Consider the following 288,358-nt stretch of genomic DNA (forward strand, 5'->3'; position numbering starts at 1 on the left):
TGATGCACATTCATCAGTTCTTCAAAGCCACCCTGAAACAGCAACAAACAAAATACAAGCAAGCTTTAACAGTACCAGACAAGCCCATTCAAGGCTACAAAGTTGGGATAAAAAAAAATATCAGCATGGGTCAGTGCAGTGTTAGCAGCGGAGGAAAGAGTTGATGTGACTGCACTGACAGATGTCCATGCTCAAAACACATCAAAAAATACCTTCACAATTCAGTGATTTGTGTACAGGATGACCAAACCCAAAGAATAAAACCTGAGCAAGATTTCTCTAGCTGCTCATGAAACTGCACATTAACCATCTTTTTGATCACATCAGTGGTGCAGAAGGTCCAGTCTTCAAAGTAGAAAATGCTTACTGATTAAACAGAATATAAGCAGTGTATACATAAGCCCTCCTATACAACCCTTTAACACATTTTAATGGTCATTTAAGGATCAGTGAAAAAAGTAGAAAGGTAATGGTGATGTTCTATTCAGAGGAGGAAAAGTAGTAATATTCTATTTTTTTTTTTTTTTTTTACAATAAAGAATAATTTATTGCCACGATTAAACAACAGGCAGAAAATAAAAATTCTACCAAACAGAAAAATTCTCTTAACCATTAAAACATCATATACTGTTATTTATCAGGCAGTACTCCAAAGAGAGATATCAAAAGATTTCTCCTATTATCAGTAATTAAGGGCATATCAACCAGTCTTTCCAGTCTTTGAGATGATATGGCTGGGGCTCTGATGCTGAGCAGCTGGAGAAAGCTCTCCATCCAAAACACCTTTCCCAGAGTACAGGTCTTGTGTATTTCATTACATATTCAAAGAGTGCAGAAGTCATATCTCAATAGGTAGTATTGACAAGCCCCCAGATGTAACCTGACTGCAGAAACTTCCCTAGTTTTCTACCTGAACTCTCCATTTAGAATAAAGTAGAAGTTCTCCAAAACAAGAATAATCCAAATGAGAAAATCTCGTTTAGTAAACTAAGCAACACTTCAGGTAAGCCTAAGTGCCAAGACACTATAAAATTACAGGGAACATGTAATTTTATTTTCTCGGAGGAAGACATCTTAGAAGCCAAAGCAAAAGGGGGAAGGTTGCAGGTAATTATCCATAAGTAATGGAAGAAACATTGTGAAATGGTGAGGAGAGCAAGGAAAACCCATCACAATCACTTGAAGAAACAGTGCCAGCAGGCATCCTCCCCTTGTCAAATCTTCATATGATATTATATTTACTGTACAGGAATGTGACAGGATGCAACCGAATCGGTACATGCTTCAGAAACAGCCTGGGCCAGATCCGTGCTTTGTGGAGGATTTGACTTTCACTGAGAAAACAGCAAAGAAAATAGACTGCCTACAATAATCTTGAATACTGTGTTCAGTTTGGGGCCCCTCCATACAAGAAAGAAACAGAGGTCCTAGAACATACTCAGAGGGCAGCAAAGCTGGTGAGGGGTCCAGAGCATAAGCCGTATGAGAAGCAGTGGTGGGAACTGAAATTATCTAGACTGGAGAAGAGGAGGGTCAGTGGAGACTTTATTGCTCTCTACAACTACCTGAAGGGAGGTTGTGGCAAGGTGGCAGTCAGCCTCTTCTCCTGAGTAACTAGCAATAGGACTAGAGAGAAAGGCCTCAAGTTGTGCCAGGAGAAATCCAGGTTGGACGTTAGGAAATACTGCTTCTCCAAGAAAGTGGTCACGTGCTGGAACAGGCTGCCCAGCAGGGTGGTGGGGTCACTGTCCATGGAGGTATTCAAGAAACATTTACACATTCTAATGGGAAATGCTGGTCATAGGTGGACAGTTGGACTGTATGATCTTGGTGATTCTATGATTTTGTATGACATAAAGAACTTCACACATTAATAATCTTCACAGTTAAACGTAACGCTTGTTTGAATTCCTCCATACGTAAGTGATAGAAAAATAGATTGCCCTATCACGTGCTTAAATAAAGGCATATATTTCATCATTTGATACGCAAGATCAGACTGCATACTTTCTATATGCTCTTTAATATGGCTGTTAGTGCTATTCCAAGTAGCTAATAAGTGGGTAAGTATCGCTAGAATGTCTTTTCAGGTGTAATTACAGTATGCATGCACATGGTTGAGTACCTGCAGCATAACAGGCATCTTGAGATTGTGAACTACACTGTACCTGTTTTTGGTGAAAAATATCCTTTATTTGAGCTTCACTCAGAGTCAGCTTCTCTGCTAGTAACTTAGATCTTAGTCAAGATGAGCTTCAGGGAAGTGGTATAGCAATTAGGAAGTACAAGAGCTAGTTCCAATGGGAACTCAGAAATAAGAGCTTTCCTGCTGAGTTATATAGTGGCAGTATGAAAATCAAAATGTTTTTGTTTAATACTAGATACTATTAATGTTATATGCTGAAGTCTTTTTATGGAAAAAAATTATTTCATATAGTGGCCAATGCAATTAAAAATGCCTAATGCCAAAACAGAAGATTCAAGAAATTTTTTTTTAAGTGAGAACTTCACAGAAAATAAATCAGAATCGCACTAAGAAACATGCTGTTTCCTCAACACCTTACACAAGCAAAGTTCTCACATCTTTACTTCTCTTTGTGAGCTAATATGCCAAACAAACTGAATATTTGTAATATGCCATTTCTCTTAGTTGTGGACCTATTATTTCATAGAGTTGCTATGGACAGGTTTAATAAATATAAGTAAATTAGCCAGAGAGCCAGCATATTCTGTCCTCAGTTACATGCAGCTGTTTGGTCACAGTGTATAATTAGCATACAAAAATAACTTCCTGTCAGGTTTTTTAATCTATTGCTTTGCCATAAATATCAACTGAATCAACATGTTAGACTAAGTTTTACGCAAGAAAATACATAGAAGAGCTAGTCTTTAAATGCAGAAGAATTACTTTGATGTTCATCCTTCAATAACCACTACAGTCTTCCTTGTAACTGCCTTGAAAAAGTTGATTTGGCAATGGCAACATCCTCTGTATATCCCATAAAGGACATAAAAACCACTTCCTTCAATTAGTGAATTAAGATGACAAACAGCAAGAGTTTAAATTACCTTTTATGCCAAATGGATATTGTGATCTTGTGTTCTTCATAGAACAAATTCATTTTATGACATAAATGTAATTTGACCACATTCTTAAATATTTTTAAAATGAATACTCACTGCCTGGGATGTTACAAAGTATGTTTGTTTTTATTACTACTGAAGCACTGCATTAGCATCTCTACAAAAGCAGAACTTTTCTGTTAGCTCCTGTTTCCTCATGAAGACAACCATACCAGTAAATTAAGAAGTTTTTTTTACAGTGGAAATTGAAATTCTAGCTCCTACTACAAATTAAATCACCCTGTAACATGCTTTAAAAATACAACAGTCTAACATATTTTGTGGCATAAAGTTAAATAGAAATCAAATAAATGGTCACACACATTTTAGTGTAATCCCACGCACGCTCTTATTCCTGTGAATCTGAGACCACCTAATTCTGTGTAGACACTCATCAGCACTGCAAATCACTTCCAGTTTGTGGAAATTCAGAATGAAATTTTTGTCTCTACTTCAGGGTAGTTCATCGCAGAAAAGGTTTGCAGGTTTGGATTCAGAAACAAGGGCAGAACTGTGGGTTTCTCTGTACTGATCCAAATTAAAAGGCTGTTAATGAATAATAATAATAATAATAATAATAAAAAAGTATGACTATACATGTACGCTCTATTGACAGAATTGATTTCTTTAAATATGTAAAATATTTAGGGAAGAGTAATGCTACAATGTGACAGAAAGCACAACAATAACAGCAGAGTGGAACAAGCTCAGGCTGCAGCAAAGGAGAACAAACCCAAATGCAGCAGCTGCAGACACAGAAACAAAGGAGAAAGACAAAAAAAAAAAAAACTGTTCACCTTCAGAATGCTTCCAGTAGTCAGGTATTTCCAGCAAGTCGCCATTGCCAACACTTAAGTGAGGTCTGAGAATGGGTCGATCGTAGCTGCACCCTTTCCAGTCACTCAGGTGCATTGTATGCACCTGAGCTTTTCTGGGTTGGCCCTTCCTTCCCACCAGGTGCTCAATCACAGGTTCAGGCCATGACTTAGTATTTTCATTACACTAAGAAATGCAGCCTTTGCTGCATTGTATCTAACCAATGTTACTTACCGTAAGTTAATAAATTAGCAATAAATTGACTAGAGATGAAAAATGTTGCTCTTAACTGTGAGCTCAGTACTCTTTCAAATGATAACCAAGCTGGTATTTTGTCTCAGAAGTAGTAGGCTCTGTCAGAAGCAGACCACCAAGTGCAGGGAGAAGAGTGGCAAGCGAAGGTCAGAGGAGATGGACATTGGCGGTGCTCTATCCCAACCCCAAATGCTTTAGCATGCCTCATACAACTGTCTAGCATAAACACTATGCTGCTAAAATATAGCAGGAGCGGATAAAAATACAGTAGGAGCAAGCATGAAATCTGGGTTATGGCTGATGCACTGGGGATGAAAATTCTACCATGTGAGTGGAGTTTCATTGTTAGGGTAGAAAAGATTACTCATGAATATGATATTTACATAGTAAGAAAGGTGAGTGGGGGGCAGGATTCCTGGTTTCCTAATGATGTTGTCGCTCAGCATGCTGTGATAAAGCAGCGGATTGCTAAGTAAAGCCTGCAAAATGACAACCGACAGGTCTCTAGAACGATTCTGCCATGGTGATGTACTAACAATGCCACAGCAAATTATCTTTTTTCATAGGACACGGTATAGAATAATTTAGTATGGCAAAACAAGACAGTTTATATAATAATCTGTCATATGAAATGTTCCACTACTTGCCATGTTAGCATAGGTTTAACTCCAAAGAGTTTTTGGCAGCTTTGATTGTTCCCTGTTGTTTTTTTTTTTTTTTTTTTTTTTTTATCACTCCCCCTTTCTTGACATCAGTGTCTGTTGTACTCGATTTCACCCATGACTCTATTTTTCCCCAAATTCATTGCTTCCATTACTTGTGCTCATATAACTTACCTTGCATTGGCAGGAGGGGAAGAATATACAGCTTCTTCCTTGTGAGGTATTCAATAGTGTTTCAAAGATAAGCCAGGCACCAAAGGGTTGTAAATAAATGTCACTTCTGTCTTCAAAAGCCCTCCATGTGTGACATGTGCAATGCTTTTAGTCTCACTTGACCTGACCCAAGGGAAAGATGTCAGGAAGCCTCAGCTGAATCAGAGCTTCTGAGGCTACAGATTCACTGGAGAATTACCACCTTATGTCTTACTGCTGTTCTTTAACAAACACTAAAACCTTGGGCTTCATTAAGATGTTATACACATGAACTCTCAAATGAATGATTGTCAAAAGATGAACACATCTTAGTTTAAAAGGAGGCTGTATAAGATGTACCCTAAAGCAGCACATACAATTTTATAATGTCAGTTATTCTTTTTCTTCCTTCCTTCCTAGATAAAATTAGCTCACAAGTCTTCACAGAAACACTGTAGATTACATTTTGGGATGGTTATATTTCTACCAAAGTATTTGCCTTAAATGGATTCAATGAAACACAGTAAGCAGAGACCTTCACAAAAGCAGAGAATAGTGACAGCTACAAGAAGGGCTCTGCAGCCAGAAGTTTTAACACAGCATAGGGTGAGACAGGCAGCTCTTCACAAAACAAAAGCTTATATTCATTCTTCTGAAGAAAAGGATATGCAGGAAATTCTTCAGCCAACGCTATCTATCAGAGTAAAACACTGATTAAAACATTATTTTCTATTTGAAATTCTTTTTATTGGCAATTATCAAATGCTTCATCTATGCTGAGATATAAAGATATGAAAAAAATAATTATCTTCATGAAAGTGCAACAACAAAAGATAAACACCAGAAAAGTATACCCTTATCAGTGTTCTCTGGCCATAAACTCAAAACCACAAATTCTTTCTGGTGTATATTTAGGAGATTTCTTCACCATTTTTTAGAAATACCATGTATGTTTCATCTTGCAAGTTCAAACTTCTGTGGTTTGTGATAAAGTCCAGAGGTAAGTTACTTTCCAGAGATACAGAACTAGTGTCAGCGGAGCAGCAATTCTGCACAGAAGAAGAGCACAGTTTTATTCCTAAGAATACAAATAAAAATGTCCTTAAGTTTCTTGTCACTGCCAGAACTCAGTGACATTAAATTGTGTCAGCTTGAGCAAGACAAGGGATATAATAAAGAGGAAACAAGAGCAACACAAAATCGTAATACCTAATTTGTAAAAGTGGCTTATCCTCCCTTGTGAAAAAGTAATGGAGATTTCATAGTGACACTCAAAAATGTGGCCTGGGTAAGGAGTAAATTACAAGAAACACTGCATTTCTGACAGTAACTTTAGTGACAGAAGCCCAGTTGAAATAAAAAGAGAGTGAAAGGATATTCCTTGTTTCAGGAGAATATCCATGAGAAAAGTGGTCCTCAGATAGAAGCTGAAATTTTAAATGACTCGAATTGAATTCCTGAGGAACACTCTAATGAGAAAACGAATGGTTTTGAAGAAATGCTACACAGATGCTTCATCATATCAACTAAGTCTGTATATATCTGATATATCTGTATATATCTGTATATCTACGAAGAGACAACAAATATATATTTAAAACAAACAAAAACCAACCTGTTTCTAGTATCATATATTTCTGAAGGATTAAAAAAATAGTCAAAATACCCTGATTGCTGAAGCACAAACAGAGTAATAAAATCTGGTAATCATTTTTAGAGAATGAACAGCAGCTGCAGAGTTTTATTTTAAAATGTAGTGTCAATGTGTGTTCTTTTCCCAAGAACTTTCCTCAACACCCAGACACCAAGGCAATGCCTGGATTCTGCTTAAAGTTGGGAAATTGGATGCAGCATGAAGCTTACCATTACGCAGCAGAAAGAGACATTTCCCTCATATTCTCAAGGGGAAAAACAGATACATTTGGAATTTATAAGCAAAGCATTTTTTTTCACTTTCTGTTTGTACACACAAGTTGTTAAGAATATAAACATGAAACGATTATTTCAGAATTATATATAACAACACAGGTTGAAAGGCAGCTCAGAAGGTCTCTAGTTGAGCCTCTTTCTCAAAGAAAGGTCAGCCTGAGATCAGACCAGGTTGCTGAAGGTTTTCTCTTATAAGAATGGAGTCTGCATAAAATATGTATCTACGAAAGCAAAAGAAACAAAATAAGATTTATATAAATATATAAATACTATATTTCATTGGTATAGTTAGAAAAGCAGCTTGTTCAAACAGATTTGGTATCAAGTATTAAAAGACAGATGTTGGTTCTGTGATCTAAAACTATGTAGTTTACTCCAATGTAGCTTCTTATTTATTTCCATGGAAACTACAACAGATAGAAGACCACAGTGGCGCTATTTGATAGAGCAAATTCTCAGTTACAAAACACTATTTTTTCAGCACAGGCAGCACCATTAGCTGTGCAATTTTGCAAGAAATGAATAAAACTTGCATGTCACAGCAGCTGGGGCAGCATTGTTGCTGAAACACACCACCCACAACCTCACAAACTCACAGAATTGTAGAGGGTTGGGAGGGAGGGATCTTTCAAGATCAAGTCCAACTCCTCCACTGAAGCATGTTCCCTGCAATAGGCTGTACAGGAAGGCGTCCAGATGGGTCTTGAATTTCTCCAGAATAGGACAATCTACAACATCTCTGGGTAGTCTGTTTCAGTGTCATGTCAATTGCACAGTAACTAATTCTTCCTTGTGTTAGTACAGAATTTCCTATGTTCCAGTTTCTGCCTGTTACTCCTTGTTCTATTGCTGTACGTCACCAAAAAGAGTCTACCCTTAATGACTTGACTCCTGCATTTTGCATACTTATAAACAGTTATGAGATCCCTTCTCAACCTCCTCTTTTACAGACTGAAGAGTCCCAGGTCTCAGCCTTTCCTTGTACAGGAGATGCTCCAGCCTCTATTTATCTTTGTGGCCCTAGTCTGCTCACATCCAGTTTGGTCTCCACAGATGTTCAGCAAGCATTAATGAATGTCATTGGGTGCAATTTTTTCTGCATGGAGGAATTCAGTTCCATGCCTTTGCTTCACGTGCACTTCCATGTCAGGCGCCATTCTGTCAGACTGCTCCTGTGCTGCCGGTATTTCATTTTGTTGGCACATGACAACAGAGGCAGATGTTGGTGCTATGGCAGTAGAAGTTAAATTTTCCTTCCAATCATAGAATCATAGAATCATAGAATCATGAGGTTGGAAACGACCTATAAGATCATCTAGTCCAACTGTCTCCTCATCACCATTGCCTCCACTAGCACTAAACCACATCACGCAGCACGTCATCCAGACGCCTCTTGAACACTGCCAGGGATGGCGGTGGATATTCCATTACATTTTGTTGCTTTACATACAATTCATAAGTGAAAGTGTGTCATATTAATTTGAATTTCTGATGACATTATGCTCCTGCGAGACAATACATTTACCTAAAAATCAAAGTCATTGAAATATCATAATACAAGTTCAAAGGCAGTGCTACCAAATCTGCTATTTAACTGCTGCCTTTCTTTAAATCTTCACCGCCAGCTTTGTCAAACAAGGCAAAAAGTCTATTCCATTTTCAGGGGCTGAGATCATCATGCACAGTGGTATTTCTAGTGCTATGTTCAACTGCTTAGTCTTTTTGGTCTTCTCCTGTGAGATTTCAAAACAGCAAAGCTGCAGTGTGGTATTAGAAAACCATGTTCTTCTCATTCTATGTAATACATGAACAGAATGTAATTTAGTATTTGAAAAAAAAACAGTTTTCTGTCTACTGAACTAAATTTCTAGACTGTATTCAGTATATGTACAAATACATATACTTGCAACAAAGTAATGGCATGACTGATTTTCCTATCAATACTACAGCCAAAACCTTGAGGCACCTCAAGCATTATCCTTCCTTCTTTCCATATGTGGTATAAATTAGAGGCTACTTTTTCTAAACAAAATGTAAAATTTAAAAACATGTGCACGTTTCCGTTTCTGAAATAAAGCCTGGGATACATTCATACACTATCTTTAGTTGAGACTCCAGACAGCATCAGGGACTACACAGAACTCCAGTCTTCAGGATAAAAAGATAACAGGCCTGAGATGTCTACATCATGCTCAGGTATGAATAGCAAAATCTGACCAAATTATCAACAATGACTAGAAAACATGGGTCTAAAGATCTAGTTGCCAATTAAAATTGTTAATGGAAAAACTTCCTTGCTAATTCTAAAGAACTATAGCTACTTTTGCTAATTCAAACGATGATCCCAAGCCTTCACATCATCATTTCTGTCTTGTCACAGTACAGAGAAATCATTCTTGCTCATGCTGCCACCGAGGTCAAGTTCTGTTGAAAGTACTGAGCTGATAGCTGGATTATAGGCATTATAGTTGCCTCATACTATCTGAATATATAAAGATATGAAAAATGTTAACTGTTAAAATATTTATGGAAAGATTTAATTAATTATTTAATAAAGTATGTTTCATAGCAATATGCTAAAAATAAAACATCCAGTGCTGAGTAAAGAAAAATCAGACATTTGTGAGTGAAACAATGATCCTTAAAATAAATACTAGGTATTGAAACTGGACATACAGTTCTAACAATTAAAAGAAAAACATGCCAAAGTCTTTCCTGTAACATAACTTTTATGATCTAGGATTTATAAATCCTTTTTCCTCAGCAGCTAATTAGTGTTTCATATTCCCCAAGGGTTTTAAGCACTAGCTAATGATTGTATCATGTAGCCTGTAAAATCTTCACAACAGACTGATGATTAAAGATTGAAGTTGTCTCTATATATTTTCCTTTCCAGATCACTGAAATTGGCTGGTTTTGAGTCAATTTACACTGCAGCCCCAATCACAAACTACCTCTAGTCAGCATTCCTATGGGCATCACCCCCCATATATAGAAATAAAAGCACTAACACTGATCAGGCAAAAGCTTTTCAAATCCCGGTAATAAGGAATTTGTATATAAGCCACAAATTACTATGCTTTATATACTGGTGCTTCTTCAAGCTTTTTTGCTCCATTATGAGAATGAGGTTGTTTCTCTGAAACCCTATCCACCTGCTCAGTTATATGGCAGAATGAAAACTGATTTCTATCAGTAGCTCTCTTTGAAAAGCTCATTTGGTACAAACAGTAAGATACTCACAGTAAAATCTGACGGTAATGTAATATTGTAAAAGGGATATACTTTATATTTCCAGAAGAAACCAGCTGAAGCATGCAGCAGATTGGTGACATTAATTGCTTTCAGCTTTAATTTCTTCTTTGTATAGCTTCTAACTTGTGCTTTGCTAGGATGCTACAGACAACATTATCCTACCTGAAGAATATAGGTAATGAAGTGCAATTGGCTTGTTACAATACAGTTCTCTTCTATCACAAGATGGCAGATATAGTACATAAACTTTCAATAATATACTGAAACTTAAAATTATTTAATTAATATGTACATGTTGTTCTCTACTCTTTTCACAGCATGAACCAGAAAAAAAATGTTCTCACTGTACCATTATTTGTGACTGCATTTGTGGTGTGCTACTAGTTCACTGATACAGCTCTTTAAAAACTACATGGCTTGGCAAGAACAAAATTAATAAAAATTTCATCAGGCATAAAATGACTGCATTTTTGTTTAAAGTGCAGAATGGTAGCACAATATAGGTATGGTATAGTTTTTGCTTTTATTCAGCTATTTAGTATGATGTAGGTATAAGTGAAAGACTTAAACCAAACATCAACACCGAACCCTTTAGACAGTAATGTGATGATAGCTGTGTTATTATGAGTTTAATGATATCTAGTGCACACAAGAATACATAGGTGTCATGCTGGGAAGCCAATGATCTGGTTCTCATTTTGACTGCAGGCAAAGAATATCTCATCAAAGCTATAAATTTCATGAGTCTGTTCCCAAAATTAAAACCCGTAAGGAAATGGCTTTCATGGTTCAACAGTTTTAAAGGGTTGCTCTTACTTGGCTTTGTAACAAGGAAATTAATAGTTCTTCTAAAACAAATCAGAATTATGCCATAGTTGCATGCATTTTCATGCTGTTGCCTTCAGCATTTTACTTCCTTTTCCAGATAGCATCACTGTAGAATCCACATTGAATGCACTGTGGGGAAACATTTATAACTTGCTCTGATTTCACACTACAGTCTTAGATAGGTGAAAGAAGTTGTCTATTCATTGCTATGTAAAATTCGTTTTCTTTAGGTCATGTGAAATAGAGCCAGTTTCTAATCAATGTTCACTTTCCAGAGAGTAAAACCTATCTAGCCTAATGTCAGGGAGAGTTAGCTTCTGCAGCATGATGCAGAGCAACCAACCCAGCGGTAGAAGGCTTATGGGACTGCAATAAGTAAGAAGTAGTAAAGTGATACAATTTTATTTCAGTGTATTCTATTTTGCTTTAAAAATTCTCACTGCATAAACACTGATTCTCCTGAGAATGAATAATCATATTTAAATCATTTTCTTAGCGTAGAAGTATGACAATGCTCTCTAATGAGCAGAAAACAAATATTGTGCTTGGATTAGCTCTTGTATATCACATTTCATGCCTGTAATGCACTGTGATCAGTTCTGTTCAGGAGAAAAACCGTAAAAGAACACCACAAACCCAGTGTAGTAGTAGATTTCAATATTTCATTAACAAAATACCAATAATACTGTGAATCTTCATTTTAACCAGTAAGAAGACACACATATAGTAGAAATAGATTTCCTTTTATGGGGTATCCTTATAACTGCACAACATTTAAGATTCTGTTATTTCAGATGAATAGCATCTGTGTCAAAGACAGCTTTGCTTTTGTAGCTAATGCCAAATGTGTAGCGTTTGGAATGAAAATCCTGCTTGTGTGACAAGAGCAATGGATTATTATATTAAGGAAATATATTTTAAATACTAGCAACCTTCTGCATATGTATCCATGACACAACCTAACACACACTCTTACAAATTAGAAAGGTTGTTTTGCGTGTGACTGCCATGAGGTCCCACACCTCCTAGTGCTTGCCCTGGATTGGAGTGGGCAGGCCTACCAGGAAGCTGAAAAGTCAGAAATCCTTTCCAAAAACAAAAATTGTAGTAATACACAAATTTGCTCACGTCTGAGAGTGAAGTGGTTGTGTGTAATAAAACAAAACAGTGTTGGAGTCTCACAAAATCCCAGATAGGCAACTGGCATTCCACAGGAGAGAAAAAGCAAACATGGAGCAATGAATAAAAAACCAACAGCAATCCATCATGAACTGTACAAAAAGTGGTAAATTGGCTTTAATATGGGGAAAATGACAGTTTCTTCTCAAGCATGAAAAACATGATTATCCCCTAAGCCACCCTAAAATAGCTATTACTGGGGTAAACGAGAAAACTGAGTTTCCCAACTGGGGACCATCATCACTGTCATTCTTGACAGGGATGGAAAGGAAAAAAAATAGCTCTTAATCTAGACTCTCAGAGCAGCTTTTATTATTCAAGGACAGCACGGTAGGAGGAAGAATAAAATAAAATATTAAAGCTGGCTACTCGGGCACAAGTACATATGTGTGTCAGTGTATGTTTACATTTAAGGAATGTACTGCTCCATATAAATGGCTGTAGTCAGTTTAATTAAAGCTGTGTAAACTTTTGCTCATCTCATCTCTCTAAGCCTTTGAACATATTCTGATATGCTTTGAGCTTCATTCTACAGGAGATAAGACTGCTTTCGGTGTCCAAGTTGGCTTCTGAACACAGCATGGACATACCTTTAATAAAAGGCACAATATTCTGCACCGGCTTTTCAACTTAGTTCTTCTGAGGCACAATACCGATTGTCGTCATGTAGTAACAGTATGATTATGAGAACAGTGCTGATTATTATTATTTTACAGTTGAAAACTCTGATTTTTGGCATTTTACAACTGTCTGAATTAAATAACTTAGCCTAAGGGGACAAATTTCTATTTATCAGCCTGAATGTAGACTTTTGGTGACATAAGCTGGATTTTTGTAGAAGTATGATTTATGTGATTGCTCTTTCATGTAAAATCTTTAAGAATGTAGGAAAGATACAGTAATACTTCTTTTAAGCTCTACAGCATTATACAACAAATGGAACTTTTCTCTATTTCTCAACATCTGTACTGTCTTCCTCATTCAGGTGTTTGAGATCAAGTAATGTATTTTCATAAAAATATTGAAAAGCAAATATCTACCTTTTTCATCTTAACCTTCCATACAGTCTCAGGCTGCCATATAGCCTAGAGAAAACTGCTGCCATGAAATGAATAAAAATAGACCATTTTGCATGATTGAGACCATATTTGCTAATTTTGTATGATAATTTGGGTGGATAAACCCAAATTTGAAATTTTTTGAAGAGACATATAATTGAAGCTCATGAATCAGAAAAGAATTTATAAAAGATATTGCTTGAGCATAGGTATGTTCCTTTTAACTATAAAACTATGGTTTACATAGAAGCAAGAAAATTGAAATTGATACTATTTCCAATCTGATTTACCAGTAAATATACAGAAACAACAGTAATAATATGGAAGACTGGGAAAAAGACATAAACATCTGCAGTAGAAGAAGATGCAATTCTCCTAGAGCAAGATAAAATTCCCTTAAGGGACTTGAGCAAATGCAGCCTCAATTCTGAAACGGAATAATATTCTTGTTCTCTTCATTGCAACAAGTGAAAGTATCAAGCTATAAACCTACATCTGAGTTTCTTGTGCTAACGTTCCCACTTAAGTAACCTATACAGAGTTAAAAGCAGAAGTAAATAAAAAAGATTTTTTTAGGAAGAATTGTTTTTTATTATTTTAGATTTTGAGTATTCACTTAAGATCTGATGATGCAGGAAGAAGTTATTTTATGCTATTTAAATGCAAATATTGTTACAAAGGAATCAGAACTGTGTGGGATGGCCCAAACAAGACAAAAAACTGGCATTCATTAAAAGACAAAGATCATGTGAAGATGGAAAGGTTTTACATGGAGGAAAATGATGATACAATATGAAAAACTTTGAAATCATGGAAGGCATAAACATGTAAAACTAATTATATGTGAAAACACACTATAAACCACAAAATCTTTGCTTTCACCCAATCCCCAACAACACTTATTTTAACCACTGTTCAGAAGAAATTTCAGAATTTAAGAACATAACATACATCTCACTTTTCAGTATCAAAGCTCTTGCTCAGAAATACCAAAATGTGTCTGACTTATAACTATCCTTTAAGGATAACATTGCTTGGTAGAATTAAAAATAATAATAATAATAATAATGTACTGTTTGCTTACGAAGTGTTTTTAGTGATGAATAATCCATCAGCTTTCTACACCATGTTCAAAAAGCTTTTAGAATTCACTGGTCTGGTGCTCAGTTTTGATAATTCAGCTTTGAATATAATCACAAATATCACCAGGAGCTTCATAATTAATTTCCCAGTGTAGAATGAATTTAAATTTCGGTGACTTTATTGAGAATTTTGTTGTTAATTTTACAATGAGAAACTATAATCACTGTTACACAACTTGCAAATATTTAAAACAAGAACAGCAATCCCCTATTTTTTTGATTTTTTCTGTTCCAAATTCAGTTCCTGAGATGGATTTTCAGCCTCAGCTTCATTTTCATCTTCCTGTAAAAGAAAATGAAAACCCAAACATTAATCAATTTGCTGAAGTACACTTTTTATACTTATGCATATGTGTAGAGTTCTGCACATACTTTTGCCATCCTTCTCTTCACCAACAAATATAAAAATAAGCAAATAATATCATGTATTCAAGCATGTGTTTCTGCTCAATAGCTGAAATAAAAATAAAACACTCAAAATTTAAATCAGGCTAATCATCTACATTCATAGTAGAAAAATAATTTAAGAAGTAAAAGTCTCAGTAATAGCCATGACCAATCTGCAGATTGGTTACATAAAAAAAAATTACTAAACCCTACACAGACAGTCTGCAGCAGACAGTACTTCACACCTTTCCTTTGTTCCTGACCAGAGGTTTCCACTAAATTATTTTCAAATGCAAGAACTTTCATCATTGTTCTAAAAATTACTTTTGAAAAGCATCTGCCATTGAAAAATGTTTCATTTTTTTGAGACCAGATACGTTTAGTTCACCCTTTGATAAAAGACAGTAAATTTCACTTCAGCGACACTTTATGTGCTGCAGCATCGTATTTTTGTCCCATCTAGCATATTTTCTTGACAGGTCTGCCAATTTTCCAATTACTTGTACCACCATATGTTATCTGAAGATCAGTCAGGTCTAAAATAGGAAACATGAGCATGTCAGGCAGCAGCATGCTTACAATATTCTACAGCTTCAACTCCAAGAGTTGGGCTCATAATTCATGATGGGTTTAGCTGGATCACACTGAAAAAATGAAGTGTGACATCATAAAGCCCATTTCCATAGGAACTCATATTGTTTTGTGTCCAGTACAAAACTGTGACTTCCAAAATATAAATTACAGAAGTCTGAGAAAATTGTTTCATAAGGCAACTTGCAACCCATCATCACATCAAGAACAGCCACAGCCACACATTCAAAGTATGTCCAGTTTTCTTGCATGTATTTTAATTCACAATACAGTACAGAGGATTTTCCTCACTTTGGAAACTTAAAGGAAAGAAAAGAAATAGATGTTTGGGAGTGAAAAAGTATTCTGATTGCTACACCACTCTTCAATAGTCAATATTTGAGAAAGAGAAATGTTAGGGATGTTGAATGGGACCCAGAAACCAAGGGTGTCGTTTCCTGCTTTAAATCAGCAACTTAATTTTTCTATGCAAATCTGCTTGCACCCTAGTCTTCCTTTCTCTGCATCAAAGTGTTTTATAACAATAATTATAATGAAGATTCAGAGATACAAAACATATAGGAAGATCACATGAACATCACAAAATAGAATAGGACCAGAAAATCTTATTAAAAAATATTGTCTAATAATATGTTACACAATATTAGAGTAAAATTGAATAGCTCATTGTTCTGTTAAAGAAGGGTATACTCCAACTCATTTTAGTTCCAAATCTTCTTCCCTTCCAGGATAGAATAGGCACTGAGAAATATTTTTATGACTGACTACTAAAGGCTAAATGCTTTCTTCTTAACTTCCTGGATTTTTTCAATTAACTTTAAAACATATAGTGACCTCTATTCTTCTATTTTGGGTGTGAAAACATGTCTGTGCACATGTATGAAACCTAAGGTTACTGATTTGTTGAAATTACAAGTGTAGCATATATTCAAGAGAGCATGATGTATATAGTACACCCATGGAAACAACTAAGCAGCAATGTGTAGCTAAGCACAGATGCCTGCTTACACCAAATACAGAATACAGCAAATGTTGAATAAAAAAGCAGAAAAAGAACAGAAAAACAGCAAGGTTCCTTCAAGTCAGGCTTGTTAATAAAGGAACAGCAAGTCTGTATGTTTCCGAAGGTCATTACCTATAGAAGTTGCATTTCTCCTGACCTCAGTGCCAACCAATTCACCTCTCTAGCATATAACCTGCTGTTATTCCAGTATCTGTGTCCTCCTCCTTCGTACAGGCAATGTAAACCCTACATGGTAATTCTTTCCCAGTGTTAGGGGTTCCAGTCATAAAGGAAGCATGCAGAAATTTCAGGCTACAGAGAAAAGGACCTGTGCCTTGTCTTCACTACAGGAGGGCAAAGGGATATGAGGCTGAATATTGACTTCCTGGGCCTACTTATTGGGTTTTATCCATTGAAAAAGATTTTATAATAGAAACTAGCTTTGTGTAGACTTGAAATGTTTTAATTTTCTGCTCATAAGGTCATGCTTGCTATCTGGCAGATTTCCTAGTTTACAGTAGCAGCTGCGGTGTGCACTGTTTTCTGAGAAGCAGAAACGATGGTTGACTGGTTAAAGGAAGTCTAGGATTTGCTCTGCATGAATACTAAAGAAAGAAACATCTGCTTTGGGTTATTTTGAAGTATCAGTGTTCTTTCTTTTGTTCATTTTCTGCTGCTTCAACCAGGTAAAATGTATTCAAACAAGTAAAATGTAGATGAGTATAAATTGGATTTATGTGGGCAGACTTCTACATGCAAGTCATCAAGGGCCCTGTCTGCTTTCTTGTTTTTTGTTATTTTGACACTTTCTGAAAAAAGAAAGCTACAAAAGCTTTCTGCATGCTTCGCATTGGATATCTTAGCTTTTTGTAGAGGCACTTTTACCCCATCTCCATTTTCCAGGAACAGAAAGTATCACGTATTATTTTGAAATGGAAATCAGAGCTTAGAATCTCCAAAGATGGGTAATTTGTGCAAAATGAAAGATGGTTTCTCTTTCTTACAGTATGCATTAACAAAGGGAGAAAATATTTTCTTTGGTATATGAATCTTCATCCAGATCAGTTCCCTGAGCTGTACATTACCACATGAACAACGCGGACAAAAGAGACTTGTTGGGGGACATTGGAAATTATGAGCTAATAATTCTCACACCCATTCTGCTTTCTGCAGAAAAAAGTGATGGTGGTGGACTGAAAACCACCAACTCTCTCATTACTAAAAATTATCAGAAGATTTTGAGACATGATCTCCTATGACATACAAGAAAAGCAACATCACTGCCTGTAGTAAACTTGGGAAGAATTTGCACTGGCAATATAGAGTGTATACACTGACAATACTTCAAGGTGCAAAGTCTCACTGTTTCTTCAGTTTGCTGACAATGCAAAATTTCTAAGTAATTTTTATTCTTTTTGTTAATAACTTGAGGAATCCCAATGATTGCATATATAGTGCTAAATTGAAGTTACTAGTGTCATTAAAAAATGTTTGAGTTTTCAGCTAACTAACCTATGTAGCCAAATTATAAAGATATGGTGGCTGACTGAAGATTAAACATACTTAATATATTTGTTTTACTAATTACCACTTACCATTATAAAGCTTTAAATTCTGAAGGAATATGAAGAAAAACCTTTATTTTTATTGTAAATTAAAAATAATTGGTGATAGCAGTGTGTAAAGTTGCTATTACTGGTTTACGTATTACTAAATATGCAGGTGAAATATTGAACTCCAGTTTCTGTTCCACAAAATTCAGTTTACATTTTTCCTGTTAGTATATCACACCTCCATTTTACATTATTATTTACTTTGCTTCACCCTATGACTCTACTGACTAGTGCTTTCTGCCCTAAGAATCCTGAAACAGAACAGTTCTTTTGTTGTTAAAATGTTAAACCATCAAAGTGATGCTAGCAGATGTCACAAATCAAACTCCTCTCTGTATCTTTTCTGACTACAGCCAACTGTCAATTCAAACATTAAGTGGATTTTGAATACACTCACACAAAGTATACACCAACACAGATCTGGAGATTTGTAAGAGGAGTAAAAAGAAGTGAATCCCTCAAGATAGTATTATTGAGACTATCACTACTCTCACTGAAAAAGTGAATTCAAGAGCCAAAGAATATTTTCATGTTGAAATGCGTTAAGATTACTAGTCTGGAATTGTTCTTTCAGATTTACAAAAATAACAGTAACAAGGAGAAGAACTAATGGCTTTAAAAAGCACAGTTAAACTCAGCATTCTAAATGAAACACCAGTTTAGAAGCTTTCAAGTCATTGGTGCTGGACATCTCATGAGAGAAGACCTTCCATACCAACAGATTTCTAAATGGTCTTTACCAGGGTGGAAACAAGATCCTTTGGATGTCCTACAGATGATTTCAAATGCCCTGTGAGCATCTGTTGGCTCATGCTACTTAGTCTACACCTGGTAACTGAGCATTAGTGGGTCACAGAACCAGAACAAAGCCAAGAATTTTAAACAGAGAGCCCACAGTTTGCTACCTAAATAAACATTTTGAATTATGAGAGTATTGAGCATTCAGTATCTCTGCTAAAGTTAATTGGAATATTTTGAAATTTAGATGTGTTTAGGTGGCAAAAACTAGAGGGAGACGACTGACTTTTATGTTCCAATTTCTGAAAATTTTGATTTGACAGTTGAGAGAGTACAATTTTGTTGTATTAATTCATTCCCTTGGTAAGCATGTTTAAGGTCAACTACAAATGATGCTCCAACCAAAGAACAAGAAATCCCACTTGGAAAGTTATTTTTATAGTAATTATTCCTGAATATTCCCATGTAGACAAATCTTGACATAAAAACAAACAACTCCTCCCTCCTAGAAATAGGGTCTTGAGTATCCCTTTCTTTTCTTTTTCTCCCTTCCATCCAACTTTATCTGAAACATCTGAGAATTTCTTTTTATTTCATTAGTTACTTACATGAATTCTGGAAGATAACAGTGAATGAGACAGTTCTTAACTCTACAGGGAATCTGACAGTATTCTGTACACAGAACAGATCACACAACAATTCATTGTGCTGGGAAATGCACAGTTTCACAGATCTGTGCATTACATCACACCTGCAATTTCTAAAGTTCTACTATGAAAGGTATATTTAATGAAGCTGCTGTTTTTGTCGTGTGCGAAGTTTAAGCTGTGTTATAAATTTAATGAATGCAGTATGACGTAAACAAACATCTGAATAAGTTAGAAAATGACCAGTATAAAAAGTATGCTACTACATCAAGAAATGACTGAGGAGTTCTCCATGCTACCTCATAAATTAGAAATACCATCTCAAAAACACTCACAATCAAATTCAGACACTACTAGTTTTCATATTAACTTAACCCAGACGAGCTGTAACATGTCCAATATATTAAGCTTCAGTGAGGATGTGCAGTTGGTAACGAGAAACATCAAGTACTTCAAACTCTAAAAATGAAGTCTTGAAACATCTGTCAGCAAATAATGACTAGAAAAAGGGTTTGTTGTGTACTCAAGCATAATGAAAATAATTATCTCCAGAAGAACAAAGAATGTTCTTCAGTGGGAACATGGTCAGAAGACCTGTGAGACTCTCTATATTGGCAATTCCTCAAAAATGCAGTCTGTACAACCTTGTTTGGTCGCATCACAAACCTCATGCAAGTTCCAAATTGCCTCAGTGCCTGAGACACCACCAGGAAGGTCCCTGCTGCCAGCAGAAAGAAAACTAGACTCTTCTCAGGGAAGCAGTTTTGCCCACTCAGGTAGGTGGAAAGCAATCAGCCTAAATACTTGCTAACTATCACTCTAAATATTGGCTAATTCATAAATACAAGAAAAATCACTATGTACAATCAAAATGTGACAGTTCATAGATATTGCAGGTTGTATCTCATTGAGAGGATGTTTGCATACTAGCATTTTTAAACCCTCAGCCCGAACAGGAGGTATTTCATCACCTACCTCACAGATTCTAGCAAACAAAACATTAACTGGAAATAGGTAAAAATTCTTAACTCTTGAAAATATGTCAGGAAAAAGGGACTTCAGAAACTAGGACAGCTGTTCTTTGTGTAAGTTAAGCTCTTGCTTTCCAATGCAATAGGCTGAACTTGGAGGAAAAAAGAGTTTGCGGGACTATAAACTGAGTCTTAAGTCAGCCTCTGTGTTAAATCAGAAAAAAGTGAGCAACCAACACTAAATCAGAAGTTATTTTTCTTCCAAAGCCCTGTGCACTGTGCTTCAAACATATTGCTGACAAGCCTTACAAAGAAGAGTGGTGCAAAAATACGGAGTACAACTGAAGCAGTTCTTTACAAAAGGATATTAAGAGCAAATATAAATTTCTCATGGTGGATGACAGTTTTCTGTCACTGCAGCCCTGCAGTGATAAGGCAGCTGTTTGTTTCCCAGGAAAAGGAGACCCTTGCTGCATGGATCATTTTCATACTGACAGCCTCGACAAGTTTGACATTTGCTTCGTGAAGTATTCTGAAGCAGCCATCAAGAAAACGCACCCTGTGGGAACACTGGCAAGTTGACAGTCGTACCTTTTAATGTGCCATCTCCATTAATTGTTACTGCTAAACCCCACCAAGTTCCTATAACGAAATCTCTGCTGATCTGCTAACATTAAAAAACCGAGGCTACCAACGAGCTAAGCATTATAATGTAAGTAAACATGACATCAATAAACTGGAAGCAATTCCCCATCCCGTTTTGTTGTAAATACAGCGACTGGAACTGCGCGGGGAGGGGGAGGGGGGGAGCGGGGAGGGGAGTTGGGGCGGGGTGGTCCTTTCACGAAGCAGTGCAGGGCTCTGCACTCTAGGTGGCAATGCAAGACCAAGAGAACCACTCTGACACTCCAACATTCAGCTTCCCTTCAGAAGATGCAAGCAGCTGCATGCTTATCACAGCCTCTTCCCTTTAACTTGTACTGGTACAAGAACTTGAAGGCTTTTGGAAATGGTTGTCACTGTTTTGTATTTTCTATTTCCTTGTTTCTAATTCTGATTATACAGAAAAATGTACCACTGCAAGAGTCCTTACAACAGAATTGCATTTAACGTTTAGCACAGAAGTGGAATTTTATGCCAAATTTCCAGTCCTCCATCTGTTTCCCTCCCTTTTAGGAGGCAACCATTCCACTGAGTGGCCCTTTTGGCCGCCTGCCACTCCAGTTGGGATGCTCTTCAGGGCAGGTGGTGCTTGAAACCAAACCATTGTTTGACAAGTTCAGCTGGCTCTCCTTGAAGAAAGTACAGGAAAATGTCTCCTTTTTAAACAAATTGAGTCTTTAAAGATTTCCGTTTATGTGCTTTACAGTGTATCCACAAAAGCTAAATATTACAAGCCTGAAATATCAACAATGAAATAGCTGGAAAGCTACTTCAAGGAGATTGACTGTACTGTGTCTGTACCTGAAAGGACAGGTTTCCTTAATCTCCGCTCCTGTCTCAGGATGCATGCTCGTCTCTTATTTCTGTCTGACCTCATTGTGATTAAGATCCTTTCTAAGGCAGATTTGCTGCTCAATTATACCACTTACATCTGTGCATAAATAAACATACATACGGTAATCACAATAACATTTTCATAATGTAATCATTATTTTCATGAATTATGAATTTAAAAGTTCCACTGTATATATACACTCTCAATATGACTACAGAAAATTCCATGCCTGTTATAATCAAATCAGGATTATTTTCAATATTTACCATACAGTGTATATTTACCAAATTATAGGAAGCAAAACTTTTTGATGCTGAGAAATAAAATAGCATTTTTTTAGAACAACAACATGAGAACAAAAGGTTCTCAGCAATGAGAAATGAGCAGTTCTTTTATACATTTTTATTTCTAAGTGTAGTGCAATAATAAGCAAAGAAATAAATGTAGCTGGTTTTTTTGTTTGGTTTGTTTTGGTTTTGTGGTTTTTTTTTTGTTTTGTTTTGTTTGGTTTTTTTTTTTTGTTTGTTTTTTTTGTTTTTGTTTTTGCTGTTCAATTGTTATGCTCTACATGTGAATTACTGACGGATATTTGAAGATTTTTTCCCATGCTTTGACTATTTTTTCACAAATAAGTTTGGGTGCACACAGCCTTTGATAAAGGGTTCTGAACATTATTTGTTTCCAAAGTGATATAAAGCATATAACAGAAAACTAGGCACACATGACTTCCACAAAAATGCTTCTGCAAACTACAGCCTAGAGTCAAATATACCACACTAAACATCCATGATGTACGTGGTTTGAAGAGAAATGTTGTGCGAAAGGAATACATTTATCTCAATAACAAAGAAAATCTCGACCTTAATGAAAATGTTTTAGGAAAGATGAGTGCACTGCATGCTTCTGATCAAAATTAATTAGAGTTTTAATGTTTTACATTTTCACCATAATTCTTTAAATGGTGCATTTATTTCATAGTAATAAACACTCGGTTCATTAAGTAAAGTTCAAAATCTGTGTTACTCGCTACATTTAACAACCTTTGGCCCCCTTTTTCAGTCTTTCTTGATTCAGATTTCCAAAGCATTGAATAAGTAATTGAGGAACACAAATTTCATGACTCTGCAAATTTAGGATTCTTATTTCATCTATGACAAAAGGCAATTAATCTACATTCTATTCTGAATTCTAACTTTAGCGAGCATGACAGATACTGAAATGAACTTACAGGAAATGCTTAATTAAATTACTGTAAAAAGCACAACAAAAGTTTTTTTTCCTAATGACTAAAGGAAATTCATTTTTAAAAGTGTGCTGCAGTATTATAAATTGGGAATTCATGAAAACATTTCTATAATGTGATAACTAACAATTCAGAAACCTTTCTCTTTTTTATTTTATATTTCATCAGAGCGCTTCACCTGAACACACTCATGGTATTTTGTTCAGGCTCAAGGCACAAAAGATGGATCTTTCAGTGGAGTTAATACGATAATACAGTCAATTGGACAACAGAGCAAATACCTGTATCTTAGTCATCCATTTTACAAAAAGCACTTTAAAAAAATGTTGTGAAAATGTCTTTGTATTTGTTATGACTACTTTTAACGACATTAGATTACCAATAATAAATTATAGAAATGGAAAAAGCTTTGTAATTAGACAGCAGGATTAGCTATGGCAACAAATAATACCTACGCTACTGACAAAGAAATCAGACCTGGAAGAGAATTTTTAGTTTTTAGTTTTTAAACACAATTCCTTTTCATAGGTCCCCCAAAAACAAAGGGACATTCAAACCTCTAATTACATGAACACATCATGCCAGTTATGTTAATTACTTACAGTTTTATCACAGAATCATACAATGGCCAGGGTGGGAAAAGACCTCAAGGATCATGAATCTCCAATCCCCCTGCCACATGCAGGGCCACCAACCTCCCCATTTAATACTAGACCAGGCTGCCAAGGGCCCCATCCAATCTGGCCTTGAACACCTCCAGAGATGGGGCATCTACAATCCTTCTGGTCTTCGTAGAGGAGGTGCTCCAGTCCCCTGATCATCTTCGTGGCCCAACTCTGGACCCTCTCCAACAGCTTCCTGTCTTTTTTGTACTGGGGGCTCCACGCTTGGACACAGTACTCCAGATGGGACTCACAAGAGCAGAGTAGAGGGGGACAATCACCTCCCTGTCCCTGCTGGCCACCCCTCTTTTGATGGAGCCCAGGATACCATTTGCCTTCCGAGACACAAGGGCACACATGTTGGCTTAACATGCTGGCTCATGTTAAGCTTCTCATCTATCAAGACCCCTAGGTCCTTCTTCGCAGGGCTCTCAAGGACCACTCCTTCCAGTCTGTATGAATGCCTGGGATTCCTCTGGCCCAAGTACAAAACTCTGCACTTTGCCATGTTGAACCTCATCAAGTTCACCCAGGCCCACCTTTCCAGCTTGTCGAGGTCTCTCTGAATGGCATCCCCTCCTTCTACCATGTCAACCGCACCACTCAGCTTGGTGTCATCAGCAAACTTGCTAAAGGTGCACTCGATTCCGTCATCGATGTTGATTGATAAAGATGTTAAAGAGCACCGGTCCCAAGACAGACCCCTGGGGGACACCACTTGTTACCGGCTTCCACCTGGACACAGAGCCATTGATGGCCACCCTCTGTCTTCACCCTTTCAACCAGTTTCTTATCCATTGAGTGGTCCACCAACCAAATCCACATCCCTCCAATTTGGAGACAAGGATGTGGTGGGGGACCATGTCAAAGGCCTTGCTCAAGTCCAGGTAAATGACATCGGTTGCCTTTCCCTTGTCCACCAATGCTGTCACTCCATCACAAAGGCCACCAGATTGGTCAAGCATGACCTTCCTCTCGTGAAGCCATGCTGGCTGTCTCAGATCAGACGCCCTATCCTCATTTGTTCAAGCATGTCATCCAGGAGGATCTGTTCCACGATCTTCCCAGGCACAGAGGTGAGACTCACTGGCCTGTAGTTCCTGGGGTCCTCCTTGCTCCCTTTCTTGTAAATGGGAGTGACGTGACCCTTCCTTCAGTCATCCGGGACCTCACCTGACAGCCACAACTTTTCAAATATGATGGAGAGCGGCTCAGCAACCACCTCAGTCAGCTCCTTCAGAAGACTGGAATGCGTGCCATACAGCCCCATAGACTTGTACACATTCAGTCTCATGAGGTGGTCTGGACCTGCTCTGTCCTCACAGCGGGGGGAAATTTACCACCCTGGTCCCCACCTAGAGGTTTAGGGATGCACGGCTCAGGGACGTGAGAAATACTGGAATCCTGGCCGCCAGTGAAGACCGAGGCAAAGAACTCATTCAGTACCTTAGCCTTCTCTTCATCCACTGAAGCCGGTTCTCCTTTTGCATTTACCGAAGGAGGTACACTCACTTTGGCCTGTCTCTTCTGGCTAATGTACCTGTAGAAAATCTTCCTATTGTTTTTCATGTCCCTCGCCAAGTTCAGTTCTGCCTGTACCTTGGCTTTCCTGATTCAACATCTGCAAGTCTGGACGGCATCCCTGTATTCTTCCCAGGTGACACACCCTTGTTTCCAGAGCTTGTATGCACCTTTCTTTGCCCTCAGCATGCCCAGCAGGTCCTTACCAAGCCATGCCAGCTTTCTACCTCCTCTGCCTGCTTTCTTATTCAGAGGGACAGAGTTCTTGTGCTCTCAGGAAGGCATCCTTGAAGAGCAAACACTTTAATAGATTACCAGTATTACATTATTATTTATTTATTTATTTATTGTGTATTGTTCACACAACAGTCTTTAGATTTATAGTCAAATAACTCGACAGAAAAAATTCTGCATGACAAAAGCAGAAATTCTGCTTCTTTTTACTGTTGTTATGGCCCCTACACATACGGTACTCAGTAAAAAGGAATTGCACGTTCTACCACAATATCAATAAAAGGATTAAATTCAGAATTTAACAATTATAATAAGATAATTTTTTCAATGATTTCAACATCCAATAAATATAATCCCCCAAAGAGCACTCTAGTCCAGGATCAGATGTACAGAGATGTACATTCATTCTTTTAATTACAGAGTAAGACTCAAACATTTATGCTATGGACCTTACATCAAATAGGACAAGATCTATGGTTCAGAAATTGGGATTCAGTTCGCTTGACAGCAAAGACAGATTTGTAAATTTGTTGTTATATTTTGACTTTATTTCTGTATTTAAGGTAGCACTTACTGTTCTGATCCTGTATGTATATATATTATGCATATATATTCCTGTTTCATACAGAGGAGCATTGTTTATTACCAATACACCATTGAGAGGTGTATTGGTAATAAACATATAGCAAAAGTTGAATCAAAACTGTAACATAATAAACTGATGTTTCAATAGTTTCAAGCTGGTCAGGTTCTAAATGAAAAATTAATTTATTATGTTTAACAGTAGAATGAATTCTCTTCAAACTCCACTTTGCATTTCCAGGTGGGGTTTGGCACTGGTTCTGGTGCAATGGAACTGACTTTCCCCACAGCAGACCATACAGTGCTCTGCTTTGCATGTGTAGCTAGAGCAGTACTAATATTATGGCTGCTGCTGAGCAGTGCTGGCACCAAGGCTGGTTCTTCAATCCGAGCCATTAGGCATCAGGAGTCAGCCTGGGGGTGGGCAAGAGCTGGAGAGGTCACATAGTGACAGCAGCTGATCCAAGCTGACCAGAGGGATATTCCTTGTTATATGGAGTCATGCTCTGAAATAAAAGCTGGGATAGGGAAAAAGGGATGTGAAGAAGAAGAGGGGGAGCTCTCATTATGAAAGCATTGGTCTTCCCCAGCAATTGAGGTCCTGTTTCTCAAGAAGTAGCTAAACATTGTTTGCTGATGGGAAGTAGAGAATAATTGTTTTCTTCTTTTGCTTCTATGATAACTTTGTTGTCATTGTTGTTTTCTTTTCCCTAAATTCAACTGTTCTTATCTTGATTCTGAGTTCTCCTTATTTCATCACATTTTCTCCCCATTCTTCCAAGGAGGAGGAGTGGGAGAGCAGTGTGGTAAGGCTGAGTTGTCCATCGGTTGTTAAACCACCAATGGTTCTAAAGCCAAATGATATTTAATTCAGTGGATACACTGAGGGATTTTTTGGTGATTTGTCATGATAATAATGATGTTTCACTGCACTTTTCTGAAGCTATAATCTGATGAAACTCTTCCTACTGGAAGTAATGCAATGTCCAAGCATTTAAAGTAATACCATAATCAAAATGAACCTTGAAAAATCTGCTCTGAAAAATCTGCCTCCAAACATCCTCTGAAATCCTTCCAAAACCTTTCCTCTAATGATATTTATATATTTTGAAGGCAAAAAATAGGAAAAAAAAAAAAAAAACCAAAACCAAAACAAAACAAAAAACCAACAACAAAAAACAAACAAACAAACAAACAACAACAAAAAAAAAACAAATAAAGCCTAGTTGCTTTTCAGGAGTTTAGAATCAAATTAACTGACAGATCTTATTACTGTTGTCTGGGCAATCACTGTAAGAAGGATCCCTTACTGGTTAATGGTACATTTTCTTCTGATAGATCTAGTATTGTTTTGTTCACTACATCAGAGCCCTCTTGACAACAGTTTGTTTCCCCATCTCTTCCTGCCCTCCACCACACCAGAAGTAACTCTGTTAGAAGACTAGGAGAAAAAATATTTTGTTGTAATATAATTACTGAAAAGCTATATTCTAAAAGATTCCCAAAACTAGGATAGTTTGGCTATAAGTAATTAGTGTTTTGTGTATTTATGGTGAAAGTGCTCACTACAGAGCTAACATGCTCACATTACAAATCATTATTTATCTATATTTCCTTAATAAATTGAAGCCACAATATAATTTGTTGAAACTGCTGAAGCATACTAAACTTCACTCCTCAGAAGACTATTCATTCAGGAAATGGTATTTTCTTTTTTTTCTTTTTTTTTTTTTTTTCCCCCATTCTGCTATTATGTTGTATCATGGTGCTTCCAAGACGTAATATTCTTCTCAACATTAAGAGCCCCAACATGCAAACACATACACATGCATCATTACATTCAAGTCATCTGATCATTGAACTGAACAATACTATTTATTGGAGTTATGTATGAAATATACTGTAGAACAAGGCCTCTATGAATGGAATACTGAATTTAAATAGACAAAGCAAGCATTTAAATTATGAGTATTTAAGAAGAAGAAGAGGCTATTTTAAGATGACTGTTTTATCCTGAAGTCCTAGTGCTTTCAGTCCGCTGTCTCTGAAAGGTGTTCACCCAATGCTCAGCAGTTACTGTTCTGTTCATTGTGCAATAGCTACTCTCATAATAATGCTGTACCTAAAGGTATTACCTATAGGATGTATGTAGAAAATACTTACATATTTGTTCATTTTACTTGCAAGTACAGAATAGGTAGTAGAAAATAAAAAAAAAAAAAAACAGGCTCATGCTCTCCTGTAGCAAATATTACCTAGCAATTGATACAATTTCTTTTGCATGCTTTGTCTTAACTCGACGTACCCTAGGTAATGTGAAATCTTGAAACTCCAAAAGCTAGTAGCACCATTTAAACCAGCATTTAAATTTAGAAACAGATATGTAACTGTACTACCTACTTCAAATATCAATGCAATTTAAAAATGATAAGGATGTGAAGAAAATACAGTAAGTGCTGTCTATTTTGTCAATTTTGATAGACAACAAATCAAGGATCTTGTTCTTCCTCTATTAATTGATATTTCCCTTTGTCAGAACTTTCACTAATGTCAGTTGTATTCACTGGAACTGAAGTATCTTTAATTCATTTAATTTCAATGAAATCTTTCAAGAGAGAGGTTCTCTAAAAGGAAAACCTGAGAAGTGTTGTTACCTGTTGCTTTCCTTGTGCTTTCAAAACCCTTAAACTGATCATAGAGTCAGAGAATGGCTACAGTTGAAAGGTACCCTACCTCTTTCCAATATTTTGCAGTTTATTTTGATGAAGTGTAATATGTTGGCATAGTTTTAACATCAATTAATAATCTAAGTCATGCCACATATTGTACAAACACATCTGGACAGTCTGATCTTGTAGAGTCTAAAATCACTTACGAAAGAAAGAAGGATAAGAAATAAAACATCACAGAAGCTAAGTGAACCAGGATAATGGGCATGTATCTCACATTATTATTATTATTTTTTTGCTGAGTATGGGTGACACATTTTGAGTGATAGAGACATCACCAAAATGTGAGCTACTACATAATTTTAAATTTCCTTATAAAATAACTAACTGTACATAACAGACATACAAAATCTGTTAGTTCTTGCAGGTGTCTTAGGAAAATAGCACTGGGACTTGAGGAGTAAGTCAGTGGAGCTGCTCTTTTGTGCAGAGAACCAAGTTCAGATCAAGGTACGAAATCCCTATGTGAAGCTGAGAAAACTGTAGGGTTAGCTGGAAGATGTCACTGGAAGGGGAGGAGGAAATGAGAGAGAGCTACATAATAAGATTTATAATCTATGGGCGTGTCACTAACAGAAACTGAGATAAAGTATGCGTCTACAGTAAAGCAAGGTCTGAGATTCAGATGAGGATATCTTCAGCTACAAGCTAAACTCTGATATTTGTCATCCTACTCTATCATCTCTTTGGCCTAGGAGGGAGGAGGAGGCATGGAAACTGAACTCGCTGCTACATTAAAGAACCTACTAGTAAAATGTGAATAATAATGCTTCCCATGTCAGAATGGAGTCTTACGCATGAAAAGATTTATATAAGTGCTAAGTGCTGTCATTGTCATTACATTTGGAAAGTACAGAAGGCTTTAAAAGCATTAACTTTTCTACTGCAGAACATCATACGTTCTTTTTGAAACCAGGACAGAAAATGTAAAACGAGTATACTTATTGCAAGAAATTGTCTGGTTCTAAATTCTGATGCTTATTTTTTATCTCCAAGAAAGTAAACAACCACTAATAGCATGAATTTTATGATACAAAACTCAGTAGAGTATGCAGCATGCTATAAAGTATATGAAAAGCTACTCTACTTCTCATAAACTTGTTTTTGACCAGAGAATTATTTAATTGGAAATATGTTTTGAGAGCACTCAGAAGGCAATGCAAAAAAAAAAAAAAAAAAAAAAAAAAAAAAAAAAAATGTGCCTGGTATATAATGATGAAAAGAGAATAGAGCGAATTCTTAAAGCATACTGAAGTAACTCTATTGGGTACTAGTTAATCAGGCAATGGATCAAATGAATTTGATAATGTCTATTCTTCTTTTCCAGGAGGACAAGTACCTGCTTTACAAGGAAAACTAATATTCTAACAGCATTTAAGCAGTAGTCAGCACCTCCCCTGTGAATGATACAGTGGTCAACCTGAATTATATCAATTTTGGTTGTTCTGCATCAAGTGATAGCAATTTTTAAGGTTGTGATCCAAGATTACATATTTGTGTGCACAAACTTTTGGATATCAAGTTTCTGATTTGGGAATTTTAAAACGTACCATTTTTGTCCTATCTTCTGCTTGCATTTCAAACTTTGCTATATTCAGAATGGACAGCAGAAGTTTTACATATAACAGTCCCTCCACTCAAGAGGAGATATAATTCACTGCTCTATCAACACATCATTTTCACTAATAGTGAGAACTGCTCACTGTTACATACAGTACCAATATAACCATTTTTTTTCCTGTTTTTTTTTTTTTTTTTTTTTTTCCACTGAGAAAAATAGAATGAAGAAATTTCTTTCATATATTTAAAGCTTTACAGGAAGAGAGTAATTGGCACTTCCTGAGAGGTTAAAATTCTTGCTCTGAACAGAGCTGTCACTAATACAGTATTTACATTTACAAACTGATTTCTGCATGGATGGGATTGTTCCAGGCTGAAACAACATTTTTAATACCGTAAACAAACAAGAGATGAATGCACAAAATGAACTGTTTAACAGGGCTTTACGTACCCCATGTGCATTGTATTTGAAAATGAAGTCCTTAAACTCAGAGGCGGAGGGATTCTCTGTGGATTAGAAGAGAGCCCTGCAGTCCTTTCAGTAGCATCTTTTTATACAAAATTTGGCACTAACACTGTTTGCTTCAGCAAATGACTTCACGCTTTGTCCTTTTAATCCAATTTCAACCTTAATATAGACTAAAATATAGTGAAAATACTGAAAGAGGAAGTGTGTTGTGTTGGAAGGCAGTAATCCAATCCCACAGTCAGCTCCTCATTAACAGAAGTCTAACCTACACATACTCCACACAAACTGGCTTTCAAAACTAGCTATGAGTGCATACAATTACCACACAGATATGACTCAAAAGGGCAAGAAAGAGGTTAAGTCTGACAAAAAGAAAAGGAAGAGACAGCTGAAAGTCACAATAATTGATTGTAATCCTTATCCCAACTGCTTGGCTCAGATTTGTATATTGTAGCAGCCTTTAAGAGTATAAACTACCCTATTCAGCAATAGCTTCCTTATTAGCAGGTATCATCTCCTAATTTTTTGTAGATCAAACCATTTATACACATCTTAAATAGCCCACCACAGCAGCTAGGAGCCCATTTAAGGAAAGCCTTATACATACTTTAGAGTTGCATAAAACAGTGATTTCCCAATAAATTAATATTGCTGTTTTCGCTTTGTCTTTCTTAGACTACTTTACCACAGATAAGAATTTGATGACATCCTGAAAACAATAGATAACTGTGGATTCCAGGGGCTTGCCAACTGTGCCTGCTGGCAAAGAAGGGCCAGAAAAACCACTATCACAGTGTCTCCCTTGCAGAAGTTCTGCAGATCCAGTGATGACTCAAAAAGCATCAGAACATCATCAGTAAGATTCACCAGAGGCTATTTAATTAAAAATAAAAACCCAACTATCTTCAAGCAACATAAGTACGATGAAAGTACAGCATTTAGATTCTACCATCACAACATTGAATGCCCCATACCTTTTAATCCTAGCCAAACTTTTATCTCTTCATACAGATCCATGTCTAAGTCATGCTTTGGGTAGAATCAGGATACAGACCCGAACCAAAAGAAGATTTCAATAAACTAATGGATTATAGTCTTGCAAACCAGAATCTTCAGTAAGCACAAAGTAAGTGAACTGACTGCCAGAGCTCACTGGCAGCTCATTGCAACAACCATCAGCACTAAACTGTGTCTCTCCTACTTGCCTTCACAGTGAGAAAACACAACAAATAAAAGCCAAAGGCGGATAAATTAATTCTATCGTAGGGGATGCATGCTAAATTCTCAACTGTATGTCACTGGGAAAAAGGAACCATGGAGTATTTTGTACCTACCATTTGTGAAGTATTTTTGTAATGCAGTTTATTTTGCATAGCTGACATAATTGTCAGTTTTACACACCACAGAAATCTGAATTGCTTCTTGATAAGTTCCACAATTTCTCACAAGATATAAGGATTTTGCTTATATATGTAGGTCACTCCAAAAGTAATTCCTGCTGTTTACTTCCATGGAAATTACAACAAATACAAAGAGCACAGTAACACTATTTGATAGAGCAAAATCTCAGCTACAAAACATTATTTTTCAATATAGGTGCCACCTGTAGCTATGCATTTTCACTAGTAATGAACGACCTGCATGCTCTGCTTGTATAAATCTGCACCAGCAGAGGTGACCCACTGGTGCTGCACCCACTGCTGAAACACACCACCCACCACCTCACTGTGATCACAGCTACTGTTTGGTTTCCATAAACATTCAGCAAGCATTGATCAATGTCTGCGGGTGCCATTTTTTCCCACATGGAGGAATCCAGTGACACAACTTTGCTTCACATGCACTCCAATATCAGACACCATTCTCTCAGAATGCCCCTCTTCTGCCATCTCTCACATGGCAACAAAATGTAATGGAATATTGCTGGGAAGATTCAACCTTTACTGTCATAGCAGCAGCAGCTGACACTGATATGGGCCAACATAACAAAATAACAGGCATTACTTCAGAGCTGCCCTTGTAGAACATTTCAAAGTTAAGCTGTGAGAAGATGAAGAAGACCTGCACTGGTTTTCAGCAATAAACTAGTAGGGCTCACTTAATGGAAAGGACTCACGTTATTAGTCTATCTGAAAATACAGGCTATACTTGTGATTGTCTTTTTCTTGCTGTTTCTCTGAGTGATTGAGGTGAGAGCTAACAATTTTATTTTGTCTGGATGGTTTCATTAAATGCAACACAGCCTGGTTGTTTAGAACTGATAGCTTCAGACAAAAGTAGGTGCCCAAAACATGTCTGAAGGTTGCACTCTCTCCCAGAAGCTACTTTCTTTTGCTGCCTTGGCAACACATGCAGACATTCACTCTCTGGCAAACTTTTCACCATCTCCAGGCTGGTTTCCTTCCAGCTTTCACAGTCTACTTCTCATCTCTTTAACTGGGAAGATTTCTGAAGATCCCTGAAAATTTTGCTGTCCATTCCTCCGTTCCTTTAAGACACAGTTCTCTCTTTGTTTCTGCTCCATTTCCTTTTTTAAAAGAACATCTCATTTACAAGGACAAGGTAGAATTAACAGCTTACCATTTATAGATACAGTCAAAGTGGGTGACTGAGGAGATGTTCCTAGAAGGAAATATCTGACAGCTAGTTTGCTTTCTTACAAAAAAATTTAAAAAAAAAAAAAAAAAAAAAATTTTTTTTTTTTTTTTTTCTTTTTTTATCTGATATTAAAAGGCTTGGAAAGCAAAACAGCATTGAAATCAAGGGGAAAAAGAAAGACGTCTCCAGTCACCTGCTCTAAAAGAGAGACTATTGTGATGTATTCTAACCAGAAAAAGCAATACCTTTGGTGTCCACTTTTACAGTTGACATGCATTGAATATTTCATTTATATTATTTTTAGCTCATTCATCCACTGTTAAGGCCTTCTAAGCCAGGAGTCCTGTTTTCTGAATACACAAAATGGTATTTATCATCAGGTTTATTCTGTTCAGCAAGACAGTTTATACAGCTGACCATGAATGACTCTGAATCTTAAAATTAAACATTTCAAATGCAGGGATACAACACAGAAATAATTCTCCAACTTTGCATTCAGTCTTTTTTAGACCTCTCCATCCAGTAGCCTATAACAGCATTTGTCAGAAGTCAGTTCTTATTCTCTCCTTTGGTAGAGAATTTATCCATGTCTAAATCACAGCATCTAATTACTGCCCATCCCAGTTTTTTATCTTTATTTGTAGTTTGTATTTAAACTTCCTGTCTTTTCAAGCTGAAGGGATTGCCAAAAATGTTAGTGCAGTTGGGATGGATTGGAGGAGAGAACTCAAGTCTCGTTGCAGTGGACTAATCGCTGATAATGTTATGTCTGCTGTTGGACACCAGTTTCATAATCCAAACTTTTAAATATTTTAGAACACCCATCACATTAATATTTCATCAGTCTGAAAAAAGATTCAGATACTAATAGTGACAACAGAAACCTCTGTCTCAGCTGTTACTGAGAAATACAGCAGGTTGTGATCACATTTGTAGCAGCTGAGATAATTTTGTAACTAATTTCTATAGATTAACTCACTCTGCTTTCAGCACACCAACATATTTGCAGTAATAAAAAAATGTTAAATACATTACTTAATTTCCTTTCCTTAAGGCATATTATTTTATAGCCCATGGCAGGAAAGAATAAGAGGCAGCCGACAACAAAATGTTATGCCTGTCCAAACATTTGAAATGCCGTATCTCTTCAATAGCTTGGCTTGCACATTATTCTGCTTCTTACACTGATGTTTACGAACCACTTATCTATCAAGGCCTTCAAAATCAAAAAGTAGATATTCTGCAGCCACCAACATTTTTCATGCCCTTAGAAAGGCACACTCAGACATATACAGTCTAGCAAAAATTAACACTTCAGAAAACCCATTGCTCCATTGGGCTTCAAATAACACTTTCAAACATGAGATTGGCTGACTGACTTGCTGAAATGTATAAGCCACGTGCTTAAAGCTTTTTGGAACACATGAAAAAAAGTAACATGATTGCATTTCTGATCAATGATGGGCTTTCTGTTCCTCACAGAGCATTCTGAAGATGTGAATGCTCATGAAGAAATTCAGGAGTCAACACCAGTCATTCAGAGTCTACAAGACTACATGATCCTGTAGTATTCTTGCTTTAGAAGTGTCATGGCACACCTGAAAATTATGAAGGGAGCAGCATTTATGTGTGCCTGCTCTGTCTGCCCTGAAAGCATCATAGTTATTCCACAAGCGTCAGATATGCCCCACACTTCAGAAAGGGATGAAGATAGCCAAGCATTTCTAAGTATTTCAAATTCAAAGAAAAACAACCAACTTGTAATGAAATCCATTCATCTAGTGTACCCATATTCTTGGAACAAAGGACACTGAGGCTTTTCCAGAGCAAGAAAAGCCTCTGGAATATGCAGCTATACACATCGGTAAGCTAAAGCTCTGAAAAGATGCACTGTGGATACTAAGACACTAAATGCACATAACAGTCTAAACTGTTGACATGTAAGAGCCTGACTCCCAACAGAGTTCATAGTTCAAAGTAGACATATCCTCTCTCTGTTTCTGGTTTATTATTCAAAGAAAAAAACTCTTTGAGAAAAACGCTATGAATTCTAAGCTTTAGTTTGCACTTAATTCTGTGCAAGTGACCAAAAGTATGCCTATATAGATACAGACAGATTGATTTTTTTTTTTCAGAATTGCTTTTTGTCCACCTAGTTAAGGTTTGTTTTCAACATTAGATGTCTTCCTTTGTACTAGGAAAAGGAAACTGAGAGAAAAGATTTTACTTTAAAAAAAAGTTTACAATCACACTTAGAATAGCTGTAAAATGGATCAATTCAATTGACTACTTGACTTTATTACTATTAATTTACTAACATTCTTCATAAGATAAGAGGATGCAGTGTCCAGACTGCATGGTGTCGAGACAATGTCTCTATTGTTATAGTGTTTATAAATGAAATGTGTAGAATGTATAAATACAGATGCTATTGATGCCATTGCTTTTCTCTTTTAAGCAGTTGAATGAATCAGTTAAAGAAGGTTCTCAACACAGCTGATGGCAGTTGCTTGGGTTGAAGTACTGTGTTATCTAGGGGGACACTGTCAAGAATTCTGTATACATGAAATAAAAAAGCCTAAAAACCTGAACAAAATGCGAAGAGTGCTAACCAATTCATTTACCTGTTTGACACAGAAAAGCTGCCAATTTCAGCTTCCATGACTCGGATTCCTCATACTTGTGTTTGAGCTCTCCAAGTCACAGATTTGCTTACACAAATGTACTCCATGGACAGTAGAGGGAATGTCCATCACCCTTATAATGCACATTGATTTCAGGATGGGATGGTGCAACATTAAAGCAAGAACAGGTGGCACAGCAATTGAGTCAGCCATAACACTTCGTTTCTGCAAAGCGACCAGTTTAAAGTAAATTCCACTCAGACTGTTATTAATCATAAATTCATTGCTCGTAGAAACGGAAAATATTTACAGGTATTAAAACTGAAATTAAAACTAACTTTCAAGCTACTGATCATGCACTATTAAACAAGCCCTATTGCTTTATCACAGTAATTAATTTTTGTTTCACATTAATGACATTCTTATCATTCCTATGATGCAAATAGAATTTAACAGCACCAAATACTATAAGATCACTTAGCTTATTCAAGTCACTAGAAAGCACAAATACATATCCTTACATTATTGATCTTCCTAACATACTAATTAATTCCAACATGAAGGAGTGCTTCACGTGTCTTAGTTATGACAAAGAAAGATTCATCCTCAAATTGTCTTCTAACATCTGATTTTGTAAATAAAACAGTTATCAAATTTCTAGGCAGCATTCCAAACCTAAATTCTGAGTATATCCCATAAAATCACATTTTTTATATATGCTCCCTATATTAAATATGTACCTTACTCCACAGAGAATGTGCACCTTCAGATCAGTACTAAATAAGCATCAAAATTTCTTAGTGTTCTGTTAAAGTATTTGCAGAATTAGTATGAAGTTTACTGCAAGCTTGTTTTAACTTTCACTTGACCTTCACTTTTTCTTCAAAAAGATTTTTGTATTCATACATCCATTCTTGTTGAAGATGGGGTTAAACTTGTCACAAACATTTTAATAAAATACCAAAGACCTCCTTTAATTTATGGCAGATATATTTTCAAGAAGGAAAATGCTGATATTATCTTGGTTATAAGCTTGCTGCTGAAATGATTTAGATATTCTTTTCCTTTCACACAGTATCAGTATAAAGCCTTTCTTTGCAAGCAATGAATTATAGTTGACACTTCAAACCTATTCTATCAGTATCTCCTAGTTCAGAAAAATGAGAAAACATAAATATTTATTCCATATATATAGAAGAGACAAAGAACTCCGATAAAAATGATCCATTATGGAATGATGAATAATTGTTACATGTGTCACACTTAGAACAGAAAAGGGCAAAAAAATTTGCCACTTTTTAATATGAGGATTCCAGGTTATTGTATAAACAAAAATACAGTCCTTTTATCACACTAAGCTGATAAGTGTTCAAGTCCAGTGATTTCTGATGACATTCACTTCATGACTACATAGATGATGAGGCTGTTTGATGCAGACCCTTGGTCCGATTTGATAGAGTCTATTAATGACATGCTTTAACAGTGTAAAAATATTTATGGAAACAGCTTATCATTTCCCCAGCTTCTAAGTACAACATTTCCCCAGTTTAAGTTCAGCAATCAGTAAGGATAGGAATTCATTTGTTCAATTAAGTGATCTGTTCACCCTCTTTCGTCTTGTTCCCATTACTTATGTATATCCATTTTTTTTTTTTTCCTGTTGGATGGGGATGGTAGGGAAAAAAAAGTAAAATTTCCTAATATTTGAAACAATATTATCAAATATTATCAGTCTTTCACTTTAAAAAGGAGAAAAAAACCAACCATAAAAACAACCAAAACAACTATGTGTAAATCAAAAAGCAGCAACGGGTTCTTTTGTTATAGTTCTATCCAAAAAGTCTGTTTTTTTTTTTTGGTTTTTTTTTTTTTTGTTTGTTTTTGTTTTGTTTTGTTTTGTTTTTGCTAGAAATGGAAGTTCTCTGATGTAAAAAAAAGAAAAACAAACAAACAAACAAAAAAAAGCTTTTCTTTTTGATTGATTATTTTTAACCACATACCCTTGAATGCAAAATCTAAACAAATTGATAATACAAATTCTGGAGTTCAAATTAAATCAAAATGACAAACTCTTGGGGTAAGGTCACCAAAGGAAGGGTATAATGCATACATTTATTAAATTCAAATTAAAATGTATATAAATTAAGTGAAAATAAACTAGCATTAACTCAGTAAATAATAATATGGAAGGTCTAATACTCTGAAAAAGGAATGGCTAAGCCAACTTGTGTGAGCACTTTCTTGTATTAAAAAAAATGAGCAATATATATTATGCAATTCATGCTAAATTGGAAGAAAAAACAGAAATCACACCATATATGCAATATTGCATTTGAAAAGTATTACTTTTTGACATTATTTTTGGCTTAATTTCTTCATCCATTGGCAGGTGAACATTTGGCATAAACAAGTAGGAAGCTGCAGTAGCTATGAACTACAGTTTCCTGTCCCCTCCAATGGCCACAGGCAGATAAAGAATATGCAAGATGAAGGCAGAAGCAAATGAAATCTGTCCTTGCTAATTTCTCAAATGAAATGTTATTACTAACTACAATAGTTTTTACCTCAGTTATGTTGAGATAAAGACATTTCATCCAAATTACTTAGCACTACTGAAGGAATTTAGAAAACTTAGATTTTACAAGAAATAACATTATTTTAACACTACAAATTCTTCTACTTTTCCAATCACAGATAAAATGCTCATAGTTAAAATAAAAGTTTATTAATTTTTTTTTCTGTGCTTAATCATTAGTATGTTTGTCTGTCATTCCGTGAATGTTCCTACACAACATCTTGAAAGAGTGGAGGGAGAAAATGAATTTATCTGACGGTATACAGAGAGATTTTTCAGGATCTCACATTTGTGGTGAAGAAAGAAATTCCATCCTTTCTATCTTTCTGCTTTCTGCTGTTGGGCTTGTTTTTTGTAATTTTGCATGCTTCCTTTTTTGAATAACTTTGAATATCTGCCTCTGCAGATATTGAAAGCTTTCTCAAATAATGACAAGTTCAAAATTAGGCTTTTTTTTTTCTTTTTTTTTTTTTTTTTTTTTTTTTTTTTTTTTTTTTTTCCTACTCTGCTGCTTATCTGGCTAAAATAAGAACAATGGTGACTTCTGGACTATCTGTAAGTTCAGAAGGACAGTGCATCATTTTTGCCTCAATTCCCATTTCAAGTACCACTCTTTCAACCCCAAGGACTCTACTAAAACAAGCAACACTTTGCAGATACCGACATCTAAAATTTTGCATGCACACAGCATGCAGACACACAAATTATATTCTATGAGCGACTCCATTTTTAATCTAATCTGTCTAAAACCAATAATCTTAACAGAGTAAAAACAAACAAACAAACAAACAAACAAAAGATTAACCAAAAAACAACCAAACAGGGCTGAATATAGGAAAACTAATTTCTCCATGATGTTACTCATATTCAAAGTCTCTGTGAGTTTAACTGTACTTTCAATAACATTCTAACTGTTTATATGTAGAAGAAAGTTTGTAACTAGAGCATAGTCTACACTCTTCTGGCTATCCTATGTGATCCAGAGGTTTAGAAAACCCATGACAGTTAAGTATGCATTAAAAAAAAAAAAAAAAAGATTAACTGTAGGAAAACTGTTCAACTAAGAAGGACTTAGCAGGTCAATGAGGGCTATGAAAGATGACGTCATTTGCTAATCTAGTCTTCAGAAAATAGCCATTTGGTATTACATTAACATAAATTCAGTTTTAATTTGTTGTTAATTAAGGAAGATAAGGTATGTATATCTATCACAAAAATATAGGCTTATAACAAAAAGAGGGAGTCTAATAAATAACACATCAATGATCCTACTGTGCATAAATGTTTAGGTAATATGAACTCCTCAATGCTTGTGAAATATGCTGTTTAAAAGTGAGAGTAATTTAAAGAAACAATACTTTGATAAAGCAGCACTTCAACACTACTGGGATTCCACTGCAATTCAGAGATAAACCTGAAGCAACTGGATAGGGAAAAATCCATATAACCTACATTATTAATGACTTCTGAGTGACCTCTGTTTATCTTCACTACCTTAAAGATGACATTGAAATTTCCAACAGTACCCAAGGTTCATCATCTGAAATCTAGACTTAAAGAATATTCTAATATTTTTAACCTGTCATATTAAAATAAAACAGAATTTTTCTGAGATTATATATGATCTATAAAAATGATCACTGCTTTCTTTATACAGCACGATGAAAGGTACAATATTTACACTACATAAAAATGACTACATAACATATTCATTTAGTTTTTCATTCAAATGTTACAGATAAGAGAACAAATCATTCAGAAAAGAAATAAATTAAAAATAAAAGACTGTTTACAAACAGAAACTGAAGAAAGGAGTTAAATTTGCTTCCTTCCAGGAAAGAATTTCAATGGTACATCACACATGCCACTCAGCAAATAACAGTAACATACACAACCTGGCATCATAACACTGCAGAAATGCCTCAAAACACCCAGTCACAGCCAACCAGATAGCATATATGGGTACATTCAGGTCCATCAACATAAGTACAACTACAAAAATATACAGCTCTAGGGAAACAGACTTCAATTGTTAAATTTGCAATTACTTTCTAGTTAAAATGTGTTAGTTAAAAGTGTGTTCATTAAAAACTACCTAAAGTTTGCTTCATTAGAATTTTTCACTATGTTTCTCACTGCCTTCCTCCAGCTAAAAACATTTTTTCATGATTATGTAGTTTAAACTCAAAAAAATTAGTTCTTTCTTTTTCTTTCCTTTTTTCTTAAAATACAAACAATTCATTAGCATGCTAAAGACACAAAATATAACATGTTAACTTCAAATTAAAATAAATATTTTTGGGGGCAACGTATTAAAGAAAAATGAGAAGTCTTATTAAATATAAATCAGCTCTAATTTAATCGTTTTTTCTGTTCTTATTAATTTTTAAGATTTTTTTAGATTAGTTTTTCAAATAACAATGAAGCTGGTAACATCCAAGAAAAGATTCTTTTTCTCTTTAAAATAAACTATTTCCATCTCATCTGTATTCAGAATATGAATACAAATCTGTACACAAGTAATTCTAAATGCCATTGGCTTCCCGCTTTCAATGCTGCTATTTTTTTAAAGATTGTATCCACAGATCAATGACCCATTCATAAGATCTGGAAATGCCAAAGAATAATACCCCAGGGAAAATAGTGTTTTCACTTGACTTAAAATAATCATTTTTACAACAGAAAGAATGCCAGAAATCCCAAAATCACTGAAGATGCCATCCAGAGTATTTATATAGGAAAAATACAGGGAAAAAACAGTCATACAGAACTAATAATTTTTCACACATTAATTTCAAACTAACGCCATAGTAGAATGAATGAATCTCACAGACGAATGTTCATTTGGCAGTGTATATTGCCCAGCATTTTCTGCATGTTTCACTCCTTTTCCAGTTACTTTTTATTAACTACGGCTACCTTGAATCGGTGATATCCAATGGACTCATCATGGCGTACCAAGAATGGTGAACGTGTCACAGATGTTCAAGCTTTGAGGATTGGCTGCCTACAGAGAAAACTTTTTATGTAATCCTGAATGTTTTCCTGCAGTAAACTTACCAAAGAAGTGGAGCAGACACAAGCTTCCCCTTCAACTTATCAACATCTGACTTTCTTAAGGTGACACGCAAGTATGCACTTTTGCCTGAGTACTGCTTGCTGCCTGGTGATATTTTCCTTCTTTTTCCTCCCCAAAGGAGAGGATGACTGCAGATTATTTAATTTATCTAACTTGTATAGAATGCTTTTCTCTGCAGCCTGTCTGTAGACTGTGGTGCCAATTTCTGAATTCAATTATTTGAGTAGGAAATAAAGGTTATTTTCCCCATTTCTAGCACAGATTTTTTTATTTCTTTTAGAAATATAGCTGAATGTCAAGCAATAAAAGAGAATATTGCAGGGATTCTTAGCTTTTGACATTTTTAATTGCCTGTGCTTTGGTTATTACACAATAGATAGTTTTGTCATCTAAATATAATGTATCTTTGTAAAATCCTTTAAAATATGATTTCAAACCAATGAATGCCATTTTCTATTTGCCTTTAATTTTCTCTCAATAGTAAGTTCATCAGAGTGTAACAATTAATTAACTTAATTAAGCTAACTTAATTATCTTCTTTCATAGGTCAATATGTAGAGCTACTCAGATTAATAGCAGAGCTTGTAAAGTTAATCTTCTTGTATAATGCAAATGATGCCAAGTCATGTATTAAATACCTTCCTGAGTAACAGATGATATAGGACTAAATGTACTTTAAAGAAGGGCAGAGACTGTGAAAAGGTTAAATAAAGAAAAATGTCTTGGATTTGTGGAAATTTTAAACAGATCTAATTAATTTTTTTACATTAATGATGTTCTTCCAAGAGAAAGCCTCATTCCATAAGGCCATTTAGTGCTTGAATATACATAAATAAATTTTAACTTCAAAAGCAGAACTGCATGACAATATTTTCCATCCATCTTACAACCTTTATGTTTCGTTATTAAGAAGATTACATAAAACAGTCATGTGAAGAGACTAGGCAGAAAATATGAATTCTTAACTTCAGAGCATGCTTACTCTATTTCCCAGTTTATTTTACAAAGGAATCACATCAGTAGCCAAAGGTATTATGCACTCTTCTCTGCTCATTATTAATTCACTTTTAACACAGTTGGACTCTAAGGCTTTTTAGGCATACGGCTAAGCACTTTTGCTATGAAATATTAATGGAAATTACAGTAATCATAATAATTACTTGTAGATGCATAAAAGGTAAAGTCAAACAAATCTCCTGAGTGCCAAATGATCTGAATAGGTGACCGAATACTGTTAAATAAATGAGTTTGACGGTTGGAATTCATATGACATGAGGAACACAGACCAAATAACCAAATTTCAGTCAAGTAACAAAATTTCAATCTTCTTTAGAATGCGCCTGACTTAAGCCCACAAAATATTCTAAACTTAAAGAGATTCCAGCCTATTGCAAGTAACTAGTAAATCAGCATTTGCTCTTTTATTCAGAAATCAAGAGTTTCCTAGATTCATATAGCATAGAAATTTGTGATGACTTTTCTGAGTACTAAGTTAAAAGAAAAATTAACGTTCAAGATTTAACTTGCCTTCCATTCATTCAATTTCGGTAACTATTTTTTTTTTTTCTCATTTAAGAGTGTGCCGGGAAAAGCAACATATTTATAGCAACAACAATCTGCCACAGTTCTGTCAAATGAATTCAAACTTGCAGCTACACAGAACAGAGGGAAAGTACTGTTAAGCCCTTGAAGTTTAGTAAGGAATGAACAGGTGGGTTGTGTTTTTTTATTTTTTTATTTTTTTTTTTTATTTTTTTTTTTACAAGCATGACATTTGTATCTATGTATAAAGACATGCGAATATATGTTTTCTCTAATAAGACTGCAAATCCTCATCCTGATTCTAGCCAACGTTTATTGTAGGCAATGACTGAGATTTTTCTCAAAGGAAAAGTGAAAGTTGGAAATTCAGTTATTTAACAGCCTTCTAATAACAGTAAATGGAGAAAATACCACATGAGCATTATTACATGCTATGCCACGGAATTATCTTTTATTCTATTCTTTCAAAGCATGTCACATCATACTTTCCTTATAAAGCAAACACCTCAGAGTAAGAAAGCTGCAAAAAAATGGACTGGAAGCTCTGCTAATGAAGTTTATGATTTCTTTTTCTTTCTTTCTCTCTTTCTTTCTTTCTTTCCTCTCTTCCTCTCTCTCTTCCTCCCTTCCTCCCTTCCTTCCTAAGATGTCTTAAGTATAGCACTTACGTATAGGATCTTTTCCTACAAAACAAAACCATGATGCAGCTATGCATTACTAATGGAAGAAAAACCTGTGCTCTCTTCAGATATTAGGGCAAGAACTAAATGCATAATAGCTCAGAAGCAGATTAATCTTTCTTTAGTTCAGAATCCTACAGTTTTTCTGTACAACTTCTGTACTTTTAGAAACACAGATACATGGGCTGTTCACATTCATGTGCTACAATGAGGTCATTGATATTTTACCTAAAATGCTCCATGCATACACACTTTCAGGGGGAAGAGAGGGGCCATGCAGAAAAGGAATTGGTTGGTTATTATCTATTTTACCGAGCAGAGCTAAATGTCATAGAGAGAGTGGCACAGCATTTTATCTGTATCTGCACTGCTCCAGCAATGCAGCCATCCAGAAAGACCAGCTCTGTTAGCCTCAAGGTTTACGCTATTAAAACATGATTAATTGACTTGCCACAAGAACAGCAAAGAAATTAATACACATAACTCATGCATTTCTGTTTTACTTCTAATTAAATAAGAGAATACACCTCTCCTGAGACTCAGGTTTAAGGGAACTGTCAAAACTTGTCTCTTCTTCCTTACATAACCAGCACTTGATGTTGTCTCTCTCAGCAGACTCAAGTGCTGCTTGTGGTAAATGGTATCAAAATGCAGACCACCAATCTTGCTCAAGTACTTTAACAATAAACTTTTTCTTCACTTTATGCAACGTGCATCTATAAAGTAATATATTTACTAAATACACTGTGACTGCTAACTGCCAGATGAACAGTACAAGTGACTCCAGAAGACAGACCAAGAAGACGTGTCCAATCTATGGCCTGCAAGCCTCACAGTGTGGCCCATCCCCTGGTGGCAGCTCTTCCTTATTGAGTAGCCAGGTGCGCACCCATCACTCACAGCAACCAAACAACAGTGTGCTATTGAGACTGCCTGGGCTGAAACCAGGCCATGGGGAAGGCGCAGTGCAGTGCTAAGTCAAGTCAAGGCAAGTAGTTGTATGTATTTTGATACATTGGCTAAACATAGTCCTGTGAACAGTACAGAATATGAAGCCTTGCTTTCAGTTTTGGTACAGGAATTAAAATATGTTTCAAGAATGCAAAAAAAAAAAAAAAAAAATTATTAACTTACGTTTGTAATTCCATTTTCAGTGGACATAAATACATTACCTGTGAATTTTCAAATGGAATGTAAAGAGTTGCAATCAGATATCCAACTCAGAAATTTGCTCATGTCTCTTTATCAGACTTTTATAAGCTTTCTGTTAATGGAGAAAAAAATATCCATTGCTTCACAGTTGCATGTTATTCATGCCATCATCTCCTTTGGCAGTATGCACATCTGTGAGCAACCATTGTCAAGGATGAAGCACAGGAAGAGTAAAGTTTCATAAAAAAGCTCTGATGAGCACCTTAAGGACTCACTAAAAATTGCAACCACTGCCACCGAACCAGCCTGACGCATTTATTTCAGAAACAAATGAGCTGAAATATCCCGTTAGTTTTATGGTTTTGCTGCTCTTTCTATGGTGCATTATAAGGGCTGCTCTGAAAGTAATTCCTGTTAGGACTTCAGAGGTGGATGGTGGTGGTATAGCAGTAGAGGTTGAATCTTCCTGCCAATATTCCATTATATTTTGTTGCCATGGCAGCAGAGGGGCAGTCTGTCAGAATGGCACCTGACATGGAAGTGTGTAAGAAGCAAAGGCATGTCACTGATTCAATGATGAAAACGTACAGCTAACAGGCGGGACTGTGTTGAAAAACACTGTTTTGTAACTGAGAATTTGCTCTATCAAGTTACTGTGCTCATTCTATCTGTTGTAGTCTCCAAGGAAATAAATAACAGGATACTTTTGGAGCTACCCATGTGGCCCATGACAATTTTTCTTCACTCACTGAAGCTCAGGAAAACTAAAAGGTTGGGCACTCATTGCATAAGACTAAAGAAATGTAACTTCTCAGTCTTTATAATTACAGTATTATTCAAGCAAGCGCATTTGTACTTTCAAAGCATTTTAAAAGCTCTGAAACTTGATTAATCAACATGTTCAGAGATTTTTCTTTCATTAGCTAATAGCAAAGAATGTGTGGTATCAGGATACAATAATGTATTGAGTCAGGGAATACTAACAATAGGGAGGTGCTAAGTTTTGAAATCGTTGTAGGGACAAAATATTTACATAATTTAAGATTTTAACGTAATTTTAAAGACTATGTAAATTACCATAACATTTAATAAAAGCAGTTATTTCACATTTTCCCAGTAAACTGCAAAGAAGGTCTAATTAGGTGACAAATTCAGATGGTAAATGCTTGTTCCTTTTCACATGCATTGAGCTTTTCTTTCATTTTCAATGTTGCATGCTACTTATTAAAAATGACAATAAACAGCATTAACTCACCAAGCACACAGGTAACTTCTTTCTTACAGTATGGATACCAATTCATTCAAGCATTCAAATCTGTACAAATTATTTTTTCACAAGGGATTGTACAGTTTTTGAAAACATGGGCTAAAGTATATAACCCTATCTTCAAACACAGCTTGGTTATTTTACAGTCCCAAGTATTTTGGAATCTGAAGTACACATATTTTCCTGAATCCTTCACAGGCACAAAAATTTCACAGATATGAAAGCTGAACTCTCAACATTACTAATGCAGCAAGTTTTGCCATATGCTACATTGTTGGCCAGTGTCCATGTGTCACACATTTACATCTGATTTCAGAGCATGAAAGGAGGATGGTAAGAAGGAGGTAGTACCAGGAGCAAATCCCCTGCTGCCCTCTGGCAGCCACAGAGAAAGAGAACTCAGCATTCAGCCATCATCTTAACCAGCAGAACATCTGGACAGGCAAAAAGCCTCATGTAAGTGACCAAATGACATCACACAAAGATATTGAGTGTTTGAGTCAGACAGGACTATCTAAGAGGAAAATGAATTATAAGCAGAAAAAAACATGGGTTATATAAACAACAATAGCAATTCATGGGATTTTCCTGACTTTCTCCTACTACAGATTGTTCTCCAATTTAAAAATCTGATACACTTCTTTAACACTAACTTCCATCTATTTCTTTGCTCATCTATTCCATTCTCCTGCAATCCTTAGTCTGGATAGCTTTTCCCCCTTTGCACTTCTTTCCTCTTTCCCCATACATGACTGCATTTTATCATTTCATTAACAACCATGACCTTTTCCCCAGCACTATCTTTTGGGTCAAATTCAGATGAGAATGCATTATTACAGAAATAGTGCATCAGTTAACAGCTATAGTTAATTCTGAATATTAATTAATTAATGTGTAATTCACAAACATTTGCTTACTGTGCTGACTTACCCACACGTAACTTAGATGGGTTGTTTCACAGTGAGTTCTGAATTTGGGAATTCAGCATACTGGTTCTCCCCTCTCAAGGTTTCCTGCAAATCCAACCACAAAACTCTTTCTGACTCACCTCACTCCGTTTTGATATAAACTGCATTAATTATGTTTTGAGAAGTCTCATTCTGTTATTAAACATGTGTAATACTTCATGGCCCCATGTTCAGCAGAACAGCTTCACCACAAACTGAGATATTTACTAACATTCAAAAGGTGTATTTCCATCTTTCACTTCTTTCACATTTCTTCAATTTTATTATCCCCCATAGCATAGCTGTACTCTTAATGGGCAAAAACTGTATAGACATCTTCTCTGCTTTTACTAAACATGCTGCATCCTTCTTTCTGCATTACTTTTATCTTTCTTTCTAAATATCACTTCTGCTCTGCTTCTGAATTCCTCCAAAGAAGAAACAGATAAATTGGAAAAGCTGAGACTTAGGAGCCAGAAACCAGACTACAGAATCTCTGTAGTCTAAGATCCCTTTGCTACTCAAGAAAATAGACACAAATATTAATAAAAGTTTACATTACTTTTTCCACTGGACTGTTTAGATGTGATCACCCAAGTACAAAGTAACTATAGTCTGAAAACACAAGATACTTTTAAGAATTAATTCTCCCAGCCCTGCACTGAGGACTTGCCTCTTCTTCAGACAAAGTGAGAAGATCATCAGAGGAAAGGAGAAATCTGTGGAGGTTTTTGATAATTATCTATAGGCTGCACAGGAGAAATAGTGAATGGCACTGTAACGGATGTAGTTCCTCCTGCTAATATTTCATATTCTCTTTTAAAGGGAAAATTGTAGAGAAAGAAAATCTGAGGAAAAAAAAGTCTTAATATTACCTTGTGTGTGGCATATTCTTAACAACAATAACTGAACTGCTTGAGGAAGCCAAGATTAGGAGTATTAAGGTTACTCCAAACAAAAGACTTATCTCATTAAATATAATAACCTTTCCCTGGAAGGATGAATCTCATAATAAAATTAAGTTTTAAGTCTGAATTCAGCAGACAACCATCTCTCCAGAAATCATGCACTGAGACAAGCATGCACTCCAGGGTCTGAAGAAGTCAGACACGGGCTACGTTACGGAACTATCTTACAAGTCAGCACCTTTTCTTATAACAACAGGGAGTTGGCCTTATGCCCACACTACATCATTATCATCTAGCATCATTTTCTTGGAACACAAAGATCACAATGAAAGGCACAATAATATGACCAAGGGCCTTTCCTTTGCACAACCCAACAGTTAGCCAAGTTTAGGGTTAAGGAAGGATGACAAATGCTTTACATCTACTTATATAACTATATACACCTGCTGCTACTGTTTCTTTAGTTTTATAAAGCTTCATATACTCAAATCTAACAGATTCCCTGATACAATCATGGGTGTGTGAAAGATAGGAATAATGGAAAAAAAATATTTTCCTAATCACTGATAATAAGAAACAGTATTAAAATGCACTAGTTGGAGACCACTTGGCTTACATAACAAAGGTCTGGAAATTTACGCTTGTCTAGGGTGTCAGTGGTATGGGAGCATAAAATTGCACTTTAGCTTTAAAAAAGTCTCTGCTACAAGTAAAGCAACACTAGGCATGAAAAACAGAGGCAAACGTGTATTCCCCAACAGTTAACCTTGGAACAGAATAGACACAGAAGGTCCTACCTCTTCTGGATGTTTCTGTGCCACCGATATCAGCTCTTCAGAGCTACTTCTTGAGGTAGAGGGTACCACATTACCTGGGGCCTCTGAGACCACCTCATTTGACGGCTCGGAGTCCTGAGGGCAACAGAGACAAATAGACCCCTCAGCAGCGTTTGGTGTGGTACCCCAAAAGGGAGAGACTTCTCAGAGGAAGCGTGCTCTAAGCACAGAGAAACAAAGAATACTTGAAGTCTAAAACCTTGTTTTAATCTGGGCCAACACCTTTATCCCAGAGACAAAAATATCTGCCGTTTACTTTCATAAAATGCTAATACTTTCTTCACAAGAGCATTTTAAGGCTTAGCAAATAGCTATTTAGTGTTTTAGAATCATCAAGTTCTGAATAAGTGTGCTTGTTTAGCCCATACCTACCCCTGCATTTCATCCCTTTATTTATGATGGAAGTTTCTGCAAAACAGCTGGGACTATGTTAAAACAACCCAACACAAATAGATTTTATCAACTGCTTTAAACTGATATAGCACATAAAAATATTAAAGCTAGAAAAGGTAGCAGTTGATTGTCAGTGTTAACACTATCATCAAATAAATAAAATAAAAACAAATAGGTAGTTTATATTGTATTTTCTAAATTACCTTTACTGCGAATTTGTGATGCAATGGTACTAAAATAGATCAGTCAAAACAAAATCACTTTAATACCTCCACTGCTTCTCACAGTGGTTTTGATATCTGCATAGATTGAGATATTTTGCTACGGAGGAAAAAATCCATTAATCGGTACTATCTCTACTGTGCTTGTAATGCTCATTATGGAATAAGATATTTTAGATGTCATCGCTTAGCAAGCAGAATATATGCTTTTGATGTACCACTTTCTCCCTATAGTCATTAATTGCAAGGAAATCAAGATTGCACTTTCAAAAACTGCAAGCTGCAAAGCTCATTATTAAGTTTTTTGACATAACTTCTAAAATGTAAACTGAAACTTCATACTAATAATATTCAGCATTTGCAGTTTAGCCAAATGAATATGTTTGGACTGTTGGAAGAGGAAAAATGAATGCTGTAGTCCAACAGTCATTACTGAAAGCCACACTGAGAATCAGAGGGCAGATGTAAAATACATAGATGAGGTTGCTGGAGACTATAAAGTGGGGAAAATCTCTTTGGGCGTGAAGAGAGAGTTATGCAATATCTCTAACTGATATAACTTTTCAGGTTAGTCCCTGTTTTTTTTTTTTTTTTTTTTTAAAAAAAAAAAGAAAGCTTCTAAGCTTAAATTTTTCAAATAAAACTATTTACTACTTTTTTGTTGCACTGCCTCTTTGTGACTCAAAATATTCTGCCAGTCTGTGGTCTATCACCTTAAGTTGAAAGCTGAATGCCAGGAGGACTTAAAAGGCAAAAATCAGCTTTCAGTGATGAATAAAGAATTCCATCAGTGTTAATAACAAAGTCTCACTGAACTGTTTTACAGGCATTAGCAAATGCAAAATGAAACATTTTGGTAGAGCTCCCATCCCAATTTTATGATAAGAACAGCAAAACACTATTTTGCTCAGTTTTCTCAATTACTCACAAGAATATCAACATACTGGCTTAATATGGTGAATTACAAGAAGAAACATCTCAAGCACTCTGACAGTAAACATTTGATCTTTCCCTATCCATCACATGAAAGCTCACTGCTATCTTTGCCACGTAAAACTTCTGCACTGTTCACACTCGCAGTTCCTGCTTTTGCCTTAGTAGATCTGGATTTGCACAGGCAAATGTCCCCACGCTCAGTGGCCCTCCTCATTTTGGTTCCTGGATAACAATGGCAAGAAAATTATCTCTTCTTGCTGCTGGCCCAATTATCCATGAACTGATTCAGAGAACTGAACCATGCTATTTTGTTTACTCCATGAGGCCTAGAAAGTTAAATCACTGCTATGTAATTTATCAGCTTGGTGTGCTTCCAAGAGCTCTCCTGTGCTGCTTACAAACACAAAAGTAACAACCACATGCTTGGAGAAAATGGCATACTTGTCCAAATTCTTCAGTTCAGTGATCTGTCTGCTTGAATTCTGACTGTCTTTTGTGCCTAAGAAATGTTGTGGTATTATACCTGTGACCAGATATGTGGTGGCAACGCTTCTTTCTTAGTTATATTTTTTGAAAGTAATAAAAAAATGGGTTTCAAAACTCATCAGTGCAGCAGCAATTTGATAAGTGTATATTCCTATTTCATTCCTTTTTCCTCAGCAGGACCATCATGTCACAGATGCTCTCCCCTGATCAAGTCTCAATATCTTTTTCCCCTAAGCCATGCCTCTCCTTAGTTGTTTAAAGGACACGCTGGCCAACATAGTAGCCCATTTTTAAGATGATAGATAGAAATCAAATTTACTTTGTTCGACAAAAAGCAATCAGAGAAAATGTTTCTCCTTGTCCTGTTACATCAGTTTTGCCATCTCTTTTGTCACTTCTTAGGAAAAATATTCAAAGCCTAAACTTCTGTACGAAAGGCAATCTATGCTGTTATGAAGTACTTAAGCAACACAGGAAATACAGGTTTTGGAAATAACCATATTCAGTAAGTGAAGCATGATCCATTTGTGCAAGGTACAATGACAAAAATGCCACAAAGTGTGAGAACTTTCATAAAGCTTTTTCTCATTGTGTTATGAGTACACAGCCAAATAAAAAATATTTCTACTAACCACTTCTAGTATTCTGACTTACACTTGGATAAATAAAACCACCTGAAATTAGCACTGTTTACTTTTGTAAAGGAAAGGACTATCATCTGTTTCACTGATCCCAAACAATTATTTTACTGTATAAAGTGGAAAAAGGTGCTTAAAAATAAAATAAATTTCTTGTCTTCTTCCTATTATTTATACCACAACATATAGATTGACTTTGCAAAAATGCCACCTCTTTCTTTTCTCAAGGTTTTGTATCCTGAAAAAGATGTCAATAGCACCTCTTGTTTATTTGTAAGCCTCAAATATAGCCAGGAATAATGTGACTGTTCAGAGATGTATAAACAGAGGAAGAACCACATGTGCAGACATTCTACTGTTTATGGAAGAAAGGCAAATCTGCTTGACCAATGTCTGCTTTCAGACAACCAAATATTTATATAATTTAAGATACACCTTGGATCTTCAGCACTTTTTTATTCTTTTTTTTTTTTTTAACTCAGGTCAGTAGAGATCAAAGGTAGGAGGAAAAATCAAAGGTTTATCCAACTCTAATGAAATTTCCTCAAAGTACTCCATTTTTTTTTTCCTCTTTTTCATCCTGTTTGGAGTGTATGCTATTTGCATCCAATGAAATGGAAGTAAACATCGTTATCTTAGTTTCTGTTCTATGCTGTGCAGAATTAGTAGTGATATAATACACTGAAAAATCAATAGTGCATACAGAACAGATGGGGATTTCATTTGTGAGCTACATAAAAGTGATAGATTTCAGAGGGTAATATTTACATTTTATGCTATGCTAATGTTGGGTTTTCTGTTTGTTTATTTTTCAAGTTCTAGTTTAAGGACTTTTTTTCTTTTTTTTTTTTCTTTAAAAGAACAGGTCTTAAATACACAATACATACATAAATACACATATGTACTGTATACTTATTTTCCATATGTATACATACTTCTTTACAGACATGTATGTCACCAAGGCTATATTCATTATGAATATTATGGAAACGAAATATTGTATCTGTTTACCCATTTATGTTAGAGAAACAACAGATGTCAACTTGTATAAAACAGAAGCTCTATGCAGCCTCTGATTTTGAAGTAAATAAAGAACTGATGTACAAAAAAGCATTCCTAAAAGACTGCTAGAAAGCATGAGAAGCTGCATTTGAAATAAGATGACAGAAAAACAGCATTTAAAGATGGTATTTATACCAGCTGAGCATCAGCTAGTCTGCTGCTACTACTTTAAAACAAAACAAAAACAAAAAAGAATCCAAACGAACCAACTCACAAGCCCCCAAACCTTTTATAGATAATTTCAAGCTGTCAGGTTTGAATATATTATGTTAACTTTGCATCAGTTTTCATGTATCATCCTTTACCTTGGTCCAGTTGAAAATTACACAAGCCATAAATTAGCTTTAAACAAGCTTTGAATCAGCCTGGAACCAGTTTTCAAATTAAAGAGCCGTCAGTATATTACATGGTACTGTCATTTTATTACCCCAATCAATTTTGTGTGGCCTGAGGTTGAAAGAAAATGGATGCTGTCTTCATTTGCAAAGGGTTTATCTCTTACACCAGGCTCTGAGGACATGACTGCAGTAATGAATTGGAAGCTAAAGTTACTAACAAAGACTTTTAATAGTAGCAAAGTAGAAATATTTGCCCCTCTTTAGGCTTACAAAAGAAAAGAAAAGAAAAAAAAAAAGAAAAAGCTCTTTCCAAAACATGAAGCCAGCTTCTTAGGGCTGAAGGACTATGGGAAGAAATGAGTCTATCTTTGCTCAAGTGCCACAGCGCTGTGAGGCTGAGAGAGCACCACATTCACTGAGACATGGGAAACGCCTGGCTTGGTCAGAGCAGGGCCCCTGAGAAGCCCAGGATGCGGGAGATGATCCCAGCTGCTCCCACCGTTCCCTGCTCTCTCTTACTCACCATGTGTTCACTTTGAAGGTCTTTCTGATATCTTAGGTAGGATATGGTAAAATATAGTGAATGCAAGGGATATGTAATTCTCCACAGTTCATGGACAAAGCAAAGCCCCAGCAGGAACAGAGCTTATCTCAATCTCCTTACACACGCAAGATCAATCACTTTGTCATTGCCTGCAGTCTACCCAGCAATGCTTAATGAGGTAAGAATATGGGCTTCAAAACCCACGCTCTGTATCTGTAAAATTTCCTTTCCTTCTCCTATACTTCTTTTGACATTCTCCTTGTGCTGATTTTGTTTTGCATCTGACCATTTCCTCTCTTCATCTGCCCTCTCTAAAGATACAAAATTACAGCTGCAGCCTTTACACAGGCTGCTAACTCCTGGTGCACTCTCGTGCTTGCTCTCCACTGCTTCATCCCTCTCTTGAGAAGGGATGATGACTCCTTTGTCTGCACACCGATAACACAACAGGCTCTCAGCAGATGGCTGAGCAACTGCTTCACTTCAGGTAACAAACCTCAATTTGGATCTAGAACTGCTGTCCTCTTTAAAGGCAGAGACAAAAGAGAAATCTTTTCATAATTCTCAGTTTTCCAAATATAGGACCTTCATTACATATTTTAGCCTCACGCTATTTTTTATCAAAGTGTGCAATATAGAAGACGTGATAAAGTTACAAGATGTTCGTACTAAATACCAATCTGCCTCAATTTATAATCCTTCTAACTTCTAATAAACTACAGCATTGACAAAAGCAAGTTTGTATCTTCAAAATCTGCCTACATTTCCAGCTGTCAAAGGGTGACTCCCCTTCACAGCTGTTTAAAATAAAGATGTTACTATTTCTAGAATTTTATTAAAACTGAACAAATTATGACAGGAAACAGGGCCACATGTTTGCTCAGGATGCATTCTTCAAATGAAAAAAAAAAAACCCAACCCAACAATCTACATATATTTAAAGGTAGAAACAGCACTCTCAAAATAATGTTTTTCATATTTACTCTTCCAACTTTATCTTATGCAAATAGAAACAGCAAACAGCAGAATATCTTACCGCCTGAAAGTATCACCACTCACCTCCGGAATCTGAATTCACATTCCCTTTTTAATCAACACATTTTCCACATTTGCATTAAGTCAGTGTGGTAATCCTACCTCTCTGTGGAATAAATCCTTCCCTTTTAAAATCAAACTCTCCCACATTTTTATATTTCCCTTTTACTCTCCCATCAATCGAAAACTGTCTTTCAACGCCTGCTTTTTATGACCCTGAATTCTCTGAGCAGTCTTAAAGAAATCAGCTGTTAAAGTGCTATAATTTTTAAAAATACGTAAACACTAGGATTAACCATTGAAGTATAGGTTTGTGACACTAACCTCATCTCTTGTACACAGCACAAAGGAGTATACCTTTCTTGTTACTGTCATGGTTTAAAGCCACTGATCACAGATATGCCGTGGCTCAAAACTGCTGACAAAAGTAATGATATAAGCACCTTTTTGCATGATCAGTTTTAGAATTTCTTCAATAAAAGGAAAAAGCCAACATCTATCTTTCCTGTGCTATATCCCCTATGGCTTATATAACATGGTAATTATCTGGTGTGACAGATTTTATATGAATACCTGTTTGCAGACTATTAATATACTGGTCAGACTGCTGTACAACACTATTGTCATTATATATAAGAGTAACTCAGTACTTCGCCCTTTTTCTCAACACCACTTTCCTCCTAGTTATTGTTCTGTAATTTTTTCTCACCGTGATTCAGGATACTGCCCAACAAGTTATTAGGAACACAGCACTGTTAGCTGTGCAGTAAGGTACAGCAGCAAATTTACTCCTACCCCTCGGCCCAAGCTGCTCACCCACGCGATTTCTGTCCCAAGCAGTTTGCTTTACACCACTCCATCAGTCAGAGGGAAAGCAGACATGAAGTTTGCTCACAACGCTTGGCTCACACTCTGCTCAAACCACAAGACTGAGCACTTGAGAAGATTTCTGCTCAAAAAACAGCTGCTTTATTTGAACAAAAATAGAACGTAGCTCAGAAAAGACTTTCAAGCACACAATCTTCAATACTACGCATCAGCATGCAGAGCGTGTCTGTCAGATGTCGGAACAAAGCTTTAAATTGTACCATCTAACTTAATTCTCAAGATAGGGTCAGCACATTCACAGGGCTTTTTTTTTCCTTTGAGATGTCCTTAAAGTAATATTTATTTAGCTTCTTAAATCTTCATCAGCACTGATTCTTGCTTTTCAAATCCTCGAAGTCCAGATTTTCCCAACATAATGCAAAACAGAGCAATGTTAAAATGCGCAATTGCCAAAAGCATCACAGAATTGTCAAAGGCTAGTTATCAAATCAGAATCAGTTTTCATATCTCCCCACTTCCAGATTTTTTTCCCCAGTAATAAGAGGAAATAAAGAGACTGCATAGCACATCATTTTGCACTCTGAGTTTATAACGTACATTTTATAGCTCCCTGAACTTTCCTCATATGGCATCCACTTATCTGCCTGTAGTTCAGTGCTTTGTAGCTGTTCTATCCTGCTCTGAGAGAAGGCTCTATGTGCCCTCTTCTTTACCACAGCCCAAGTTTTTAACTCGCTCTGCTCTCCCCTGAGAGGCTTTTTGTGTATTCCTCCATGTAGAGCTTTTATATTCCTAAGAATGTTTGTGTGCTCACATTTCCCCTTCTGTGCCAAGGGGTCCTTCTGCAGTCCCATTAATTTACCCCATTTTGCTTCTCTCTCTCTCTTTCTAGACCCCATCTCAAAAGGTATCATATTTAACTTGCTCTGATAAGGCAGAGATCAAAAACATTTCTTCAAGGTTATGAAATATTTTAAGAAATGAATCCATCTATGTTTGAGCGTGTATATAAAAATATTTCTTATGTCCCCCTTTTAAGGAGGAGTAAAATGTGCAAAGTTAAAAAAAAGAAAAAAAAAATCTTAGATATCCTTTAATGAACTTCAACCAATTATGTTATGAATCTTATTTTGCAAGTGCCCCTGATTTATTCATCCATACTGGTCAGCAGAGTGCAGTAACTCAAGAATACTTTGAAGTAAGTTTAAGCTACTAATGGAAATACATACTCTTATTAATGCAAAGTAGCCAGCTGAAACATAGGGATGTTTTGTTCTGTCAGACTGAGCTGCACTGACAATGGGCTGTTTACTTAAATGGGAAGGAGCAGTTGACACAATTGCAGAGGTGACATTTATCAGCCATCTTTTGCTGAGCCTGCAGGAATTGAAAGGTCAAACCCACTGCTGCTGCTTGAAGGCATCCTCAAAAAGGCCTGGAAATTCCTCATTCTTCTCTAATTAAGAACACCAAGAATGATATATGGAATGATGAGGCTAAATTAGCTCAAAATATAGATCTTACTCTCTATTTTTAGGGGGCTTATTTTCCTCTTTTTATCTTTTTAAAGCAAAAATCTTTTTTGTTTCTAATCTGTATTAAAAAACACACACCAAGACCTTCTTCAATATAATTCCTTAAATAACATTGAAGACTAAGTTGCTTTAGCTAAAAACATTATGCATACAGTGCTTACACAAACATGCAAATTATAAAATGCAATAACTGAACTGAATATATCTGTGTATTAAATTTTAGACTTTCTACCTTGAGACTACTGATATGCAGTTCCACAAAATCTCTTATTAAAATGGGAATGGAATAGCTTTTGTAGTCAGTGAAACTAAAACACAAATACCTTTGATACAGCAAATGTAAGAGTGATTTTAATAGTCATTTCATGCCTAAATTACTCTCTTTTGATGTTGCTTCTTCACATCTCCACGAAACGTATATATCAAACATAGAAGTATTTATCCTTCTACTCCAAGGATAAACATCAGCCAGATCCCAAGCTTTGTGTGAGAGAAGAGAATGTTCTAAAATGCAAACATACTTCCTAAGTGCTGACAAGGCCCCTTCTGAATCAGCTAGGACTACACAGCTGGCATCAGCACAACCTGGAGAAGGTGGCACACACAGCCCAGATTAATACGAACAAGACTATGGAAAGCACGTGATGGAACAAATCAAATGTGCCAGACATGCATTACTGCGGGCAGTGGAGCATGAAAGAAATTCCTGACTAGAATTACAGAGCTGATGAATTCAAAACAAGGCTACGTTCCATGAAACAAATTTTGGGCTTCGTTATAGACCACTTTCAACAACCAACAAAATGCAACACAACTGTCAGAAATAATGAACAACAAGCCCTGACTAAATGAAAGAACAGAGCTTTCCCTATCCTCCTTTCCTAATCCTCCTTTCCCAGTAAGCAAGCAAGTTGAAGGCACAAACTGGCACTAGAATATTCAAATAATGCATTTTCAAACAACATTCTGAAGTTAATATATTTTGAAGTTAAAGTATTGATAAGCCTCATCAAAAGATCATAAAAGACTGAAGATTGAATTACACAAGCAAGTCCCAATACAACACACAGGGACAGCCAAAACAGCCAAGATATGCCATCACTGGCAGCTACTGTCATGCAGCAGGAACAGTCCTTGTGCTGAGGATCAGCCAAATGTGTTGTACGTGTTTCAGAATATCACTAGATTGGCCATACCGACTGCCTGCCCATCTCCAGTTTTAGTGTCCCTTGAAAAGAACCCAGTTTGCACGCTCTTGAGACTGCGCTGTAATGCAAATGAAAGTGTTGCAACTGGTGGCAACTGAGTGATTTGCTTCAAAAATGCATTCCTGATCTTAACCAAAAAGCAAACTAAGATACCTCTGATTAAGATCCTGAAATGAGAACACCAGCATGCAGAACCATTCTGGATTATCAGGTTTCCTTCCTTCTCCAGAGATTCACTGAACTCACTTCTCACTGAATTCACTGAAAGCTCTGTGGAATCTAAACCCTTTTTTTTTTTTTTTTTTTTTTTCTTCCCCTAAATAACAAAAATAGACAGACACATTAATACATTTAATACCTTACTTGTAGAATAGGCTTGATCGCTTCCCTAAATTCACTGGTCATTCATTCAACAATCACAATGTGGACCATAGCTGACTTTTCTCTTCTGCTTAAGAGAGCTCAAAACCATACTTATGTAGAGGTTACTTAACTCACTGTTCTTTAGTTGAGGCAGATCGCTTTGCATGGAAAAAAACGATTCACTGGATAAAATGATAAAATTATTAATATCTGATATGTACCCTTATTTATTGCACAGGACTGGTTACACATTTAGCATCCATTATGTCAATTACTGAATCAATCTGCTGATGCCCTTCTATTTCCAAAAATAAACCTGCAATGTGATTAACTCACTCTAAGTACACTTCTGAGCCTTCCATAAATACTGAATTATCTTCTTATTTCCTTTTTGACACTTCTCTTCTGTGGCTATTTATACCACATTTGGAATGATACCATCTGCCCGTCAGTCTTCACAAGACCAGGAGCTGGAAGAAACCTTGATATCTACACATTCCAAGGCTTTCCATACATAATTTTTTTTTCCTTTCTGGTACAGTTCAGTGCAGTTTAAATACACTTAAGACTTCTCAAACATGCTCAAAGGTGTTTCAAACCACTGAACCAGATAATAATTTTCAACTGTTACCAAAGACACATTTACAAAAATCTGAGATAAGCTTAATTGCTGCCAGAATTTATCAATGCAATATGCATTTTAAAGGTTTTGTGAAAATCTTCTGAAAAGCCACCTTAAAACCCCACATAGTATTTGTGCACTTTCTTGGTAGAGCTAATTATAATGCTCTTATATTCCCACACAAGATATTTGCTGAGCCAATTTTAAGAAGAAGGAACTTTTCTGCTACAGAATGCTAAAATTCAAGTGGTGAGGCACTCCTTTGCACAGAAAGTGGCTGACACAGCACAAATCAGCAATGCCCAGCTGTCTTCTGCAAAATGTGATTAAACGTGGCTGGCACTACAAGAATCTCTATTTGGGAATGGCAACAACCTCACAACAACTATCTAACACTACCACAAAAAGCAAATCTTGACTCTGCTAAAATTCATTACTTGCTTAGCACTTCATAAAATGGCATTTTTTCAATTGTGTGTTTTTTAATTTTTTCCCTTCCCTCCCATCTCCTTTCTCTCTCCTGATTCAATATGACTGGATTTTGTATAGGCAGCATTATTAATTTACACTGATGAGTGACACGTTTCTTAAAGTGGCGTACATGGCTGCCCTTCTTTGAAACCCTTTAAAATAAAATCAGTCTTGAGAGTAAACATGAGTAGGCAATTAGAAAACTGCAATACAATGTTCAGATCCTATCCAGAGACTAACAATTAAAGATCTAATTCTTCCTCTAACATACAGGATTTGATTACAGGTGCTAAGTTAATTTTCAGAGTAATAAAGTTGAGACCAGTTATGAGGAATCAAGATACATAATTCTTCTTCAATTACATACTTTCTAGTTCTGTGTAAGACATAAGGCAAGAAATATACATAATAGGCTTTCAGCAGCAACAGAACTCTACTTTGCAAAATTAGAGTGGATGAGGATGTCACCAGAATTCAGATACAACCTGCACTTATCAGGATTCCTTTTGTTTGTTTTGTAATTGTAAAGTACACACCTCTTGCTACTTTCTGTTGACAGTCTTCAATTCTTGAATGAATATTCAAATTATAAAAGATTATGTACACTGCACATGCTTTTACAAAAGCCCTCCTGGCATCTGGTCATCAAAGCCAAAAATTTAATCAAGGCTTGAAAAGTTAAAAAAAAACAAACAAAAAACAAAAAAGGAAGCAATTTACAGATCATTCTATTCATTTCCATATGTTTTCAGAATCAATGTGAGTTCCACTAAAAAACAGATAACAATCACAATCTTCAACTGGCATGTTAACAGAAAATAGCATTGGTCAATTACAATTTACTGGTAAATTTGTTGATGACGCCACTATCAGTAAAAAGCCCCTATAAATACTTTAAAGGCTCAGTCATTATTTTTGGAATTCTACAGTAGGGTAAATTATAATACTTTGGCAGCTAAAATTTGGTGACTTTCACATACTTGTATTTTCCTTCTCCTACTTCATTTTGAAGGGAATGCAAAACTGAGCAAACCTGGATTAAAACTGCTATCTTCATGTTGCTTACATTTCTATGTATTCCCTTCATTACAATCACAATGCTACTCAACAGCTGTAGATATTTAGAGATTGATTTTCAAAAGCACAAATGATAAAATTTCCAGTTACAGGACACATTCCTCCTACCCTTCTCAGGCAGTATTCTTCCATCAGCCTTCTCATGTACTTTGAAAGCATGTGCACCAGAGAGGAGTTATAAAATCGTCTTATGCTGGGGTGCTGCTCAGTGTTGAAAATGTACTCTCCTTTTCTTTTATTCTCTTATAATGAGTTAGCTTAAAACTAGGTTTAGTGGCTCTATAGACACAATAACTGCTTTTTGGATTTTACCAATTGTAGATAGATCCCAGCTTAGAATCCTTGCCACTCAGTAGAGTGGTAGTGAGCAAGTTAGGCTGCAAATTCATTTTGTCATGGCTTAAGAAGCGTAAGCCATAATTCAGTAGAAAAGCTATTTCCCAGATAAACCATAATTGTAAGCAGATTTTGTTGGAAGCATAACCTAAAGAAGGTAAGGAGGAGCAGCGGTGTTTCTAACTGCTGCCCAGTGAAGAGATTTTCTTTCCTCAATCATTACTTTATGCTAGATAATAGTTACTCTATCAAAACTAAACCACATCTAGAGTTTTAAATGCTTAAACACTAGATTGTGTTTATTCAGATTAGATGCATTAAAAATGTATCATCGCTATACTAAGTGGTTCAAATCACTAAGCCTGACACTTCACTAGTATCAGGAACCTCTTAAATTAGATATGAATAAGCATCATAGAAAGGCTTGGGTTGGAAAGGACCTTAAATATCATCTAGTGGCAACCCCCCTGCCATGGGTAGGACTGCCACCCACCAGCTCAGGCTACCCAGGGCCCCATCCAACCTGGCCTTGAACACCTCCAGGGATGGGGCACCCACAGCTTCTTTGAGAAGCCTCCACCCTCTGAGTAAAAAACTTTTTCCTTGAACATGCAACCTAAATCTCACCTTTTACTTTAAAACCATTCCCACTTGTTCTATCACTGTTAGATCACGCAAGAAATCATTCCCCCTCCTGTTTATAAGCTCCCTTTAAGTACTGGAAGGCTGCAATGAGGTCTCCCTGGAGCCTTCTTTTCTCCAGGCTAAACAAGCCCAGCTCCCTCAGCCTGTCTTCACAGGAGAGCTGCTCCAGCCCTCCAATCATTTTCGTGGCCCTCCTCTGGACCTGCTCCAAAAGCTCTGCATTATGTACTGTACTAGGGGCCCCAGGCATGGTCACAATATTTAACAAGGGTATTCTATCAACAGTGAAAATTAATGACCAAGTTTGATTCTAAACACAGCCACCCTTGTTTATTTACACTTCATTAATTTTTTTTTAGTTACAATAAAGCAAAAAAGTAATACTTTGACTTATAAGACACAAAGCCTTATAAAATTAAATTGCTTCAATTTAAAGGTAGTATAGGGCATCAAGAAACACCACTCTTTTCAGTACTATTTGAAACATCATGTTTTTTTCTGCTTTTGTTATAAAACATTCAACATAATAGAATGCATTGGATTATACTACTGTTCCTCCACTAAGAAAATGAAGTTGTAATGGTGTGCAAAATTTCAGTTTTGAAAAGATTCTGAATTGTTGGGTTATGAAAGAATATGAATGAAGTGAAGCAGCACGGGACTTCTGTCTCCTAGCTAAGAAAAATGAATCTTGGAAATGAAACAATTTTTGGACCAAATATTATTAAGGTGGAGTTTTAGTAACAAAAATACCTATTTAAAACTGCTGCGCAGTGTAAATCCGGGACAACAGGCTCTTACCAAGCTTATTATAACTGTTTTTTCTGTTTGTTTTTCAAAATTTAATATGAGAATAAATTATATATTTCACTTTGAATTCCTAATTGGTGCCCTACCTTTTAATCACTTTTATTATTACTCATTGATCTATTCCAATGTCATACTTCAAAACTAGAAATCTTTTTTGAATTTGGAACAACTGTATATCATTAATTTCTGGCTGGCACTAGATCGACTGCCCTCTGAGTAACCAGTCAAAAAGATTTGTTCAGAGAAGGTTATGAAAAAGAGAACGCTGTAGCATATTGCCCATTTTTTCACAATACCTTTTGGTCACAGTTAAACTGAACTTAGTAGGAAGCACAAGCACTGGAAGTCCAAGATGAGGATTTGGCATCCAGTGACACGGGGTGTTTGGAACTGGTAGAATTGATTTTGTTGTGGAGAATTCAAATAAATATCCATTCCAAACATATTTTACAGTGCTTAACCTTTTTTTTTTTTTTTTTTCTCACTAAAACCTAAGCTTCCTACATACACTATGGGATGTACTGGCAACTGAGTGTATCTGATTATTTGGATTCATTTGTGGATTTAATACCAACTAACTCTATCCTGAACTTATCCTCTCTATATAAATCAAGCTTCATCTTAAGTTAATTTCAAGGTTGATTATTTTTGGAACATTTTATGGTATAAATTATTCAATAGATAGATCTTTCACATTTATTTGCCAGAAAATAACAGAGGCTGCACCAATTAATTTTTCTAAATATGGGGAGCAAATGCTAGAACACACTTGGCAGTATTAACTGGCCAACTGATAAGAACTAATCTACGCTGTAATGTGACTATTTTTTTCTTGAACTGTCTGGACAGACAAAACTCTTCCTGTGACAAGGTTTGGCATTACCAAAGTTCATAAAAAAGCACTGCTAAAGTTTCACACAGTCTTAACATTCGGATAATTTCTTCTTGTTTAATTTCAAGACAGTCATTCAATGGTGTCCAAGGCCTCATGGCTGCTCACAAATTTATGAAGACAAGGACTTCAATGTGTATTTTCTAGCATATATATATCTCTCTCTATACACATACAAATATACATGTTTGTAAAGCTTTTATTGTATGACAGAACACGTCCCAAGGTGATTTATGTAGCATCACTCAACTCTACTCAAAAAGTTTTAAAATATATGAACAAATACAAAAATGTTTGACTGTACTGTTCTTGATCAACACATAAGAAAATAAGTCATAATATCCACACCCATTAGAAGTGAAAATAGATTCCATCTTTTCAAATCTGGTCACTTATAGTATGCAATTCACTATTCTGTAACACTGAGTTAAGCCTGAAAACTGTTGCATAAAGCAAAATGGAAAAAAAATTCAATTTATGTTTGCCAGCCATCAGCTAGCAGATTTGTTAGCAGTATTCATTTGTCATTTTCCAGGTACAGTGATGTTTGCCTTGGTGGCAGAACACTTACTTGTATGTTGTGTTCTCAAAAGAAACTGCACTGACTAAATTAGGGTCACGGCTTCTTTACAAGCACTGCAGTCACCCTTTGTCAGAATACGCAATTAAAAAAAAGTTTCAGTTAATACAAAGGACCTTTAATAATACAAAATCTTATGTGTATTTTTGGAAAGATGTGTTTTAAATGTAACTACTTTTGCACTGAGCGACAACTACAAATTACTATAAAACATATATAAGACATGATTAAGCACAAATATAAAATTACCAGTTTGTGTCAAACTCACATTTCATATTAAAATAGTGTTTTCTCGTATATATAAACCTCTAAAAACTTTTCCACTTTAAAAACATTTCCACTTTCTTGGAAATGCACAGTTCTGAATGTCAGTAAATGCCTGGATAAAGTATGTCAATGCAATGTAAATTCCATCATCTTCTACAAGTACTCAAGCAAACAGAATTCCACTCAGACTAATCCCTTCACTAATCTAAATTGTTTAGCCCCTACAGACCATGGATAGGAAAAGGCAGCTCGACAGAACAATCCATTGAAATTTAAGGAAAATGTCTCAAATAAGAGCACAGTAATGGCAACCAGGAAGTTAAGACACAGGGATTAAAGAATTAAAAATCCCATAAATTTGTTACTCAGTTGCAACAATCCAGACCACATCATTATGATGACTTTCAGCTTACACCATCTTACACCATCACCAGCTGCAGCTCTCAGAATTCAGCATTTTTGCATGTTAGGCCAAAGGATCCAAGCTAGGCAGCAGCAAATGAGGAAAAAAAAAAAAAAATACTAAACATCTAAAAATGCTTATTTTGTCTAGCATGCACAGGAGGTTGGAGTGAGAGAAGGGTAAAATTCAATCTTCCAGTCACAGCCTACTTCAAACATAAGGGCAATCTTTTTCTTTTCTGTCCCTGAAATGATGAAATTTTTGTTTTTGTGTCTTGCAGAACCTGAAGACAGTATTTTCTTTTAACACTCAACCCAGATCATTCTCTTTCAGTGACCTCCAAAAGCCAAATGGGAGAAGGCATAGGTTCTATAGAAAAAAAAATACAGTGTGAACTTACTAAAGGCTATAAATTCATGCACAGCCACAAGAAGAATACAGTGCTGCACACAATCTTAATTTGGGCATTTCCTACATTCTGAGAGCTTGACATTGGGATTTCTTAGTTCTGCTGTTACTTTTATTTATGAACACAGTCGCTTGCAAGGGTGAGAAAACACACTCTGAGATACAGGAATAATTTTAAAAATTAAAAATTAAAGACATCATGAAATTGATAAACCAAGAACAGATGAGAAACTTCTCATCTCAGAGAATTTCTTAAAAATTCACATCATTTTATTAGCGTAAAATTCTATAGACAAAAAGAATTAACTTCCTTTTTTTTCTGACCAAATTAAGATTTGAAAGCCAGATACACCAAAAGAAGTGCTGCTGCTTTGCTACTAAGTAAAAGTATCCACAATTGCTTTCCAACATGAAAGGTATGCAAAAAATACTACTTGCCAGGGCTGGTGTGTCATGGATTTGTAGTTCCAGAAAATATTTACTGAGGGGTTTAGATGAAAATTCTATGCACATACTCTGACAATTTATTTCCACTGAAAAAACGCAATGCTGTAAGAAGATGAAATAAAAGCAAACTAAACAGAAGTCTACAGGCAAGGCAGCTGATCTTGCAGCACTCAAATAATGACCCGACATGTACACTCTGCAGCATTCTGCAAAAATGATTGTACACAAAAATGAACAAATAGAAACCAAAGAAGTCAATGACTATGGTCATTGCAACTAGCATGATATATTTTTAAAGTTTTTGCTGCCTTGGTACTTTGCAAAATTTTGAAATTGAAAGAGATGCTTCAAACAGGACTTTTTAAAAGGAAGGCAATAGAAAGAATTCCTGAATTGCCACATTTAGTAATAATGAGACCCCATAATGAGCCCTTAAATCACATCATAAACACATGGGCAGGCCACATTAATTCCTACTGAATGATACATCACAATAATAAAAATTTTGTGCTGTTGGTTTTTATGAAATTATACTTTTAAATGTTCTATTTTCCTTCTGAATATCACTATTTGAAACTATCATGACATTTAGGATTTACAGTGCTTTTTGACAATACTTAAAACACACCATAACACATCAGGCAGATGGATGGTGTTACAGAAATGGAGAGCCTATGGGTTCACTTCAGCTTTCATGTGATGCAACAAAATCTACAAGGCTTTTGAGATGAGAGACCTTGTCAGACTTTAGTAGTGAGCTTCACCCATTCCATCAAGTGACGGTGAGTATTACCAGCAGAGAAGCTGTTGCCCTCATGCCCTACAGCAGTCTCTGCCTGTCTGTTGTTTGACAGGCAGGTTAATATGGGAATTCTTCCTCCATGCTGGTGAAAGAACTGACACAACTGTTGAGAGTCCTGTGACTTGTATGAGCAAAACAGAAGGAGAACGTCCACACTTGTAATAGATGGCAATGTAAAGTGTACATTTATTATCACTACATTACATCTCTTACACCATGGTCATCAACAAGTGTTTAGTAAAAGCAGAAAATAAAAACACATTACTTGCTGCCAGTGCTATGTAGATCTTCCTGAACATACAAAATTGAAACTTGTAATTATAAGTAAAAAACCATTAAAGATTACACGCAGTGCACTATTACCTCTCTTCACTGAATTAGTGTAATTTACTTACCAATTGTTTCCAAGGGCCAAGACTGCTGCAGAAGACATCACTGCAGAATTTTAAAACACATACACTAACAGTGATTTAAATTGGATCATAGCAGATGAAAAACATTGAAGGAATGAAAACTAAACAATAGTCTCCTTGGCAAAAGCTGGAAATTCAATCCTATTTTGCTGCTATAATCCGTACTAGAAACTTCACTGTGACATACCAAAAATTGGATTTAGTAAGTGACTGAGAGATTGAAATTGCTGGGAGCTCAAGCTTGCAATTCATCCATAGGTCAGGCAGAGTGCAGCAAACAAGCAAACTTCTCTACAGCTTTCCTCTCCCTATCTCTAAGTACACTGCTGAGGGACTACTCCCTCTAGCAAGGGGCAGAAAAAGTCTCATCAAATTGTGATAGATAACACAATAGTAAAACCACATAGAAAACTGAATGCAAAAATGATGAAGTACATAAAGAAAGCCCTAACCTCCTAAAATCACATTCACTTTAAGGAAGATTTGCAATGAGTGTAACTCAATATTAAAGTGTTTGAATTTGTAACACATTATAGAGTAAAATCATGCAAATGTTCTAGAAAAATACTTTAAAACAGAGAGAAAAATGCAGCTTTTTCAGAGCATTTCTCTGTACAGCTTTGTGAAAAAGCGATGTGAAAGTGGCTACCCAAAACCACAAGGAGTCCTCATAAGACAATTTTTCAGCACCTTTCATATCCATTTTCATTCAAATACATTCAAATTGCTTAAATTTGAAAGTGCAAATGACTTTATTATTTAAATATACTCATTTAGAAGTCTCTACGGAATGAAAAAGAAAATCAGATACAATAACAAGCTTTTTTTTTTTTTTTAATTTGTATCACTAACATAATACAAAATACATTGTCAATCTAACAGTAAATTTCATTTACTCTTCAAAACACTGTGGTTTTCAATTTAAAATTAACACATGCCCTGCACTAAAATGATGTCAATCATACTTAGTTTACACAATAAAGTATTTTATATTTTTTATCTGGTACATAACGTTCTAATCTCCTGAAGAAGTTGTTACAAACTCTGCTTTTTTGAGTTTATTTACTCAGAAGAAGTCAAGCAAATTGGAGATGGAAATTCTAACATTATCAAGGACCTGTTTTGCTTTAAGCAGGTAACAAAACTTCAATAATTTCAATTCACTCTTGGAATGTCCATTCCATGTAAGTGGTACTCAAGAGAGAGTTCTTGATGTCCAAAATGTAGTGGACAGCTAATTTCCGATGGTTGTCTTCATATTTCCTTACAGAAGAATTAAATTAACTCCCCCACCACATGAAACTGAGAACCATTTCCTCCTAGTCGCAAGTCAAAAACTATACTTGTACATTTGGTATCTGCTTCTTTAGAGCAACATCCACATATGCCAACACATAACTTATGACAGCACCTCTGCAATAGCTGTGTCCTTTTTAGTTGAAAATATTCTGCAAACACCAAGAAAGTAGCAGAACAAACTAAAATTCCAGATTTTTTTTTTTTTTTTTAACAAACAAACAAATAAAAACCAACAAAACATTGATGTACCAGATGAATTTGTAAATCCAATTTTAAAAATCAAGTACATAGTATTTCTTGCCAGGTTAAGGTGACGACAGAAGAGAATGCAGTACTATGGAAACTTCTGTACAGAAAAGCAAAGAAGCACATTTTTATCTTTTAGTAAGTTAGTACTGCAGAAGAGTACTATTTCTGTCTATAGTATTAAGAGATAAAATCTAAATCTATGTCAGAATTTTAATTCTGACTTTAAAATGTCATATATTTGATCAAGGCATACTCATCAATATAAACTATTGAGGACTTCCACAATTTTTAGCAGTAGTTGAAAAAACAAACAAACAAAACCCACTAAAATCAACAGATTTATTCAATCAAACCATCTTCATTAATTTTGACAAAGATATATTTGCTATCTCTGTTCTTAGAGGTTTTTGTTCTATACTAATCCAAAAACACTTTCACTTCTATGTAATATTACCAATCCTGATAGAGTACACTTATTCACTCCTTTCTCAGAGAGAACACTACAATATGAAGAGAAAACATGTAACTCAGATAATAAAATTCTCTTTATTGATTATTTTCATTTTGCATACATTCTGGTGTTGTGGTTTTTTTTTTAACCTGTTTTACAGAGAATCTGAAATCATTATTTTATGACCTCCTGCTTTTCAGAGCAGATCAATTTAGCATTTCAACAACAGCTGTGAGATGGCAAAAACTCCAACTACTTCACAGGATGAATTAACTTACTTTGGAAGATGTAGAGTCACATTCCTGACAGATCCATCCGTAGCCAGTTTGCTTTGGAGACTTTTTCAAGGGAGGGTCTAAACAGCCAAAATGGTAACAGAGTCTGCATTCATCGCATCTGTGAAAGAAAAAAATAAATAAATCTATGTATATGTGAATTGTATTCCTGTATTATTTTACACTGAGCTTCCCTGCAATTCTCAGTGCAAGATTCTTTGATCCATTGTCAGGGTACAAAAAGTACATCTTCTACAAGTGTAATTTTCAAATGCCAAGTATGTTCTGCCAAATTTGGAATATTCCAATGCAGACACTCATGCATCACCTTCATCACTATCTCATATAAATGATATTATTTAAGAGACTTGCTAATCAAAGAAAAGAATATAGCCAGTTCATTTTTGTCCTTTATTCAGGTATTTTTTATTAAACAATGGCAATATTGATTTTTCATAGTCATTTCACTTAGTTATTTTTACAAGGCAGTGAATCGCTCACGCATTCAATAATTCAAGTATAATTTACAGCTACAAATCAGGTATTTTAAACTGTAACTATGTAGTTCATAAATAAAGGCACAAAACATTTTCTGATTCTCTTCCAGTGTGCTGGAAAGGGGTGACTATTTAAAAAGACTGTGATATTTCACTGTGATCTTTCATTTATAAAAACTGTCCTATGTATAAATAACACTTTTTTTTTTAATAAATCTTTTTGTTACTGTTTTGTACTTTGTTTAGTCCAGATGTGAAGCTCAAAACAAATATTGTAATTTCCTTGCTCACCTATTCTTAATGTACCAGAATTGAAGAAATGCTACAATATAGGAAGTCCTTCACAAAAGGAAAGTGCTGAAAGGATACGTTCAAAAGGAGAAAAATATTTTAAAAGCATATTCTCATATATTTTAAAGAACTTCACTTTATTTGCATACCCCCTACAGCCTTTCATATGAAAAATAAAGCTTTTTTCAAATTTACTTTACAATATTATCTTTCTGAAATAGAGTCTGAATGAAAGCCATTGCAAATAATAAAAAAGTAAGAAATAAAGATTTAAGAATTAGAATCTCTAAGAATTTCCTTGGGCTTTCTCTCTTTGCTTCCCTTGATACCAATTTCTCCACTACAAAAACATGCAAAATCTCTGAAAACTGCAGTAAGAGTATGGCATGATCACCACTAGATAGAAGACAAAGGTGTTATAATTATCAACAAAGAGAAAAGCACTGTATCACAGAAGGACTGAAGTAACAGAACACCTTGCTGTATTAAAAGAAGAAAATACACAAGTGACTCCAGGAATTAGTCTCCACATACAAGAGAGGTAACTATTTTATGATGATAACTACTTTATCTAAGTAGTCACATTTGTCCTTGTCAAATCTGTGTTGCTTGGGAAGCCCTCTGTTTTCACACATTGTACGTAAGACATGAGCACTGTTAAAGGTCCTGTTTGTACTGTTTTTATTAGTCCAGCCTGAATCTCCCCTGGCTCAGCTTGAAGCCATTCCCTCTGGTCCTATCACCAGTTACATGAGAGAAGAGGCTGATCCCCAGCTCACTACAACCTCCCTTCAGGTAGTTATAGGGATAAATAAGGTCTCCCCTGAACCTCCTCTACTCCAGACTGAACAATCCCAGCTCCTTCAGCCGCTCCTCATAAGGCCTTTGGATAATTTAGTAATAATACAATTGTAATTCCAGGACAAACAACACACTGAAAACTTATACAAGAAAGTCATTCTGTTTAGTTCTAATGTAGAAATAAACTATTTAAATATATAAGTAGTTTTATTTCTTGTTAAAGTAACAAAAAGGTTGACTTGGAGATTATATTCCTGTATTTTAAAGACATATGTGATCTTCAAGAAAAGACCAAACCTCCTTTCAGACTCAATGTTCTCTCATTTGTAAATACATTTTTACTAACATATTTCATATCTATAATCCTGTACACTTAAGTACTTGCATTTGAGCAGTGCTCACCAGAGCTCTCTAGTTTCCCTTCTAGTAAGCTGTTTGAGATCCACTAAGTAACATAAAATGAAGACTCAATGCTATTTTTGATGAACACGGAGTATTTTAGAGCTTAATCCTAAAAACCTACATCTGGCTTAAATAGCAGCAATTCAGGTTGCATTTTTTTTCTGAAGCAATTGCCTATACACAGAACTGTTACATATTATGCTCAACAAATGCTGTTTCCCCTTCAGAATTACAATTTGCCACATTTCATCGTGTGTATAAAATTTGGTACCTAGAAAGTGGTATTTCCTAACTTCACCTTCAGCCACATTTCAGAAGTATGCTGAGAAAGACTGCAAAGGCTGGACTGAAATAACCAGAATGTGGAGAAAGTAAATGCAAAAGCTCCATTAAAACTGAGCGTTTTCAATTTATATCATTACTTTCATTACTTCAAAGCTGGGTAATTTACAGGACAAAAATTGCATTTTCCTAGAATGAGCTAACACTTATGAAAATGCACAGACACAAAACAGGTTTCAGATACTAGATAGCTGCTATCTGCACTTGCACAGCTGAGAAAATGCAAACAACAAAGCATTCTCAAAATATAAAAAGCATAGCTAAAAATGAGACTATGTCAAATATTTTGAAACAGTTTCTTTATATTGCTTTTTATTGGAGTATCAATTATGTATTGATGAATACAACTTCACAGAACCTGAAGTTCCTGGAGCATGATGCTGGGAAAATTGGATGAATACAGACTGTACTGTGGTTAAAGATGGTGTGTTAGCTGTCTGGCGAGCCTGTTGTTTGCTGACACTGAATTGGGACAAAAAGTGAACCTTAAACATATCTTAGTACAGAGAACAAAACTGGTATTCATAATTCATAATTCCAGAAGAAAACCTTATGTCCATGTTAGAAAATGGCAATATTAAACTAAGACTAAGCCTTGAAGAAAATACAACTGTGTTCTTTTGTCTAGAAATATAAAATGACAGAAAATCCACAGTAAGATTCAAAAAATAAGAAAACACTTTCAAACTAAATAAGAGATCGAAATTGCTGGGTCACTAAAAGCGTCACGCTGACAGCCTCACAGTCTTCCAGTAGATGTGCTCATAGATCAGTCACAACTTGGACGCTTACAGAGCAAAGGAGCTACACTGCATTGTCATTTACAAATACCACCCACTTCCATCCTGAGAACAGTTTAACAGAGTCAGTGTTAAACTATCAGGCTGAGGGAAAAAAGATACAAAACCAAGAAACTCTTCAGCTTCTTCCACTTTAAAAAAAATCAAGCTAAAGTTGTTACCTTTGAAGATTCAAGGTCACATTTCCAAAACTGCCCTTAAACTAGGAAAAGTTATTTGTGGATATTCTTTTCTTTTTTTTTCTTTTTTTTTTTTTTGTCATTGTTAAGTCTATAATCTATAACTGCGATTAAGTGCCCAGTCATTTTCAGTCTGGCTAGCAAATGGACCTAAAACTTTATGAAAATCAGAGCTCCACACAAATACAAGCTAAACTAACCTTCTAAATTATCTTTAACTGACAGATAATTGCTTACTATCAATGTTTTAACAACCCTGAAATCACTTCATGCATCAAAATTAGAAATTGTCGTGTTCCTCATTCCAGCAATTAATTGGGATAGATATATGCCCACTACATGACAAGCAAATGGAGTCTGAAGAAGAAAGGTGGATTCTGGTGCATTAAGTTAGCAAATTTAATAATAATAAAGGAAAATATTTTTCACTTATAAAATACAAAATGCAGGTCAGCTACATCTTCACAGCAAGAAAGCCTGATTACGCATTTCTATACCTGAAATATGTCTGCTTTGTTCTTTAATAAAGTGATCTCCATCTGTTCATGTCCTTGGATATTTTTATTATTTTAGGCAGTACAGCTGGCTGTGCTCAAGCCTGACATAACTCTGTTTTCCTGTTCATAATTAACTAATTATCCTCTAATCAATACTGTAGATGCTGATTTTACAATGTAAATGAGATAAATGAGATAATGGCTGGAGTCAATCTCATTTTATTTACAAAGCTCAACACACACATCCAATTTCATTACATTGCATCTACCTACACAGGAGCAAGTCTTATCAGCTGGCCTGCAGAAATCTTCATGGGAGCACTGTGTTTTTACAGAGCAACAGCAAACGGAAAACCTGCCCATCACTGGCATGCATCTAAGTCAATGGTTAATATAATAAAGAGCTGACTCAGCTAGAATGAAGAAACTTATTCTGCATTCAAAAGACAGCATCACCCATCTACAGCTGTAAAAGTAATTACCTACATGTCCCTGAAACACACCATTAACAAGCTAATCTTTAAATACAACTTCACAAATATGCTTCAGACTACAGAAAATCTTTCATGTATGTACACATCAATGCACACTGTCTGCAGTGTCATGCCAAAAGGTACTATACGGATCAAAACACAAAACTGATGAACTAACTCCTATTCATCACAATAGCTTAGAAACATACATTACTGATAAACCATCATCACTATTAGAGAACTTGTCATTTAAGAATTACTCTGGCAAAATGAGAAATAATTAGACCACAATTAGGACTGGTCTCATGCAGAATTTTTAAACTCTCAGAACTACAGTGGGTTGGATGTGCATTAAACCTCCTGTTAGTGGGGCAGATGCAACACAATGGCTAATCCAGATATGGCTGCATTTGACATAACTACTGCTATGCATTCTGCCCTGTTGGCTTGTGCTTGACTTCATTTCTGACTAAAGGTTCTGAAGACCTCAGGAGCAGATGCTCCCTCTCAGGCACTGGTCTTTTGGGACCTTTAATTCCTCAATGCCCAAGTGTTGGGCCATTGAGATTGCAGACAGCTGGAGACATGCACAAAGAGTTCTCTTCAGATTGTAGCACATTCTCGTGTTCAGACAAACATTTTAAATACATCTATGACAGTATAAGGCACTCTTTCTTCTTAGTGGCTGTATGATAAACTTGATGGCAAGGAGGTCCCTTCCAATCTAAAACACTCTGTGATTCTGAGTATGTAAGCATTACAAAAAGGACCAAAGTAAGCTCAAATGAATTCAAACCACTAAATCCAAGATGAGGACTTTAGACTGTAGCGGGTAAGCAGTGCTCCCATTACACCTTAATTGTAATGGGAACAACAGACAAATTCTGGATGGCAGGAGTGAGTACTAACAAAGAGGCTGTAACAGCAAATCCTACATGTGATGTCAAAGAAGTCACTTTCCAGGGCCCGTATTTAAAGAAAAAAATAATAAAAAATCGAATGGTAATATAACTCTACAGCTGTACATTTGCTGCAGCTATTAGTGCTGCCTGGAAAGTACACCCTTCTACTTCCTCAAGGCCCTCAAAACATGTCTGTATTATGAAATATGTAAAAAAAAAAAAAAAAAAAAAAGAAAAAAAAAAAAAAAAAAAAGCATTCTTCCTTTTAGTTTTCTCTTCTGACACCTCTTAAAACAAAGATAAGCTATTTCAAGACTCCGTATCTTGCACTGCCATTCTACTCCAAAATCTTCAGCTTCATGGATTCTGACAGAAATTGCTTTCACTTTGCTGTGACAAACATATGTCACAGCATGATGATACATGACCAATATAGGTCAAACATGAAGGAAAAGAGATGCTGTACTCTCATTCATACTCTTACTTCAAATATAAGGTCTAGATCCTTCACAACTCTTGCTTTCAGACTGAACAGGCAAGTCGAGTTTAAGAAAAATAAAACAAAAAAATCTCTTGCCTACCAATGGTATAAAAGCTTAAAATGGATGGTCAAGCCAACAGTTATAAGAAATAATTAGCATCAAAGCAATTTAGAACCGTGCTCTCACATACACTGATAAAGCGTTAGGTGACTTTAGCATCTGGCATGTGGCAGATTCCAGCACTGAAATGAATGTACATGCACTGAATGCTGAACATAAAACAGGACATAGCTCAGCCATACAGCCACATGAAACATAGGAACTGGTGATTTTGAACAGCTGTGTGTGTCCAAAGATGCTGGAGATTCAACTGGATGTAATTCTGAGGACTGACCTCAGTGGTCAGTCTTGCTTTGAGCGGGCAGTCAGGTCAGATGCCCTAAATTTATCTAGGGTTCCATTATTTTCATAGTTTTGACTTCAAGTAAACAAAATACTCTTTCTCAGAAAAGTAATGATTATAGTATTACATAAAGCGATTAAAAGCCACTTTCAAATTTCTACTATGTTATGTACAATGCAGTCATATTAAAATGAAGTTTCTAAATTGCACAGATTATAACAGTAGATAGGGCAGCAGACTGTTACTCTCTTCTGTTACACCCAAAAGCGAGAGGGAGCATGGCTATTGCAGACAGGTGAGAGAATATAACTGAAACAGGTTGATTAGTACATTATATGTCTCATATGTATGTAAGTCATATTTATATATGGTCATATATATATATGAGATATATATATTATATATAGTATATATATATATATATATATATATAAAACACACACAATATAACACTTATGTCTCCTACTGAAGACAGAATTTGGACAAAATGTCTTCACACAGCAGGACATGTTTTCTAACTCTCAGCTGACAGTAGTTTCAGGATGAAGTACCCAGATGGTTTTGGATGTGGGAAACTGCATACTAATCTCTAGCTTACTTAAACTTTTGCCCATACCCTCGAGCACATTAATGAGTATTTTTTCTCCTTAACACACAATAATCTTGCTGCAAAACATTCACACACTTGGAGGATCTGTGCTATACTTTTTGGCACCTCCTACATTAAATGTATTTATCGCTGGTTATATGACAGCATGAATTTCTATGGCTCTGAAAGTTAGGAGAAAGTTCTACTTTAAAGCAAAAAGCTAAATGAAACACTCTATGAATTCAGAAAGAAAAAAACAGCACATGTCGCTTCTACTCCCCCCTTCTGCCCAAGATGCTTATCATTAGGTAACTTAAGCACTGTATATTTCATTTTAGCAGTACTGAGAAAGTGTCAACTATTCATAAAAGAGTGAAAGAAAATAAGCATTATCTGGCACAGATTTCTATAGCTAAATTTATTATAGTAAACCCAAAACTGCCACCTTTCCTACTTGCTTTTTAATATTAAAATGAACAGAAACAAACCAGACCAAACCAAAATAAACAATGCAAAATCCAAAAACAATGACTATTTGGGGTAAGGTTAGACTCTGAACTAGCTAGCTATGAGACACTTCTATGCAAATCCAGATATTTTCTGAATTGTCAGCAATTCATCTGTGTCATGAAACTTAGTTCGCAGACAAATAATGATTTACATGAATGCCATAAAGAAACTTTATTTACTATACCTGTAAGTGAACAGCTTCCTTTCAGCATGAAGTGTTCACTTCTCTCTCTCTCTCTCTCTCTCTCTCTCTCATAGTACTTCAATACTACAAAACACAAGGCTTCATTAAATTATTTTGCAAAATTTGCTAAGGGCTCACTTAAACAAGAGGAAACACTATATAAAACACTACGTTAGACGCATTTTTATTTTTGTTAATGTTGTAGAACTACTGTATAGAGTTTATATTTACAGCACTTTTAAGTTCTAATTAAATCTTTCTGCGAAGACAATTCCTTCGACACACATTAAGATAATGTTAGTTCAATTACAGCCCTCCCAAAAGTGCAAAATACCTTTTTCCTTGGAAAGAATAAAAATTCTGATAGGACCAGAATTACCTCCACTGACAAATAATATAGGACTGCAGCTATGGTGCCATTCTCAAGTGTTCAGACTACACTTAGTTAAACTGAATGGTGCACTGTTTGTGAACTGCAACAGAAACCTCATTACAGACGTGAAGATTGCCAACACTTCTTTCAAAAACTGAAATATTGAGTGTTAACATCTAGCTTTCCAGAAAAGGAGAGGCAAATGATGCAATGAATCAGAAGATGATTATAGAAAGATTAAAAACTAACCTAATGTCAGAAGAAAGTGCCAAAGAAAGCAAGCAATCCTATACAGGGACTCTACTGGGGGACAAATACATAAAATACTGCTGGAAATCCACTTGGGGTTAATAAACATGCCCAAGAATAACAACAGTTTTTAACATACCTAAGTCTGGTCTTAAAAACCTTCAATAGCAAAATTTATTCAACTTCCCTCACTTCTCTAATGCAATTAGATGCAATTACTGTAAATCCTTTCTATTGCTTTTCTAAGTCATCTTGCTAAAATATCTAACCAGACTTGAACAACAATTTTATTTTTTCCTTGTTTGTGGTACTTCTGTCTTCATCTCTCTAAAAACTTAGACTTTTGAAGACATGGATTCCCCAGTCCTCACTAAATTAAAGAAATCCAAACATTTTAAGCCTTCCTCTTCAGTTAGGCTTCTTGCAGTCTGCTCATCATTCACTTTGTTTTCTTGGGACTTTCTGTACTTCTTTTGCTGTGGTGGACAGCACATAACAGCTGAGGCTTTTTCAAGGCTGTGATACTAATCAGAGCAATGGGGAGTACTCCCATGTGTTAAACATGTTAAAACAGCACTCTTCATACTCAAGTACAATCAGAGTGATTCATAGAATCAGTTTGTGATCCAAAATTATCCATTTCTTCATTTTTGGATGCCCAGCTCCTAAATATTTATTTTTGTAAGATAACTGCACAAATAGTGATTTGCCCTTTCCTTTCCTCCATGGTATATTTTTCTAGATGGTTTCTTAAAGCTTCATTTTAAACTCTAGCCTCATCGTTCCTTTCATCATATTGGCGTCACTTGCGATCATAACCATACTCTTTATTCCAACACTTAACACGTTAAAGCAAAACTTATTAAAAAATTTAGGAACATTCAATTCGGGACAGGACTTAGTGGAATTCAATGAATGGAACATGGCTCTAATTTGGCAGCAAATCCACAGTTACTAGTCTGCCTTCCTGATAACCTACATATTTCATTGTAGCTTAATTAACAGGATATTTCCCTTGCTTACTTACCAGATCACATAAAAATTATTTTCAAAGTCTTACTAAAGCCAAGCTATGCTGCATTTATCATTCTCTCCTTTCACAATGCTTGTAAATAAGTTACTTTAATAACCGGTCATAAGTCACACTATATACTTTAATTTTTTTTTCCTCCTAAACAGTAAATCAAACAGGCAAACACCCATATTCTTCCCCAGCTTGTTCGCACAGTGTTGTGATGAAACTTTATACTGTGCTTCAAAATCCTGGACAAGCAGTCCCTACAAAAAAAAAAAAAAAAAAAAAAAAAAAAAAAACAAATTTCCTGAATGAATCTCTATTTCCTAGTGCCAATTTCTTTACTTTAAAGGTGTCTTTATGTAACTTGCCAATACAAAATGGTAAGCAATGGTTCAACAAAAGTCTTACTCTGACATCAACCCTCCCCTTTTAAAACAAAACGACGTGTTAGACATCAGGTTAATTTTATTCAATATAATATTCAAACATGAAACGCCCTAGCAAGAGATGACTTTAAGTAAGTATACACAGGCTTTATATTTCTCCTATTACTTATTACAGCATTTAATTTCTTTCTTATGCTTAAAAAATATTTTCAGATGAAAACCTGCCTTCAGAGATGACAAAAATCACCATATCTCAAGAAATTCAAAGATTATATGCCATCAAGTTACAAGTTTGATTGCATTTGAGCAGAATTTTTCCAAGCAAGTTCAAGATGAGATCGATGAGGCTGTCAATACATTGCTACTGTAGATTTTAGAACTGGATCAGTACCATCTGAAGATGAAAATACTATGTCTGCATCTAGCAGGATATATATGGACGAAGACGAAGATCTCAGCAGTCACACTGTGTGATCAGTTCTTCCTTCCTTCCCCAACTTACACAACAATTTCAAATTTGGATTTTGAGGAAATAAGCTTGTTCTGAACACTGCCAGGGAAGTGAGCCAAATAAAACAATGTCTGTTTATCCTTAATATGTTCTCTTTCTTAAAAACGTTCCATAATGCAATATAGATATAGTTCTATTCACTCAAGTATAACGATTAGTCCATTTTTCCGTGGCAAATCTATTCCTTGAGAATGGTAAGTCTCAAGTGTTTTACAGGTCTCGTTATCACTGAAGAGTTTTTACAGTAGGGTCTATGTACAACATGATGTTCTATATAGAAATGTTCTCTTCAAACTGCATATGAGTAGAGCAGCAGGCTGACGGCGAACCTTGTTTCATTCAGTATTACCACAGAGGAACACACAATATTTAAGTCCCACAGGCTTCTGTCACTCTTCAGTGAATTCAAGCATTGTATAACATCATTTATCAAGGAAGCACAGGGGAGAAAGACATTATTTAATAGGACAATTCTGACAAGACATTTATCCGTGATCTTTTAACAATGCACACACGAAATGTTCCTGATCAGAGCAAGAAAAAAAAAAAAAAAGCAGGCAAAAAAACTACCTTGTCAGTCCAAATAACAAACCAATCAATTACATTCTATCCAAGCCTTACAAGCAAACTCAACTTTTTGTCATAATAAGCTTATAGTAGAGACAAGGTAGCTGTTCTCCTTTACTTTAGGTACTCTATCGACTGCTTAATCCACATTTAAAAATCATATTTATAAAAGAGGTTTCCAGGATTGCCTCCGAGGATGAGTTGTGGCAGAGTTGTGTCTCATGAAGGGTATCTACACAGTAAAGTGATAAGAAAAACATATTAACATTTAAAGATCATAGCAGCTCTGCTGTCTTATGAAACATTTTAACATCAAACTAGATTCAAGCAATGTGTATGCTCAGATCCAAATAGTATAAGACTCTCATAGCAAACTACCAAGAGTTTGTAAGAGTCAGAACATTAAGTATAACGTTGTTTTCATTTTTGCTCAATACAGCTCAAAGCATAAATGCAGTCCAATGCAAGACTGATTTTTTTTTTTTTTTTCTTTTTTAATTATATTAGCAACAAATGAATAGAAGTAGGCCTCACTGTGTAAACTAGCATTTTCCTCATATTTGAAAGCCATGCAGAAGTATGTTTGGGATTGACTACGTGACAACATAACCAGCACTGCTACTATGTGAGGACTAAAAAAAAAAAAAAAAAAAAAATTATTACAAAGCAAAGCTTTCGAAAGAAACTAAAGCTAAAGATTTATGAAGTTTCAAAATTCAATTTACTAATCCAATACACAGAATACTTTTATCATTTCTGAAACAATGCTTTTGAGGCAATAATTTGAAAATGTCCAAACCTTTTTCTCCTGCTTGTACTTCTTGCCTTTTGACACTTATGACATATAGTTTTTTTTAAGGATGCAGGGTTTTTCTGTTTAGTTTATTTATTTATTTATTTTTAAGTAATTTCAATTCTGAAGTGATATTTTACGTTAAAGCTTCATAAAACTGTAAGTAACATAAGAAATTAATATGACTGATAACATTAAAATTTTCAGAAAAAAATGTCAATGTCATCTTTGAGCTGTGCTGGCATATCAGATACATGGGTTTTCAAAGAAAGATCTATATGATGTCTACACTGATTTTTTTTTCCCCACTTTGAAAGTAATTAGAATAGAATTGTAAGCTAAAGTAACTCTGAAGTGCTGTCATACTGTTATGAAATAAAAAAGTAATGATCTGAAGAACAGCAGGTACAGATTTGCTACACATTCCTATAGCCATTCTTTGTAAAATACATTTGAGTGTAAGAATTTTCAGAGTAAGAATTAAAGGGACAGTAAGTAAGTAGTGTATGTAAATCCATTTCAATTCTTACTTCATTTCTTACTGGGGTCATGATCACTTCTTGTTTTTTTTTTTTGTGGTTATTGTTTTGTTTTTTTAATCAGATGTACTGAGCTGCACTGCTACATATATTCCAATTTTGAACTTTTTAAAATTTGAGCTGCTAAAATTTTTTTTTTTTTTGCAATCCCCTTTCCTTAGCTAGGGCAACCATCTTTGTTCTGAATCATTTCAGAGCAAATGAGGTTGATGGGAGTAGGCATACAAGGACAGAAAAATGAAGCGCAGCCTCAGTACACAATTCAAGATAAGCATAAGGTGGCTGCATTCAGCAAGTATAAACAGATTGTACCAACACTAGTGATTCGTGTTATTTCTTTGTTTCATTTCTATTGAGAGCAACATAGAATCACAGAACCATTTGAGTTGGAAGGGCTAGAAGACCTTTAAGGGTCCCAAGTCCCCCGCAGGTTGCTCAGAACCCAGTGTTCTGAGATAGTTTAATGGATATTATAATATCAAAAGGAGTTTTCCTTTTTAACTGGATGGATGATGTTACCATTTACATGTTTTTAGAATTAAACATCATTTATTGCATGTGATTTAGGATTATCTGAATCCCTCTCACTTCTGATTATTATTTAAGTAGGGAAACAATACCAACTACATTTATCCAGGTTTCAAACCAGCAACAGATTATTAAAAGATAAAGGAATATAAATGGATAAATACAATCATTTTCTTTAGCTTGTAACCCACAAGCTCAACTGATAAAACTATTGATTTTGTAGAACTACTTACTAAAACTTTTTTCCTGGGACTTCTCACATTTCACTTTCGTTCCATTCTCATCTTTTGCTTTTTTCTTGTCCCCACCTTCCACTTTCTGACCCTCACAGAAGCAAAGAACTCATTCCTACATTCTTAACAAATTGCTAGCACTCTGTTATGATTAAATACACTGCAAGGGCTCTGCACTGAATTGAGCTTTTTACACACCTGTTCTCACTTCTTCTGGTGGCAGCACCCAGAGGTGCTCGCATTTTCACAGTTAAGAAAGGGATTTATGAACATAAAAATCTGAAGATAAATGCAAAACTGAACAGTTTTCCTGTCTTTCTGAATAGTAGATGCAACAAATATCTGATAGAAAAAGCACCCTGCACAACAGTAACAGCTGTTTTCAACAAGGAGATACTCAATTGTGTAGTCTGGTCTCTTAGAAAATTTGTTCTTTACCGTAAAGCTGTCCTTTGCTTCAGGACAAAGAGAGCTATGGGAGCACTTTCCATCAAGCTCTAGAGAGAGTAAACCATATCAGCAACTCTCATTTTTCTCCTAAACTACACGTAGCCCAGTCTCCTCTCTTTTTATTAATTAAGCATATACTATGTAGTAGGGAGTCTACGCATATGTGTAGATTTTCTTTTAAAAGGAATTTAAAGCACAAGAAACACAAGAAATTATTTCAGTACTTTTTAATAGAGCTGCCAAAGGCTGTTGTTTGTTTGTGTAAAAGTTACTGAAAAGTATACGTTGCAAACAAATGCTTATGCTAGTAAGATTTGATGATCCTTGTTGTTTTGGAATTTTTTTTAGCCTTCTTCATACCTGCTTTCATCAATTTAAATGCCTGTTCTGAGAACAGCATTTTTGACTGTTCAGTGGGCACAAGTATAACACATCTGCAATCACCATGCAGGTTCAATCTATCTTCAGTTATTTTCAAAGATTTGAAAGTAAGGAACTGTTTCAGCATGCCATATGAATTCTGAACCACTAAGGTGTTCCCACCTTGAAATTCCTTCAAGCTTAGAGGTATTTGAGACAGTAGCCCTGGTACAGATGAAAACTTTTCTCTAATGAAATATGACGGTAATGAAAGAGGTAGAAAAGTGGAGCTATTTATCCAGAGGAAAATGCTCACAAAGACTAATTTTAGAAAACAAGGAACCACGTCTGCAGTAAACATCAAACCATCTGAAGGTGATACAAGTAGTATGAATTTTTAGAACTGGTCTGCTCAATATACATCTCTTGATCTCAGGTATTAATGTGAACCCAAAGCTCTATTAAGTACATGAGAGTTACAGAGCTTTCCCCTTTGTTGAGGGGAATAGAAAATGAAGACGAGAAGGGTTCCCAAAAAATAATATGCAAAGTGTCTCCTAGACAATATAAATGACTTAGATTCTTCTCAGTACTGATCAAATTATAAATATAAATGTTTCATAAATGTTTATACATCTCTACTTGCTCTAATACCCAGTTGTTAACCTGCAAAAAAGTTATCAGCAGGGTAAAACACCAAAGCACCTGGAACAGAAAAGATTTGCTTCATCCTCATAACTGGCACACTGGAGTATAAATAGTGACATTTAGAAATGGTCATTTTATAAAACTGTTGACTGACATAAGAGTAGCACTAGTACTCCACTTGAAAACAAGTGAAGCACACTATTTCAATTTATTTCAGAGCACACCACATATCCTATCCAAAAGATTGAGTATCAGTATCACATATCTGGAATTATTTCATTTGGTAGGAAAAGTGTCATTTTCCTTCGTTCTTCAATGCCTTTTGTGAATACAAGCTTCTGAGAATGCATGAAAAAAAAAAAAAAAAAAAAAAAAATCAGTCAATACACTCAATACTCCACATGAAACCCAGCTTTCTCTTTTAAGAGACTGCATTTACAGACCTTGTCACAACAAGGTCCTTGATGTTATCGAAGTAATTTTCAAGATACTTTAATCACTGGCAAAATTCAGTAACCTGACAAGAGAAATTTGGGCCAGGAAGATTTCAGTAACTTGAAAGGAAGGTTATTGACTGATGTAATTTCATTTGGATGTGACTGAATCCAATTGATTTGTTTTTTTTTTGCAATGCATATCTTCCCTCTGCAGCTGTCTCTATCTGATTTAGTGTGCAAGTGCAAGGAGTGACTACCTCTTCCCACTTCAAGCAAAACTCTTCCTTCCTCCTGCTATTATTTAGAATGAGCATGCAAGGGAAGCGCTTTCAAGCTTAATCTCTGTACACTCTGTAAGAAAAAAAATACTCATTTGAACTCTACGCCATGAATTTAACTGAGTCTTGTGACTGCCAGCATGTGCGAGTAGTTAGAAAAACAAACTTATTTTTTATTAATTACTGAAATACTGAGTTAGGGATTGTAAAACATGCAGTCATACCACTGTGCCATACTAATTCTCAGTCCAGTACCTTGTATTCTAAAATCTTTAGCAGATTGTGCATATTTTCAGTTCAGATGCCTTCCAAAGAAAAAACTACTTTGTATGCAGTGAACATGAATTTATAAACACAGATATTCATGAAATCAAATCTTCCCACACAAGTCTGATTTACAACATTCAAAGAAGGCATATTAGGAGAAACTTCACACCAAAGTTAAGATTAACAGTATAAACCTTAGGGGAAAAAAAAGGTGGCACAGATGCAGAGTTAAAGCCTATAGGAGAAATGTGTGCGAGTCACTATAGATCCTGTATGTGCAGCATGGTGTGGTGAGAAACACCAGATACCTTGGTAATATTTCATCAAAATTAAAGGGAAAACAGACTGACACTAATATGAACTTCAAACTCAGAGTAGTGTGAGTGTACGTGTATTCTCTTATGATGGCATTTTCTCTAAAATTCAGTATAATTTTTTCAACTTTTTTTTTTTTTTTTTTTTTAAGTTAATTTGAGTATGTTCAGTTCCTTATGCACTATAAAACATTAAGAATGCTGGTAAGGAAAGAAGAATTATATACAGAAGACAGAACACCATTACTTTCAAACTGTATGCAAATACTCGTCTTAAAGCAATCTGAAAAACCTGTGACTAAACTCCTTACATGACAATCTTCTACTTGCTTCCAGTGAGTGAGGTAATGTCTCTATTGGAGTTCCCATAGTAATAATAAAATATTTAAAGGCTTACATCATAATTTTACCCTCGAATGTTACACGATAGGATCAAACTGTTCTTCTAACACTATAGCCTCTTTCAAATCAGGATTTAACTTCAGTAATTCTGTCTCTCATTCACTTTTTCAGAATAACCTGAATAACTGAATTATGATGAATAACAATCATTACATAATAATAAAAGTAAGTCCTAAATTTTGCTTTGTTTTCTGGTGATGCACTGGAACAGGTTGCCCAAGTAGGTTGTGGATGCCCCATCCCTGAAGGCATTCAAGGCCAGGCTGGATGTGGTTCTGGGCAGCCTGGTGTGGTGGTTGACGACCCTGCACATAGCATGGGGGTTGAAACTAGGTGACCACTGTGGCCCCTTTCAATCCAGACCATTCTATGATTCTGTGATAAACAATTTTATATTTAAGAATATTTGTATATTCTAAAATGCTTTTCAATCTCCTGTTTAAATGACTAATATTAGTTTCCCTTATTATAATGTGATACGCAACACATTTTGTCAATAGAAGAGTAGTACAAATAAGTCAAAATAACCGTTATAAACATGTCAGTGAGATACAACTAAAATTCTCCTGAAACAGTACCTTCTCCAAAGTATCTTCTGTACCCAATGCTCAATTTTCTCAGCCCATATGCTGTCTTGATTTTGAAAGTAAACATGCAATTCTTATTAAATGCGTATCTATCCTGACAATAAAGTTACACTTCATGTTCAATTATTTCAACCAAGTAGATAAATTAAATATGGAAAAATGCCAAATGAACAAAAGTAAAGGCAAAGGCAATTTAAGCACACAAATTCAAAACACTATTTCATCTAATGAAGTACACACCAATTTGATCTAAGGACAGAATGTATTAATTCTGACTGTATGAAAATTGCTCTTTTATATCAAAACTCTGTACTTCTTAAATAATCAAAACATTTTTTTCAAAGTAATTCTGACCCCCCTACATAAGTGAACAAGTAAAACTTTGCCTTACAAGAAAGCTATTTATTTCTTCTCAGAGATTTGCTACTCTTTTTCCCCTTGCTTTTGTTTCTAATTTCAGGAAGATGGGATTAAATGAAACAAAAAATTAGGAAAACATTTTCACTGAAGAATTAACGTGGCTTTTACTGACCAACCGCCTTATTTTCTTTGACTATGTGTGCACATAAAACATGCTTCACCAATTAAACATGACTAGCTAGCTTAAAGACAAATTTTGTGAGCTTCCTTCTGATAATCTAACAATGAAAAAGGAGCTAAAAATCAAGTTCTGACTGTCCTTCCATGCCTTTCCAATTTTTATGTCTCAGAAAACAATATGAACCCTGCTGCAATTCAGTTTTTATGCTTGATCTATATACTTCAAAGTTCTAAGAATTTAAAGGCCCTGAGCAGCAAGAACATTCAGGCTGTCCTGAAGCAGCATGCTCCAAAGGCCTCCGTAGAAACATTTTAATGCAGAACCTAAAATACAACACTCAGCATTAAGCATTTTGCTTGATCCCAAAGTAAGCTAAGCTGGCTTCACTTTCTGCTGATGATAGTAACTAAAGGGTATCTTCTAAACAAAATTATGTCTTGCATAAAAACTGCGAAACTAAAACTTCATCTATCAATGAAGTTAACAGCATAGACTAAAAATATTTACTATAAAGAATGAACTGAGAAAAAAAAAATTCTGTTATTCAAAAATAGACTGAAAGAGGAAAAAAAAGGTGAAAAGTATATATTTTCCAATTCAGTACATTAAATGAAGTCTAAAGAATTTTTCTGTTGTTTTAACGGGCAAGTAGATAAAGTCATTTTTGCGAGTTCTAAATCTGTCCTATGCTTACTTCAATGACTGTGAAAAGCAGAAATCAAGACCAGGTTTTACTTTTTGCTTATATAGCTTGAGAAGGTTTAACAACACTACTAAAACTTTACTGGGAGAACAAAGAAAGTGCAATACAGTCTTTTGTCACTGTTACAGTTTAAAAATTACAGAGATCTATTATTTCACCATAAACACTATAAAGAGCTGCATCATGGCTTTTGAAGAACAAAGCTTGACTTTTTAAAGGAAGTGCGAGGCAGAATCTAGCATGTGGCTCTTACTAGATGACAGGGAGTTGATTTTTAAAATAAAATCTGCTCGGAGCTCAGGATTGCCCATTCCACTCTGCAGGAAATGAGGAAATCCAGCAGAAGGTCTGCTAGGATAAGCAAGAAGCTTTTTACTCAACTAAATACGTAAAATGAGCGATGATAACATAAGAAATGGAAATAAGTGCAAATCGCATAGGAGGAGTATTAAGAGGTTGTTTGAGTACTTAAGAGACAAAATTCCGAAGTCATAATCTCAGATGAACCCAATAAGAAATGAAAAATAATTCTACAAGAAAGTTAGCAATGAAAAGAAGTTCAGAGAAAATATGGATTGCAATTCAGTTGATAACACAGAAGGACCTGATGTACTTTGTACTTTGACAACAATGTTGTGCTTGATATTCTAAGCGCTTTCATTTCAAGTGTTAGCAGACTAATCTCTGTATCAGCCATTACTTCCAAGTGTTACTGACTCCTGTGAGATCAGGATGGCAAGCAGCTACACTGAAAAAAAAATCTGTAATGCTCAGTATGTGGATTTCTTTCAGTTGCAACAAATAGCATGAAATCTTTTTTTGCAGCCCTCTTGAAGAAAGCATCTGACCATCCACATGCCAATACTTATTTTTAAGAGCTGTCCAAGAGTGATACATTATCAATCTCATTATGCAAAAGTAGTAAAATGACATCTCAAAATGCAAAGGTACTTATAAATGAAGGCCCTTCTCTTTGACCGAAAAGTGATTTTGTTTTCTATTAAAAGCTAGAAACTATAAACATTTTGTCTAATAAAAGCCAAAGATTGCATGTTAAAATTTTAAAAATTTGTTTTATAACTGTGACCAAACATAATACATACTTGTAGCCATCCAAAAACAAACAAGCCTCAGAAAGCTAGTATTATCAATGAATATTTACAAATCTAGCATAATACACTTCATCTTTGAAACAGCCTAAATAAAATTCCCTAGATGTATTTATAAATAAAATACAGAGTTAGCTAGAAAACTATGGAGAAAGCAGTGTATTTGTTTGTACAACACCCACACACACGCATTATTTAATGCTGGGACTCTTTCTTTTTTCCTCAAAAGGGCAGAATATTTTTTTGTATTGCTCAGATTGATACAGAATTGGCTTATTAACTGATATAAAAAGGCCGAGAAGTGTTTCAAAGCACATTTCCTTAACTTACAATGCAAACATTCCATATATTTCACAGTAATTTGTAAATTCACCTTCAGTCTTCAGTTTTACAACTTTCTAAAAAGAAGAAAATTAAATGCACAAAAATTAAATGCACTAAAGCCACAAGAACTACAGATCTGTTTTAAACCATTTCTGAGCATGCAATAATTAATGACAGTTAATTCAGTTAATGAATTCAAATTAAATCACAAGTTAACAAATAAGTATACACTTACATGAGAATACAGCTATGTACAAAAATCATACATCACAAGAAAAACTGTTCAGAAAAGTATTTAGGACAGCAATTGTTCAAGTATGTCATATGGTGCTCTTTACCATGGTTAAGAGTGCATGGAAAAACAAGATTCAGACATCATCCACAAACTTAAAAGCAATGAAGACTATCTGCATTGTAAATAGAAATTTGTTAATTATCAGTATATAAGATAATCAACAAAAGCGTGCTAAGAAAATGCTCTATTAGTGCAAGTGTATGCAAGGTATTATAGAGTCATTTCTAAGAAAACTTAAAATCAGTGAAATAAAACCATGATGGACACTGTAACACATTTACCACTATTTTTTTCCTCAAACAATATGTTTGCGACCCTTGGAAAAAAAAAAACTTATGAGAAACAAGGAAGAGATTTTTAGCACTGTTTTTTGCAACTGAATACTACTTGTAGTAAAAGGGCATCAACAAGACAGAGTAGCTGAAGCATGAAGCATGGTTTGTTTCAATTGAATTAGAATGTAGTAACTTCTTCAGACAGAAAAAAAATATATTTTTAATATATATTTTCATTATATTACCTTTTCAGCAAAGTCTGCATGAAACAAATCTAAAGCATAACAAACCAGTAGACTGAACTGATGGCTCACTGTATATCATTCTGGGTGCAAAGCAAGTCAAATTATTATTCCATTTCAGCAGCTCCCTAAGCTTTTGTTACCTTTGTGGCACCCTTAGCCAGATCTCTTTCACATTACAGTTCCCTTTGAAATATGAAAAAAAACAAAACAAAACAAAAAATCCCTCAATATTCACTTAAGGTAGAAATGAAACTGCTTTTTAAAGTAAATAGTAACAGGCTCAAATGTCTTTCTAATGATACATCTATATAAAATTTTATCTTCAAAGCATGCATATGGGGACAAAAGTATTAAATAAGAGAAGATTGGATGCCATTCTGCATAACATCAGAACTACAAAGAGAAAATGTAGCCTTTTTCGTTATTAATGCTCATTGTTATTCTGTAATGCTTCTGTATACCTCTCTTCCTTATCACAGGTTTTTTTTTCCCTCTCAAGAAGCAACTAACACAGACATCAAATGATACACTGGAATGGCACATATACAAAAGCTTCGGAAAAAAAAAAAAGGGGGGCGGGGGGAGGGGGGGAATACAAACAAGTTAAAGAACTTATCTCAAGAAAATTGCCAAGCGCTGGAAACAGTGAAATCTGTAATTGTGATAAACTGATTTCTGAAATCTCTCCTTACAGGAAAAGAGGAAAATGAAAACACTCCAAATGAGGCCTAGACTATTTTTGAATTAGTTGCTTAAGATAGATGAAAAGTACCACATAACATCAAAGATGTAAAAACATGGAGACTAGAAGTTCAGCCAAAAAGCTAATTTCTTATCTCCAAGTATCTTCAGTATTTTCAAAATAAAGGACCAATATCAAAGAGAAATTTTATAAGCATACTACATATCCTCTGCAACACAAAGTATCTGAAAATTTAATATGATGTAATTTTCTAGTCACTCACTGGAAAACATTGAGACTCACATCTCAGCTTTAATGACTCACACAAAACACAGCAAAATGCTCTTTTCAGCACAGGTCCCTATCCGCAACTCTGGCTCGCAGGGTCTCTAAAAAGTCTCAATATCTCTGTCTCTTCCAAACACCATCCACAGTTTTCTTTCTTTAAGCAGACTAACTTCTCTCAATTCCTGAAGCTTGAAAAATTAGCATTTTGCTGCGTTTCCACAACTTTGTCTCAATTCAATTTTTCCACACTTACCATCCAAACTCAGATCTTTCTCCAGCCCACTCATCACATTTTCATCACGATCTCTGAGTTCGGCAATGAATCAGTGTCTTTCTACCTAAACTACCACAGCTCATGGATTCAACTGGGACTCAAGACCATGTTTCATACAGCACATCTGCATAAGCTTGGCTTGGCTTTACTAAGTAAACTAGGTTAAGATGTAAGAATTCAAACTGCTTGGTAATTAAAGCATTTAACTGCATCTGTTGATTTGAAATAGTACTGACACAAGAAAAACAAATAAAAACACCAATTCACTAAGATCAGGATCAGCTTGTTCCAAGGAGCAACAAGCATTGAAACATCTTCACCTTACTAACGAGTGTTTGTATTCAAAGATTCATCAGATGTCTGCATTTGCTCTGATACTCAAACCAAGGTTAGACCAGCAATGTGCTAATCTTCATCATATGTAATCACCTATGTCATATATATTAGGCATGCATCTCTCAATGACAAAATACGTCCAAAATGGCGCAGAAGGTAGAGAGAGAGACACACTGGTCAAGTTCACTGCCCCCTTTTATCCTTATCTCCTGTACACATGTCCATTTTGCATGTTAATCAAACAGGCTTCAATTACCAGTCACTGACATTAGTGGTAAGCTATTTGTTCCCACTTTTCATTTCTCTACATGTCCTGTAGCAAACTGTATTGCAACTGCAGAGACAAGCACGTTGAGTTGGCCCAAAGTATACTGTAAGTACAGGCGACAACAGACCTATAAACCAGCTGTAACAAGTCTCTCCTAGTTTCAAGGAATCTGTTCTGCTTACAATACTCTTAATGATTTCCTTCCAATAGTCCAGATTTCATCAAACGGACACAGACGTACTTTTCTGTCCTCGGGAAACAAAGGGAAGCCTTTGATTAAATTCTTCAATTCACTTAAAAGCCTGTGTGCATACAAGATAATAGACTTGCCCAAATCTGAGAAACAGATCAACAATTAGCAATTTTGCTTAAAAACATCCAGTGTAATGAAGGTGCACTAGAGATACAATAAACTTTTACTTTGAGTATACTATAATAAATAGAGTGGAACAGAAGGTAAGGTCCAATACTGCTATTATCACCAGTCCTTAGCATATCTAATTTTCATCTCTTCCAAGGCCAGCTACAAACCTTCAGAGTAAGTTTTGATATGTTTCAATCACAAACATTTCATTTGAGCATTTCACCATTTCACTTTTCACTGCCTGTAAGCAAGCACTTTAAAATTCAGTCACTGTACAGAAGTATACTATACATTATTCATGATTTTGGAGAAACAGAGTGGGTAGGTTGCACAATTTCAGAAGCATAAACAGTAATATGAATTTGAAAGAAGTGAATTGAAACTATCATTCTAAAAGAACCACTGAAAACTTTAATTTAAAAATGTTTCCAAAAATTTTCCAAAAAACATTCAGCAATGACTTCTCCAGTGAATTGCAGAAAACATTCTGTGACAGCAACAGAGATAAAAAGTCTCGAATGCAATGATCAAGGGAGGCTGAAGTACTATTTTCCCAAAGCTCTGGTGCCAAGCGCTGTTAGCTGTTTGAACAAAAACGTTATATACATCTTAAGAAATGGCAAAAACAAAAATAGCAGTCTGGAAACACTTGCACTTCCAGGGCTGACAGAGAATACTGAACACATGCGAGATGCTGAAAAAGACAATAGCAGAAATATTTCACTAGAAACACAAGTTCCCCTTTTCTTCATGTATCACTTTCCTTAAGTTGACAATAATAATGACAATAATGAAGTTTTGAACAGCATCACTTTAACTTATAAAGTCTATTATCTTCAAGTAAACAATTTCATATGTAGTAGACTGAGACAGAGTACTTCAGATACCTTCAATATAAATTAATCTACACTGAAAACACCATGCTGCTTAATTTCAGAATTTTATCAATCTTCATTACTAAAAAAAATTGATCATTTTGTACTCATGGGTTAATATTAAATTTAGATGCAGAAATTATGAGAATGGGAATTTTTCTTAAGCATCTTATGAAACGGTGAAACTAACCTTGAATGAAATAGTAAGATATTATTTTCATAATTAAAACGAGACTAAGATATTTAAGTAGAACTAAGCAGATAAGTTACTAATTCAAGTTTCAGAATAAAGGACTCCAGTTTTTTAGAAATTTAATCTTATGTGATTTCTACACTAAGCAGGACCAACTGAAAAAACTGTTAGGTGCCAAGTACTATAAACTTCACCCAAACTTCCTTTCCCACAAAGATGCAGAACATTGTTATAAACATACATCAATGAAGTGGGTCAGCACAAACTAAAACGTCACTTTCTTTAAGAGGAGAACCCAGATGAAATGATAGCACACAGGAGTGTGGGACGGGTCTCACAATTTGTAATTGCCCTTTCTGACCACTACATGCATATACACATACAATCTATGCAAACCTACATGCATGTGTAGCTACATACAAGGTGAAAAAATAGTTTTGACTCAGAAAATAATGGTTAACTCACAGAAAATGTTCAGATCAAGTCTTCAAAGAACTATGATTCCTACCAGGGTATTAGTACTCTTAAGACCCTCAGAAAGCCAGTTCACCTGACCTGTGTTTGCGTGAAGTGGGAAGGGACATACTTCCTGGTGGTGATGAATGAAAGTGCAAAAGGAACCAGACACAAATTAAAACAGTGCACATTTTAGCATAAGCAGCAGCATTTTTTTGTGTATTTTTTGTTTGTTTGTTTTCTCTACTGTGAGGAAGGTCAAACAGAACAAGAGAAGCTGCAGAAACCCCATCCATGGAGGTACTGAAAACCCAGCCAGCCCCTGCCTGGAGCGAGTTACTCCAGCTGACCTTGCTCTGAGCAAGGGGCTGGGGATTAAGCTCTAGAGGTCTCTTCCAATCACAGCTGCTCTGTGATTCAGGTTTTTATAAAAGCAAAACCAGTTTAGACAAGCCTTTCAGAACTGAAGAAAATTAAAGTCCTACAGTTTACTTATTGTTCTTTAATGTGAAAAACTAAGATTACCACTAGAGTTTTAAAAACCCGCTGGTTTTCTTATCTCTTTTTCACAGCCAGTGTTATTAAAAGAACTGTCAGTAGGTACCAGCAGACGAAAGGCTGTTTTTATGTAAATTTAAATAATTTTACTATGACTGGTTACAAAATAACACTTTTTTTTCCTATTTCATCTACTTTGCATCTTAAGATATCAAACTGCTGCTTGTTATATACAAGTAATGGCATAAACTCTCCAAAACACAAAAAAAAAGTCAATTAAATACTAGACTGATGAGCACTGCTCTGACTGCTAAAACTGGCAATACTGATTTTACTCATGCAAAACCTAAAATCTCAACGGATGCAACTTTTCTTTCAAATGAACATTAAGCATCTTTTCCTCAAATGCATTTCTTAACCTCCCTTTACAGGCTCACATGCTTGGCAGTTACAATTACTTAGTTTTCATCAAGCCAGAAAAATCAAGAAATTGCTCTCTTTATCTGTCATTTATTATTAAATAGTCTTCAAAACTTATTAAGAAGGGTTATCCCCACCAAAATTTCTCATGCTGTTACTGAATGCAATTTGTTTTTCTTTTTTAATATCTTCAAAACTCATTTATTCCATTTTGGTGTGGATTCTCAAGTTACACTTTATACCACCCACAAACACCTTCATCCTTGGTTCTCCAAATTTCAGCATCGTTGAATAGTAATGCAAATATTTTCCCCCTTAGGAAGTCATGTCCAGAACAGCTGCTGGACCGGAAACAAGAAGTCCACTGAAATTCTGAAACGGACTGTCAAGGTCATAAAGACAGAATTTAAACTTTATTTTAATTGCCTTTTACCAAGCACAGACAACAAGCCAGTGCTCCCTGGTGGTTATACTAATCAGCATGCACTGCATTAGATGGAAAAATGCACAAGATTCTCATCCATTCTCTTTTATATTCTATTTGCCTTAATTGCTAAGCAGAGACAGGATGTGAAATAAGTGGTCCATATCATAAGATCCAAAGAGACATCCATTTTGAGGCCTGGAAAGGCATAATACCAACACAGTATCAAAACAGAAGATTTACTCCTCTCCCTTTGTTTCCCTAGGTAACAACATCAGCATCAGGTGTAATTTGTTGCTGAATTTCAGTAACAAGCATGCTTCAGAAAAGTCTTCAAAATTATGAGATTTTTAAATCCAAAAATAAAAACTTAGCTGCAGCTTAGACTGAAGTGTGCACTTTTATTCATACAGTATTTTCTTACCAAATTATAATCAAGTTTCTGCTATGCAATTTTGGTACTGCTATTGCTAGCTTTTATTGCTGCATGAAATTGCAAACTGCTAAAGCCTGCCAAAACAACTTCATAACACCTATTTCATTTGTAATTGCCTTTTGTAAGAATTAGATCTGAAATTATTGTTTAGGTATTATAATCAAATAAATGGCAACAAATTTTTATCAATTAGGTTACATATATATGGATTTTTGCAATTAACTGAGAAAATTCTATAAAATGATGTTCTAATATATCCTAGGTTAGCTATTAATCCACTGGTATCACAGAATTATATTTGCATTTACTTCTATCAACTTCAGCTAAAACTGAACAACATATCAAGCATCAATACCCACTTACCCATTATCAGTAAAATTCCCTTTGAAAAATACAAACACCTCATCAAACATATTTCATCATATGTAGGATGCTGAAGCTTTTGTAAAATCCTGAAAATGCTCTCAGTTGCTACAGCTTTCATGACACATGTTCCATCAGTAAAACCCAACTCTACACACTAGCTTCCAGGAGGAGCACAGGGTTAGTTGTCTCTCTTTGCTTTTAACTACAAATAGTTAAATTGAATAAATTATTTTCATTTTAGATTTCAATTAAAGAACTGAGGATCTCAAATCAGAAATGACTGAAGAATATTCTGACTTTTTGTCAAACACAGCACATTTTCTTGACTTGGCTAGTCAATAAATAATGTGACAGCAAACGTGCTCCAACAACTATGTTTTTTCTTGCAAGTCACTGGACAATTGCACCTTTGGAATTTATTTTTGCCCCCACAGGGAAGCCTAATCACATACAATGGCAGTAATAACCATTCAATACATTAAAACTGGATGGGAGAAGGAAAAAAAAAAAAAAAAAAAAAGACACGCCAAGAAAACTTTACATGTCCTTAAGAAAAGAAAAACTAAAACTGTATTTTTCAAGGATGAAAGCACATACTGTGCTAGGCAGAAGCATGATTTTTCATTAGTTCCAAAAGCTGACAAAGGATCTAAGAACAACACTTCAGACAAGAAACATTTCCTGTTCAACCACACTTACGTTTATTAGCTTAGATGCATACAAGCTCCTGTATGATATCAATGGGCAGAAGCTTTCTCACTCCATACAAACTTATCCATTTCCAAGTGACAATGCTGACCTTTCAGTGTAATATAGTTGCTGATACTTCGCTCTCTTCTCCAACAATTTATAATAATATATATCAAAAATGACATGCAGAAATAAGTGTATTTTGCTGTATAGCTCGTGTGTAAGGTCTCTGTGATTGCTAATTAGAAAAGATGCTTTCCTGAATTATCATACTTCGCATGCAATTACTGCAGAGCAACAACATAAATTAACTTCACAGAAAAAGGCGTTCAATATCATTGCTGGAGATAAATATATTTCCCTTCCCTGATAATCAGTAAATTTCTATATGAGAAACAATGCACATAGAATGGCTTTGTTTTTGTCTTTAAAAGAGAACAGTTATTTCTGTAATAGAATTCAAATGCTTGGCCACCCTTCCTCTACCTTCCTAACCTAACTTTTGTTTTCTTTTAATGAGAAAAGGGAAAGTCAGCAAAACAAAATGTCACCATTAAATCTTTTCACAGTATTTTGTGTCAGAAATGTAATGGAAAATGCACACATCATGGGAAAGGTTACTGTTCTTCCAGAATATCTTTTCTGTTGGTTCAGGGCGTATCTCTCTACATAACTGTGCAGGCACTACTGATAGTTGTTCTCCCTAGGCTTAATTTGGCAGTTGAAGGATTGTGGCATTTTCAGGAAACCACTGCACAGTGATTTTAGTGGTTATCTGGCTGAAAGCGATGGTATGATTTAGAATAATTACTCTGTTTACGTGCAATGGTAAAAGTCAGTTATGACATCAAATTCCAGCTTCAGCTTACATTTTACTGTATATTTCCCTAATATGGCAACACATAAAGACCTCAAAGTCAGAATTACAGAAATTTATTGTTCATGTTCCTCAACAGCAAAATACATATGGAAGACAAGAGCAGTGTTATTCTTAGTTTAATTGACAATTATGAGAAAAATAAAAATGAAAGAAAAAGACAGTTTCACCCAGTTAATCAGAGAACTGAAAATTAATTAGTGCTTGACCTTTACATTATTACAGTAACTGATATGGAAAAAAGGGAACGAAGGCTTTTTTTTTCCCCCCTCTTTTCCCCATTTCCTTTCTACAGTCTTTCTCTTAAAAGCCAAGTGAAGTTACCAGGAGTTCCTCAACATGAAGTCAAAGAAAGGTTTGAAAATTAAGCTGCTATCTTATTCAAGATAGCATGGCAAAGTTCTTGAAGTTTTTCTTTTCTGAGCTTCATATGACAACATCATCCAAAAAACATTTGTTCAAATAGGATAAAAAAAAAAAACATTTCATGACAAAGATCAAGTATTAAAAAAAAAAAAAAAATCACTTCAAAAGATAAACGCCTAAGAAAAAAAAAGAAGAAAAAGAAGAAGAAGGAGATTGTTATAAAGCAATGATGTGCTAAATGCAGAGATACTGAATTCTTGTCTTATTATGGAACCAGATCTGTGGCTTTTTGAATGGCAGATATGAATTAATAGTTTTTATTGATATGAGAATGCAGTCATCACATTTAGGTTATGGTAATAACCACACTTGCTCCAAAGAAGTCAGTTTTATTAATTGTAAAGCAAAACAAAATCTGAATCCAGCCTTGGATATATGTGATTTAAAAAAAAAATCCAATTGCAAAATGCACATAAAAGGAAACAACCATAATTACATAATTACTCTAGTCTAGATTATCCAGCCGGTAATTTCAGTGGCTGCAAGGACAGGGAACCAAAGTAAGATCATCCACAACAGACAAAATTATGGCCAATAGTGAATCCAAAATATAGGAACAACAACTAAAACCTAGAACTATATTCTTTTTCAGAAAAAAATATTCCATTAAAAGATTAATATTAACTTGTGAAATTGTCAAACTTCCATTCAGAAAATTTTATGTGTAAATCACTTCAGCTATATTAATGTTTTACTACAAAAAATGAATTTCTCCTCTAACATATTCTGCAAAACAGCCTTCTTTACACAGTACATCATGGTGCCAAAGACGCATTGTAAGGGGAGTTTTTTTTGTCTCCTTGCCTGTCGTTCTAAAAGTATATTCTCCAGTACCCAGCTGTGAAATATCTTAGCTTACAGAATTACTAAGCTAAAAAAGAATAATATTGCATATACAAGTAGATAATCCACAGCTATTCAGAGATCATCATTTCCCACCATATAGAAAATTTTCAATTTAGTCTCAAATTAACAAGAAATTGCACACACTTTTGCTCCATTAATTTATTAATGAAAATTTGTACTATATGCCATTTTACTCACATCAATAAAAACTGTGGTTGATGCTTACAAAGAAGACTCAAAGGAGTTAAGCTCCTAGTACTTTTACCTACTTTTCATGTACTTCTTCAGTAATGCAAAACGTATGTTCTCTCTGATTTCACATCAAATTTTGAATACTGCAGTTGATTTCTGCACTAATAAGTCAAGCCTCCTACTATTAAAACCGCACACAGGTTATCTAACTACAGATCAAAGAGGAGCAGTAGTAGCACAAGGAAAAAACAGAATCGACTGCATACTAGGATGAATTATTATCATTTACCATACTCAGTTCATAATTAGCATTACACTTCTGTGGACAGTTACTTTAGAAGATTGACTCTACAGATGCTCAATTGTGTCAAGCCAAAATTAAGGCTGCAATATAGTGTTTAAAAGTGGCTTCCTGCCACTGTCTTCTACCGTGTTCTTTCAATATCTGAACACAAACATTTTCAGGTTATAAAATTTCTTAAGTGTTTCAGTTTCACGGTTTCTGTAGCTATGGCTCAGTTTAACAATGCAGAACAAGTGAACTGATAAAGAATTTGACATTTGTTTTTTGAACACTGTTCTGTGAAATGCTCTGATGTGATAACCTTGCTGCACTGAAAATTACTGAAGCTGTTTGGCCAGAACGATGGAATATCTGACACATACAAATGCCAACTGAACTGGATTATTTGATACATCTGACGATTAAAGAAAAAAATCTTAATACCCACAAAAATAAATGCTACTGACCCTATCAAAATAAACATTTAAATCTTTTGCAACTATAATGTATTACTAGGAACCAGGTTGGGAAATATTTCGCTAGGTCATCAGCCTCTGCTGTTGCAGATAATGTAATTCCACATTCTCTGCATATTGCTTTGTTAAAGTAATTTTAATCTTCTGCAGAGGTGCCTCACACATGGCATTTTTTTTTTTTCCTCTAAAGAACTCACTACTTAGAGCAAAGATAGTCAATAGAACCTGAGTATTTTGCTTTTTAATTATTTTGGAACTCAGGAGCAAGAAAAAGGTATGGAAGCTCTGACTCATGTATTTCTTAAGGCAACCAGAAAAATAAGATATAAATCCTGAAATATCGAGCAGTTTTGGGATCAGATGACAACTGCCAAATACAGTATAAAGCTCTAATGTACAAATCCATGATTGCAGCACAGACTTAATCAAGCAGCTGCAGCCAGAGAAAAGAATAACTACTTCTGAAAATTCACTCATCAAGAAAAGTAAAATATTATTAGTCGAACATAAAGTAATTCTGCAGAAAGATCTGCCTGAATTTCTATTTACAAGCAGTTACTTGAAAAAATGTACTACTTCGAAAGCTCATGATACAAGCCCACAAACAGTTAGGATCAAGAGACTAAACACCAATATCAAGATCTTCTGATAATTAAACAACTAAATCAAATTTGCCTCTGAAGAGTGCAGAAACTTCCACTGCACAGTGGAAGTATAAAGCCCAATAAAGAGATTAAGGCCCAGTATACAAGTAACTGAGAGTCACTGGCCAAGAACTTATTATACAACAATAGATAGGTAGACAGACAGACATATAGATAAAGAGATAGATAAATCTTGCACTAAATGTCAAGGATTGATCACTAAACAGACTGTGAAATAACTGGAAGAAAAACAAGTAGCCATGGAAAAATTAATCCTCGATTGATTTCCGGAGAGAAAAGTAAAACAAAGAAATAACCTTGTGAAATAAAAAAAAATTAAAAAAAAAAATCAAAAATCCCTTGATAATGGGAGCACTGAAAAAATCTTGTGAAACATTACAATAATACTCCATTACAATAATACTTTTGCAACAGTGAGAGATATAAGCATACATTCTTCTTCTACTCTACAGATTTAAAAAAAAACCTTAATTTCTTCACAGTATTTTAATGGGAAATATAATAAAAATGTAAATACTATTTAAAAAAGAAATTCACAGAAATCATCTTTTCCTGGAAAGTACAAAGATCATTCTTTTCTGTATCTGCACTCGATCACAGGTAAGTAGAATAATCTTCTATTAAATTTTGTACTATCTTGCAAAAGCGTGATTTAATAGCATGATTTAGAAAAAAAATAGCATTAGATTATCTTTGTACATACTGCCTAACCTGGCTTTCCTGTTTCTAAAAACAAAGAATTGAATGGAAACAAGTCACTTAATCTAGACAGCATCTCTAAAGTTTCTGTTTCAAGTCCTTTCTGGGCAGGTTTTCTTTAAGATCAAGATCATATGGTGTCAAGAATTAAACAGCTGAAAAATGAAATTAGTTATCTGAAGATCTGAGTTTAGATTTTTAAATGGGTTGAATTTCCCTAAGACCTAACTGGTTAGACAGTGTCAGGGTAAAGAAATAATCCAGGCTTCAGTCCAGGTTTTGCTTTCTCATTTTCATAAAACAACAGACATGCATATTAAAGAAACCATTTAGTTACCACAGTTAAACAGACTAGTTTCTAATTAATTCAACATTCAAGAGTCTGCTATGGATTTCTTGCAATAAAACTTCAAATGTTCCAGGCATATGCAGCTTTAGAGGACTGAGTGACTGAAATACAAGTGTGTATATATATGTGTTCACTTGCTATCTAGCTATCTATCTATCAAAAGAAATATCTTTGAGAAGGCAGTAAAATGAATGAGAGGAAAAAAAAAAATGATATGGCAGGTAACTTACGCAATTAGAAAAGTCAACATGCAGTTAACATGCAATCCCCATAAATTGTGTAGCAGAAATAAACTATGCTAACTAAACATGAAGCTTCCCTTCATTGAAGTATTTCATTCCAGTAAGATAATGCATTTATAATCCTTTGTAAAATCTAAGACTGTTGCAAATTGTGGATAAATTAAGTAATATTTTCCTTATAATTAATCTCTACATTGACAGCCTTAAACTATTGTAAATCATACCATTTCAATTACTGTGATAGATTGTTAATTTTGTTACAGTGCATATAAAGTAATTCATTATTAATGAGCTTGTTCTGAAAAACTTCAGCTCATTCAGAGCTTCAAAACTTGCAGCTAACAGCTAAGAAACAAATCTTTGACTTGAAGGATGATAGGCACCACACATGGAAAGGAGGGACACAAATGATGTAAATATCTTCTTATGCAAGACAAATGCAATTAAGGAAATGTGGTGAGCAACAGTTTCAGAGTAAAAATCTTCAAGGACTCAGAACAACTTAAAATATACTTCCTGTTCAAAAAAAAATAGAATTAAGGGATATAACTTTGTGCACTTACGGACTGCTTTTTATTCAGTGTCAATTACCCTAAATACGATAAGCACATTTGTAGCATCATTATTACAGATGTTGTATAATTTTTTCAAGATTTTCAGTTATTTTGTGACTTGGTGACCCTGAGATATGACAAATGTTATAGTTAAATGTATCAGATTATTTTTTTTCTTTCAGTAAATCTGTCACTGTATGTTTTTATCTTTCTATTACTCACTTTCCCCTGTAAGACCTGCCTTGATGCAGTGACTGCACATTTAGAATATCATGTTTTACTTGAATCACATGGAAATGAATACTTTCAGATATTCTTACTTTCAAGTAAGTGTCTGCATTAAAAACAAATACTGTATGCATGCTTAGGAGCTCACTTTTTAATTTTATACATTTTTGAATACAATAATCAGTATTCAAATCTGTTTGCAAAAAATTTGGTTTAATATTTTTTCAAATAGAATCCTAGTCTGCTAACTTAACTGACAGTGAAGTGTAAAAAGTCAATACATAAGATGTCAGAAGTACACTTGCTCTAAGTTGTGATATACAGAAATCCAATGTCTTATCACATTTCTTTAAATTGGCCAATGTAACTATGATTTGGTCTCATACATAAACCACATTTTAATTTTGTTCTTCTTTTCAAATATTAAATATTTAAATACCAGTTTTGTGTTGTGTTTTTGTTTTTTAAACATCATATATTCCTAAACACTTCCCAAGCACACTAGGAAGGCAAAAGCTAAAAATTATAGATTTGTTTGTCTGTTTTGAATAGCAGTTCATCTTAATTTTGTTCTTTTACCAAAACAGAATAAACAATGATATGTTAAAAGCACTTTGTGCATAGTGGTACAATTACTTCCTCATGGAGAATGGTGCAAAACAGAAGGCAAGCTTTACCTATTAGATACTGAGTCATACTTTATCTTATCCATGTTTCTACTAAATATACTTAAATTATCAAGAGAGCTATTAGACAATACCATAATAACGTTATAAATATGAATCAGTGAGTTATTAGCCTCATTTATATTATAAAAAAAAAAAAAAGATGATACTTAAATATCAAGCAACCGCTTTGTAAGTTCCGTGATTCAGTGGCTGTAATAAATCATCAAGGAAACCCATTAAACTTCTCCTCTGCAGACAACTTACAAAGATACGAGAAATGAAACAAAAGAAAAGCATCATTGCATAAACGCTTTCTAAAACAAACAGTAGTGGTCACATCTGAAAACAAATATAACCTTTTAAATTGCTTTATGAATGTGTTAGAGATAAGTTTTTACATTTCATATCAAGCTTTAGAAACTCTCCTATCTCAAAATGTGTCTTCCATTCCAAGCAAATATTTTCAGCATTTGATTACCTCCTTAAGACTGAGCAGTATATGGTTGTAAGTAGACTCTGGTTTCCCAGAGCTTTAGTTTAAAGTGTCCACTGTAAATTTCTCTGCCAAATTCTCAGTGACAAAACATATGCCTCGCATCAAATCTATCTGCACCTTGTATTAAATATTTAAAACTTTACTACTATTCTTCTCAAAATTCAGTTCATTTGAATAAAAGGATATTCAAAATTCACCGTCCTCTAGTCAATGATATGGCTTCTTTATGGTCATTTATCACTGAATCATGGAATGGCTTGGGTTGGTAGGGACCTCAAGGATCATCAGCTCCCAACCCCTCTGCCACAGGCAGGGCTGCCAATTGCTTAGGTAAATACAAGATCAGACTACCCAGGGCCTCATTCAACCTGGACTTACACACCTTCATGGATGCGGCATCCACAACTCTCAGGGTAACTTGCTCCAGCACTTCACTACCCTCATTTGAAAAACCGACCTCAACCCTCTGACATCTATTCTACATCTCCCCTCCTTTAGTTTAAAATCATTTCCCCTTGTCCTATCACTACCCTTGTAAAAAGTTGATTTTCTTCATGTTTATGAACTTCCTTGAAACAGTAGAAGGCCACAGTGTGTTCTCCCTCAGTATTATGATACACTACACTTATTTGAGTGAATTGCTTTGATTAACTTTTTGCTGTCCAACTAATCTTTTAAATAGTAACTGTTCCACTAATTTCATAACAGGCAAAAAACTGCACAAGTACTTTATTCAATAAAAATAATACACATAAAAATGAATATAATAAACCTAGGTAAAAAAAAAAAAGGTGTTGCAAAAGAATTTCAAGATTGTCCACCTATTTTGTGGACAAAACCAGAAAATGCAAACTTTTTATATAGTGCATATTCATATTGGAAACATCTATGTATGAAATCTGACGGTAGTGATTAAAAATAGTCTTCACATTCCTATAAATTACAAGGCAACTACTCACACATGCAGAAGTACTGTGTCAGTATGGTTTTTAAAAAGCCAATAAATATGGATATTCTAACTTTAATCAATTTTTTAGCACAAAACTGAAGTCAATAAGGTAAACTTCAGCCAACTAATGAACTACTATGATTTACGCAAATGAAACCTGCCTTTTCAGGAATAGTTTCAAACCATTTTACAGATAATTATTTAAAGATTCTGCATCCATGTGAACAACAGGTTAAGAGAAGACATAGATAATGAATAATCCTGCAGCCATTCCATGCTGCAAATAAGCATCTAAAACTGAGATTAAAACAACTGAATCTCTATTTGTCAAATAGTAATAGCTAGTCGAACAATTTAATACTTTTTATTCCAGATTTAGAAATATTCATCTTTGCTCACAAAATGTATTTTATAAAACTCATTGAACTGTGGCTGAAAGACTGTGCTGGCAAATTAGCAGCCAATAAGCATTTAACTGCAGTTCAGAAACCACTTAATTATAAGTAGCTTCCTGTTCCATGATGTCTTCAACTCAAACACATTTTCCAAATCGCAAATGGTATACAAGCAAGGGGGTTCAGGTCTGAATACCTCACAAACCTCCACACGACAAACAAAGCAATTTACATTTTGGCCATGGGAGAGGAAGAGTGCAGCATTGCAATGTTTGAAATAAGAGAAATAATTGCTTATCCTCCTCTAATGTCTGCTCAGTTAGCAGCCAAAAGTGAGACATCTATGTAACTTTTAGAACATAACATTTCTGAAAAAATGGATTGTTCATGAATCATGTAATTAGCTCTGTCTCTGGTAACATAAGACAGAAAACCTGGAAGGCCCCATCAAGATCACTCCTCAAATCTGCAGTTTCAGCAGTTGAGTATTTTCATTTAACTTACTGACCAAATTGCACACTCAAAAAAAAAATCTCTAACCTCCTCCCTAACCTCCCTTTTTTTCATGAAAGACAAACCAAAAACAAAATGTAGTAAAGACAAAATATTTGCTGAGTGAGAGACAGATGATAGAAAAAAATAATAATAATGGTTTTCTGAGAAACATTTGATTGTAACAACAGTGGCAAAATATGTCCTTCTTACAAAAAATGCTATCGACTTAAATTTAAAATAACACTGATTTGGTTCTAAAACTAATTAGAAGGATAGTTTATAACAGAATTTTTTAGGGTTTGACACATAGTATGTTTAGTTTAGGTCAGTTTGAATTATTACTAAAATCTTACTATTTTGTAATAAACAAGACATACCATTCAATTTCTACTGTGTTTTTAATTTTCAGCCTAAAAATATGGTTCTGGAAAGCACTTCATCTCCCTTATATTCTCACTTCTGGTACTGACTTACACAATAAGCCTGATGAAGAAAATTAACTCACTACCCTTGTTGCAGTAAGGCATGGTATATGCTTCCAGGATTTGTTCCCATAACCAAACAGCTTTCTTGCACTGCTGATTTCTTGCCAACTGTTGTGAGAGCAGAACCAAAGAAAGCCATTTTCCTGTTGCAGAGAGTTAAAAACTGTTGCCACCAATTATCATGTTTCTGTTAACAGATGTTAGGATATCCTGCTTCTGTTTCAGCCTGGTCCAGGGAAGGAAATAGGAGGCCAACCGAGCTGTACAGTACTTTCACAACAGTTATTGACGTCCTAGAAGTAATCCAATTCAAAAGAATCCTACCCCTAGGAGAAATAACTGTGTGCATCAAAATATGTTAGGGCTGATCAGGTGGAAAGGGGTTCTGCAGAGAAGATCATGAGCTGGCAGCATACCCTTGTGGCCAAGAAGGCCAATGGTATCCTGGTGTGCATTAAAGAGTGGCCAGAAGACTGAGGGAAGTTATCCCACCCTCGTTACGCTGCCCTGGTGAATTCATATCTAGAGAACTGTGTCCAGTTCAGGGCTCTTCAGTTCAAGACAGACAGAGAACTCCTGGAGAGCGTCCACAAAGAGTTAGGGGCCTGGAACAGCTCCCTTAAGAGGAAAGGCTGAAAAACCTGGAACTGTTCAGCCTGGAGAAGAGAAGATTGAGTGGGGATCATATCAATACTTACAAATATCTAAAGAATGAGCATCAAGAAGATGTGGCCAACCTCTTTTCAGTGGGGCCCAGTAAAAGGACAAGGGTTAGTGAGCACAAACTAGAAAACAGGTAATTCCATATGAACATAAGAACGAAATTTACCTAGAGGGTGATAGAGCACTAGAAGAAGCTGCTCAGGGAGGTTGTGGAGTCTCCTCTGGAGATATTCAAAACCCACCTGGACACTTTCCCATGCAACCCACTGAAGCAAACCTGCTTTAGCAAGGGGGTTGGACTTAATGATCTCCAGAGGCCTTTTTCAAACCCTATTATTCTGTGAACCTGTAAAATTGCATCAACTTTTACAGTACAAGATATGCTATAGTCACGATATAAAATAAGGTATCTCAGCAGAAGACATCTGTATTTGGGATATATCCTAATTCTAAAGCTACATTTTGCCTGCATTTATCACTGATTCTGACTTTCACTATAACTGATTCCTTGAATGAACTGAAAACATACATTTTAGAATAAACCCTACAGTTAAAAATACCAATTATATTTGTCCTGAAAGGGGAGACCTTTTCCATAAGAATCTATCTGAATCATAAAGGACCTAAGTAGAACACTACTTTTTATCTGAATTTATTATGAGATCATTTTAATGAAAGTTCAGTAGATTCAATTAGAATTTGTTTTCTGGTTGCTAAGCTTCATTATTCTTCTTTCAACAGTTATAGCTTCACAAAGAGGTCAAGAAGCCAGATATAAAGTTTAAATCAGCAAAACTTGTGGTCAATAGTAGCTGCCACTGAATAGCTATTCTACACTTTAATTAGATTCCTGCACCTACTAAAGCACCACTCAAGAGGGTTTTTTTTCAGCTCTATTTCAGATAAGGAATATGATTATCAAACTCTTTTATGATCTGTATTAATGGAGGTAGCATTAATACATTTTTAAAATATGAATTACTCATAATCCAAACTTTAACCCATAAAATTGTTGATAATACTAATTTAATTAGTCTTAAGAAAGTCCTGTTGCTTTACTATCATTAAATTGCTGGTTTATCTTTCTGACCTGCTATAAAACATTGACAATTCACTCTGACAGGAGAAAATTAATTCCTTTGTGTTAGAAAAACAGATTACCTTGGTTATTTACATCTTAATCCACAGTGTAAACATGTTTGGCAGGTCAATAAGTGAATCAAGTCAATGTTTCTGAACTAATGTTTCTCTTAAATATTTTTTTAAGCACATCTTCTTCAATAAAACCATGAAAACAAAGTGAAGAAGATGGAACTGTAATCCTTCAAAAGGTCAGAAAAATCAACCTACCTGACTAGATTTTCATTGTCTCCAGTCCCTTTGCACGTAGCACATTCAGTTCTTAAGTCCTCTGATTTGGGCTTCTTTTGCAGAACAGATTGCCGCTGTCTTCTTTCTCTGGGAATCCGTTCCTGTCATAATAGTAGACATAAGAAAGGAATGGGGGGAAAGAAGGAGAAGAAAGCAAATATTTTCAATTACAGTACTGAAAGTAACATTTCAACCCAAAGTTTAATTTTTTTTTTTTTGTGAAAGTGTTTAAAACAAACAAACAAACAAAAAAATCAAAACACTATATTCCAACCTCAGGTTTTTCTTCATCTGGCACAAAGCTTCGTTTTCGTCCTCTAGTTCTCTAGAAGAAAATATATTTAGATTTCAATATAAAGTAACACAGAACATTTTGGCTATTTATTACTCAAAACGTCAACAAAAATATGCCTCATGAAATCATTTAAACAATTAACTACAGAACTACTGAGGGAAAACTACAATAACAGATGTTAGATAAATGTACAGCACTGGCCAAAAAGAAAATATAAATAATTTTGTTGAGTTGAGCATGCAGAGTCAAATTCTAAAGAACACTATCTTCAGAATAGTCTCATGAAGACATTTCATGAACTATCCAGCTACAAAATGCAGGAGTTTAAATTCAATATGAACACTTTACTACAGTAAATTCATACATTATGTCAGAGTACACAGAAAATCACCTTACTGTTTTCTGTGATCACAAGACTTCATATACAATAAGCTTTTTTTTTTGTTACAATGGAATGTTTCATATCAGACTTTTTTAAAAATTAATATATATTAAAAATTGGTCCTTTAAAATCATGACACACCATTAAATTGACCTTTTGCAATCAAATTTATATTTCAGTACAGGATATGCTTTTGTACGATATTTTCAATATTAACTAGGACAATTAAATTCTCAAAAACATTTTATTAGCTTTAGTTTCCTATATGCTGAGGTACACAGTAGGAGAGATGAAAACAGCTATGTGGCAGATCATTTTTCAATGTAGTCAATTCTGTAATTCTACGCTAAGGGACATCATTTAGTGGGGAAATATTGGTGGTAGATAGACAGTTGGACTAGATGATCTTGGAGATCTCTTCCAGCTCCGGTATTCTATGACTCTATAAATCTACAGCATTAACTACATGCCAACATATGGTACAAAATAGATCAGATGAGTAACACGACAGGCAGAACTAATTTCAGTATTGCATTTGGCCAAAAGAATTAAATGCCTACAGTGTTAAGGAAGTCAGTCTAAAAAGTAACATACCCATAAACTGCATCAACAATCAAAGGTTTAAAAAGAACTGTAACTACACAAGTAACTACACGCAACTCATAAGCAAATCTAGTTTCACTTTATCTCTGAAGCAGCAACACTGTAAACTGTTGTTAAACTGGTAGTATTGCACTATCCCCTTATTTAAGGAGAAAATGAGAACAGATACATTAGGATGTAGAAAACAGAGACAATTCTACTTAACAACGTCTCATACTTCAAAATTAGCTCTAAAAGCAACTTCAAAATGATTATATTTCTTGGGGAAAACAATCACCTATGAAGTTGTTTGCCATGTGGCAAAAAAATGCACACTGTCTAATTTTTCATTTCACTTATTTTCAACAGCTACTTTTGATGTCAACACAGAAAAAAAAAAACTAGTGAACAAGATCTTAGAATGATCTCAGAAGAGTTAAGAAGCAGCTGGACAGTAAAACAAAATCCAACAAGCTAATAATATAATGCTTTTCCTGCTTAGCCTCCCTTGGAGGGGATTCTTCCTAGTTCCACAGTAAAATTGTTCAGTACTTTACATTATTATAGACATTTAAACATAGCTGTAGTGTAAATAAAACTGCCATTTCAACAAATGCATACATCTCTATACAACAGACTGTACCTGCTTAAGTTAGTTACACGGTGTTTGCAAAGCTTTTTTCTGCTTTTGAAGAAGAATTAACTCTGTAGTAAAAGGAACTTCAAACAAATGTACAACTGATTTGTTTTGTGTCTCCTTAAAAGACTAATTACTGCTAAGATTTTCTTTCACATTTCCGTAAGGACAATTATTAAAAAAAAGTAGGACAGTAGGAGCTTTAAATGCCCTGTAAGAAATATTATTTTCCACAGAGACATGAAGATCCATAAACTGGAATGCTCTCATATTCTAAGCTTGCAGCCATATGTATTGTGTTTAATTCCATCAAGAAATTCCATCAGAAAAACTTAAGAACACAACAACGTGAGATTTTATTCCAAGTAATTTTTTTTAGGTATTTCAAAGTAACAGCTTGTTTACTCAGCACATAAATACACATAGGTAACTCTGTAAGTAATACCTCTTATTTCCATGGAAACTACAACTGATACAAAAAGTACAATAACACTATTTGATAGAGCAAATTCTCTGCTACAAAACACACTTTTTCAACATAGGCACTACCATTACCATAGCATTGAACATGCCACACTCATAAAATTACATCTGCACCAGCAGAGGTGATCCACTATTGTTGTCACTACTGCTGAAGCACACCACACAACTCCTCAGGGAGCTCACTACCACTGTATGTTCTCCATAAACATTCAGCAATCAGCAATGAATGTCAGTGAGTGCCATTTTTTTTTCTACATGGAGAACTTCAGTTCCACATCTTTGCTTCATATGCACTTCCATGTCAGTCACCTCATCAGACTCTCACTCTGCTGCCATCTGTTATACAACAACGAAATGTAACAGAATACTAGTGGCAAGGTTCAACCTCTACTGTCATACCACCACCATCTCCCTCTGACATTGCCTTAATCTCAAAATGATGCATTTTTCACTAGATTTCACAGTCTTCCAGGTTGAATCAAGGGCAGAGCATAGAAAATAAGAATTTAAAGGAGAAGAGTATCAGTAAACAATCCTTACAGTTGTCTCACAGCAGATGCCTATCAGTCTAAATCTGAAAGAATCAATTCATTACAAGTATCTGAATTAACGTAGTATTAGAAATATTGATATATTGATATAACAGTGCATATAAAGTCTATTACTGCAATAAAAATACTTTCTACCTTATATGCTAAAAATGGCATATGCATTATCTACATACAAATACCTAAAATCACTATAAATTATAATTAAACTGAAAGTTTTCCTCTGATCAAATTAAGCACTGGCCTTACTACCTCCATTCTCTGTCATGAGCAATGTGAACATTTATAACTCCAATAATTTCAAGCCATGTAGGCCCAATTGAATGCAGCTGTGTAAAAAATAAAAAGTAGGAATGAATAATGTACAGTGCATAAACAAATGTGTGAAAGATTCATAACTAGGGGTGCATGTTAAGTATTAAAATAGACAAGAAATCAGTAGATAATGTGGATTCCAACTCAAAGAAGGAAGTATTGTATTGAAAACACTTCCTTACAAAATCAGACAGTTAATAAATCTGTCCAAAATGAAACAAAAAATGTTCAAAGGAAATTTGCCAACAACAGGATCAGTTTGTCAACTAAAAAGAGGGAGAAACGTCTCTGAAGTCTTCAGTGAAAACTGATGTGGGAGTTTCTATTATCAAGTTGGAAAAGCTAGAATTTGGCTAACATTCACTTTCAAATAAGCTCCTTCATTTATAAGCAACTCAGTAACAACTTGAAAACAATATGAAACATAAAGAACATTAAGAAATACACTGGACAATTTTGAAAATTCTCATTAAAAAAAAAAAAAAGAATTTGATACATGAAACAAATGAAATACTTTCGTTAACATCTAGGATTCTTACAGGATCCCACACCTGGGATCAGTTCCAGACACTGAAAGGAGATAATCTGTTTGCAAAGCAGTAAAGAAAACAAAGCAGCAAAGCACGGCAGCAGAGGAAATAGACTGCCATCACTCATAGACACGGCAATCTGGTGTGTTAGTTTGCAAATGTGAAAGCAGAAAGTTGAATGTGACAGAACTGGTGCGTACATGACCCCAGACCACTACGGCTGTCAGCAAACCACATCATTATCCCTCACTCCTTTGTCTGCAAGATGCATGCTTTAAACCTGCTCATCCAAAGACAGCAGCAGAAAGAAGAATGCTCTCTTGGAGCAGTTTTGCACTCCCATAAGAAAAGGAAAATCAACAGGATTCAGAACTGTTCAAAAGGAAATGGCAATCCCTAAAAATCACAACTATGTGCTCTCCTGTTAAATGCTAAGCGTTTACTGAAATGTAACAGGAGAATAAAAACTTATACTGTCATCTTTTTCTATACAAAGGTCTCTCAGCATTATAAAGAAATTGAAAATAAATGAAACATTGGGATCATCTGTGGTCAGCAGATGTGGTGAGCAACAGTTCAAGTATACATAACGTGAAAGCAAAATAGTATAGCTCTGGCTTTGATCAGCTCATTTTTTATTTTTTAGTAAATCAATGGCAATTTCTGAATGACAATTCCAGAAAGTTGTTTGAGAAGAAGTATTTAATGTGCGAGAGCACAATGATGACATTTAAAAGCACTTAAGAAAGGTCTGCTTTCAGTTTCACCTTTGCTTACTACATTAATTGGTTACAATTTCTTTAATATTTTCACATAAGCACTGTAAAGAGGCCCAGTACATCTGCTTATGCAGTTATATCTGTGCAAATTCTGAGGTTTCACTACATTTGCATTCACTGCTTCTGCTAGTAGACAGGATTGATGCTCTTTACTATGCTGGTGCTTCTGTACCTCAGGACTGTCAAAGCAGTAACACTGCTGTATTCATAGGGCTCCCTTTTGTCACTGAGCTGCTAATATAACTGATAGTGATGGCACCACAAAATAATACTTTTCTGTATTATGGCAAGCACAGGAAATTCATTCAGTACTTCAAGTGCTCCTGGAGTTTTGAGACACGCTGTATCACATAATGGCACTATTAGGAAGGTATGCATTTCTGTCTGAGAATTTCATATAAGTAATTCAAAACTAGTCAGAGAGTTCGCATTACAAAATAGATTACATTGCTAAATACCTGCCTCTTAACACTATTGGTACAATGCCAATTTCTTTGCTGTCTAAAGTTTGGAGACATCCTGTGTGAAAATCATATATATAAAGATCCAAAGTCTACATAAAACAAATGTATCAAGGTATGAATAAAAGACTGCTAATAAACACAAAGTACCATTGATCACTGATGAATCTTCAATAATGCTATCAAATACACTGCACTACAGCAAGTAAAAAAGGAATGCTACGTTTTATAAACTATAAGTAGGTTTTCTAAACAAAGAACTGGGAAAACTTCTAACACTTTCAGAGAAGAAAAGTAACTTAATGAAATATTAAGAGCACACATAAAGCAAACTACAAGTTTTCAAAAGCATGTGAAAAAAAAAAGTTGAAGCTGCACAGCTAATGTGATCTTCCACATTTTACAAAGATGATAATTTTTAATCCATGTCCCCCAATCTTCATTATGAGTTCAATGTTTCCAATATCCTTTGCTAATGGAAAAGTTATAATTGAGAGAGTTGCAGGAAAACGAGAAACACTTTTGACTTCGTTCTGTTTAATGGGGAAAAAAAAAAAAAAAAAAAAAAAAAAAAAAGAAGAAAAGCTACTGATAGAATCACAGAAGCATAAAATTACTTTAAATAAAGGTAAGGACAGTTAATTTAGACACCAGATGGCACACTTGCTCAACACAGATCAAAGAGAATACCTTGAATGGTAAACTTTGGTATTTATCAAAATGTATCTCTGGAATAATTATTTAATTTTCTGTAAAGCTGACAAATAGTAATAAAAAGGGAACTGCCAAGCAAGAACAACAACAACAAGAAAAAAAAATGGCAGTAAATCAATACATGATTAAACCAACAAATAAGTCAACCATAAAGCTTAATTACAGAGACTTCCAATTTCCTCTAAAAAGGGGGGACCCTTTTTAGTTTCCTCTCTTGTAAGAAATCTCGTAGGAAATTTTTCCAACATTCCTGTCTCTATGCTGTGAAGCTTTACTATCACTGGCAATTAACACTGAACTATTGTTTCTAAGAACTCAATATAAGAGTTTGAGAATTAGAAGAACTATTTCACATCCAAAAGGCAAAAAAGCAAAAACAAAAAAAAAGAAACCAAAAAACCTGAAAAAAACAAGTCAGTTTGTTGATGTGAAAGAAATTCTTTTCTGTAAAAGTTAACTTAAATATTTACTTTCACAAGGTCTTACTTGAAAAATTGCCATATATCTATGGTTACATCATCCAAATATCATTTAGAGTATATCCATCTTTTTATGTCTTTCCTAGTAAAAATAAGTTACCTACGAATTTTGTTTCTTAAAAATACTAATCAAAATATTAAAAACAAATAACCCATCCTTCCCCAACCCCAAATAATCTTATATAGTCCATTCATTTCAAACTTTCTTGAAGAACTGCATTACTTTATTTTACTTTCTGTCTTTCAAGCCCAAACAAATAGTTCATAACTATCTCAGTAACTGTCAAGTATTCATGTATTTGGCAGGCTGATAGATCTAGGTTCTGCATGTTTGAAATGATACACCATAGATTGGTTTGAACTTTAGTATTTAGTATTGAGGAGTAAAAAATAAAGGTAATTCTTTCTTATAAACACCTTTAGTTTCAGAAAAATGAGGAACTCCTGATTTAGTTTTTTCTCATGTTCAATTAACAGCAACTTCCAAGGTGAATACTGCAAAGGCACAGCTACCTGATGATAGTTGCTTCATTTGGAATTCTACTCAAACTTCAATGAGCTGATCAATCACTGACAATGTCAACTAACATGACAGATAAGAGTTGTAATATCATTTGCTGACTCTATGAAGCCCTGAATACTCAAATTGGAAATGTTTTTCCTATTTTCTTTCTGTAACCATCCCTTATTCAAAACTTGTATCTATGACATCATGTAATTAAATTACACAATAGATGTTTGGAAAGAACTTGCTTGAAATACTTAAACACAAAATAGCAATTGTTTATCTTTTAATACATGTGGTAAGAAAAAGAAAATAATTACTCCTCTTTTTGTATTTCACACAAAAGCAAGAAATATTAACTTATTCTAAATTATACTATTTATTTCTAAAACAAAAGCAAAGTACGCAACAATTCCCTAAGCCGAACAGAGTTTGTAGGTGCTCTGTCAGTATTTTTATTTCCTTTTAAAAACTAATCTGCTTAAAAGCGTAGCCCCTCAGGCACAGATTTGTTTTCTTTCATGTTCCAAACAATGAACAGCATACTGCCGGCAAATAAAATAATTCTTTTCCCCAAAACACTCAGTTTTTACTGCTTAACAGAAAACCCACTGTCTACTCACTGGATTTTACACAGAGTGATTACAGAAAAAGAAAAAAAAAAAAGTTATCAGATTTTCAGTTTTCAAGTAACGAAAATAAGAAAATCAGAAGATAGAATCATTTCTAAATCCCTAGAGAAACTATTCTATGTCCTAAATTCTTTACAAAAAGGCAACTTCTCCATTTCAACAGTGGGCAAATGCTTGCATTTAAGAGGAACTAAAAATGGAATCTATACACACACGCACACAAATGCTAATACGCTCATTAAGAGTACCCCAGAATTACAAGGAAAAGCATTCTCTACCACCTCTTACAGCACACAGCCAGCCCCAGCTGCATAGTTTTGCTTTAAAAGATTTGACCTTTCTTACAGAAACTCCTTTATAGTGCCAGAAGGCTGCATGTATACTAGATAAACTGGATACTTTCAAGTAAAAGAACTACTGAAATTACACTTAGATATTTTTTTTTTCAAGGGACAGAAGCGGCATACTCATTTTAAAAAGAAATACAATACCAGACTACCAAAATTATTTAACTGATGACAACTTGGGTGAACAATCACCTGTGCTTTCTTTTTCATTCGAGGATATCAAAGGAAGCTACAACTTATACAAAGCTGATTTGTGTTAATAAGGATAATCTTATGAGGGCTCTCATAAACTGCACATACATAATGGTACAGAAGAACAGCATTAATCTCTCAGCTTACCGTTCTAAAGTACTAGCTGCACCTCTTAGAAACACATATTATTAGACAGTCTTTTCTTTTAATCTTTGTAACAAAAACATCCAACATGAAAAAACTATAGGTTGAGAGCAAACATTAAAACACACTTTCAGCTTTTTTTTTACAAAAAAAAAAACCACAGTGTTGAGATAGCTCAGTTTATGCAAATTAGCTATTCACTAGCAGCAGCAATAATGATTTATGAAGCTTATACAAGTATGAAATTGGAATTACAAGGATTATGGATTTAAATAGAACTAGTTTGAAAAGTTATCTACTGAAATCCAGAAAATTGCTTAAACAATTACTAAGATTACTGAATAAGGCTTGAATTGTATAAGCAAAAACACTGCTTATGTTGTGTCTGCAAACTCAGCTCTTATACAATAGACTGAAGACCTAATACCTAGTCTATTCACACTCAATAAACACTTGTTTAGACCCCGATTCAGAGAACTTTGATTTTTAAATTTACCTTTGAGCATTTATGTATGATCTCACATGACCTTTTAAGGCAAGTTTAAAGAAAGAAATGCATTCTCATAAACTTCCTCTTTCACGTACAACATGCTAGGCTCTCTTCAAAACAATGTATTCCGAAGGACTGCACATTCTCAATGTTGTCTCATTTACTTTGAAATGGTTGCTCTTGACATAAATGTTCTTTGATACAAATACTCCAAACCCTGTGAAACCTAAGAGACTGAAATATTAGAGTATATTTACAATGTTATATAGAAGCTGTGAATACCAGTGTATTCCCAACTGCCACTGGTCTCTGGTCCTCCCAGTTCAGATTTAAGATTAGGCTGAACAGTGCAGTCCTAGTAGGAAACATACATTTTCATCAGTCTCTACCTCCCTCTCAACCAGTTGGAAAATAAGTATAACTCACAGCTCTTCCCAGCCCAGCAATTAGTTATGAGCCAAGTTTCTGCACAAGCAGACTGAAGAAAGAAAGAAATGGCACCTCATTAAAAATAACATAAAGCATCCCATTCTAAAACTCTGCTAAGAAGCATCTTGAGACAGACTTAAGGCTAAGCAGTTAAGACACTTAAAATGAGAATACCCTGAAAATACTTCTAAGTTCAGACAAAGCAAAGTAGAAGAGATAATATAGGTTACAGAAGTTAAATAGATATACTGCTCATTGTTAACTTAAATACACATAAATAGATCAAATAAGAAACAATAGTATAATTCTTAATATTTCTCAAGTGTCATCTTATTCTTCATAGCCAGATGGAAATGTGAAAAAAAAAAAAAAAACCAACCCTATTACAATTATTCTTGAAAAAGCCTGTATTTTACCATGTCTACCAAATACTAGTTGCAAGACAAATTAATAATAAAATTTAGAAGAAGATAGTCTATTTAATATAGTACAGCGTTACATATACTTAACATCAAGAATCACTTATTCCTACAATGCATGTAAAATTGTTATAGATATCAGTTAATACTGCCTAATCCAAATTTATCAAAATAAAAACAGTACCCACAATGTGTCAAAAAAAAAAAAAAAAAAAAAAAGAGTCAAATGCAATAAACGGCTATAACTAAATTGAAACAGGTAAGATACATTCTCTCTTCTTGGGGTATGTAACACCCAAACAAAAGCCTTCTCACAATTGAATCAACTGAAAATAAGTTTATGCAAAACATATGGAAATTCCCTTAAGAGCAACAAACATACAATTCAACAGTCTCTAATTGCACTTGTTGATTATAACTGTAAACAAAGATGATTACACACTGCTAGGTAAGTGGGCTTGCCAATTTATTGCAAAACAAAATTAAATTGAATAAAATGTTCAGAGATATTAAGATGAGAGAACTGTGAAATGAACATATTTTCAAACTATTCATTTTTTTCCCCTCTGAATTTTAAAATATTTACACCAAGTAAATATACAAAGAAATACACAAAAGAGACACCAAGTATCTGGTCATCACTGTTAAACCATACCACAGAGAAGCTCTCTCCGTAATCAGATAAAATCTTTCCTTTCTAACAATGAAGGTAGCTGGGAATCTCATACAACTTGGAGGTGTCAACTATGTCTTCCAAGATCAACACTTCTCATTTTGTTACACCACCTCAATGTATTAGTCTCGTTAAAGAATTCAGCAGATTTCAGAAAAAGAAACAAGCAAGGTATCAAGACTGAAGTTTCTCTTCCACAGTTAAGCAAAAGGCAATACTAGTGAAATGAAAAATAATAAAAAAAAAAAAGAAAAGGCCAGTATAGGAAAGCTGAACAATCAGAGCTAAAGAGTTTAATCAGAGATAACTTTATAATACAATAACATATCTTTCAAATTTGTATTTTGTAGAAAAGTAAAAGACTGGAGAGAACTGAAAGACACCCTAAAGATTCAAACAGAGGAACAAAGTATTTACCAGATAGGTAGCCATAATTCCTCCGCAGTGGAATGTTATACTTTCCCAACATACTAGCCCATTCAAAGTAAATTTTAGCTGTGTGCTACATACTATCATGTGCGTTAATAGGGGAGGTACCAGATCCCCATGCAGCACCAGTGACGGATCACCACAGTGACGGATGCACTTAAGAACAACTACACAAACTTCTCTGCACTTACCACAGAAGGAACTGGGCCAGTATCACATAACCAGAGTAATAAACTCACATGGTTCCAGTTTGGTTTGGCCTAGTTCCATGACTAATATGAGAGAACATGCGCTACAGGCAAGACAGCTAGGAAGCACTCACCGCAGAGACAAGCAAAAAGAGAACAGTCTTGTGACACTCAGTCAGTTTTTATCTTTCCCTCTGAATGGAAAATGGAAATGGAATAACGAAGTCTTCTGAGAACTGTAGTTTCTACTCTTCTGAGAAAGGTACACAGAACTACTGTCAATCCACAGAACTACAGCATTAACTCTAACTCCCAGTGCAGTACATGATGTCATGACATGGAATGCCAGTAACAAAAATCATAAAATCACAACATAGAGCAAGATTGCTTTCCTATAGATACACATACTATGCCTTCTATTCATCCTTCTATTACTAGATAGAATGCCTTTCCTGCAATACTTTTAGTTTTATTTCCCATAATCATGAATCTCTAACCCCTACCACTATATTAGGTTTTGACATGGGAAAGAGAAAGAAGAAAAATGAGAGATGTTAAGAGTTCAATAAACAGGAAGACCAGATTGTCTCTCTTCTGTATGAACACGACTGCAGTCAGTCTAACTCATCCAGACTACTGTTAAGAACCTAATGATTCTCATATGTAAGAAAAAAAAGGGAATTTTCAGTCAATGAGAAGAAAGGGAACAAAAAAAGGTTTCTGCTCTGTAGATGCTCAGTTATTCATAAAATTTAATTTTGTGAATAGTCCGAATAGTTACAGCTAAATTAATTGTTTTGGCTTGAGTAAGGAGTTGGACTCATTGATTCTTATGGGCCCTTTCCAATTCAGGTTATTCTATGATTCTACAATTCTATTCTTAAAGCTCTAAGCCCACACAAAAAACTTTGTTGCCTGAGTAGAACAAAATTTTAAGCAGTAGAGCACTAGAAAAGCACAATGGAATACAGAGATTAATGCTAAATTCTACTCTCAAGTAAAAAAAGTTAAGTATTTCTTGAGCCTAAGAAGCAACAGTTCTTCTAAAAAAAATAAATAAATAAATAAAGCAAGCAAAAAAAAGAAACTCAAAACCCATTACCAAACAAAAATGAATGAAAAAAAACTCACAGCACCATCCAGCAGAAAAGTTAAGAGCAAACATAGTGACAAGGAAGTGACACACAAGGTCTTGTGATAATTTATGCAGTGAGTTTGGAGGTTATTCACACACAAAAAATAAGTTACTTTTCAATTGTAACGTATATCTACCTGAGCATATGAGAACAAAGTGCCTGCACTATTAAGGCAAAAAAACACTTGTAAAGGATAAGCTTAAGTGCAAACAGAACCTTCTGTTTTTCTGTAATTAACAAGGGCCTTAGAGAGCAAGATGACTGGAAAAGCTTGCACAACTCTGCAGTTCAGAATTCTGTATCACTCATGATTATTTACTTTAGCAAAACTGCATTTTCAACACACATAATAAAGTCTTATTCAACATCAGACTTAAAAATTATTATATCCATACTTTTATATTTAAAGTTATTATATAATATTCAAGATGCCCAAAACATAAGTTATTTTAAACAAAACTATTATGAATACAAAGTATAACAATAACTCAGCTATTATTTACCGTATTTCTGATTGGAATTTTCTTCGGTTCTGGTGGCACATCCTGAGGAACAAATTTCACTGGTTCCTTAATCTGCCTACGTGATCTTTTGGTCCCATCTGGTAAGGTTTCCATGGCAATATCAGCTTCCATGTCACTGCTACCTGCCTGGTCACACTCTGAGCACTGCCTGCAAAGCGAAAGATTTTTTATTTAAAACTGCAGTCACAAAAGCACAAAAACAAATGTTTCTGAGGTAGAAAAAAAAGAAAAAAAAAAAAAAAGGGTTTGGGTTTCAGAGAAGTTAGTAAAGCCAATAGCAACTAAAAGAATCTCTCAAAGGCATGATAATTTACTCATCTGCGCATAAAAACAGCAAAATGTTCTGTTACTGTGCTTTTTTTTTTTTTCCCCTGACAGTTCTTGTATTTTGAAAAACCAAGATTTTAGAAGTAGAATAAAATCTTGTTTCAGTATTCAAATTCTACCATATCTCTATTTTTAACTGTATTCACTCACTTGTAATCTATCAATTATTGAAAATGCTGCTGTAGTTTAATCTCCACAATAATACATTGATGACATCATTCTGATGAGAGTGGTCTTCAGCAGCAGGGATTTAGAAAAAAATTATCCATTTTGAAAATCAACTGTAAAATCTATTTCCTAAGGGAGAAGATTTTAAATCTAAGAAAAAGTTATGCATTAACAATCTTTGAACAATATGTTGAAAAAATATGCCTGTTGAATTTCTGAGAAACTACCTAATCACAACCTGAACTTCAAAGTATACCTTGTCTGAGGAAATGCTATTTACAAGCTCCAAGACGGGAAGTCATCAAGTTTTGTTCTCATTTGCAGAAATGATTCATTTTACGCAAAGTCATTTTAAAAGCAGATGGTAACTAAAAATACCATGAATATAAATTTTCATAAATGAATATAAATTTTTCATAAATGAAAATTTAAAAAAAAAAAATGATATCCCAATGGAGGATGGGTAAACTGATGATAAAGGATTTGCATTTTTTCCTCACATATACTTTTCAATTCAAACTATAAAGCCTCTCAAGCAAATTCTAATTCATCACTGTTTTTGTATATTCAAAATATTTCTTTAATTGTATTAACTAAAAAATAAAAATGTCCTGCTATTGATTAGCATTAAAAGGGATACATACATTATCTAAATGAAGTTGCAAATTTGCTCTGCAAGGAGACAAACCAAAATAAATGTACTTCGTTATTTGTAGTTAAATATTAATAAACACTTGAGAGAAATCATGCCCATCACGCAACAAACTAAAAGAACAAATGTTGTGTATGTACTGATTTCTTCATCTATGAATGTTCAACAGAAACAGTTTTGCTCCTGTAATTTCAACTCATGTGATCTTAAAAAGCTAACAGTCTTGCCTTTATTTGAAATGCCATTGCTGATTACTGGTATATTGCTTTTAGTCCAAATTCCAATTCCTGTTCAACTCAACAGAAGAGTACCACAAATACTACATACAAAATGCCTTTATATTGCATCTTAAACAAAAACTGCTTCTGATACATGCTTCCATTTTTTTTTTTTTTTTTAAACATACCAACTAAAAAAAAAAAAAAAAGCACAAAAAAGAAGTCCAGCCCACTGATGGTCTTACAGTCTATTCCAATAGGAATCAAATCAAATTAAACAACTAGCTACACCTACAGCTACTGGCAATAGCAGTCTGCTAGACAAACCAGTGGCTGACAAGTTAAATTGCAGAGGGTCTAATCCTGGACTGAGGAGTGATTACTAGTGTGACCTTGGTGAAATCAACACATTTCTGCTTTAATTTTTCCATGTGTAAAATTAACATAACTGCTGCTGCATTATAATGTTATGAAGATTAATCTTTCTTATCGTTAATGCACTTCAGACCACTAAAAACAGGCCACATGATAGTGCTAGTGGCATTTACTGATCTAGAAAAACACAAGTACTACAAGGCAGACAAGGCAGGAAAGTTATCACTGTATGAAGATTTCATTACCAAACCACAAGAAAGTCAGCCCTTCGTTGACACTGCAGCATCAGTCACATTTATATGGAAAGCACAACTAAAATCATTTGATATGATCTGCTTACACTGACGTAAGCAATAGATGTGAAACTGTTCCTAAAGTGCTATTCTGAGCAATTCTCACACAAAAAAAAAATCCCCAATGTTATGCTAAAAGCATGTACTGTACATAAAATAAATAAATAATAATAAAAAAAACCCATGAAACAACTATAATTAAAGAACTGCATTAAAAATGTTCTGTAAAAGAAAAAGCAGTGATAGGGATCTTAGGAAAATGTCTGGAGCTGGGAACCTAGCCTGTTGAATCTGACATTCTGTATCATTAACATTCCCATTGTTTAGCTGTCAACTGCTAAAAGGAAAAGACATGTTACTCTGCCCTCCATACGCTCAGGCAATTGCACAGAAAACAAACTATGTAGACCTGTAAGGTACTCTAATTTCACTAGGGCCCTATTTAAACACAAATATGTTACTGTAACTTTGATCGAGAAGATAATAAGCATTTAATCCAAAAGTGAAGATACTTCCTGCAGGTTTCTGAAATTCCATTTCTACGACAAAGCTTACTCTGAAACAGGTGGTAAGAGTCTCACAGCAATCAAAGAAGAAAGGAAGCTACACAAAAAGAAAGCTGCAAAACCACAGCACGTTGGAAGGTAGGGGGTAAACACAGAACAAAACCTTACTAATATACCAAAGATGAAGAGGAAAAAAAGTTACAAACACGAACTTCCAAGGAAACTCTTAATTTACTGAAATAGCCTCTACTATCACAGGTAACTACATCTTATCAACTCTTTTATAAAGCAGTCAAGCTATAAAGTTGTTTTGTTGTTAGCTCCCAAAGGATCCACAGAAAAGCTATTACAGAAATACAGTCTTCTATGTTGGAAACAATCTTCTTAACTTTCAGTTCCTATTATGGTTTATTTCAACATGGTTCTTGAATTTAAAGCACTCCTTTTTTCCATTCTGCTATTTAATCCCAATATATTCATAGAAAGCACAGAACTCCCATTTCTTCTCTGGCAATACTAAAGTCATGTTCATTTTATTTTGTCTCTTCAATGACAATCAGTGAATTGAGAACCTATCACAACAGGTCATCTTCCCATCTGTTCAGACTATGTCTTAATTAGCAAGTATTGCTATGCAGCACAAGTAATTTGATAGGAACAACAGTGCTGAAGATTCTATTTCTGTACATGGCTTTTGTTTTGCTTTTACTCTGGATTTGCTTAATCTAGCCTCAGGGAAAATCAGTAGTTAATGTAATAATCTTCTGGACTCATCTGAAAAGAACGCAGTAACTATGTTCCATGGTCTGCAATGCAAACTGCAAAGCAGCAAGTGATTTACTCCAAGCTGCACATTAAAATGTTGAAATAGATTTGCCCCCTGTAGAAAACTGGAGACCATAACTGAACATAATGTTCTGGGCATACTATCCATGTCTTACACCAAAGCACCACAGCATGGCTTAACAGAAGTTTCCTATATTTCAGATGTGATTTTCTGTTCTTTTTTAAACTTACTGTAAAAATTCTTGTAGTATAACTAAGGTAAAATCCATTACATTATTGGACATCAACTAAATACGACAAGAGATTTGACAGCCAAAAAAAACATTTTCAACATAAAAACCTACTCAACAGAAGTATGACTTTACACTTTCCTTAAATGACCATTAAATACATAATTCTGAGAGCTTTCACACTGATCATAATGCTGCTTTCTTGCTTCCTTTTATGTGAAAACAACTAAAAAAAAAAAAGGCTTCTACATCTTTTCAAAGGCAAATACAAATGCCAAATTTAAACAAAAGTTAAATGAAGGTACTGCAACATTTTATTCCCATGAGTAATGGCATTATTCAAATCTTCAGACATCTGTTTATGTATTGGTCATACAAAAAACATTTCCTTTCATCAATAAAGATAACACTACCACGGTATTATTACAACCGCCATAACTTCATGATGCAGATACAAGTTGTTGTTTTTCATACCACAAAATGCTTTAAGTCTCACAAAAACATTTTACTTTAGGGTAAGCACCTTAAGACCAAAGAGTGCTTTCTTCTTGCAAAGTTTTAGGAAATAGAGCATGAATATATATTTTAACCTAGAAATAGATAAAAATGAAAAACTTAAGGCCTACATTACCAATAAAACAAGGCCTACATTACCAATAAAACAAAAAGGAACATTTAGAAATTATCTTTGTGAAGTGAGGACATCTAGAAATACTTTGAAATTATAATTTGGGTTTTCTTTAATGAATTAGCCCTTAAATATTACCATGGTTTTAATCTTTTTCTTACATTTAATAGTGGATTTATTTCAACAATTCCAAAATCCGTTTTTGTAAGCCACAATGTAAATTCCTAAAAAAAGCAATGAGCATGAAGTGGACAAAAATAAAGTACAATTAACCAATCCACATAGTGGCACAGACATAAGCTGAATCATTTAGTAGTCTCAAAAAAAAAAAAAAAAAAAAAAAAACACACTAAGCACATGGAATAACCTCATTCTAAACCAACCAAAGATTAAATAAATAAATATACAGGTATAAATTATATGACAGCTTTGTTGCCAAACCTCTTTTAAAGGCTTAATTCAATAATTATAAAGTAAATTATTACCAGTGATAATGAAATGGAAAACAAAAATCAAGAAAATTATTTTCAAGTATTTCCTGTTTTCAATGTGGATTAAAGTCGATACTTTTAATCACTTCAAATAAAATATTTCAACCTGTCTAACATTTCAAGGAATTTCCCACAGTAGCCATTTTGTTACTTAACCTTTTGCTTAAATTCACATTATATTCTACAGAAATATCTGGAAAGCACATTAAAAAAAATCTGCATTTTTATTCACTGCTTAATCAAAAGATTAAAAATTTATTCACAACAGCAGGAGGGAAAAACCTGCTGAACTCCAACTTAGATTAAGGGTCCATTCAATATGCTCTCTACTGATCCTGAAAAGAATACATAAAGGCATGTAAATGATGAAAAGAATGTAATCAATACAGATCAATTTGTCTGCTATAATCTCACTCTCTAGAATAAGTCTTAACTAATTAGAAGTAAAAGCAAACTGTGATCTGAGGTATAACTGAAGCATGAATTAACAACAAAGATAAGTCAGAACTTTGAAATAAAAGCATGTGCTACCTGTCCAATTCTGTCTTTAACACCGATTGAGAATTACAGTTTCACATCTTTGACCAATGGCTGTTAGAGAGCCTTTTCAACTCAAGTTAAAAAGCAGGAGAAAAAAAAAAAAAAAAAAAAAGAACATCCTGTAAAAAATTTCCATGTAACTGCTTTATAAATTTGACCAAAGATATGATTAGAATTTCTTCAAAATAGCCTGAAGTCCAAAATCATGTATTGAATAATTTAAGGGAAACTACGTTCAGAAAAAAATTTAGTGAGTGAATCTAAGCTTTTCAGCTTTTCAAGTAAATCTCAAACTATTAAGTTCACTAGTATAAATTCAGGCTGTATTGTATTATGATAAAAATAAAGAAAAAGAAAAGAGACTTCTCATTTCAGGTATCAGCCACCTTGATCTGCACACAATATATCATCAAAATAAAGCAAAAAATATTATTTAGGTGTTCTTTGGAAGTCTAAAGAAAAATGTAAGTGACATATTAAAAAAAATAGAAGCAGAGTTTTCTTGATTATAATCACTACATTGTATTTTCAGAAGGAATTCTTAGTATATACTCATCTGGTATCTTAACATTCAGACTAGGTGATGACAATTCCTAGAGATGCTGTACACTAAATTCTTTCCAGATAAAAACTGTTTCCAACACACTTCAGAGCACTTTAGAAACATGCAGAACAGAATAATACAGTAATTCTAGTGCAATTAGAACTGCTAAAATGTAGAGGTGCTGATTTCTCTATTATAACACTTAGCTTTTGTTCTGCTCCACTTCCACAAAAGTAATTTTAATTCATGGAAACGTAATTGTAGTAAGTACATTCATACATGTGCTTTTGCCATTGCAGAAGACAGAATTAACCCAAGATTTCCTATATTGCAATAAAATGATTTACCACTAACAAGTTTACTTTTAATTACTTGCAAGTATTTTCTTAAAGATCTAGACAGAAGAGCTGTGTATCTGTGCCCTGAGACAAACAAAACCAAGTTTTTCATTTCCTGTGGTTTTCTAATATTATTACATATCATCATCAGTAGTCACAGAAAGCAAAAGCTAAGAAAAGTAAAGTTGTAACCTATTTGTATGAGGACACTAATAAGAAATCTTTGCCACATTACATTCTACCTGCAGTCATTACTGCTGAAAATAAAATAACCCTAACCTAAGATAGCAAAATTTAAAACGAACAATTGGTTAGCTAGTTCATGCTTATGTCCTACTTTAAGTACAGATGTAATGTAAGATAAATAACCAATTGCATTCTTACCAGTAACTGTTCTTGGTCTTCCTGGGCATCCTTGTAAGAGGTGGATCCAGACAACCAAGGTGATAATGGAGTTTACAAGTGTCACACAGTAATAGTAGGTGCTGATCATGATTCTTCTTGCAAATTCCACAACTTTTTAATGTAGGCAATAGAAAAACATTATAATTACATTTGAAATTACAAAGATCAAATGACAGTTTCAGTATCAGCACGTGGCAACTACTTTCACATAAGTGTATAACTATTTTTATGGAAGTTCTACCTATATACAGTAAAACGTAAAAGACGCCTAATGTAGTTAACAATAAAGAGATCTTCAATCTAATTGTTAAGGACTTTTAACCAGTGAGCAATTACTTGATAATCAGACAAAACATATTAATGGCAAATGGAAAAGAATACTATCTTTACCATCCAAATACTTAAACAGAGAAACTATACCACTATTATCAGTCTTAGTAATCAGACTTATTCCAATAATGCAAAGACCTCAAAACAGGTCTGTGCTGCTATTACACTACGTAATATACCAGCTAATAGAAAATTACATTTCATTACTATTATTTTAATAGAATTAATATTTTCGTTCAATTATTTCCAAAGGATCAGATGTTTATTGATCATCTTATAGGAGGAGCTAAATGACTAGACTGTGAATGAAACAGAATGTAACTTCCATTGTTTGTCTACACGTGTAAAATTGTGAAATCCTCACCCCTCTCACATGTTCTCAAGATTTCAGCCTCTCACAGTACTAGAATCAACTTCTACATCTTCTTTGTTTATCCTAATAGCTGGGCAAGATACTGTTTATATTCTGTGGTTAGAGGAATGACAGCTGCCCTCTCCATAAGCCACTGACTGCCACTTCCCAGCTGGCAGCAAGATAAATATATTCAAGAGTATGGTCATGTTCTGAGATATCCTAGAATATATACCACCTTTAAGGTTACTTAAAATCTCATCAGTAGCTTCATAACATACAGCAGGTGAAATAAAGTGTACATTAACAGAGTAAGTGAATATTTTCTTGGAAAAAAGTAAAAAAAAGCACAAGTAGGGAAATTTGAAAAACAAGATATCCCAAAGCATGACAGTCCAAATAAAAAGTAAATAAAAAGTATTTTTATATGATAGGTACATTATGCACCCAGCCAGTGACTAAATAGTAGTTCGCAAAATCATCAATATGGATGATTACGTTGAAAAACACAATACAACCAGTTAAAAATTTTGTATCACGCATTAAAAAAAGACTGAATCAATTGTAAAGTTACCTTTGTTCTCAAAGCACTGCTATCATGTTAGCAAAGGAAAAGCTCATTGATGTATGCTAAGGGGAATAAATGATTACTTCCTCAACATAGCCTTCAGAAATAAAGCATTTAAGACAATTCTGAAGCATTTTGTTAATCAAAATTTAAACAAACTATTTTCTCTCACTAATTTTTTGAAACTGCAACTTAATAAAAAAAATGTATCCATTCTGTCAAGACTTCATTACTTGCCTATAAAGTACAGCTGGGAGCGTAGATGCCTTTTGTGTTCCCCCTTCCTTTTTACTTGGTTTTCTTTCCTTAGGAGCACGTAAAATTGCAGGTATGTTCAATTTCTATTGGATATGAACAAACACAGTACAATGAGTCTTGGGACTTTTAAAGAATTTCATTCCAATCTCAATACATGAAGAACAGGACTCAAACTGAACGGGAAATGGCTCAGCCAGCTATTTTGCAAACAAAAGCAACTACAGATGCTTACAATACAAATTTATATTGGGGTAAAGTATTATTATATTCATTTTTCAATTCAGTAAGCACAATGAACTACTAGCACTTAAAAAAATAATTTCAAGCTTTAAGACAGAAGAAAGGACAAATATGTATAGGTCTACCAAGTAGAAATAAGGAAAGCAAAATTCACAAAACTGACAGAATAATGGTAAGACAGTTTGCTTTTCACCCAACATTCCTACTACACTGATGCTCGATAGGTTAATTAGAAAAATTATCTTATTGGACCAAGCCTTCCACAAAGCAGACAAGATTCTCTTTGGATTTCTAGTAATCTGCAGTACGCTGGCTTCCCAGACAGCAGCCATCTATCAAAGTCATTTCTCAGCAGCCCCATGGGTCTGCATCTGTTCAACCAACTGGAAAAAAAGTCATGCAAGCTGTGCAAATGAGTTCTACTTTTTTTTTTTTTCTTTTTGGTAACATTTGCCATGAGGAAATATATTTGTGAATACTTTTTTCAAACCCATCTTAAAAAGGAGATAAAAATCCTTATCCAAAAGATGCAATGCAATGTACTGCTTGAAGTATTTTTTTCCACATGTAGGAGCAATAGGCTGACCAAAAAGAACAAGAAAAAAAGAACATCTAACAAAGCATGAACTAAAGCTCCACAAACAAAGGCTAAGTTTCATTTCCTGAACAGCAGCACAAACTAAGCAGTAGCAAAAGTCATCAAAAAATTATGTTTATCTGCATTTTCACAATGAACAATTTTCTCAATCTTTTTTAAAACTGTAAGAGAAAATCATTTCAACCTCTCTCTGAAAGCTAAAATGTCTACAGTCATTTAATATTTTTTATATCAAACACATAAATACTGTTCTCTCTTTTCTACATCAAAGGGAACCTTTTCTGTATCAAAGGGAAAAAAGATAACTATTGGCAACAGGAAATAATTCAAATCTTCTGTTCTCCTACTTTTTATATTCATTTTACCAAATACTCTACTCTGTCCAGTTTGAAAAACAACCATGTACATAGTGTATCTTATATAAGCCACCAAGTTCTCATAACGTTTGAAGCCTGCAGTAAACAAAGACAACATAGGGACAAAAATGGTGAGATTAACTTGTGTTTCATGTTCAGCTTCAGAAAGATGATAGGTCAATCAGTTCTAACAAACAAGAATTTTGTAAACAAGATCGCTACTACAACATAATTAAACTACAGATTTCCAGTAGGTGGTTTGCAGAGTCTATACATTTCAATCAGGAAACATTATCCAGAGAATGAAGCCTAGGTCTGATCAAATCAATTTATTTGACCACAAAAATGACATGCAGAACCAAAAAAGTTCACTCTTGGAAAACTAGGTCCACCTATGAACTATAAAAACAAAATGAAACCAACCTGTCCAATGATTCTACCCAGCAGAGCCCAAATGCCTTGCCCTTCATTTCGTAGTTTTCCATTCATATTTTGTAGCTCTTCCAAAGATTCACAAAGCTGAGCAGTTAAAGGAAAAAAAAAACAGGAAAGAAATCATTAAAGTGTATTTAATAAAATTTCTTTAACTTCTTACCTACCAAAGGTGCATTACTTTATTGGAAAACTGAAAAAAATGGATGCATGTCAAAATAGCTGAGATCACTGTGATTCTTCAGCAACTTAAAATGAAAACGTGGGCAGCCATCTGTTTTAAGACGATGATCTGAAGCATTTTAGCATAAAAAGGAGATTCCATAAATAAAATTAGAAAGTAAAGTTCAAAATACAGAAGTGTCTCATATGTACTGCCCCTACCACTTAAGCAGCAAAATTATAGCAAGTGACCATCAAAATGATTAAAGTTCTAATTTGCCATACTGAAGAAATTTCACTCACTCTACTGGAGAAACAATTTATTAAAAGGATGCAAAGAGAAAAGAGATATTTTTCTCAGGAAGTAACCATACAGCATATGCAACCTTTTCACGTGGATAAAAAACCTCCCTCTTCCAGTCTCCCTTTCCCTTCAAACTCTGCAACTCATATGAGCCTGCTGCTTCATTTACATACACTCTCATTTAAAACACATGGCTACCAGTTTAAGAGTTAATGACAACACTATATTTTGTTACCAGTAATCACCGATTGGTCCAATAATGAATGGAGCAAGAATTTTAATGTCATCTGTTACAAAAGCATTCCTATGATCTATTTAAAATATTTAAATGTTAAAGAAATAATTATTGAGTAAAACATGTGCATTAAAAAAAAGTTTTAATTACAACTGCTATGTTAGAAAAGGACTGTAAACCTGTTGTCTCAAATGAAATGCATATTAAGAACAAAAAAATGAACAGCCTTAAGATTGCTCTTAAGAGAGGGCTCTGTCTGTGATTTGTTACTGAAACCATCTGTGGGGACAATTAAAGAATCAGTGCACAGGCAATGTTGACTCTGCTGGCATACTGAGATAGGGGGACCAATAACCACAGAAAATTTTAAGAAGAGTATTTTAAAATACTACTTTTCTTTAAAGACTGAATATTATCTTTTTCTTTCTAAGACATTCTTTTCAAAAAGTGGAATGCTATCAAAGTTAATAGTAGCCATATTAAACAGTACAATGGTTCATTATCCTTTTTTCCTCACCTTATTATACTCCACATGAAGCTTTTCTTGCTCATTTTCTAATTTGTCCTTGATATTCCTCTGCTCAGCCATATTCTCCTGGATTTGAATCATGCGCATATTTCTCTCTATTTAAAAGAAAATTTCTTTATTTTCTAGCCTTGGCTATGTTTTCAAGTTCTACACACTGTAAAAGTGGAGCAACAAAGAGCATAAAACCATTAAAAAAAAAAAAACCCACACAGTTATAGGTTTATTACACAGCCTTGGCAGAATGAACGTTCCTAACATTTACTTTTTGCTGCATACAATAACCTAGTACAGTTATTAACGGTGATCTCTGATCAGCTAATCCACAGGACAGTCAACGTCAAAAACATGCCATTCCACACTAAGGAAAGCATAGAAAAGATACTAAAGGCACCTAAGCTTCCAATCCCTTCTTAAAATCGACACCTCTGCCTGTTTATGTTTGAAAGATGTTTCTCTTCTCCCAAAATCCTTTAAAAAGAAAAGTCATTAACATTCTGTATATTGGGCAATAAGGTTTCTGACCAAAAATGAAAAAAAAAAATTCCTATTTGCCTATTAACAAAGAAATACAAGAAAAAAAAGTACAAATACAGCAAAATGATTATTTTTCTTTGAGAAGAATATGCGATTTTGATCCTTACCAAGGTAGTAATTGACAAAATCAGCAGTGAGGGCTGGTTGTTTATGTTTTCTTCTTCCATCAACACTGGAACTAGTATCTGAAGTATCAACTGGAAAAATGTCTGTACTAATTCCCATTAATTCAGCTTTGCGCATAAGCTTGCGAATGGCTGAAGCACTGCTAGTGAGTGGTCGTGGTAGCTTCTCCCTGGGAACCCAGGCCTGTGGCCTGGTGGTACGAGCCAGCTCTGCCTTGGCACGATACTGCTGTAGTCTGGCATTGATTCGAGCCTACAACAAAAACTTCCATGAAATAAGAATTTAAGGGAACAATTCAAAATCATTTTTGAGCTCCAAAGTTTCTGAAAGAGACTGCATCTTATTTTCAGTTTAAAAGCTGAAGAATCTGATAAATACTGTTTTAATTACAACATTTTGACTCAAAAAATACACTAACAGACATTTGATTTTACTTCAAAAAGCATATTTAAATAGCATTACCCTTTCACTAGGTTTTAGAGGATTTCACTGATTCCTTGATGACGTTACTTCATTAACATGAATTATTGCTGGCTTCAGACAATCCTTTCCAAAAATGATAATCTGATGGAACCATGAAAACTCATTGGGAAAAACCTTGGCTGACCTGTCAAAAATACATTAAGCATGGCCATCAGGTCAAGAGGACCCCTGCACTCTGCCGTAGTGAAGCCACATATGAAGGCTTCTGTACATTATTGAAGTGAGGACTCCAGGAAAGGCAGGAAACTTCTAGACAGCTCAACAGAGGACGAGAAGGATGATTAGGCATCTGGAGCACCTCCCTTATGAGGAAAGGCTGAGAGACCTCCAACTGTTCAGTGCAGAGAAGACAGAGGGGAGATCTTACCAATACTTACAAACACCTACTGGATAGGTGCCAAGAGGATGGAGCCAGCCTCTTTTCAGCAGTGCCCAGGTACAGAACAAAAGACAACGGGCACAAACTGGAACACAGGAAGCTCCATACGAGTGTAAGAAAGAACTTATTTACTTTGAGAGTGACAACAATAGAACAAGATGCCCAGGGAGGCTGTGGACTGTCCATGCCTTAAAGTATTCAAAACCCACCTGGAAGCTTTTCTGTGCAACCTACTGTAAGGAACCCGCTTTAGCAGGTTAGTTGGACTAGATGATCTCCAGAAGTCCCTTCCAAACTCCGTGACTCTGAGATCTATGTGAGCAGTAAAATTTGGTGAACAGTATTTTTGCCCTATGACACTCTTTTGTAGGAATTCCTTTTTCAATGCCCTCTCTTTTTACAATGTTAAACTAGTTTATTATAATATGCCAAAGCCTTAGCCCAAAGGGAACTGAAATCAGCAGAAGCTCACAATACATGTTGTTGATGACATCTGTACATTTGTGACCATCTGGGAGATCAGACCCAGATCAATCAAGTTGTTGCTGACAGTTGGAAAAAATTGTCTTGTGGGAACTCTATGCAGCAGCAAGTCTGGCAGAAAATGACATCAATATACAAACCTTCAGAGACTAAGTTTCAGCTGACTATGACTTAGAAGTTGTTCATTTGCCAGTATAAAGAAGCAGCTAACCCAATCTTACTACCCCACCGTATGGTATGAAATACTCCTGAGACAAAAGCAAAAAAGTTTGCATTTCTATATATGCCATGGGTAAGGAACATCTTTGATTACAAACAGCATTGCTTAAGGTTTTGTTAAAGATGCAGTTTAATACATTACCTTACTAGATCTCGAACATCCAACTGATAATCTTGGTCGATAATCTCGACCAAGAAACACAAGATTAAGCCCAAAATCTTTTATCTTGAACAAAAGCAGCAAGCATTTACCACCTTGCTTTATTCTTCCCCAGAACAAACAAGGATGGCTTGGTCTCGATGCCTCTTTACTTGATGATGTGCTCAGTTTGGAAAGTCATGAAGTCATTTAATGTTGTCGTATTGGCAGAGACCAATTCCAGAAATAGCTGACAGATCAGACTGACTAGTTTAAACAAAATTCTTAACTGTAAGAATGTATTTAGGTAATTTTGAATTACATACTTTATACATGTAATGTACACTTCCTTTATTGATATAAAGGAAGTATTTCAACATATAATATTTTCCAGCAATCAACAGTTCTAGATATATAACTTAAGGATTTTCCTTCTTTTGGGACACAGGACTTGCCAAACCGTTAGCTCAGCTACTCCTGTGAGGGTTAGAAAGCATCAAGCACCACCTTCTTCTCCTCTTGAAATGTGTCTCAAAAATACACTTTCATAGCAACACACAAGTTATTTGTACAACTGCATACTCATTTACCAACATTTGGAAACCTTACTTAAGCTTTAAAACTCCCATGGAAGTAAGTTTCTTTATGTGTGTATATGCATATGTATTCACATGCAAGATATGATTTTGTATGTACTTTGTGTCTACTTCCCAATCAAACATTTCTGGTATGTATTAAGAAATCTTTGGAGTTCTAAAAGTGCATAGGAACCATTCAAACAATTATTTCATAAAAACTCCATACTCATGGAGTCTTGCTTTGGAAGAAAGAGCAGGAAGAGAAGAAAATGCAGGGAACTTACTAGTATTAGCAGCACTGTATAACAAAAGCAGAGCTCTAACCAAAAGCCTAAAAAAATAAAGCAAGTGTGAGCCCCACTGGACCCACACTAATTTTGCACAACCAATACCTACCACAGTGATATGAATACTATCCAGCATAATGATGTCTCCACTACATAGTGATATTTCACATAATTGAGACCTGAGAATGCTACACATTTATGTAACTCGTTTTCAATCATCTCACACCAAGGCTGAATGCCTCACAGAAATATTTTATTCAAAACTCTTCTGCGACAGAGTTTGTTTCAGAATGAATATGAACACATGGATCATTCTAAATTTAAGTTTTCTATGCCTGTTTAAATATCCTTGAAGAACTAGAAATATGTTTTTTTTTTAAAGAAAGATTTTGATCATATGAAAATTTATTTTCTAGTTATTATACAGCAGTTCTACGTTCAGAAAAAGTTTTTTCTCTCCATAATTTCACTCTTCCATTATTTACAAAGCATCTCCCAAGGCCAACAACAAATCAGGCACAATTCCTTCAAGCAACAAGCTGCTTTTCTACATAGCTACTATTTGTCCACAGAGTTCAGTACAGCCTTAGTAGTGAAAGTCAAGTAGCCCACAAATTTCTCAGATAAAGGAAAAAAATAGCTACACACATTTAAACAAACTCAGGTACACAGATTCCCTTGGAAGTACTGAAATCTTTATATCAATGTATATCAGCTAAACTTATGGAATAACAGTTCTGTATGGTTCAGTCAGTAGACAAGGATACAGACATTGCCTTTCAGGTATCTCCTACTCAGTAGTATATACATATATACGTATATGTATATATATACATATATATATGTGTATGTATATACACACACACACACACACACACACAGAGTGTATAGAAATACCTAATACATATAAAACAAAAGAGAATACCTGCACATAAAATTCCAGTAAGCTCTACAATAAGTGAAAAAGTGATCTAGCAAGGAAAATTTTCAGGCTACCTAACTGTTCAGCTAATTTCAAAATATTATGACAGAAAACAGAAGTAGATTTTCACTGAATAGAAAAAAGCTTTAAAAAAAAATAATCTATGAATCACAATGAAAATGTAATTACCATATTTGGGCAAACAAATACAATTTTTTAATTCAGTTAAGATAGATTCCTAGCTGACAATAAGTTGACTGAGAATAGTCCTCAGAAGCCCAAACCTGTATATAATTCTCTGATATGTGAACTATGTGCCATCAATACATTTCACATTTAATTTCCCTTCAACAATAGCAATCACCCATTCTCTTTCTTTCTTGTTTAGCGTGGATGATTGATGCAGACACATTTGTGTAAGAAATATAATACCTGAGCTTCTGGCGAGAGCTGCTTTTCTCTTTCTTGCAAGGACATTTTACAGTAAGACTGTAATGCCAAGTAGTTTTTCCGTTTCCATTTTCTGTCTAACCTGTCCGCATGCTGTTTACAATAAGCAAAAAAAGGATCAGCTATATCCTGTTTCAGAGAAAACAAAGGAGAAGGAACAAAAATATAAGTTAAGATATACAATGTCAAAAGGCTCTAAAAAGCACAGACATTGTGCCAACAGATCATGTGTTCAAACAGACTTTTTTTTTTCCAAGTATGCACGTTTCTACATCAATTCTGTCATATTGATATGGTTTACCATATAAAGGGTCTTTCCATCTTTTTCACTGCACGACCCTGAACATTTTTAAATGCATTAAGCAGTTAGCTCAGTACTACTTCATTTCTGCACTATTTTCTCATCCCAGAAAAAAAAAAAAAATTGCAGAAAAAAATTCAAATGCATTTCACATATAACATTTACAGCTAACTTCTCGCTGCTTCACTGAGTTATCTTTTGCATAAAATCCTGCAAGGGACTGACAACTGAATAATATGAAAGTCAATATATTTCATTTCCTCAAATGATTTTTCAGTGACTTTTGTCTGATTATTAATCTCTCAGATTATTTTTGTTCCAATTTCTACTACTTAGTTCCACCAAATTTGCACATCATAATGTCTGAAAGTTTATAGCAACTTTTAGTATATGCAAATACTGCAAGTAGTTTGCAAATATCTGAGCCAAGATGATACTCGCTTTGAGAAGGTACATTTTATTGCCAGCATATTTTCAAAACTGCTGGAACATCATAATAAATACAAAGATTAAGAAAAACTTGAAGCAGTCTTCCTACATTAGGTAATAAAAATCTTACAAAATAATCAGTCTATCAAACTTTCCTTCACTCCACCTAAAACATGCAGAATAATAAAGTCTGTACAGGTTTTTCTTACAAATGTTTATTTTGATTTAGATTCTCAGAGTGAGAACAACTTACTCTAAGAGATAAGCAGCTCCCTCAAATGAGTTTGTTTTTTTTTTAAGGTCTTGATTAAAAATATTTCAGTTACAGAAAATGCGTAAAAAATTTAATGATGAAAAGACAAGAAAAACATAGCTTTTGAAGAATCACTGTTTAGTATAATTTATTAGGGAAAGGAACACTGAGGTAACTGCAATCTTCCTATTTATCAATCTCACAGATACGCACAATTTTGTGATCTCTTAAAGGGTCACCATTATGTAGTTTGTTTTTTCATAAACAAAAGCTTTAGTGTCAATAGTGCAGGTAGTGCTTATAAGTGTGTCGCCTGTCATACCTCCTAAAGCAATAAGTTGTTAAATTGTGCAAATGTGAACATAACAGGCTTAATCAAAATGATAAAAAACAGAATGAAGTTTGGCAATCAGGATTGTTTTAATTATATTAAAAGGAGAATGACTGGTAAGAACATGGATTAAAAATGTATCAGGAAGTTATAAATGTTTGCAGTGGATTCAACTTCTTTCTACAAGGAAAGTCATAAACAATTTGAAAGAAACACTGGAAGAAATGCACAAAAAATAGCAATGCAGTTAAATGTCTTAAGACATCTGTACAGCCTTAGACAGTCGTATAGACTATGAAACACAGAATACTATACTACACTGTGATGTGTCAATCCAGGTGAAGTTCAATAAATAGATTTAGAGTTCATCCCTCATTCATCTACACAATATTAAGCTGACTTTTGTATAACATTCTCTATTCCTTTTCCTGTGTCATTTCAAAAGATGGTCAGAGCTGGAGAATTTCACGAACAAAGAGCCCTCTCCGCACAGTTCTTTTGCTTGGCCTACCACTTGACTCTGAAATAGTGAATAAGATGGGCAGCATTTCAGGTTTTCCTCACAGGCTTTTCATGTAACCCTTTGATTGTATCTTTTCCATAGGTACACCAGAACTACCTCTTCTGCCGCTGCTTCTGAGAGCAGGCCTTCCTTCTGAGCACAGGTCACATGGAAATAAGCTCTGCACATCCCAGCATCACAACTGATGCATACTCCAGTCCTGGCAAAACGAGGATCTTCACAAAAACTGCATTCCTGAATAAGAAAGGGTAGAAAAATGTCACAGTAAGTACTGTAGGTGCATTTTGCTTAATATTTCCTTGTTTACTTCTTACGTAGAGATATTAAACAGGTGCTGGAGTTAACTCATAACAATACAGGAACCAGGTGTGTTGCTAACATATGACAATATTTAAAGCTTCACCAATACCAAACCCCAACAACTGACCTCATTTTCAAGAAGCAATGGAAAAATGCTTTAACAATCTTAAGAACATATAGGATGAACTTATATCCTCTGGATGACTGAAAGCCATAGATAACTACATAGCTTTCTTTTGATAAGCTATGAATCAGGAGCCAGTGCGTGACAATGGATGAAAAAGTAACACAGAAATGTAAATATCAATAAATAAGTTTACAATTCACTTAAGCACAGTATTAAGGCTTTGGCTACATGCATTCTAAGCATAGCTGTTTTCAACACAGCAAACTGTTATTCACTAATGTGGCCTGGAAAAAATATAAACTTAGCCAGATTAGTTCCTTGGTCTGAGTCACCACAAATTCATACTGAACAGCTGTTCCAGCAAACTAAAGCAATGAGTGTCTAAGCAGGAATAAGCAAATGGGAGCAATGCTGCTATCCAGTGCGTAAAGATGACCTAAAATTACACAGCCATGTATTAATCTCTCACACGCTGAGTATGAAGCAAAGCTGTGTATCACCTACAGAAATTATCTCCATGCAGATAGTTAAAGAACAACAGAGAGGAACTGCAAATGAAATTCAGTGACAGAACATTCTCAAGACACTACACACACTTCCTTAAAAGGCACTATGCTGTAAAATAACACATAACAGAAAAGAAACTAATCGAATCATAGATTATTATTTTAAACCGATACTCCAGGGGGAAATTCAGCTAAGCAAGCTGTAACTTCCACACTTGATTTGGCAAACAAGGAGAGTTTACAGCTCTGTGAGAGTAATGAATCCTCATAAGCACAGTTCACTCATCTTACTCAGAGTAAACCTTGCACCTATAATGCCAATACAAAGAACAAGTATGATTCATTGCAACAATAAGGCTGTAAGACTTTGTAAGGAAAAAAAAAACCAGGGGGGGGGAGCAAACAAGCTAGCAAACTTTTCTAAGCAATGCTAAATACCCCAGTGGACTCATGTTGACTGTGCTCCTCACACAAAGAAGTACCATGCAGGCCGAAGTGCTTTAATTTATCTTTTAAAGTTTCTGTATTTTTAAACAGTTATTACATATTCTAATTTAGTATTCAGCTTGACAAACTGACACCCTAGGAAATTTACAATGCATTAATTAAGCATTAGAGAAGCAGTAGCACAGCTATCTTTCCTTACATTAGCCCAGCAGTTATAGATTCTCTGCAATGTTTCCAGGGTTATAGCAACAATATCAAGCAAATTAGTGTTGGTCTTTGCCATTTACAATGACTTTCTGTATGTTTTGTGTATGACCACCTTCGACCACAACTGAGCATATTTATATGTAAAAAAACATTTTAATATTACAGACAATTTTCCATTCAGGTTTAGAGTCCCATACTCTTATGTTGTTTTCATGCTGGTGGTGCAAGGAGGTTAATATTGCTTTCTAGCAACCCTATGCATTCTAGTTTATGATTACAAAGAACTTAAAGTAGTTCTTACTGAATATACATCTGTATCTTTCTTAATCCTCAAATCCTCCACCTCAATTTCCTTTCCTTCATTTCACATCCCATAAATCCTCTTCTCTCTCCATTCACATTTTGGCAATCTGCCACTAACTGACTTTAAAAGAAGGTAACTGACACCTGTGTTAAAAAAAAAAATAAGGGAAACTGAGAGACAAAGAGCAATAGAAATTACAGAGAACAACAATAAGGGAAAAAAAACAGCTGTAAGAAAAAAAGGAGGGATGAGCAAAATTACAGGAAACATGAATTTTATCACATTTTCCTTTCTAAATCTCACTGCTACAAACATAAAATAAGATTGAAGACACATTATTTCTATGTAAAAATATGAAATAAAGCTACTGGGAAGGAATATGAATCTTCTTAACTTACCTTGGCACCATACTTTGAATAATTCATTTCTGTAAGCGTTACTGGCCGCAATTTGTCAATATCTCCAAATGCCACTCCTGGAACGTAGAGGGCACAAACAATATGGACCCACCTAAAACAGCAAATAAATTTAGGTTACTGTTATCAGTATTTTGTTCCCATATTACGCTCACCATTTGCAGATTTTTAAGTACTGTGTAAATGATACAGATGCTAGAAAAAGATGATCTAAGTGAAAACACATTAGAAGCAGGGAGGGAATGTGCATTTGGAATTTAAAAGCTAAAAACAAATAGCAGCAAGTTTTTGGTACAACTGTGATTGCTTTGCTTGTCTGGATCAGCAAGATTACCCTCACATTCTGTTCTGATGATTCTTAAGTAACGTTTCACATCACTGTTTATGCTGCAGGAAAAGTATATTAAGATTTTGACATTACCTACAAAGCCTAGACAGACCAATAGGGTGAGATGGTGGAAGTGAAGACTGGAGGTACAAATTCATACAGGTAGTAAGAGAAAAATTCCTGTAACATTAACAACTACCTACAAGTCATTAACTCACTTCATTCTAAGGAATGCTTAGTAAATCTAATCAAAGCCCTAGCACCAATCAGTTCATTCTGTTGTATTCCACAAGGCTCAGAAAAACATCACAGAATCACAGAATGGCCAGGGTTGGAAGGGACCTCAAGGATCATGAATCGCCAACCCCCCTGCCACATGCAGGGCCACCAACCTCCCCATTTAATACTAGACCAGGCTGCCCAGGGCCCCATCCAGTCTGGCCTTAAACATCTTCAGGGACAGGGTATCCACAGCCTCTCTGAGCAGCCTGTTCCAGCACCTCACCACATCTTCATGAACACACAACCTATTCTTTTCACAAAGAAATCAAGATACTACTTTTTAATTTTGCCCTCCAAAAATGCCACATGCAAAATAAGATCTGTACCCTTGAAATACAGAGATCACTCAGATGTTAATAAAAGTCTTGTAAATTCTGTGAGGCTTCTTTTCTACATACCACCATTGATTTAAGATGCTTTAAATTAATTTGCATAAAAGGAAGTTACACATACTCACAATTACTATTCTTAAAAAAAAAAAAACCAAACACACAAGGCTCTGGTTGAAGATTTTGATAGTAAGCTGAGGATACTGGTTGCCTTAAAACTTACCCTCCAAAGTTCAGTATAAAGATACACTTTTCTACAAGCATCTGCTTCTCAATTTAACTTGCAGTTTTTTTATGCTCCAGTAGTGTATTAAATGCTGCTGCACTCAGTAGGAGTTTATCTATGGTAAATCCAATAGCTGGCTACTTACTTCATATTGACCTTCTCAAAATGTTTTAGTACACGTCACCCAAGTATTACAGTATTACAGATGTAAACTGCCATTTTGGTGTGATTGGCACACAAGTACCTTATTCCTTTAGTCCCCTTTACGAGAACTCAGACCTGAATCTTTACTAAAAAACAAAGAAATCAGTCAAGTTCTCAGCTGAAGCAATTTCAGCTGCTTTTAATACCAGTTCTAAATATTTTCCTGCTCATTTGTTTAGCTGCACATGTTTTAGAAGATTGTAATTAAGACAAATTGGGTAATCAAAGAAGAATAATCTTCCTTGTTACTTTACCATCCATTTTGCTTGGAGCAATGATGACAGATGTTGATTAGGGAAGAAGAAAAACTCTACACCATAACAAGAACAGAATTCATATTCTTGGTTAATAGCATTTTGAGAAATAAAATTTCATAAATTCACATTTATGTTCATGAAACTGAGAGGTTAATGTGAAAAGGCTTCTGTGAGAAACTAAGCACCTAATTATTCTAATGATTCATATAGGAACAAAAAAATAATTCTAACTTGATTATGAAAGGAAACTGAATAGGTTTGGCTGCGCTTTACTGCAATTTCCAGCCAATGATGCATATAAAGAAACATAGCAATGGATATAGCATACATCCTTAGCTTGCATTGTCCCATTTCCTAAAGATTTCAAATTTATTAATAAGCAATAGAAAAAAAGAGAGAACAGTATTATTTACATTGGCTAGCATTGTTTTTTTTTCTAGTACATGAACCTACCCACCTGTAAGTAAACCTCTACTTACTCATGACAACGTATCATGTTATCCAAACACAAAAATACAATAGCAGGGATAATGAACTGACACTTTACTGTCCACAGTCAACCAAGCAGGCATGTGCTTTTGCACAAAGTATCAGAATCACAGATAAAACATTTCTATGTCAATCAAAAACATGCTGCCATTTTATAAGAAATTTCAAGCAATAATATTTAGAAATGTTGTGCAATTTATATTACAATTATATGAGAAATAACTAGATAGCAATTAAACTACCTTAAAAAATGCAGGAGAAAAAAAAAACCTGAAACATATATTTCCAAGTGATATTAATTCTGGTACTACCAAGTTGTTAGACAACTGATTTCAGTCTCTAGTAACATTTTGACCACGCTGTAACATTATGAAAGTAAAAAAAATTGTTTAAACTATTGTAACAGTTACACTAGAGCAGCTCCAAAAGTAACACCTCCTATGTTGGCCCACAATATCAGAAGTGGATATTGGCAGTAGGGCAGTAGAACCGAACCCTTAGGTGAACACATTGTCACATTTTATCTTGAGCAACAGATGGCGGTAGAGGGGCAGTCCGACACGCCTTAGAGGCTAAGGTGCATTACTGAATTTCTCTGTGCAGAAGAAATGGCACCCATTATGCATCAATGCCTGCCTAACGTTTGTGGAGACCAACTAGTGGATACTAGCACAGTGAAGCAGTGGGTGGTGTTTCAGCTATGGCAACCGTGGGCCACCTCCACTGGTACATAATTTTACAAGTACAGCATGCAGGCTGGTCTCCGTTGCTGGATGAAATGCATAGCTAAAGGTGGTGACTTTACTAAAAAAAAAAAAAAAAAAATACTGTTTTGTAGCTGAGAATTTTCTCTGTCAAGCAGTGTTACTGTGTTCTCTGTATCTGTCGTTATTTCCATGAAAATCAATAGGAGACATTACTTCTGGAGCAACCTATGTATAATAAAGATGGACTAATCAGAAATTGAGGACTGGAATCCCAAAAATTCTTTAAAACAAGCACAACTTCAAATACACTGTCAAGATTATTCACTGCAAATCTTGACTCATTTATAGAAATTCCCCCCACTAACAGTACATTATTTTATTGTATTTTCAGCGCTCCCCCTCATAAGACGCATGTAGAAGACACGGGTTGAGGAAAAGATTTAACAAGTGTATCTGTAAGACATCTCAGCTACAATTGAGAAGCTGAAGTTCATTGCAGGAAGGTAGTTGCCCTCCAAAGATGATGTCAAACAAAGCTTTCCAAAATACCATCCAGAGCTCTGCTGATCTTTTAATGAGGAAAGGATTTGTCCATTACAGTCCCAGCAATAGTACAAGTTTGTGTAAGACATGAATGGGAAAAAAAATGTTTTGGCTTACATTACAAGACAGTTAAAGTCATCTAAACATGAGTCCTTGTGTTTAAGTACAAAAAACAGTAAACTGTGAAGGCCATTACAACCCAGTAGATGGAGAAAGACCAAGGATATGGTTATACTTCGCTATTTGCTACTACCAAATATGTTGTACCATAACATATAGCTTCACGTAAAAGGTAATGTATCTATTGGTTCACACTGAATAACATGAAAGGGCTGAATTTTAAAACATTTGTACTAATACCGGAATAACTGAATTCCTTCCAATTCAACCACAATCGTCAGTAAGATGTCTGCAGACTTCTGCAATCCTACATATCAAGCCTGAAAGTTTCATATGTCGCTGCAAACCTGCAATTTACATAATTGTAAAATGTATGGAAAAATAACTTAATTGCTGCGATCTAAATAATAATATATTCATCAACATTAGCCAAAAAACAGACATAATTGATAACTCTGCTCTTCTCTTTACTGCAGAAAATAAGTTTCCATTAATACCCATGTATTAATTTATTTTTTAAATAGAAAGAAATGGAAGATATTGCATGAGAAAGATCTACTATATCCAGTAAGACATCTCTACACATACAATACATGGTGATTTCATGTTGGGTAATAAGTATTACCACTTCCTGAAGTGGTGTTACATTGCTTTACTTAGAAACATCTGTTGCTCATACATCAATAAACCATCATGCTCAAATTCAGTTTAAGAAAACATTCTTCACACTAGTTGGGAAGATATTAGGTGTGCAAATAAAAAAAAAAAAAAAATTGGGTGACTGCCTATCCAGTGAGCACCCCACTCTAAAATGAACTGAGAAAAAGAATACTAACAGCTTAATTTATGACTCTTTTGCCTATAGGAATAGACTAGAGCAAAATCCCACCTTTGAATTTAAGCTGATATCAATTTAAAATGGCACTTCTTCAGCCTTACCTGCCTGCATCTGTCTCCTTGAAGATCCCATCTTGGTTAGGACATAGTTCACAACTAGGTGTGACACCACATTTGCATGCATCACAGAACCAGGGTTCAGTGGAATTTTCTGAAGCTGAGCTCATGATAGAATCACTCTCTCCATCAACACCATAGCAACCTTCACACATAAAAAAAACGGAAGAAAATATAAGGAAAGACAAGTAGGCATACAGTTCTTAGTTTATAATTTTCAGCAGGAAATACACACACACACACACACACACACACACACACACACAGTTTCATGACAATGAAAATCCCAAGAAAGCATCCAATATTTTTGCAAAAGTAACTTCAGTGCAAAACTTCTATTTTCACAGAGGCTCTAGTTCTAAAATGTGATATAATATATAGGAATGTCTTAGATTGCAATCAAAAAATGAAAGGAAAAGGTTTACTTTACTCTGTTCTTTCAGCCTATTCATTATGAAGTAAAAAACTAAGACTTAAATGAACCCACAAACACTGAGCAAGAAACAAAGCACTTTTTTCAATTAAATGCATACATTTCAGATTAAATATAACATCTGATGAAAAATTTAAGAAATTTTATAAAATACTGAAATACGTTATTTCTTAGTGTCTTTAGACAATTCTCAGTCTATTTATTATCCTGTTAGATCTTTTACATATCTTTCCTCCACTGTGGCAATTCTAGAGCTTCTGCTTATCTACACGTCTTCTTGCGCAGCCTGGAAACTTTACTTTCAGTTGAATTAACAGTCTTACCAAACTATAACATGGTTTCTAAAATTCTCCAGTACTAGCAGCATGTCATGAATCCATGTGTATCATTGAGTTAAAGGTTTGAGAGCATGTCCAAGGTTCAAGACATTCCTATCTTTCTCCCTCTCATTACCCTGTTGTCTTTTTTTTTTAAACGAGTTGATCATGCCAGCAGTATGCAGACAACAAATATCCATTCCACTTTTCTGCTTCACATTCAATATCTAATTCAGCAAGAGAACATACACATTAAGAAAAACCAAACGTATTCTTAAAACCCCTGAAGCATAAATCTAAGACCTTTTGTAATTTTAAAATCAAAGTATTGTTTGACAAGCACAGATTGAGTTTTGACAGACCGTTTTACTTAAAAATGTTTTTAATATATTCATCAATCATCATCACCACTTTTAGCTGGTTTTAAATTATGATCAAATTCATTGTGTCTCAATTCTTTTTTTGGTATAGTCAGTGTAGTCAGTGTGTTTTTATGTTTTTAAGGTGTTACTGCATGCTTAATCACCATAAGATCAGGAAAATTTCCCTTCAAAGCGATTTAGAAGCTTGTTACTTCAATTTTGGACGAATATGGACAAGAGTAAGAGTGCTATTACTACTACTGTAAATGACAAAGAAAACTCAAAGCTTATCACCAGAAAACTATACTTCTGCATATGCCACACTGAATATTTATCTGCTGCTCAGTGAGAAAAAAAAAAAAAAAAAGAATTGCACTGTCAACATCAAAGCAGAGACCTTACTGAAAGATTAAATTCAGTTGTTTGCCAGATAAGAATGATCAAGTAGCAATTTTGCTTGCAGAGCAATTAAATCCTTTAATTTTTATAATTAAATAGAAATGTAATTTATTAGTTTGGTTCTCTACTGACTGTAGTAAAACAGCTACAGTGCTCTAACCCTCTTTATCACAGCAACTGAGATAATAATGTAAAACTGTATTCAGAAAGTAATCAGAAACACTATAGGTACCATTTAAGAAATGCAGTCCTCCATTACAGCATGGGGTTCATCAATAAATACTTAACTAAGACAAAAGTACGTTCTGGTTTTTTTGTTTGTTTTTTTAATAAGAAGTATTCCAGAATCAAGAGATAAATAATGCTCAGAAGTGCATCCACAGGCAAGTTGCATTAGGTATACAAAATACCAACTAGCTCACTTGTAAACTGATTCAAATTTCTTTAGCATCGCAGTAGCTTTAAAGAGCATTGTAGATAGCCTTTTTTTTTTTTTTTTTTAAGTTGTAATGCCACAGTGTTGAATAACTGCCAGCAAAGCACCTTTTAAACAATTACATTAACGTACAAACACAAAGCCCACTGATATCATATAGCCGATGAAAAATTTAGACTTTGAGAACAGTCCGTAGACTTTGAAAAAAAAAAACAAAAAACATTTCCCTAAATAAATTTATTAAAAATTACATAACACTACAGGAGGAGAAATACTGTCATCAATCAATACAGCAAAATAAGATTAGTTTCTTCCAAACAGTGACTCTTCTGCAATCAAGTGTAACTACATTTGCTTTTCTAAACAAAGCACCAGCCTACTAAAATTACAATGGTGTCGTATCTTCACTCTGAAGGATTTGCCAGTTGCACTTATCACTCAATTCTAGCTAATATTTTGTTCCTTTTTCCTAGAAAACTTCAACATGCATTAGCTGTAATTATTTCCACCCTTATCATGTATGTTGACATCAAAATTGTTTTTTCTGTAACACCACAAATCTAGGTCATTTTCTCATGAGGATTTATAACTCAAGTATTTTTTCCTAATTCATACAACTGTCTTAGTGACAGCTTTAAAGACTTCCAGATCTATAACAGACACAAGGAGGCATTTAGTCTTTTCCCTGTCATTCAGCAAAACCTAAATATACTGTTACAAGCAGCAAAAGTGATGGTCATTAGCCAGAGAAAATACACTGGATTTCCAGTAAGGGCTGACATCCTTGTTTCAGCTGGGACAGAGTTAATTTTCTCCCCAGTAGCTGGTATAGTGCTGTATTTTGGATTGAAGATCAGAATAACATTGATATTATAACAATGTTTTTATTATTAGAGAGCAGTGCTTACACATAGCCAAGGACTTTTTACTTACTCATGTTGTCGTACCAGGAAGAAAATGGGGCTGCACAAGGAGATGGGAGGGGCCAGACCTAGTATTGCTGATCCAGACTGACCAAAGTGATGCCCTATACCATATAATATCATGCTCAGCAATAAAGCTGGAGGAAGGGATGGCCAGGGTGGGTACTGCTGCTGCTTGGGGGCTGGCTGGGCATCATCAGTTGGTGGCAAGGAATTGCCCTGTGCATCACTGTTTTCTATATTCTTTTATCAGTATTATTTTCCCTACCTTATCTATCCTACTAAATCACCTTTATCACAACCCACATGTTTTAACTTTCTATTAATTTTCTAATTCAATCATTCCTTCAGGAAAGAGAGGTGGAGTGAGCAAACAGCTGTGCAGTCCTAAGCTGCCTGATCTTGTCTAGAAGAGCTGAAGGAAAGGAAATCCAGCAAGAATGCTACTGGCTTCTAAATAAAGTAAATACCACACAAAACAGTAATGATATTATTTGACATCAAGATGACAAATGTACAGGAAGAGCTGTAACAATTTTTTTTCTTTTTTAAACAAGAAACAACAAATCCCCTCAGTTTTACTTCAGTTGACATAAGAAAACAAAAGCACAAAACCCTACTGTAGAAATGTATGGACTGGGCTAAAAATCTCAATTTCAGCTTAAGTAAAAGCCAAACAGCTGCAAACTCTGTCATAGGTAAAGAAAGCTGCTGAGTAGCAACAACATTTAGAAAAAAACATTTCTCAAAGTTTCTCAATATTGAGTTCATATTTTCCTCTTGCTATCATTAGTTGTAATAGTAACTGTGAACTGAAAGCCTAAATTGATCGGATTAATATTACTTTTTCAAAACAGTTAATGAAATGTTATATGCACACAAACTGTGTACTATTTATCAAGTACATACAAACAAGTAAATATACTAAGCAGGATTCATCAATTAACACTGATGAAAAAGATGGATTTGCAGTCCTAAACTAAGCCACACTTTTAATGACTGTCAATTAATTTCAAATAATAGTTTAACAACCATCCTAAAAGACATACATCATTTTTTAAGTTGAAAAAATAAAAAGTGTTCTCTACTGCAGAGCTACAACACAGTTTGTATATTAAAATCAGACAGTACAGAAAGCATTTGATTACAAAAAAATGTCCTTTTAAAAGATTCTCAGTGCTACTTTTATGTCTTTTTAAAATGCATAGGCACACAGACATGAAACTGAAGCTGCTGGACAAGTCTTTCCAAACTTTTTCTTGAACATTTACTATGATAAGCATGACAAAGCTGTTCTAGCTGACCCTCCTGTACTAACTGTTGGGAACTGTGGTTTTTGAAACAGAAAGCAATGTAACAGCTCACTACCACTCTATCTCAAAAGCAACATTAGGAGGTAATCTTCCAGGTTCTTTCTCAATGCAGCACAGTTGTTTAGGTGGTGTAACTAGCTTGGGATTGAAAGGCTAACAAGAAAAAGATAATTCTTGTAATGAAAACTATAGGTTTCATTGGAGTTACTGCATCTGGAATCTAGTCAGCATTAAGTGCACCATCTACCCCTTTCACCTGAAACTATACTATAAAACCCCCAACATTTTAAACAACTGAAAATGCATACTGTTTTTCCTTACCGTTCATAGAATTTTGGTTCTTTGGACTACGAGAGCCTCTTCTCAACCAGCGCTCATGAAGTGCCCATGTTTAATATAAGTAATCCTTATTATTCTGTCACTCTATGTCTGCCATTTCCTTGAAAGCTTCTTGCACTAAACAATAAAGCTATATGATAGCAAAGCCCATGAATTTAAATATATGAAATAGTCAAGAGGTTGAAATTCTCCTAGCATTTACTCTTCCACAACCTGAATCTACGTATTATGACTGCAGTTGTCTACTGAACATAATTTCATACAGAAAACTGAATTTCCTGAATTTAAGTCTACCACATACTGCCATTAGCTTGTTTTTATGCATTATCATTAAAATGAAATTACAAACACTTTAAGATGCTAGCATTAAAGCAAGTGTCCTGAAACATACGTCACTGAGGGAAAAGGGAAGAGAGAACCTTCTCTCCAAGGATAATCTTTTGCCAAACTGAATGTCTGCATATGCTAACAACAGTCACGTATACTTCAAATCCTGATCTAATTATAAAGTTCATGAAAGCATGAACTTACGTGAACTGTAGGTTTTCAAAAAGAAATGCTGTGAGATAACGATATTACATTCAGTCCTTAACTGGATCAGAAGTTTAAAATAAAGACATTAACCATGCACAATAAGAATATTTTTATTTAGACAAGGGAAAGTACTAGAGTACATAACAAGACAAAAATGAATGTTTACATCAGACGTAAGCAAACCAAGATAAGCATCAAAATTAAAGCACATGTAGACTACACTACTGCTTCTAGCAAGTTAAGCTTTATTTCCCACGATACCCAGCATGCAAAAGTTAAAAAACAAAAAAAAAACAAAAAAAAAAAAAAAAAAAAAAAAAAACACAGAGGGGATGGAAAAGTAACAGCTAGAAAAAAGTGGAACTTCTCTTTCTTGTTTATTTCCCAGCAAATAACACAAGGGCAATAGCTGGCAAGCATACTATCTACAGTTAGATCATATCTTATGATATGCATCAGACATTCTCTTCAGACACACTGCAATCAATATGTCACGACAACTGACATCACAGTTGGGGGTGTCCTGCTACTACAAGATCTTACCACAAAAGCATTTATCCAAAGTGACAGATTACTGCCTGAAGATGATTTTTTTTTTTTTTTTTGGAAAAATAAATGAGAATTATTTGCATGCTGAAATAAATACACAAGCTACTGTACAACAAATTCAAAAGATTTTTTTTCTAGCAATATAAGCTGCTATTTTTCCCCTTAAGAAAAAAGGATTAATATGTGAATTGAGAACAGATGTAGTTGATGAATGTGATAATTTACAGACTGAACTTAAAATTTTTTTAGACATAAAAATGTCAACTATAGGACTGGGTATTAGTATATACATGTATGCTGCTTGTGTAGGTTATGGAGTAGTTACAGACTCCTGACTAGAAAAAAAATGCCATTTGGTCTTCAAACGTGACTGAGTTTTTACAAGCTGTCTGCACCAGAAAGGCAGTTTTAGGATGAGTCACACAGGCCACATATATGATACGAACACCACATAAAGAGTTGCCCTAAAAGGAAATAAATTTCTAACAATCTCAATGTCTGTTCAGTAAGCCAAACAAAGAGTTCATTAGCCACCCACAATTTTATGTCCAAACTAGAATCTCCCTATACATCTTGTAGACCAAATAATAACATTTGTCCAGAGCTCTGACAAAGTTACTCCCAGATGAGTTACCACTCTTCCTTCCTATGGAAGACATTATGCAATTAATGCAAGAGAGCAAATCAAAAGGAATGCAAATCATTACTGATCAGGCAAATACTAAATCTAGTGGTTAAGGTACTTGTACCAATTACTCAGGTGCACAGAGTATGCACAGAGGGAAGCTAGCTGTGCTAGAAAAGCCAAACTACACGGAACAAGAGTGAAGGGAGGTTTGGACTGTGACAGGAATTTAGGAGTTACAGTACATCTCAACACTGAGCAGTAGGTATCTAGAAACGAGGATGGAATTCCACCTGCCATTTCCTAATTGGTATTAAACAAGGAATTGAACCACAGATGAGTACATGAAAAATACTGCTTTGAAACCATTTTTAAATGTGTGAAAACAAAAGTAGAATAGCAGATAAGGAAAAGCATTTCCTACATGAAAAGTCATGCACCAGTGAACAACTCCAACAAATTTTAAAAGGGCATAAATTACACAGATTATATAAATATCATTCATGCCTTTGAAGAATAACAGACTACCTTCTTTTAACTTCAAGGATTAAAAGTAGCCTATCTTATTTAAAAGGAGAATAGTACAGGATGGCAGAAATAATAAAAAGTTTTCATTAAAAAGAAAACTTAAGTTGTCAAGAATACAGAATTTAAATTTCAACAAAAATATGTATGCCTATCTATATTTTTATCTACTTTATCTTCCATCCTCAAGAGAAAGAGCAAAAACAATCAGTCTCATCTTTCCCATAAGGACCATTAAAGTTCCACATGCTCATCTCATGATCACCCAGGAAGCGCTCCTTTAAAAAAACATCAGTGAAAACTTGACTACAGAAACCTATTCTTCTCATCTCTTGAGATCATCTTTTAACTTACCAGTATATCGACAAATCACAGAATTGCAACCAAGTTAATACTTCAGAACAGTATTCACAGCAAATATCAGATCATTTCTCTTAAACCCTCCCCCATACACTGTAGGAAAGACCTCCTACACTGAGTATAAACATCTACCAAATGCCAAAGCAATTAGCAAATCAACAATTTAAGTATATTTTAACTTTGAAATTGCCATTAAAAATTAGAGGCCAAGGCTAGCTGTCACATTCAATTCTTTTCTCATCTCTCTGCCTCTTTAATACAGCAAAAATACATGCAAAAGTCCCTTTCCCCTATGAATTCTCCTATTCTCACTATCTTCTACCCAATCAAGCAATCAAGTTTGCATACTGAAATAGACAATTTCATCTGATATTAAATCCTAAAGTCTCGAAAATACAATCTACAGTCAGAAGCATTAGCAAAATGTCATCAATTTCACAGATATACGTAGACCATGACCTATCCTGTACTTGCTTATATTAGCTTTCCTAAAATAGATGAATGCAATACTACAAAGAATCCATGTGGCACTACAAAAAATTACTCACCAGAGTTCAAAGGCTTAATTTTTTTTGAAGCAAGTAAAAGTTTTAATAGAAGTAAAGCTTATGCTTTCTTCATGCATTAACAATGAAGGAACTGTATTACCTTCATGCACTGTTATTCCACAGTTGTCACATTGGATTATTTCATCAGCATCTTCACTGTTATCTCCAAGACAAACGCAACAAATCAAAATATGGTCCATTTTCTGGGAACTCCAATTTTGGGACTTCTCAAGGATCAAGGAGTCCTAATATCAAAAAATGAATGCACAAGAATTACAACAGGAACTTCAATTTTATGTAAAACAGAAGATCTGTTATTTGTTCAATTTTGTGGAAAAAAGAACAACAAAAAGCCTCATGCACTTCTTGTGAAAACATTCAAACTCTTCATCCACAAAATTAAAGGATGGAATGAATACAATCTGATCTTACTAGGTTTGTAGTTCTGGTTGTACTGAAATCATATATCTGACACTAACAAGGAACACAACAGAAAGCCATCTAAAAAGGAAAAGAGGACCACCAAAAAAAAAAAAAAAAGAGGTGACCTTCAATATCCTAATATTTAGAAAGGAAGATTCCCTTTCTTGGAAAAAAAAACAACAAAAACAGACAAAAAACCAACAACCTTCCTGTATTGTTGTATTAAAACTTGAAAAAAAAAGAGCTAACAAAAGCCTGATGAGTCTTCACATAAATGAAGTGTAATAACTTACTGACTCAGTTGTTTTATTTTGTTACATGCAAATGTATATGGCTCTATGCAAAACTGTGTGATATATTAAAACAATTCATTTTCTTTTATAGGATATGCAAGGAAGTCCAATGCTCATTTTTGCAACCTTCAATGTGTATTACACTACTCAGAGAATTCCCTTTTAAAAAGGAGTTTCTTTAAGGAAACAAAGCAGTACCTCACAAACCAAATAAAGTTGGATGTGAATTTCCATTGTTTCCATAAACACCATGACCTCAGCTTCTTATTATTTCAGTGAGGTATACTGACTGTCTCTTACACAAAAGTTTCATAACTTATATAAATTCTCTTCTTTCCTATACTAAAAGCAAACAGAGTTTGGACTATCTTCGCTGGTGATATGAAGGCTTACAGGGACTAGACACACAGCTGAAAGAAAAAAAGTAGGAAAAAGAAGAAATTAAGACTTTCAGAGCAGAGGCTGATAGTTCAGGGCTAAATGGCATCCATTCAACACACTAAAGGCCTGAGAATATTACAAGAGTGCTGCAGTGTATTAAATAGGTGAAAAAAAATTAAGGTGGAAAGTTGCCTTTCAAACTTTTTTTTTCCTCTTTCCACTCCATTCCCCTCATTAATGAATAATAATAAAAAAAAAAACCACACAGTACCAATACAGCGCTTCCATATCCAAAGCAGATAAAAATTATTATGAATGGTAAGTGAAACAGATATTCCTTCTCAAAGATCCTAAATTCTTTCACCGGTCTATGCAATTATTATTCTATGGTAGTCTGTCAATCTGATACAGTCTCTGCTCTGCTCAAAGTTTTCAGTGAATCGCTGATAAAGCCTTTTTGTACTTCAGGTTTATCCAGAGCAGGTATTTGGAGGGTGGCAGGGATACCTTTGTTTTTTCTAGCCAATTTCAACTGGCTTATTCCAAATAGAAGTGGCTTGTTAGAAAGCTGTAGAAAATTGCAAAGATACTTCTAGTTTTGGAATCTCCTATCTATATTCTCTGAAGAAAAGAAAGATGGCCTACAAAATACAAACTAAAAAATTCCACCTCATCAAGTGGTAAAATAAAAAATAAAAAAAAAATGAAAGACAACATAATTGTTCATAAGATCATGCTCTTCCCCTAATAAATACAGGCTGACTAAGCATTTCTTCCATCTTCCTTTTAAGAGGAAACTCTGAAGTACTTTGAGTCAAGCAAGAAATTTGCACGTATTTGTCAAAAATATTGTGTCACACCATCACACATAATATACGCAGTTCAAATAGGAGATACTCCCTAACTTTGGCAGATTAACGTTTCAGTACCACCAGCTTGTTGGAAGCATCTCACATGCCTACAGAAACCAGTTTCTTCTGACTATACTTTCAACTTAAATTATTACTTGGCTTCATTAACATAAACTTAAAATTAATTTGCAATCTCTGCTGCCACGGAAGTCCAAAGTCTAGTAACTAAAAAAAAAAAAAAAAAATACAGTAAATGCACAGATCTGCACTGTAAAAAAAAAAAAAAACACATACGCAAACATGAGCAAGACAAAAAGGTGATGGAAGGTCGGATCTAGAGTTAGGATTCACAGCTATCTTGATCTGCATTATGTGAAGAAAGCCAACAGGTCAAATGCAGACAAGAATAACATTGTTTTTCATGCAGACGGACACGGACTTGGAGAAAAAGGCAGGAACTTCTCAAACAACTCCTGTTCCCTATCCAAGTGAGAATAAGGACTTCATTCAAGCTATATGCCTACCTATTTATAAACTTAATGAGATCTTAAAAAACAGTAATTATCACAATCACCTCACTAGGAATAAGAGAATCCCATGAAGTGGTAGCAATTTATAAAAAACATGAAAGTATCATTTCTCTAATGATGCTTGACCTTGCAAAAGAAAGCTATGTTTGTCTGCCTCTGCTCAATACAGTACAAAAGCACATAGCATTTCACTACAGCACAGGTTAGAAGACTCTCTATCCACGCCTCAAAATATTTTAAGTGCAGAAAAATAAAATAAAAACTGCACACCAATAAAAAAAGGAACTGGGCCACAAAGAATTTAAGAATGCATACTAAGGCCTAGAATATATACAATGTATACTACAATATTCAGAGTTAACTACCTGAACAATCTCCCATGCAGTAATTATGCCTTAAGACATCTGTTTTTCTAAGAACTTAGCTTCTGCAACGTAATGAGATTTTGCAATGCAGCTTTTTTTTTTTCCCCACAGTACTGGCTGTTAAAAATAGAGTTGAATATTAATCTAAAAATGAGTTCTAGAATCCAGTGTATAGACACTGTTGAAAGACTCTTAGCTAAAAGATCTGTTCACAAACAGCATTCAGCTTCACAGTTACAGAATTCTAACGCGAACTGCAAAATGTCAAATTCTGATTTTTATCTTTTGATTGATGTCTTAAATTCAAGGAGGAATATATGCATATTAAGAAGGTTCCCAAAAGATGCATTTTAAGAGTGCTCTGAGTCTCTGAAGTAGGCTTCTTTTTCCAAGTCAATGGAAGTTTAGGACATCTTGAAGAATATATCCCTAACAATCTAAGATTTCATTTCCATTCTGATATGGGAAACAACACTGGAAGGAAATAACCCATCTCCCAATGATGACCTGGTTCTCATCATTGATACTGGCAAAGCCCTTTCAGCTCCTGAGCAAAGACAGTACAGGTAACAACACAAGAATTGTGTTGTACAGAGCTTGATAATGAAAGATAAACAGTAGCCTGATCAGGATAGAAAGACCTTTATATCTGCCAAAGTGAAACCATTTCACAGGCTAGCTTAGATGTGTAATGAAAGTCTGCAGACTGTAAATGGCATACAAGTTTAAAAATAATAAGAACATTCTCTTATTGCTATTACTTATTACTACTCCAAGCAGCATCTAATATAGTAAACAACATTTCTAAGCATCACCATTTATTTATAAGTACATAGCTACAGAGAATTAAAAAAAAAAAAAACAAAAAACTAGAACTATGCATTTTTAAACAATTATTTGATTATCTCTTGTTATTAAAACTGCATATCTGGCTTGCAATTATACATACGTATATAAGTATGTACATCAAAATCTTGAACAGAGACCACTGATTCCTCCAATTATTTTGCTTAGTCTTCATTAAAATAAAGTCTAAATGAAGCAGCAATACTTTAAATTGTTATACCCTATAATTTAGCAAATGTTTCATTTACGCTGCAATTGTTTCCTGAAAATAGAATGTAGATTTTACAATAACTTTTTTTTTTTTTTTTAAACTCTGTTTACGATTTTGCTACTGGAGGAGAAGTCAGCCATCCTGACAACCTACTATCTTTTAATCCTTCCATGGACTCAACCTCTAAGGCAACTGTAACTGTATTGGAAAAGAAAGTTTCATTATTAGACACTTACCATAATATTGTCAGATTCCACAAATAGAAAATAGTTACTGTAATGATTAAGCGCACAAATGCTTCTTAGCACCGTAGGGAATTACTTCACTTGTATGCATTATATGTAAAACCAACATAAATTGTCATGATTGTCCTTAGATTTTAAACCCAACTGTGTATATTTACTTACTTAGAATTCTAGCATTCAGATTTTGATGCCTGTGACAAAGAAGGGCTGGGATACAGAATAACCTATTATTTAGCTATTATGAGAATGTGATGTTTCTAATTTTTATAACATTATAGATGTGCTACATCTAACCTACAACTAACCTAAATATTCTGCTCTTACATGCTGATTTGCAGACCAGAGCTTGTATTTGCTTCAGAATTAATTCAATTGCCCTTCCCATTAAAGCCAAGAGAAGTCTGTCTATTGACTTTAGTGGCAATGGATCGGCCAAATGGTCCAAGCAAGTTTATTTAATAAGCAGTGAGTGCTTATTTAGCCCAATTTTGCTGCTTTGTTTATTCCTCTAAACACAATGCCAGCCAATCAGTTTTAACTTTTCAAATTAACAGAACAGCACTGGAGAGTAGTTTCCATTTCTCAAGAGATATATTATAGAAAGTTGGTTGCACTACCTCATTACTCTTGCTTTGTGAAAGAGCCAGGCTATCATTTGTCAGTTCCTCATCATCTGCATTATTTCTGTTAAGAACTTTACTCTTCTTCTTCTTGGATCCTCCATCACTAGCTGTGCTGCTATTATCTTCTTCGTTACCTTCCTCATCATTGTCATCCTCATCACTTCCACTCCCATCATCTTCATCATCCTCATTATCTCCATCACTCCCTTCTTTTCGCAGTGCATTTTTCCCTTTTTTCTTCTCAGGAGTAGGCCGCCAGTCGTTGTCATCTTCACTATCATAATCATCCATATCATTTAGTTCTTCCATTGACACAAAATCCAGTAATGGCCGGTTCCTGCGCAAATTCCATTTTTTTGGTTCACTTGCTTGTTCATCAGCCACAGGATCAGTTTCAGCTGCTTTCTCTTTTTCTTTCTTCTTTTTCGGCTTCTCTTCTTCATCTTCTTGCTCTTTCTTTTCAGTCTTAATTATCTCTTTGTCTGCTGTTGGCACTTCTTCAGCAGAGCTCTTTGGCTGTTGCTCTTCTACTTTCTCTTCTGCTGGTTCCTCCTCCAAGATATTTTCTTCTGATTCAGTACAGGAACCTTCTCCACTGTCCTTTGATGCATCTTCACTTCCATGACCACTTCCTTCAGAATCTGTTGAGTATATGAAAATTTAAAAAGAAGTTCCAAAACAAATGTACCCCCAAAAATAAAGTCTGTTGAAGCAAGTTGTTAAACAAAAGAATGATGCACGTTCCTCCCTAATAAGGAAATCCACGTTTATTTTTTTTTTTTTCCAATTTGTCTCCAAATACTGCTATTTCAAGTGCTATGTTGAGAATCTGTTAAAACATCAGTGCATTTTTAAACGGCAAAAAAAAGATGGTAAAATTTATTAATGAACATTAAATGTTCATTTGAACTGCAGCTATTATTAATATTAACAATAAGTAAAGCGTCATTTTAATAAAACAGTATTAAATTTTTAATTTTTGGAGATGCTTTCTAAGTTTAAAAAAATGTATTTAAAAAAAAAAAAGAATGTAGCTAATCCTATAAATTCATTTCTGTTATGGGTTTATTTTTATGGTTTGGGGTTTCCTTCAACATTAGTTACAAGCTGTATATGAACTATGCTTCATTCAGCATTAAGTCTGCACAACAGCACTAAATTCTAGCTTTAGATAACCCACATGATATTTTTCTGAGTGCATTAATTAACACAAGTCAGTTTGCACATGATCAAGGAACAAAAAAAAAACATATGTTAAAAAAAAAAATTGCAAAAATAAAGGCATCTGTAGTATAAATTACACAAGAATTATTGAAAAAGATGACAAGCGAACTTGTTAATTTTTACAAAGATCATCCTCCTTGACTTGTCTTCCATCTTATATCTTCCCACTGTTTTTCACTTACAGTATTTGTTTTAATGAAAAAAAAAAAAAAACCAAGAGAAGATTTTTTTAAAAAATTAAGTATAAAGTTGCTTGATCCAATGTATGAATCAACTGCCCAACAGCTACATTTTTCAGTTTGTTCAGAGCCTTCATCAACTCCTTGTAGCACTGTCAGATTTTATTAAATAGATAGAGAGAAGAAACGTTTCGGTACGTGAATTAAACAAATATATATATATATTTATTCACTTTACTTACCGCACACAAATATGACACTGATTTGATCACCTTACAAAGAGAGAATTTCTGTGCTTAACCACCTCTTTATAAAGCCAAATAAAGAAACATTGGAGGCCAACATACTTCTTAAGGCACGTACATTTTGAGAATATGCTGCACACTTCACACATGCCACATATTCCCACCCACAGAATATGACTGACCGGTTATTCACCTGTTACATGAATATATTGGTCAATTTTGGTTTTGTGGGTATACCCATATGTGGAAGCAGAAAGAATCTGATAAGGGGATCATATAATTATCAACTATTATGAGAAAGTACATCGGTGCTACCACTACTGATCAGAACGCTACTGCTACCAGGTGAACAACAGGCCCCTTACAAGCTGATAAAAAAGGAAGTTTTATTAAAGTCTTTTACTCAAAGAGTAATTTAGTAATGCCCGCCCCTCCCCTACCAGCCTTAATAATGGTACCTGAAGTAGAAGCATAACTAACTCAAATTTTGAAATAGTGAAATACTTTCTAGGCAAGAAAAGCAATATTAACTGAAATGCAGTACAGGAAATAATTCTTACATTATAGTAGCTTTCTTTGGATTCCTATTTGCCAGATCTCATGACCACTCTAAAGGTAAGTTAAAGTTAGAGTATTCCACTAGGCATTTATGCTACAGATTAAATGCCAGATGGATGTTTGATACCAAATTTTTGTATTACAGGCTTCTACTGACAATGTGTCAAAGCAGTATGGAGCTTGCAACGTTACAATTATTTTCACAAGCTCTTATTACCTTATAATACGTACACGCATATATTATATCAATATTGTATCAAAACAGTAATTTAAGATTTCTGGACACTTTGTGTGGTTGCATTTCTGAACAGGCTTAGATTTCTTGGGAATTTAAGCTTCCACTTCATTTTTGGGTGGAATTTTTGTTTGAGAATTATTTCCTTTGTAATAACATCCAATTGACCAACAGTGAATTTTGTACATCCATACTGCTGCACTAAGAATACTCTCTAACTGCTATATGCCATACAAACAGTATAAAGCAGAGAACAAATAAACTTAAGTTTCATTCACTTCTCACCTTCAAATTCTCTCTTTTGACTGCATGTTACATTTTGTATTTTCTATCTGCATGCATGCACGTACCAGAGATACCTATACTAAAGGATATCTCTATTTGAATGCATCCACTGTGATAGGTATTTCTCTAAAAAGAACGGTTCTGTGATAACAGCTATTTTTGCAGCAGTTCTTCTGTCAGATGCACTTTCAGTTAGAAAAAGACTGTAGCATACAATTTTCTCCTTGAAAGAAATTCTTAAAGAATGGCTCTTTCAAATCGGCAACCACATTATGTCATCTCCTATGGAAAAGAGTCAAGCTACTCTCAGTAAAAGGTTGGGCCAGATACACTGTCAAATAGTGAAGAATACAGAGTTCTGCTGAGAACAAATATTAGAGATAATGGTATATTTACTTCTGTACAAATTGTAGCTTTAACTGCTGAGCACAGGAGCAGGTGGCACTCACACCCTGAAGCAGTAACTGAGAAATTCTCCAGTATATAATCTCCATTATGCACCAGAATTAACATCAGAAAAAGTATAATGAAGGTAAACAAAGGTAAACAAAAGCAGCTCCACAACACCAGTATTCAAACACATGCTGCGCTCAAGACTTCAGAGGAAAGATACTACAGTATCTTTCAGCAGTTACAAACAGTTACTATAGTTACAAACTACAGTATCTTACAGCAGTTTAAAAACAAACACCAGGATTTTTGTAGGTCCATTTTGCAGGCAACTGAACACTACCCATTCTAAGAAAATCCATACATACTTGAGAGTGTGTGCTACACTACTGAAATAGAAGGCTACTCACTCAGAGAAGACAGGTTGATTCTTCAGTGTAGTGTTAAGCTTATCAAACAGCTCTGTAAAAAGCAGTTTGAAGGATAAGCTAGCTAGAAGACATCATAGACTCAATTTTGGTCTTGCCTCTTACACTGGCAAAGCCTAACCAATTTCAGATAATAGAAAAGAAGCATCTGGCATTTTTTTTTTTTTTTTTTTTTTTTTCTTTTTTTGTCATCTAGCATATCTAGCAGTATGCTTCAGACCATCCCCTTTATGAAGACAGTAACAAAACAGCAACAAAAACAACAAAAGGGCTACAGGAGAGGTTCATTTCTTTGGAGGTAAAAACAGTTGAATTACTGTAACTATGATCAGTAACCTAGTAACTTTTTCTCCCAGTCACAAGGTGAACAACAAATCCTTTACATGAAGTTGAGAAATTACCTAGATATCTCTGCTAGAATCACACTTTACAACACCTACAAGCCCACAGTCAAGCTGCTCACATGTGCTATATCAGGCACGGGTAAAAGCAGCTGTATTTCCAAAATACATGAACTAGAAACTAAAATTAATATTGAAGATTCCAAAATACCTTAAAGAAACATTTAAACTAATGACAAAACTCTAATATTAATAATGCAATGTAAGAAGTCAAGGAAAACCAGACCATACATGAAAATTTAAATGAACTTTTGAATTGCCATAGGCAGTGTTACGTAACTGGTAAACTCTTGACCACAGTTATCTATTAGAATTAAATCATACAGCTTCACTGTGCTCAAACTGATAACCCAAAGCTATAGTGAAAGCAGCAATGGAAGTGACTTAACACTTCATTTTGAACATAAACCTAGATTCTCTTTTTCGACGTTATGACACTGGCTTTTTTAAACTATTGCGCAAAAGATGAAGGTAGAGTTACTTTAAATATTTAAACCCAGGTAGGCAATTGGCAATTCAATACTGTAATGCTAGCAATTAAAAAATTGGAACCATCTGAACAAACATAGTAAACATAAAGAACAAAAATCACAACCAATTAAGATACTACTGTTCTGAGGTGGGAAGTTTATTTCTGAAAGAAGAGATGAAAAAAAGTCTCTAACCACCATGGAGGCTGGAAGTCCAGGAAATGAAAACAATTACCCACTGTTACAATCATTTCAGAAGATGTATTTATTTAATAGAAAGAAAAAGAAGGAAAAAAAAAAAAGGAGAAACAAAGGTTTTTAATAAGTAGTTTTCTCACTTCTACACTAGCAGCAGTGATATCACAGCATCTTCACAGATATCTATTCAAATCTTAAAAGCACTCAAAACTTCAAGCTAACTTTGAGTCCATAGGCACTGCCTCAACTGCCTCAGACTTCTGCAAGACAGATGGAATCAGTTACCCAACCTCTTGAATTCACTTGACATTTCCCAGTTTCAGGCTTAGTCTTTGAACTTTGAACTGTCTTTTGAACTCATTTAGATGAAGTATTATATGCCCCATGACTTCTCTCAGCAAACTTTCACTGCTAAATATTCCATAATATTCCATACAGTTGGATTCCTAGGAGTTTGACCTCTTGAAAGAGGGACATGATAAATGGAGACTAAGTCGCTGAGGCACTGCCACAAGTACATGGCTGACAATTGAAACATCGTATCTTCCTTGAGAAGTGGACACACTGTAAACAGTCCATCCCACTGAGTTACTGAAGCTCAGAAGCTAAGCAGCACAAAATAGGCAAGACAGGCATACATACACACACAAAAAAGGGGAGATGCAAGAGAAAGTAAATTAGAAGTATTAAATAGCTAAGTAGGAGACCATGAATTCAAATTTGCATTCTGTCTTAATGAACAAGTACAAGGTTTTGTACGAGCAATGGTTTTGTAACCATTACTGCAAAGATAAGACACAAAAGTCACAGCAGGAGGAAACAAAGAAAAACAATGTTACTTCATCATAAAACCCTTAAGTTACCAGAATGAAAGCCATGATGACTGTCAGGACACACAAAGAATAACAGGAGCCTCAGCACTTCCAAAGAAAACACCAGATCAAAACACCAGTCAGTCACTCCAAAATACCCTTGATTGGTAGACAGCTATATGTAGTATAGCATATAGCTATTGTATATAGCTAACACAAAGTTAAGTCTTCAAATTCAATTACAATAACTAATATTGTGCAATTACTTGGAAAAAAAAAAATGCAGCAGAGCTGATCACTAAGTAAATTATCTTGTCCTCTCTGTCTGGGAAAACATTCCCCAAGTCCACTCTCAAAAACAAAACTCTTTAGTTTCTTCATCTGTATTTCAGTTGTGTTTATCACAACTGCAATTTGATGCTCTGCAAACCTTTTTATATGACAACATCCTGCACAGGAAAGAAACAATGGAAGAGGAAACAAATTATATAAAGACAGAGAAATCAAAAGTTGCAAATACAAGTGTTTCAGAACACCTAATAGATGCATTTATATAAATCATCACATGATTTAAACAGAGCTCCTATCGACCTCAATGAGAATAACAGTACATGGTATTTCTGCAAGTCAGTCTTTATGCTCAACACAAAAGAAAAAATCCCAAACATTTATAAAATGCCCCTAAAAATGAAAGTCCAGGGGACTTTTAGCAGAAGTAATGACTGAATTCAGCTCCTTAAGGCTGAATTCAACTACACTTTTCTTAGTTACACTGAAAAAGAGATTCAGTCCTTAAATTCACGTATTGTGCTTGTTCAAGGAACAACTTTAGAAGCAATTAATGAAGAAACAATGAAAGAGGAGCTAGGAAAAAAAATAATTACTTAGCATTAAAATAATACAAAGCCAACAGGCCTGAAATTATTTCTATTAAATAATTTGACAATAACATAACAGCGCCTAAAATCAATTCCTTTAAACTGATGTTATAATTTTTCTTCGGAATAGAAAAGTCAATAATTGCTGTTAGTGTAACATAAACCCATAAGAAAATAACACAGTAAGTAAATGGCATATTTCCTACTGAAAGTTTTGCAATGAAAATGGATGCTAGGCTATTAAATATACTTCCTGTAATGAAAGAGTCACTGAGACATCAAGATTCTGAATACAAAATTCAGCAGTTATAATTCCTTCCTATAAATACCAAACATCAACTTATCAAATCCTTACCGCATCACATATTCCCTGAAATCTGATAGAACATGCATAGAAATTTTAATGTTGAGGGTTCAGTCCTCCTAGACTTGCACATTATCATCTACTCCCACATATCACTTAAAATCCTTAAGCTCATACATATGGATGTAACAAAATCATCAGGGAGTAAACAACTTCAGAACAATTTTAATTCAGTGTTTAGATAGTCTAGATAGTCCTTGAACCTTTAGCTGTCAAATTTGCTTCTTTTTTAATTTAAAAATTGCTACTTATAGACATATTTATGACTCAAATAAAACATGCAATGCAGAGCAATAGAATTAACACAGATAAGGAATCTTTTTGAGCCATAAGTAGACTTAGTGGTCATTTACAATGTAGAAAGATCACCTGTGCCCCTATTTATTTAATCCCCTCTATAAGCAAATTGTGCAGTGAAATTCTGAACTCAAAGAACCACTAAATACTGTATGTATACAGACCATGACTTGCAACAGGCTGCACATGGAGCCCACTGAAAGAAGGAAAAGAGCAACAACCTTGACTCTAGAGGAGAACTACATACTATGCTTTGAAGACTAAATCCTGCAGACAGCAAAAGGAAAATACGTTGTCTATCAGTATCCTATCAACAGCAATCCAGAATTCGCCTGGTAGGTGAGTTTCTGTGTACACCATTTTTTTTCCCTACAAATATAGTATACATACATACCTACAAACTTTGATCAATTTTATTTATCTAAGTGCCTTTGTTTTAGTACGTCTTCCACTTACATGAAATGGATTAAGTACAAAGAAACGTAAGGGTATTTTATACCAGCCTCTTTTGAAATCATCACAGATGCCCTATTTCAAATATTTTGCAGCTATCCAAATGAACTGTACAACAACAACTTCTCATTCAGTTTAAGATACTATACATTTAATAACTTCCTACTCCTCCAAATCCTCACAAAGTTTTTTTTCCACACTAAAGATAATGTTTGAAGAAAAAAAAAAAAAAAGTGAAAAACATCCAACACTGTTGTTTCAAAAACATTTTCACTTAATGTTATGCAAAAGGAAGTTATATAAGATATTCAAACACAAAAGAGTAACCCATTGGGTTTTTCCAATTATACAGTTGAGTCCATTTAGTAGCTTTAAAAGAGATTCAAATTCCTCAAAATGCAACTGAAGTTGAACCACTCTGAGGTGGACACTGTTCCCCCTTGCACACATACATATTCTGAAAGTTGAAAAATCAACAACAAAATAGTCCTTTCCATCCATACAAAGTTGAGACCGAAAGCTTTCATTACTTTTAAGTAATGAATAACCGCTTTCTTATCAAATAATACGTTGCTCTGGATTGCATGTCCACGTTTCATATTGTATTTCTTTTTCCTTCAAACGCAGCCTACATTTCTAATGCAAAATGGAGAGATTTTATTTGGGACCTAAAGGAGGGATTAAAAAAAAAAATCCCAAAGCAGTATTATAGAAGCAAACAAGAAAAGCCTTCAAAACTTCACACAGAACTGGTACTGGTGAAATGACCACTGAGCTCTTCTCAAGTTCATTAATACACACGATCTTCATAGATGATTAAAAAAGAAAAAGACGTAATTACAAGGAGATGGGGAATATTTTTGCAAGATAAAGTCAGATGAAAACATAGATCAACGTCTCCAGTGCAGAATGAAGAAAGTACAGTTCTTTGGCAAGGTGTCATAATGCTTCCCTTATAGCTTAAATACACTGCTTTTCTTTGCCTGTTTCCCTGAGCATGACGTAAAACATCCACCATGCAGCTTTTAACAAACAGAGTCCTGCCCCTTTTCTCCCCCTCCTCTCTCTCTCCAGGAGAGCTCAATTTATTCAGCATCTTGTCTACTTTCAGTTTCTGTGGATGTTCATTCAGATTGAGGAATGCACAGCGAAGAGCACTACAAGAACACATCCCAAAGCAAGGACTTCTGGTATGAAATGCTTACATCTTTCTACACAACTATCACAGAAGACATCCTAAGTCTGTTGTAAAAAATATTAACAATAATAATATAGAATAAAAACTTGAAGAGATTATCTTTCTGTTTAAGATGTTCACTCAGAGTGGAATTACCCTTGAGAAGTCAGGCAGGTTCCTCAGTCCTCACCAAATTACTATCCAGACTTATTCAAAACAAAATGGCTTTACAGCAGTTACTCCAATACCAAAAGAAGCTAAAGTTTCCAAAGTTGTCTTTTGACTGAGGAAATAAAAAGCAACAGAAATAGCCATGACAATCAGCACAGAAACTGCTGAAATGCTTCTGCCAAAACTTATTTGATAACAGAGTTTTCCACTGTGAAAAATTTATGTTCAAAGGCAGCACTGTATGTTTTACTTGATCAGTTGTTTCCTATCTGCAGCATGGAATCTTCAGTTATGCAACTGAAGCCCTTCCAGCCCCACGTCCCAGCAGCTCACTAATACCACTCTATCTCCTGCGTGACATTAAACAAGCAACCCTAAAACAAAAATGAAGTAATTCTCAACAGAGGCGATGAGGAAATATATTTACCTGAAGCATCTCCAACTTTAAAATCACTGTCATCAGAGCTATCATAATCTAAAGCTTCCAGCAGGGAAGCCGCCAGAGGCTTCACTTGTCTCCTCTTCGAGCTGCGGTCCACTGCAGAAAGAAGCACAGTACTCCTATTAGACAGCACAATGAACACGCAGCGTGCTTAGACGTGCGGCGTTAACCCGACGGGGCAGCCCGCACACTAGTGCTGCCGGCACCGGCTTCACCGTGCCAGGGACGGGGGAACCACTCACACCCCGGGCACCGCGTATAGCCGGCACCGGCACCACCCCGGGCCCGGGCTGGCGAAGGGAGCCGCTTCCCTGCAGCACCTCCAGGCGTTCCGCCATCCAGCGCCGGAGATACGACACGGCAGGAGGACCCGACCCGCCCGACATCCCGGAGAGACGCTGGGCTGCCCCCGTCCCGCCGAGCGCCTCCGCGCTCTCCCCGGGGAAGGGGCGGTAGGAGCCGCTGAGAAGCACTTACTAAAGGCTACGCAGGTGAGCGGCGGCAACTGGGAACGTGTCCAGGCGGCGGCAGCGCGGCGCCGCCTCAGCCCCTCGGGCGCGGACCGCTGAGCCTCGGACCCCCTCCCCAGACAATGGGCACGGCGGCGGCACGACGGCGACCCGGATGCAGACCCTCGCCCGCCCGCCGCCGACCCAACAGCGCATGTGCGAAGGCGCTGCGGCTGCGCGTAGCGAGGTGAAGGCGAGGAGGAGGCGGGTGCTGCCCGTAGTCCGCCCGGTTGCAGCCAGGAGCTTCATCTCCGCGTCGGGGGGGCGGGGGCTCCGCGGGGCTGGGTGCGAGTCGAGTGGTCCGTCCGTCCGTCCGTCCGGACCGGCAGAGTCCTGTGCGCGTTTACGGTGACTTTCGAAATCCTGATGATTGGGAAGAGCATCTCAACAAAAATCACTAGGGTGTCCCTCGGTTCCCCCGTGTGGAAGATTGTTTTATTAAACAGCGGTGCTAAGTACCCAAAGAGTTTACGTGGTTAGTCTTCCTCCTTTGAATACACCATTCCTAACTCTGGTTCTATCACGCCTACCCAAATGCACTCTCTACCCAGGCAATCTGGTGTTCCCTTCAAAACTCTGATCACCTTCCTGTTTCCTTAAGGGTTGCATACGTCTTAGCTTTTCACACCTGGAATGTTTTATTATTATTATTATTATTATTATTATTATTATTTTGTTGTTATTATTATTATTATTATTATTATTTCCTGTTCATTGGTATCCCCATCCCACTTCACATATAATTTCAACCCTAATATGACAAGTAGAGGGACTTCATCTGTGGGCTCATACTGGAAATGTAGCCAGAACTGGCAGGATAACTCAGAAAGATTACAGGTAAAGGTGGAGAAAGAGTGGTGGAAGATCTTTCAATTCCTCTTAATGTGAAAGTTGAAGTAGATGTACATCAGAGAGTATAGATCTTCCAGGTTTTGAATCAGCTTGATTCAATACTAGCTTGTCATGCTAGTACTATTCCAGTTCTTACCTGCACATTCTCATTCATCAACAGAAAAAAAAGAACCAACACATCAATAAAAATACAAGTGTAAAGTACTTAATATTTATTCACTGTTTCCTCAAGCTTCTGTGCACTACAAAGATAGCACTTAGCAGCAAGTCCTTCTAATTCAATAATTATAACTATATAAAAAGTATAGCATAGAAAAAAGCTTAAAAACAAACAAACAAACAAAAAACAGTCTGTAATATTATTCTGTGGAAGCTTCTGGCTATTAAAGCAGCTATTGAATGATAAGTACCCCTTCAGACATTTTAACCTCCTTTAGTTGATTTGGATTGTTTCACGTAAAGGGAAAAGAAAGGAGAGTTCATGCTCCAAATGAAAGAAGCCTTCAGAGGAAATGTCTGACCTTTGTCAATCTCAGCAGATAGCCAAGTATATGAAAATGTGCAGCTGCCTTCCTGATTTAAGAAATAAGGTGTTAATGGCACACTGCTGGGAGCTGGGCACTGTAAATGCCCACATTAAATAGATGGTGTTTAGGTGTCGGTTTAGCACCTTTGAATACTATTCTTGTAAACGCACAAGAAATTATCTTAAAAGATAATTTTTAGAGTGAAGTTACAAGGAGCTGAAATAGCACATCCACTATGAAAATGTCATGGCAACTGCATCACTAGCACAACATCTAAAAAATTTCTAGAAATTCTTCAGTATATCAGGTCATGTCAAATACATCAGGTCTTTCAATTATCTCCACATTCTAATGGTTCTCTCCAGGCCTGTACTTCAGTGCACAGTCGACTACAAAAGCAGGTGTCTGAATCTCCATTTCAGTGCAACTCTTCAACTGCTACAGAAGGAGAGAAGATAATATCTTCTAACTGTACTTTTGCCCTAAGAAAAAAGAATCTTTGTCATGATTCTGTAAAGACAATTTTAGAGGGAGTTATACAATACCAAATCAGGAGAGAATATGATTGTATTCACATAAATTGACTTTAAAATATCATCTTTAGTTTAATGAAAGTGTCATGTTTTCAAAGAAAGAAATACAATAATACAAAATTTCCTCACCTAGAGAATAAACTGAAGAAAAGGTATGTTTTTAACTCATCCATCAACTGTGAATGGTGAAATATTATGAGGAACTATATCTATTTTTTTTTCCTGTCAGTGAGCAGACAGTTAAAGCCATGACCTACCTGTCTAAATCCAAACAGCAAACTCTTTTTTTATCCATCAAAACATCACCATCTGTAGTAGGGAGACTGACCTTTTCAAGTACCTTCCCAAAGCGAATTATTCCAGCTTTCACTCTTTAACTGCACCATTACAGCAAGCACCTCTCTGTGATCTCTGCTCTTTTATCTCATATTTTATGGCAAAATATAAAGAGAAAAAGACTGAATCAGATATATTTGCTATTTTAAATCACAAATAGAGGAAAAACCAGCATCAACAGTCTATGAACAATAAGAGTTTGAAAGAATAAAGTAAGTCAAATACTGCCAGCAATATTCCCTTCATGTACACCAGTATTTCATGCACTCCTTAAGCCAGTCTCAGCCTCATTTGATTAATTATGGATTTTGTTGATTATATGGTTCTCATGTTGTAAAAGATCTGAGAAAAGTAAAAGTTGGTCATACACATTTGCAATAGAAAACTTTCTGAAATATAAATAAATAAATAAATAAATAAACGAAGCGTTAAGATTGCAAGCATTAAGAAATATTAGAAATAGTGCTGTCATTTAGCTCTGTCACACAGAGCAATGTGTGTCTTCTTTCATTTTTAGATAGAGCTTTGCCCCACTTTCCCTTTTACTTGCTGGTATGGGATGCAGGTGTTAAACCCATGGATTGGCAAAGATGGATTTGTCTGTTTCTGCTGCAGACAGGTCTCGTGTAAGTTGCCCATGCTCAAATGGAGGCTCACAGGCAGTCAACTCCTACTCTCTATTCCCAGTGCTGAAATGCAGACCTCAGCAAGCCTCTGTGTGGAGTCCTAGTCCTGCAGCTCCTTCACCAACTGCTTATTTTCACTTAATAAAAATGCCATTTTGTAAATCTTTGTCATCTCAATCTTGACAAACCTAAAGCAGAGACCTTCCTCCTTTTCCCTGGTCACTTATCTCCTTTTGCAGTCACAGTGACACCACCCCTGCCACTCATGTGCACGCAAAGGACATTATTCTCAACACAGACCTCACTGCAGATCCTGCCACTAAAGGCACGTCTTAAAGATTCAGTGCAAAACACATCTAGCTGCAGCTTTCCTATCTCCTTATTTAGCAAAAAGTCATGTCTAGGCTCATCTCCCTTCTCATTTACATCAATATTCCTTTGTCTGATTTTTGAAAGTGCAATTCTGATGTTGCCATATCTATTGTAATGATTTTTTTTCTCAGTTTCTACCATGTTCCTTTTTCATTTTATCCCTCCAGTGATTTCCCCTCGTCTGCTGCATCTGTCATAAATTACTTGGGTCTGATTTCAATACACTTCACAGACTACTCTTTCTTTTGCCTGCCATTTATTTATGGCAGATGACATTTGACGTACATATTTGTTTTGTACAGTGTATTGCCTCCTGTTCTCTGTTACATTTTAAGACAACCATTTTTTTCTAGGCATCCTTCGTACTCAGAATGTGTTCCACGTAAATACCTGCAAACTCAGTTTGTGTTTCCTCTCAAAACACCCTTGTACTACCACACTTCCCAAATATGTTGTAAGGTTCAATGGATACTGTCTCTCCTATTGTCTCACAGTTAACTTTTACTGTTCTGTCATCGCCATCCCTTTCTGTTTTTCGTCCTGTGCTTACATTCCAAAATCTGTTTGGAATAGTATTATTTACTATTATTTATTTATTACTCAGTATTTCCATTTTTGCATTGTTTTTCTCTCTATGATTTATGTGATGTAGTAGAACTTTGAGTCAGGATTGAAACCTGTAGACATAAAAGCTATTAAAAAAGCTAAAAGGAATAGTAAGAATTTTTATTTAAAATTTCCATTTTAATATAATTTTATTTGATATTCAGACAGCAAGCTCATCAAATAAGCAATATTTTCTTTGTCTGCTAAGTGTATATAATTTAGCTATATAATAAAAAAAAATAGTTAATAATAATACATAAATAATAAAGCATTAGACCATAGAGGTGTTGTATTGGTTCAGATTCAGAGAAAGACAGGGAAAGGCAGGTACAGAATAAGTATGTATGATACTTTCTACTGATTTTCCAACTTCCAATTATTTTCAGTTTTGAGACTTTCTTGATCCAGGTGTGCGTTGTCCACTTAGTGACCTGTAATGAACCTTTCTTCTGAGAATCTTTCTCATAAGAATCTTTTTTATGACATAATTTGGCACAGAATTCCATAAAATTTCCTATGAACCTACCATCCTGTGTATGGCAACAGTATCATTTTGCATTTTTGTAACCTGGCTTTTATGCTGTTCTGTTCCATCTGTTAGCTCCTCCCTTTTCCAGGCTGAGGAATCCCAGCCCCTCAGTCACTGCTGACAGGGAAGCTGTTTCATTTCTTTGGTAATTCTTGTTTTCCTTGAGTTTTTTTCAAACTTAATACGTAAGTTACTCCAGAAGTAATGCCTGTGGAAACTACAATAGATACAAAGAGCACAATAACGCCAATAGAACAAATTATCAGCTACAAAACACTATGTTTCAACATAGGCACCATGCTTAGCTAATTATTTTTGCCAGCCAAGAACAAGTTCCTGTGCCAGTGGAGATGACCCACTGTTTCACAGTTTTACTAGCCATTGCCTCACTGTGTTCATATCCATTGTTTGGTCTCCATAAGCATTCAGGAAGTGTTGATGAATGTCACTAGATGCAATTTTTTCTGCATCGAGTAATTCAGTGACACATCTTTGCTTCATACACACTTCCACATCAGTCGCCATTCTGTCAGACTGCCCCTCTGCTACCATCTATCACACAGGAATAAAATGTAATGCAATACCAGCAGGAAGATTCAATCTCTACTGCCACAACTCCAATATCATTATCTGATGTCATGGGCCAACGTGGTGAAATAGAAGGCATTACTTTCAGATCAGCACTTGTACATCCTTTCTGTAAAGGAAGAACAGCACTGAAATGCAGACAAATTGTACATTTATTCAGTTGTCTAAGGACATTTTCTGGTTTGTTCTCTATTCTTGTCCTAGTAATTTTTACGATTTTTTTTTTTTTTTTTTTTTTAATCTTTGAGATGTGGAGTGGGCACTGACTGCTACACAGCACTGAACCAGCACTTTTGTGAAAAAAATTCTAAGATCCTGTTCTTCAAATAAGACTGGTTGGATCAGAGTCTGTCATTTCATTTGTGAAGTTAGGATTGCTCTTCCTCAGGATCATCAATTTCTTTACATTTATCTACCCCACATTTCGTTTCCTTTGCATTTATCTTGATTGAATTTCATCTGGTATTTTATTTACTGCCCGGTCCTATAAAAGAGTATTTCAACTGTTCCATGCATGAGTTATTTTTGAATTTTTGCATTAGTGGTGGTTTCTTAATATCTTATCAGTATCTTATCTTTTCTCTTAATATTTTATTAGTAGCTGCTTCCACAGTAACTTCAAATTCAGATAAGATTTTCTGCTGAGCCTTCTCGCACTAGAGAAGAGCATCTTTTTTTCACGGAGAACACTGGTGGGAAGAGTTCATTTCCCTATCTAAGTACACACTTTCAAGAACGATCAGTTGTCCCGATGGATGCTGGCATGTTCCTTGCTGCCTTTGAAATATGAGTTAATAACAACTTGGGTTCTCTCATCTAATGGATCCTGAAACATTTTTCCATTCCACCTAATAAATTATATTTTTATTTATTCTACTAGAGCTTATCATACTTTGCATCGTCTTGTTTTAAATACAGTTCCAGTCACTTGAAGGATTTCTTCCTCTTTATAACAGTCTCCTCTACCTTGCTAGAGTGATTTCAGCTTCCTTTTACATTTTCACTGTCATTTCCACGTGTTAAGCAGTAATGCTCTGATTCCAGTATAGTACTCTCCAGCAGTTTACATGACTCTTTCCTTAAAACTATCCCACTCAGATGTGTTATTAATAAGCTTCCTCATATTATTTAAAATAGTAAGAGGTGGTTAATTTGTTCATTTCATTTTATTCTGATTTCTTGAAAATACACTGATAATTTGCAGTAGGCACAATTTATTTTATTGCATGTATATTTTATGTCAGTAATATCACAGTGCTCCACTGATTGCTTTCTTCCCAAAAGTCTGTTATGCCTTTTGTGTGTGTGTATGTATGTGTGTAAGGGAGGACATTCCTGTTCCCCCATCTTATTTTTGAGTATTCTGGCACTTATATATGTGCCTGTCTGTTGTTCCCACTTCGGGAAGTCATTTATGTAACACACATAATAATTACATCCTTTCACCCATCCGGTACAGTAAAATACAGAGCTTATAAGACTTCATTTTCAGCAGCAGCGTTGTTGCATAACAGTATGTTCTTGTGCATTTTTGTTTCTTTCACTGTTTCTGTTTTAAACGCTCAATTATTACTTTCTAGAAGTACAGTGGCAAACTAAACATCACACAGTATTCACCTTGTTAGTGCCTGCACATATAGGCTCTTCCTGGAGTTCAGCCACCCGTGCTCAAGCCCAGCACCAATGTTGTGGTGCCTTGCACCTTGGATCAGACTCCGGAGAAAAGCTGTGAGAGTCACTCAGAAGAATCCTTGCTGGAAAGCGAGCCCTTGGCTCTGAAGCAGCATTAAGCTCAGCTCTTAGTCATGGACCTTGTCTGAACAATGACTGCCTGCCTGTGCCTGATCTTGTTCCTCATTGGTCTTGTACCACTGACTCTCTCCCTGTTGCTATGTACTTGGCTGGAATCATCAGACATCTGGCTGACCCTTTTGACCATCACGTGTGCTTTTCTTCTGCTGGCACTGTGTCATCCCTGCTTTGCTGTCACCATCAGCTCCTGGCTCACCTTCCCTTACACAGCAAACTCCCTTTTGCAGCTCCCTAACATCTTATTCAGCTGAATTTCAAATAAAGTACTTCATACTGAAATTATCCTCAATTCATAATGGACCTGTATTCTTCCTCCTTGTACCATCCAGTCAAGATAACGAAAGTCCGTCTTTCTGCCTCTTCCCATGGTTCCATGAGGGGCAAGGAATCACTTTACAGAATACTGTCACACAAACCTTAGTCTTCAATTTCCTTCTCATTTGCCTAAATGTTCTTTCCTTTATCATTCTGGTGCACCACAGCCAGTTACACTTTCCCAGCACTCCTTAGAAGCCTATTTACTAAATGGATTTGCTGCCTGGTAGTCACTATAGAGCCTGCCAGCCTCTTGGGGTCACAGAGCCAGGCATCTGTATGTGCAATGATAGATTATTCCACCAATATCTTTTTCTTGTTGGGAAAAAGTTACATGCAATACAAATAAAGAATGTCATTCTATTCTTTTTTAATAATGGAGATTCACTCCCTCTTAACAAACTATGAAAAATATGAGCATAAGCCACAATTCCCAGTGCCTTCAGAGGGCTCTGGCTCAGACTTTCAATGACACTGCCTGATACACTTTTTGCAGACCCAGTCTTTCATCCACCATGTCACTGTGGTGTTGTTCTGAAAAAACCTGGGATGTAAAGAACATCTGCTATAACAAACATAAAAAGCACAGACCTGCTATTACTAATGGGAAATATTCTAAGGGCTTGGATTTAGAAAAAAAGTTAATTAATTTTTGAAGAATAATTGCTTTGATTGCACGTGTCAATGACCCTTCTCACATAAAGCTTTTCCAATACAATCCTGTTTTAGTCTCACCGAGGACAAAAGATTCTTCAGCTGCACTGACAAAAATCTTTATGAATTGCTATAAATTCTCCTGAAGGGGGTTCTGTAGTTTCCTTTTTAATTCTATTTAGTTATTATCCGTAAACAAAAGAAGCTGAGCTGGCCTGGTTTGGATTTGTATAAAAAATTATAATGAAATAATAAAAACCTGTATGCAATAAAGAAAGGAAATAACTGCTTTTAATGTCTTCTGTTAAATGTAATTGTGACATTTAGGAATCCATTTACTTCTTTCTCTAATATTAATTATTTCACTGATTAGCAGAATGTGAGACAAAAATACAGAAAACATCTTTTATCATCACAGAATTTATAGGAAATAATCTATTTTTGTCAAATTATGGAAGTTTTTCTTGAAAAATATGTTTTTGAGAATTCAAGCTGATTTAAGATCCAGCTTATTACAAAAGAAAAGCCATTCAGTTATGCTAAAATATCACTTCATCATGACATTTGTACAGTTTTCTTCGTGTTTTATAAAAGAAAAAGTCTCTAAGACATTTCTTTGTTAAGGTACTGTCAGCATATGGCAAAAATACTGGCACCTTGCATGGGAAGTGCAGCAAGAGCTGATAGATCTTATCTCGTTCTGTAGCTGGGGAGAAAATAGGCCACAGTGAAGGCCAGTCATACAGCCAGTGACCATCAGCTGTGTGGCAAGAAGCACAACTTCCTAGAAACAGATGTGGAAAGGTGAACTGATTTTGCATGTTTTGGAAAGAGATTCTTCCTTCCTGTTAGATGGCAGAGCCCCCAAGAACAGCCCATTACAGCTGGGTCTTCAGAAGTCTCTGTGTAATTGTTTTATATACTACTCTGAAATGAATATTTCAATGGAAAAACATTTGAGAAATAATAGGTGCTAATTTAATATTAATGGATCAATTTCAAGTACATTTCAAGGACTATGAAATCCTGCAGATGAAGTTCTGCAGAAGAAGCAGATTTCCTTCTATACTGCTTTATTGTGGAGCCAGATATTTAGCGTTGACCTGTTCCATCTGCAAAACACAGAGGTGGTTTTTTGTTTCGTTTTTTGGGGTTTTTTTTTTTGTTTTAATTGTACATTATTCAAAACAGCTTGGCATTAGGCAACTGTACAGCTTTGGTGGTTTTGGTGGTATTGAGTTGGGGGTGAGCATATTAAGTAAATCCTCAAGACTTCAACTATCCAGTTCCAAACATGAGCAAGGCTTCTAGTTAAAAGATTCTACTCCATCTTCCATGAAAAAAAAAAAAAAAAGTATGCTAAATATCATCCAATAGCAACATTAATTTCTATGCTTACACAGAGTAAGTACACACTGTGAGAATTACAGAACTACACAATATCCAACCATAACGATGTCTCCCTAATCACATTCATAGCAGTGTGCAGTCTCACATGAAACCTGCCATCTTCTAATCTCAGTACCGGTATCAAATTTATAATTACCCAAGCACACAGTGAGTCAGATTACATTTTTACATGACAGAAAGCTACCCTATGAAGACGTTCTGCGAGTCCAAGACCAGTATATCCAATGCACATTCCCGTCTCTGTAGCAGTTCACGTTAGATCTGGTGGGACATATGCTGGTGGAACATACACTGAATTTCAGTCTTGAATTTCAGTGAGAAGGCAGAGCCCCACTGCCCCCCTCCCATTTCCTTCTCCTGGATTATTTTAACAATCACATCCTTTACGCCAGTAGTGTTGTACATTGTGTACTAGCAGCATTAGCAATGAGCTGGAGTTGATCCAGATGAAACCTTTTAGTCTCTTTTATACAGCCTAATGTAAACTTGTGCTGGCACATGCATATCCAAAGGATGGATGAAACTGTCTCTTTGAGTAGCTTATTGTGGATTAAAATGGCTGTGTAACCTTGGCTTTAGTGATTCAGTACGTCCTTTGCTGTTGCATGTAATAAAACCATACCTGTCTGAATTCTCACTATTTGTATTCTGTGACTTAAGGTGACTCTAAAGCAAAAAAAAAGATTCTTGTAATCCACATTACGCAGTCTTTTGTGTTGTCCCTCAAATGACCTTTATCTCTCTTCCAAATTCCAGTCATGAAACAGTATACCAGAAAGTAGATTTAAAAGACCTATCGCTTTCAAAGTCATGCTTCTTTCCCTCTGATCCAAAAGGAGAAGGAGGGACAGGGAGCAAAAAATCCTGCTGTCCTGATTTGTTTCTTTAGAAGATGCAGCTACGAGGGCTGCTCTTCATTGCTGGCAAAAATGGTTGTGATTATGTTGAAAAAACAGTGGCTGCGAATTTGCTCTATCAAATAGCATTATGTTGTAGTTTTCACAAAAATAAATCAGAGGCATTACTTTCAGAGTGATCTACATAGGTAAAAGTTACTTCTTTTCAAATTCATTGAACTGGAATTTTCTGAATTAAAATCATATGAATCATTTCAGTTTGGCCAAGTTTTAATTTAAGCTCATTTTAACCTATTAACAAACATAATAAATCCAAGTTTGAGAAGACAGATAGTTCTCTTAAGGACTTATTTACTTTACTTCAGCAAATAGTTAATCTCTAGACTGGCTTCCTTATATGATCTTTTATTATTATTATTTGCTATGATTCTGCTGTGGAGAGGGCTGTTCAAAATGTATCTCATATAAGACTTATTTTTGTCAAAGGCATTGCTTTTCAGAGCTTCAGCATTTAAAAGCATGCTTGCAGGGCATAGTGATTTTAAAATATATTAATTTTATCCACATGTAAGTTAGTGAAAGACAGGAGTAAACATTTTTAGACTAAGCAATTAAACAAATATAACACTCTGTTGTCTTTAATCTGATTTCTTGTGCAATATAAGATGATAAGAACCATTCACAGAAAAAAAGTGCCCTATGAAACTTCTTTTTAATTAAATCTGTTAACTCTTTGTGTTCTGCCTGCACTCAAAGAACATTTTTGTTGTCTTAATGCATGTAAAAAATAATATCAAAATATTCCGTAGTTTTCCCTTCACATAATTTTCAGTTCAGACTAGACTGCTATTCAAATAACAGAAGAAATTCCTTCTCATAAGTCTTATTAGAGGTATAATTTCATGGCATCATGTGATTGGAATTTATGAGATATACTGTATATATCCTTCAAAGAAGGATGATGGACTTAGTCACACATCAAAATATGATATTATCCTTCTCTCATAGGTATAGTACTATAATTCTCTACAATTAAATGAAACTGCATTTAGAGAAAAGATAATGTGGGAATACTACCTGTTGCAAAGCAGTAATTCATAGTTTTTAACAGAGCATGAGGTTACAAAATGTACCCGAGTAAAACTCAAGAGTAGGTAAAGCAATTAATTAATCTTTTCATCAGTTACTTTTTATATTTTCTAGATAAATGATGATAAAGACAAAAATATTATTTCTTAAAATTTGTGGCAGATGTGTTAGCATAAAATGCATCACTCAAATCTGTGTCCCAACTAAGACCTGTTCCATTCTCTTTCTCCCATTTGGAGTGAATACAGTATATTCCTTTAGTGTCCAAATTCCAGAAAGGAGACAAGCTGGGACTGGATTTCACATTCTGCTTTGTTAGAAATTACCTGCAGAAAGTACTAATCATTCAAGTGAATGTGATAATTGGAGACAGTGTAAGTGTGAAAAAAGTGATTCCTTGGAGACGCACTACATGCCTCTTTACAAGAACCTGGCACTATGCCCCTCCATAGAGATTTTGCTTATGTCTAAATTGTAGTTCAGATAGCAAAGCCAGGAAAAGGGTTTAAACCACTGCCAAGATGTTCATAATTTATAAACGCAGCTGCCTGCAATATTAGGCTGCTTACAAAAACGATCGCCTCTTGCAGGGTCTGAGATCATAGCCCTTGTAGGAGGAACCCCAAGACTGATGTTTTCACGCAGTGTGAACCATGGAAAAATATCAAGAAACAGATACCATTAGATCTGCACAAGCTGGCCTTACCAGATTAACACCAGGATACTGCAGGTAGCCTGGTTTTGTTCTGAGGAGTAATGACAGCCTGAATTTTAACCATTTTCTAAAATACAAGGGAAGTCTATCCCTGTGTATCAGCTTGTATCTCAAGTGATTTGGCAAAGGCTGTAGATGACATCCTAAAAGAACTATTTATTCTAGCTGTGTTTTAGATTGCATCTGGGAGCTGCCTGTATCTTTCTACTGATTCCAGAGGGTATACTTGCTAAAACTAAACCCTATGTTTGGATGTCAAACATTTTGTGAAATACATTTCCCCCACAGTACTTGCATTCACTGAAACACTGCAAAACATGCTTCACTTCCATCCTTTTACTACTGAAGTAATCAATAATAATTCTGTCATTCAGTACTAGCAGCTAGATTGAAGTTTCCTTGTTGCAGTACATAAAACTAATAAACAGTTGCAAATCATTCTTTTCCAATTTGTACTCAGTAAACATTTCTACTTTGCAATCATCAACTCTTCTAAAAACTACATCAGAAAACATAGGCAAGTAACATTTTCTCTGGAATTTACACAAATTTTACACAGTTACCTCTAAAACAGCAGTATCTGCCCTCCTGATCATAAATATGAAAAATCCCTGTATCCCTGTTCTTTCTATAAAGAAAACAAAAGCATATGACTCATGTTAGTGGAAGACAGATGATATTTTCTCCAATCTAGGTTTGTAGAAAATAGCTTGCTCAGAATGATGTCTAATCCTGTCCTCTAAGGCTTCTATCACTGTCTTAAATGAGAACAAGCTTTGGCTTACTGAAACTGTTAGATTTGGGAGCCTTATTCTTTCTATAAATTGTATTTCTATTAAAATACTGACATTCTCCATTAAAGGAAAAAAATACAGAAAAATAAATTACAGTACAAAATCTATTTATACTGTTCTAACTGTGCAATCCTTTATTGACACAGCTTGTGCAGTTAATGCCACAGCAGTAAGACTATACTTTGTAAGCGTGCTGCTTTCATGTTTCTTTGTTAACATTAAATTGTTCTCTTTAATGTTTGGGATACATAGTGAACATGGAATCTCACATATCATTTCCTACAGCAATTGCACAGTCAATTATGCATTTTCTTTGTACTGTCACATTTTAGAAGCTGCTTATAAGCTGCTTGTACTGCTCCCAGACTATCTGCTTAAGTCACTCCAGATGCATCAGTTTCTCCTAAGCAGCAATATGTCCTGGTAAAGGCTGTCAATACCACATTATTTCTTTCCAGTGAAGAATAATAGCTTTTTTTTTCTTTGAAAAAAAAAATAAAAAATAAAAAAATAAAAAAAATAAAAAAAATAAAAAAAACTTTGACCAGCTTTTTGTAAGTAGCAACTGCAGATGATATACAGTAGTTTTTGGTACACTGAACCTGACTGTCTGGCCAGCCCTGAAAATCTGTCATCTCTGTTATCCCAGTCAGCATGGATTCCCCGCATAAAAATCAGACTTGAGTAAAACTCTAAGCAAACAAAAGATTAACCGAAGGCTAACTTGAATTTGGAACATCAGAGGAGAGGACTTGTAAGGACTATTTCTTCACAAGCTATGTAGAAGAAACAGCACCAGGAAGCATTAATCCCCCTCACTTCATAGCAGAAATAAAAAAGAATCCTTTAACCCCCTGGATTAAGGTGATGGATCAAAAGTGTCAAGACATTTACAGGCACTAGAAACACTTTCAATTTGTCTAAAATATTGTTAAATAGTTGATGTAGCAGCTATTTAACCCTTTGAGGTACCAGTTCTGTTAACTTTTTTTAGAAAAGATTTTTGCTTTAGGAATTGATACATTGAGCTTTTATTTATAGAGGTCTGCTAGTTTTTGAAATCAAACAATAGCAGCTTAAAGGGCAATAGCAGCTTAAAGGGCCGGTGGATGCAATTGTATGTATGAAATTATCTGTAAAACAACAGTGATTCAGCATAGCTTTAGGCAGAAATTCTGGGGCCTGAGATAGGCCCTGAATGAAAGTTGACCTATAGATGAACTACACAACCTCACAGTGTATCTAATGTACAGTATTAATTGCACATATAAGATGCCATTTATCCACACTTCGCCATGTCAGTATGAGAATGTATATTGATGTTCATCTACAGAAGCTCTGTTATGATGCTGATCATGTGGTATTAATGTTGTATCTTTCCTGATCATAAGGCAACTATGCTATAGTGTTTGTTACTCAATTAAGCATGTTGCATGGGGTCTGGGCAGACATTTGTATGCCTAAAGAGGCCTATGGCACATCAAAAAAGATAGCACAATTCCCTTGGTTCCTCCTTGAACACTGGCCATGTTTTTTGGGGAAAACCAATAGGAGAAGAAACCAGATGTTCTACCTGACTGATACATAGATCTGGTCATTCAGCAGTGTAAAGGCTGGACCTGTTTGCAGCAACTTTGGAGACCTCACCTACAGGGTGGACACTGCTGCAGGACTTCCCAATTGCTAGGACGCATTCTACAGATCCTCGCTGCAACCAGAGCTCACCAGCAACTGTGAATCCGTATGATGGTAAAGCAAAAAGACAACTGGTGATGTCTTTCTTAATCATTATTGCTAACCTCATATAGTAATGATTAGATGCATTACCTTGCTTATTTTCTTTATTATTAAGCTTGTCTTTTGACTATAGGTACAGCTTTATTTTCATATTATTTTGAAATAGACAGTAAAATAAGCCCATCATTTTTGTTGGTGTCTGTGCCCTTCCTTCTGACCCTGCCAATTGGCAAAACATAGAGGAATTGTTCTAATGACTTCTTGGGGTCATAGGTCAGATAGAGTGCAAGCTGTGTGGAATTTGTTCTACTGCATCCTAAGTTTTGTCAAGTTAAAAATTTACAATACATTTGAAAGATCTGCCATTTTTGAGATTTGCTCTCTAGAGAGTGAGCAGAGACCAGGATTTATATTTTTAGATGTTTGATTCTCAGCTGTTATGCTTTTGCTATGTCATTCCTGTTTTTGCTTTGTGTTTTTTTCTTTTCAGTCAGGGAATTTTACATTTTAAACAAACATACAAAGCATGCGTTTTATGAATGCTGGTATTTTAAACCTGAATATTTTCATCCATTCTGAAACGTCCCATTGATCCCATACATCTCTATTTCTGTTTTCTGTTTTTCTTTCATCTCGTAACTATGGAATTCTTTCAAGTATTTTTTTTTCCCTGAGCATAACCCTTGCTGGTGATAGGTGTTTTAACCCAGTTGCTCCTATGGGATCTGTCACATGAGCTGCTGCCTCAGCCCACTCTCTCCGCTCCATCTCTGTCTACAGAGCAGGAAACAACTGGATTGAGCCAGATTTGAATCTATTTGCTGACAAGTAAAACAGCTCAATACTCCATAATGAGCAACTTAAATAGCCCCATGGTTCCCTGTGAAATATACACTTTAATAGCTTTTCTATTCTAAGAAATGTCCTGCCCACTGATTCTTTTTATATTTCACATGGATAAACAAAGAACTTCCCTCTAGATTTTTAATGCAGTTTCACCTATACCTTTTTATGACAGCAAGGAAATGTGTTTTTATACAAATTCTGTTCAGGTACAATTTCAGAATTTTAAATATTTGTAAGCATATTCCCCACAGAAAATGCTTAACTTCAAGAAAGGGAAAGAAAGGAAATCCTCACCTCATTTTATTGCTGCTAATTTACTTTTGTTAAGTAGCAAATATTCACTTATTCACTCTTTGTATAAAAAAAGATATGTATTATCATTTTAAAATGTAAAACGTAAAAATGTATTTTCGCTTTAAAATAAAAGTTCTTATTTTAAAGAGAAGATTTACTTGCTTTAAAGGAATTACAACTATATTAAAGCTAAAGCAGTCTATCTAGCTTCTTTTATTAAGCTTTCATTTTATTTAATAGTAAGAGTATCAATGCGAAACCTCCGTAAATTAAGGTTAATAACTAAGTTTACAAATAGCACTGTAAAAATTCAGGAAACGGTTCATATTTTTTTAAATATAAATTAATGATTATAAGTTACAGACATAAAAGCAAGTGAACTAAAAAAATGCTTTTCTGTTCTCAGTGTTAATATTATTCTTTGACTTAGTAACAAGATTACAAATTCTTTAACACTATTTTCCATTAGTAATTGAACACACAACCACTGTCATTGTTTTCTTTTCCATATCTCTAGTACTCTATTTCACAGACACTTTACTTTTATGGTAGGCTATGCTATATAACATAAATAAATTCCCTCCAACTTTTTATACAGTACCAGGATTATTGTGTACTTTTAATGAATGTATAGAGACAAGAAACTTTATCACCTTGTACTGGTGACAGGCCTAAATGAAAGAACAGAACATTTCTTTACCATATATGCAGACTGCTCCAAAAGTAATGCCTCCTATTTATTCCCATGGAAACTACAATTAAAATTTGCTCTAAGAATTGTTTTCAAAAAGCTCTTGCCTTTTTACCAGAACTGTTATCTCCCACAGAAAATCCTCAGTCTATTCATTGCTCTGAGTAACAGAGAAATATCCTCGATGATATGGAATAATTCATAATTATTGACCTGTGACCATATGTAATAGTCTTTCCTTCCTATTTTCCTCCACTTAAAATATGTAACTTCAAACGTGACTCTTAATTGTGTCTTTGTTGATTTTTTTCCAACTAATTCTGTCAAACTTCAAGGGTGCAATTCTTCAGATAGCCTTTGATTTTATTATGACTTCATATTCCTATTCTTCAGGAGATCAGATGTGGCTAAAACTGATCACTTTCAACATAAAAATAGTAACAACAATAAAGGCAGAACTAATGGAATACAGCATTTTGTGGAACCTCTTATGATCTACTATGATTCATAATAACAAATAAAGTTTAGGAAAGAAAGCCTTTAGAAACAAGAAGGCCACAGAATAGAAAAAGTATCTGGAAAAGGTCCTGAAACCAAAAGCTAAAGCGAGCCTAAGTCTAAGAGCAAGCAAAGTCAGGTAAGCAGTATACAGAAAACATGAGTGAGGCTGTACAGAAAAAAAAATAAACGATAAAGCACTAAAATAACCCAAGGACTTGTTCTCAGCACTGCTGAACTTAATGGACTGGTTCATCACAATGACTTGTTGAAGCACCTGAGGATTTATGGATTCACTTATTTAAACAGCTGAAACCTACACAAAGTAACTTTAGTCAGAATTAAGGAGGTAACTAGTCTAACTAAAGCATCATAAAATTGATTGACAGCTATGAAAACAAAGACATTAAACTTTAAGAAGACATAAATGTATTTACTTTCTGACTGAGTAGGTAAGCAACAGATTAGCTATCATAGCAATTCTATGATTCTATGAACAGATGAAAGGGTGGTAAAAATTTCTATTTATCATATACTCTCTTTAAGGGAATGGGTGGATTCTTTACATACAATAGAAAACTGTTAAACTTCAACTAAGACCAATATAATAACACCACTACTATAAATTAACACAAACGTAGACTCATGCTGCATTGTATGCACCTATATGAGCATATAAATGCTGACAGCACAGCCCAGGCACACAAATCTGACAGCTAGGCTAGTATTTCTATGAACGATAGATCCTGCACCAAGGCAGTCGAGGCTGCTTGTGTTTATACTCAGAATTTCACCAAACCAAGCAATAGTGAAACTGCATTTTCAGCAATGCTTAGTCTGGCTGTACTTTCAGAACAACCGCATTCTTTCTAAAATGATACTGAAAAATTGTTTTCTGCTTGCTTTCACAATTTACTTCTTTGTCTGTAAAATTAATTATGACATACAATAATCTACATAACATGAATAGCAAGGTATGTATATGAACAATGAAAGAGCTGAGTTGTACAGGCCCAGGCATTAAAAGCTGACATATACAATGCTTAAAATCTATTACAAAAAAAGATAAAAAGCATGACACATTTTGCACGTTGGTTTTAAATTTATAAAAGCTCAAAAAAGTATAAATCCTCAAAAAAAAAAATCATCCCGAGAAGCACGTAAAATCCTTTATGTGCTTCCTAAAAATAGTTGCCTGAGACATGCCTAGTGGGAATACTGTAGTCTGATCTTAGCAGGTCAGAAAAAAGGCTTCTCAAAGTTTCTGAGCTCTGCTTAGCCATACGTCAGACATACAGCCTAAAGCAAACTGTTATAATGTGAGGCAAGTTTTGCTCAGTAGCCCCATGTGGCTAATGACTGTCTAGCTAGCACTTAACCTAGTCTCTCCATGGTTGTTCTGCAGCTGCTTAGGTAAATGGTTTTTGTTTGTTTGTTTGTTTGTTTTTGCAAAATTGAACTACTGTACTAAAGGGCATAACCTTCCAGGCTAAACCTGGAGGTTTCAGGCATTTCTATGACACAAGAAATAGTGGTACAATTTATTTTCAATACTTTTAACTGCATGGAGAAACTGATATTTTCATTGGGAAAACCTGGAAATCATAGAGGATATAATCATTAAGGTTAGAAAAGACTTGTAAAATCATCTGCTCTATCAATCCACCATCACCATGTCCATGAACCAGTACCACTATAACCCTTTCCTTGATCACCTCCACGGACCGCGATCACCTCTGGGCAGTTCCAATTCCTCTTCACTCTTCCTGAAATTTTTTCTTTCCCTGGCACAACTTAAGGCCATTCTCTCTCATCACTAGTTATGTGAGAGGCTGACCCCCACCTCATTACCGCCTCCTTTCAGGTAGTTGTTGAGAGTGATAAGGTCTTCCTTGAGCCTCTTCTCCTCCAGACAAAACAATCCCCACTCCCTCAGTTGTTCCTTCCACAAGACTTGTGCCCCAGGCCCTTCACAGCTTCATTGCTCTTCTCTGGACACACTCCAGGGCCTCAATGTCCTTGTAGTCAGGGGCCAAACCTGAACACAGTACTTGAGGTGTGGCCTCACCAGTACCTAGTACAGAGAAAGACCTTCCTAGTCCTGCCAACTACACTGTTTCTGACAGAGATTATTCTGTTCCCACTTAGTTAAAGTAGTTAAGAAGAAATAGTTAAAAACATCTTGATGCACACTAATTATGGTCCTATTTTATCAGTTCTGGTTTTCACCACGGCGACTCCAACGGCATCACGAACGCGGCCGTTTTACGCCGAAATTCTCATTTTTTTCGAGACGCTGCAACCCTGTCCTGTTCCATCCTTTAACCTCCTCCTAACCTCTTAACCGGGGAGACGGTTACACAAGCAAAATCACGCAGCCTCCACAAACACTCTCTCCAGGCAGCCGCTTCCCCCACCCGGCGCGGCGCACGCCGCAGGAGGGCCAGCACAGGGTCAAGCCCAGGGCGGCCCCCAAGGGCCCTCAGCGGCGCCTCCCGCCATGCCCTTACGGCCCCGGCGCAGGCGCCGCTCACACCTCCCCCGGCAGTGGGGCGGAGCGGGGCGGTATTGGCGCCTGCTCGGCTGCCCGCAGCTTGGGGCTCCGCGGGGTGCCCCGGGAGGTGCCTGCTTGCCTGGCAAGCGCTGTTTGCTTGCCTGCCGGTCGGGGGCTGTACGAAAGCAGGGCACGAGGGGCGATCTTAGCGCGGGTGCTGCGGCGGGGCGCCGGCGGGGCCGGGCTTTAGCGACAGGCGAACAGGCAACCGCCGGAGCTGCTACATCCGGGCAGCGGGCACCTGCCGCGCCGGGGGCCTCCTGTGACATTGGGGCTCGGCCGCAGAAGGGGCAGGACGGTCTCTGGTGCCGGGTAGTGAGGGAGACCTTCGCCCGCTGCAGCTATGTTTCGTGTTATGGTCAACCATGCCAGGAAGCATCCCAGTGTGAGTATCCGCGGTCGCTGAGGCAGCTCGGCGCCGCCTGGCCCCTCTGGGCCGCTGCCCTCCTCGCCCTCTCCCGCCGTGTCATGGCCTCGAGGTGGGCACCTCCCGCTTGATCGGCGGGACGCGGCCCAGTCGTCTTTTTCTGCATTTTTCTGCTGTGCTTGGGCCTGTACCAGGACGGCACGAGATACCTCTTCCTCTCTTGGTTTCATCTTTCTCTCTTTCCGTGGCGAACAAATGTTTCTGAGGAATGCGTTGTTACAGTATGTTTGGTGACTGTGATATAGTAGCAGTTTTCCCATGACAGATTCTACCCAGCCCACAGAGCCCTTTTGCAGGGTTTTAGAGGGCCGTGTGTTACAGCTGAGAACATGGAAGCTGGCTGTTTGATTTACCATTGCTGCTATCAGAAATTCTCATAATAATACTGTCTTGTTACATTGCAGTCCATCATCTGAAGTCTTTCTTGTTCTAGTTGATCCCTCTGTTTCTCATCATTGGCTCAGGAGGCATCGGCGCAGCTCTGTACGTCATGCGTTTGGCAGTGTTCAACCCTGATGTCTGGTATGTAAACAGTTACTTACAGTGCTCAGTTATCTTGCTTCTTACGTGAAAGTAAACTTCAGAATGCTGGTTTTTGTTTCTGTAGGCCTTAGTATACCTAGCTCCAGTATTACTGCTATGGACGTGAGAAGATTTCCTTGCTTTGGAGGTTTGCTTGTGACTTTACCTTACAGTATTTAGAGGTTGCTGACAGAGAACTTCAGCTTGTTCTACAGAAACTTTATTTAGATAGATGACTGTCCATGGCTAATAACCATAGTATACAGATAAATTTTATTTCTTTTGAAGGCAGTGAAGTTTTCTTAGTATTTTCTCATGTTCTGTATTTCTTTCAATAGCTGGGACAAGAAAAATAATCCAGAACCTTGGAATAAACTGGCTCCCAATGACCAGTACAAGGTAAAATGAAAACCATGCACTCGTTGGAAACATAGTACCAAAAATGTAGCTTATTGTTTTAGGACATTTGAGTTTATTAGAAAGCAACTGAATGAGTGATAGATTTCTTCTGCTGTGAAACTTACTATTTGTCTTTTGAAGTCATAACAGATGGAGTTGTTTGAGCTTCGTAACCTTGCCTTCAATTTGGTTGATAGTGGAGCAAACAGAGTCTTTGCACAGGATTAGTCAGATATATGCTGCAGGGTAAGAAAGAGGAATTGTATAACAGAGGGAGAATATACAAGTGCCATAATGCGTGGAGAAAAAGATTACAGGGAGGAGGACAGAATCTCTGAAGTTCTGAACTAAAGCTTTTAAAATTCTAAACTGTTGGTGTTTACTCATGGGGAGCAAAGTAAGATAATGTCAGTTTTTAATATAAACTATACTTTTAATATTAATTCCAATAATAATAACTAATAATTTTAATATAAACTCTAATTGGCAATTGTACAGTTTGAAAATAATTGTTTGAAAACTTAATATTAGATGCAATAAGATGCTTCTTTAAGTGATATTCAACCTATTTCAGGGAACTAATGAGGAAACAGATGAGGATGTGTAAAGCTTTTTGTACTTAACAGAAGTTGCACTCTATGTACTAAAGACTTCTGTTAAGGACAGTTCTAAAATTATCCTCAAACTGCTAAGAAAACAAACATGCTATGTTTTCTGTTAGTGTTTACTCAGCACTGTAACTTAGTATGCCAGTCATTCAGATAAGTGAAAAAACGTTTCAGAATAAAATATGTTGCGATTCTCTTAAAATTCTAAGAAGAATGTAATACATTATTTTTATTATTGTTTCTGGAATGTAGCTGTTTCCTATATATCTAAAAGAGGCAAATCCAGTGCAGCGCGCAGCATGAATTCTTTTAAGAAGTGCATGCCTTAGCATTCCCATCTGCCTTAGAATACAAATACAACCACAGAATTTACCATATTTGGGTTTATGTATCATTGTGGATTTTTTTTTCCCAAGGCTGTACTGTGGGAAATGGAGAGGCAAAAGTTCAGTAAAAAGCTCTGGTAAAATAGTGAGCTTTAGCTTTTGATGAAATAGCTTTTTTCTTTTCTTAGTAAAATTCTCTTTGGAAAGACTGAGGAAGTCAATATTATAAAAAAAAGAGTTGAAAACTTGGTGATTATTTTATAAGTTGCAGAGAAAAAAATATAATTTAAATGTATTAAAATAATCTTAATTTCCTTTTCAGTTCAGGGCTTTTCTTTACAGTCATGTGCTTGATGTTAATTCAGGCTTGGAGGCCAAAATATGCCCTTACTCTGTAAATTCACAGTGTTCAGTAACTATCTGGACTGTTTCAAATGGTCTGTAGCAGGATCCAACTTTATTAATGTAAAATGAGTGTTTATACTTGTTCTTCCCTTCTTTCTTCTTCGCTATTTCTTGCAGTACTAGTTTAAGTTTACCTAAAGTACTTAAGTTTACTTAAACCAATCTAGGTTTTAGCAGCACTGCTCTAAATGTTCCCTTGTGATGCTGCTTTTTCACACTTTACAATCCTTTATGCTACTTGGCAAGCTAGATGTTGCCTTCAGCAAATAGGATTACAGAAATTTGGGGAAAATAGGATAAACCAAGCAGTGCTGTCTCAACTTCCAGTGTATGGACTTCTAATTCTGGATATTAAGTAAGAGATTCTGTGGGTTTTTTCTTCAGTTTTTGACTCCAGCACTGCCTCGTCTTAAATTTAGAGTTTCTAACACTGTATGCAGAATGAAGATAATATCATAAGTTATGCTCTTTAAAGATTTTTTTGTTATTTTGTATATACTTATTATTTTTTATTGTAAAGATTCAAATAATTATTTCAGTTTTCTAACAAGTTCAAGTGAGAGATGTTTTTAATAAATGCCATGGAACATATCATATCATTGAGCTTCTCATTCTGGTCAATTTTTTTTTTTTAATCTCTCTTGCCTAGTTCTACTCAGTTAATGTCGACTACAGTAAGCTCAAAAAGGACCGTCCTGACTTCTAAAGATCACGCACATCTTCACGAGCTGCACAGAAAGGTCTTCCGGAATCTGTCCGCACAATTACCATGCTTAATCATCCAGGAACTATTCAAACATGCCTCACACTGCACTTGGTTATGTGTTTGAAAGTGTTTCGATGGGGTTTAATAAATGTCTGAAACTTGAAGTGTCTTCTGTTTGCTTTAATTTCTCTAAATAAGAACATCCTGACATTAACAAACAGCAATTCATATTTGCTCTACAGGAACTGAAAGTTGTCTTGATGGGCATAATACTTAGTCTTTTGACTTAAAATAATAACTTGAGAGCAAATACTTAAATGTTTGTGTATATGTTTTTGTACTTGCACTTAAATTTTTCCAGTTCCTACTTTATATAGCAGACAAGTCATTGCTAATAAGTCATTGCCCAACAGTGAAACAACAGATGTTGCCATTTGTTCCTGAAAATAAAAAAGTAAAGTTCTGTGGAAGTTGTTGTTTGTTTAACTCATAGTTTGTTAATAAGAAAGAAGCGATCTTAAATACCTGAAAAATAAAATTCTAGGAACATAATTAAAATTTCCAATGGATCATACTTTTAAAGGTCATAAAGCACACAATCAGCAGAAAAAGGCACAGAATTCAAGAAATAATTACAGTTTTTGTATTAGTACAAAAAAGTTCCAGATAGAGTGTGTCTTTGTTTTGGTACTTGGCTGAGCCTTGGTATGGAGAGGCAGGAAAAAATGTATTTGCATGTCTGTAATTTATGCTGGGTTCTTTTATGTAGACAGTTGCTATTCCCGTGGATCAGGGATCTGAACTTAATACAGCTGTCCTTATTTTGGTATGTTTCTAGTTCTTCTAGTAGATGAACTGCTGACAATGGAGTTAACCAGATAACTTTAGCCATTAGTGTAACTATATAATAAGGGCAGACTCAACCTGAGCAGCAAGAACGTTCACTGGAGAAGAAAAATTATGTTGTGGCAATTGCAAAATACCAAATATCTGCAGTTTTCATGTTTCATGCAGTAAATCTTGCAGGTCAATTGGACGTGGTTAATTTGGCAGTGATTTAAAATGTTTTCCTTTTTGTTAATGTACTTTTTTGTTGGATTCAGTTGCTTTTTTCATTTGCTTATTTGAAAGGCTTTCACAGTGTGTGATGAGCATTACAGCAGAGATTAATACAGTGATGGGCAAAGTCTAAGTGTCCTTAGAGACTAGGGTTATTTAAGTATTGTTGGGAAGTAGAATATTTTGTTGCAATGCTTTTTATTTTCTATTTTAAAAGTATGTTATGTAAAAATGGGAAATGTTTTAGTAACTCACTAGTTGGTAGTTCTTCAGGCTTTTACTAATATTACTGTATTCACCACATACAGATAATTTCTGTGGATATTCAGAAAGACCAATATATGGAAAATGAACCTCTTTCTTTGTAAGGTGAGACAAGGGTCTTCTTCATCACAGCTGAAAAGAATATGAGTTCCTGTTTTTCCAAATAGAGACACAAGAAAAAATGCCCTTGTCTGCCCTTGACACATTTTAAAATATATTTAAGAGAAATATTTAAGCTCTTTAAAGCTTTAAACATGAATTTACTAGAAAACAAAAGGGACATTAATTCAGTGCTACTTCCTCTGTTTCTTAATGGTCACATACTTGCTGCTGAAACTAAAAACATCATTCTGAAGGCCAGTAAAGAAGCGTTAGCTCTTTTCTGGAGCATTTGGGAGCATGCTTCCATCATACTTTAAATAGTATCAGACAGTAGCTGTAATTTCCTGCCAAAATTACAATTAATAAATGTAAGAATTTTTTTTCTCCATTCTAATGCTTAAACTGCTCATTAATTGGAAAGTATTAAGTAATTTTCAGAAAGAAATGAAGAATTCTGTCTACTTTGTGCGACTTAACCAACTCAACCACTAATACTGTTACTATCATACAAACATTCTGTGCTGTTTTATAGACCTGTGGGATTAAATTTTGTACGCATTTTAGAGTTGAGCTCTCACTCTTACATAAACTTCAGGCTGCACTACCAATTGTGAGTGTGTTCAATTGTTTTGCTGATAAAAGTTAAGCACTTAAGTCTTCAGCATTGGAACAAAGAAGCATTAAAATTCACAGATCTTACTGGTGTTATTAGAACGTGAAATCTTTGTTAAAATAAAGTTCCACAATTTTTAATATTTTCTAATTTATTTATTCATTAATGGATCTATCAGTAATTCAGTTCTATTAAATTACTATTGCTTCCACATTTTATTTTAAATCATAAAAACATACTTTGTTATTCCCTTTTATTCTTATTTCACACATATTGATTTTATTGTTAAAATTCGGTTTCTTCAAAGGCTTAAATGTGTGCTTACCTCTATCCACTGTGAGTTTCCCATTGGCACAGGAGAAACACTTATTCCAGATAAAACCAAAGCACATGCTTTGCCTTGTTTTGTTGCTGCTTGCTAGAGGCCTATCAGTAGCCAGTGCATTTCTTTCTGTTTTGTTAGAAGATAACCATTTTTCACAGCTTGACAATACTCTTTCTTTATTAAAATTTTGAAGTATCTTCTTTAAAGCTCCTCTTTCCTCTTCGTAAAGGCAGAGATGGTATTCACTGAAGGCAGCACAAAGAAATTGCAGTTTGGATTTCTGTACTCTTGTTTTTTAGGATTCTAGCTACTGGTGTTTAGCTACTAACTTTTATGAAATAGTTACATTCCATCATTAGTAGGAAAACTGAGGTCTTTCACTGATGTCATGGTATGTAATTTCACTTGGGCAGATACCATACGAAAGAGACTGATATTCTGCTGTCAGACATTTCAGCTAAGATTGATACAGCTGCTGTTCTTCTCTTCAAGGTAGATTTTTTTCAGAGTGATCACTGTAAATCTGGCCTCTGTGTCTTCTTGATGAGCCACACGCAGGAGTTTTGTCCATTATTCTTAGAAACCAGCTGTCAGATTTCTGCTAATGCAGTAATTCTGCACCTCCTCATCAATGATCCTGATAAGAAGCAAGGTGATCAAATCTGAAATTAATTCTGCCCACCTAGGATAGAAAGAATTACAGATTTCCATCTTTTTTGCATGTGAATGTGTATTCCGTACAACATAATTTGTTTCCTTTTATGATATTTTTAGTATAGTCAATAAATACAATTCATGTTGCAGTTCTTAATTAGCTTAAAATAACCAATGGTAAGAAATTAGAATAGTGTATCTGATATTAAAAGAATTTAAATTTTGCATATGATTTCTACCCAAATTCATGTGAGAAAATGTATTTTAGATCTGCTTTACCTTTAAAGATAGTTTGGTGCATGGCAATTGAGTGACCTTTAAAACTAAGCAAACGTTTAATTTTGATTGGACTGTAATACTGTCGGAAAGAAAGGCTGAAAACTTGTTTCAGGACGTTTAAAAGATATTTTGAAATATAAAGTTATTAGAAAAAAAAAAAATCAGATATTTGAAAGTACACACAGTTATTGTTTTTACTTACTGATGATAAGACCAGCCTTACTATGGCAGCAGCTGATGAATTTGGAAATCCTTCCTGCAGGGCTAACGAAAGTGAAGTACAGAAGACATATGAGAACTCAGAAAAATAAGACAAAGAAAAAAAAACCACAAAGGTGTTCAATTTTATCTTTACCACAGGTAATATAATTTTTTTTTTTTTAATTATTTTGTAGAAAAGTTTACTCTTCAGTCCACTTTCTTGAAATCCAGAAGCTGGTTGTTTTCATGCTTTTACTTAGAAGTGGTTTTAGGATTGGAGTTTAGTCATAAAAGTTTCTGTGAAGTCCAAACAGTTTAATCTCCTCTGATCTCTAAGCTTCTTACGAGTTTGTGTCTCTGGATACCACTATCATGGCATGTCTCCCAAACGAGTATTAATTCTATTGCTGCCTAGTGCCATCAATTTTGGATGGACTTTAATTTTCATTTATCTATTTACTGCAAATCTTTTTGGAAGATTGTATCTGTGATTTGTAAGTGTTACTACTTTCTTAGGAAGTACATCATCAGCTGGTACAGTGGAGGAAAACAGCCTCCCTTGCTATTCTTGAGAAACATTCTTTAGCATTCAACCTAATATATAAATCTCACATTTTTCTTGATAACATCTCTACACAGGCCTCTGCTTACATATCTGAGGATGAGTGAATTGTATGTGAAGAAAAATGAAGAGCTTTTCTTTCTCCTACAACAGTATAAATTTAAAAAGTTCCAATAATCCATGTTATGATCTACAAATTAGAAGTTTGGAGTTTGAAGAATATCTTTAGTTTGTTATTCGTGGGAGTTAGAGGGTGAATAAGAGTTCTGGAATGTTGTCACTTTTTGAAAAGGGATGTATGTATTCAATGACTAAAAAAAGTTCTTACATGAATTTTCTAGTTCTCTGCTTCCTTCACATTTTTTAAAATTTCATGTAAACTTTAAAAACTAAAAATAAACTAAAAAGTATTCTTTAGACTTCCATAGTATCATAGAATCATTTGAGTTGGAAGGGACTCTTACAGGCCATCTAGTACAACTCCCCTGCATTGAACAGAAACATCTATCTACAGCAAGATCAAGTTGCTCAGAGCCTTGTCCAGAAGAACCTTGAATTTCTCCAGGAGTGGAGCATCCACCCTTTCTCTAGGCAGCCTGTTTCAGTGCTTCGTTAACTATATTGTAAAAAGCTTTTTCTTCATATCCAGTCTAAATCTTCACTGTTTTACTTTGAAGCCATTGCCCCTTGTCCTATCTTAGGTTTGTACTCTTAAACGTACACAAAATTGCCTTTTTCTCCAGTCACCAAGGACTGCCTGACTTTTCAAGTGTCATTGGGAGTGGCTCAGCAATTGTATCAGCCAGTTCCCTCAGGACTCTGGGGTGAGCTCCCTTGAGACTCATAAACTTACGGATGTTTGGATCCCTCACATGATCATGAACTTGTTCTTGGCTCACACCAGCAGAGAAATTACTTAGGTGTCCCCAGCTTCCAAACTGTGCAGTTGAAACGTGTGAAAAGCAATTACTGGTGAAGACTGAGGCAAAAAAAATTACTGAATACCTCAGTTTTCTCCTTTTCCTTTGTTACTAGCCTGCTTGTATTGCTCACTAGGAAGAGTATGTCCTCCTGTGCTTTCCTTCTCTGGTTTATGTATCTGTAGAAGCATATTTTATTCTTTGCACCCGTTGCTAAGTCTAGTTCCAATTGGTCCTTGGCCTTTCTGACCCTATCTCCACACAGCCAGCAGCATCCCTATAGTGCTATTCCCAGAGCACCTGTCCCTGCTTTTATAGCCTGTGCTTTTTCCTCTTCCTCTAATTTGACCAGTAGGTCCCAGTTCAGCTACGCTGGTCCTTTGCCTTACTGACTTGCTACATCTGGGTATGGAGAGCTCTTGTGCCCAAAGGAAAGCTTCCTTAAAGATCTGTGTCACAGTTTTGTGTTTTTTGGTTTTCAGTATTCCACATCATGACAACATGTAGTGCGCTGGGAGTTAAAGTGTTAATGCTCCAATTCCAGGTACCTATCCCTATATATTATGGAAGTCATGGGATCTGGCCCTTCCGGGTGGGGCGGTCTCTTACTGCCTTGTAGAGGGTGCTGGAAGGTGCTTTCCTAGCCTTTCCAAGCTATTCAGTTTTGACTCGATCTCAGGAACTCTCTCTCTCTCTTTCTCTTCTATCTTATTTGATTTATTAATCTCAATTTCAATTGGATTGTATATATTGTGTTATCTTGCATTCCGATATCATAGTTAGTAAAATAAGTTTTCCTCTATAGATTGTTGCTGCTATTTTTTTCCTTCCTTGAGCCCAGCTCCTGTCTCCCTATCCCTTTTCCCTTTCATTGACCTAGTTAACTCCCTGACAATCTGCCACCTCTGCTCTGCTCCGCTCCCTTGTCATCGAGGACAGTTTCCAAAATTTAGCATTCTGATGTTACTCCTTGTCTGTTCCATATCCCTTGGTAATGTGAACTCCACCATTTCATGGTCCTGACAGCCCTGCAGCTTTCAATTCTGATATTACCAGCCAATTCACTTGGGTTGGTGAGTAACAGGACCAGCACTGTATCCTCCTCCAGTGGAGCTGTCTATTATTTGGCTCAAGATGTGACCATCAATGCATTCCAGGAGCCTCCTAGATTGTCCACAGCTCACTCTGCTACTTGTCCAGCAGATTGTTGGAGTGGTTGAAATGCCCAGACAGGATAATAGCCTGGTTGCTAGGCTGATATTATCACACTTGCTCACAAAAGATCCTATGAGATCACCACTCTGACTTACTCCATTTTTTGTCTACTCTCTTTTCAGTTTAGTCAAAAGCAGTATCACTTTAGGTAATATGAAATGAGAACTAAAGTGTGCAAGAATAATGCATTCAATTTCTTGTCAGTTTGCTGCCAGCATTTATCTGACATTTCTTTCCTACTGAAACTGATACAAGATTGGTATGTGGAATTCCTGCAATAGATAGCAAGTTCTGAAAATGATCAGATAACAGTTTATTAACACATAGCCCTGCACACATTAGAAAGAAAAAATAAAAATTCTACTGGTAATGTTCATTGGAAATGCTTTGTAACTTAGACACCTCAAATAATATTTCTAGGGTCATTAATTTGAATTACTTTAGACAGAATAATGCACTGCGCCATTCACAGTTCATCACTATAATGTAAAGACAACTTTTTAGTAGAACTGCACAAGGCATAACCCAATATAAAAATTTATAGACTTGTGTTTTTCTCCTATTGAAAGCAAACTAACTATGAACATGAAATGTTTTCTAATTTTAGTTTCCTTTCTGCAGGCAAATGAAACAAACTGCTGAGAAGGTAATGAAAACAGATTACTTAATGGTGAAAAATCTGTATGCCATTCTTTCTCTACCAGTGGTGCCTCTGCTGGAATTTAATGGGGTGGCACCAATGTGTCTGAATGAAGATTTTTGTCCTAGCCATTTAAAAATGGGTTGAATCTATTAAGATTTCTCCCCTTACTCATAATTTTTTCCTTTTGTTTTCCCTTTCCTTTCTCCTTTTCCCTTTCTTCTTTTCCCTTTCCCCCTTTCCCTTTCTCCTTTTTCCTTTGCCTTCCCCTTTCCCTTTCCCTTTCTCTTTCCATTTCCCTTTCCCTACAGCAGAACTCATTATCAGCGGGAAATAAACTGAATTTTGTCCCAAATTCAAGCTTCTTACTCTATTACTACTTACATCTCATGACAGTCTACAGGATTTTGATGGAGTCTTAAGGGGATAATTTTCTTCAGATGAGGTTCTTATAATGTGTCAAACATTTAACTAACTAGAATTTTGTAGGCTCGTGGGAAGAAAATTCATGCAGTTGAGACATTATGCTTAAAACAACTGAAGATAATTGTCAGAATTTTTTGTATCTGCAAATCACACCTCTTCCTCCCACTTGTAACTGTCCAGATCAACTCAAGAATTATTCCAGATAAAAAAAGAATGTGATGTTATAGGTAGGAGGTATGTCAGTATTTAAACACTTACAGCAATGTCGATTTTACTGCAGGAGTTTTCTTTGCTTGTGCCCAGCCATTTCTACAAGTGTTTGACAAATGCAAAGGTTGTTCGTTTCCTATACTGTGTCTATATACAGGTGATATTTGCATTTGGCTTATTAGGATGCAGTGAGAATTAGGTTGAGGAAGAATAAAAGCATTCCAATGGCTTTCAAATAATATAAAATATGTGCATGAATCGTGGGTCAGCTGCATGTTTTTTAATTTGATATTACTTGTTTAAAATCTGAAGATTTTATGCCTCACCCTGCATCACTGTACCTGAACGCAGATAATCTTAAACCTTCAAACAGTGAAAGGATTTCACAAAATCTTCAATCTTAAACCTCATTTTATTCTTGTCATGTATAAAAATTAGATGCCTACATAACTGAAAGGGTTTATCAGTGAACTGTTATTTGGTACTGAAGAAGTAAACTTGTTCATTCTTCTGTAATGGAAGACTGAACTTGACTAGACTTCCTTGCGTGGGAGGTCAAAAAGATGACCACATTTAACCTTCTTTCTCCATCACATCAAATATTTCAAAGCTGTCCTGGTAGATGAGTAAAGAACGATAAAGTTTTTTAAGTTCTACTGTTTCATAACCTGAGCTTGAGCTGATAATACATAGAGGAAAATATAATTAAAATGTGATCCTCAAAATCAGACTATCTTGCAAAAAGAATATTTCCTCCAAGGAGCGTAACATGCAAGGATCAGACAGGAAGATCTGATTTGTGGAGTACACTACATAGCAATTGACTTGCCCCAGCAGTCAAATGAGTTATGTAGTTGCATTCACCCACACCTGGATCTTTAATGATTGTACTTCAGAAGCAATAGAGCCATCCTATATTAAGCTTAACATTCCATTATCTACCTGTGAGCACATGAAATGCAAAATAAACAGTGCATCTGAAATTCTTCTTGGATGTGTTTTGCTGCATTTCTCAGCCATTACAGAGAGCTTGTATGCGAGAGAAGAATTGGGTTTCTGAGACCCTGGAAAAAAAGATTTGTTACATCGGAAGCAGGGAGAATGAAGAGACAGAAACAAGTGGTGAGCTCAGTCAGGCATAGGAAAGTAGAGGATGTAAAATACACAGAGGAAGCATAATGAATTCCTCCATTACAAATTATTGTCACAGGAAAATGTTTTTGTACATGAATTTTGACATAGAAAATTGGATGGATTTTTGTTTGTTTGTGTGATGCATTTATTGAAAATGAAAAAAGCTCAGTGACAGCAGCATATAAATCTGTACAGATATGTTGTGTATAGTCTTCATTTTTCTTGTCTTCAGTCTTTATTCTCTCATCCTTTCCACAGCTAGATAGCCAGGTTTCTGCTTACTAGCCTGAGAAATCCTCTTCCATCATATATCTTCTGCCTGTCAGAAGCTTTCCTTCTGCTAGGCTCTGCTATTTCCTGACATGCTACAGTCATCAGCTGCTTTTGTGTTCAAAAGAAATAGTGCCTTTTCCCGTCAACATCTTGTTACAAGTGTGACACCAGCTTTCTGAGTAAGCAGGATAGTTATGTGACCAAAGTAAAATATTGTACATTTTGCCAAAGAAAACTGTTTTGCTTAAAAAATTCCTACCAACAGACTAACAGTCACTGTTGGAAGCTTGATGTCTCTGGAAAAGAAGTCATTTCAATATCTAAAGGGGAGATACAAGAAAGAAGGGGACATAAAGAAGAAGGGTTTTTTTCTCTGTCTGTTTTGATTTTTGTCTTGTTTTATTTTACAGTAAGGATGGTGAAGCACTGGAACATGTTGTCCAGAGAAGTGGTGGATGCTCTGCATCTGGACACACTTAAGGTCCGGCTGGATGGGGTTCTGAGAAAACTGATCTAGCTGTAGGTGTCCCTGTTCATTGCAGGGAGTTGGACTTGGTTGTCTTTAAGGGTTTCATCAACTCAAACAATTCCATGATTCTGTATCCCATGCTGGCCAATACAATAATAAAAACTAGGAATTCAGTCTGCAGTAAATATGAAAAAGATGAGTTGTTTGAATATTGAAAGATGAAAATTATCTGAGTATATGATAATTAAACAAACAAACAAAAATGCTAGCACATTACACACAGACTATAATAAAAACATATTTGATTTTAAAGCATGGCTATATGCTGTGTCCAAAGTCAAATAAACATTGCTCTTTATAAGCAATCTTCGCTATGTTCATTTTCTTAGCACTAATTAGTGCATGCAACTTCCAACAGAGAACAAAAATTAATTTCTCATTTCTGAAGAGAGGTGTGCTTGGATCTTCTGGCTCATGTCAGACCACATGGTTTGTTTTCAAGTATGTCCTCAGCCTTAAGAAAAACCATTCAACACAATGCTGTGCTCCGCAGTAGTACAACTTAGGGCAAGCAGATCTATTTTTCACACCCAGCAGCATAGCCATGAGAGCACAGTACAGTGCAACTCCTGGGCCAGCAGTGGCTACATGCTGCTAGGACAGCTGTCTGTCCCTGGAATGGCTTTTTCTGTGCAGCACTGCCCTCTGTCTCCTCACTGCAGAAGGACTAGAACACACTTAAAGATTTTAAAGGACATGACTAAAGGATTTAGACTGTTTATATGGCATTTTTTGATTGGAAGAAAATAAAAGCCTGAGGATATCTTTGTTGTGCTTGCACACTGCAAAATACAAAGAGGTGGAAGTATGGGAATTATGAACAAGAAGTGATTTTTTGTACAGCTATACAAATGCTTTCTACTGAAGTATGCATATACTTGTACACACAATGCATGCCCTATATGCACATACAGCATATACACATGAAATACTTCCGAATATTTGCAATTCAGGCGGTATGTTACACATATACTCACACATATTGCAGTGTGAGCAGCCACTGCAGAGTGCTCATCTCCAGTGACGTTTAATGGCCTTTGCTCTTCTCCTAGGGAGCTCTTCTCCTAGGTATGTCCCACAACTGAACCTGTACAGCTGAGGGTCCTGCAGGGAGAGGCCAACATACCAGGCCTGCAGCAGTCAGGACATCCAGGGCTGAGTGCTGGGTTCTGTTCCAGCATAATGTTTGTTTTTCTAAGCAAAGAAGGACTCTGTATCAACAGCCTTGTAGATAAAACATTGCTAGCTTGTTGAAACCTCTTTAATCTTGCATTGCGAGGGGCTTCCTTCAGGACTGATCTGTTCTACAGAAAATCTTGATGTGTTGATGTGATATTATAAATAATACAGCTTAGCTAGGAAATATTAATTTCTCTTGGTTAATATTTACAATGAATGCAATGCAGGCATAAGCTTGGCTTAATATACCTATGAAAATATTAATAAAATTTAACTTAACAGTAAAAAGACATCTGTTTGGCTGATCAGAATCTTAAAAACTGTAATAAAAAGTGCTACACCATATTCAGTGTACTTTTATTGCTAGTCTCTTATGAAATTGAAAGGGTTTGCACTATGACTAAAAATTAGAGGTAAAATCTTGGATGTGTTGAAAACAGTAAGAATTTCTTGTTGATTTCAATAGGACAAGATTTCTTCCAGAGTCATTTAAAAATCATTAGGGGAAACTTTTGCAGATTGGACTGTGTTTGCTCAATCCTTTTATTTTCAGCAGAGAAAAATATTTATGAAACATGCATGAGATGTCTGCTTCTTGGCAGGAAATATCTTGGCTGCTTTTTGCTGCAAAGAATCTCAGCCTTGGAAAAATAAAGAAAACAAGCTTTAAAGAGATTAATAGTTTATCTGATTCAGTGATCTTCTTGCTTTAGGACAGAGTTAAAACCATCAGAACCCTTCTCTTGATCTTTCTCAGAAAGCATTTACTACAAAGTAAGAAAGCTGCATTTAGTGCAGATGTGCTATCACTGAAATTGATGTTTTTGGGTTTGTAATCTACTTTTGGACTGCTATTCTAGGATAGGTACATAGATTGACCATAATATAATGTGAATATGTTTATATGAAGATGATGTGTCTTTCTATAGCTCTTGAATATGATAAAATATTATAAAGGTGAACTTTGAAATCCTGTGTATTTGGCCTATGTAAGAAACAATAGCATATGCAGCCTAAAGGAGAATGACTGCTTGTGAGATCCTCTATTTTTTAAATAAATTTTTGGTTTGGTATTCTCTGAGCATTCTTGTGATCCTTGAAATCAAAGAGTTAGAGGATACATCTCTTTGCCAGCTGAGTTTCCCTCCCTATTATGTAGCATACTACCCAGTTTTAGAAATTTCACACTCCACCAGCACTATAAACCTGTATTCCTATGTTTACTCTAATCTGATTATTCAAAGAGTTGTTGTTAAACATTTGCAGTACAATAGCTCCAGAATTCAATACATACTCCTAATACTAAATTGCCCTTTCCCAAGGAATGTGCAGTCCAAATAAAGATAGGAAAAAGTTGGAGAAAGGGTACATGTTAACCTGTAAATGCAAAGTAACAATTTTGGATAGCAGAACATAACCGTACTTTCACTGAATGGATTGCTTCACCAGCCATATGGCCACAATTTTTCTTCGCAGCCAGTGATATTATCTGCTTTGCTGTACCCGTGTCCTAGCCCTTGAGGCAGTTATCCCTGAAAAAAAGAAGATCAAACTTGTAATCCACTGCAGCAATAGTCTTCCAGACTCAATCAGATTTCTCGTTAATCTCCTTGACAAGCACGAGTGTAGCTTCTCCTGCCCAAAGAAAAGCTTAGAGTTCACTGAATCTCTGGTCCCCAGCAGAGCTGGTTATAATTCTCACTTTTGAACTCAAGAAGTTGAAAACATCAAGTTTTTCCAATTTATTTTCAGCTTGGAACTGATAAATATTTGTAAAATAGCCTTAACCCTAAACGATGTTTTCGTATTATGGATGAAAAGAATTGGAAAGACACATTGAGATGGGTTATATACAGACCAATTTGGCAAAGGGAAAACAAAATAGAGAAGAAACCAGTAAGTATTTTATTATTCTGAGCTTGATTTAAAGCTGTTTCAGTATCACTAGACAACCAAAATCCAGCAAAAAACGCAGATATTAAACAAGGTTTCTAGACTTGTGGAGGAATAAGAAGGGATGCTATTTAAGAAACTGGGTCTGCGTACAGCCCTTTGAAGTGAAGGTTAGATGGAACACAAACTTTACCCATTGTTAAGTGTTGCCACACTCTGTGCCCTATACGTACATCTCCTTAAGGCCCACGTGTTCCATGGCTTAGTCCCTAATGCAGAGTAAATTCACATGTTCTTAGAATAATCCAGATGTGACTCTTATTCCTATCTTTCTTCGGATTTTATGAAACATAATAGATTTTCAGGCTAGAGTGGCTAATTTTATTTCTTTATCAATTTACTAACACTGAAAAAGGCCATTCCTCTGGAGATACTGGAGGCAACAGAAGGAAACAAAGGCATCTCACTCTTTGAGGATGTCACTGTCTCTCAAGTTTAACAGTGCAATTTGAGAGAAAGGTTTGTATGCAGTCAAAATTCTTGTCTCTCTGCTTCATTAAGTGGAATTAACTACTGATAGTGGTATTAATGAGGAAACCAAAAGTTGAATAGTTTATAAAATAAATTAAATTAGTTGACCTAGTAAATGAAAGGTCAAATGAGAGCAAATATTTTAATCACAGATATCTGAGCATACAGCCACAATCCCATACAAAGAACTTTACAAATTTCTGCCGCAAATATTCGTATAGACTCGCTTTTCCTCTGCTGCATTATTTCCCATCCACAATAAGTCTTCTGTGAGGAAAATGAAAACAATTATATGTTTTCCAGCAGAAAATGTTCAAGTACTAAAATGCAATTTCTTTTCCTTTTAAGCCTTGTTACGTTACATAGCAATGCAGTTATCAGTGCAGAAAAATTAGGGAATATGGTTATCAAACATGGAGATTTGTGAAAGTCTTCCAGCTATGAAAAAAATTTCTTGTAGCATCCATGCCATCTGCTGGGTCTGAACTGGAGAAGTTAATAAATGGAGGGAAACACTGGGAGCAATTTTTCAAGCATTCAGTAGAAGTAGGAAGCCTAAAGTACCTTACCCACGGTGCACAAAACTAGAGTCACTACAAGAAATCCCCAAACATGCTAAATGCGTGAGGATAGTCTTTGCTCTTATCTGCTGCTAGAAGGAGAAAATAAAGAAGAAAACTGCAGCGTAAGAAATGTTAATGGACATCCAACCAAGCTCAGGAGCTTTCTTCCATCTCCTGTGGCTACCAAGGTGCGGAAGGAAAAAACAGATAAACTGTATTTCAATGACTCTTTTCGTGAGAGAAATGGAAAAAACTGAAAGGTGCTTGGTGAATTTTCATTCCTTTGAGTGATACCCCAAGGAATCCTACACTAAATTTTAATTAAGCAATGCTTTTAGGTATACTTCTTCCTGATAAGAATGCTGGTTTAAAGGAAAGTAACATTAAAACTTTCAAGAATTTATTCTTATTGTTATTTTAAAGATTTTTTTTTATCTCATACTGACGACCAAGCAGAAAATATATTCCTAATATAATGTTAGCACAAAAGCTTACTAAAGTGTCTGAAGCATGTTAAGTATTTTGAAAGTGATTAAACTCAAAATAATTCCATACTAAAAGTAACTGTATTTAAATTTTCTTTCTAAATAGCAACTGGACTATGATAAAGCTGATCTCTATAAATAATTTTATTCAGAAACTCAACAATCTTGTTTCTTTTTAGGTTTTAGTACTTACTGATATTTATTACTTGAGTATATGTGTATTCTGTGATCAGTGTCTACCTGGAGCGTGTTTTCCATATTCATCAATTGAGCACATGCTTGTAGTTCTGTGTGACTTAATAAAATATTTCTTGGTTTGTTATATTAAAACTTGCTGATCTACCAAATACCTCCAAGGTTAGTTTAATCAGTGAAATGAGTTAACATTATTAATGTCCATTTTGTTACTAGAAATAGTATTTATGAAAATGGTAAATATATTCTGTTAACTTTCAATTTAAACTCTTAACTACCACTACAGGAACTATGCAAGGTCATATTTCTATTAAGGAATACAGGGTGAATACAGTGTTTGGGATCCTGGATAAGGAGTGGGAGCCGAGGTTCAGGTTGGCCTCAGTTATACAAATGCATAAAGAAGTATGTTGTTTAAAGGGAGAGCATATCTCTAAATTAAAGTTACTGCCTATTTAATACAAAATGCTGTTTTTCTTCTCTAATTTAGGTATTTGGATTAACGCTGGAGACTACAGAAAGCATGGAAGAACATACAGAAGAACAGGCCGAATGCACAATACCTTTGCTATGGTATTTCCTTCTTCCCATACACAGACCCTTGTAGATCCACCACGCTCCATCCTTGTGCATCTCAGTTGTCTCATTGCAGCTTGCTTGGGATGCATGTAGAGGCTGTAATCTTTACCCATTTTAAATTCCTCTGCTTGACTCAAATTAGCTAACATGAGCTGAAATATTGGGAGTTCTACCTGGAGGTCAGAGCTTGCATTAACATCTATAGCAAAACCACAGTTTTCTCTTCAGCTTCTAACCAAATTAAAGCATTGCTGCTTTGTTGTCAGTGCAATTTCACCATTGCTATTAGAATAGATTAGACTTGTTAGAGTATTTTGAATAACCACCTAATCTGTATAAGATTGCACTTCTTTGGACTTAGGGATTTTCATATACACATGCTTTTTGTAAAATAAAGCATTTATCCTGCTGTGAGCTAAATGCTAAGAAATTGCTTTAAAAACTGACCAGGGCAGACTAGAAATAGAGCGAATTTATCTGCCTAGCAAGAAACAAAATGAGACATATTTCGCAGTTGTTAAATCCACTTTAACATGGAAAATAACATGTTTTCAGGTTGTCACATTCAGAGGCATGCACTTCTTGTGAGATAACACATTTTACTGCATTTAGTACGTAAATTGAGCAAAAAAGACCTTGGTAGTGATGCTTAGCTATAAGGAAAGATGGAAAAAAAACAAGGTGATTTGGGAAATAATTTAATCAGTGAGAAACAAAATGAGTACAAATGGAAATAAATGTCAGCGTGAAACTAACCAGAAAAGAAATAATTGACATATAAACTGCTTTGTGCTATAGTTTACATATAAACTTCTTTGTCTGCTTAGTGAATGCCATAGAGCTAAACTGACAGTTTTGCAGCCATCCATCTGCACCAATTAGAGCCTCCTTACCAAAGCTGCAGGTACAACTGCATCAGCATGTCTGTCAGAAGATTTTTGAGGAGAATTTAACACATTTAATAAAAAATGTATCTCAAGACAAAAAATGGCAGAAAAATTCAGTCCAAAAGCAAAACTCTTTATTTGTTAGTTTGTTTATTTATTTAAAGGGCAACTACTGAAGAAGAGAGGGGAAGTTAGAAACTTTAAAATCACAGAATCACAGAATGTAGGGGTTGGTAGGGACCTCCAGAGATCATTGAGTCCAACCCAAAATTAGGAACACTGTGCTTAAAAAAAAGAAAGTCTGTTTTAATGTGAAGCACCATGAATCTCATCAGTCACTCTGTAGACTACAAATGAATTCCATGACAAGTATTCATAGAGGTTTGTCGTGAATTGCAGGCTAAGAAAGCTGATCATTTAGTATGGAAATTTGGAAATGGTGTGGAACTCTACTTACTCCAAATTATCTTTGCTAACTGCCTGCCTGCCACTGTGCACTGCAGAAGACATGGCCTGTAAGCACTTTATCAGTATAACATTCTCTGGTTATTTCAAAAGCTGATGCTAACATGCCTTTTCCCGAAAGTTCAGAAAACAGAGGATATATGATTGATTTGGGTGATAATACAGTGTGGAATTTTCCATTCTATCAGCCAGTTCCAAGTGTTTTGACAGCTTTCTTTTGACTCTACTCTCTCCACCTTTCACAGTAATTCACAGTTCCATTGGTCAGCAGCACATGAAGCTATGCTTGCTCACACTCGCCTGAGACACTAGGAAAATCCTGGTGTGTGTAGAGCTTTCTGGAGGAGCAGCAATTTGGAACTTTTGATATTTTCAGCAGAGAATGGAAATCTGAGCAAACACCAGCACAGCAGTCGTGATCTCCTTCCTTTTGCTTGAACTCCATCTACTGAAGACTACTTGATACCATACATGTTCTTCCACAACAGTAGAAATCACAAGAGCCTTCCTGCTCTCTGCTGTAGAGCCTTCCAGCAGATAGCCGTAGTTTCTCTGGAGATATCCCCAGATGGGCTATGAAATAGGAGTGTTAGGAGTTTGAGTAGGTAGAGATAAGGAGAAAAGAGAATTAACATGGTTTTTACACTCACCTCACTAGCTTAGTTGGAGTCCACCTTAGTCCCTTCCATGATGCAGCGAGATGTGTGCATCTCTGCAGAAGAAACCTCTTCTTCCATGTTGTTATGTTCTTCCATGATGTTATCACTTAAGGTCTTTTCTTCTCCCAGCTATTGAAATCTGTTCATTTTTTTTTGTACATCAGAACTGGTTTGTTCTGTTATTATTTCATTTTTTTCTATCTGCCCTGAATATTAGTACCCTTTCTTTACCTCTTTTCCCATTCCCATCACTAAAATACTTTGTAACATTAGGACAAATACTGTATATATATATATATATATATATATATATATATACAGTATATATATATATATATATATATACTGTATAAGAAAGAATTTTTAAATTTAATTAAAAAAAATTTAAAAAAAGTTTTCATGTTTCCTTTGCTTTTTTTGCTGTTATCTCCTCAGAGTTCAAGATGTACGTATGCGTATATGAATTGTGTATGTATATTCTGGAACTGGCTATAATACCACAATGGCAAATAACTTGTAAGAGTTTGAAAACCCTGTAATTATCTATAAGCAACAGAAAATACAAAGCTGCTTACCCAGCCCTACAGCTTCGATACGGTAAGCAGCACTACTGTGGGAATCATTTGTCATGGCTGACAGGAAACATCAGAAAGAAAGATTGGATGGAAGGAACAAAAAAAAAATCCTTGATGAGTTATTCTTTTTTTTAATAAAAATCTATCATAAAATTCTACTGAGGCATTATGGTGTTATTAGCTCAATTGTTTTAATTTATTCGAGTCAAACCATTATAGTCATTAATTCTTAAATGTCCCACCTAAATTTTCAAAGCTTTGCACACAGTAAAGTCTCACTAATCTTGTTAGAGTCAATGAAAGCAGTGTTTCTAAATCCCAAGTAACTCTTTGGAAGTTTAGTCATTATGCCAGAAATCCCCAGCTTTTGTTAATGAAGATGATATTGTATTGGAACATGTTAGGAAGATGAGAGTGCTTCATAAAAAATCTTAGCATTTGGAAAGAAGAAAGAGATAAGTCAAAATCAGAACATACAGAAGAATTTCAGGTTTCAACACAAGTAAATAGACATTCCATATGTACTGACATAAAAATCACATAAGAAAATATATAATCATTTGAAAAAGCCAAAACATTTAGTAAGCAAGAATAAATACTTTCCTGGTACTTCTCCAGCTATTCCCTTTCCCTAGACACTATTTTACTATTTATTCAGTTCCTAAATTACATGAAGCAGTCATAATGGTAATAACAATAGTAGCAATAGTACCCAAACTTACTAAAAAAATTATCTTTTTTTCTCTCAAATATATTATTTTTCCTAGAAGATGTGCATGTCAAACAACAAGTTTAGTCAGAGTATCTCTGTGTTAAGACTGCTGCAATTATCTGGGGAGAAGGAGGTGTGGGAAAAGTTACAGTCAGAACCTCAGCAATGAGACGAGGAGACAAAGAATTAGTTTCTGGGAAAGTAACACCTTTTTTACTTTAATGCAATTCCCAATTCACTGTTAGAAATGACTTTTTCTGTGATTCTGAAAGTACCCCATTAAAACTCACTTATTCCAGGAGCAATTTGTTTGTGTGTTATATGATAGCAATAAACATTCATATTTAAATGAATAACTCCCAATCATTTTTGCACTTCCAAGTCCATTTGTTTATTTTAATTCCCTGCATCTCTATTTACCCTATGCCCACACTACAAATAGAGGCTTTTTTTTTTTTTAATGTTCAGATAACTTCTTTATTCTTTTCTTTTTTAAAGAATTAACACAATGTTAAAAATATGTATTGTGAAGTCTTCAAGGATGAAGAACTGCAAAATCTCATTCTCATGATAGTACAGAGCTTTTAATCCTCAAGACCTCCTCCTCTTTCAAGAGATACTGAAAGGAAAATGGGAAAAAAATGTTCTTTAAATCTGTAGTATTTTAGATTTATTGTATGGACCATGTGAATCTTGCTTCCTAGCTACTAAGTTAGGGAAAGATAAAATAAGGGTGACTTTAGTAGTACTCCTACTTTAGTTATGCTCACAGAAAAGGCCACTGTGAACTCAGTACCAGAGTGACAGGAAAATACTGTGGACTAAGGAAGCTGGGCAAAAGCAGGTCAAAGAACTTGATAAAGTTATGATCCAAACTAATCTATACTAATTAATTAGTTTTCACTGACTCATTTCTTTAGATTATTATTTTCTGCTTTCTAGATTTCTGCCAGTGTATTCCAGCCTTTGCTGTCTTTGGCTTTTATGTCCTTTGTAGACTGATCCTTTCTCTTCTATATAAAGTAATATTGACAAAAAATGGCGAAAGCTGAACTAAAACTGAATACATTTTTCTCATTTAATTATTATCTGACTAAAGCCTTGTACTGAGGGTGAAGAACTTTCAAATACAGCCTGTAAAGAAGCTTTGGTTGGTTGAGTTGCCCTAAGTTGCAAATGGCAAACGTCAAGTATTACTGTCATCAAATCAGACACCATTTATTTGCGTTTTCTGTAGCAATTGTTGTCAAGTATAAAAATGAGAAGTATGGAAATGACAGAAATAAAAGCATTGCATGCTAAATGAAATAAATATTTTGCATCAAGTCTGAGACTATATATATTAAGGTGTGACAGACTTCTAGAATTCAGAGATGAGAGATTTAAAATAAAAGAGTAACAAAATCAGCCAAGGAATTCTAAAATCTTCTGTAGTAAGTAACACATGGAGTCATCCACACCAAATTAAATGTTCTGCTGTTCTATCTGATAATAAGTAAAAAGTGTGAGAGGTACTTTCCTTGAAACTTTGGGGTTTTAAAGAGCATTGCCAGATGTATAAAAACAAATATTAACAGGAAGGCCAATTCCAAAATTCTCTGATCATTCCAGTGATAAGTTTCTGGGTGACAGAGGTGTAGAAGACCACTGAGAGGTATTTATTAGACAGACATCATCTCCTGGGTTGCCACCTAGTATTTAAGTTAGTATGAATCCACTTTTTGCAATAGGTCTAATGGATTTCAACTACAGTCATTATGATATTCATAGGATAAAATATGTATTTTTGTATTAAATTACATTTCTGTGCTTTGTTAAAAAAACATAGCCATTTTTATCTAGCTCTTTCTCTTTGTAAGGTACATGGGAAGATTTCCTATTTCTGTACTGGGATTTGTTTTTGTACTGAGGGAGAAGATGGACTTATACAGGGCACTGCACGTGCAGATCCAGATAGTGAAAAGCACTTCCTCAGTATTAACCTCAGGGCCTTTTGGGGAATGATGAATGAACTCATTAATGAGCCTTTCTATTTACTTCTGTAAAGTCCTGTAGTGGATTGATTATAGTCAACAGTACAGCTTGCATAGATTTCCTCAGATAACTCTTCATTCTTACTTATAATAACTTATTAGGCATAAATATATTTAATCATCTGAGTCTTTCATAAAATTACTAAGATTCAGACAAACAACATAAATATGTGCAATAAAAATACAGCTGAAAGTGGAGCTTGTGACTACATTTCTATGCTCCTACCAAGTTCATGAAGAGATAACAGCTGGTGAGATTGTTAATATACGAAGAAGACTTATTAAGCAAAAAAATTCTGCTTATTTAAATGAGGCTGGAAGCTTATTTCCTTGGGGGAAAATAAAAAATATCACTTTCATCAAAAAGAATCCCATGTTTCTCCATTAGCTTTACTTTTTTTCATGAAGAATTGGGCTTCACAAAGACATCATGGTATCACAATTGCATAGATTTAGCTGCCTAACCATACTCTTAGACTAACTGATACTAGGTGAAATCCAAAGATGAATTGAAATCCAAATGGTGTATTTTCCAACACTGTGCACTAGAACTTCAGCTACAATTAATCATCAAGGATCTGATAAATTCACCATGTGAAGTTCTTCCCCTTATTTTTTTCTGAACTTGGAGTGCAGGTCATCAATTTCCTTGTACTTCATTCTCTAGGGAAGTAAAGTTGCATTAAATACCATCTGAAACACTGTACTCTTTTCTAGTTTTTGGAAAGTGAAGAGGTACTACCTGTGTAATACAGATGTGAATTCTACTTAAAAATAACTAACATAGAAAAACTTGTTTGTACTGAAGTTTGTATGAAAAAAAGTATATATTTATGACTATAATAAATTGAAAAGAATCAGACATTTTCAAGCAAGTGCCAAATTCATTAGCAGCTGAATACGCTAAAATACTCAAGGCTATCATATTCCTATATATAATTTCAGCACAGAATTTGTCAGCCTACATTGTTAACTGTGTGTGCTAATGTGCTGACATACACACTACCAGAAGAAGAGCAGCTGTCAGATTATACTCAAAGCAGTGATGTATAGACCACACCCATAATGCCATCTGCATTTTTATCCCTGCCCAGTTTTGATTCAAAACCATATAGCTTCAACAGTAGTTATAGTGCTGTTCATTGTTTTTCAAACTGAGAAAGGATTATTGCCCAGAAGGCATATAATCTATATAAAATACATATGAAATCATAGAATCATGGAATCATAGCATGTCCTTGATTGGAAGGGACCTTAAATGTCATCTAGTTCTAGAGATACCACTTAAAAAGACAAAAACTCATTAATTATTGTTTTTTGATGAAAGATACACTGGCATTCTACAAGAAATAGATAGATATTTCATTATTATAGAAATGTAAGGCAGCTGTGGCACATTACCTTGGGGAATGTAAGCATTAAAAGTCAGGAAAACATCATACAACATAAAAACAAAGATGCAAGTAGAAATACAAAGTTCTGCACAAAGATAAGACTCTCACAGATCCTTTAGAGTGTTAAATAATATGAATAGATGTATGAATAATTTCCCAGATTCTCAGCTCACTTAATATAGTATTGCATATTTGGCTTAGTAGAAAATAATGGCTTGAATCATAACCATGAGGAGTGATTCTGACAGGGGCAAACCTTAGGGTTGTGTTTTGAGTATCAAATGAATTAATATCTTCAATTTGTTCCTATGGTTTTTTCACCAAAATTTCATGCCCAAACACTACCCTGCGTCTTCACCTGATATAACTCCATTTCTCTTGTAAGTTAGGTACAACATCTTTATGTTTTTTTAAAACCCTTGAAGATCATCTGGTTGACTCAAATGAACCAGTTGATGTAAGTTTTAAATATGTTAAGGAATAAATGCTAAATGACAGTAGCATGGTATAAAATTTCCCGTTCGTAGCAGATGCTTTTCTTCTTCACCAACCTTTTATAGTAGGAAAAATACTGTAAGGGTATTCAAGATAAGTCTCATATGGTTGAAGAAAAGAAAAGCCTTGGCCTTGTCTTTGACAGAGGGTGTAAATTTGACAAAATGGACCTAGACACATGGACACAGACATTATTTATTTCAAGTACATGTCATGAGAGTTCTACAGGGGACAACTGTCTAAAGCTGTTCCTTTCTGGCAAAGTCTTCAAAACAGGGCAATACTGCAATTACTCTTTTAAAGGTTGTGTAACTTGTGTCCAGAATTAAGTTCACTGAGTCTTGCAATTGTGCAGACACAAATCCATTTCAACATTATGATTGAGTTTATTCTGCACCACTGAATACTATCACCCTAAGTATGCTCTCAAAATCCTGTTTGTAGGCAAAACCATGGGGTGTTTTCAGCTGAAAAAATCAAACTGAGGGAAAGGAGCTGCAGCATTCAAATAAAGAAGAAAAAAAATCCAATAGGTATCATGTTTATTCTTGTTAAAATTGCCCCCCTGTAATGCTGCTAATAAAATAAATGACAGCTAGAAAACAAGTGAAAAGAAAGAGCATCCACTGCTTTCTTTGCAGCTTTTAGGAGGCCTTAGGCTTGGATTATGAATTGCTGCTACTTAAGAAAAGTTTTCTTTTAAAACACCAAGCCTTTCTATAATCTCTTATCTGATGTGCAGGCAGAAACATTATGTGCAACTTGTAAAGCAGAAAAAAAAATCATATAAAGCACTAATATGTTTGTAGATGGGAGGAAAAATTGGACAAATATGTAAATACCCTATCACCTACAATACAGAGAGATTTACTTCCCTGTCATATTTCAGGGTTTCTGCTATGTGACTAGACTTAGTAATTTATACAACAAATCAGATAATAGGGCTAACAGTAGAATTTCCTTCCAGTTGAGTAATACAGCATCTGCTTTTCGTCAAGGCTTTATATATATGTATGTATATATATGTATGTATGTATATAAATCATTTGAATAAAACAATGAATAGAGAAATAACAGAATTAGTTGTGATTTTTCACTTTATAATCCTGAAAGAAATAGGACAATTTGAAATCTTGGCTTAATTCTGATGTCTTAGAATTGTAACTCTTGGGAAAAAAAAGGAAAAAAAAAAGGCTTCATGCAAAGAGGGGTGTGTTTTAGAAAACTTATTACGAGCTAAAAGAATTGTTTGACAAAATGAAAGATGAGTTACCCAGACAACACATCCAGCAGACATTGACAAGTCTAATCTTTCTGATTATCTCTTCAATAAATCTTAATTTTAGAAGAAAACTGCCATTTCACAGACTTTTTTTTAGCTAGCAGAAAAATAAAGGGTATGATGGAATTCCTGTTTCATAAATCATACTGCAGAACATATTTTCAGCCCAAGAAGAATGTCCTGAGTAATATTTTTCCAATTCTGTTTCAGATGGATGAACTCTTTAAAGACATTTTAGGGTCTTGCAACAATCTAATGATTCAACTATTTGTTCAATAATTCCTATTTTCGAATGTCCTTTTCTCATATGAAGAAAGACTGCTTTTACTGTTCCTAAAAGAAAACAGTGCTCTCAACAGCCTGAAAAATAACTGTAGTTAATGTCCAGAAACACATAGTTGACACTATTGCAGTGCCTAAAATGCTTTTACATTTTGCTTTCCTAAACTTTCAGCTTAAAATCCAAGTCTGGTGCATTTAGAATCGTAGAGGTATAGAATCTGTGCAGTTGGAAAAGACCTCCAAGATTATCCAGTCCAACAATTCATATATTACCAAAATTTCTTCACTAATCCATGCCCTTTAGTACAATATTTAAATGTTTCCTGAACATATTTACCTCATTTTCAAGACAGCTGCTAGTATTTTTCAGCTTTGTACAAACCTGAGTAATCTTTTTTTCCTGTGTTGAAGATTACTAAAAACGAAAGAACATAAAAATGCATGGAATATTTGAAATAAAATTATGAGACTTGTAGCACTAAGAATTTTTCAGTGTAAACAATTTCTGATAGTTTCCCCAGTTTGAATTCTTACCTTAGCTGTATTACATATTTGCACATTAATAGGCTGGGGGGCTATAAAAAAGAAGAGAACTGATTTGTAGCAGGATCTGTTGTGACAGGACAAGGGGAAATGGCTTCAGACTAAAAGAGAGATTTAGTTTGGATATAAAGAGAAAGTTTTTTATGATCAGGGTAGCAAGGTATAGGAACAGATTGCCTAGAGAGGTGGTGGATGCCCCATTCCTGGAGACATCTAAGGTCAGGCTGGACCAGGGTCTGAGCAGCCTGATCAGCTGTAGTGCCTCTGTTCATTGCAGGAGAGTTGGATTAGATGGCCTTTAAGGATCCCTTCCAACTCAAACAATTTTATGATTCTATTAAATATATTATTTGAAAGAATAAAATCTTATGAGCATTTGATGAACAAAAAGTGAAGAAAATAAAAATATCTTCAAGCTACTTAATGTCCTATTACCAGAGTTAATTACCCAAATGTCAGCCAAAATACTGCATTTTCTCACTTGTGTTGCCTGCAATTATTTTTACACTAATATTCTTTTATACATTACAATAGCTTACCAATAAACATTGTGTTTAAACTGAAATTTCTTATAGCCTTCTCTTGGTTTCAAAATGTCTAACAGACATTAGCCTTAGATAGAATTTCTGAATATATAAGGGAACTGACTCTTTGAAACAGGATTGTTCAAGAAAAAGGATGATTGTACCTGAACTCTGCTTTTAGGTTACTCCTACTGTTGTCTAACTGCTATCAGCTCTTTCATTATAAGGCTTAAGACTAATAAATAAAATTTCTTAGCCATTAGCAGAAATGTGGATAGCAGTCTTGGCTTGCATCTAATTTTACAACTGAACAAATATAAAAATTTAAGCAACAACAACAAAAAAAGAGTTATTTATGCAGTTAATTCTAAGTGATATAGCACTTTTTTCATTCTGTTTTTATATTATGTAGGGCTATTTTGTTCTGTCATCTTTAAAACACAGTGGCATATTCTATCATTTATGTCCACAAAAAACTATAGCAGCCATGAGTCAGAGGATTATTTAAGTATACAGTTCATTTCTGATATAGCACACAATTTCAATGTTACTATTTTGAGTGCAAAATTATTTTTGTCTATAAAATTCAGCATTTTTTTTTTTAGTAATAAGTAAACACTAGAAGAATTTAGGTTTAATTGTAAACCAAATAGACAAAGGAAAAAAATATATAAACAATACAATATCCTATTCATCCCAGCAGTTGAGGTTTAAGGAAAGAAGCCACTAATGATGGAAATGATAATAAATAAATGTCCAGTTTGCCCATAGGAGAGAAAGTTAATAAATCTCAATGCAAATGCATGTAACTCAGTGCAGAGCTATACATTAGAGACCACTGAAAAAGTATTTACAATTCATAGTTCTTCTACTGCAAGAATGCAAATCAGAAAGGAGTTTTTAAGTCTGTTCTGATAGTTTGATAGTTCTTCAATTTCTTTTAAATGAGCTTATCTGCATTTTCACATCAGAGTTTTCTGAATATTTTTACTCTGTAACATTTGATTATGTGCTTTTTGCCTAATCTGTTTATTTGCTTTATAAACCTAAGAAAAGAAGACATGCTTTTCATCCCCTCTTTTTATCTTCTCTAATTCTCAACTCTGTATTTCTTTGCAGCATGCTACCTGGGCAACTGGCTTTTCTCTATATAAACAATTTGTGATTAATATAAATGAGCTCAGATTGATTCAGATACAAGAGGAGCTGAAGAGTGATGGCTGATGCAAACAGGGTGATTAGTATTGCTCTTGCTACATGATGAATTACACTATATCATGCATTAAAACAATGAATTGTCCTTCAGGATATGAAAGACATTAGCAAACAACATGATGGTAAATAAACAGTCTTTTATCTGATGGAAGAATCTTCAAATTCAGTTACAATTTGAAGACTATTTTCTATGTTTCAAGGAGCATGAATGACAGGATACCCTACTGCCTGTAATAAAGCTGTCATCATTAAAATTCTCGCTCACTATATGCCCTTTGGGTTCAGTTTTAGTATTTTTGGGTTCAGTTTTAGTATTTTTATGGCAAAAGCCTCACTGAGGGTTTTTTTTTTTTTTTAATTATTATTTTTTTAACTGAAAAAGAAGTACATAACTGGATCCCAGTTATACTTTGTAACCCAATATCGGGTCCCCAGATGACCTTGCGTCATTTTGATGCATCATTTCATATAGACATGAAGTGATCTGGGAGAAGTGACCCTATGTCTACATCTAAAATTCATGTTTAATATTTTAGTGGAGTGTAGTTTCTAATAAATTTGTTGATGTCTGTTGTGATCATCTTTCAGGGAAGACACAGAAGTCTAGGTTCATTGAGCCAGGGAAGATTTCCCTCCAAACATGAAGAGTGGTTTCTGTCAGTGCTCTTAAAACCAGTTCACTGATCTTCAGAATCTTCCTCAACTCTCTCATTTGCCATGATACACACATACAAAATTAATCGTAGTTAGGTTTTGAATGTATTTATCCTAGGTTGCCTACTGTGTCAGTCAGCTCCACCTGCTCTACTACTGCTTTGCTGCCTGCTCTATGTTGCTCCTTTATCTGTTGCTTCAGAGTTCATCAAAGCTCATTTAGCTTCCAGTTCTTCTGACTGCCCCAGATATGTTGATGAAGCAGCTGAATGATGAAAAGGGGTGCAGTTTTCCCTCTAAGGATTAATGTGCTGATGGTGCATGCAAAGACTTCCTAAATATTCAGTTTAAACACATAGGGACAGTATACCTTACAGAGCATTGAAGGGCTGCAGGATTGTCAATTGACAATCTGGAAGCTGGCTGTGGAGCAAAGCTGCTACTTAGTTTGTGAAACAGTTGCCTAATGTAAAGCTTTTACAGCCTGCCCTCTTGGTACCTCTTTTTGAACAGTTACACTGTAATCATCATCACCTTCAAGACAACCAAGGATGGAGACAGGATAAAAGGGGTTGTTTGGTGCGAGGGCCATGGAGAGTTTGCTTTTGGGGGCAGTGCATTCCTAACTTGAATTTTTCAGGGGTGCTTTCATGATGCATAGCAAAACATACCCATAAATAAAATAGACTACAGACAACACACTGATGTCAATGCACCTGTGGTTTGAGTCACATCCTTGTGGCTAACCTAAAATTTCAGAACGGTTTGGCTACATCCACACTACTGGTTGATACTGTTCCCTGGCCAGAGTTAAATCTAGGCTGGATGGGTGCTGAACTAAGGACTTCATTGGCCATGTGACAGATGGTGCGAATACATATATGGTAGTCTGTAAGATCTGGCTCTATATGTGAATATATCACACTTCTTAAATATTGCAAATTATATTTGTATTTATGGAAAGCTTTTTGGACCTATCTAACCAGAAAAAGACACAACCAAGACAAACACAGGAAAAGAACAGAATAAACAAAATATTTCTTCACTTTATGCAGAGTTCAAGAGCCCCATTTTTTACTTATACAGGTTATATGGTGAAACAGTATGCCACTAGGTATTCAAAGCTGTGCAAGAAATGTTCACATGTGAAAAGAGGGAAGAAGATTTCAGATAATGAAAAATGTAAGATACAGCTAAATTCTGAGTGCATGATTTTCATTTTGCATAAAAATAATACCCAGCACCCAACAACAATTTTAAAGCACTATTATTTCATCTGAATATGTAATCTGCTTTGGTATTAAGCTATTTTTTTGCCCAGTCGAAACTAATCATCCTGATCAACTCTAATGACATAGTGATTGAAATAGGATTATTTTCCTTGATCTGCTGCAGAGCATTAGAAATTATACTTCCTTTCAGAACCAGGCTACGTTAGTTCTTGTTCACTTGCTTAACTTCAAGGGAAACTTTAAGGAAATAAGCACTACTTCTCATTTAATTGGAATGTCAATATTTTCAACTCAAAAGTACTTCAACTTCAGCTTTCAACAGTACTTTTCAACTTTTTATAATGAATTTTTATGTGTAAGACATAAATTTTTTTTTTAATCGCTTTGTAATTAACAAATCCTTTTTGTGGAAAAAAAAAAAAAGATTTCAGAAACATTAGAAATATAATTTTGTAGTACTAGTAAATCATCTCTAAAAATGTCTTGTGGATACCAAGAACACCACTAATGACAAAAATTACTGAATCTACAAAGCCATACATACCTACTCCAGTAACCTTCCAATACCTGCTAGATATGGAGAAGATTTTTAAATCTTATGTTCATTGTTAAAGAGCCTTTCTTCATTGCAAAAATTCTTCAGGACAGAGAAACCCAGGGTTAGACCTGACTGTTTCTGCTTTGGAGTCATTTGCTTTTTATCTGCCTTTCCTGAGACAGCTGTTTCATTTTACTGATAGATGTTATGTCACCTTTCAGCTATCTCGGCTCTTTCACTTTATGAGAACTGTTTTCCACTACATATTTTCATTTCAACTCTTGTCTTTTTATATAAATGATGCTCTCTTTAAAAATACACTGCTGTAATCTATTGGCAGAGATCAAGAAATGTCTATAATCCACAAATGAAACTGGTGTGTGGGTTGTGGTTATCTCAACTCTATTCTATTCCAGACACCAGAATTATAAACTTTGACATTTCACAGAGGAAATGAAAATGTCTTATGTTTTATCTCTCATAACTATTTCCTCATTTGTTTCAATTGCCTCAACTTACACTGGCAATACATACTTTAGTAACAAGACCAGTTGTATCAATGATAACAATAAAAATATGTGTGTTTCAAGCTGAACTGAATTTTCAATTTGATTACTTTCCAAAACAGAGCAGTAGCAGTAGAAGTATATTAATCTGCACAATTTAAGCTTTAATGGGCTAGGAAACATACTTTTACGTTAGTGTGATTTAAACCTGAAGTACTGCAGTTCTGTTAAAAGTAAATCAACTCTTACATGCATGCCTGAATAACCAAGATTTTTGCAACTTGTATTCTTTGCAACTTGTATTATTGCAAACTTGTATTTGCAAATTGTATTGTATATTCTTCTTTTTTAAAAGAAAAGGCCAAAAAGAGATGATATAGAGGCTGCAGACTGTAGTGAAAAATGGATAACATGCAGAAGAGACGAGGTGTAAACCTAGTGGTCTGAGTATCTTAAAAACACTTCTGCTCTCAAAGAATATACAAGACAACTACACTAAACTGTGAGATTCATCATATTTTTCCACCTATTGTTGTTGTTTAATGCATAGTTCAAACAGAATCCAGGTTAGTGCTGAAGTCGGCACTCAGCAGTCATGCTCTGCGAACAGCGACTTCTGTGATGCTTTTCTGCAAGCTCTGTGATGCACAGCTTTACATTCAATGTATCTGCCATTTTCCTTAGCCAAAATCCAGTATGAACCAGCCAGTTTATTCTCTGTCTGTTGTAGTTAGATAGTTTATATAGGAGGATGAAAGCTTTTCCCAGGAATGTGGTAGAAAACAGAAGGATGAAGTCGCATTGCCTGAGTTTCCAAAGCTTTTGGTGAGAGGAAAGGGAGTAAAGGAGAAATAGCAGAAGGGATGAGAGCAGCTATGAATTTGGGTACTGGAGTCTCATTTTGGAAATGTAAATTTCCATTATCTCTTTTTTCTGATATGACTTTTGTGAAAATACAAATAACAAATGTAACAGGTAGTGAAAAGCAGTGAAAATGATCAGTCTTATAGAAAAAAATAAAACATGAAACAGTGAGATTAAAGAAGTCTTGGCTTCCTGGAATCAAGATTTGGAACTAAAGGGTTTCAAGCTTATTTTAATATGATACCCTTTGTTAACTACATGCATCAAAGAAATCAAAGAAACATGGAAATTCATTATATGAACATAGATACACTCTTTATTGACTTCACTATACGGGGAATTGGACTCATTATTTTTATAGTAGTAACTTGCTGCTGGTCATGGAATGGTAGTAAATTTTTAACTTCTTATTTAAAAGTCATTTTTCTACTCTAGTATTAAGTAGTTTTATTATATAATTTATTTATGAATATTCAGCTTATGTAATATGTATATATTATTAAAGCAGCTTTTATTAAGTTATAAATTATATTCAATCGTTTTATTTAATATTACTTCATAAAAGTTGCAGTTTTACAATATATTTTTCCTTTTATGAAAGTGTAGTATTTGTCTTCCACTTTTATAGTGTAGCGAACATAGCTTTAGTTGGCCTGAACTATATGTCAGTATACTCTGAGTGAATATAGCAAAATAAATAGTAAGTATTTCATTACAGAACACTAAAGGAAAAAAAAAGAAAGGATGTTGAGACAACATTGCTAAGGTTATAAAGCCAAGTATTTCTAAGTAAAAGTATTCCAGCAGAATTTAGCACCACTTCTGCCGATAGTCATTTATTAAGTGATCAAGTAGTCCCCTTTTCCAACACAAGTGTGTCCTTCTGTGAGCAATGACATTGTGACCTATTGCTTGAGCAGTCTCTGGTATTAAAAATAATTAGTCATAAACAGAATATAGCTTTATTTGAGTCATGCCCTCTGTTAATATTCGTTCTTCGATCACTCAGGTTATGTGAGAGTGCGTTTTCTCCTGAATTAGGAACAGGAGAAGGAAGAAAATATATTCAAGTGGTAAGTATACTTAATATAATTAAGTAAACTTAATATAATAAAGTATATTATAAGTATTAATAAACCTAGTTCATTAATAGTATTTGAACATTTGAACGGAGAGCTGCAGCCTTCAAGCCAACGTAGGATCAGTTTTGGAAGGACAGTTTGTCCTGCGAGAGGGACCCCACACTGGAGCAGAGGCAGAGTTGCCATGAAGGAACAACAGAGAGGAAGCATTAGTTACTGATTTCAGTCACCCTCTCTCCATTTCCCCAAACCACTCAGGGGGAGGTGTAGAAAAGTGTGAATAGGAAGAAGGTGGTAGTAGCTTTTAGTTTATAACTGCTCTAATCTGTTAGTAATAGGCTATAAATTACATTAATCTCCCTACGTTGTATCTTTTTTGCCTTTGACAGTAATTGATGAGTGATCCCCATGTCCTAATTTCAACCCCTGAGTCCTTTTTCACATTATTTTCTGCCCTATCCAAAGGAAGAAGGAGAAGGAAATATCAGTCTGGTGGAGTTTCACTGCCCATCAGGGTGAAACCACATCAAATACATGAATAAACAACCTTAGGTGCATGAAGAGAGGGGATTTCTGTGTTACCTTCTGGCTACTCAAATGCTACGAGCATTCTGAAGAAATAAAAGCAGACATAAACCCATTTGTTTGGTCTCCAGAACAGCTGTGCTAAGCACTGGGGAAGGAGTCTAGCTGGGCATATTTCTGATTAAATCACTTAATAGGAAATGGCTCAAAGTTGTGCTTATTGTCCTTCAAGTCCTATTTCTTTACTCCTTGCCTAGATTGCAGCAATACCATACTGGAAGTATTGAGAGACTTCCTCTCTGCTATTTTGCTGCTTTATTGTGCTTTATTTGTATGACTTCTGTCCTCAGCTTAGGCACTACTGCATCACAAAGACAGAGAAGATACAGTCTAATAACCAATTTCTTCTTATTGACTCTGTGGAAAATACCATAACCAACTATTTTGACTACTACAAGTAGGTTAATGTGGAGAGATAAGTGAGCAGAGATAGGAATTATGTAGGTAAAAATTTGAAGAGAGCTTACGCACAAAACCAAACAAACAATTTTTTTGTGTGCTTTAATAAATGTGAATAGTGAAATTATAGACTGAGAGGCTTTCTACTGGAGCCTCATTAGCAGTATATTACCAGTCAAATTGAGGTTGCAATCCTACAGGAGACTGAGCACTTTAACAGTGGTAATTATTCTGCATTTTCTCTGTCTTGGGCCAATTCTTTTCTTTGGCAATAATTCATGAAAAGGAATCACAAGTTTCTTATATAACAGTGACCAGATATTCTACTTCAGAATGTATCTGTGTAACACAGATACCTAAAAGCAGTTTGCTTTAACACACAGGACCTAATATAAGATTGTTTAAAATAGAGTTCCATGTTAGCACATACTTATCATTAGTTTTGCAGAATTTACATGAAAATTTTTTCTGTGTGTTTGTGGCAGGATACTTTACTGTAGCTTAGATTTCTTTGTCTCTATACTAATATACTAATTCTCTTCAGTCAATTTTTGTCACTAATCCCTGATGCATTCACTAAAGGGAAATATTCTAGTTGTCTTTTGCACAGAATTGAGACTTTGCAACCATAAGATTAGGTAGAATACATTAATACGTACACAAGTACCTAACTACATTAATGATGTAAATGTTTTGCAACTATAGTTTTGAAAACAAAATGATCTTGTTATTATTGAGAATTTGTGATAACTGCAATGTCAAGGAGCTTCAGAAGCTGTGAGAAACAAGGCACATTACCATGTTATATACATAAAACAAGGATTTATTTGAAATCCACTGAATGCCCCAAAAAGCATTAAAAAATCACTGTTTAATTTAACACAGTAGATTCTGTAACAAAAAATAAAAAATCTATTCTGATTTTGTTCTGGTTCTGTAACTTTTGTTCTGGATTTCTTTAACTTTAATCTAATAGAACTGAAGCAGTCTTTTCCCTGTTAAGCTTCTGGGTATTCTAAATCCCTAACAATTGAAAGTGTGTGTGAGTACAAAACTAATTTCACACCTTCTGCATTTAAACTTAGAACATGTATTGATAAATTTTATTCGTAAAATATTTTAAAATAATTATTTGGCATGAAATAAACAGCTAGAATCCTTAGGAAGTAAGGGGCCATTTCATATTTACACCTAGTAGATGGCAGTCCGCACCTTGAAAATTGGTGCTTACATGTCTAAAATACTAATATTATCATCTGTTTGTCTGAAGCTGGTAAATTTCTTTTATGTTTGTATAATCATTTTTTGTCCAAATCACACACTCATTTTTACAGTATTGCTTGAGCATCTCCATATTTTTATTGAACTCCATGGGAATCAAGGGTGAACAAAGATAACAGATTTGCCTGTAAAATAAGTTTATTGCTTAAAATGTAAAGTATTCTTGTTTCATAAGCAAATGAGAGAATCTGTACATAATTCTTTATTTATGAACTTCATAGCCCATGTAGTTTTTACCAGGGTCAGGCATCCCTGCCTTGCAGCAGTCACAATGAGGGCCAACTGTTTCCCAAGTAGTGGGAGCTGGAAGAAGTCGTGACTTAATGGGAATTTATGTTGTGGGAAATATACAATTATGGAGAGAAATAAAAAACATTATTTAGATAACAAAGTCATGTTTGCAGAAATTAGGATGCAGTAGATTTGTGCTTGTCTTTGTAAGTCTCATGCTATTTTTATACAATACTTTGGCTTTCGTCTGCACACAACACCGGTAATGGAAATAAGTTAGCCAGAATAAGATTTTTACATTAAAAAGTGAACATGCATATTTAGAACTTCTTAGACATTAAACTATGGTTTTGAATACAAACTCTGTTTTGTTTACAGATCTTAAAGTGCTATCTCTTAGTTTTCTTAAAAGAAAGATTTAGAATAGAACTACATTCATTTATTTGTGAGCTTTAAACTTTCAACTCCTTTGTGCCAGGTTTCAACATTTTAACCATGTGCTCAGGGAAAGTTGGTATTTTGCTGTATTTAGTAAGATGCATGTCAGGATAGCCAGACATGGGACCCTTTTAACACTTTAAACAAAAATATGATTTTTTGGAAAAATAGCAAGCTTGGGTTTGTATACAGAAACATTGTCCAGCAGTTTGTGACACCTCTGGTATAGATTATTATATTGCTGGGCTAGAAGGGGACCAATTCTGGAACATTTTTGGGGTGGACAGCCAAAATATGCTTGAGGAATACAGACACTGAAGGACAAACCATGATTTAAACTACTTAATAAATGAATAAATAAAACAAATCAAACTTGAATGGAATTTCAAAACCACTTCTTTTTGTCATGGATTTTCTTATATCAAAGAAGCTAGAAGGCACAAAAAAGGACATAGAATATTTTATAAAGGAAAAAGAAAGCCTTAAGCTGCTCTCACTTCAAGTTTCCTTATGATATATATTTATACATCAGTCTATCTACCTATCTATCTATCTATCTACATACATACTTACATACACATACATGTACACACTTGTGCAGTGCCAGATCCTCAGTAGACGGAAAAAATGATCATTGTTCCCACTTACATCAGCCTGATTTCTCACAGGATGACTATCTGGCTGGTAAGGACATATGCAATGTCACATATATAAAAAATAAAACTTAAATAATATTTTCCTGCTTTTGTATTAAAAGTTGTATATAAATATATGTATATACATGCATACAAAAGGCATATACAAATGTACCTCTACACATACGCGAAAGACTTGTTTGCAGCTGTCTATCCAGTTATCTAATTTCAAACAATTTCTGCATTACCATGATGCTTTACTGCCATGAAACTCATTTCATATTCCATCAGTCCCTTTGAAAATGATGAAGTGAGATCATTTACCCTGTTCTTGCTAATGGGCTGGGCTTTTTATTCTTACTACAACAAAATGAGAGAATAGCTTGGCAAATTCATATCCATTACTACAACAGATGTACTGCAGTAATACTAGTCAGATCGTGTTTAATATTTGTGCTAATAAAGAAAAATATTCTGTCATTTGACAAAGTCTGAAATGAGAAAAGTTGGTATATTCTTCTGTGTTCTGCAAGGGTTCACATTCTGCCTGACCTACAAATTTCATCTCTTTTTATGAAAACCCCTGCAAAGTTCAAGAACGGTTATGTGCATATGACTTTGTTTTGCACTTGTGTAAGTTTGAAGGTATCTACTTTTAGCATGAGGTTGTAATTAATAATACTTTGCAGGCATCCAAATGTCTCTAAGCCTTCTGCAAAATTTAATTAATACTTATAACAACCTGGAGAGGTAGTCATGGGAGATAAAGGAATTCTTTCACATGAATTGAAATGCAGCTGTCCTTGGACCGGTGTGTGGCAGCTGTTTAACAGGAGGTGGAAGCACAATTTAAGACTGGAGATGAACGAAAAACAAGAGGAAATTTTGGTAGTAAAAGTATAGCTACCAAGGTTGGTTGAAGGCTGGGCATTATGGCTAATGCTCTGTGGATTACATCATGATCCCATTTGCCTGACTTTTAATAGCTGTAGTTTGTAGTAGATTGATTAGAGAAAAAGATACTTCACTAATGAAAGCCTTTTATGTACTTAGATGGACAATTAATTAAAGAAATCAGATGCAAATAAAATTATATTTTTTAAAAAAATGATGGGACAAACAGGAAACTTTTGATTTCTCCAGTGTGAGAAGAGCAATATGTATCAGAGAAAATCTATCAGTTTTGGAACAGTTTCTGGAGGATACATGGAGGAACTGTGGTAATATTTATTTAAAATGAAGCTGTCATATTAGTTACTAAATGACAAGATGACAATATAAAAATAAAATAAGGAATTCTTTTTGTTCTAAGATGCTATTGGTAATGATATTCTGAGGATTTTGGAACCTCTAGCTGTAGTGATGACTGGAGGTCCTTGGGCAACTAAGTGTTTTTTATGAGCGATTCTCTATCACATGCGTGTTAGCAGTGACTAACGTGTTTTGTGGTTTCAAGAGTCATTTCCAGAGTTTCTGGCAGTGAGGCAACAAGATTTTGAGAACAGTGGCTAGTCACTGTGAAAAAACAGGTAACAGCCATACAGTTTTATCTACCCATACTGTGAGAGACTCTGTTCCAATAGGAATTGTTGAGAAGTCTTTGGAGATTTCCAAATAAACCAGACTCACATCTTTGGATGATTCTGGCTATTGATGTGGCTTTATTAAAGCATCTATTGTAGTTTGCTTTCATTAACACCATGTTGAAGGTTTAGAAGATAATACTACACCCCATTTTCTGCTGCTGTAGTTCATACATTATTAATATATCAAATATCATTAGTTTCAAATTACTTGTGATAAAAGGAATCAGAAGTATTCCCATGTCAATTCCTTCTTTTAAAGAGACATGCTTCTACTACAGAGCTATAGTGGCAATACTATTTTGACAAACAGCTATAAAACAAGAAAAAGTCCTACTTTCCAGTATTAATCCATCAGGAAGCTTTCAGAGATTCATCTTGTCTGAAATATTCATAGGCAGCAAAATGTCCTGAATGCCCTACAGAATTTGTGCAGAGTCAGGCAGATGATTGATAGTAAAGTTCTGTTCTGAGTCACTCACAGTATGTAATTCTATTTGTCTTGCCAAACACTAAAGAGCAAGCAACTCATAAAGTGTAAAGGTAAAGGGGCTCATATTTTCCCACATTTAAAAAAGATCTTAGTGTCTTCACTTCACTGTCCGTTGCTGAAAGAAACATATTTCCATTAAATCAAAAGAGAAAAGGACAGTGTTCCTGGTGAAGCACTTGGAAAATGTAATAGGGGGTACCAATTACTGTATTATGTATATATTTGTGTATATTATATCAGAAAAATTTTCCACAGTTTTACACCATAAACATTTGAGATAAATCAGCAACTAGCTCTCACATCATTTATAGTGACATTGAAAATGAATTGAAGATCTTATCACTCACAACTTAAGTAACTGCTCCGGCAATCCCAATAACTCACTAAAATACCCTTCAATCAGTAAATACTGTCTTAATTGTATAACTTCGTTATACTCTGATAAAGGAAGCAATGAAGTACACACATCAGGTTTGATTACCTACTTTTGCTAAATGCTGCATGTTTTTTTCCCCCAAGAAAATGTTGATCATAACTGCATGTCCCATCATTAGCTTATTGCTGTTGCTCTTGTATTCTGTAAGTTTCTAGTGAAAGACACCCAGACTAGTGCAAAAGTATAAATTCAGAATGGAGGGGAAGCTTAAATTCTGCTTCTCACTGTTTTTCTCATTTTAAGTTTGGCTATCAAAAGGTTTGATATTTCATACATTGTTTATTTTTTGCTTTGGCTTGTGTCCATGTTGGTTACTTTTTCAGTAAACCTCAAGTGACAGCATGTAACCGTAATTTTTTTTCTCCTGAGTACTACTGCATCTCTATGATAACCTGTTTTGACAATGCTTATACAAAGTCCCACTGTCAGGACGCTGCTGGAAATAAAATTCAGCCATACCATAGGGTGATGTACAATACCTATAATTTTAGAGTTGCACATGCTTAAAACTCCACTGATTGGAAAGAAAGCTTTTCCTCTGTCACACCAAGTCTAGGAAAGCCTCAGCCTGGAGAATGAGGTGGGCCGTGTTAGGGGGAGCCATAGTTACCACTGCATTAAAAACCCATCCTTTGTTTTCTGAACATGGATGCAGTAGAATGCAGGAAGGGAAAGATGTCTTCTCAGAGATCTCATTTTAGACTGACTCGGTGCATTCAGCTATTTCACCTTTTCTGAGGCAACTGGCTTTGTGAGAGTGTTTTTTTTCTGAACTCACTCTTAGGACTTGTCATGTTTGGTTTCTTTCTACTTCATACCATTACCATGTAGTGCAACAAAAGACTATATTAGTTTGAAACTGAAAATGCCCATTTACTGAAACAAAGCAGGCATTTAAAAATGTGCTTACAGATGAAAACTTATCATTTAATCAAGATAAACCCAGTGGTAGTTGGAAAAAAAGGAAAATAAGATAATAAAGGAAAGAAAAAAAAATAAAGCAATGATGGGGCTTAGCCAACCCGTACTGAAAGATGAAAAAGAGAAAATTATCAACAGAAGAGTGCAGAACAAAGAAAACAACGCTGTGCCTGTAAAACAATTATTTTTGATCCAGCAGCATCTTTCTATTGCTGCACAATGCTTTCACTTGGACAAAGTGAATCTGTTAGCTTGTTTATTGAATAATACACTGTTTGTGTTGGGTTTTTTTTTGTTTTGTTTTGTTTTTTTCCAAAACCACTATTCCACTTATATTTTTTTCACTGCTTGCCTATTTTGCCTGTTAAATCAGACCAGTAGAGGATAGCATGCAGCACTGGTAAAATTATGCTTGGCACAAAACAGTTTATAGATTGCCAGAAATTATGCATCAATTCACCATTCCAAATATAGTCTAGATGAAACAACAAATATACAATAAATTCAGAAGTGCCTTCACACATAAGCCTTTTTTTTTTTTTTTTTTTTTTTTTTTTTTTGCATTCTCATCCCTCTAAGACTCATTGAAATCAGTAATGCAAGCATCCTCGTTCAATCAGCAGGAATGACAAATGAAAAAAATCACCAAAAATAATATGTAAAGAAAAGTATTAGTGTCTATTGGTGAGATATTAATGGTACTGATTGTGCTCATGTTTCAATAAAGAATAAATGGGGCAGATCCTCAGCTGATCTAAAGTAATGTCAGCAGAGCTGTACTCCTTTAATACATCAGGTGAAGTTTATCTGGTATATTAATGCCATGTTGCATCCTTGGTTTCAGAATATAATTACCTGTAAGTGCAAGGGAAGAACAGAAAAGTGTTTTTCTTAATAGCTCTCTGTTTCAGCATAGGAGAGGCTTATTGCCTATGATTAGTGCTCTGGAGTGCACTCTAGTTAAATAGAAGAATAGTTGTAAAAGGTATAGTTGGCCAAAAAAATAACCCAGCTGGTTTAAAATGCTTAAAATATGAAAGTAGGACCAAAATTCACACTTGATGTTGCCTGCATCCTCTATCTTGTGATTAAAACCTTGTACTTTCTAATCTGTAATCAGGCTCATGGTTGAAACTGGTTTATTCCATGGTAGATGATACCACTGTGCTTTAGGGTCAAAAACTTGGGCTGTGATTTCTGTGCTGTGGGCAAGTGTAAAGGAAGATAGAGTAAATGCCTTCTGAAGCAGTTTTTGTAGGCGAAACTGAATGGTAAAAAGGTTAATTATTTACACTGTCTGCCAGCAGTGTAAGAACAGCATGTGTTCGCAACAGGAGTCAGGCTCCTGCTGAGGAATATGATCAAGATAAAACAAATGCCAGGAGACTGATAAAGTAATGCAAATGACAATACTTGTATAACTTGGTAGAGCAGATGGGACAGGATAGAAATACTAATAAGGTGAGGTCACTCAACAAGGGTGTCAATGTATGGAGGTAGGAATGTTTTCAACAACAAAGCTAGATAAAGGAGAAAAAAAGAAATACCACACAAACAGAATATATACTTACATAGAATGCAATTACAGATAGATGGTGAGATATCTTGATTAATGCTTTAATAAATGGCCAGTAAAGATGAGTAACCATTTTGTAAGTGTATTTTTGAAGAATCAAATCTTGACAAGTTCTAGGAAGAAGGGATCGTTCAAACATTTTCTGGCATCAGCACACTGATTCCACTGAAGAGGGTTTATCTAGAGCACTCAAGAGGCATTCTAGTCATCAATTTAATTTGTTTGGAGGTTTGAAAAGAAGTCAGAGGACTTTTTTTAAAAAGAGGTGGCCATACCCACAGTTTTGGAAAGGGAAGATAAAATGGAAGAAGCATAAGGGAATTTTCTTGCTTTTTATGCCTGATAACAGCCTATTTCTGAGGTCTTCTTACTTTGACTGATTTCCTAGAAAGGAAAAACAAGTCAAGTCATAGGAAAATCAAGATGAATTCCAGCAGGTGTTCAAATTAGTTACTATTTGAGAAAAGTCAGAAGTGAAAAAAGAATACGCACTTATTTTTACATCATTTTCAGAAATAGGAAATAAGGTCCCGTGCAATAACTTGTGAGATACATAAAATGATTTAGAAATCTTAATGAAGGGATTACATTGCATTGTTTATGTATCCCTGGGTCAAAAAATATAGAAGCCAAGTTGAAGCAAGGAATTTCTGTTTCATTTGACAAAGTTCTAATACAAAGTGATAAGAAGTCTTATACATGAACACAGTCTAAACAGCAAAACCTAGATCAGAAGAAATACTGAAGAAATGTTAGATCATTTAGGAAGGCCGTTATGATGGTTTTTGATACTGTGTCCATTGGCAAGATACTAGCTAAGAGTAATGATTATCAGTGAGAGGTAATCCTGATATATGGCAGAAGAAGATATGGTCAGACAGTGAGACTGGTCTTGCCTACTGAGGCAGTCCTAAGATAGAAGTGAATTTCAACAGGCCTTGGGAGTGGTAAATACATATTCTTTTTGTATGCCTCTTACACTAGTTGGAGAAGCTGCAACAGATGCCTTGAAAATGTCTTGAGAAGTTCCCACATTTTTATGGTGAGAAAACTTTACTGAAACAACAAATAAGTATGAATGTAGTGGCTAAAAACAAGCTTAAAAACTAATATTAAGAAAAATCTAGCCATTGGTTTAAATACTGGAATTTGCTTAGTGATATCTATGATCTTCTGTCCCCAGGTATTATTTGGATATATTTTTGATACTATCTAATTAACTGACACTCGTATGTGTATTCCTGTGTAATATTTCTGTCTTTGTTTAATTACTGTAATCATCATTACTCTTATTCAGCTCATCTGCTACACTGTATTTTCAGTGTAAATCTACATATCACAAATATACTTTTGTAGAATTTATAATTTAAAAAGAAAATATAGTCTCTCACCTCTCTTTTTAAACAGATGCTTTTCTGTCTGACAATGGCTGATATAGAACAAAGATTCTCTCGTCGCAGAGAATTTTTTTTTGCTTACCACATTATTCCTGTTTTTCACCTTCAATATTTTAAAGGGCTGAAACCAAACTGGGTTTGATGCATTTCATTTCATCTGAGAAATAAAAGAAATACAGGTTTGAAAGCGTAAAAATGGACAAAAGATTATTTGAATCTATGTCTCCTCTTGCAGCTCTGTCTTCTCTATATTTTTCCTGTTAATATTAAAAGGCGATCATTCACTATGAAGTATGGCATAAAAAGTGCACAGAAGTAACTAGGCATAATCAATAAATAAGATGTACCATTATATTGTAAAGTTATGTGAGGGTATATTTGGACTACTTTGATGCATACAGTTTGACAAATAGATATATTTACATTTCCCCATATACAAATGTTTTACAGAGTATACATTTACAAGAAAGAAATATTCTCATTTACCAGATACAGGTACTGAAACTTAAAAGTTTGTCTGTTTTTATTCCTACGCAGCTTTTTTTTTTTTTGGAATTGTAAGAGGTGGAAATAAACCTTTTCCTGATACTGATAAACTGCACTTTGCATTTGGTATCTGGCAGCCCCCTTAGTGTTTCTCAATGATATTCTGCCTCCAAATACAGAAAATGTTACAGTTTTGGTCTGACTCACAAAAGTTTAGAAATATGTTTTCAATTTCTTCCCAGAGGGCATTGTTATCCTTTAGCAGTTCTGTTGTCTGATGAAGCAGAAGGAAGATTACCACTTTGATATGGATTCCATTTAAAGCAGAGCAGAGTATCAAACTAGTGATCTGGAGATGCAGAGTCGAAAACAAACTGTGCAGATTCAGAGAGCATCCATGAATCCATCTTCAGGAGCCCCCTCTCCCTTCCCTCCCCCCTTCCCCCCTATACAAACACACATATATATATGTATATATGTATAACTACTCCTGGCCAAAGGGTAAAATAGCAACATCAGATTTTATATTTTGATGAGTCACTTTAAAATTAGTGATATGAGTAGCAGCAAAATCTGAGAGCATATTATCCTTATTATTAAACTGTATTTTACCTAGAAAAATAAAATATATAATTTTGTTTAAATTCACACAAATTATCTACTTCAGTTTAACTTTGAAAGAGAAAGATGACAAGTTAATGGGAGCTACAGTAACACTTTGCTTGAGACTTAATTAATGGGAGCCATTGGACCTTCAATTTTGCGTGTTATTAGTCTTTTTTTTCATGGAAATTTTTTTAACAAATCACATTTCACAGTTTTCTGCATGTTTGGCAGCTGAATCCAAGTTCTCTGTTGTTAAATTACTTTTGGTTGCTCTGAATTAATCTAACATGTGGATAGAAAGTTAAATTACGCACAACTGCCACCCACTTCGGCACAATTGTCCATGGAACACTTCTGTACAAAAAGACTATTGTTAGCATAGGTACCAGGTAAGAATGAACTGAATTCTTTCTGGAATGATACATCCAGATGCTTTAATACTGCTTTGCATTGCTTGGACTCGGTAGAATTGGCAGATTTCTAGGTATGCATAGAATATAGTCAGAAAAACCAACAAACAACAACAAAAAAAATCCCAATATCTTTCTATGCAGAATAGAAACTGACTTCTGAAAACCTTAACTGGAAATAAGAAAATGTTAGTAATGAAAAATGGATGGCTGGCTGGGCCCAGCAGCATGAAGTCCATTTGGAGGACTGTCACTAGTGGTGTATCTCAGGAGTTAATATTGGGACAGTTGGTGTCTGCCATCCTCATTAATGACTTGGAAAGCAAGACAGGTCTTAGCGAATTCAGAGATGACACTAAAGTGGGGGGAGTGGCTGATTCTTTAGAGGGTTGTGCCACCATTCAGAAGCACTGAGATAGGCTGGAGAGTTAGGCTGAGAGTTAGTCTGGACTTTTAGCTAAAAGAAACAACAAACTACATCTGGGTAGGAATGACCTCAGGTACCAATGCGTGCTGGAGGCTGCCCAGCTGGAAAGCAATTTGATGACTTATTAAGAATTTTGTTTAGTGCAATGATCTTGCTAATACTCGTGGACTCCTTCTTCACCCTCGCAGTTGACATGCCAATTCAATGGAAATTGCTGGTAAAGAGACAAAGAAAAGGGGACTCCTCCATAAACAGAGAAGGAATCCGAAATATCTGAAACAGTGCCTCTTGCCAGGGACAACAGACATAAGATCTCTAAATAAATGTACCTCAGAGATGATCTAGTGATGGTATTTCTCTTTAGCCATAGGCATAAGCATTGGGAACAAGCTGCAGATGTGTCATTCCTGGCTGGAAAAGCAACAATTGAAATACATGTTAGATATCTAATTCTGTCTCTGGCTTAAATCCATGCCCACCTGTCCCTATAGCATTATGCAAATTAACAATGTTATCTATTGGTTTTTTTTTTCAGGTCTTATGATAAACTGGAGATGTGCTTAGGTGGAACTCCTGAGTATGACACTAAAGCATTTCTCCTGCAGGAGTCACTTGCTTGGATGATGACACCAAGATGCTGGTGCCTGCCCCTTCTGTAATTTTATCTATTGGCATAAAGGCCAAAGACATGATAGACAAAGAAAGAGAAAGTTTAGGAGAGCATGTAGATACCAGGACAGTCTGTATTTTGTTTACAGCATGAAAGAATCTCTAAGACTGCAAACCTGTAAAACATAGTGTTTGAGGTCCAGGACTATAATAGACAGTTTCTTCAGAAGCTGAATTAAAGGATATACTTTTCAATGGGAATTCAGGATACAATTTCAACTACAAATATTCCAGACTAACTCTTCAGTGCCATTTTATGCAGCTGAGAAATTAAGCAGCAATGCAATGAGTTGTGATTGTATTGAGCTGTGATTGTTAAAAATGTATTTTGCTAGTCAGCTTTCTTGTTATCTCTTTATACAGATAAATTTCAACCTCCTTATGAACTGTTTGCTCACTATCGATAATGTTGTAGAAGTGTGAAGTGTCCCTTAACAGAGGTTTTTTTTTGCTTGTTGGTATGGTCTGTGACACTAAGGAAATTATATTCTTAATATGTTTTATTAGAGATGAATTTAAAGTCTGGTAGGAGCTTAACTGCTTTGCTGAACTGAAACCTGTGAGTATAATCTTCATAAGTTTATTGTATTAATCTAAAAGTGCTAATTAATAAATAAGCTTAATTTTGGATGAGACTGCATTCAAGTGTTAAGTTGAAATAAAATACCTCTTCACTTTGAGTGGCCCATGTAAAAAGGATGCCAGATCACAGCCTGAGTTCTGAGGGGAGCTATAAGTCCACTGTCAATTGTTTCCAGCAACCAGATGTCACAAGGTGGAGGTAGATCTGCCTGATGTTCCATTATGTGTTGGGTGTTGAATAGACATTCCGATGCAGGGTAACACAGAATTTAAACCAGCAGCTTAACTGTTGAACTTTATGGAGCATTTTTTCCTCAATAGTTTTTATTTTTTATACCATGGGGCTACAGCTGAAAGCCTCAGGTCTTGTCCAACATGATTAAATGGATCATGTCTGTTTGAGTCCATGCTCTGATACTATATATAAGAATAGATTTCATTTCGTTTTAGTCCATGGATATGTCTGCAGAGCTTTGTAGAAGCAGCTATCTTTGTGCTCTATGAGACTGATGCAAAAGAATATGTATCTATTACTGTCCCATGTGTAAAACAGCCCTGCATATGTGGAGCTGGGGGAAAAGTAAGGAGAAAGTTCTTGAGGAACTTCTGGTGGTTTGAATGGTTCTATACCAAAATCCTGGAAGTATAATACTGACAGCAAACTCTAACTGTGGAAATAATTACCAGTTTTCAAGTTGAAAATAAATATTAAAAAAAAAAGAAGTAGGTTTCTCATTTAGGAAAATGGGGATAATTCAACTTTGCCTTTGTGCAAGTGTGCACTCTTCAAATCAGGCACAGGAATTCCTTGCATCTACACTCTTTTGGCCCTTGTTCTGTTAAGCCAGTGTCAGTGTGACAAACGTCCATGTGAAGTCATGAGCAACAGGGGTAGAGGTGGTTTCATATGGTAATGGTGACATTCAGAGTTGCAGCAGCAATGTAGCGTTTTAGCTGGGTATTGATTTTAATCCTTCTTTATTAATCCCAGCCTCCTGATCCTCTGTTTACATACATTCAAGTGATTACACCTTCACTCTGTTCCATTAAGTTTGGCAGATAGGCTGTGCCTATTGGAAAGGAGCTGCAGTACAGTAGTAAGGGCATAAGTATTGGCAAGATTGCAGCAGAAGTGACATACAGGAGCTAATGAACAGGACAGACTCCTCCAGCCCATCCCAGGAAAACTTTGTAAAAGAATAAAATATTGTGTTATTTTTTACTGGAATAGGAGGTGTCTGTCTACTTGTCCATTTGTGTATGCATTGTTCTTATATTAATTCAGTGAATGGTGAGAGGAATGCTTCCTACATTTAATTTGTGAATTCTTATGTCCACACTCCCAATCTCTAATGCAGCAGTACTTGTGTTCTCATTTTATAGATATGAAAACTGTGCAGTAAGACAAGCAGAAGGGATAATCTGAAGCAAGAAATTTATTTTTAAACAAATTCCCTCTGCAGGGAGTGCAGAACATGATCTAAGTTGAGCAGTCCACTTAAATAAGTACTGATTTCCCAGAAATACTTGTAATGAAATGAGTGCAGAGAGAAATAGAATTTCTGTCTAAATTGTCCTTGATATTGTCACTCAAACTATTATTGAACTGTTTAACTTGAGACTTACCAAAAGATTTGACAGGAAATACTTGCCCTGAAATTTTATGAGATTTTCATTCTTCCTGCCAGAATGTGAATATTAAATACACAAATGTAAGCTCCAGCCTGAAAATTTAAATAACTTTCACATTTATTCTTTTTGTCTTTTATAACTCTTTGAGATGTAAATTTACTTCCTATGATCAATTTTTTTTTGCCAGTTTTCCTAAAATAAATCAAGCTCTGCTGACCTTGACAACATAAATTTTTATAATAGACAACTGAGTGTAAAAAACTAAGCAGGATTTGTCCCTTGGTGTTTGAGTGTATGACATCTGAAACATTTTTATAAACTGTAGACTGAATCACTTCTTGAAAAGAAAGAAATAGTTTGTCAAAAGTAATGAGGAGACTGAAGAAAATGCAATTTTAATCATGAGATGAAGGGTTCTTTATTTATGCTTTTTTAAAATAATACAGCTCAGTTGATAAATTATAAACAATGATACAGCAACAGTTTAGCAATGCAAACGTGTTATTTTTGTGTATAATTTCTTTATCGTGAAAAGAAAAGGATGATTTTTCACTTGTAGCAGTGACTTATCAGCTCATCTTCTATTTAGTGCAGTTTACTGCTTCGCGTGTTTAGAAACTGGGTTTTAAGACTGTTCAGTAAAAGTGAGACTAGGTGAGCCTTCAACTGTTGTATATGTCAGTCCAAGAAAAAAAAAAAAAAAGAAAAAAATCAAACCACATTTCCAAAGGAACACCAGAGAGCTGTCTGTGGCAGTTGGCAGATGCATAAAGGCATTATTTTGCAGATATTATTGTTGATAGGTTTGATATACAACATGGTTTGTCTGAGCCAATGGGATATTGTCTTCTTAACAAATCTCATCATACCAGCAGTGTTGCTTCTATAGCATGCCTTATCAGCTCCAACCAGAGTCTGCTATACTTGCACTTGCCTTCCTAGCCTGAGAGGAAAATAAATTGTTTCCAAGCAGTTAATAAGAAAGAATTATTGTGAGTGAGATGCATGACATTATGAGAAAGCATGGTGTTTTACTGACTAAATGCTTCTTTGCAACCATCCCCATCTTTGCCCTCTTGGCAACATTCCCTCTTTCACCCCTCCCCACAACCCCTAGAAAAAAAAAAAAAGAAAAGGGAAAACAGGCTCAGTGTAAATGAAATGAATACTTCATTTCTGGAACAGAGTCTCTTTAAACACTGTTACTGATGTGTTATTCTATTTCAAGAAGTGTACTTATGACATTTCTCCTCTGCATTTTAATATAGATGTTGGAGAGGGCTGGAGAAGCATTCCAGTACTCTCTCTGTTGTGACAACATGCACCTTTTTATTTTTCTTGCTATCTATGTAGTTATGAATGAGCATATCCAAATACATGACCTGCCATGTGATCATTAGATCTGAATACAGTCATTCTTTTTTTTTTTTTTTTTTTTTTGAGGGTTAGTGGAACCACTCCTGGAAAATTAGGAAATTCTATGACTAAAGATAAGCAGTTTGTGGTTCAAATGCTTTTCACCCTACATATGTAAATGGACCTTTCAAATGAATGAAGCCACAGGTATTAACTGCAAGCCACAACTGGTCTTTCAGTCAATTCCTGTGGTTGCAAGCTTATATGATAGTTAACATATACAAAGGAAAGTGAAGCATATTGTCATACAGCTGTACTGTTTTTATGGTGATGTAGACATAAGCATTGATTAGCTAAGCTTAGCCCTGGTCAAATCACATTTTGGGTAAGGAGAGATGTGAGTTATTTTCTTATTTGTAACTTTTATCCAGACCAAATAGGAAAATCACATATAATATTTTTAATTGAATTTATAACATTCTGATTATTCATATTTCAGCCATATGCCTATTTCTTATCATAATATTGTTATGACAGGCAATTCAAAAAGAACTGTGAATTCTTATGCAAAAACCACATCTGAGGGAATTGTTCAGTATTTTATTGCTTTGAAATGAAAAGGGACTCTGAAGACCAAAGTACAAGAGAAAAACTGATAAACACAACACTACTACAACCACTAAATGTTCTGGAATTCCTAAGCATCTGTAATCTGTGGATCTCAGAACATTTTGAAATACATTTAAGACCTTACAATATGTTTGTAGGTATTGCAATTCAGATTTATAAAAAGGTAATATTACAAGAAGAAATTATCAGCTAGTCTGCCAGAGGCATTGTATGACAGAGCTGCCTGTGCTAGCAGAGGACTGATCAAGAAAATACTGTATAGTTTTGTGTGGTTTTGTGACCACACAGTATAGACCACCTGGAAATTCAACTTGTAATGTTCTTCTCACTATTATACTTTCCTTCTCCTGGCTTTTGTCATGGATAAATTCACAGCTTGTCAAAACTCTGATGGAAGTTTTGAAAATCAGGAATCCAAACTGTTTGGGTGCAGTGCAAATCTGCATAGATTTTCTTCTTTTCAATCAACGTTGTGTTTATTAAGCCAACAGAAAAAATTGCAATCTCCTTCAGTCATACAGTAATTTCAGTACAGCGTTTTGGTAATCTGTAGGGAAGTTTTGACATTTCATGCAAATTCAGCTCAACCAAAACTTTCACTGATATGAGTTAACAGTTTAAGAAGTGTCAGGTTCCTTTTTTCAGTGAAGTAATTCAATATGTATATGTATGATGGATGTGTATACATAATATACATAAGTTCACACACTTCTCTTTGGAATCTTCTTGAGTCTTGTCTGTTCTCAATATATTTTTAAAAAAGAAATGATTAGATATCTGAGACTTGCAGAAATAGTAATCACACAGTGCATCAAATCTGCATTTGTTGGCAAAAATAAAGTCACAACAAAATGTATTTTGCAGAACAACCAACTGATTTGATTAATTTCTACTCAAAGTAGAAAAAGAGTCGGAAGATTTATTTCTTTTATTATTCTACACTACTAAAATAACTAGGAAGAGAAGGGGATAGGGGATAAATAGAATCCAAATAAAGATCCTAGACAAGCAACATTCATAAATTAACATCTATGCTTTCCTCCCAAAGCTTCACAACTAATTGCTCTGAATTTTTCTCTTGTTCTTGTCTAGGCCATACTCCATATGTGTCCACATAACCTGGGTTTTTTCATTTTGAATTGGTTCTTTGTAGTTTCTACCCATCTACACTTAGCCTTTCTTAAAACTCATATTTTAAATTCTGAGAACTCTAGACTTCTCTTCCATGTGCTATTAAAAATGATCTTCATTAAAATACTGTCTAAATAAATTTGTGGTTAAAGTACATGCTCAGTCATTTTGCAGTAATTTGCAGTCTGAGTCAGCATACATCAGCATATCTTTAATAAATTCCGCTCCATGAGGATTCTTGAGTATTGCCATGTCCAGAATTATTTTTGAAGTAAAATACACAGAAAAACTAAGAAGTCAGCAACCTCCTGTGACTATTTTCATGCAAAGAAACAGTTGGTGCCCTAAAATAGTCATGAGCTTAAAAGCATGTGGAAGACAATGTACACTTGTTCACCATAACAGGGCAGAAAGACGTTTAAAAAAAGGTAGAAACTAACTTAATGTAGGAAATTTTTGAATAAAATATCAAAATTTCCTAAAATGGCCGAGAAGCAATTAGCCATTCACAGATACAGATTGCAGGTGGGAAAGAAGGAAGATGAGGAGAATGACGAAGTTGGAAGAAGGCTGAAGCTCTAGTCAGCAACAGGAGGTGAGGAAGGACTGTGGAGCAGCATGATCACCCTCTTTTTGTAAATTCTTACTGGTATTATAAAGTGTGTGTGTGCACATCCATGTGAACACAGTCTCTGTGTCTGCTGATCAAACAGTGCTAGTTGCACATAAGTAAAATGGAATGACATAAGAACTGCCAAAGCACCAAATACAGTTGAATTAGGCATTTCTTAATGCAAAGGACTAAGCTAAATGACAGTACATTGTCCTAGAGAAATAACTGCCTTTACAAAACTCTCCTAATTGTATAACTAGTAGAACTAGCAATACAAGTAGATGGACTTTTTCTTTGAATCTCTATTGCAAGGCTTAACAATTTTTGAGTAACATCCTGAACTACAAGATATTTTCAAAACAGAAGAAGGATGGATCTGGTGTCCAATTCCTAGTAGAAAAGGGAATATTGTGAGGGTAAGGTCTTAGAACTGAGTCTATATCTTTGAAGATCACCAGTCCCCATCAGTATATGATCCAATAAATTTAAGCATAAAATTAGGCATTTTTTTTATCTGGCAATGACAAGAATAGTTTCATATGTAGAGCTGTCTCAAAAAAAAAAAAAAAAAAAAAAAAAAAAAACAAACAAAAAAGGACAGCTGAATAACAGTGTTGAAATAAAGGGTCAGATCTGCTGCATATTTAAATGTACATAAACAAAAGCGTGGTAGATAATATTTTCCGTTAATGAGAAGAAAAATGTCTTGATTAGAATAAATTTGCACTATTATTTAGAACTTCAAGTCTGAAATCAAATTTAAAAAAAAAATGTATATCTACCCTTTTAAACATACAGATTTTAAAACAAAAGCAACTTTATAAATGTTTCAAAAATGTATCTAATATTTAATGAAAAAATCATTAAAGCAGCATTAAAACAAATTAGGAGATGTCTCAGATGCTTCCTAGGAATTGAGTACAGCAGTATATAGTATTATTATTGCTCAGCAGGAACTTAGCAACTCCCTGCAAAGCCACAGGTGCTCCTTGTCTGCTGTTGTACAAAGCTGGCCTAACCCACTAATGGAGGGCTTGGTGATTCAGGTATAATAGCAATTTCTACCCTCCTGAAAATTGTATTAAAATCTTCAGAAAGTGTCAGAAGATATAACATTGGCAGCCAGCCCTAGCATTCACTTTGTTGGTGTAAAGTAGGTATTGAACTGTAAAATATGTAGTTACACAACTACTATTTTTCTCTATGCTTGTTCTACACCTCTAAATCTCAAAGCACCATCTGACCTGCTGGAGTTGGACTAGGGCTTAGCTGATTTCCTTTACTTTTTCTTCTTCTTACTGCACAGCTCTGGTTTGTGTGCAGGTAACCACCTGTCTTATGTGCTGAGTAATACTTAAATCCCATGGGAAACCTAATGTTTCCTATAGTTTCTCAGTTCTTTCCTACCTCTAAACTTAGTGGAAAAAATTAAGTTGACTTTGAGAAATGCTATACTTCAGCATTATTAATTATTGTCACAGAAAAACTTTAGTAGAGAAGAGAGATATGTCAAATTTATTACTTAAATGATAATTGGGTGGCCGATTGGGGATCTCTTGCTGTATTCCAAATACTCTCTTTGATTGTACGTGAATTTGTGTAATAATCTATTCTTCTCCCATAGCTATCCAAAGTGCTCATTGCTAATTAGGACATCATTCCAAGTTTTCTTTCCAGTATTTGTCATCTGATCTGTTTAACTTTGTTAAGTATACAAACAAGTGACTAATGTGCAAGTTACAAATGGCAACTATCAAACTCTGTACCCAAGTAAGAGAGAGAAAGTTCACTGTTCATTTCCTTATTTACTCTTTGAGAGACACAAAATACCACTGATTCTGCTTTTCAAACTTAGGCACATACAGCTTTTCTGCACACCTTAGCCTGCTAAGTGTCCTCCACCTGAGGTAGGCGCTGAGACTAATAAGTCACCCAGAATATGTAAGGGCTGAATTAACAGGTAAACTTAGATTTTACATTTTTTGATTCCTGAATTTGCAGTCTGAATATTCTTTTATCTTTATTATAGCTTCTTTTTGAACAATAGCCTTCCATATGAATGGGGTAATCTACTGCAGCTGTTTCATCTGTTAGTTGCTTTTGATAACAATACCTGGTTCCCAGGTGCATATTTGCATAGAGAATGGTTTGATATCACTTTGCTGATGCCAATTTACACCATCTGAGAATCTGGCCCACTACTACTAATTAGGAATGGACACATTTATTTGCTCTTCCTTTGCTTAATAGTATCCCTGGTTCATCTTACTAATGTACCATCTCAAAACCCTCTGAAGCAGAATAATTTAAGCAAAAACACTTTTGCCCATGTTCCTCTGCTACTTGCTCATAATATGTACCTGTAACCTCCTCCACAGGAAGCTCAATGTGATACTTAGAATACCTGAATAAAAATTTTTTTAGCTGTTTTTGTAGAAAATGATCATGTTCTATATTGGCTTAGAAACTTAACTTAGGGGTTTCTAATTAAACCAGTAAGAGCAGTAAAATAGTTGAGGATAAAGAAAATAATAAGATGAATGTGAAACAAAATGAACAGTCAAGAAAAGGATTTGGAAGAGCCTGGTCATACTAAAAACAAAGTGAAAATAAAGACAAAAATGAGAATAATGAAGAAAATTAATTATTATTTATTGTGCTATTGGATTTTTTTGCATGAAGGAACAATACTTAAATCTCAGGAATGAATATGTTCTAGAGATTATGAAATTAATGTCATAATGGAGATTTATGTATTTATTACAATATTCTACTCTGGGAGCTGGAAATGTGGAACGATTATTAGCTAGGTTACTCTTTTTGTTGAGCAGGTATCACTTCGATTATTACTCTGTTGCACTACATGATCATATTTCTTTGCATAATTTGGATCTGATGTATGCTAGTGCCTCCATTTTGAACAGACCATATGGACACCTCCATGAGCACCCAGGGAACCAGAAGTATGCAATGATCAACCATGTTTTCTGTTATTTGTTGAGCAGATGAAAGGAGCTGTGAAATAAAAGGCATTTTGTGATGGTTTCTGTGTCCTTTACTGTCCTTTGTTTAGTTGTGCTGCACTAAAGGGAAAAAAGAGATGGTTTTAATATAGCAAAGGAAATTGCATATCCACTCGAAGGATCCAAAGTCAGAAACAGAGGAAAAGAGGGCATCGGAATAGAAGGCACTACTCCATATAGTAATTCAGTGATTATGAACTAAAGGAGAAAAAAAATAAATACATGCATGTATATATTTGCTTATAGGTACAAGATTATGAACAAACAGATAAAGGAAGAAGAAAAGACAAAAGTTATTATTTCTAGCTAAAGAAATCTTCACTTTCTGCCTACCCAGTGTCACCTACTTGCTCAATTCTCCCTTTCCTCCAATCCTTTTTCTGGAAAAGACATTCAATTCTTGTGTGCATGAGCCACATAGCATCCATAAAGCCTATGAAAGACTATTTGGATGGCATGCTTACAATATTTTTGTCTAAATTCAAATTGTGCAATAATTTCAGAAGTTAAAATTTTTAACTGTAGAGAGACTGTGAGTCATTCCTGTGAGACCAGAGCAAGAATACTTCTATGTATTCAGGAACAGGACATCAACTGTAGCACCTGAAGTGCTGGTTCTGAGAATATCTCACAAAAGTACTACAGCACTAAAAAGGTGGTTTCTTTTAGCAAGTTACTCCTGTCAAGCCTCTGAATGAGTTTTGTTTCTTCAGTATTATGTCCTCAAAAATACTACAGAGAGCTACTTATGTTCTCTCTGAACCCAGATTCACCTTTTATTATTGTTATTATTTTTGTATTCTCTCTCTTACTCTCATTAACCATCATTCTTTTCTGCATTTGATTCATATAATCTCTACAAGAAACAGGAAAAAGTACTTTCAACAAGACAATGATGAGGAGAAGAAAAAAACACAATACAATTTCACCGTTTTCACAATACAGTGGAAAAAATGCCTACTATAACATATTAATAGCAAAGATTGTGTTGTGTTTTTTTTTTTTTGTTTGTTTTTGTTTTTGTTTTTTTCCAAAAAAAGTTACCAAGATTATTATTTTAAGGACATTTTGAAGTACTACTATAGTTGCAGGTGCTACAAGCTTTGTCTCTTGAACTGTTGAAAGGAGGGTACATTGAGACTTGTCAGCTGACTATAGTTAGCAGAGGCAAAATAGTGTATAAGCTGGAATCTGAGACTCTCCATTCCGTGGAACATCCCATAGATACTGGAATATAAGGTCATACTAGCATACTTTCTTCCTAAAAGTCCTAAATGAAAGAAGCACACAGCTCTTTTAAAACTTCATTTTCCATTCGTGAGTGCTAAGCATTTGATGTTGTTCCTTTGTTCAAATAATATGATAATGTCTCTACCTTTGGGATGCAAAATTGTAATAGCTGAAGGGAAATACATTCTCTCAAAGGAACTAATCAAAAATCAGTTCTAGTGTAAATAGATGCAGTTATTTTCAATAGAGTTGTATCAATTTTGAGCTAAATTAAATCTATGATTGACCCAACACTATAATCTCCAGCCAAAATTCCTATTATTATAATCAAAGTTTGTAGGATGTAAACAAAAAAGATTAAAAAAAAAAAAAAAAAATAGGGCCACATGACCCATTTGGCTTTCAAAGGCAAATTGGGAGTGTTTTTCTCTTTGATCAGAAGGTCAAAAAGTATTTCTACCACATGACACAAAGTGAAAATACAAACAATAAGCCAAATAAGCCAAATATCTAGCGGATGTAAGGACAAGTTTGATTACACTACATCTGAGTTTAGCTTCCTAGTCCTTGGAATTATTACTGATGATATATATATTTTTTTCCCCAAGGCACTGGTGTGCCAAGAAAATAGACAAAACAAGATAAGGTCCTGTTAGTTAAAACTCCAGGATATTACATTTCATCATTGTTGTTAATTCTTGTGATTTTATTCCGTGTCTCATGTATTTTCTCATTATTTTTCTTCTGAAAGCTCCAGCTTCATAATTCATCACAATTTTCTTACTTTAGTAGTAAAGTTTTTGTCCTCTTAGTTATAATAAAACTTGTGAAAATGTGGCCTCAGTGAGTTCCAAGATAAATATAAATATATAGATTTTTTTAATGCCTTAAAAAAAATAAAAAAAATAAAAAAATAAAAAAGAGAAAGAAAACCATACCTGAGATTTTTCCATACTTGAAATGTTAACATCCCCTTGTATCTTTCTGCTTACGGAGAAAAAACAAATACTGAGGGCATACATATTAATTCATAGGATAATTTAAATATTGTATTTAACAATTGGAATATTCCAAATTTGTCAAAGAAAGTAATTTGGTTTTGACCCTTATTTTGCTGTTGACTTTTGGTCTGCCTTTCAAGTCACATTTTCAAGCTTTTGCTTTTGGCCGCAAAGCCAGAAACTTAAAGGCAAAGAAGCATTAAAACTTGGGAAAAAAAAACAACACGAGAGCACTCTGGTCAAGAGCCAATGGTTCATGTCCTTCAAAACAAAACAAAACTCCATACGTATCTAAGCTCAAATAAAACTGAGCACATGCTTTATGCATGCAGGTTTTTTTCATGTGTGGAAATTAACTATAGTAACTATATGATAACTGCTGTGCAGACATGCTGTCTCTTAAGAGAATGGAAATGGGGCAAGGCAGAGGCTTAGGTTGCTCTTAGAAACAACCAAATGTTTTGTGCTTATGATACTGTTTTAAAGCCAATAGTACTAATGGTCTATACAACTAATCCATAAATGTTAAATAGATACCACCTCGCTCACTTGATATTGACTGACTTATGTTTTATTCTTGAGCACAGCTGATGTAAAAGAGGAAGAAAATCCATGATAGCTGTCAGGATCCTGCAAGGGCAATAGTCCTCAGGCAGTACTAAGGGTAAACCTGATCTGGTTGTTTATAGCAAATCAGACTGAATTACTCCCCGGCAATAAAAAAAAAATCTTCCCCTTAGGTATCAAATAGCAGCACTTTGAAAAATAACATTCTCATCCTTTAAACATAAAGGGATGATTAATTCTTAGATTAAACTCTGTCATGGATGTGCTTAATCTAATAAGAATAAATTTTCCAAATTTGAAAATTATTATTTTTGCAAATTTAATTCAAATGAACTATGCACAGAAGGAAAAATATTTTGCATCCTACCATGAAATAAATAGGTTCAGGATTTTTGGTATCGTGGTCTTGGATGTACCTTTGAGAACCCAGGCATGATGACATTGGATGGGACAGAACCAACCAAGAGGAGCCAGAATACAGTGGGCAGCAAGTTGTCTGGGGTTATCACTAGAGCTTTAAGCTAAATGTTATGGGGAAAAAAATTGTATTGATGAATGACAGGGAGCGGTCAGGAAGTACTTTCACTTTAGAAAGCAGCAGGGGAAAATCTCAGATTTGTCCCAGAGAATTTTGAGAGGTCTCTTCCAAGAAGGTAGTGGGCTGACAGCCCAGCTAGTGAGCCTCTACACCTGCAGCAGGGGAAATAAGCAGAAGGAGGAAATCATGATGTAATTAGAAAACCATGATCTAATTGCTGTCTCAGAAACATGGTGGAACAAACTGTACAATTGGAACCCTATGATTGAGAGTGACAAGATTTTCACAAGGGAGAGGCAGGGTGGGAGGGGTGGGGAAATTATTCTCACTGTTAAGAGGACAGATTGTGAAGAGCTGCTTCTGAGAAAGAGCCATGATTGGGGTTGAGAGCTTTGTGGGTCAAAATTAGGGACCTGACCAACAAAGTGCATCTAGTGATTGGGGTCTAGAACAGGCCACCTGATCAAGGGAAGCCTGTTGATGAGACCTTCTTGCTTCATCTATAAGAGGCTTTGTGCTCATAGTGTCTCGTTCTGATGGGAATTTCAACCACTCTAATGTCTGCTGGGAAAACAACACGGTGGGATGCAAACAACCCAGGAAATTCCTGGAGTCTGCTGAGGATAAATTCCTGGTCCAAGTATTAAACAAATCAACCAGAGCTGAAGTACTGGACCTAGTGCTCAGCAGTGTAAAGATCATTAAAGAGGTTAAGACTGAAAGCAGTCTATAGTGACCATGACCTGATCAAGTTCATGATGCTAAGGGAAATGGACCTAGCAAGGAGCAGAGTAAGGACCCTGAACTTCAGGAGGGTGAATTTTCAGCTGTATTACTAATAACGATAATTGTTTAATAATGCTTAACTTTCATATTTTGCTTTCAGACTGTATTCATCTTGCTTAAATATATTCATAACTCTCTTGTAATTTTAATTTATTATGACCAAAAGATGGCAGCACTCATGCAGTTTACGTTTCCTTCCAGTTATTCCTATTCACAGCTCTCTTTGCAAATTTTGTTTTATGATGTTGTAGTTTATTATCCTTGGTAAATAATTATTATTTGAGAATCTTTCATATTTCCTGTTTTTGGGAAAGTAACTAAGCTTTGGAAAGCTTAAAAATAAACTCCTTTAAGTTTAGTTACTTTAGGACAACTATTCCAGAGTAGATAACCATCAGTAACTGATAAACAAAACTGAAGTCGTTTTAGGTAAACCCATACTACTATTCTTGAAACTTCTTCACCTGAGAATTTGCATCATTTAGGTCTCCTGACTCTTTTTCCATTATTTACTTATTATTTATTTATTTTTATTTATTATTGATATTGTATGTTTGCTGTTCTCATTTTCCTTATCCCGCTCTTGCTCTTTACTGCTACCTGGTCTCCTGTTGGACAGATCTGAGTGTTTGCACCTGATATAAGCTCCCTGATGGTAAATACCTAATTTGTTGATCACTGTTCCTCCTGTAGCCAGAATTACTCAGCATTATTTAATGTCCGAATGCTGTTGTAACCACAGCAGTCCAAATCCATATTCCTCTGGGTACTGAACACACAATATGGTGGCTTTTACCCAGTGTTAATAGAAATTGATGGGGGACAGCACATGGTGATTGTGTGGCCTTAAACATGGCATATAATACAGAAGCACTAGAGATGGAGCAGCTGACTTTAAAATACATATATAGCTATTTTGAATACATACAGAACAAATATTAAGAATGATTATTCATTCAAATTAAATAGGTGAAAGTAAGAACTGAACTGCTATACATAAATCAAGAAGGGGAACAGAGGATGGAGGAAAAATAAAAACTGTTTAAAAGGAGGAAAGAAGTGAATGGGCTAAGAAATGAACAGCACAAAGTCTAAAGAAAATAAATGGCTGAGCTAAGAAAAGATCAACATAAATTCTGCACAGATTTCATGAATACAAAAGGATTAAATAATTCTTATTCTTATATGCAGACTTTTGTAGAAAAATGGAACCTACAGTCAGAATGATGTAACAGCTGTGGCCCACACACAAGATCTTGAAAATATACAAAAAAATGAATAATTAATAATCTGTGGCCTACCTCATTTCTTTGCAGATACCTTCAAATAAATGGCATAAGCTGCTAAACTATAAAATGAACAGGTCAAAGGGACAGAAGTAGAAGTTCATCCAAAACAGTCCTACAGGCAAGATGAAGACAGACCAATTTGGAATGTAACATTACATATACAGTGGGAAGCTGAAGAGATGGAGCAAGAAAAATGAATATGAAATACAAAGAGCATGAGAATTAAAAAAGTGGCAAAACAGATTATGCAGAGAAATAATAAACAAAAGAGAATTATATGAATGCCCAGTAAGCATAGAGCCACACTTACCCTTTTTACTTTCGTATGCTCTTTTTTTATCTACATTTTCTCATTGAGTCTATTCAGACTCAAATATAACTCTATTTTACTCTAATACTTACATTTATCTATACTTGTGGTTGCTGATGATTTTCAGAACTGCATTACATTGTGTGTTGAATTCTGCCAAGTGTAATTCTCTCTTTCTTCCTCTCTTCTCCATTCTGTTATGTGGATCTGATTTTATAAGGTTGTTTTTTTTTAACAGAAGGCAGTGCTGAAGAAAGGTGATTTGCAGGCTTTTCCACTTTGAAGCTTGTTCCATTTAATAAGCTAACAAGCTTTTTGACCTTAAAAAGTGTTGCACAGCTGACTTGGAATTCAAGTCTTTGGAAGAGAGAGAGAGAGAAAAAAAAGCTAGCCATAAATATTCTGGAACTTTACCGTACTTTAATGTAATCTGTTTCTGAGTAGTCCTTTTGCTATGTGGAAAATGACATGTTTCATTACATATTTTTCCAGGATAGAGAGCCTCATAGATATGATAAAAGTACATAATGGTATTTTTTTGTTTTATATTGAAATAAAAATCAATATAATTTAACAACTGAACTTTTTATTCGATTGAATAAATACATTAAATACAAAGTAGAATAAAATAAAGTGATGAAATGTTAATTTGTTTAGTGAGGGGATTTTGAAGATAGTCAGGCCCATGAAATCTGTGACTGGCAGGAAATCACTTTGTGTAACAAGGGAGTACAGGCAGTATTTCTGATGATAATATCTAACAGAAGTTTGGGAAAAAGGGGACTAGGATAAATCGTGAGCCATTTTCAAGAAAACATATTTCTGAAGAGAAGGACAGAGAACAAGATGCCTCTGGACTTAGATCTTTACACATATCCTGGGTAAAAATGTCAACTTGAGTGTTTCACTTACCTAGAATGAACAGAACTATCAAAGAACATTAATGTAAAGGTAAAAAAAAATCAGCTGGACTTTTGAGAAGTTTACATTTGAGAAAATATACTCAGATTATTGGTTATTTAACTGTGAGAAAGTGATCTCAGTTACCATTCTTTTTTATTTACAGCTTATTTATTTACAGCTTAATTACAGCTGTATCTTGCTGTAATTGTGATTCTGAAATGTTGAGAAACGATATGAGAATAAAAAAATTGGAAATTTTTTAGCAATAAAAAACATTTCAAATATTAGAGGTTAATTTATGTGAACTCCAAGTTAGAAAATTGTTGTGTTCTGAGATCTAAGGCATTTCTATGCAATACAAAAATATTCTTGTGTATATGCCTGTGAAATATATGGAGTATGAAGTACTTTTATTATGTTATTATACCATACAAAGATAGCAGGTGAACTCGTGACTGTACAAGAAAGGAATATCGGAGTACCAAATGAATCAGAAGACTATTCCAGTCATACTCCATGTCATAGTGGACATTAGCTCTCGAAGCAATTAGCTGTTACAGTCCTTAATGTTTACATTCTTAGAAAATGTGCAGCATTTAAGAATATCATTATTTGAAAAGAAACCAAAGAGAAGACTGTGATGAGAGAAATAAAAAGTTAGTTCCATTTACACAGCATTGCTTTACCACTATGCTGAATAAAGTATGGTTTAATTTTTAATGAAATTTGAGTCCATTCTCTATTGTAACTCAGTACAAGATAAATGAAACAACTATTGTATTGCAAAGTGACCCTTTCATGAATAGACAACTGCGCTGTAAATCCTGAAGTACATGCCATGTAAACCTACTTTTCTTCTTGAATTCATCCTGTTTAATACTTTCTAAATCTAATTTATCTTTTACCAACTCCTTCACAGTAGTAGTTGTAGTAGAAGTAGTAATCAGTAAACACAGTTTATTGTAAAGATATTTAGATAGAAGAGAGTAAAAGAGAGTTTACCAAACATTCATTAGCATAGGGTCTTTCATAACTCATACATAATCTCTGCAAGATCACAGAATCACAGAATCACCAAGGTTGGAAAAGACCTTCAAGATCATCCAGTCCAACCATCCACCTATCACCAGTAGTGATAGGGTCACTCACTAAACCATGTCTCTCAACACAAAATCCAAACGTTCCTTGAACAGTTCCAGGGTTGGTGACTCCACCACTCCCTGGGCAGCACATTCCACTGCCTGACCACTCTTTCAGAAAAGCAGTATTTCCTAACGTCCAGCCTGAATCACCCCTGGCACAACTTGAAGCCATTCCCTCTGGTCCTATCACCAGTTACACAAGAGAAGAGACCAACCCCCAGCTCACTACAGCCTCTATTCAGGTAGTTATAGTGAGCAATGAAGTTTCCCTTGAGCTTCCTCTTCTCCAGACTGAACAATCCCAGCTCCTTCAGCCACTCCTCATATGGCCTGTGCTCCAGACCCCTCACCAGCTTTGTCGCCCTTCTTTGAACACGCTCCAAGGCCTCAATGTCTTTCTTGCAGAGAGGGGCCCAAAATTGGACACAGAACTTGAGGTGTGGCCTTACCAGAGCTGAGTACAGGGGCACAACACTTTCCTGTTCCTGCTGGCAACACTGTTCCTGATGCAAGCCAAGATGCCATTGACCTTCTTGGCCACCTGGGCACACTGCTGGCTCATGTTCAGCTGAGCATCAATTGATACCCCCAGGTCCATTTCCTCTACGTAGTCTTCCAGCCACTTTGCTCCAGGCCTGTAGCGTTGCCTGGGGTTGTTGTGGCCAAAGTGCAGGACCCAGCATTTGGTCATGATGAACCTCATCCTATTGGCTTCAGCCCAGCTATCCAGCCTGTCCAGATCCCTCTACAGGGTCTTGCTTATCCACATTGTGCTATACTTCAAATGTACCATTACAAAATAGATGTGTTATGATCTGATAATGATTTTCTTCAATCTGAAATCACATTTTAAATGCATCAGCAGTGCAAACCTGTCTTCCAAATCTTCAGATTGTGAAATTTTCCCTTGTAGACACAAGGAGTAAAAATAACATTTCAGATTTTTTTTCTTAAATAAAATAAAGTCTTGAACCATCTCATTACTTAAGACACCAGGGCTGTCCATAGTCCTACTTTGATGATTCTTATAATAAAATCTTTACAACAAACGACAGGACAACTTGTTTGGATAGTGCCACAGATGGTCTGTCCAATATTGTATGTGGCGTGGCACATCTAAAAGCAGCTACCACAGGAAAAACACGGTAGTGAAAGTCTACTGGACCAAAGCACATATAGCCATACAGGCACATAGCACCACTATGCCACTAAGCAAGCCCTGGATACATTTGTAATTTATTCCTTTTTGCTTTTTTAGTAAAAATATCAATTTGTTTTTGAAAACAAAAAGAAGAAAACCCTCAGAATTGTTTTGAAAAAAGCTTTTCTAATGGAAAACTGCATCAGTTCTAGAATGAAAGTAGTATTTTCCCAGTTAGCAAGTTTTTAAAAAATACCTTGACTTTGTTTCAGTTTTGCTTAACCTTATAACAGTAATATGTGCCCTTGTGATCAAAAGACAAGCTTGCTGTAATTCTCTAATAGCTTACACAGGTTCTTCTATTCCCTGGAGCTTCTTGGAATCCAGAAACATGTTTGTTTATTTATATGAGTAACTCCTATGCCATGACCGCCTGCCTGCATTCTCTATGTTGGCAGCTCATAAGAGCAGAATAAATTTTAGATTGCACTGTTAGTTTTTAAAGACTTAAAAAATATTGTTCTGAGGTAGGTTTATTTGAGGTTTCCTTCATGTACAGCTTTTTAGGAATTTTTCTCTCACGCATTTTTTAGTTCCTGATTGTCCTTAAAGTCTCATAGAATCATAGAATCATAGAATGGCTTAGGTTGGAGGGGACCATAAAGATCATTTAATTTCAACCAACCCCTGCCATGGGCAGGATTGTCACCCCCTATGTCAGGGTGCCCAAGGCCCCATCCATCCTGCTTGAGTGCCTCCAGGGATGGAGCATCCACATCTTCTTTGGGAAACCTGTTCTAGTGTCTCACCATCCTCTGAGTAAATAAAAACATTCTAGATCTAATCAAAATCTCTCCTCTTTGGCTTCAAAACTATTTCCTCTTGTTTTATCACTATCTATACATGTGAAAACATGGTCTCCATCCTGCTTATAAGTACTTTCTTTAAGTAATGAAGCCTTCAATTATGCAGTCTGAGTCCAATTTCCTCAAGCTTTTGTCATAGAAGAGGTACTCCAGCCCTCTCACCGTCTTTGTCGCCCTCCTCTGGACTCGCTTCAACATTTCTGCATATTTGTTGATTCAAGGTCTGGACAAAATACTCCATATCAATCCTCACAAGGGCGGAGTAGAGAGGGACGATCACGTTCCTCAACCTGTTGTCGCTGCCCTTTTGAAGCAGGCCAGGATACAGTTGGCCTTCCAGGTTGCAAGAGTGCACTGATGGCTCATGTCCAGCTTAATATCCACCAGAATTCTGACATTCTCTTTGCAGTGCTGCTATCCATAAGTTCTCCCAACACATTGCTCAAATTGCCCTGGCTTGTCCTTATCTTCCTTTCCTTCGTTAGTAATTTTTTTCCTTCATAAAACATATGGACTATATTTCATAGAAACATAGAATGGCCTGGGTTGAAAAGAACCACAATAATCATCTAGTTTCAACCCCCCTGCCACAGACTGGTTCTCCAACCATTTGACCAGGCTGCTCAGAGCCACTGGTATGTTGTTTTTTTAAAAATTTTTGCCTTATGTAAATATACTGAAACAATGATCTTTATTTCCAGATCAATTTACTGGAGAAATGCAGTTCAACTCTTCTTATAGAGCAACCTCATTGAGTTTGAATGTTGCAATTCCAGACTTAATCATAGAAGGAAAGATAAAACAAGTAGAGAAAAATAAAATAGAAAAAAAACACTTGTGATGAATTAGAGAATTCCCATTTAATAAGGACAATATTTTGTCCAGCTGCCAACAGTTAGTTTCATGGTAAAAAAAAAAAAGTCAGTGAAAGTGCTACACTAGATGCAGCTTGCTTAAGCATAGAAATTGAAGCCATGGCAGCCCTGCTTCATTGCAAGTTTTGTAATCCAGAACTAGAACCCTGAGTACTCAAAGGTCCAGCCTATATCCCAGCACATGAATAGACAAGATAACTAGATAACTTACACTGACTTGTTCTTGAATTTAAGCTCTTGTTGCTGAGTGGCTAGACTAGAGATGCTGGAAAGAAAAGCAAACACACTGGACTGGACAATACCAGATGTACAGAGGAAGGGGACAGTGAAGTGTTTTTTAAACTCAGGTCCACTGAGGTTGTGGTAGAAAGGGCAGTACTTCAACCAAAATTTGCAGCATAGGTATACAGTATTGTAGATATAAGCAGAAATTCTCCCAAAGATGATTATTGTAACACACAGCATGACACCGTGAAGAAATAGGTTTACAGGCAATTCATTTTTGCTTGCTAATATTTCTTTAGGCATAATCACTTCCACTTCTTCTACAACAGGATTCTCATATTATGCTCTGAGCTTAGTGCTTTGCTACATTTATGGAATTTGATCATAAAGACCAAAAGAAAGAATTATGGCTTTGTGGAATGCATCATTACTTTCCATTGCATTATGAATTAAAAAAAAAAAAAGTATCCCCATTGCATGAAGAAACTGCATTAGACCATGTATTCTAAAAATATTAAACTAAGTAGCAGATAATATTTTTGCCTAGTGTGATTTGCACATAAGAATATTGAAATATCTTGTTATTGCTGAAAACCTACCCTAATGATATTATATATTCTCATATACTACATATTTATTACATATATATTATTAATATTTATCAAGAAAGGTTTGATTTCTGAATATCAAATAATTTAAGCACATTTTCATTAATAATTGGCATCCACCTGAGCATGTAAACATCTAAGCCATGGTCTCTGAAATTACATTCATCTGAAAGCCTAAAATATCCTTCATGCTACCCTCATAAATGTCGTTTTTAGCAATTGCTAACATGAGGGACATCAGGCAATTTAATCCCCAGTTGAACCCAGCACTAGATGCAAAAGAACAACAGTGATATCTATTATACCACTTTGCATCAATTGTTAATGAACCATTTTACTAAATGAAGAGCACATTTACTGCATTTACTTGTCTTGAAAATGGAAAATCTACTACTATATATAGGCCTAACAATTGATTTCAGTCAGCAAATATAAAATGAATGAAATGAACCATTTTTTTTCCCTTCACTTGGCAGAAACCAGTGTAAGGAGAAGCAATATTTTTTGTATATTATTAGTGCTCTTTCTTCTGCCCTCTCAAAATTGAAGATTTAGTCTCTAAGCTGCATTCAAGGTTAACGCTGCTGAAAAAATGGGGGCTGAAACTTACAGCACATTGTCTCATACTATAATGTCAAAATGAGAGTAAATAGAAGTACAGAAACACTTGAGAGCTAAAGATGGAATACAAATGTATTTATAAGGCTGTTAGGTTAACTATATGCATTTTCTACTTCATATACAGGAGAACATGGAATAAATACACTTTGCCCTTTCAGACTTCAGGTCATTTGGAAAAGGATTTTGGACAAAATAGAGGAACATTTAAGAGACAGTGTAAGAGAAGAAGTCTGGATCTTTAAAATGACAGGGGAAAAAGCGAAGTCACATAGAAATATAGTTTTGCGAGGGAAGATGAAAGGAAGAGTCATGAGGGAAAGACTTGAATGGTGCAAATTTGTTTAATCATGGGAAAAGAACATTTTAAAAAGTAACTGGTGAGTTACTCTGCAGAGTCACCAGCATATTAAGATTTCAGGATTCAGTGAGGCTTAGAGACATGCTACAGTTGTTACAAAGTGAAACTGGTTCTGCATACCTGCACCGAAGTACATTACATTTAATCTTGTGTGCTTGTGCTTCCAAGTACATCAGAAGAAATTTATTGAATAAACAACTCTGAACTTCTTGCACCTTAATTTTGTACTGCAATTAGTTCAACACTTATTGCAAACCTATACGATCTCAATTTTTGTTTACCCTTGTATTTTGTCTTTATGACATTTGTAATTATATGCTCTCCAGGTCTTTTTCTGCTTGTTTGCTCTTCTATAAAACATAACATTAGCCCTTCAAAAATCCATTTGTTGCTACCAGCTAGCTTTGAGTCAGTTACTGGTTTTCCTGCAAATAACTAGCCTCTAATTAAACCCTCCTTTAATAGTTCAGATTCTTGAAATGTGCTTAGACAACTGTTTCACAGCCATTGGTCAGTGGACCTGAGCACAGGATTTGTGTGAGAAAATCAGCCATGCCCAAGTGACATAGAAATCTAACAGAGACCAAGTAGTCAGACATTGCCATGACTTCCAACTCACTCCCTCCATCTGCCAAATACAGAGGGTCTGAAACTTGAATGTGATGCTGACAGTTACAGTGTTAACAGAGGCTGTGGCACCGTGTCGTGTTTGAAGTAGTCAGAAAGCACTGTTCAGCAAGCAGCACCCCAAGATCTTAAAAATATTATTGGTGATCCAAGGCAGAGGACATTCCCATGCTGAGAAGCAAAGTGCTTGGAAAAAATACTACCTGCATAATCTTGATGTTTTAAATAATACTAATTGCTTGCAATCAGAACTTTGCAATTTGTATTGTGTTTTAGATGGAAAAAAAAAAAAAGAAAGTTGATAATTGCAAAAATATAAATTGTTTCTCTGTATTGTGGAGTGTCAGAATTTGAAGACTGTTCATTTTCAGCAGTATTATTCGTACTAGAACAAATATGGAATTACCATGACTGCTTCCTTTAGTTACCTGTCAGCGAAGTAGCAAATGTCTTCAGTTTATCCACTTTTGACAGATAACATGACTACAAGAAGTCAATAGGCTTATAAATAGGAATTACTCTAAAATGTGATGGTTTTCTATTAAGTGAATGATGTAAATAACAATGCTTTTGGTAGGCTGAGTGAGGTTTAGCTAACACAAATATGCTGGAATTTGTATTGTATTGAATTGTATTGTAGAATTCCAACTATACCATTTTCCTTTAAATTCTCCAGGGATACACTTTGTAATATATACCAAAGATGGTTTACCTGTATTAAAATAACTTAGTATTTATACTGTATATAATACCATTAGATTTACAGCCTATCTCTCTGTTGTTGGCCTGATCTTTTCTCACTTGTGATGGATCTCATGTTAGCTCTTCAATTACAGATTTCAGGGAATTGGGATTTATCTTTGAATTTGACTCAGCAATTCATGAATACATAACCTTGTCAGAACAGCTGGAGCGTGTCTCTTACCTGCACTGTGTGAAGTGCTGTAGACATTCTTCATAAAAATATAGTTTTTTAAACTGTGATTCCAGTACAGTAAGAATCACTATAAAGAACAGGCATTGGAAGTGGTATTTTTTCACAAATTGTTAAGTGGTTAATTCTAGAATTTTTTTAGAAGCCTCATAAAAACACACTCATCTAAAATTAACAAGAAATTTGTCTTAGCTTAGCTCTTTTTAGTTTTGTAATGTTTAATATAATACAAAGCTAAGAACAGTTGAAGTGAAAATTTTACAAGGAACCGTTCTAAATTTTCATGAGTTGTTTTGACATTGTTTGACAGTATTTTTCCTTTCACCAGTGAAATTTCAGCAGTTGACACAAGAAACTGCTTGTATTTACCAGCAGCTGAATCCCAAATTGCTATGGCTTAAAGCCAAGTTTGAATAGCTTCATGGCCATCCATACCTTAGCTTGCTGCAATTAAGGTTCCCCATTTGTACAAGAGATTTAATGGTGCCACTGTCAACTATAAGCTGTATCTGTTATTAAGACTTTCCTAGCAATTCCTGTAACTTTAATTATCAAAAATAATGAAGTTGTACCAAACTGTGAATCTCTTTAAGGCATTCTGAAATGAATACAGGCTGGGAGGCAAGTGGGAAGAGAGCAGCCCTGCAGAGAAGAACCTGGGGGTACTGATGGAGGAAAAGAAAAATGAGAAACTGTTGGAGTGGGTCCAGAGGAGAGCTAAGAGAATGATCAGAGGTCCAGAGCATCTCTCCTACAAAGAAAGGCTGATGGAGCTGGGTTTATTCAGCCTGGAGAAGAGGACGCTTCTGGAACATCTCATTTTGGCATTTCAGTAATTAAAGGGGTCCTACAGGAGAAATGGAAGAGATTCTTTACCAGATGATGTAGTGATAGGACAAGGGACAAGGGTGATAGTTTTAAACTAAAACACTTTAACTAAAGTAGATTTAGATTAGATATTAGGAAGAAATTCTGAACTGTGAGAGTGGTGAGGCACTAGCACAGATTGCCAAGAGAAGCTGTGGATATCTCATATGTGGAAGTGTTGAAGGCCAGATTGTACGGAGTCCTGGGCAGCCTAATCTGATGGGAGATGTCCCCACAGACGGCAAGAGAATTGGAGCCCTTTAAGGTCCCTTCCAACCTAAACCATTCTATGATGCTGTGACTTTGTGATTCTCTTATGTCAACAAAGATATGTCCCAAAGTGTAAATGAAAGCAGGATCAAGAATGTACCATTAGAACCTCTGTCCTGATGAAAACTAATCTTTGCCTCTTTTTTCCAGCTTTTCTCCTCTCTATTGTGAGACCATAGGTTCTCATGGGAGATAGATACTACCCACGAATGCCACAGAAATTCTGTATGTATGGTAGACTTCTTTAGCCAAGATAATTTACATATCAGCCACTGTCAGCTCAATGCACAAAATAACTTCTGCTTCCCATCACCACCACGATAACTGAGATTATCAAAAGTGGTATGAACGTTATTACTGTAACTTTTCACAAGGTCAGGATCAAATGTAAGTTTTTTTCTAATTCAGTAATGAAAAATTGGACCAAGTTCTCCAGCAAAATGGAGGAAGACATATTCTTTTCCTGGGGTGGCCTTATTTGGCCATAATTCTCCTTTTGTAGATTCAGAGTTCACATACAAGCCAAGATCAGTTTCTCTGGAAGTGGAGGGGAGGGCAAGCACAGCAAAGACAAACTTGCAGTAAATAAAAAATTTAAGGAACATTGAACTAATCCCAAAATAAAATAATGGGGAAAAAAAGTCCCATTTAAAATCTATACATTTTTCCAGGTGTAAGATCTCATTTGGTCTTATTTTGGATGTTCAACAAAGAAGTGATATGTTACTGACTATTTTTATATTTCAGAAAGGAAAACCTGTTCAAGTACTTCTATTTACACACTCTTTTCTATGGGCAAAGGTTTAATTTTGACATCAGAGTATATCAACATACTGTCTCTGATGCCACTAAAACAAGTATTTTATTGTAATTGCAAATTAGAATATTTTAGAAGAATACTTTAGAACAAATAGCTATAGGAATCAATTAAAATAATATAAGAAATCAAAAGTAATTGTAAGGGAAAAGAATCGAAGTTATAAGCAAAATACTTAAAACCCTTCCTAGTGTGGAATTCTTTTTTACTTATAAGGGTCCTTGTGAGTGCTCCTGTAGTATCTATTCTCTACCACCAGATAAGATAAATGAGAATTCCTTTTGTTCATTGACAATATTGTTCTTTCTGAGTGAAATATTTTATTCATGCTTGAATTTTAACCCAGCTGACATGAAATCATAGTTTTCTGTCATTATGTCAGTGACCTACGTTAATGTTATAAAAGCAGTACCTGGGTTCTAGTTTTTGTAGAATAAACCTTTGTGGAAACCAGGCCAACAGGCTAAATTTAGCACAAATCTGATTTAATGCTATATTTAAGAAATGCTTATCTTTAAAGCATACTACATTACAGACAAGTCGTGAAATCTAAAGGATTTGTTATTTTGGCGGCCCACTTCAAGTATAGCTGCATGATATAAAAGGATGCTCTGGGGAAATGTATTTACATTCAAATATAATATGTCTTAAAAATTTTAATTGACAGTTTTTATTGAATTATATTATGCTTAGTCAAAATGACAATTATTCAGGGGCTCAGATATATGTTTGTCAAATTATGAAGATGATTTTACTTCCTTTGATTCTATATAGTAGATCTCATACAAGTAAACATTTCAGTGAAGGCCAGATATGTTACTCAAATGCGTAGGATATTTCGAATGTAAACAAGACAAATGAGATCATAAGGACTTAATTTTATACCTTTCTTCAACCACAGATTGTTAAAGATCAAATTCCTAATTTCTGTCTCCTGCTCCTCCCTGTCTTGTTGCAAACAATACCTTACTTTCTGCACACTGAAGTGCACCTTCATAGCAATGTAAAAAAGTAGCGAAATTAAAAAAATCCCACATTAAGGGAGAGTTTATTATGTGTACCTTATTTTTCAACATATTAGGGTTATACAGCTGCATTATAGAAAAATGTGTTCAGTATAAGGTTTCTTCTTTTATGCTTTATCAAAAAGTCCTCTCTACTGCTAAGACAATTATCTGGTTCTGATGTCATTTCCAATTCAGGTGATATTCTTGAGAAGGGCTGCATTTCTACAGTGCCTAATATATCCGTTTAACATTTTTTTGGTAGTGAAATTCTGACAACTTGAGAATAAAATAAGTATGAAAAATGAATACCTTCTTTTTATAATACTCTCAGTTTGATTTCCTACTCAAACATAATGTTTCCTCATCACAACAGTCAGGAATAGATGCATAAGGAATGAATCTACTGGTAACAGCAAATGTATTCACACTTATAGCAAAGTAGGAATGGCTAAATGATAATTACCCTATATATTTTATGTTTTAAATTCTGAATTTTCTTAGCCTCTGTCCAGAATTAAAGTGACACGCAGCTCCTATCAAATGAGAGACACTTAGTACTTTAGCTGTGGGTGCTGCTTGTAGAGTCATACAGAAGCTGGAGGCTAGCCAATGAGTTTTCCTATTAAAGCAAACCACATACATTTCTACTCAAATTTTCTGCACCAGTTATTATTCTATCAAAAGCTCATTTCGATATTTAGGATATTCTTCACTTGGGCTCTGCTTGTAACAAACTGTACTGTGTGTAGACGCTGCAAGGGTGGTCTCTGTGGAGAACAGGAAGCAGCCTTATGCTGGAAACAACAGGTTCTAGCTGGCTTAAAAATGGACCCAGTGCAGGACATGCCTGTGTCTATCAGCAAAGCTGGTAACACCTTTATGAACACATATTTATGAAAGGACAAAACACCATACAGAACTGATGAGTAAGAAAAAAAGAGATGAGAAATAGGTCTATGAGCACAGAGCTCAGAGAAGGATGACGGGAAGAAAGTGCCTTCGTGTTCCAGAGCAGTGAATACCCCACAGATATCCACAATAAAGACCACAGTGGAACATATTTTTCCCTGCAGCTTTTGGAGACCATGGGAAACGTGTGATGGGAATGAGCAGCAGAGAGGAAGCATTATAGGCTGACAATAACTCATTTCCCATCCCATCCTATACCTATGGGGCACAGAACAAAAAGGAGTTGGGAGTGAAGAAGAGAAATTCAGCATGGGAAAAAGGGAATGGGGAGGAGGTGTTTTAATTTTTGTCATTGTTTCTCACATTTTAAGTCTGTTTTAATCAGCAATAAATTAAATGAACTTTTCCCAAATTGGCTCATCCCCAGGATAGTAATTTTTTAGTGATCTCCCTGTCTTTATCTCAACGTGTGAGCTTTTCCGTCTTATTTTCTCACCGTGTCCTTTTGAGGAGAGAGAGAGAGAACAGCTGAGTGGACATCTGGCAACCAGAAAAAAATCAACCCACATCAAATTTCATCCTTTGCTTAATTATTTAAAGGGCTGAATGTAATCATCTAAATAGTAGAAAAAAATAGTAATGAGAATCTTAGTGTCAGGAAAAAGAGATCAATCTTTGGCTAGTGTAAATCCATAGAGTTCTGCTGGTGTTCATGGACACAATTATCAAGATAAAATAAATGGAACAGTTTTCTACTTTTACCAGCTGAACATCTGCTCCATGATTTTGTTTTGTGAGAGAAATGGCAGGCTAATTATGATTATTTTATTACTATTTGTATTTACTTGGTATTTTTTTCAACATGTTTAATGTGAAGTAATCCCAGTATTTCTGCTTTTAAGACCCTTCTGAAAAGTCACTGTATACGATATGTAGAATTTACATTATAACTAGTTAAATGAAAAACAAATAGCAAAACAGGTAAAGAAACCTGTAAAGAAAGTGTTGCGTAGTTCTAAGCTCTGTAGATATGAAGTTTTGCAAATTAATTATAAATAACTATATTTATATAACCATAAATTAACTATAAATATGCAGGGTGCAATAACCATGAGTGAGTTAATAGCATCCCTGCTGGATGAACAGGGCTGACAAGGAAGGGCCTAGAGTTAGATGAATAAAAGGGAACAAAAATCGGTAAAATGGGGATTAGGCAGGGGACCTCCAGCAAGGAAGTGCCTACAAGACAATATCATGGAGAGAAATCACGCATTCCTCCGGGGAAATAAACATGCTGGGGTGCCTCTCTGGAGTCTGTACAGTAACATGCTACCATAGAAAAAACATGAATTAGAAACCTGTATGAAGTTGCAGGTCTATGATCTTGCTAGGATCATGGAGGTCTGGAAAGATGGCTTATGTAATTGCAGCATTACAATGGATGTATGCAGGCTCTTTAGGAGGGCCCAGCTGGGATCTGCCCTTTATGCAAGAGAAGAGCTTGTAGGTATAAAGCTCTACCCAGGGATGTCTGTATGCTAAAAATTAGTAATTAGTTCTGGAAAAAAAAAAAATGCACCCATAATGCATAGCATCTAGAAAAATGATCTGTTCTGTTATTGATGCAAGTTATCCTCCAAATGAAATAACAGGGAGAAACCCAGAAGGTAGAACGACAGCTGTGTTTGATATACGGATAATCAAAGAAATAAATTGTTTGCTTTGATTCTCATCCCATTGTTCTGAAAAGAATTAACCTGAGCAGATGAATATGGAAATCAAAGAAAAAAGTCAACTAAAAAAATAACAGTAGCACAATCACTACTGCCACTGCAAAACTGAGCTAATAATTTATTTTCTCAGTGTGGGTTTCAAGGTTAAAAAAATATATATATATACATATACAGTTTGGTAGATACAGTTTGGTAGCTTTTTTTGTCTCAGAACATAGACGAGACTTATCATGTAAGTAAAAATTTGTTTTTAAATTATACAAATTTCTCTTCCTAAGTGAAAGTAGTTCTGGAATCTTGACACTAGGAGCAACAAACACCTGTGTTCTACTCCTACAGAGAGGACTTGTGAACAGATACCAACAAAGACAATTTGAACTCTTCTGCTAGTCCATCCTAAAGCATCCTGTTTTCAGTATTCAAACTAGAGCCATGCAGTTTCTTAGCTGCAAAACTCTGATATTCTGTGTATATATGTGTGTATATGTGCATATACATAAATATACAAGCAAACCACTGAAGAAATGTTACAATGATTAAATGGTCTAAAACTTCTTGACAGTTAGCAGCTCAGAATCTTTGTGTTTATTTTAGAGGCATTTAAAAAAAAAAAAAACAATTTAAAAGAGGGAAGAATATGAGCCCATTTCTAAGGGGTGTCAGAGGAATGAGAAAATCTCTGTAAACTTATTTTTCTACCAGTGAAATCTGAAATGCACAGAACTATCTATTCAGCCAGGAGGAAATTGGGGTCCTGGTGCAGAGAATCTAGCAAGATTTTGATCAGAGACAGCTTCATAGTCTAGTAATGATATTTGTGTCTATCCTACTCTAATGGATACAATGGGACTTGGCCTTGGCCTGAAAGGCTTTTATGCTGCAGCTCTAGTTGTCCTCTCTGCTCCCTCTCCCTTACCGACCTGCCCTGTTCTTGCTGTAAATGACAATTTTTACTCAAGGAAAGATACTTTGGATTATCAAAGCTAATGGATTCCAGTGGTTTACAGAGACATTTTCAATTTAATGCTGAGGGGAGAAGATAAGAAGAATGCATGTTCAAAATAGAACAGTTAATAAAGTTTTGTATTTTTTATTTGTTTCCCTAGAATCAGGGACTGGATGTAAATGAATGCATAGAAGGAGTCCTCTATATAAAATGAATTTCAGCCCTGGCATGCTGGACCTCAGTAAAGTGGGTTCTCAGCAAGGAGTTTGTGTATTCAGTGCTGAATGATGCACAACAATTATCTTAATGGTTGATACACTTCAGGTGTTGCTTTTCTTGGAACTGCATATAAACATGTACATGTAAAACATTTTACAGGTAAGTCCAAAAACAACATTCCCAAGATTCCTCATGTAACTGCATGCGAAGAAATGGCCACACAAATACAAGGTGCATTGAAACAGCTTGTATCTGTTCACTAGAATGATGATGTCGTAGTTTATATTGGACAGGCCATATAGCCTTCTCTCCTGTGATGCAGGAGGATATTACTGGTCAAAGACATAGTGTACTTAATATTATGTGAAGATGGATAAGATGGGAAAAGAAGGGAATCTGGGGAGAATTGATGTGTTATGTGAATTCGTGAAAGAATGCAAATTCATGAAAAAGAAGAATATGATTAAAAATTCTTCAGCTGTTGGAGGAAAATGATTTATATTTGCAGATTACTGCAAACAAAATTTGCAGGTTGTGAGTGAATAGAAAGTTATGGCTCCTTAACTATTTTCTTTTCTCAGATTAATGTTCATCTACAGACAAGTTCATTGTCCTTCAAATCAAAAGGGTACATGCTCAAAAGTGATGAAAAGGAGACTATCCATAAGGAGAAAAGAAATGAATTGCATGAGAAAGAATGGTTTCAGATCTGGACTCTGAAGTCTGAGATTGAAAAGAGGTTAAGAGTAAGGTTTAAGGATGTTACCTGTGTGTTTTCTGTTTATACTGTACACTCAAAGCAGTATACACATCATCAGGTCAGTAATAGACTACTAATTTAGGTGACATCAAAAGTTTTTCCTATAACCCTGATGCCCTCAGTTTCTGCACCCAAAGGATTATCTTCTGCTGAGGTAGTCACATCCTGCTCTCTGGCTGCTCCACCAGCAGCCCCGGGCTCAGCTGCAATATGTCCAGAGACTCAAGCTGTTCACTTTAGTCCAGGGAGCCCCCAGCACATGCCAGCAACCCACTGCTCTGAAATGGACTATCTTCTTGGCGCTCCAGCTCTACTGAGCAGCCCTGGAAACTTTGAAGCCCCATTGGGATCACATACTGAGCCCTAGACACACACATGGGAGCAGTCCCCTAGATCTCCTGGACCTGCATGGAGGAGGGCTGGGTTTCTAAATCCACCAGGACAGCAGCTTGGAACAGGTGCTGGCCCATTTCCTCCCAAGAACCTTTTACGTTGAGTGAGTTTAATTTTGGCACATAAGATGAGCTGAACTACCACTGGTCCCACCCATGTGTGGTTTGTCCAAATATTGTGGAAACACAGGATTTGATTAATGCTAAGTCACTGAGCTTACTTGAATCCCCCCTCTTTGGGATGAAGACATGCTGTAAGTAAACCATGCAGACAGGCAGCTTAGGACTTAAAAGACTTTGGACCCATGTTTACAGTACAGATATGAAAATCATCAGCTTGTAGAAGACCTGTGGAGCAGGATGGTTTCTGATCAAGATGGCTGTGACAGATAGCCTGAACATTTTTATCCTTGTCCAGAAATTGAACTGCTTCAGAATATAAATGAAGGTTGCTCTTTCCTTCATTTATTGCAGAAGACCGAATCACTGCAAATTTAATTTCTTCAGTAGGTCAAGAGTTTCCAGGAACAGTTAGTTCCTGAAAATGTTTCCTGGGGGTCCTTGGAGACACCTATGCTATTTCTATCTTAACTGTGCACTTTCAACTGCTGTGAGACCTCTCACAAACTTAACACAAAATATATAGAAAAATGTGCTTCTATAAGATCAGCTTACATGTTTTAGAGAAAAAACCAGGACTGCTAAACACTGTAGTTGTCTCTGAACTAGCTCTCTATTTGTCACAAGTGAAATGGCAACTTTTCAGTACCTCCACCTCCATTAATATGCTTCCAAGAGAAGCAAAGCTTGAAAAATGTGTTAAACCTTTTTTACTGCACCACAAAATGTCTTAGCTCCCATTTACTTTTATCCATGATTATTTACAATAAAATGACTTTCATCTGCCTATAAATCCTTACCTGGTACATTCTTTTTCCAAATTGCTTATTAATCCTTAGTTATTATTAATTAGAAATGGCACAAACAGCACAATCATTTTCTTAACTCTGTCCGACAGCTGGGCTTTAATAGATTACAAAGCATGACTTTGGTTTCTGGAATTTATTTTTCTCCTACATTAGCTATGTCACATGGCAGAAGAAGGTGAAAAAAAGGGAGAAATATTTCTGAGTGTCCTTTTTAACTGTAGAGAGACAATGTTTTATTATAACTATAATAGATTGAAATCCATTGTATGCACTTAAATGATGCAGGCAGGCAAAGCAGCTGGCTGCTTTTTATTCACAATTACTCAGCATTTTTATTTTTCATAGCCCCTCCTTTAGATATCAGCTTACTCATCTGTTACTAGTAACATTAGACCCTCTCTATTTTGTCTGTAGGACCTAGAAATTATATCATGTGCAACACAAATCAAATCATTTCCCTGCGGTGATGATTGATCAAGCAGAATATTCACATTTAACAGTGTAAGATCTTGGTAATTGCTTATCTCAGGAAGAGTGCGCTGTTTCCCTGGACTGGTGCTTATTTGTCATGCACTTGCTGACCATGTTTCTTTAACTTCGTTTAGCTACCTACTGGAAGTCTTACTGATGATGTAAAAGGCATGTAAATAACTTATGAGCACCGTGAATGGAGTAGCTTTCAACTTCTACACCTGAACAGTAAGAATGGGAAAGTGCTGATAACATTGAAAATATTTCAAATTTTGCATTTTGCACACACCACTGAATGATTTTTTCTTCTGAACAACATTTTGCTCTTGCTTTTAATGATCAGCTCCATGGGATAAAAGGGTGACTGCTTTTTCTCAGCTGATATTACCCTACTCTCATGTATTCTATTGATCCTACTTCAAAACACAGAGAATTAAAGAATTTCGATCTTCTTCTATGTCCAAGGTTTTACATATGCTGCATTGGAAATTTGAGAACACTGCCTATTTCTGAATTGAAGAAATGCTTTATAATTGGATATTGAATTTTTCTAATGTAATCAGGACAAAGGATACAAAACTGTACAAAATGGAATGCCTATGACAGAGAGAGCTATGAATTTACAATGCAAATGTAAGAAATATGGCCCAAGGACTATGCAAATGTTCAGATGAAAAAATTACAATGGAATCTTTTATAAAGGGGTTTGTGTTATTAACATCTTCTTAAACATTTACATAAGTGTGTAAGAAAAGGAAAATGATGAATTGCACATAGACCAGGCCATAATCTAATAGTAAAAGAGATCAAATACATAGTGTTCAGGAAGGCTGAGAAAACATAGAAGAAAGATACAATTGAAGAGAACTTGAAGAATGATCAAAACTTAGGGACTTACTATTTAAAGATATTTCTTTTAGTGAAGAAACCCAATTTTTTGAAATAGTTTTTAAAATAACTTTCCTGTTTCATTAATAATTAAGCTAACATTTTTTCTGATTTTTTAAAATTATTATTATTATTACTTTTTTTTTTTTTTTTTTTTTTTTTCTGCCAGCGTCTTGTGTGACTTTTGAACAGTTTGCTCTTCTCTGAATTTAAACTCTTGATTCCCAACATGTACAGAGGCACTTTCTCATCTCAGTGATACAGTGAAAATTTTACTTGAAAGGTTATAATCAGGGAATACATATGTCAATACAACTTACTTATTGTGTAGATAAGTAAAATAATAAATAAATATTGTATTTCTAAAAATTGAAAATTAATTTATGCAGTATTCTTTTCACTCTTTCACAAGCTTCCTTTTTACGATCTTAGAAAAGTATTTTCCATTAAAGAAATAGCTTCTTTTTACTTCCTGCTAGTCCTTATGTAATCTATTGTTAACAGAAGTCCATGGTATAATTGGTATAATTGTCCCCAAATATTAGATGCTTTTGACACTTATCATTCTATTTTGTATGTTTTTATTTGTAATTTTGTACGTTTTGAAATTGTTTTACAGACAAAGAGTTTTTAAGAACTAAAACAAAATGACAATTACTTCCTAGCACCCTCTCAGTTCAAAACCTGTAGTAAAATTCTCTCATGTTAAAGTTTACATGCTCAATATAATAGCATTTCATAATAACATAAAGACGTGTTTTGTACTTTTTGGCTCTTTAGAATGTGTCTAAAAATGTTTACTTAAACCTTGGGGGTTTACTAACACTTGAGGTTCTCAAGATTAAGTTAGTTGTGGTAGTTTTTATATCTGGAAAACACCAAGTATTATAAGAGGAATGTAATATTAGAGGTACTAGAGCTATGTGTAAAGTTCCTTCTCAACACACGCAATTCCCATTTTTTGCAGACTGGGAAGGAGCTTGGCACTTTCAACAAATTACTGCTTAGACAAGAAATCTGAAGTTTTTTCAGGTTTTATTAAATCCACTCAAACTTTATAGAGAAAAGAGTCTTTCTATACGCAGCATTATGCTGCATACTGTAAACTGTCAGAAATGCTTAATTTCATCCTGAAAATGTCTCTCCCTTGGTATTTGTTATTGCTAGAAAGAAAAAAAAAGTAAGTCAGTTGAAGGTTACTTTTACACCACACACACACATACACAACAGAAAAAAAATAATCTTTCCAATTATAAAGATGGAATTCTATGAAACAGCTGCAACACTTTTCTGCACTCTTTGTTTCTGTCTGCTTTCCCTTCATGCCTTGAGCAACCGAAAGGATTAATTCTAGGTAGTTATTTAAATATAGTTACTTGCTAAAAGTCCTCTGCCAAGATCAGAGAGAGGGGATTAGGATTAAATTGCTCTAATCAAAAGTATTTTTTTTTCTTTCCTTATAGCAGCTTTTTTTTTTCTTCAAGAAATGTCATGTAGCGCTTATTTCTTGGTGCCAATAAACATCTTCCTTGACAAATACAGGGAAAGGGTTTTCTGTTACCTTTGTGTACAGATGTCCTGCACATGACTAAGGATTTCATTGAAGTACCATGTATTAAAATACTGTCTAAACCATGTGTGATTTTGCTTTTGTCAGTTTGTAGAATGGCCTTGACTTCTGTAACTTTTCTTCAAAAGTCACGCTCAGAAAGTTTATGATTATAACTTCAGTTAAAGATTATTGTTGGACTAACTGTAATTATAATAATAATAAATGTAATGCTTTCCTATGAACTTTTCTGTAGGAGCTGAGGTGCAATAAAAGATCATATACAAAATATGTCAACAAGTTGTAGAGAATATGGAAGGTTGACAGCTTCTGATCAGCTGAACTAATTGAATTGGTACAGAGTGTTATGTGTTTCCCATTCCTCAGCACCACAGAATTAGGGAACAAACCAGCAGTTCTGGAAAAAAAAAAGAGAATTTATCGCATGGCTACCTCTCTATCTAGCACTTTCTGACAGTGGTGTTACTAACATTTTTATACTCTTTGGCCATTCCTATGGTATTGTGCTAGTAGAGTTACATTTTGAGATGTTTGAGGCAACAGTTCTACGCTTGGAGAGGAGAAAAAAGGAGCTCTACCTGAGATCGTTTTTAATAATTCTATTGCCAATTTTTAATTACTAGCAGCTCAGTGAAAGAATTGGGAATGTTGTGATTTGTTATATTGAGGAGTTGTCAACTGAGCACAAGGGTGAAGCAGATCCTAACCATTCTGGCAGTAGTATGTAGTCGCTGCTAATGTGGTTTAGGAAGGAAGCATTTTGGTGGGGAGACTGACTGAGAAGGCAGAAGTGATAGAAGCCAACTGTATGTATTTATGTCAAGAATCTTTTACAGGAATGAGAGAAACTATCAAAAAATATGCTTTTGTTGTTTCTTAATTTAATAGCCTGTGTGACTAAGTCTGCTAATTAATTTATGAGTAATTTAACAATCTGTGTGCGTAAGTAATTCTGCTACTAAACATATCCTTCCTTCAGAAATTGAGTGGAATTGCATTGATGGTAAGTAAGAAATAATGTTTATCACATTGCTAAAACAACTTGTAGATGAAGGCTAGTTCAGCTGAGGTGGGATCATCGATTATGGGTATCGGAGAGTTAACAGAATGTGAATGGTGTTGGCAGAACATTTTCATAGTCCATTCAGCAGGGAGTCCTCAATAGATCAGAGATAATATAGATGTTAATCTCTTGGGGTCTGAAACTGTTTCTTTCACACTGTCTCTAAAATTCACAGCATCATCATGACTAGGCAGTATTAGCACTAGTAAAAGAGTCAATTATAATTTTGTTTAACTGTCCATTTAATCCTGCTACAATTAACTGAAGTTCAGAGCCTTTTAACAGTTTCAGTTAGGTGAAGAGATTGATAGTGGAGTTTTTGAGCCAGTCTTATTTACCTAGAGGAGAATGCACAACTTTTATTTCCCTGAAGTTTAAGCAAGAAACTATTTGCATTTTGCACTAGTTTTGCTTTATTGATTTTGTTTGTTTGTTTCTTTTGTTCTGTTGGGCTCATTTTTTGTGTCCTTTCTTGCTAGCTTTTTTACTGAATTACATAGGCTCTTGCTTGTGATGGTTGGGAGCTGTCCTGAATCCATGAAGAACCCCATTACTGTCATAGTTTTCAGGAGGATCTCTAGTTAATGTCATTGTAAAGGCCCCGTTTCTAAAAACTGGCGCACTGACCTCATATTGTCCCTTTCTCGGCTTAAAGGGAAAGAAATTATAGTTTCTATTTTTCATATATGTGCTGCTGGATTGTTTTACTCTGGGATTGCTCAGTCTGGAGAAGAAGAGGCTCAGGGAACACATTATCGCTCTCTATACTCGAAAGGAAGTTGTAGCAAGGTGGAAATAGGCCTCTTCTCCCAGGCAACAGTAATGCCATGAGAGATAACAGCTTTATATTGTGCCCAGGGAGATTCAAGTTGGTTATTAGGAAAAACTTCTTCTCAGTAAATGATGAGGCTTTAGAGCAGGTTAGCTGGAGTGGTGGTGGAGTCACTGTTCTGGAAGGTTTCCAAGAAAAAAGTAATTGTGGCACTGAAGAACACAGTTAATGAGCATGGAGGAATGGGTTAACAGTTGGATGAGGCAATCTTAGCGGTCTTTCACAACTTTAATGTTCCTTTATATCTGTGATCCTATAAGGGAGTTAGTACACCTTTGACATGAATGATTCCACAGTTTTACTTGCCCCAGAACAACAGAGATGAGAAAGATATATGTAACAAAGCTGATAAAAACATGAAAAGATAGTTTCAGAAACAGAGTAAATTGAAAATATGTAGTAGTTGGATATTGCTCCAGTTGTTTAACTTCTTGCTTAAAATCTCCGATTTCGTTCAGCTCATTTGTAACAAAATATTTTCTTACCTCAGCTGTGAATAATCTTTCTGAATCTTTTGTGCGACAAAAATAATATTTTCAACTGTTCTTTAGGAAGCTGTTTGGTCTTTTTATTGTCTTCTTTTCCATCCTACTAGGGTAATTGCTCCCAAACTGTATAAGAGACTTCTGTTGTATTCTCGGATGTAGTTAACTTATATATAAATGCTTACTTGCTATTTTTTATATGTTTTTATTCTCATCATCTTTAGAACAACACCAGCAAGTGATGACATTTATATAATTGACTCCCTCATTAGTGGTGTGGTGTCTGATGAAGGCATAAGGAGAAAATCTGTATTTCCCAGTCTTTCCTGTGGGTTCATGTAATATAAACCAACATTGTACTTGCTATTTTATGCCTCACGTCAGATAATGGCTTGCTTTGCTTATCTGAAACAAGGGATTATAATCTAATCTAACACTATCTCCAATTATTATTCTACTTCCTCCTATAGTAAAACTCATAACAAAATTAACTAGATATTGTGTCAAAACATTTGTAGGCCGGGTGGCGAAGGATGCTTTACGCAGACCAACTCTTGCTGAAAATTGGCTTCCTATATTGCTCTGTGTTTTTCCTCCTCTGTCAAAAGGCATAAAAAAAGGACTCCAGTATTTCTCTAAAGAAGTAAAAATAATCTGCCTGTCACATGCTTCCATTTGTGGAGCCCATTTCCCATTTCCTCTACATATGTCAACATTTTCCTTGTTCCAGGAACCAATGACGTAGTTGGCTGTCTTGAACTTTCTTTGACAAAATAGCTGATTCTATAATTTGTAGAATATGATTTGTCAGGCTGGTCTTTAATGGAAATCTCAGAATCAAAGGAACCTAAAAAAGACTTCTCCTTTGGATCAGATGTTGGTCTATGGTATATGCTTTTCTCATGAATGTATGTAAATCTCTTTGATCTGCAGCTATAGACATACTTCACTGATTTTTTTAAAGAAGATAACATCTATTTTTATGCTATTGTATTCTTATATATAAAGGTGTTTGAGCCTTACTGTCTTTTTGCTTGGAGTAAAACAGAATCTAGCACTAGTCCTACAGAGCCTTGACACCTGACTCCTCTAATGTTATCAAAAACATCAGTTGCTCAAGGCCCTTTGAGAGCATACAGTGCTAGTTTTTCTAACTTCATGTTGGTCTGTTTTCTTTTTGTTGTCTGTCCCTAAAAAAAAAATGTTGCTTTTCCTTCTATGAAATGAAAAAACGCAGGTATATACTATCAGTTGCACTATGTGATTTTCAGATATTCAATTGTGGGATACATCAGTGAACTTTTATGGATTAGGCACTATATGGATTAGGCTTTCCTACGGTGCAGGATTCCTCAGTAACTGAACAGGTCCAATGTTGATGCTAGTAACTCTTGAGAATGTTTACATCAGTCACATTCTGAAATTGTTCTGTTCAGGGTAGGTCAGAATAACAGTTTGTCTTTTTCATGACTCAGAAAGGATTTGGGATTTTAAATCAGCCTTTGTGCATATAAATAGTTGCTTGTTTAGCCTTCATGTTTACTTTTCCGGAGAAGTATTAGATGTGATGAAGAATGATCAAGATTGTACTTTGTATGTTCAGATTTCACTGAAACTGAACATATGCTTTTCAACTTTGTTGATGACGATTTTTCTAAGGGAAATTCATTAGCATTTTGCACAAAAATTCCCTGGCTTTAGAGTTGTATCCTGGTAGCAATTGGAAATATAATCTTTGTTTTGAACCACTTATTTTCTTGATTACTTAAAGATGTATTTTCCTTTGCTGGTTTTTATGTGATGGCAGCTGTAGTCCTGTGATCTTCTTCCATCATGGAATGAGTGGATTTCAGGTGGATTTCTTGTGAGGTGATAACGAGAAAATGTGTGATAACTTATTGTGGGGCCTCAGACCTTTTACTCTCTCTATAGAAACTTTTACTCTATATTGCAGAGGTTTTACACTGCCCAGAAGGGGATGCATGTTGAATGTTAAAGGGAACTTAATAGACTGAAGGTTCATTTCATTATTCATCTGCAACATGATGTTAAATGTTCTTCGGATAAACATGGCAGCACAAGCCAGGCTCAAAGGGACTGATCACTGTTCAGAGGAGTGAATCATGAGATACTCAATTTTCTGGAGAAAGTGGAAGCGCTCTGACAATGGGGAATTCTTTGAAGCTGAGAAATCTTGTTCTGAATTGACAGAATCAATATCCATGACATAGGTTTGAATGTTTTCCTATTATGCAGTCAGACCTGCTTCCAAAGCACCAAGGGATCTTCTTAGTTAATCACTGGCATTACCTATGACAGGAATCTGTGAGGGCATAAATAGCTTACCCAAGTTATTTGTGTAGTAAATGCTGTCAGAAGGAGTTTTTCTTTTAATACTTTATGCAGACTCAGAGTATTCTTTATCAGAGCACAGGAATGCAGAGCAGAAGCAGTCTGGGAAACCATTGGCATAAGTTTTAGTCCCTTTGCCAAATGCTGCTTTCAGCAGCGTGGTAAAACAAAAATAAAAACAAAACAAACAAGCAAAAGGCAAAACCAAAAACAGAAGGGCCTTCAGTGAGAACATACTGGACCTCTCTTGTATGGATTAAAAATATCATAATGCATTTAATTAGTAAAGGTTGTCTGACTTGAAGTGCAACCTGAAAACACTGTTACCTCTCTGTCTCATTATACTGATTGCTCAGTGGAGCTTATCTGCACATATGTATTAGATTCATTAGTAACTGCTACTGTTGGACTTACTATCCCTGCACAAATGGTGTACTCCACTGTACAGGTGCATATATGAAGCTCATTCTACAGTCCAGTTTGTGCCTGGGAGCTCACTGAGTTACATAGGACCCATAGGCTGCATCATGTAACCAAACCTACGCATAAAACTTGCCAGGTTCTCCTCTGACAAGCGGACAGAATATACATACTAGGTAAGTAGTACCAGTGGTTTGTGCTATCATGCAGTATCTTTAGTATTTAATTGTTTGAAGAAACTGTCTAATTGCTTCTAGTTTCCTTATCCAAATACAATCCTTTTTCTTTTTTCCAACTTCTCTTCAAATAGCCATTGAGAGTCTTTTTATTGGTTAGTTTTTTTTGTTTTTTTTTTTTTAATACTTTCATTTTTGATGGGTTTGTAGGCCTAAATTTGCCATTTTACTTATACTTCTGGAGTCCATTTTTCACTCATGTTCAGGCCTGTAGTGTACATAATTATTCTGAGTTTTACCTTTGATTCACTTGAGATATTCTTGTGTGTTGAATTTTCCAAGTGCTGCTATCACAAATATACTTTTGATTTCTGCTTCTGACCCTCTCTCCTTTGTGATGGTAATTCTGAGATACCTGAGTGAATCCACTCATTTAAGTTTCTCAACTTTGATGTAAATTTCTTGTTTTGTAGGAGATTGTCCTGTCTCTGGTCTTTTGTTTGATCAGCAGTCCACAGGTGGTAGCTTTGTTGTTAAGTCTTCCAATCAAATTGGTATACTCTACAAAGTAAAGATTATAGATCTTTTTCCACTAGCTGATAACTTTGTCTTTAAGCACTTTAAACTTAGATTTTCAAGAAAAATATGAATACAAGTGCTGCTAGGAGAAATTTCTCATCTCAGTGTTTCTAGGGATGAAATCTGGTGCATTTGTCTGTGTGATTGAAGGAACTTCTACCTTATTTACTGGTGCTCTTGGCATAAAATTTTTGTATTTTACTTTTGCTATTCAGTTTTTTTGAGAACTTAAGTATTTCATGATGCTATGCTCACTTCAATGAATATAGAGATGCAGGATATGCTAGATGTCAGTGCTCCCTTCTGAAACAAATTTTTATTTTGTGGAAGCTGTGTTGTTGACATGTTAGGAGTGGACAACACTGTAATGAGCAGGTAAAACAGATGCAGCTTATTCTATGCCAAGAATATGTTGGTAATAAACCTACCTCACTTATCAAAGTTTTCACTGGAGAAACACAAAGTTGGCACATGAAAATATTTGACTGTTCTTTGGTAAAGACAAACATGATCATAGGCAAGAGATGGATTTCTAGTCACCTAAAAAAAAAAAGACACGATAAGATGCAATAGTGAATCCTCCAAATCACAGCTCTAACTTGGAGCTATTTATTGTGAAAATTCAAAGCTGTGGTTCTTGGAATGTGATGGTCATCTAGCTTTGTGCAGATGCTTAAGATATGAAAAGTATGTAAATACACCACACACTGGATTTCAAATAAAGCTAGTAGGCAGAGTGATTCAGAGATATTTTGATTCTCAAAATGAATTATTTACTTTAATTTAAGACTGCACCCAAATTAGTGAGCCTTGACTGTCAGCAAGCCAACTTGCCTAGTGAAAAGTACACTTACACTGCATACTATTATTGCCTAGAATATATTCCTTCACCAAATTTTCTTCACTGTTATAATTCCAAGCCAGAAATTGAGTGCCCTGCTTCCTAAATCCTAATGTTCGCAAGGTTCTTTAAAATCTGTACAGCAAAGGAAGGTACGTCCTACTTCTAGAAACAATTTAAATGTACCTGAATTGATTAGTTAATACCGGTCCAAGCCCCCAGATGCTCAGTTTGATATAACTTCTTTGAGATTTCTTTAGATCTGCAGCAGATACCCACACCAAACAAGGAACAACAGGCATTCACAGTATCAGTCACGCTTAGTTCAGACTTCATAACTTGCCTAATCATCCAATGAAAAGTCCATTGTTTTTTAAATGATTTATTATTATTGAATAGCTGAGAATTCATGTGGCTGTGACTTGAAAAAAAAAATAGAGAATTAACATTGAACAAGGAATTTTTAGTAAGCATCAAAAAATCAGTGTACTGAAATTTAACGTGGTTCCCCAAATCCTACTGTACATCCGTAACTCAGTTCTCTTTCTCTGAAATACTTCTTTCATCAGTCTCACTGGCTGTTTAAAAATCACTGACTTCTTAAGTTTAGTCAGTGATCTGCTTGTTGAAATACCTGGAGGAGATGATGGGAAAAACAAAATGGATGGGATTCATCAGAAGTGGTTGCGCCCTGGGCTCCATTCACAGCTAGTGGAGATCTAGTCAATATAGTGAATAGAATCTAAAGTGCAATTCTTCTCACCCTAAAGAAGCTGTCTAAAAGAAGTGAAATGAATCAAACCTTGAAAGTGCCCATTACTCTCCACTGACTCGAAAGGGAGGAGGGGGGGACTTATCTTCCATGCAAGCAGCTGGCCATCAAACATTTCATTTGAACACTGCCCAGTGCAGTCCCTGGTACTTCACAAGCGTGTAAAAATACCTGTAAATTTGTAACATATCTGCCTATCACTTTTGAAGTCTGGGAATCCAAGTTTAAACAAAAAGTGCTTGTTTCAGCTTACTTGGTACATATATATTCACACATATGTAAACTGTTCAAGTTCAGGCATTCAGTGACATTCCTTTCTGTTCTAGATTCCAGATGGTCAGCAGCAATTTGGGGGTGTACAAGTGGAGAAGAGTATATGGTCAACAATAGGATATTTATTCTGTGTAGTTAAAAATATCTGAGTATTAGCTAGGAGATTTCAGTAATATATATAAGGTTTCTTAACTAACACTGCTTAACATTATGGTTGCTGTGAATCTAGTGGTGGAATTCTTAGGCTTTTATTGCTTCTCTTACCATACAAAGATGTTTAAAGTCATGAAATTATGAATTTCTCTTTCTGACTGCATTATTGAACCTTGGATATCTACTTCAAGTTCTTCATATTGAACTTTAAAACTTATAAAACGCAATGCATTTTTCTTACTTCATAAGCAGAAAGGAAAATAAAAAAAATTAATGTAGAAATGCAATTTATATTAAAACCTCTGCCACTCATGGTTCATTCCTATGATCTGAAATGCACATCCATTACCTCCCCGTGAAAAAGGGACAAAATAGAAGCTGCTTGATTTTATGAGGCAAAGAAATAATGACAGAAAAATGGGGATTTTTGTTTGTTTTTTGGTGTGAATTGGCACAGGCATTATGATGAAGTGAAAATGCAGAGGTTAATTGAAAAATGCGATAAACAAAGCCCCTTGAAGGTCTCAGAATAATTTTGCCTGGCAGCGCTAACAGCCTTCTACCATCAGGCAATAAACCCATTCCGAATTCCTGGAGATTAAAAAAAAAAAAAAGAAAAAAAAAAGAAATAAAAGAACAGAAGAAAAGAAAGGGAAAACCCTTAATGTTAATTGTCTTTCTGTTCCTTCCACCTCATTTCAGCCCAATTATAACAAGGAAAAGTGATTTTGTCTAATTTGCATTAATGCACCTCTATGAAAAAATAGCTTAGACAGAGAATTTGACCTCCCTTTCTTTATTTTTTTTTTCTTTTTCTATTTTTTTTTCCTGTTTATTATGGACATAGATAAAATTTTAAAAAAACTCAGCAGAGCAAATTGCTAAGGAAAAATCATGGATAAAGTTCTTATTTTTTTCCTCAGTTTTGATGCCAGAGAAATTTTAAATATTTGATGTTATACAAATGTATTTTTTCAATAGATCTCTTCAATTACAGGTGTGAAAATTTTGACATATCTGCTGGAAGTCCATCAGCTCTGGCTAACTCCCTGCCATTAGTAGGGAATAAGAAAGTGTTCTGTGGGTTGTGATAAGCATAGTTTTTTTCTCTTCACTTTTGTGTTTTTTATAAACATTTTTTAGCCTTCAGAAAAGATGAAAAAATCTTCACTTATGCTGTGTTTTGAAAGTAAGTCCAGTGCATGATTCTTTTGTGTGTACAGTTTATTGGTATAAAAGAGCTCAAAAGAGAGGCCATCATGTTAATATGCAGTACCATGTTTCCACTCAACATTTCAATTCAAATTCAACATACATCCTAAGAGGGTTCACTTGTCGTTGCACCTATGTTACATCTAATTTCTTACTGAGATAGCAAAGAAAAACAGTGTGTTTTGCTCTGAATTGTCAGTCAGTATATGAACTTGGCACTTCTCAGTGCCATTTATTTTAAGAGGTATGATTATCCACGCAGGCCTTATTTTCTATGTACTGTGTTTATAGTACCCATTTGTACATCTCATTGGAGCTAACGTGTTTCTAACAGTGTGAAGCAGCTGGCCACAAACTCTTGTTTCTCATTAAAAATACATGTTTCTTGAGCTTTTGGGGTTTGTTTAAGCTAAACAATGCATACCAGTGACATTTGGCCCTTTTCGTTTTCCTTTAGCTCTTCACTACAGTGGGATATCATGTTTCAGGATTCTAAAATAACACCTTAAGAGATAGAACCAAGGACAAAGCAACTTTGGGTCATTAAAGAAACAAAGTTACTCTTTGCAAGAGAATATACTAGTCATTATTGTTCTGGACAGATTCCAGCTTGTGTAGCTGTACTGTATGTTATTTAATCATGTATTTTGCAGCTAGGTAATCTCCTCTGTATATATAATGCTATTGAACATGCAGTGATTCTCCTCCAAGAATGGCTTCATTCAAGTGATAGAGTGGTTCCTTTATAGTGATTTCAACTAAGACAAGATAATGAGTATTTAACTAATCATAGGAGGTCTACCTGAAGAACAACTGCTACTGTTTTTATTTTAAAGATTTTAAATTGTAGAGTAATAGTTTTTATGCTCTACTTACTCTAAAATTGAGCAGTTTTAGTACTTTCTCACTTTAAAAGCAAGTATAGATAAACTTTAGAGATTCTTTTTTCATTTGAGGTGTAAACATCAGGGCAGTAATGGGAAGAACGGCTTGTGAGGTTTCTATTCAACATCTGACTGGAATTAATGGTCAACTGACAGAGATTTTGGCTCTGCACAAAAAGACTGTCTGAAGTCTCTTATTGGTTCAGAAGTGTCCATCTAACTTCTGTCTGAGGACTGTGTGCCTGGTATAAATTTTGGTGGTGATTGTTTAGTATTGGTTTATTTAATGGAAATGGGATAAAACAACCCCATGTATACATAATTCACAATTTTAATTTAAGAGTGAGGATTTTAATATTAACATAGAAAAGGGGAAGAAAGAAAGAAATTATCATAAAGTTCGAGATATGCTATGATGAAATGAGTCAAATGTGATTATTTTTTTTCTTTATTTTATGCACAGAAATACTATCTCATTCTTTCCTCAAGTTTATGTCAATTGGCATGTCTCTGTGAAAAGAACTAAGGTTTTTGTGGAGAGTCAATAGTTATGTAGAATCAGGATATACTTCATAGAAATACACATTTCTGTAACTAAACTGTAAAGGAAGTGTTTTGTTATATACATATATAGTTATATGTATATTGCTTTATATATATATATATATAATACATAAATATATAATACTTGGGAAAATATATGTTTCCCAAGTATAATTTTTAGAGAGCAAAGAAATAAAAGATAGGCCTGAAATATATTTCCAGCTATATTAAACAGGCTATTTTGCATAAATTGTAGCTGTGCACAGGATCAAACCATGCAGTGTGCTGAGTGCATTTTAGAATAGAGCCAGCATGCATGTATGAAAGAGAGAACATTTCCATTTGCTTGCATAACGTGTGCAGAACTCAATCACGGTACCTGAGGACTGAAGTCACTGTCTGATGTAGGTATTACAACAGTATCTAACCCAAAGGAAAATCATAGATGGGAAAAAGAAAACAAAAAAGGTAGAAAATCCTACTTGCAGCCAGTGTTGTTGCTGCAAGAAAAGCCTGCAGATTTAGCTAGAATTTTTCCTGATACTTCTGCAATAATTGCTTGCTTTCAGATCTCCAGTTGGAGCAATGACTTAGACTCTGCAGTACTGAAAACCACTAGATTACTACCATATTCTAATTCAATATAAGAATGCATTTAACTGAGTGCCTGAAAAAGTGATATATATCCTTATTTTCATGTAATGAAAGATGCAAAGATCTAATAGTGCCCCACGTAAGAACAGAGGATTAAAAAGGAGTAACAAGGCCAGAAAAGCATGTGTTCCATGCTGACACAGGTAAAGAAAAACTCCCAGAAGAACTGGGAGCATGTGGATAACCCTCAGAAGCAGGTGCTTCCCTGAAGGGACTGCAACTCACATCAGAACAGCAGAGAAGAGTAAGCCAGTGAGAAAGGAAGAAACACTGGAAGAACCGGAAAAGAAAAGAGACGCTGGTGGAAACAACTATGCCTTGACTCCTAGCTCCTGTAGTGCCTGTCACCTCACAGAAGTGACTGCATGTAGCCTGTGGTGGTGAAAGACAAGAAGAGATGCACAAGGAGGAAGGTGTGGAGTGAAGCTGAGACTGTGAAAGGGGGAAGAAATATGCTTTCTCTAACATCTTTGTTTCCAAACACTCAATTAGTAATTATATTATATTGCTGAATACACTCTCAGCCAGTTTGTTGATGACATGAACCTGAGAGGCGCAGTTGATACAACAGAAAGAAGAGATGCCGTCCAGAGAAATCTGGAAATGCTTGAAAAGTGGGTCTACATGAAGCTAATAAGTGCAATACCTGCCACAAGGCCAATTACCAGGCATTGCACTTCAGTCAGGGTAATCCTTGGGTTGTGTGCAGATGGGGAGAAGAACTCATTGAGAGCAGTCCTACAGAGAAAGACTTGAGGGTCCTGGTAGACAAAAAGTTGGACGTGGGCCAGCAATGTGGTCTTGCAGTCCAGGAGGCCAATCATATCCAGGGCTGCATTAAAAGAGGGATGGCCAGCAGTTCTGCCGTTATGATTTTTTTAAAATAAAGTTAAATTTCCCAAGATTTTTTTTTTCCTTTGATGGTGATTAACTTCAACCCACAAGTTTTCCCAGTGTTGAGGTTCTTCTTTTCTCACTTGTCCTGTCATGGGTGGGAAATAAGTGAGCAGGTCTTGGTTGCTTGACTGGTAGGTAGAACTAACCTGCCATAAGTGGTCTAGGATCCAAAGCTAGATTGTGGATTTTTGCATTCTTTTGTAGCTGAATGTGTTGGAGACAGTATGGAAAATCTTTTGCTCTTCATTGTCACTTATTTTACGTAATGGGTGTAAAATATTTTTTGTCATTAGATATTTCAAGCTCTCTATACATGCATGGATTTAATGCATTGATAATTTGGACTAACTAAATACTAGGTGGTTCAGACTTGCTAATAAGAATTATAAATAAATAATTCTACAATAATATCACATAAAAGTTTTGCTTTGTCTTAAAATTTTTGTGTTTCCATTTCTTATTTTGTGCTTTTCCTCATGTTATCACCATTAAAATTCCAACTCATGACACTGTGATATTATTGACATAATGCTCACTGGAAGATTACCCAAGAAAACCTGCCCAAGAATGAATAAGTGTTAATAATGTACACTCATTTTGAATTCACGCACACTCATTTCATACCTCTTTTGACAATCCTGTGTCTGCCTTTCAGTCTCTTAAATCTTTTCAAAACAACTTTGACATAACAATATGGTGACTGGGCCTCCAGATCTAGCCAATATAGAGCCAGCTGCTTTGGTAGTAACATGTGACTAACTTTGAACAATACCTGGCCCTGTATTTCAATTGTCTAAATGTTTTTTGTTTTTGTTTTTTTTTTTGCTGTGAATGTTTATGTAAAATAGTCATAGCATTGACTATGTGTCTTAGTCAGTTATTTTTTGTTGACCAAACTAATTTGGTCAACAAGGCAAAATTGCCTTAAGTGGGAGACATGAACTTCTAGGTGTTGAGCAGTATATGGCAAAACAGATATAACAAATTACAATAAAATACCAATATCTTAGCTGTCTATGACTCCATTTGCAAGACAAGGACTTTTTAACTACACAATGGAAAAATAAATAAATGAAACCTCAAAAGAACTCTCCTCAATTTGTGTAATACAGAGAAGTTAGAAACATGCTTACAGGGAAATTCCAGGTGTATACAGATAGAATAATTACCATGTACCATGAGATTATATTATTATATTTTATTATATTTATATTTTTATTGTTTATTTATTTATTTATTTATTATATTTTAATATGACTGGTATGTCACTGTTAGAATTCCTCCTTAACTCACAAAGCATATATACCTAATTATCTAGAACACTGAAAATTACCATTAGGTGGGTGAATAGCAACCTCATTAGGGAAGCAAAATATTGTCATGTGGTCATGAATACACACATCTGAAGAGTGTATGGAGTGCTGCCTGCAAAACATTGTGAAGAATTCTTGCTGGAACACTGAGAGATGTAAAGATTTCTGTATCTGAAAGTTGGTGAAAGTTGGTGGTGACATCACATCTGAACAGTTAAGAGGACTGCAAAAGTCAGTCCAGAAACTGAAGGAATTTCTATTACTATCCACCAGGATGAGAGTCAGTTTGATTATTTCAGCTAAAATGCCAGAGCAATTTTTCTATCCAGTTCTTCTGAAATGTTTAAATTCTGACATTTTTAATATGTATTTTGGTGATTGCATCAGAGGTTTGGGATTATTTTATAAATTTCCAGTTGAAGTTATATCAATGGATAAATTGAAAAACAACATCTACTTAGCAGCTCTGTGGAAAATATAATTTGGGAGAGACATTGAATCTTTAGATTGTTCATTAATTTCATATTCAAACTCCTGTAATCATCTCTTACCAGTAGATTTTTGTGCTGATTCTAATTTGCTTGTGTAGTCACTTGAGATCTCAGTTATTCTTAAAACAAATACATTAAACAGCTTGGAAGATAAGACAGCCAGTCAGGTCATTAAATCAACATCAGGTTACCATGGAAGGCATTATGTTTGTGTGGGAAGAAAAGTAATAATATAAACAGTGACTATGTAAACAATTCATATTGTATTCACTGTACTTAGGAAACTAATACAATATTAATGCAGCTGGCAGTAAAAGTACATGGGAAAGCAAATAATAAAAAAAAGACTTGGATCTACTTCAACAAAAATAGAAAATGAATGCTGAAAAGTATACGTGTGATCAGTGAGATGCTGGTGCCTTATCCAGTAAAGATTAGTACTCTTTTGCTTCAGCTGAGTCCTCTAGAATAGTTCTAGAAGTTTAAAGTAGTAACACAGTTGACAGATTTATTCTTTATAGATTTTCTTTCTACTCAACAAGAAATTTGACAATTTTAAGGTGACAATGTGCAGATGAATGATTAGAAGAGTGGCCCTGGGAGACAGAATTTTTCAATTTAATCTTTATCTGCTACTGGTTTCCTCTTTTGTGAGCAAATCATGACAGAACCATAATCTGAAGCATCAAGGTATTGAGCTTTTAAGCAGAATAGACTGTAAGTTCCTATTGATATTATTGAGTGTTGGGTTCTCAAATGGTTGGGCCTGAGGATATATAGTAAAACACACTGTATTGGAAAAGGTATGCTTTAGAATATTGCTAGAAATATTAACCATGTGCTGAATGGGAATGGATTCAAATGCAGTGTAATTCTACCAGATATATTGAGTTCAGAAGATAGAATTGCCTGGGAATTTTCTATGTTTCCTATGCTGGATTACTGGAAGGGTGTTTTTTTAATATTATTATTTTTGTTTTCTTCCATGTTAACCTGGTAGTTTAAGAGCAGTGTTCCCTTAGAAGGTATCTGTTATTCCTGTAGAACTTTTTTTCTTTTGAAAATTTTATGTGCATCTGTGTATGTGTACATACTAAGTAATATAGTTCAGGACTCCATTTCAACATAATACAATAACCATTGGGTTGAACTTGTTTTTCTTTTTATTGTTTAATAGTACACATACAGTAGATGGCTATTCTAGTGGCCTATCTTATGATGACAACATGGATACTCTGAGGATAGGCCTCCAAGTGAAGTTGAAGATAAAAGTAAATGTTGAGTAATAATTTTGCAGCTAAAAGTCAGCTCATTCTATAGTCCTTCACACTAAGATGAACTGCTGTTGTTTTTATTTATTTATTAACAAAACCAGAATATTAGGTGCATACCACTCAGCTCAAGGACTTGTCATTTGAAGTAGATTAGATTGATCTGCCCAAAACGAATACTTTTTTTTTTTTTTTTGTCTGACAAAGTGCTAATAAACCCTTCTGGCAGCCACACAGCTCCTTCAAGATCTTACTGTTTGTTTTATTTGAAGTGATGAAATTTACAGAGAACTGTTAAAAGGTTCTAATTGAATTTCACAGAAGTAGCCCTGGTGTGACCCAAAATGGGGAAAAATAATCCTCAAAGACTGTCTCTGTGGAAACACCGATTAAAAACATTAAATGGGAAAGAGAGGTCCAAGCTAGAAATAATCAGTGTGAGACTTAATGAAGATTTTTGAGATAAGTGAAGGTTGATAATGTCTATGAGATGTAAGGTGGATGAAAAGATTCACAACAACAGAAAAGTGTTTATTAAAACACCTTTTAAAAAAACCTTGTGAAATAACAAAGGCTAACTTTAAAGGTTCCTATTAAAATAAAGCCTGGGCAAATTAGATAATTTCACCACCTGCAGCTTTAACAGAACTTCTTACTTAGCTCTTATTTCCAGGTTTTGTTCACTTTGAAGAACTCTAACAATCATTGCCATGAGGCTTTTTATGAAGTTGGTGACAAAGAGCTACGTAAATCATATTTTCAATAACTTTAAACAGACTTGAAGTGAGGTAACAAACTCTCCCAGTTGTGTCAAAATAATTTGTGAATCTCTGTCTAACATTCTGATTATGCCAGATAAAATACATGAAAGGTAACTTTGAAATTTATTAGGTTATATGCAGACTGACCTTGGTTTCTGGAGAGCTGTCATTTCTGTTCATAGTTCACGATACAGCCCTTGGTATGCTCTATATCCATATTGGAGTGAGATCTGAACATAGAGTGACTTATTACTCCCTCTCCTTTCTTGGGCAGATGAACAGTCATTGCAACTATGACTGTACTATCTCAAACAGTAGGTAATGGGTACACGTGATTTGTCACACCTGGTAAAGATTGTAACTTTCCTTTCTTCATAGCGAGGAGGATACAACATAAGGTATTTGTTCTTAGCACTGACTGAAATATGAATTATTGCAAAGAATTAGCTGCCTGCAGAGTTAAGTAATGGACTAATGTTAAGGACTAATGTTGCCTTGGGAAGCATGTAAATAACAAAGTGAGTCTCTACCTACATTGGTTACTAGGTCACTTCTTGCAAAGCCAACAGGAGGTGAGCCAGCTTTGGGGCTGAATGGTAGGAACTAGAGTAGGTACAGTGCTTACCAGTAAACTTTGATATATTCCAAAAACTAGCTGGCTTCTGTTCTGTCAGTTCAGGATACAGCTAAAGATGATACATAACTGTGTGATGCTAAGAATGCCTAACAGAGTCACTGCTTGTTATTTATCACATTATACTTCAACTATGTAAAAAATTATGGTAAACAGTTGTCAGCATAACCTTTCTCCCAGCCAGTGGTCAAGTGGAAATTTTCAGTGCAGGTTTTCCCACTCTTATTCAGCCCTTGACTTAAGGGTTCAGTAGCCAGATTGCTCTGTTTTTAAGTCTGCCTCTTAAATCAGCTGGAAATTCATACTGGTATAGTGGTGATGTCTTTCTCTCTGAGCTGCAAAGGAGAAATGTATGTCTCCAGTTAAGACATAAGCCTGCAGTTTTTGCCTGTTGCTTTCTGACACTGGATTAAGGAATTCAATTCTATAATATTCTTATTTTGCTTGGGCCATAAAATAGGGCTTGCTGATTTGAAAACAGATTTTGGATTTTGCTCTGAAGATTGGCAGAGGAAATAGCTTATGTATGCTGACCTATATGACAGCCTGGAAAGCCTCTGCATTTGAGCTTATGTATGAGAAATGCTAAGGTGAAGAGATGGCACAGGAATGGATTTTCTCTCTGGGAAAGAAAAGCTTTGTGTATAAAAAAGTGTAAAACGTATGTTTTTGAATAGAGAATTGTTCGTTTTCTTTTCATGCTTCTGTTAGGCTTCAGGCTAATTAATTTGTCAAGGTCAGTAGAGTCTAGGACCTTCATTTTAATGTTTGGTGGGCTGGTAGAAATAAAACAAGTAACAATTACTGTTTTGTTCCTGCTGTTTTAAAAGCTAGTGTTCTCTCAAGCTTCATCCTGCCTCAATATTTTCTACTTCAGTAGCCACTTTCTATCACTCCTTACAATCTCAATTTGCATTTTGCCTACTGAAGCCAGGTGATTGGTAGAGGCGGAAAGGATGAGATTTTCAGCATCCCTCACTTTCATTGTAATACTTAATGTAGTCCTCCCCTACTCTTCCCCAGCTGTGTAGTGTCAGTGAAGCTAAATTTCTGTCTGGTCAAATATATTATTTGTTAACTATTGCATTTTTCACTATTTCAGTTTTTTAGAGATTCTATAGTTTTTTTTTTTTTCAAGAAAAATGTAGTATGTTATGTGTGTATGTGAATGTTTTAGGTGTCAGTAATATAAATCACAATCCAATACCTCTGAGTTGAGATACATAAAAATTGTGGGCGTAGCTATGTTTCAATTACTCACATTGTGAACTAAAAGCCTTCCTTAGCCATTTGATTGTCATATAACTAAACCAAGTAAGTAAATCTGATTTGAATTCATTAATGAAAGTCTAAATTAATTTAAATACTTTCTGACATCAAGGAAGTATAGCAATTTATAGCTTATTTTCTCTATGTATCTTGTTTCATGTCAGTTAGATATCCACATTTCATTGCTAGTAATATATTAATTTTATGTGCACTGTTGATGCAATTTTGGGGATATTATGATAGCAGCTAAATTTTCTTGTGAATGGATCAAATCATAAAAAGGAGCCTTGTAAATTCAGTTTATTTTTACTGTACAATAAAGGCCCATTAACTGAATTGCAAATTAAATATTTATTTGCAACACATAATGCAAAGCATTTTGTACAAAAAAATGGCCTACATCATAGAGTCACAATGTGGAACTGAAAACAGGCAGCTTCAGAGCATGTTAAATATCCTTAGCAGCCTGCTAAAATATGACATGGGGAAACAGTTTACACTCAAGCAATTATCTGATAAGAACCCGTGCTCGCAGTGAACTCATTGCAGTATGTCTACGTAGATAGTGTATATATACTTGAGCACATGTGAAGATCCACACAAGGGCACAGTATATGTCTGTTTCTTTATGTACGTAATAAAACAAAAGTTCACAATATAGATGAAAATTCAGTAAGAGTATAAAAATACAGATGGCAGATAACAGAGGATGTTAATAAAGTGTGTTTTAGTCTACTTTTATGGTGATGTATATCTTCTGTAAAGTGAGTGAAAGTGCATTGAAATGAAGTCGAAGTAATATAGTGGTGAATTAAGTTTTAAAACATTGTTGATTGAGATTTATTGTTTTTAACTCATTTAATATAAATTAAACAAATACAAGATAAGCAACCTTTTATATCAGTACCATTTAGTCAGCTTGTTTAGCTTGTCTTTTAAAAGAATATTTTTTGTTCCTTCAGTACTTTGGGAGAGAGGATGTATGCCTTCCTTTTGAGATGTGCTAAAAATGAAGTGAAAAGCATGTCTGCAGTGATTATTTCTCAGGTAGTAAAAGACTATACAGATGAGGGAATTGAATGAAAGCTCTTCTAAGTCCCCTTAGGTTACATGACCTGCCATTTAAGGGATGTTTCCAGAGTCAACTGACATCTTTGATTACCCAGCCTTTTGAGCCAAGCCAAGTTCTCAGCTGGCACGAATCAGCATGTCCTTTCTGAAATGCTCAGCGCAGCACTGATTTTCAACAGCTGCAGTTCTACAGTCCTGGCAGATCCTGGCAGATCAATAGGTTTCTGCTCTATGTTTATTTATTTATTTTTATCCCAGCTGCTAAATTAAGAAAAAAGCTATGCACCTTTTGTTGTCAAATAAATCATATTTAGTAAGAGAAAGTGGGTAATCATATACAGAAGGCGTGCTGCCTAGTTTATTGCAATATTTAGCGTACTTCATTGAAATGGTGGAAACGATAGTCACTGACTATTTGTTAAGAAATAACTGGAGGAATTTAGAATGGATGATTATACTTTGGAGGAGATAACTGCCTTTTACAAAAACTTAGAGCAGCCGTCATGTGATCTGATTATGTTAGCTGCCAGAGGCCCTCAGGGAAGCCCTTTCACTCCATCTGTGCAGGAAAAGATGAGAATTGTCATGAGAGCTTTTACTCTAGCTCAACATCACTCCATACTGAGACAAACCTCTTGAGACTACTCAGAAGGGTTTCAGAGTAAGCTGGATGGGAAACTGTTTTCTCTTCCCAGTTATAATTCAAAGAAATAGAGAAATGTTGTCACAATTGGGTAGGAATTTTTATATTTAGATGTGTCAATAAAAACAATATAGCTCTGTTCAGACAAGTTTATTTCCTTATTTCTGAAAAGGAATTATCTTTATGTTTCAACACTGCAAACAAGTAGGACCAGAAATGTACTAATTTCTGAAGGTTAAATGTTGTATTCCTTGCTCATGGGAGTAATTCATACTCAAATGCTTCAAGTGTTCCACTCTAAGTACAGTTACCTCAGTTAAAGAAGGAGACTCAGTCCTTCAACAGATTCATAAGTATCTGAAACACATTCAAACTATAACGGCTTTAAAATTTGAATACATTTTGCTCAGAGTTGAAATTTTCAGAGACTAGAAAAGTAGAGCTAAGTATATGTGGATGCTATGCATCTGATCTCAGCTTCCCCCATGGAAGCCGAGGAATAATGAGCAGCTGGATGAATGTAATACTGCCAAAGTACTTCTATGAAATGGGTGCAGTTCTATCACAGTGAAAGTCTACAACAGGGATGTGCCCCTTGTAAATGAAATAAATTATATATATATGTATATATTGATAATATCAAACTAAATCACTTTTTTTGGTTCTGTATTTGTTATTCATTTGGTGGTAAAATTGTATCTATATAGGTCATGTTTGACCAAAAAAAAAAAAAAAAAAAAGTAGCACAACAAGTAGCATAACATTTTTGAAAAGTAACTGAAAGTTTTAGCTACAAACTACCGTTAAATTATGACTCTTTATTTTTTTTTATTTCCTCAAAATGGAATTTCCAGGAACAGTTCACTTTAAGCACAAAAGATAAATCTTTTGCTTTGATTTTTTTTCTTAACTCAAACAAAGTTATTTAAATAAACAATACATAAACTATATTTCAAATGAAAAAATAGTTAAAATGAAACCCCAAGCTATTGCAATTTGAGAGTGCTCACTTTCAGAAGGCTTGTTGAAAGATGAAAGAAGAAAGTTGTTATAATGTTGACTTCTCATGAATGTCTTCACCAGAATCTCCCATTGTAAAACAGAACAAAATAAAATAACTCAATTCAACCCAAACCCATCCTTTTTAAGGTACATTAAGGTACATGAGTTTATACTAACCTGAAGAAAAAAAGGAAATGTGGCATAAATCAAAATAGTCCAGAAATTTGGTACTTTTGAAAGTAATCTTGGCTGTAACAGTCAGCTAATTGTGAGGAACAGTTTAAAATGTAAGTTTAAAAGATAAACTTGTAGAAGTATTTGGACTGTTGGGTAAAAGAGAAGAAAAACTACCCAATTTGACTATTGAAACTGCAAAGCAGTATGACCTTGACCATGCTGTCAAAATATAACTTCATTGGATCTCATATTCTACCTAGGTTTTGTTTCACCAAGAGAAGTGGATAATTTTTCAGCTCCTGTATTTCTGGAACATTTACTTCTCTGACAACTAAAGAAAATGAATGTATCGAGTAAAAATCCCTATGCTCAGAAGCAGTCACATCTCATTTCACTTTTCTTTACTCTTTTTCATTTAGAGATGTAGACAAACATTTCTTTCTATTTTGTTGTTCAGGATGCTTACTTTTCCGTTTTAGGAATTAAAGGAGTGTTTGTTTTTCCTTGTGCTAGGAAAATTCTTTATTTTATTTTATTTTTCTCTCTGAGAGAAAAAATAAATTGTCTTTCCCAATTTATACCCCTGTAGCCTTTCTATTTTCTCTATGTTAAGGCACTAATATCACGCCTTTATGTGACTAAAGGAAAATTTAAATGTATTATAGCGTTTGACTTGTTATAACTAATCACTAATAGCACAGTGAATTTCTATTGAATCTGCATTGGAAATAGTAATTAAGAAAGCTAAGGTTTCCGGTTAGTCAAGAGTTAAGATATACCAGTTTAAAGTTAACTTTGACAGATAAAGCTTTTTAAAGTAGGTTGTTGGTTGTTTTTCTTTCTGGGTTTTCACAGGTATTGTCCCCCAAATCCCCTGATTTTATTCCATACATAGGCTAATTCTCTAGTAGGAAAGGACCATTATTGCCCTTTATAGACACCTGCAAGTGTAGCAATCAGTAGATGTATTAGCTCTCAGCAGGCCTTAAGTCCATACACTAGAAGCCATTAAGAACTTTTCTACACTTCGAAAAAACTCCAAGTTCAGTTTGACTGGCAGACAGCAGCTTTCAGGTGTATTTTGGACTGCTTGTGCATATAGATATTTGCACCCCAATTTTTCTCTCCCTTATTCCATGCCCTGCTCTGTATTCCCTCACACTGTACATAATACATCTGCAGACCCGACCCCTGTCTCACTTGCTATGGTACTGCATAACCTGCTACCTCACACAGCCCAGATTTCATCTGCCACCTTCTGACATTTTACCCCTTTTTCCTACCCCAACAAGATCTAGTGTCCTTTCGGTGTATAGGAGAACTGAGGCTCACTGAAAGGATAGCTGTGTAGGTTGGTCTGAAAGTAGCGCCTCTTACTTTTGGCTATTGAAACTACAACAGATACAAAGAGTACAATAATACTACTCCACCGATGCTCAGTTTGAGATGACTGGTTCTACTTACTCACAATATATCCAAATAATTTGGATTTTTTTTTAT

The 288,358-nt window shown here is 35.2% G+C and overlaps 2 protein-coding genes across 3 annotated transcripts; one reads left to right on the top strand and one right to left on the bottom strand.

Moving 5' to 3' along the window:
• Positions 1-13,870: 13,870 nt before the first annotated feature.
• PHF14 (PHD finger protein 14) lies at positions 13,871-165,401 on the bottom strand. 2 transcript variants are annotated; one of them, XM_042888709.1, is made up of 20 exons: positions 165,319-165,401; positions 164,827-164,937; positions 155,629-156,275; positions 150,967-151,111; positions 143,189-143,348; positions 138,747-138,858; positions 136,554-136,691; positions 134,603-134,749; positions 130,662-130,932; positions 130,009-130,115; positions 128,782-128,877; positions 127,144-127,247; positions 125,636-125,767; positions 119,135-119,303; positions 107,117-107,167; positions 106,822-106,943; positions 69,133-69,250; positions 49,057-49,170; positions 47,335-47,417; positions 14,650-14,722 (listed from the first exon to the last, which is right to left on the bottom strand). In XM_042888709.1, coding segments are annotated over exons 1-19 (2,817 nt in total). In that variant the 5' UTR covers positions 165,320-165,401; the 3' UTR covers positions 14,650-14,722; positions 47,335-47,345. The 2 variants fall into 2 exon arrangements, with proteins under 2 accessions (XP_042744644.1, XP_042744643.1); XM_042888710.1 differs by lacking the exons at positions 47,335-47,417; positions 49,057-49,170 and having other exon boundaries at positions 13,871-14,722.
• Positions 165,402-184,832: 19,431 nt separating this feature from the next.
• On the top strand, positions 184,833-188,142 carry NDUFA4 (NDUFA4 mitochondrial complex associated). Its single transcript, XM_042889053.1, has 4 exons — positions 184,833-184,970; positions 185,446-185,534; positions 185,873-185,933; positions 187,922-188,142. Exons 1-4 carry the CDS (start codon positions 184,929-184,931, stop codon positions 187,976-187,978), a joined length of 249 nt encoding a protein of 82 aa, XP_042744987.1. The 5' UTR covers positions 184,833-184,928; the 3' UTR covers positions 187,979-188,142.
• Positions 188,143-288,358: the final 100,216 nt, after the last annotated feature.

The sequence above is a fragment of the Lagopus leucura genome, unplaced genomic scaffold (assembly GCF_019238085.1).
Source record: "Lagopus leucura isolate 7727_CA_CO unplaced genomic scaffold, USGS_WTPT01 Super-Scaffold_100157, whole genome shotgun sequence".
Classification (NCBI taxonomy): domain Eukaryota; kingdom Metazoa; phylum Chordata; class Aves; order Galliformes; family Phasianidae; genus Lagopus; species Lagopus leucura.

Coding starts and splice junctions, on each gene's coding strand:
- PHF14 (XM_042888709.1), bottom strand. Junction 138,859..143,188: donor AAGGAGACAGATGCAGGCAG/GTAAGGCTGAAG, acceptor TTGCTGTTTTAG/GTGGGTCCATATTGTTTGTG. Junction 69,251..106,821: donor GACAATGAAAATCTAGTCAG/GTAGGTTGATTT, acceptor TTTCTTTCACAG/ATGCGATGAATGCAGACTCT.
- NDUFA4 (XM_042889053.1), top strand. CDS start 184,929: ATGTTTCGTGTTATGGTCAACCATGCCAGGAAGCATCCCAGT. Junction 185,535..185,872: donor GTGTTCAACCCTGATGTCTG/GTATGTAAACAG, acceptor TTCTTTCAATAG/CTGGGACAAGAAAAATAATC. Junction 185,934..187,921: donor CTCCCAATGACCAGTACAAG/GTAAAATGAAAA, acceptor TCTCTTGCCTAG/TTCTACTCAGTTAATGTCGA.